Raw genomic sequence first — 264,244 nt, forward strand, 5'->3', positions numbered from 1 at the left:
AACATCGAGATCTTGGAGGTGTACGGGAACTCAGCCTTAGTGATTTACCAAATCCGTGGAAAGTGGGAAGTGAGGGACTCAAAATTGATTAAGTACAGCGATTTAGTGGCTGGATTGATCAAGGAATTCAAAGAAATAACTTTTCATTACTTCCCACGAGAAGAGAACCAACTGGCTGATGCCCTGGCCACTTTGGCTTCAATGTTCAAAGCAAGTAGAGAAGCAGAAATAATGCCCCTCAAAATGAGCATATACGAGGTCCCTGCACACTGTTGTAGCATTGAGAAAGAAGTAGACGGACGGCCTTAGTTCCATGATATCTTAGAATATATCAAGAATCAAAGGTATCCCGAATAAGCGAATGAGAACGATAAAAGAACAATTAGAAGAATGGCAGCGAGATTTGTTCTTGATGGGGATATCCTATATAAAAGAGGAAAGGATCAGATGCTTTTGAGATGTGTGGATGATGTTGAAGCCAGAAAGATACTTGAAGATGTCCATGAAGGAATCATGGGACACATACCAATGGTTTCAGAGATGGCGGAAAGATTATGAGACTCGGTTACTACTGGTTGACGATGGAAAGCGACTGCATTAGTTTTGCCAGAAAATGCCACAAATGTCAAATCTACGGCGATAAAATTCATGTAGCCTCTTCACCCCTTCATGTCATGACTTCTCCATGGCCTTTTTCTATGTGGGGCATGGATGTCATAGGGCCAATTTCTCCAAAAGCTTCAAATGGACATCGATTCATTTTTGTGGTTATCGATTACTTCACAAAATGGATTGAAGCCGCTTCGTTTACCAATGTGACGAAGACTTCAGTGTGCAAGTTTTTGAAAAAGGAAATCATTTGCCGATATGGTTTACCTGAAAGAATCATTTCAGATAATGCCATAAATCTGAACAACAAGATGATGAAGGAAGTATGCGAGCAATTCCAAATAAAGCATCATAACTCTTCGCCCTATCGCCCAAAGATGAACGGGGCTGTTGAAGCAGCCAATAAAAATATTAAGAGGATCATTGGGAAAATGACTGAGACGTTTAAAGATTGGCACGAAGCTTCCATTTGCTTTGTTTGCATATCGCACATCTCAGACGAACATCTACGGAGCAACTCCTTCTCTCTGGTTTATGGAATGGAAGTTATGCTACCTATCGAGGTTGAGATCCCTTCTCTACGAGTCTTAATGGAATCAAAGTTAGAAGAAGCAGAATAGGTACAAGCTCGATATGATCACTGAACCTCATTGAAGAAAAGCGTCTCAGGGCAATTTGTCACGGCGGATGTACCAAAAAGAATGATAGCGACCCATGACAATAAGGTACGACCAAGAGAATTCCATGAAGGAGAACTCGTCTTGAGAAAAATTCTCCCAATACAAAAAGATCTGCGAGGAAATGGGCACCAAATCGGGAAGGACCGTGCGTCAGAAAGAAGGCATTCTCGGGAGGAGCTTTGATCCTTACCGAGATGGATGGGAAAGAGTTGTCGAATCCAAGTGAACTCGAGATCTTTGTGAAGAAATATTATGCTTAAGATGAAAACCCAAAAAGGCATCTTAATAAAAAAAAGGGGATCAAGGCGAAAACCCAAAAGGAGTCTTGATTAGTACAAAAGATTAGGATGAAAACCCGAGAGGCGTCCTAATGAAACAAACTCGACGTCGAACGATAGGTCGAGCAAGAAGGCTACAATATTTGAAGCATTTCGAAAGCTCAAATCTTCTACGCAAGAAGCCACGCTCGAAAAGATTTTTGATTGAGGAACGAGGAAGAGTTCATGTATTGAATATCTAGAGCATTTGTATCCGTTGAATACGATCCTTTCTTTCTTTTTGACATTTTTTACTCTCATTGTTTAACTTGCTTTGTTTTCCACATTTGAAATAGATGAATATGAAATATCATTTCTGTCCCTATCTGACCTTTTTCATGCATCTCATTATTTACATGATAAATGGTGAAATGACATACTCTAAACAAAAGAAATGTTAAGCATTACCTGGATGAAAATTTAATAAGCGCAAGAGTCTCAAAGTAAGAACAAAGTTCAATCGGGGGCAGAAGAGTGATATCTGAGAAACGTCGATTACTCGTAAAGCTTGAAGACGGGTACGAGGCCTGAAGAGAAAGTCGAGAATCAAATCAATGAACGCAGACCCTCAACAATCGTGGCGAAAAGGACATACGACAAATATGCTTAAAGAGCACTGCATAATCATGTAGGCATAAAGGCATTTAAGACAAACATGTACGTATCATGATGACATCATGCATGGCATATACAGGTAATCCAGGAAAGCAAGAGGATGTGATGATAGTCAGATCAATCAAAGGAAAAGACACCTGAGTTCTACCAAATGACAGGTTTTGGTATTTTGATGTTTGTACTTCTGCTTTCAAAAATCAACTCATATTGCGAGAGGTGAGTTGAGCCTTGGCTCGCATGCCGAGGTATTTTCATTTTTTGCTTTTTTAATTCATGTTTTCAGAAAATCAACTCATATTGCGAGAGGTGAGTTGAGCCTCAAGACACGTTGAGTAATTTCAATTTATGCTTCAAAAAATCAACTCATATTGCGAGAAGTGAGTTGAGCCTCGGGCACGCCGAGGTATTTTCAAATTCTCTTGTTCAAATCTCGTCTTTAATTTTTACTTTTCCAAAATCAACTCATATTATGAGAGGTGAGTTGAGCCTCAAGACACGTTAAGGTAATTTCAATTATGTTTCAAAATCAACTCATATTGCGAGAGATGAGTTGAGCCTCGAAACACGCCGAGGTATTTTCAATTTCTACTTTCCAATTCTGCTTTTTCAAAAATCAACTCATATTGCGAGAGGTAAGTTGAGCCTTTCAATTTATATTTTTCAAAAAAATCAACTCATATTGCGAGAGGTGAGTTGAGCCTTTTAATTTCTGTTTTTCAAAAAGCAACTCATATTGCAAGAGGTGAGTTGTACCTTTTGATTTTTGTTTTTCAAAAATCAACCCATATTGCGAGAAGTGAGTTGAGCCTTAGGTCATATGTCGAGGTATTTTCAAAATCTGCTTTTCAAATTAAGTTTCAAAAGACCAGCTCATGTTGTGAGAGATGAGTTGAGCTTTGGCCCACGTGCTGAGTTATTTTCAATTTCTGTTTTTAATGTACATTTTTAAAGAGTCAATTCATATTACGAGAAATGAGTTGAACTCAGGATCACATGCCGAGTAAGAATAAAGATTGAAGTTGATGAAAGACACCAGACTTGGTCTCCCTGAAACTGCAGTGGAGCCGGTCAAAAGTTGCAAGTCTTGTCTCCCTGAGGTCGCAGTGGAACTGATCGAGGATTTCAAATCTTGTCTCGCTAGAGTTACAGAAGAGAAGATCACGAATCTCATCTCACTGAAGTGATAAAAGAGCAGATTGAAGCTGTAGATCTTACCTTTATGAAGCTACATAGAAGCAGATTAAAGCTACAAATCACATATCTTTGAAGTCACATTGGAGTAGATTTAAACTACAAGGCATATATCAGAAGATGCAATGGACCAAGGCTATCTGAACAAGAAGAGCACCAACGAAGTTAAGACTCAGCAAGACTGGGCAAAATTGGCCTTTCATTGTGTCTTTGCTCCATTACCGTTGCACGACAATGAGCAAAGAGGGGCAGCTGTACATACCCAATTTTGCCAAACCCAAATACATTTCAAACCCTTACTAACCCAAGCCTGTTTACAATATTTTCAGCCCAATTAGCCTAACCCAAGTACTACTAGCCCAATACCCTAAATTAACCTAGCCCAGCAGCCCAAAACAAATCAGCAGATAGGAAACCCTAATTCCACTTGTTCTGACACCAGCCATCAGCCCCATACCCTGGCACCCCAACTCTCCATGCCACCATGTCGGCCACTACGCACGCCACCGTGCCTCTGAGGGTCATCTGACAACTGCAAAGTGAAGCAAGCACCAAGACAGAGCAGGCGACAAGGAGCAATGGCAAGAAACGTAAAAAATGTTGTATAGAGATGTCTATAAAGGCCAGATCCGAATGTAATAGGGGTTCTTCGGCTTTTTTTTCATTCGGCAGTAAGAAAAAAATACAAAAACAACAAGTAAAACACTCCATTTTCAGACTCAATATAGTGATTTCAATCAGTGTTTAAAGATAGAAGTAGCATTCAGACAAACAAAAAACCAAGATCAACAAATCAGGAGCTAAAATCAGAACCGATCTAAGGTGATTTTTTTTTCTTTTATTTTAATTTCGTTTTTTGGTCGATTTCATACACATATATATATCAAAAAATATAATATAATAACAAAATAAATAACAAAAAATAAAAAATTAAATTTTTTACCTTCTTCGGCCACTGTGCACGGTGGCCGGCGCCGGCGGCGGCGAGCCTCCGGTGACCGGACTGATGATCGGCCCCTGGCCGGAGGTCTCTCCTCTCCTTTCCCTCTCTTCTTCTCCCCTTTTTTTTCTTTCTCCCTTTCCCAAATGAATTTTTTTAAATTTTTTTATCTTTTATAGGGGACCAAAACGCACCGTTTTGGTCCCCCCTTAATGCAGAAAACGATGCCGTTTTGAGTATGGGTCGGATCGACCCGACCCGCTCCGACAGGATCCGCGTTTTTTTTAAAGCGGAAGGGCTATTTGCGCAATCAGCCCTTCCACATTTTCATATTTTGCAATCAAGTTATTTTGTTTATAAATTAGCCCTGAAATCTATTACGCTTTGCGATTTAGTCCTCCTTTCAACGACGCCGTTTCAAATGTTCGGGTAAATTGCTTATTTAACCCTCTGCAGTTACACGCGCTTTCAAATTGATCCTTTTATTTGTCTTTTTGCTTTAAAATTCACCCACAACTCTGTTTTTATTTAATTTTAGTCCTTTTTTTTGTGTTTTTTGTTGTTTATTCTTAGTTTCTTATTAAATATTCTTATTATTTATATAATATTAGTACTATTACTATTACTATTGTTCTTATTATTATTATTATCATTATTATTATTATTATTATTATTATTATTATTATTATTATTATTATGTATTAGTTTATGTTTTATTATACAATTATATATTTATAATACGTATATATATACTTAATATAGTTGTATATGCCTAAGTATTATTACCCTTTTTATATGTATATATTACCTAAATGTTTTAGTATTATGTATATTCTTCATATATCGTATATATGTGTTCTTAATATACTATACTTTATATGTATCATATATTTTAATATCGTATTATTATGTTTTAATATTATATATTTTCATATTATATTATATACATATACTTTTATATATTACTATGTGTATATTTTGATATTATCGTTATATATTTCTTATGTATCTCCATGTATGTATTTGATATTGTCCCATGCGTATGTTTATGTAGTCTTATTAATATTATTTATGTTATTAGCATTTTAAATATGTATCATATATGTTCATCGTTATATATTATGTATGTATATATATTTTCAATATTATTAGTCATATTTATATATATATATATATATATATTATTCCATGTACATATTTCTTACTCTTATGTATATATATATATCGTTAGTACCATGTTACATATATATTGTGTATATACTTGTTTTCTTACCCTATTATATTCATTGTTAATACATTTTTTTATATGTATACATACCCTTTTTGTAATAGTATTTTTACACATATATGTATATATTTTATTTTATTGTTGCTAGTTATGTACTTTTTTACTATCTTATACGTACTTCAAACATTATACGTATAGTATATTTCTAACACTACTACTATTTATATATATATTTTACGATATACTCTTAATTATCTTCATATGTGTATTCATTGTATTCTTATTACGTTCTCGTATTCAATGCTAACATTGCATTTGATCTTGCATGCACGGTTATTATTTTCTAATATTATTGTTATGTTTGTTATTTGTTTCAAATGTATCAAGCTGTTTCATTTGCTTATTTTCATTTCGTATCAATTATGTCTTGCATCCTCTTGAAAATTACGTTCCGATTTTCTAATTAATTTCAATAGTCAAGGCAATATATCGATTTAACATTAAGTCATCAAGTTCATCGCTATGTTGGGTGAACGTCAATTGACTCGTGTTAAAGCGATATACCCTTCTCAAAAAACAGAATAAACTAAAATTTCTCGTTTTTTAATCGGATCACGACTAAATTTTACATTGAACCCGTATTTTTGAAAATCAAGACAACCTGTGTTTATGAGATACCAATTTCTGGGCGTCGCGAGGGTGCTAATACCTTCCTCGCGCGTAACCGACTCCCGAGCCCTAATTTTTCTCTGGTTTTTAACCTAGACCCTAAACTTAGCCTTCTTTTTGTTAAAAAAAAAAAAAGAAATCTAATAGGTATCCGATCGTACCTAGGAAAAAGGATCGGTGGCGACTCCCGGTTTATTTTAAAATCAAATTTTAGTTTTCAAGTTTTCAATAGATCGCCTCAATTAGCGACCGAAACCAAACAAATTTTTACATCGCTACACTGAAGACTATGTCTCGTCTCCTGACTTGCTAAGAATGGTGGAACAAGAGGATAAACAGATTTTGCCTCATCAAGAATTTGTTGAAACAATAAACTTGGGAGCTGAAGAAAGGAAGCAAGAAGTGAAGATTGGGACCTCTATTTCAAGGGGCACCAGGCATAATTTGATTGCTTTGCTCCGTGAGTACAAAGATGTATTCGCATGGTCATATCAGGATATGCCAGGATTGGATGAAGATGTAGTGGTCCATAAGCTCCCATTGAAGCCAGAATACAAACCCATTCAACAAAAGCTAAGACGGATGAGACCTGAGATGTTGTTGAAAATAAAAGAGGAAGTCAAGAAGCAATTTGATGTTGGCTTCCTACAAACCTCCAAATATCCAGAGTGGGTGGCAAACATAGTTCCGGTACCAAAGAAAGACGGCAAAGTACGAATGTGCGTGGATTATCGTGACCTGAATCGAGCAAGTCCCAAAGATAATTTTCCCTTACCACACATTGATACGTTGGTGGATAACACAGCAAAACATTCATTGTTTTCTTTCATGGATGGATTCTCGGGGTATAATCAGATCAAGATGGCCCTTGAGGATATAGTATATTTCTAACACTATTACTATTTATAAATATATATATATTTTACGTACATACTCTTAATATCTGTATTATGTATATATTCGTTGTTTTTATTTCACATTGGATACTATTATTACGTTTAATATATCGCATGCATTGTTATTGTTTTAATATTGTTGTCATATTTATTATTTGTTTCAATGTATTTCCAACTTGTTCATTTTTGTCTCTCGCCTATTTTATATCATTCTGTTGTTCATTACTTTAAAGATTTTTATTCATGTTTTTACTAATTTCAATAAATAAGGCAATGTTTCGCATTTTGGAACATCGAAGAATTGTGCCCTAACTTACGGGGTTTCAGTTCTCTTGTTGGTTCTAAATAGCTAAATATCCTTTTGAGTTTTGAAATGCACGGATTTCCAATTTAAATTAAAAGACGACCTTGTGCTCGGGAATTCATGGTATTGTATCCTAACTTACGGGATGTGATACTCCGATATCTCGAGATAAGGAAATCTTTAAACATATCGATTTAAGCTAATTTAAGAATTTTAAAATCAGTATTAATAGAAAAGATCGTATTTCAAGTCCCTTCCCAATTTTTAATTTTCGACATTAAGACACTAACTAATCAATTCGGTACCAATTTTTTGGGCGCGTCGAGGGTGCTAATCCTTCCTCGCACGTAACCGACTCCCGAACTCATTCTCTCAAGTTTCGTAGACCAAAGGCCCTGTTTTAGTAAACTAAAATTGATTTATTAAAACAAAGGTGATCCGATCACACCTGATAAAAGATTGGTGGCGACTCCCGTTTTAATTTTCACTTTCAAACAAAGTCGATCCCCGTTTTCAAAAGAATGGTTTCGACACCTTGCATAAAAAGTGAAAGTGCAAAAGGTAAGAGGCGTTCCTCCCGCGCACTTATTTTGGTAACTACTAAACGGACGGAGGTTCAGCATGGCTCTAGTTGAGTGGCTCGTACGGTTCACTATATGCGGTTTTGGTTCTAGATAGGTACTCGAATTGTCCGTACTGTCATCTGCTAAGATTAGTACGACGCTTCGGTCATAGCCCATCACAGGCTCACGAGTTCAATTCGAGGAATCACATTTACTTATGCCTATGCGGAGAGACAAGTTAACTCACGAAAGCATAAGTCATATGTAACCCGAAAGTATTCACTAGCCTGTACGGAGGGACGAGTTAACTCACGAAGGCATAGCGTTTACTTTCACTTAAACGGACGGAGCCCGAGTATAGACCTCATGTTATGCAAAGATGCTCGTGCACGGTGTGTGGGGAGAAACTCACAAACCTTTACGTTTTATTTAAAAAACTAAACTAAAACTAAAATCACAAAAATTTAAAGCTGAAAAACAACCGGATAAACCAAGTTAGAATATATACAACACGATGCAAATGCATGATTTTTTTGAAAACAAAAAATTTGAGGATCACGACTAAATGTTAATTTGAACAAGGAACTTTGAAAATTTTGACAACGCGAGTTTAATTTGACTCGACTCTCAAAAAGGTTCCCCAGCTGAGTCGCCAGCTGTAGCGACGCAAAAATTTCTCTTTCGGTCGCTAATTGAGGCGATTATTTGAAAATTTAAAAATCGACTTTTGATTTTATTAAAAAAGGGAGTCGCCACCGATCTTTTTTCTAGGTGTGACCGGACACCTAATAAATCATCCTTTTTTAGAAAAGAAAACTTATTCTTACACAAAAATGAAGGTCGAATTTAGGTCTACGTCAAAAGCCAGAGTAACGTTGGGTTCGGGAGTCGGTTACGCGCGAGGAAGGTATTAGCACCCTCGCGACGCCCAAAATTGGTATCTTATTAAACACGTGTTGTCTTGATTTTCAAAAATGCGAATTCAATTTGACATTTAAGTGTGATCCGATTGAAGGAAATGAAAAGTTGTAAGTTTTTGGTTTTTTAGAAGAATATCCCGTTTTTAACATGAGCCGACTAACTTCACCCAACATAGCGATGAAATCAATGACTTAATGTTAAAATCGGTATATTGCCTTATTCTTAAAATTAAAATGTAAAAAGTTTCTAAAATGATAGTAAAAAAATCTAAGAATATTATTGTAAAAATGCGAATAGTGATGTGAATAATATAAAATATTAAAATATCAAAATATTAGAATAATAATAATTAATATTGACAAATAAAAAAATAGAAATAAAAGGTGTACATAATATATATATATTAGAAATAACAATGATGTTTAAAAATAATACTATTAATAATACTACATAAATATATACATATATAAAAAATAAATACGTGATAATATTAAAAATATGTACATAATATAGTGTAAAAAATACATACATAATATAATTAAAATATATACATAAGATAACATGTAAATATATATATATCTAAATAATATAGTATTAAAGATATATACATAAAATAGTATAATATATATATACGTAATATAGAATTTAGAATATACCTAATATATTAAAAGAATATATATAATATAATATTAAGAAATATAATAATAACAAAAAAAAGAGAGAGGGAGAGAGTGGGTGATTTTTGGCCACAAGTCGTTGCCACCGTCCGATCATTAGACATGGCACGGTCATATCGGTGCCACCAGACACTATAAATGGGACCTCAAAAAACTTTTTCGGTAAAATGGATAAGCTTCCTCCTTTATTTTTACTTTCGGATAAAAGAAACAAAATAAGATTGAAAGAAAAAATGATAAGCAAACAAAGAACTTAAAACGAGAATAGACGAAGAAACCTCTTTTGCTTTGATCTTTGATTAATCTCCAAAAAAACTACTCTCTCCAAAAACTAGCCTTTACAATAACTCTTCTCCTTGATTACTCTCAAAAAACCTCTCAAAAATCCTTTACAATAACTTTCTCCCCCAAAACTTCTTCCTCTCCCAAATACAAAATATGAGAAGGCTTATATAGCCATTTACAAAATATTTTTCATTGTTTATATCTTCATTTGTAGGTACAAGTGGTGGTGGAGCAAGTGTGGCTAGTGGAGTAGGTAGTGGAGCAAGTGTGGCTAGTGGAGTTGGTGGTGGAGCAAGTGTGGCTAGTGGAGTTGGTGGTGGCAAAGGCTAGGATTTAGTTGAGAAAAGTTTAGGTTGTGGGCTAGGTTTTTTTATTTTGATTTAGGTTTAGGGTTTGGGCCATTGGGGTTTTGATGTAAATTGGGCTTTGGGTAGTTAAGATTTTGGGTTTTGGGTTTAATTTTGGTAGGTTAGGTAAGGCTAAATTGGGTTTTGATGTAAATGGGTTAAAATTGGCCTACAACAACTTCAAGCTCGTGATTCTGCTAATATATCTAGTAATCGAGGCGATTGTTTAGGTTTTGTTAACTCGAGTAATGTTAAGGCGCAAACTTCTTTGCAGGAATCCCCTAGGAAGAACGTGATAGAGCCTCATCCTAATCCGTCTCAATCTTGCTAAACCATCAGTCAAAGGCATCATGATGATTCAAGTTAATAACCTGTAACTTCTCCATGTCATCCAACACAAGTAACACCATTATACTGGATATTCTTTAAGACTGTCTCACTCGTAATCCCTACTTCATTCATATGCTTTGCCAATTCTTCAACCTTGTTGAACTTCTTACACTACCACTACACACCTCTGCAGATTATGAAAATTTTCCTTTCCCATGTCATTCCTTACCTGACTATCCTTTATGATCCCCTCCCTACGATAACCTCTACGACCATCCCTAACATCACCTTCATACTTGATATTTAGTTTATACGATTGCTGCAGATCACTCTTCATACACCCTCTAGACTCTTTTCTTTTGCCCTGTGGTGGAATAAAAAAAATGGATTCTTGTGTTCAACTTGTTAAAAATTAAAGTGCTTGTAAATAATCATATAAACCAATACATAATATTAATTATTGATAAAGTAGTATATAATAATCACACTAGAATCAACAATTTATAAATAAAAATGCTATATTTTTAATAATATTTGATAAATTCAAGATTATAAATGCAATCAATCATAATTTCTTCAACGATTTATATAATCAATCTCTAAAACTTATTACTCATTTAAGATGTTAGCAATCTTATACAAAATCAATATCTCAAAATCATTCAATACATAAAAAAATTAATCTTGTAAAAAATTCTAATCCATCACAAAAGTCACAATCCTAATTTTTAAAACTAATTAATAAAGTTGTTACTAAATTAGGGAGACACACTTGAAAATATTAAAAAAATTGATCGCCTATTTTATAAAAATTGTAGATAAATTGTGTGAGAGTATAAGAGAAATTTGAGAAAAAATTTACTAGCATTAAAAAAGATAAAAGAAAATAGGGATTTTAGGGTTTTACTGAAAAAAAGAGAATGGTTTATTTTTATATAAAATACTTTATCTTGTGAAACAAATCTTTTCCAAAAAATTTAGTGGGTCATTTTTAAATTTTTTATGAGGTCACCAAGAGTCCATTCACCAATTATATAAATTAAAAGAAAATTATATTTGTGGATAATTGACCCTGCAATCTTCTATGTGACTTGGCATAGAAAAAGTTAAGTGTTAGCATAAGTTTCTTCTTCCTCCAAAAGCTCTTCCTAGGTCTGAATCTAACATGATAAACATTGATTGTATCTCCTGACAACATCAATTTGGAGCCTGTTTACCCTCAAATGATCCATGCATGGTCTTATGAAAATCGAGCTGAATTGAAGAAAGAAGAAAATAGAATTGATATGTACGTCTAGAAGCAACTCATTATGAATATGATAACCTCAACATACTGACCGAGTGTTTAACGTTATCCTCCATCTTAATTTGGCCAAGTTATTACAGCATTTGCATGATAGTCATAACACATCATCAACTATGGTAGCAGAAAAGTTGTAGAGCAAAAGCATCACACCCTTTCCCTTGGCTTCCTTAATTTCTCTTGAAAAAATGAAATTGCAAGTCCCATGCTTTTCCCTAAAAAATTGAGAATAGTAAGATGAGGAAGAACATGTCATAGTTTTTCCCTAAAAATATAGGAAGCGCGTGCTAATATATATACATAACAAAGCTACAATATTTTTTTAAAAAGCTAGGAAGAGTATGTCTTAATTTTTCCTATAAAAAAATTGAAAATAGCAAGTTATTGTTTTTCGTTTAAAAAGGTATCGTTTTACAATAATAGTTATAATGTTTTGAGAATAATTAGCTATAATGTTTCTAAAAAGAAGTGAGAAGAATGTAAGTATACTTAAAAGAGGTATAACATTATATATATAAATTATTTTTTTCATTTTAAATAGTAATGAAATTTAAAGTGTTTGTGCGTGTATATATAAATATATACGAGTTATATTGTACCAAATATTTACAAATTATGATTTTTATCTTAAATTGATCCTTAAATTTTAAAATATTCTAATTATATCTTTAAATTTTAATGGTATATTAATAATTAAAATCTTTCTGCAGAGATTTTTAAAATTTTGCAGAAGTTATTGTTCACTCTCTCTCAAGTTTACTTTATTTTTAGTTTTTAATTTTAAAAGTTATGTGACAAAATTTTACTTTTTTTAAATATTATTTTAAATTATGTCAATAAGATTTCAGGTATCATTAAATGATTAAATTAATAATTTTAATAGCGAAAAACATGATTGATATAATATTGATAATTTTGAGATGTAATTAAAATATTTTAAAATTTAAAAACTAAGTGTCATAGCTTAAAGATATCGAGCACAATTATCACTCTATCTATATATATCAAAGTGGCGTAGATACAACTTAAAGAAGAAGAAGTTATTTATACAGTATAAATGGCAGCAACTTTTCTTTTTCTTTTCCTTTTTATAAATATATAATATGCATTAGAGAATATTAAAAGGGTAAAATATAATAATAGTCATTCAATTATTTAATTTGTTCTATTTTGATCACTTAATTATTAATATTTTCATTTTAATAATTCAACTTTTTAAAATTAAATATTTTGGTTACTCTTCCATTAGTTGCCTAACAAAAGTTTATGATGGGCTTTGTTTTATTGGCCTAATAACAAATTTAGTATTCAATGTTAATAAATATTATATCTTAATTCTCTCCTTAAACATTAATTAGAACAATAAAATTGGACAGTAGGCACAATGGATCGAATATCACATTCACGTCAGGATGGCTTTTCTCAAAACACAAATACACAAGGAATATGGTAAGAGATAATTAATTAGATATTTCCAAGATTATGATTCTTAAAACATGTGTGAGAGCAGAGGAATCCCAACCCGGAATTGCATAGAATAAATTTTACTAATTAATTAGCGACAGACAATAATATCTATGGGTACTAATTAATTCAGTTATGCATCCATATCAATCTTTTTCTTTCAATTCCCAGGCATACATAGAATAAGAACATAGGAATATATATATTTACCAGACATTTCAAAACCAAAGAGCATGTGAAAGAATATGCTAATTAAGAGCATAATAATATCCCAGTTGGCCATGCTTTATCTAATTAGTACAAATATGACCCCTTTTTCTATTAACAAATTAAACCTATACATATTCTCAAGTATATGCTTATGAATCCTCTAGCTACAAGCCTACAATATTTGAAGAGGATAAAGGGATTGGATTCATTTCAATCCATTCGATTTCTAGTTTTATTCTCAAGACATGCGGGTTTTTAATTTCCATTCAAGTATAGGATATTCTCTAACCTAAACTTACCTGCTAGTCTGCCACCTCCTTTATTACATTTGTTTTTGCATGCATCCATATATTTCCCCTCAATTTCGTGACGTAATAATTGAAACAGAATCATATGCTTAGAATCGTCTCCCCTCACATGCTATGAAATGAAAGGTCGAACGAAACATACGTACACTAAAAACAAATTAAGCATTTGTAGAAGCGGGTATATATATATATATATACGTGAAGTGATTGACGTAAGTTAGACTGCACGTAGTAGTACTTAGTGTATAACTGAAGAGATCAAGCATCTCATTCCAATTTTATATATGTATACGTATGCAATTGAATAGCATGCATGCCAAGAAATGCATGCGTGGATATATATTTATCAAATACCCTTACTCAGTCTTACCATAAGGATTAAGCATGTTTATTAATTTGTAATAATGTAGCACGAAATTAAGAAGAGCAATGACTATTCACAAGCAGTATTAGAGTTGAAAAAGAACCTTAGTAAGCATATGACATGGCTAAATGTTAGAAAAGAAAAAAAATATATTCTCATCAAAGAAGAAACTAAAATGTTCTTTTTACTTGTCCCTCCAAATATTTAAATTTGGGTCTATTTGGACAGCATAAAATAATTGAGTAAAAGTATAATTATTAAGGTAGTAATATTACACTCCCTTGTAATTATAAGGTATTGTAATTCCCTAGATATGTTTGGTTGACAGAGTGTAATTACACGTAATTCCTTATGTCATTTTTATAGTACAATTTGTAATTACACGTTATATAATTTATATCTTTAAAAATATCAATTACTATAAAAATTTATTAGTATGGTATAGATAATTTCTAAATAATCATACATATTATGTTAGTTTTAGAGAGTAATATAATTGATAATATAATTACTAATAAAAATAAATATTATATGCAATTTTATCTAATTGTTCTAGTTCATATTTGTTGGGTTATTCTTTTTTAATATTTTAATATACGCTCTTTATCATTATTTGTTGGTCTTTAACCGAGTTTATCATCATCTGAATTTGAATCTACATAATTAAGATTATCAAGATCTCATTCTTCAATGAACTCTTCAAAGTATGAATCAACATCAATTTCACATATAATTGAAGTTATTAAATATGCAACATGTTAGTACGACTCAACATTTATTTTTTTATGCTATACATAGGTGATGCTATTTATATAGAAATTATTAATTTTAGAACAGCAAATGTTTTCTTAACCACATTTCGAAGCTTTAATATCTCGTATTAAAAAACTCGTAAGCTATCTATAGTGCTTGTCTGGCACACCACTCTCTCAAATGGTATCATGCCCCATGATATGGTACATGGAAATATTTTCTATTTGCATAATTAGCATCAGTTATTATAATATTTGGCAAATAGTCTACTACTTTAATTATAAAATTTTGATTAGACTTAATTTGGAAAGACTTATGCTAGGTTATATCTATTTTTATAATATGTAAAATAAGTAAAAATAATATAAAATTTATAAAATATAACCTTTATAAAAAAGGTTTTATAAATTTTCAAGACATTTCATAACACTTCTTATAAATAATAATAAAATTTACATAACTTTAGAAAGTTTTTTTTTTTTATGAATAAGTATAATCATAATATATAGCATGAACATATAAACAAGTTATGTCTATACTTATTGGTCATAAATTTTTATAAATAAATATATTATAACACTTTTATAAAGTGAGAATTAGTTTTATAATAAAATTTTTAATTATAACTTTATTTATTTTAGGATTTAAATAATATAATTTTTATAACTTTATAAAATACACAAATTTATTTTTATAATAATAACTTTTTAGGATTTATAATATAAGAAATTTTTGTCATAACTATCCCAAGCTCTCATACATATTCATCCCGATTCTATGAGACCCACCAATTACAGTGGTTACCCAAACATGTTACTATTGTATAATTATAAATAATTATATCTAAATCTAATTATTATGTGACTTTTAAACACTATTAGATAATTAATTATTAGTAAAATAATAAAATAATAGGGTTTATATTAGAAACAGTACTAGATAACAACTAGTAAAAGAATAAACACTACAAAATAATAATTTAACAAATATTAGCGCCGTATTAATTTGACATAATTTTCCATTTCTAGAAAAAGAGGGGTGAAAGCTAATGTGTGACTAAGTCCTTATAAACATGCATGTTCGTCAAAAGGCCGAAAACCAAAACCAGTTAAGCCATTCTTAGTTTTCTCCAAGAATAAATTCTCTATCGAAGATGCGCAAGCATTCACATTTTGTCTGGTAGATATAGATTCCTTCAAAATATGTAAATATTTCATTTAATCAATAAAACATTGGATTATTTTATATATATATATATATATATATATATATATATATATGAGTGTTGGAGTTTCGTAACTGCTAAAAAACCCAACTTTAATTGATATTTAAAATAAAAATTTTAAATAATTTAATAATTAAATTGTATTTTTTAATTAAATCATCAAAATAAAACTTATCCAAATGAAGTCAAAAATATTCTCTTTATACACATATATAAAACACATAAACATATGCTTTTGAATTAAGAAAATTATTTTCAATTGTTTATTATATTATTTAATCATTATTATAACAAAATATTATTATATTAGGGATTACAATTTTTGAATTTTTATCCAAATATTTTGTTGAACTAGGACTATAAAAAGTTTATTTTAAAATTTAATAATTTAACTATATATTTATATTATATTTTGTTATCAATGTCAAACTAACATTTTTTATTTCATAAATTGATGGTGCTTATTAGTAAGTTTTATGGTAATTCTCAGCTAAGTACATAAATTTATAGTAGTTAAAACTAATGTCTATCACTATTTCTTTCTTTACAAAAGCAAAAGCATTAAGCATACAACCACAAACTAAACTAGCGGCCAACTGAAAGCTGCATTTGAAGTTACTGTCTCTAAAGTGCATGTCGTTGTAATTTTATCATGATTCCTATCCATTTTTAGTTTTAGGCTCAGCCTGTTTGATTGAAAATGATTTTCAGAAAATAATTTTTAGAAATTGATTTACTTTTTTAAAAAAATTAATATTTTTTGGTGTTTGGATGAATTTGTGCAAAATATTTTTTGTTATTTGGCAAATTTCTTGAAAAAATTTCATAACAGTTGTTTTCAATTAAATAAATATACATTTGAGATTTATGATAAATAGTGAATTGATTAGAAAGTGATGTTAAGGTGAAACTATAGTAAATAATGAATCTTCATGATGTTAAAGATTAAATTGTAAACTTTGTGAAATTTACAATTGAAACAATGTAGTGATATGCATGAAATTTTGTTATGTGAAATAAGATATTATAATGAATTATTTGATTAAAGTGTTTACATGGTGAAAAATAAATTACATGGCAATAGGAACTAAATTGAAAAGTGTACAAAGTTTAAGTGTGAAACAATTTAATATGTGAATAAGGAAATTATGACAATAGTTTAATGAATGTGTTATGATGTGATGAAATATGCATAAAGTATTGTAAAAGTGAAATTGTGGGAAAATATGAAATTTTATGATGACAAGGACTAACTTGTTAAACTTGAGAAAATATGTGGATGAAATAATACAAGTGAAATATATAGAAATTTGATATGTGAAACAAGATATTGAGGCAAATTATGTGATTAAAGTGTAACAAGAAAGAAAATTGATTTAATATGAATAATTAGTGAATACTTATGACAAATAGGGTCTAAATTGAAAAGTTATGTAAAGACCCGAAGTTTGCGGGTATCGAAAAATTGTATTTTCGGGTCACTGCTTTCGTAAAATGAATTCGTAAATATTTATTAGAAATATTTACGAAGTTAGTTGTGAGGTTAATTAGATTTTGGCTAGGTGAATTAGTTTGAACTAAAGTTAATTTAGTGTAAGGACTAGATTGAATATAGGGTAAAAGTTGAATTAAAGAATCAAGAAAAGTTAAAGAACTAAATTAGCAATTAATCCATAAGTGCCAAATGTATGGTAAAATTAAATACATGTGTTTTGTAATACATGTATTTACTTATTATTTAAGTTAATAATAATTATTACTAAAATATAATATAATAATATAATAAAAATAACATAAAATAAATAATAAATGAAATAAAGATAGAAAAGAGAAAGTAAAGAGACGAAACAGAGAAGAACAGGTGAGAAAAGAGAAAAAAAAGAAAGAAAGGAGAAATAGTGATTTTAAGGTTTTAAGTGGTAAGTTAATTTAATCCATTTTTTGTAATTTTGATGTTATTGGAATGAAAAAATTTAAAATTAGGGTTTTATGGTGAAATTAGAGAATTAAATTTAGTTTTAAGTGAAAAATTGAATGAAAAATAAAGAATAAATTGTAAAGAAATAAAGTTTGTATTAGTTAGTGATTAAATTGAAAACTATGCAAGAGTTGAGTATAAATTGAAATGTTCAATATGAAATTGTAGTGTATTGATAAATTTTAATTGTTTTAATGTTGTAGCTAACGTTGAGCCGAAAGCCTCAACTAGGAAAGGAAAAGAGAAAGTCAACAAGGATTAGCTCGGAAAATACAGTTTGTATTTCTATAATCTGAAAACTAAAATTATTTGTTGTATTTAATATTATGTATGATAAGTGAAATTGAGGTGAGTTTGATATATTGATATTGAATTGAATTATTTTGTGAAAGTATGTGTATGATTGAAAAGTGTATTGAATTGGAATGGTTTGAAATTGTATATTGATTGGAAATTGAATTATTTATTGAAATACCCTATTAACAATGTCGAGCTAAGTCGGATATAATTGGCATGCCATAGGATTGGAAGTGTTTAAGGATATTTCGACTTCGAGTCGATGAGGCACGATGTGTCGTATTATTATTGCTTCGGATAAATCCGATGAGGTACTGAGTACAGTATTTGTTTTACTTCGGCATGGCCGATGAGACACTGAGTGCCATAATGGTGTGTTTATGAATCCGTGTATCCGTCGGAGTCCGAATCATATTAATAGGGATATATTAATGAATTGATCAAATGATTGATATTGAATAATATTGAATAAGAAATGGATATTGATATTGAAATTGAAATTGAGAAATTTATTGTGAAATGCTATTGAATAGCAATTAAGAGATTGAAATAGAAAATATGATTATTGAAAGTGATATGGATGATGAGTTTATGAAATTAATTATGTAATTGAATGATTTTTATTATGTATGATTATGTATATAAACATTATAATTTTTTGCCTAATAAGTATTCGGATTATAGAAATACCACTGAGTTTATATTTAGCGTACAGTTGTTTCCGTGCGCAAGTTAGATAAAGTCTGATCGTTGAATCAGCATCCAAAGCTGATCTCGAACTTAAATCACGTGGTGAAGTATTTTTACTTTTGAAAATGGCATGTACCTAGGTTGTCTTTTGATGTCATTTTGAGTTGTGAATATTAATGGTGTATAAGATGATATTGGTTGATCTATATATACAAATATATGTCTTATATTATGGTCATTTACATGGTTTAATTTGAATTGATTTGGATGGTATTTAAATAAATTGTTTAGATAATTTATGTTAGATATTTATAAATATACATGATTTAGATCGTTATATTGATAGTTTTGACATGTTTTGGATATATTTAATTGTATTTTGGATTGGTTGAATAAATGGTATTTGAGTTGCTTATTATTTAAGAATTGCAGGATTGGTAAACTTGTTGTATAAAGCTCATTTTGAGTCCACATAGCCTGGCACACGGGCGTGTGACCAGACCGTGTGAGACACATGGTTTATACATGGGTGTGTGGTTAGGCCGTGTGTCCCCAGCAACTTAAAAATTTTAGAAACAGAATGCCCAGGTATTGCCACACAAGCAGAGACGCGGGCGTGTGTCTTAGCCGTGTGAGGTACACGGTCTAGCACACAGGCATATGGATTGGCCATGTGAGGTAAGTCAAAGAGTTACACAGGGTAGGACATAGCCTAAAGCACGGGCATGTCATAGGGTCACACGGGCGTGTCCTTAAACCACATGGGCGTGTGAGCCTTACGCCTAGGAAAAATTTTGAAATTTCTTGAAAAATCCTCTGAGTTTCCAATTAAGTCCCGGTTTGTTTTTAATACATGTATTGGGCTTCGAGGGCTCATTAAAGGGATGTTATGATTAAATTTCAATGAGTATGTTAAATGATTATATGATTGCCCGTAATTGTTCTGAACTTTTCGATAATGCCTCGTAACCCTGTTCCGACAACGGATAAGGGTTAGGGGGTGTTACAAGTTATGAAAGTTTATAAGAGAATATTTGATAAGTGAAGAATGTAGTGGAGAATGTAACATCATGGTGCTTTTACTCGATGTTCAGGTTGGGTATGGAGATGTCACAGTGAATAGAGCCTTATCAATTTGGGAAATGTCTTATGAAAAAAAAATTTGGTAAGACATTTTACGGGAATAAAGGGGTAATTTTACATTGACCATCCTATTTTACATGAAACAAATATCGAAAACGGCTGAAAATATTTCCGTAAAAGCTTTTATGTTGAAACAAACGGGGATCAACCTAAGCTCAACCCTCAACCATTCCCACATTTGCTTGTGCAGTCATAAGAAGTAAATTAAGAATGTTTTGTTTAAGATTTAAATGTTTAGTATTGTTGTTCGAAGTATTTTTGAGAAATAAAATATTCATTTTAATCATAATGTTGTAAAAGAAAAATATAATTTGTTGAATACCTTTAAACAATTAATATTAATTATTTACAAAATTTAATTTCAATAGATAAAATATAACTATTACAAATTTAAATATATGACGTTATCTATTTGAAATAAATTTTAATAGAAAAATAATTGTATATGAAATTTAAATATTGCATAAAATATATGGATTATAAATAAAGTTAAAATGCAATTTGATTCTAAAAAGTGTTTTTTCCAAATACAAAAGTTAAAAAAAATTGTTTTTTCGTTTGGGTCCAAAAGCAGTTTTCATTCCAAAAATTATCTATTTAGCATTAATGCTTATGGCTACAAAAGCAGTGTTGATTCTAAAAATATTGATGAGGTTTTTTTTCATGGATTTTCAAACTTAGGTCTCTTTATCGCCAACAAATTCATACTAACTTTGCAAAAAAAGAAGTCACACAAAGGAAGGGAATTCAGGGTTAGCATATAGTTAAACTTGATCATTGTGGGGTCAAAAGGACTGTTTGCAACAGAGAATATATATATATGTGAGATGATAATGTAATTAATATGCAGAGGAAAAAGGGGTGAGTTGGGTAGCTGCAAGGGCGCACCAAAAAATGCTAATCCGAATCAGACCATCATTTTCATGCCTTGCCATTGGTTCTGTTGACCTTTAACCCTTAGATTTCCTCACTACTTTGTTTTCCTTGTTTTCACTCAAACTTCTCTCTTTAAGTTTAACCATAGGTTAATGATAATATCAACCTTTTCTACTTGTTAATTAAAATCCAGTGGTACAGATCTCGTAGTAGCTAATTTATCTTGTTTTTCCATTTTATTTCCACATTCATAGGATTCTTAAGTGCATAATATTGCTGCTTTTTGTAGACTGAAGAATGTGTAATAATAAAGTGAAAAAGTTGACAAGAGATATATGAGGAGAGAGAGGAGGGAGAAGCGTATCTTTGAGTCAGCCATGCACCTTTGGCACGCTGTCAATTTTCCACAAATGTCGTGTTGATTTTGCAATCCATGTCTGCAATTTGGGATTTTGAATTTTAATTTCTGGGGGGATATTATTGGGACAAAATTGAGAGGTCTCTCATTTTCACAATTTGTGGGATTCTGGAATGGGAATAGAACAATGGAACCTTTCCTCCTCATAATAACAACCCACTATGAATAGCATCCTCCTAACAATTAAAAAAGAATGTTGAGTATACATTCTCCTAGCGGATTAGAGTATTCTAAAGGGGCATCAATATGATATATACTTTAATCCTAAAGAAAACTAGTCCCACTGATCCGATCAAAGCTGTGTGGTGAAGTGAAGAAAAAAAACATCAATTCTGGACTAGAAATAAACAACATCTGGTCCTTCCATACCGATTGGTTAAATTGACAGGTACAGTCATTTCTTTGTTCCATAAAACTGGAGCAATGATATGGTGTTCGATTTTATAAGCTGTGTACATCTGAAGTGGTCTCAGAAATTGAATATATAATTAGGTGGATCAAGTTCTTATCGTATTAAGTGAGTGCTTGGAAATAATTGAAACCTTTTAGTTATCCTGAATTAGTGGAAATCAGGTTGGTCTAATGACAAGTCTCCTTTGTGTTATTGTAAATCAACTAGCCAATCAGCTTCAATATTTTGCACAACCCCTCCTGACTTGCCAAAGAGACGGTGCCCCTCTTTCATATTAAGTGTTTTTAGAACTCCTAAACGTAAAAGACAGATTAGCTTATATTATATTTAACAATGTACGTATGATTGTCATCATAAAACAGAATTATGGAATAGGGAATGGTCCCACTGCCATCCACTTTAAATTCCTTCTCCAACTCCGTCAAAATCTTCATGAGAACATGTTGTTGTCCATTTCATCAAGTAAAAATAACATCTGGTAGGGATTTGGCCATTTTCCGGTGAACATCCACCCCAACAACACCTTTCAAGTTTCAAGTGGAGGAAGGATAATAATAAGTGCAAAGGATATTTTAGAATGTGCTGTGGTACGGGCACATCAACCATATTCCCTTCCTAGTTCCTTCTCCATATATAAATAATATGATGTCTTCCCGTAAACACTCACTCAGCAATTCCTATTCCAATTCACCTATTGTGCCACTGTCACCACTTGCTCTCTCCCAAGATCAAGATAGAAGCATGGTCAAGTTCTCAAAGCAGTTCGAAGGGCAGCTTGTTCCCGAGTGGAAAGAAGCTTTTGTTGATTACTGGCAACTCAAAGAGGACCTCAAGAAAATACGTCTCCTTAATAATAATACTACTACCAATACTCATCAAACCACTTCTTTTCCCCATAATCTCTTGTCTTCAATCAGCAAGTTTGGTTTATTTGGCCGACGTAGAGACCAGGGTGTCATTCAAGTACTCTTTGGCTCCCTCTACTTAAAGTTTATTTACTTTTTACCGTTTGTCATGTTGGAACTAATTGATGGGCGGTGTGGACAGGTTCACAAGCGACTGACCGCTTCGGCTAGCAAAGGAGGAGATTTGTTGTACGAGACAGAATTGCTAGAGCAGTTTGCTGATACTGATGCTGCCAAACAATTTTTTGAATGTTTGGACATGCAACTTAACAAAGTGAACCAGTTTTATAAAACAAAGGAGAAAGAGTTCCTGGAAAGAGGAGAATGTTTGAAGAAACAAATGCAGATTCTGAGTGAGCTCAAAACTATTATCAAGCAACAGCAGCACCGCAAAGGAGAGGAGGAGGACGCCTCCATTTCCTGCTCTATCTCTTGCGGTACTATTTCTATCTATTTAATGTTTCAACCGACTTCTTGTGTTTATAAGAGAACAACATTTTCCTTTCCTTCCTTCCATTTTCCATTCACGTCCACAATCATAAAATATTTACTTAACATGTCCTTTTTTACCGTATGTAAGGTTTGCTAGATTGTAATGTAATGAAAAGAAAAAGAAATAATTATAAAATAACTAAGGAAGGGGGACGAACTATACAGAAAACTATAAAATTCTCAAAGACATGCAACAAGGGACTGACAACTGGACCACTAATAATATTGAACAAGTCTCTGTTTTCGTTGTATGCAGAGGAGGACTCTGTCCGGGACAGAACAGAGCAAGAACAACAGCAGCAAGACAGCTTCATGGATGAATTGGAGAGAAATGAAGTGCCCTTTCCAGACTCTCCAACATCAGATGAGATCGGGAAACCAACAGATATCAATATGAAAACAGAGAAAGGAAAATTAAGAACGCTGTCAGGTCGTGTATTCAGTTTCCAGGGAAAGAGCCTAAGAATAAACATTCCTCTCACTACACCATCTCGTACCTTCTCCGCTATCAGTTACCTTGTTTGGGACGATTTAGTCAACCAGTCTTCAAAGAAATGTGGACCTCAAGGGCGTGGTAAGCTGCATATCAACAAGTCCAAGCTGCATCATGCTCAGAAGATGATCAAAGGAGCTTTCTTAGAGCTATATAAAGGATTGGGTTATCTCAAAACTTACAGGTAGGTGTAGCTATCATCATTCCTCACAAGTCAAAAAGTCCAACATATTCCTCCCATGATTATATTACCCAGTTCATAATGAGCACGACAGCTTTAACCCCTTTTTTGCTCTAACTATGATTTTCAGGCACTTGAACATGCTTGCTTTTATAAAAATTCTCAAGAAGTTTGACAAAGTATGTAAAATCTTATTGAGTCCTTACAGTGATTATTCCATTTCCATTTACATAAATAACAAAAGATGAACTCCCTTGTCTACAAATGGACTTTTCAGGTTACTGAAAAACAAGTTCTTCCCGTCTATCTTAAAGTAGTGGAGAGTTCCTATTTCAACAGCTCAGATAAGGTAAGGAACTGAAGCAAAAAAACCTAGCTAGTAAAAATCCAGGTGCCTGTCAGTCAGGCATAGGTCTGTTAGGCAAAATATATTTCCAAGAGTTTTTTGATGCTTGCCACTAGTTATTTATTCGTCTGGTTATTAATATTTTCCGACAATGTTAAGTGGCTATTGATTCCGTATTGCGTGTCAGCAAAAGCACATCTAGTATTTATGTAAAATCAAAACATAGATATGGTTGTCTGATATGTTTTGGGTACAAGTTGGTAATCTGCTTATTAGTCTTGGAAATGACAGGTAATGAACTTATCAGATGAAGTTGAGGATCTATTTATCATGCATTTTGCTGATGAAGATCGCAGGAAGGGTATGAAATATCTCAGACCACGACAGCGTAAAGAATCACATGCTGTAACCTTCTTCATTGGTTAGTTCCTCCACCTTTTCGCAAAACTAGGATTAACAACAGCGAACTGTTTTTTCTCTAAGAAAAGAATAACTTTAACTCAAATGATATTTCCCTCAACCAATTCTTTTTGGTGGAAAGCTACTTTGCCAAAAGATTGGTTTTAGAGAAGCAAAAGCATTGACCCATTAGGCCACTAGATTTAAAAATGAAGTTCACTTTATTGGTGGACAATAAAGCATAGTTTCATGCTTCAGACAAATTTGACCGTACATGGATTCATCCTTTAAACGACAGCCCATTAACGCAGCATCCAGCACTATTCAGTTCCCAGTGTGCCGTACCAATGTATATTGCATCTTGCTTGGACACTTCTAAATCTAGGACTCATCTCTGTCATCATGTTATATACAACACATTAACAAGTCCATTCTATTGTGCATGATCCAAGACTAGATTCTAGATAAATATCTAATATATATTTCCATCATATCATATCAGACATCCCAACTGAACAAATTTTAATGCAACACTTGTGTTCCTAGATCGCCTACTTAGAATTTGAATTCAACTAATTGGTTTGAAGTTTTAAACATGCTCAGGGCTCTTCGCTGGGTGTTTCGTGGCCCTTCTTGCCGGATACATCATTATGGCTCATATCACTGGGATGTATAGAAGACAACCAGATTCAATTTATATGGAAACAACCTACCCTGTACTTAGGCAAGTAGCGAGCTTCGACATGTTTTAAGATATATAGAGTTCTTATGCTCTAACGTCTGATCAGTACTCTCTTTCTGCAGCATGTTCAGTCTATTGTTCCTACACTTCTTTTTGTATGGTTGCAACATTTTCATGTGGAGAAAAGCTCGTATCAATTACAGCTTCATCTTTGAGTTAGCTCCCACCAAGGAGCTTAAGTACAGAGATGTTTTCTTAATCTGTACTACTTCAATGACGGCTGTTGTAGGAATCATGTTTGTTCACTTGTCACTGGTTACAAAAGGGCATTCATACGCCCAGGTTCAAGCAATACCCGGTCTCCTCTTATTGGTAAATTTCCAACCTTAAGGCACTTCTTTGGATGCAAATATGTTGGCTGGTCATACCGCAGATGTTTTTAACTTTCTCCACCGTGTGCAGGCCTTCGTTTTATTGCTAGTCTGCCCCTTCAACATCTTCTACCATTCAAGTCGTTATCGTCTCCTTGGTGTGATACGTAACATAATTTTATCACCTCTCTACAAGGTGCTTAATTTATTATTGGGGTGTTGTAGATAGCCAAACCTTTTCAAATTGGCTAAAGATGAAAATCCAGTTTCCTAATTAATTACAACTATTTGTTTACAGGTTGTGATGTTGGATTTCTTCATGGCTGATCAACTTTGTAGTCAGGTTGGTTTAACTGCTGATTAAGTACTGTGAAGGCACAGAGAATCATGATAACTAGCTGATCTGACAGTAAGGCATATTCTTGAACTGTAGGTACCAATGCTTAGGAACCTCGAGTACGTCGCTTGTTATTACATAACTGGAAGCTACAAAACTCAAGACTACGGATATTGCATGAGAGCCAAGCATTACAGAGATCTTGCTTATGCAGTGTCCTTCCTACCTTATTACTGGAGAGCTATGCAGGTATATTTTTGCTCCCCGGAACTTGGTAGTTCCAACTTTGCCTTATTCCATATTTTGGTTGAGACTAACTAATCTGATGTGACCAAAAATGTGTTTCGACTGGCTTGCAGTGTGCTCGACGGTGGTTTGATGAAGGACAGACCAATCACCTTGTCAATCTAGGTAAATATGTATCAGCAATGTTAGCAGCAGGGGCCAAAGTGGCGTACGAGAAAGAAAGGAGTATCGGATGGCTATGTCTTGTAGTTGTCATGTCAAGTGCTGCAACAGTGTACCAGTTGTATTGGGACTTTGTAAAGGACTGGGGTTTGCTTCAAATGAATTCCAAGAACCCTTGGCTAAGGAATGAACTAATGCTTCGTCGAAAGTTCATTTACTACTTCTCCATGGTATGGTTACACCCTCCTCTCACTTCCCCTGCCTGCTACTAGAAAAAACAAAATGTTACACCCCTTAAAATATAATTGCCATTGGCAGTGCATGAGAGCTAATCTATCAAGGAGGAGAATAAGAATAAACATTATCTGAAAATGAATGTTGATAATGCCATTTCACAAACAAAAGTAAGATTCTTGGTCTTACTCGGAAGCAAATATGAAAACAGAAGAGATAGCCAGATAGGTGAAGTAATGGATAATGTCAGAAATTACAATACACATTAGGAACACGAGTAGAGATCATCTAAGAAACAAGAAATTAAAATAAGTGGAGCCTGTTTTGAACAAAATTTTGCATGACATGCAGGGATTGAACCTTATCCTCAGGCTGGCTTGGCTGCAAACAGTTGTCCATTCAACCTTTGAGCATGTTGATTACAGGGTAACCGGGCTGTTTTTGGCGGCGCTTGAGGTGATTAGAAGAGGACTGTGGAATTTCTACAGGTAATAAATTATAAACCCATTTTGTTTAATATATATTTGCTGAATCTTTTCAAGTGTAGCCCAACAAGCACACGCAGAACATTTCATTTCAACTTGAGAAATGGTAACGACCAAATCTTGCAATGGTCCAGGCTGGAGAATGAGCATCTAAATAATGCTGGCAAGTTCAGGGCAGTAAAGACAGTACCACTTCCCTTTCATGAAGTAGATGAGGAAGAGTGATGCCCATTGGCAAAAGTGGGTCTCGCTATTCGATTCAGGTCAATCACATAATTCTTTTATCAGCAGAATTTTCATGTTGTTGCGGTTGTTGTTGTTGACGGTGATTTTATTCAAGTTAATTAACAAGGCATAAACTTGCTTGTTATTTTTCCAAAGAAATTGGAGAACAGTTTATACTTGTATAAAAATTCTTCAACAAGCAATAGAAATTTATGCAACTCACTCTTTTTGCATTTTTCATTTCTTCTGTAATTAACTTGGTACCAGCTTCTTACATTCAAAATTGTTTAAGGAGTTTATGGTAGCTCTTGTATTTTTCCCTTTCATAAGCAAACAAGTTGACAAAATAAATAATGAGGGGCATGTTGAATAAATAATATAATACTTTTGCAAGGCCTTTCCACAGGGAGGGGGGAATATGAGGTGCTTCTACAAAAAAAAAAAAAAAAGTCTTCAAACTTTTAATTGATAACTTGATAAATAATCCTTACTTCCTTCAAAAATAATTAAAACAGTCATTAAACTATTCGAAAGTTTTCATTTAAGATGCTAAACTATTTAAAAGTTTGTATCTAAGTCAATAGGTGTTAAGTCTTTTTTTTAAGTTCTGCTAGTGAGCTCTAGAAAACTATTTGACAATCGGTACGATAGATTAGTATCAATCAACGAGTAGTAGAGCATACCTTAAATTTAATTCTATCTAACAGTCAGTGTCGAAAATCGAAAAGAAAAAAATATTTAGATTTTGGTTCATAAATTCGTGACATCTAAAGCTATTTCATGAAAAAAAATTGAATTGTAAAAGAGAAGGGAAAAGAAAGCTTTCGATTAGTGCAAGCAGTGCGAATCGAAAAAGCCATAAGCATCGATTTTAACAACTTAGTGACTTAAATGATAACTTTAGAATAGTTCAATGATCAAATTGTAACTTTTTTTAGTTAAGTGATTAAAATAAAAACTTACTCATAGTTTAGTGACTAATTGTATAGTTTACTCATAATTAAAAAAAAAAAAAAAAAAGAGGAAAACCTTATCTTGACTAAAGGTGTTCATGCCAGGTGTTCATGCCAGGTTCTGTTCGAGCATAAGCATGATATTTTCATACTTTATGTTTGCTTAAGTCTGACTTGGCCTAACTGTGGGTCTAAAAGTTTATCCAAACCCACCCATATTTTAAAAATAAATTAAAACTAAAATTAAAATTATATTTATTTTAATATTTAATATTTTTTTTTATTATAATTTTATATAAAGGCATATTATATTTTAAAAAATTTACGTTATAGTAGTATTATATATTACTATAGATTTATTTTTATGTGTTACAAACTACTTAATGTATAAAAATAACGTAATATAAAATATTACAAACTTGAAAATCGGGTTGGGTAAGCCGGGCTCGAGTCATGAATGTTCAAGCTCAAGCTCGACTCATATTTTAAGTGGACTTAATTTTTTTATCCAAACCCATTTTTCTGGCCTAATTCTTTTGTTCAAATCCTTTCAAATTTCAAGCGAGACGTAGTGAGTAGCCCGATCATGAAGAGGTTTAGTCTTGACACCCAAGACTGGGTTCCGTATTAAGTTATCACCTCTTAAAATTTTTAAAGGTAAACTATATTAGTAGCCACTAACTATGGATTTTTTTGTCATCTAACTATGAAAAGTTTTAAAATAGCCACTCAATTATTAGTAAATTTCTTTTTCGATCACCTAACTATAAAAAATTACAAAATTGTCACTCAATTATTCAACTTTCTTTTCTGGTCACTCAATTATATTAGATTTTTTGTATTTCCGTTTTTATGTTAGTCAACTAGTGACCCAAAAAGACAAAATTTAATAATTGAGTGATTATTTTGTAACTTTTTATAGTTGGGTGACAAAAAAAATTCATAGTTGAATGACTTTTTCTGGAATTTACCCAATTGTTAATCTAGTGGAGACACAATGTAATACCTGTTAGGCATATTCATCCTTTCTCACTCCAACTCCAGCAGCTACTCAATACAACACATACAATGGGTTCAGCAACATGCAGTATCTTCTTCTTCTCCTCCTCTCTTTCTTTTCCAAAACTCTCCTCTCACTCTTCCAATTACAAACTCATCACTTCCCTTCCATTTTTCTATTCTTTCAGCCCAATTTCCAGGTATTCCTTTATTTCGGGATTTTTTTAAAAAAATTTCTTCCCCTTGTTTTGCTTTAAAATCCTCTTACTTTTTTGTTCTTATTTACAGCCTGAAACTTTCACATCCCTCGCTGCCGGTGCTACCCAAGCGAGCATTTCGGGTTTTGGCTTCTGATTCTACAACGGGCCCGCATGAAAATACGGCTAGTTCCGGCGCTGTATGATATATTTCACCTTTTCTCTTCTCTAATACCTTTTTGAGCTTCCTTATTTCTGCTACTCTTTTCTTACATATATCTTGGAAATATATTAGTCTTGCTCATATAAATCGTAATCGGCAGAAAATTTTCATAAATATATTTTTCCTTTGGTAAATGAGTTTGAAGTGTGGAGAATTGCCCATTTGGAAAAGGTTTTTACACAAAGGATTACTTTCGCACTTGGTATTGTTCTATTGATTGACCTTCACTACAACCATCACACCTCTTTATAAATATGGAAACTAATCAGTATATATACTAATTTCGTGCTTAATCATCACAATCACCTCGCCATAAACTCAATGTGATTTCCTTTCTTCAGCATCTGGTTTGATTATAATTTGCAATTCAAATTAGCATAAGATCAGATTGTGCACTTGAGAGTTGGCCATATTTGGGGATGCCAAGTATACTCAGTTTTTCTTTTTAAGACACTCATGTAAAATTCGCTTTTCCCAACGTCTCTTACAATTCTTGGATTTCTCTGTATGATGAGTGTGCAATTACTGTGTCAATATAGGAGTTCTCTAATTGCACTTTAAAAAATTCAAGAAAGTGTGTTGTACTACAGTTCTCCTTGTAGGTGATTAGAGATGCTCTGGTGGTGTTTTGCATTATATTGCTAGAGATCATGCAACACCTATATACCTGTTAATTGGTCATAGGTTTTTATTTGTCATGCATAATCTTTGTGCAGGATTCAAAAATTGACATAAAATTGCCAAGAAGAAGTTTACTAGTCCAGTTCACTTGTGGGGAATGTGGTGAAAGAACAGAGAGACTCATAAACCGCTTGGCCTATGAACGGGGACTCGTGTATGTACAGGTATTTTTCCTTTTTTATTTATCCTTTTTCCTATCAGGAAAAGGTTCTTGTTGTATGTTTCTGGATAATTAAATGGATTAAATATACATCCAACTGATTGTGATTTTTTATGCTCACATTAATGTTGAAATATATTTTTGAAAAAAAAAAAAAAAAAGATGTAATCTAGCAGTGTAAGGTTTGCATACATGAACCGTTTTTTCTTACTTCTGGAAAAGATTAACCTAGCCCTTCATGTGCGAAACCCTTCCACTTGCTACTGTCAATGTTTTCAGCATAAATAAATTAGAAGATAGGCCTTTCTATAGCAATATAAATCACGGTAATATGAAAATATATGTTTGATCCAGTCCACTCTGATTTTTTCGATTCTCATAAAAGATATAGAAATGAATATTGACCTGAATGCGTGGTGAGATTTACATTTTTCTCCATTGGAATTAAGCATTTAGTTTTGTAGTGGTTCATTTGATTTCCAGTTTATAGCCTAGTATAATACTGATTCCTACTAGTATTATGGTGTTTGTGCGTTTGACATGCCACCGATGTTATCCTATAGTTCATTTATTATTTAACATTTACACCCTAGTTCTACTAGATCAAAGCTGAGGGTTAGGCATGATTTGACTTTTTTCATTGCCCTGCATAACCTGTGAATTTTGGTGGCCCTGTGCGTGGGAAACAAGCTTGAGGATTGAAACCATCTCATATTTATATATTTTTTAATTTGAATGAAGCATTCTAACTGCTGCTTTAATTTCTTGCACGTGAAGGATGAATATCTAACTTTTAACTGGAAAACCTCTAGAAGTGATTTTAAGAATTTTTTTATTATTGAGAACAAATCTGCCCTTTCTCATTTTTGGTTGTACTTGGTGCTTTTGCATTTTCTTTCTGCAAAAGAAGTAAATAAAAACCAAACAAATAACCGAAGTATGGACTGCAGCAATAGTTACATGTGTTGGCAGAAGAATTAGTAATGATCCTTTAAATTAAGAAAAATGCTTTTGACCACCTGACCAAAAGAAAGTGCTTCTTATCAGTGTGCAGGGTGTCTTCAATATCACAAATTAGCTGACAATCTCGGCCTTGTTGTTGAGTATGAATTAAGGGATGAAATGTGAAGACAGATCAAGTAAAACCAGCGACATATATATATATATATATATTGATTCATGATGACAGTTATGATACAAATTAATCTTCATTCTCATCAACCATGTACTAATCGGGTGGATAAGCAATAAAATGCAACCAATGTTTTGGTTATTCAGCTTTGGTGTTATTCGTATCTATTTCTATTAAGTCTTCAAAATTTATATCATTATCATTACCACATGGTACAAGTGTACTTAAACTTCACTTGAGGGATATATATATGTATGTATCATGTATGCATAAATCGTAGGCAATTATTACCCACTACTCTGTTTTTGGCTTCTCTTTTCCTTCACGGATCTATTTAGTGTTTCTTACGACTCTTTCCCTATCTCAAAACAAACCCAAACATTTTGTCAGATTCTTACTATCCTCTTCTTAACACCTCTGTTTTAGTTTTCTTACTCCCTCACAAAGTTTAACCCTTTTTTTTTTTCTAAACTAATTAAAAGAACCCTTAAATTTTACTATATTTCAATTAAGTCCTACGTTTTGTACGTAGCTCGTATTTTAATAAGTCCTTGAACCTTGAACTTATATATGAATGAACCTTAACATAAATCAAGCTTCCACTTGAAACTGGGGCTTACTTTCGTATAGATAGGGGTCTATTAAGGCGTGAAGAAAGTATAGAAGTTTATCGAAATAAAGCAGTAAAATTCAAGAGTTGTTTTAATGTTTTAGCCAGATTTTTCCCTCTGAAATGCCTCTAAGGAAAATACAAATCAGCAACAAAACCCCTTAAAATAAGCTCTCTTTTTTTGTTAAATGACTAAAAAAAAAAAGCTTCTCAGCCATGATTGTCAATAATTTCAAACCCTCATACCATGTTCAACTCTTCATGTAGCAAAGAGTACCCGCTGTCCACGCTGTTAATTTGATTTGAAGAAAATTTGCATTCCATTCTTAAAATACGTTAGAACCTAATAAAAAAGAGAGGGGGGGGGGGGGGAGGGGAAGGTATGCTGTTTCCCTACAGTGGCTCACAAACAGAACATCAAATGGAAGACATCATGAATCTTGGTAAAGAGTTTTGATCGGTGACTTGTTGTTATGGGAAGACAAGATGATGATGATGATGAGAGCTGCTCTGCATTCTTTCCCTTATTCTTTCTCCTAAGCTGGAAAAAATGTTGCATCATGTCGGCACATTCCGATGCCAATACCCCCCGTCTGATTCCCATATTTGGGTGGAATGGATGGACTGGAGCTGCTGGCTTGTCTGTCTGTTCTGATCCATTTCCTCCTCTTTCATCGGGGAACAGTCTGCAAATATTAGGTAATTCCCTCAGGAAAAATAAAAGTTCCTATTTTAATCATCAGCATTTTTGTTTTGGCAAGAATGCCATGTTGCAATTTTCATACCAGGGAAACGTACAAATTCATGTTGAATAACATTTAAATCTCACAGTACTAACAAAATTCACCGGGACTGGTGACAGGTAAAGAATTTATTGTCATAACTCATACCTTACCCAGCTACCATCTGCTCCTAGAAGCTTATTGGGAGCTCCCCACACAAGAGTGTCAATTCTTGCCTGAAGTATTGCTCCAGCACACATAGGGCATGGTTCAAGTGTGACATAAAGTGTTGTATCCTACAGAGGCAAAAGATTCAGTTACAAAAATGAGTTACCAAAATGGCTCGAGTCAGGAGATGGGAGCACCTATAGAAACATCACTTGCCTAAAGAAACAATCCAATATTATAGACCGTCTAAAATAATTGTTTTCTTTACTAGAAATGTTAATAGAACCATTATTTAAAAATGGAAAAGGGAAGATATTTGATCTAATATTACAACATTGAAACAAAAGCATGAATTTTGCTCATATGAAGGATCACAACGAAACAGAAAAACAGTTAGAATTTTTAGGGAAATTATATTCCTTTATCAAGGATGATGCATCATCATTCGGATATAAAATTGAATGAATTTTTAGGAAATAGTAGCAGGTTGATTAGCAAGTAACTACGAAGCTAACAATCTTTAGACAATTAGGTTCATTGCAATTTGCAAGTTAGGAGATGGCATTGCTAGTTACTGCACTTCAAGAGCAATGAAAAAGGCACAAGTATTTTGCAGGGAACATTTCTCATTTGTCAATTAACCATACTTAAACATATCATCCATGTTATTAGAGAAAATTATATGCACGTATCTTTTAGATGTTTTCCCAGCAAATTGCCTGGTCAGACGTGAAACTAAAATTTCAAGGAACTACAACTTTAGATGCTTTGACATTCCCCTCCATCAAAAAATTAATACACTTCAGAACAGCAAAGAAGAAATAGTACCGCAAGCCTCCATGAATGTAGTATGCTCGAAGCTTCCCGTATACAGATCATTTCTGCATGGGCAGTTGAATCCCGTAATTCCTCTACCCTGAAATATAAATCACCAATTAAAAAATTATTAAGAAATAATAACTGACCAATCAAATGACAAGCATGTCAGTTTATTGAACTTACAAGTTACGCCCACGAGCAATTATCTTCCCATGCTGCACTAGTACTGCCCCAACAGGCACCTCCCAAGAATCAGCAGCTTTCTTGGCTTCCAGCAATGCTTCTCTCATAAACATTTCATCAATTTTTTGTTGCTCGCGCTCAAGTCTATATGCCTCTTCCCATTCATCAAATCTGTCTCTTGGGACTTGTTTGGTCCGCTGAAGCTTTCTTTGTTTTAATTCCCCCTCCTTACCTTGAGACCCTGATGCTTCAGCTAATCTTGCACCAACAGGTTGTTCCATCACCCTTACTGAACCACTTCCCTTGGTATCAACTTTATCAGTTTCTGAAATCTCTTCTACAACAAGAGATGTTCTTGTGCTTCCGGCTGGTAACGGTAGAGATGACTGTACAACCTCCTTGCCTGAAGGGGCTACCTCAAAGCTACTCTCATCATGTTTTTCCTTCTGTGAGGTCAAAGAAATAACTTCTGATGCAGGCGCAGTTTCTAATATATTAGAAGATGGTGAAATGTTTCCTTCGAGGGGTCTTACTTTTTCAGTTGACCTCATTGAGTCAGAGAAAACTCCTTCACCTTGAGTCCCTTGTCCCAACTGATAAGATACAACCTCAGAAGGCAGGCTGCTTCTTTCCCTTCTCAGGTTTTCGTCATTGTTTTCATTCTGTTCATGACCAGAAAACCATGTCTCACTGCCAACAGACTCATTTGGTGAAGTCCTTCCTCCGGATCTAGCTGCTGAGCTAGGCGTTTGAGAACGAGAACTCCATCGTAATCGAATGATATCACCCATAAGGGTCCACAAGGACCTGCCACTTCTCTTTATGACAGCATGTCCTGATGTGGAAATCCCCTGAGTTTCTGCTTCAGGCAGTTCCTGAACAGGTGAGTCCGTTACATCCCACATTTCATCAGAGGGTCCCTTTCCTCCAGAGCCCTTTGATGACTGCCTCGAGTCATGCCTTTTAATCTTCAGTTCTTCCTTGCCATGTTGACCAGAAGGGCCCGGCCCATGCTTATCACCTTCATATGCGGAAGTGAAGTCAGAAATTCTATTACCCTGTTGGACCCCAGAAGTTACTACATCATGCCTTGCCTTCTCAACAAACTCCCCAACAATTTGCAAGGATGATTCCTCTAATCGTTGAGCAGAACCCAGAGAACCTTCATGGGTAGTCAAGTTTAAAGACTCCCCATAAGTCTCACTCCTTTTACTTGCCTCTGATTCATGGTGTGCAAACATAGCCCTTCCTCTTGAATGCAGATATGTAGCAGAGCCACTTTCTGAAGTTCCACCAGAAGCCTCAGTGGAAATCCTAGTCATTGAGTCATCATGCAGGAGACCTCCAGCTATTGCTTGAGGTTGAGGAGGCATCAATACATCCTCTGTGCTCCCCTTTTCTGGTTCCGCTAAATCAACATGAGACTGTTGTTCTCGTGTTTCTGAAACCAAACTCAAATATGCTTGAAAACTAGAGCCCTCCCGTGCTTTTCCCCAAGAACTTGATACACTAGTAGGTTTCAAGTTCTCTTTTCTTGATTTCGTTTGCTGAACTCTACTATTAGCTTCTTCATGTACTTGACTTCTTTCATTAATCAGACCCAAAGCTGGAGTGAAATTATTTTCATGTTCGGCCAATCTTTCTCCAGAACTTGTTTGAGAATTGGTAACTAACTTAGTGCTGTCAGCATGAACAATAGATATATTTGTAATAGCTTGCATTCCTTGGCCAGGCTCAATTCTTTGAGGTAGTTTTTTATCTTTTGGAAAGCTTTGCTTCTTTGTTTCTGGATTAGAAGTGAAATTTAAACTTGAAGTATCATCCTGTTTCTTCTTTTGTGTTTCAGACTGCGATATTGAGGTTTTCTTGTTCTTGGCCTCATTAATTTCACTTGATTTTCTTCTCATTTCCAATTGTCCAGTGATCCTTTCACCCCTTTGCTGCTGTTGCTTTCTTGTCTGCTGAAAAGAACTCTGAGCCATGGTTGTATCTTCTTCCCAGATCTTCATTCTAGATCCTAACCAACTCTGAACTGGATCCCTATCTTCTTCCTCAATCTTCATTCTAGATTCAGACTGCTGCTGCAAAGTAGAAATTCTTTCAGTACTGTCTCGGATTTCTGACAGTTCCACATTTGCTTCTCCACCCATGAAGTGCTTCTCTTGAGAAGTTTTGTCAACATCACTAACATGGATCTTTGATATTTCTCTAATGTCCTGGTTTTTCCTTCTAGATTCAGACTGCCTAATATGAGTATGTCCCTTTCTTATTTCCCAGTCCTTGACATCAAGTTGGTCATGGAAATTAGATCTTTTCGCATAGTCACTTTCATCATTCTTCACCCTTCTTGCATATTCATGTGAGTATTTTGCCCCAGATTGTATTTCTTCAGCAGATACTTCAGCCAGCTTCTTCTCTGACTTTTTTCTCAAATCCCAATCAACACTATTCCCCCCTCCATTATCCCTCTTCAAGCCTGTTGTCACTTGTCCCTCACTTCTGCTAATGTCATCTCCTATTGATTCTGTCACATGCCCACTGAATGATTCTTCCATGAATTGCTCGGGTTCTGGGAGTTCGGTATCACTCTCTAAGTCCCCTGAAGATGACAATGAGTAATATGATGAACAACTAGAACTTTTTGTCCTTCCCCTACGATTCTCGGCTGTCAAGGATGACTCACTCTCTGCCTTCCTTCTACTCTCTTCCCTCGACTCAATAGCAGTGGACTCATATTCATCCTTACAATCACTCTCCAACAAACTTGACCCAACAATTTTAGTCCTCTGCCTATAACATTCATTGGCATGGCTCCTTCTCTCCTCCAACTTCTTTCTTTGCTTTGTTCCATTGCTGCATTCATTCCCATAACTTGCTAGCTTGTCCACTTGTTTAATTTTCTTCTTCAGGCTATCGCACTTACTATCATAATCCCTTGCCTTGCTCACTTTCACTATCTTATATGAGCTCCTATTTCTTTCTGCTGTACCTAAACATTCCCCATTCATTTCCTCACTCAATAAGCTGATCATGGCCTCAGCTGCATCTACTCCACCTAACAAACACCTAGCTGCACTTTCCTCCGAAGGCACACATCTAAACCTCCCCTTAGTTTTCCTAGTAAGAATACTAGCAGTAGAAACCTCAAAAGCACCTCGATCAAGATCACAGGTTGGAAACCGCACAAGGCAGCGGTGCCCAGCAGGTAAAATGAGCCGCCTAGAAGGCGAGCAATGAACAAGGGCAGATTGCCTTAGTCCATATAAAAAGCAAGGGGTAATAGGCAGCCTAGGGGTGGCACAGGCAAATGTGGCACAGCAACAAGCACAATATGAGCAACACGAAGAACATGGTGATGATGATAAAGGGGTTTTGTCAAGTGATGAATTGAAAACGTTGGAAGAACAATCGTTGAATGAAAATGAAAGAGACCCATTCCTCCTAAGTGACAAGACACTTGAACTAATACTGTAAGAGCTGTACATGTTTGTTCGATATCGAGGTTAGGGCTTTCAGTTTTACCTTGAAGGGTCTGCTGGAATTCAGACTAAATCCGCATCCATTTCAGGCATGTCTACATCAGATTGTCCTCATCACTTACAACATGAAAGAAAAGGGACTTTTGTTGGATTAAAAAGATTTTATATTTAGACCCCAAAGGACTAAAAGTTTGCAACTGAGGGTGAGGGTGACGATGAGGATAGAGATCGTGGGGGACAAAAACGTTGAGTTACGCATTTGTGTTGGCCAAACTCGGCTGAGTTCCAATAGGAACTATTTTGTTTGTTATTGTAATTGTAATAATTTCATTTATACCCAGTAAAATTCTGCTGTTGGCATGCTAAATTGGTAATGTAAAAGTCAAAGTAGAACTACTGTGTGGGCTCAGGGCTGTGGACTCCCTCACTGTGCTCGTTGTATCTTTAACCTTTCCCCTCTGAAGTATCTCACCTGACCTGGTTCTGCCTCTGGTTACCTTACGACTGCAGTGACGGACATAGTGGGTTCTAATAGTAATGGCCGTAGCACCCAACCTTTAATTGGGCTCTAACTCAGGATCAGGCCTTGCTTGGAACTTGGGCTATCAATCTACCCCAGATTTTATGTTATTTTATTTTATTCCATTTATTTATTCCTAATATTCTTGTTCTTGAGCCATACATTACACGTCTAGAATGAGTCTGTCATTTGTCTCTTTCACAACAAAAATATAAATTAAAGGTCAAACGATGCTTCTTGCACGCAGTTGGCAAAGAGAGAGAGAGAGAGAGATGTCCAGATAAATTACTGAATCATAAATAATATACAATATACCTTATAACTAATAACAATAAATCATTGGATAGAAAGTTTTGATTTTTTCAGTTTCTAGAGTACTTGGTGAAATTAATTAGATTATTATTTATAATCTTATATGCAAGCATTAATGATTAATTTTATGAATTTCAAGACACTGAAAATATTAACTTCATATGCATAACATGATCCAAATGCAATGTTTATCTCTTGTATGCTTAAAAAATTAAATCAATCTTAACATATAATTTTGTAATTCTAAGTGAAATGGTCCCTAGAAAGCAAAGCAATTAATTCTTGATAGTATAAGGCCAAATCAAGCCAAAATGCCAAACCTATCAATCAACCAACTGCCCCCAAAGATGCCATATAAGATCCATAGAATCTTATATTCTTCATTCACATCACATTCTAATTCAGGGTCAACTATTGCTCCCATAGGCTTCATAATTTATGTATTAAGATCAAAGCATGATGCAGAAAAAGCCTAAGAGCTACGGCTGATAGTCACAGCGCATGGAATTCAATTAATGCAACTATACTCTATTACTATTATATTGATTAGACTCAAACAAAGTATGAATACACGTATGGCTCGGTTATTGTACGATATATAATATTATGGGTCAAGGTTTGATTTGGTACGGTCTTGGAAGCCAACCGTCTATTACTTATTACAATATGTTGCTGATATAGCTTCTTGACTTTTACATCTTTCCCTCTCCTTCACATATATTTAACACAGTTAGCAAAATGTCTTGCTCCAAAATCTAATTATGCCAAATTTCTTTGCAAGTAATTACATGAATATAGGTAGGTTTGGCAGTGGCATATTCATTAATTATGTCCAATCTCCATTCTTCCCGCTTTTAGGTTAAAGTGCCTTGGAAGTCCTTGTATTATACGATCTGAATCAAATAAGTCTAAATTATAAGCAGAGTTAACATTTGGTGTATAAAAAATATCTCAAATATTAATTTTTCTAATTCTAAACAAAAAATTTCATTTACAAAACCATAAATACTTTAAATATATTAACTCTTTTAAACAGTACTAAATGATATTTTTTTATATGGTAAATGTTGATTTCATTTCAATTTGACCTTATTTGATTCTTTTTAATAATATAAAGACTAATTTGATACAGTCCAAATAACACAAGGACTTCCCAGATATTTTTAGCATCTCATTCCGGTCTCCTTCAGAAGTCGGTCGGTCTCACTCCCAGATACAGTCCCAATCACACTCATTTATGGGCATATATATCCACTGCCTTCTGCTATCAAGACAAGAAGAAACATATAATATATACTTGCATGGGAAACTAAAAGCAAATCGGGAGGGCAGGCAGATACGTACAAATATAAGTACCCTTGATAGTTCAGAGAGGGAAAGAGGAAGAGGGGCACATCTCCTTAAGCTTCATCACTTGATATTGGCCTTACTTACAAATCATCATCTTCATTAATTCATCTATTTTGTCTGTTTATTTAAATATCATAATCAGTACGTAAGTAATTAGTTGTGCCGATAACTACGTGCCATGTCACCTCCTTTTGTTTGTTTATTACAAAACCACAAAACTGCAGTTGAACATTGAGGATTGGTTAAGGCTAAGACAACCTTTTATTGCGCATGGACGAGTTATTTAATCTCACCAACATATTTTACTTAATCACAAGAATCATCTTATCTTGTATAATATTCTTATGTAACACGTAAAAATTCTTGAATAATTGTTACGCGCCATACATTTAATAGTCAATTTATCTGTTGCCGTGAAAGTAATTTTTTATAAATAAATTTTAAATTTTTGAGAAGAAAATATTTGATTTTTTATCTCCATATATTATAATATAAATATATGATAAACATGTCAAAATTCATAGAAATGAATCCATAAGGTATCAAAATTTATATAAATATATTATATCTAAGTATAATTAGATAAAATAACATTTAATTCTTGAATTTGATAATTTTTCACATTAATCCTCAAAATATTTTTTGGTCTATGCTGATCCTGAAACTTGATAACTTTTTTTATCTCTAAACTTGAAATTCTATTAATGTATGGTGATGTGACATTCTAATATTGTGCCATGTCATCACTTGAATTAAAAAATAACTTTAAATTTTTAAATAGTTTTTTAGATTTTATATAATTTTTAAAATTTGTATATGATGATGTGACATAATATCAAAGTACTATGTCATCATACCTTTACAAAATTTAAATTCAGGGATTAAATTAAAATTTTTTGTCAAATTTGGAATTAATGTGAACTAAAATAATTTAGAGAGCAAGTTAAAAAACACCAAATTCAAGGAGTAAAAGACAGGTGATGCATAATATTACAAACTTAAACTATCAATATTCAAGCATAACATGATTATCTATACTTAATTATTATTTAAAGTGCTAATTATGTTGGCTTCACCCATCAATTAGATTTCAATTCAATTCAATTGTGAATTTAAAAATTTCTTTTGTTAAATAACAAGCATTTCTGTCATTTTATATTGTAGGTAAAATATAAAAAAATACACATGATATAAATTTAAACTTAAAACATGATAATATTTAACTTTACCCTTCCAACTCAAGCCTTAATTAGTTGTGTTTTGTTGTTGCGTTGATCGATAAGTTTTTGTTTGTTAATGAAAGTTTTCTTGTTCTGGACTCCAAATAAATTAAAGTCTCATTTGTTTGATATGTTATTTTTTTATAAATATATCTGTTACATGATTTTTTATTATATTTTTGCACATCATAATTTAATATAATAGAAACACGATATATGAAAAGTAATTAAAACACACTTAAAAATAACATGATCACGATAATTTGTAGATAAATATATTTAAATATATATAAAATAAAAGAGAGATCCTCTTACACCAAAGTAAAATTAAAGTGGTTTTGCACCTTTCGATATATTTTATGTGATTAACATTTAATAATTCAACTGTTTAATTTATCATATTCTATTCTTGTACATCCTGCATGTTAAGTTTTACATAAATTAAATTTTTTAACTATTCATATTATATAAAAAAACTTTTGAACAATTAAATTTATATTAATATAGACAATATCCTCGATTGAAATGATAAAGACCTATCATATTGATTTAAAAATTCTATGCGTGTCAAGTATAAATATCTTACTAATTTCAACAATTTGATTGTTATTAATCATATAAAAATCACGAAAGATGTAAAACTAATTTAATTTTATATATGAATGAGACCAGAGGTGAATGCAGGGGGCTGGCAAGGGCCCTGACCACCCCCCAAAATGAGAAATTGTTGTCTTGGTTCTTTAAAAATTTTTAAAATTTTAAATTAGTAAAAGTAAAATTATACTTTAGCCCCCCTAAAATTATGAAAAATTAATTTAGTCCTTTAAAATTTATAAAGATATAGACGGTTAAAAATTAAAATTTCATTTCGACCTCCTAAAAAGATTTTCACCCCCGAATGAGACAAACCTATCAAATAGTAATATATTGATTAATAAATTGAGATGAGTTGCTTAAAAAAAATTAATTTTAGCTGAAATTTAAATTAAAAAAATTATGATAATTAAGAAGTAAAATATATATTAAATGATTGTATAAGTTTTAAATTTTTTGTTGAATTACAATAAGGTAAAGCCCGAATAATAAATACGACTAACGCGACTCAAACTCAGGCCACACTTGGGGTGGTGAACGCCTTTAACCATCAGGCCATCACATGAAGTTCTAAGTTTTAAATTTTTAAAATAAATATAAATGATCTTAACGATGGATTAATTAATGACAACCAATAAGTAGATCTAGTAATAGAGGCATAGATATAAAGTGTTTGATAATTAATTAATTAATTAATTAATTAATTGCAATAACTAACTTTGTTAATTTATTAAGGGTTAAATTTTATTATTAGTCTCTGTATTATACTTAAATTATATATTTAGCTCTTATATTTTAATTTGGTTATTTTTTATATTAATCTCATTATAGGTTATTATCATATCTGTTTTTTTTATATAATGCCTAGAATTTCTCATAGCCTCTCCCCACCCTTTAAATAAGAGAATAATGTGCTTTAGCACACTCAAACTCATATTTTCTTGCACTGGTAACAATGCCGATGCCAATTGAATTAAGACTTAATTGACTTAATTTGGTTAATTTTAGTTTTATACTTTTCTATCATTCTTAGTTATTTATATTTTTAATTTTGAAATTTTAGTCTTAATACAAAAACAACCGTTAACTCTATTATTTTTTTTTGTATGTGAATAATATATAAAATAACAAACTAATATAATAATACATATGTGATTATTTATTTTATAAAATTTTAAAAATAAAAAATTTATTAGCAACAAATTTTTAATCAATATTAAAATTTTATAATTCAAAAACAAATAAAGAAAATAACAAAATTAATATAGTATAGAAATGAAAAGCAAAGTTTAAATGTTGAGAAAGTATATGTATAACATAGGAGAGTAGTAGGTAGGTTAGGTAGATGGAGACATAGATATATAGATTAACGGTGGACATATCCATGCTGTAAATGTAAGACCAAAAATCATTTTTAAACGAGATTAAGTGTGTTCATGTCCTCCTTGCATTTGCCTAACTACCATGTGATGTTACATGACATACATATGATATGCTACTTGGTATTCATAACCTCAGGTTTGGTAAGGAAATTTTCTACAATCCACATCCATCTTTCAATCACACTACTACTTATTATCCTTCACTCATTTATTTCATGTCCTTCATTAAATAATGGAATAATGATTTTCCTCCAATTTTATAGAAAAATAAAAAATTATTTTAGTATTTTATTTAATTTTTCTCTCTTATTATTTAAAATTTTTTTGTTAATTTTCCTAAAATGAGTGAAAAGTGTTAATTTTTGTTGACGACACATGGATTATCATATAGATGACACGTCAACATTTAATTAATTTCTTAAAATTTTAAAAAATTTAAAATAATTTTAATGATTTTTAACTTTTAAAAATAGTTATATAATTTATTGAATTTTTAAATTTAAAAAATAATTAAATGTTGATATGTCATCCACATGATTGCAAATACAAGAAAGTTAAAAAGACGTCAACATTTTTATTTATTTTGAGGTTATCTAACACAAAAATAAATTTAAAGGTTAAAAAAGATAAAAATTTAAATGATTGGCTAAAATGATCTTTTTTCGTAAAGTTAAAGAGCCAAATAAGTTAATATGACAAAAATAAATAACATTGTGAGTTAAATGGCTAAAGTATCTGGAAGGTCCTTGTAGTATATGGATCTCATCAAATTAATTAATCTCTATTTTTTTAAAGTAATTAATCTCTATTTTTAAACAAGTCAATTTAGTTTATATATTGTTAAAAGAATTGAATAAGTCTAAATTATTATTTTTCAATTTCAATTTAATTCCAAATGAAAATTTTTATTTATAGAATTATAAAATTTTATTATTTAAATTTTATTTATTAATATATGAACTAAATTAATTGATTTGATCCGATAGATTTACCAAATTAATTAAAAGAAAGGGAAAATGGAAAACGGATACAAAAAATAAAATAGAGTGAACGAGAGTGAGATGATTGGTGGAAGTAATTGTTTAATTATAAGTAGCGTGACATAGGAGGTGACGGCTTTTATTGAATGAGTGATCAATGTTAAAAGTATAATAATGTTAATCATTCTGGAAGACTGTTGACCCACCGCTTTGTTTTTTGTTTGACCAATCACTCCATCCTTCCTTCCAGCCTTGTTGGCATGGCTGCATCTCCCTCTTTTATCTCCTCCTAAATTTCTTTCTTTACCCTTTTCATCCTAAAATTCTACTAAATATATTTCAAATTTTATATCACTAAACATATTACTTTTCAATTATTAGATGTGCTTTTTAAAAAATATATATTAATTTTATTTATATATTATGAGCCTAATTATTTTTCAATAAATTTATCAATTGTTTCATCTTTTAATAGTAGCACATGGTTGTAAAAATAATTTTTTAAATGTCATATATGATATTTTTAAGAGTTGAGAAATTATTTTGAGAGTTTCCTTTTGTTAATTTAAAAATTAGAAAAAAATATAAACATAAGAAAATTTGAGTCCATTTTTAAAATTTTTACACTTATTCTTTTCCTTTAAATTAAAATCTTTGCTTTTAATATCAATTTTTATATATATTTGTTAAACAAATTTGTTTTTTATGAGTATTCCATAATTTAGTATTTTTTAAAAATGTAAATTAAATTGCTTTGTGAATAAATTATTTTATTATAAAATAAGAAAATTAAAAGAAAGTTCTATAAAAAGAAGCCAACGAAAACGGAAACCACCGGTCACGTTGGGCAATGGCGATCATGAAATTGTAACAGCTCAAAGGGGACGGAGGCTTTTTCTTTTTATTTATTATTTTCCATTTTCTTTATTTCTTTATTTCACACCCCACGCCACCCCATTCTAGAAGCTCTATATGTTCTAATAAATTAAAAGTCTAATTCTGCTATTAGTACCTATATTTTTAGTATATTTGAAATTTAGTCCCAAGGCAGGGTTTGTAGTAGGGGTGTTTAAACGGTCGGCTCAGTTATTACTATTAACCAAATTATCCGTATTGTAAAAATCTTTAACTGTTAACTGAATCAAAATGTTTTAGTTAATTCGATCGATTAACCGAATTAACCGAAATTTATATGTTTTTGTCTTTTGGATAAAATAAGTATAAGACATATAAAAAATACATTGCTTCATTTTTTTAATATCTAAAAAATATATTATATATTATATATATTATTTATTTCGATTAATATAAAATAATAGTTTAAAATATACCTAACTTATTTAAAAAATACATTGCTAATATAAAATATATATTATATATAATATATATTATTTATTTTAGTTAGTTCGATTAATCACTCAATTTCAAACTGAATTAATTGATAAACGAAATTTTAAAAAAATTATTAACAGACCTCCGACTAAACTATGGACACTCTTAACTTACAAGATGTGTGAGACAATGCATCTAAGTGTTCATTGTCATAAACTCCGACTCAAACAAAGTTAAAAGCGACGTACGTCGAAAATTGTGTTGAAGATAAGTTATTTGTTTTATACAACATTTTCTTTGTTAATATTTTTTGTGGCCGGATATTTTTGCTAGATTTTTTTTTTATAGTTTATTCATTTTTCTTTCTTATTGATGTAATTCATGATGTTGTAATAATCGATGCCTCCAGCAATTAGTAATAACATTTAATGTTTTATTAAAAAAATTCCTTTTATTTAATTATTGAAATCTAATTATTAAAAACTTTGATTAAATCAGATAATGTGAAATTAAAAAAACTTACATGTCCAATTTAAAGAAGAAAGACATCATGTAAATATGAAAAATAAAGTATCGACTTTCATCTTACTTCTCTTAAATAGTATTGAAAAATCTTATAATTTTAAATTCATAATTAAAAACCTTACAACATTATATTTAACATTTTATTTGCTTATTTAGTTTTCCATGCATGTAAAGTTAGTCACTGTGAGCAAAATTTTTATTTTAAAAATATTACATAATCCAATTTATTAGAAGTGGTTTGACAAATTGTAATTATTAAATTAAGGAGTAAATTCCAAAGATTAAAAGTAGAGAGACTAAAATCTAAATATGAAAAGAGTAGAGGGATTGAAAGAAGAATTAGACGTAAATTAAATATCCATATGCACAAAATATGCAAAAAGTTTGAATTTTATATTTGGAGCTGAAATAGAAGTAGTATTAATTTTCTTTTGTCTTGGCCTCCAAAAGGGAAAATCAAAATGCGCGTACATAGAACTCATAAAAAAAAAAGAAAGTCATCAAAATCAAAGTCACCGTTCAAATCAAAGCTTCAGCTGAAGATACAGAAATAAAACGAGGAAAGAAAAATTATTCATGCAGTATCATCTGAATTTTCAACTTCCAATATTTTCCTTTGCTTCTTCGTTTTTGTGTGTTTTCAGTTGATGACCTCAATAACAGCGCCATCTTCCTAATATCTTGATTAAACAAAACCGTTTTAAATTTATATATTCTCCCTTCACCCTGTTTCTCAACACTTTCTCTTTTCAAGACTAAATCTTACATGCTTACATATATATATATCTCTTTATATATTTGTATCTTTAATGTAGTGTTTTCCTTTGTCCAAAGCTATCTATTTCTTCTTCTTCTTCTTCTCTCTCTCTCTCTCCTTAAAGTCTAAACCTTTATTCACTTTCTGCCTGGGGAAAATATTCTATTATTTTTTTTTATTTGTTCATTTTCTGGGGCTTTGAGTTAAACAGCAACAACCCAGGCTTTATCTGCGTTGGTCTTTTTTTTTTTTTTTTTGGTAAACTGGGATCCTCTGCTTTATTTTATATAAATTTTCTTCTTCTTCTTATAGTTGAATGCATATGTACAAACATACCGTACATACACTGTTAGGGCGAAATTAAGATCAAAGGGGCACATATTAGCGGGGGGAAGAAATTAAAGCTGCATAAAGTTAATTAATTAATTTGTAGCTAAAGAGAGAAACAAGGAAAATGAGTGGTGGTAGGAGGAGAAAGGTGTTGATGAGCAGGATCTATGGGATTGCATGTGGTAAAGCATCATTCAAGGAAGACCACTCCCAGATTGGGGGGCCGGGATTTTCCAGGGTTGTTTATTGCAATGAACCAAATTCGTTGGAGGCGGGAACCCGTAATTACTCTGATAATTATGTCAGTACTACCAAGTATACCATTGCTACATTCTTGCCCAAGTCCTTGTTCGAGCAATTCAGGAGGGTCGCCAACTTCTTCTTTTTGGTCACTGGAATTCTTTCCTTCACTGCTATTGCTCCTTATTCCGCTCTTAGTGCTATCGTCCCTCTCATCATCGTTATTGGCGCTACTATGATCAAAGAAGGTGTTGAGGATTGGCGCCGACAACAGCAGGTTTCACTCCCTTCTTTATTTACTTTATTACCTTCTTTCTTTTCGCTTTGATGCTGCTGCTGCTGCTTCATTTCTTTTTAGTTGCCACTTAAGGTGCCAGATAGTTGCTTCCCTTTGCACTCCTTATTTTTTACTTTCTCTATCATCTTTCCCTTTATGGAGTCCATAAAATATATAGTCATTTATAGAAAGGGCTTCTTAAATAGTTTACATGATTGTAAGTGCTTCCATTTGCCTAATATAATTGTGCTAAGTGCATTTTGGCCTTTAAAAAGGATCAGAACATATTCTTCAATAGCTTCTTCCTTTTTCTGGATCTCTAGGCCTTCTTGATTGCCATATAATACATCTATCTTTCACTTTTAATTTTTCTTTTTGGTATATCGAGTTGTTTTAACTAAGCAATGTGTAACTCAATTCTCTGTCTACCTTAAATATTGATCTTCGTTGGTGTCATAGACATTGAACTTTCTTTACACTACTATCTTGCTGCTCGTTAGCTTGAGCCAGATGCGTCTTAGAACTGCAAAATTAGCTCATACGTAAAGTTTCCATAACCTGGTTGTTTTCTTTGTTCTAAAATTTCTTGTTCAATCTGGAATTTCTTCAGGATATAGAGGTGAACAACAGAAAGGTAAAAGTTCATCAAGGTGATGGCAACTTTCATCATACTGAATGGAAGAATCTTAGAGTGGGAGATATTGTAAAGGTGGAGAAAGATGAATTCTTTCCAACAGACCTCATCTTGCTTGCATCCAGTTACGAGGATGCAGTTTGTTATGTTGAGACCATGAACCTTGATGGAGAAACAAATTTGAAACTCAAACAAGCACTAGAGGTAACTTCATCCTTACATGATGACTATAACTTTCGGGACTTTAAAGCTATTGTTAAATGTGAGGACCCAAATGCAAATTTGTACTCATTTGTTGGAACCATGGAGTTTGAAGAGCAGCAACATCCCCTTTCTCCTCAACAACTTCTCCTTCGAGACTCAAAACTCCGAAATACAGATTACATATATGGGGCGGTTGTCTTCACTGGTCATGACACGAAGGTCATGCAAAATGCTACAGACCCTCCTTCTAAGAGAAGCAAAATTGAGAAGACAATGGATCGCGTTATCTACTTAATGTTTTTTATTGTTTTTATAATGGGATTTATTGGTTCTATTTTCTTTGGGATTGCAACTGAAAATGACTATGAAGGTGGGAGGATTAAAAGGAGATGGTATCTTAGACCTGATAATGCCGAAATTTTTTTTGATCCTGAAAGGGCCCCAGTTGCTGCAATTTATCACTTCCTAACGGCTCTTCTTCTGTATAGCTACTTCATCCCAATCTCTTTGTACGTGTCAATAGAAATTGTTAAAGTTCTTCAGAGCATCTTCATCAATCAAGATAGTCACATGTATTATGAGGAGGCTGACAAACCAGCACATGCCCGTACCTCTAATTTGAATGAAGAGCTTGGCCAAGTCGACACAATACTTTCTGATAAGACGGGAACACTAACTTGTAATTCAATGGAGTTCATCAAGTGTTCTATTGCTGGTACAGCTTATGGCCGTGGTGTTACAGAGGTTGAGAGGGCTATTTATAGAAAGAAAGGTTCACCTGTGGTCCATGAACCAAATGGTCTGAACCATATTGAGGATTCTGCTGATGTAAACCCAGCCATTAAAGGTTTTAACTTTAAAGATGAAAGGATCATGAATGGTAACTGGGTTAATGAGCCTCGTGCAGATGTCATCCAGAAGTTTTTCCGTCTGTTAGCAATCTGTCATACTGCAATACCTGAAGTGGATGAAGAGAATGGAAATATTTCATATGAGGCGGAATCACCTGATGAAGCAGCATTTGTGATTGCAGCAAGAGTATTAGGTTTTGAATTCCACAATAGGACACAAACAAGCATCTCCTTACATGAGTTGGATCCTGTCTCTGGAAAGAGAGTTAACAGGTGAGGATCTCTTCGTATGCCTTAACCAAGTAGACCTTATGTCACCATGTTATCATCTTATGTTATTTTTCTGCATGTGACTAGTTGTAGGATCATCTTGGCATCACGTTTACCTGGCTCCTGAACCTTTTATAAGCATATAATAGGAACATATTGCTTTGTTTAACATCAAGAGAAAACAGATCAAACAAGAAATGCTTTGCAGCTGTCTTGTTAATCTTCAACTCTTATTTCTGATACAGGCTGCATGAAAAATGGGTTTGTTTTCTTTTGAAACTTTAGGCACTTGATTGCATGAGGATACTAAGCTAAATATGAGTTTCATGTCATTGAAGCCTCATTCTGATGTAGAATTTTAATCTTAAGTTCAATCTTCAAAAGATTCAGTTGGCCCTCTTAACTTGCATTATTATTTCATGTTCCCCCTATGTAACTAGTTAGTTGAACAGAAAGGAGACAAAATGTTTAAACATTACTCTTTGCACGTGTGACTTATAGTATATACTTGTCAGCATGCAGAGCTTTTGTTCTTAAAATTGGCTCACTCATTTAAGAACATTTTGAGTGAATAATTTCCATTGTGCAGGTTATTTAAACTTTTGAACGTTCTAGAGTTTGACAGCAGCAGAAAACGGATGTCTGTAATTGTGAGAGATGAAGAGGGAAAACTTCTTCTACTCTGCAAAGGTGCTGACAGGTTAGTATTTATAAATTAAATCGAACTCTTGTGGGTACCAATAACCCTTATTTCCTTTTTAGTTTCACTACAATATCATCCTAATGCTTTATCCTATGCAGTGTCATGTTTGAAAGGCTGGCCAAGGGTGGTCGTGACTTTGAAGAGGATACTAGAGAGCACATGAATGAATATGCTGATGCAGGCCTAAGGACCCTAGTCCTAGCATATCGTGAACTTTCACAAAATGAATACGAAGTGTTTAATGAGAAAATGACTGAGGCAAAAAACTCAGTTAGTGCAGATCGCGAAACCTTAATTGACGAAGTTGCAGAAATGATTGAGAGGGATCTAATTCTCTTAGGGGCTACGGCTGTTGAGGACAAACTCCAAAATGGGGTAGGGATGAAGATGCAAGTATAATCTAATCTTTCTGTAAGAGGCACAGCAGGAGACTTATGATTTTTCTCTTATTTCTACGTTACAGGTCCCTGACTGCATTGACAAGCTTGCTCAAGCTGGGATTAAGCTATGGGTATTGACTGGAGACAAGATGGAGACAGCCATCAATATTGGGTATGCTTTCTGGGTTTGCCTTCTTCTGTTTCTGCTTTAAATAAAACCTACTTTAATTAGCTTGCTTTGATCTCTAACCTAAATTTATAAATTTGCAGTTATGCATGTAGTTTGCTTAGACAAGGAATGAAGCAGATTATAATTAATATAGACACTCCAGAAATCCAGTCATTAGAGAAAACTGGAGATAAGGATGCCGTCATCAAGGTAAAATGACTTAAATTCTTAATTATTTTTATAATTGTTCAGTTAGCTTTATTGAATCTAAATCTTAGCTTTTTAGAGCTTCTCAGTTCTATATGATAATGACATGTATTTCTGTACAATATAATGCTACAATGCATGTGAGTATTATATTCTCTTGTGGTACTGTTTATTTGATATGGTTTTTGTGCTTCATGAGTGTCTCTGCATGTGTATTTTCTATGTTTGTGCATCCAAGGATGTGTATATAATATTTGCATTATATGTCATTTTTTATAGTTATAATACTTGTATTATTGTTGATAGAATGATTTTTCTTTTAGGCGTCAAGAAAAAGTGTCATGGAGCAGATAGTTTCAGGAAAGGCTCAGGTGTCTGCATTGAGTGCAATATCCGAGGCTTTTGCCTTAATCATTGATGGGAAATCACTCGCTTATGCTCTAGAGGATGATATGAAGAATAGTTTTCTAGAGCTTGCTATTGGTTGTGCATCTGTAATTTGCTGCCGCTCTTCACCAAAACAAAAGGCATTGGTATGTTTTCATCTTTCTAGAGATTTGACGAAGTCAATTTAGAGTTGTCATATTTAGTCCTTGATTCAAGTAACTAATTATCTATTTTAAATGACAAAACTGAAATTCATAGGTTACAAGACTGGTAAAACTAGGAACTGGTAAAACAACGTTAGCCATCGGTGATGGTGCTAATGATGTGGGAATGCTTCAAGAAGCAGATATTGGAATTGGAATCAGTGGTGTGGAAGGAATGCAGGTATTTAATTGATTACTATCTCAAATTTGTTATTGGCACGGTGATTAAGAAAATATTCCAACTGTAGTGTTCTAAGTTTAAAGAATTTAAAATAAATAGATATTAATATATAGTTCTTTTAATTTTCTGAAGGATATAATCACCTCAGTTTCTGAGTTTTGTTATTATTGTCTAATGCAGGCAGTTATGTCAAGTGATGTCGCAATTGCTCAGTTCCGATATTTAGAGCGCTTGCTACTTGTTCATGGACATTGGTGTTACAGGAGAATTTCTTCAATGGTAATACACTCGTTTGTTGCTTTAGTCACTAGTGATTCATTAAGTTATTAAAACATTTGAAGTTGAAATTATCAACTTGATTTGCATGACAAGGTTGGTTATTCCTTCAAAGCCTAATTACTTTTTATTCTTGTGGTGCCAGATATGCTACTTTTTCTACAAGAATATTGCATTTGGTTTCACAATCTTCCTATACGAGGCGTACACATCGTTTTCAGCTCAACCTGCCTACAACGATTGGTATTTGACGCTCTTTAATGTCTTCTTCTCATCACTTCCAGTAATTGCTATGGGAGTTTTTGACCAGGACGTATCTGCATGGTTTTGTCTCAAGGTAGGTGGTTTTCTAGTCTTTATTCTTAGCAATAGCTAGATATAGATTGCTAGAGATGGATGTTGTATTAACTGCTTCTATTGTACGTTTTATTTGTGGCAGTTTCCTCTGTTATACCAAGAAGGAGTGCAGAATGTTCTCTTCAGCTGGCGGCGCATAGTGAGCTGGATGTTTAACGGGTTTTACAGTGCCATAATCATCTTTTTCTTCTGCTCGAGAGCATTGGAGCAGCAGGCCTTCAATGATGAGGGTAAAACTGCTAGTAAAGACATTTTAGGGGGAACAATGTACACATGCATTGTGTGGGTTGTGAACCTGCAGATGGCCCTTTCAATTAGTTACTTCACCTTGATACAACATATTGTCATCTGGGGTACCATTGCATTCTGGTACGTGTTCCAATTGGCGTATGGTGCCTTGCCTGCTAGTTTTTCAACTGATGCCTACAGAGTGTTCGTTGAAGCTCTTGCCCCAGCTCCTTCATACTGGTTCATTACACTTTTTGTCGTCATTGCGACCCTCACTCCATACTTCTTATACTCTGCTATTCAGATGCGCTTCTTTCCCATGTATCACGAAATGATACAGTGGATAAGACATGAGGGGCTGTCTGATGATCCACTCTACTGTGAAATGGTGCGCCAAAGATCCATCCGCCCAACAACTGTGGGCTTCACTGCTCGGCGTGCAGCAAGCCGAAGACAATAAGATTATGGATGAGGTTATAAGTATTTATCAGCTGAATGGTTGATTCCTGTGGATGCTCCAAATCTGCCTGCATTATATGTAAACATCACTACACAGCTGGGGAGACGACCATGTACAGATTCAGTATTTGCATGGCAGAATTTTACAGAGAGACAATGCGAGCATCCTGATATCGTAAATCTTCATTCTTTACGGTGATCTTTGTTTTGTACCATAAATAATTCCATTTTTCGGGAGATTTGTAACTAGTGCAGATGTTAGAATACTAGTTTAGATTCTAGGTTTACAAATATTGCTACAGCTTCAGCTTCATTTTTTATTTTTTTCTCTGTTTAATAAAAATATATTCTTTTCTTTTTTTTTTTCTTTTTTGTCATTGAATCTCTCAAGTTTTTTTTCAAGATGAAATTATACCTTTTTGTTTTTAGTATTATCATAATAACTGTTTATATAAATATATATCTCTCTTTTAATCTATATTTATGGTTGATTTTTCTAGTAAATTGATGTTTTAAATAAAATCATAATATATATTAAAATCCTATAATAAGTGTATGCATGTGATAATTACAAGGTGTGTTTCAAAGCAAAGAAGCGATAAAAAATTTAAAAAATTATAAAATAAAAATAAAAATACACGTAAATTGTTTAAGGAAATGTTCTCAAATATATTCTGTAACTTTGAATACAAGGATTACAAATTAATTCAACAATACAAATTGTCTATCTACAATATGAGAATATTAAGGAATTTAAACTCTATAGGATCCAAGTATACTAGACTTGAGTCTCATCCAAGTAGTGGGTTAGTCCTGTCTAGATGTGCTCATAGGCTTGGTTAGGTCGTGTTTGGGTCAAGTCTAACCATAATATTAACTTACTTTATATTTGTCTAAACTTGACCTGACTCAAAATTTGAGTTTAATTTTTTTTTCAAACACATCCATATTTACAAAAGACTAATCTCAGTCTATTTTAAGCACCTTATATTATTTTTAATTTTTAAAATATTTATATTATATTATTTTAATTTTTATATAGTATCTTAATATTATTTTAATGTTTATATTAGAGTAGTATTATATATTTAGTATAGATTTATTTTTTAATGCGTTCTAAATTATATAATATATAAAAATAAAATAATATAAAGTATTATAAACTTAAAACGGGCTAAGATAGACTTGAACTTGACTCATATTTTAAACGGGTCTAATTTTTTTGTTCAAATCTATTTTTCGGGCTTAATATTTTTGAACAAATCTAGTCCTGTTGGACCGAATGACTCCAAGTGAATATGAAGGGTTTACAACGTGTGCATCGATAGTAGATTCTTTTGTGTGACCCGTGCGTGACATGTTTGTGGAAACCACATATTTAGAACACAAAAGTTTGTTTAAAATAACATACAAAATAAATAATGAAACTTATGGTTTTGACCTAATTAAAAATAACATATGAAAAATTTACAATATAATTAAAATGAAAAATTAGAATAAATTGTGAGTAAAATAAAATTTAAACACATAAATACATCATATTAATACTAACTCAATTAAAGGCTTAAATAATAATATTAATAAATACACAATTGATGAACATAATAAAGTATGCATAATGAAATTAAAATAAATATATATATATATATATATAATTAAAATAAAACTTTAGTTGAGCAGTAACTTTGAGATTTTACTAATATAATTAGTATGAATTCCAATCCCATCATACGACATTTTTGTTGTTTTTATTAAATAATAAAAAACTAAAGTAGCTTGAATAATTAATTTTCCTAACCGTGAGTTTAAAATAAAACTCTAGATTAACAAACTCTTATAATATTCTTATAACATACAATCAAACAATAATTCTTATATTAGAATTATAAAACTTCTTGATAGAATTATGCGATTAAATTATAATTAAATAACAACCTTATATCATAATTAATTTTTTATAAAATCACTTAATTAAATAATAAATATAACTGTCTATTAAGCCTTATATTATGGAGAAATTATTTGGGGTATGTGTAGCGGCAAGAATTGTTTGAGGTAGAAGAAGTTGCTGCAACAGAGGCAAAAAGGGCAGCAAGTGAAAGGAGCAGCGGTATGTCCATTTAAAAGGGATAGTAAGTATGAAATTGCACAAGTGTGGAAGGAGAGCAGACCTAGACAGAACTGATATGGTCTCAATCCTTGGATGAGGGCTTAGACCTGTACAACAAATGTATTGGGTTGGGGGTTGGAACAGTTCCATAAACAGTAGAGATTTGTCAAGGGAGGCAAGGCAAGGCAGTTTGTTAGTGGAGCGGCTGTTGTCATAGTTAATGTTTTGCTTGGATCTAAGTTAAACTCTGTTTGCTTTCTTCGGATAAATAAAAATCCAGATTTGATGTTTTTCATGTGTCAAATCTTGGGTAGTGAGATTAATGACATTAATAATACAAATTGCAGGTTGAGTTTGCAAACTAGCTACACCCTAGCAGGTAATAATACTATCCATACATGGCAGATTATTAAGAAGCTTTGAGGACACTTGGGTATCACATGCTTTCGCAAAAACATTGATAAATGCTTCATTCTGAAAAAAGAACCCCTCAAATTAATGACACAGACACCATAAAAAACTGAAGAAAGAAAGGCAGTGGTTGTGAATCATATGATACCATGTTAATATTTACAGAGCGGCAAACCAAGGATATTTGTCAGAAGGATAGTCATTACTTAATAGAATGGTTAAGTTTAATACCAAGAAAATCGGCAGCTGAATTGGCCATGATACTAGTAAACTCAAAGAAACTTACGACGCCGTCTCCATTGGAATCGGCCTCTTTCATCATATCGGAAAGTTCACGGAAGGTCAAGGGATGGCCCATCTTAGCCATGGAGCCAGCAAGCTCCGCGGGCGTAATGAACCCATTGCCATCCCGATCAAATAATTGGAAAACCTCCAACAACTGGGCCTCGTTTATCAAAATTTGGTGGGTGATGTCGGGCAGAATGGCGCTCACCAATTCCTCGAACTCCACAAGACCATTCCCGTTAGCATCAATGTCGCCTAGCAAAAGGTGGATTTGGTCACCACTAGGCTTGAGACCCAAGGAGCGCAAGAGAGCGGCCAGCTCAAGCTGGGTGAGGCTGCCGTCGGAATCCATGTCGAAACGCATGAATATGTCTTTCAAATGCTTCAGTTGGTCAGCCGATTGGACGCTTATGTTCCCACAGCCACTCATCATCGCCATAGAACAAGATGAAGATGCAAAGAAAGAAAAAAGGAAAGGGTTTGAATAGGTCCTTCAATGAGTTGAAGTTGTAGTTGGGATACTTTAAAGACGTGGGTCTTGATTTGCTTTTTGTTTCGATATGCGTTTGTTTGTATTGTTGAGAATGGAGCTGTTCAAAACCGCGTTTTCCCTTCTGCTAATAACAGTTTGGATTAATTCCACCACTCATCTTCAACTATCTATCACTTTTGGTTCATTATTTTCAGTTCACCACATCTTGCTGCATTGTATCTTTCAAACTTCCTCCTTTGTTTATAAATAATTATAAGTGATACTCTATATTAGTCGGTACAAAATTTATTTGTACTAAATAATTTATTTTTTCATAATTATATTATTCATAACAAGAAAACAGAAGAGAAATAAAATAGACTATTTTACTAAAAAAGGGTTCATTTCTAACTTTATTTATGAAAATGGGTCACTTAAAACTTTATTTACTAGAATGGGTCAAAAAATCCAAAACGTGCCTACATAAAAGTGTTGAGAAAATTTCAGAAAAGTATGCTGACGAGGATGCGCTTTATCCTATATAAGCAAAAGTGTATTGACGTGGGCTCACTTTACCCTGTGCTCAGATTAAATTTTCAAAAAAAGATTATTTTTTAAAAATATTATAAAAATAGACTAGTCTTTTTAAATTTTACAAGAATAAGCCTTTATAGAGACCAAAAATGGTTTTTTTTTTACTTTTAAGGTGTCACAAATTAACATGAAAATAAAACTTATAAAATAAATCTTTATATAGACCCAAAGACTCATTTCACTTATTTTCTTAAGCAATATAGGATATGAGATATGTGTATATATATAGCCATGAATAGGTTTGCAACTTGTTCCTAGATAATGTGGTTTTCCTCTTCTAACTAATAATATAAGATTAAATGCTACACTATATTTTATAATTTTTTACAAAACAATTTCTATTTTTTATATTTTTGTTAACACTTTCTCATATTATAAAATTATTTTTGAGATCTTTAATCTTGTTGCATTTTAAAATTATTAGCATATACAAAAGGAATATTAAAAAAGAACAAATTACAAATATGAAACTTGTACATGCAGTAATCTTCTATTCAATTTTAAATGTTTGAAGTTAATATCCATGCAATTCTAATTTTAAAATAATTTTCATTATTTCAATTTAGAAGTTATACTTTTAATTTTTATTTTTATTTTATTTTATGTTATGAATGTTTGATTAATAAATAAATTGTGAGTATTTGAGTATATTTTTTTGTAATTTTAAAATATTGATATCTCTCTTTTTAAATATTTATCTTTTAATATTTTACTATACACATTAATGTTTTAATCCTATTTTTAATTTAATTTTCAATACCTAATGAATGCTAATAAATTTATTTCAGATGTATTTTGACTAGATAGATAATCTATTTAAACATAGTATATAATTATGTTAAATAAATTTTTTATAGAAATAAATAAAATATAATAATTATTTTTCATATTTTTTATATCTAGATTAAATTACATTAGTAGTCACTTAACTATGATTTTTGGCTATTGAATTATAAAACTTACAAAATGATCACTCAACTATTAGTAATTTTTAAATATTTATTTTTTAATATTTTATCATACTCATTTTATATTTTATAAATTTTCTTACTTATAGAGTTTAAAAATTTTATTTATAAAGTAACAAATGTTAACTTTTTGTAAAAAAAATTTAAAAGTAAAAAATTTTAAAAAATAGTGTAGCCTTTAATTGTATGTTGTTAGTTAAAAGAGGAAGGAATCTCACGTTGTTTAGGAACAAGCTGCAAACCTATTCATGAGTCTATATATACATATATCTCACATTTCACATTATTTTAAAAAAAAAAAGAAATGAGACTTTGGGTCTATATAAAGATTTGTTTTGTAAGTTTTATTTCTACACTAATTGGTGGCACAAAAAAAAAATGGTACTGCCACTTTCGGTCTTTATAAAAATTTATTCTCGTAAATTTATAAAAATATTGGTCTATTTTTATAATATTTTAAAAAATGATATTTTTTAAAAATTTAGTCTGAGCACGGGTAAAGTACATCCCAGTTAGCGTGCTTTTTTTAAAATTTCCCCTTAAAAAGTTTTTACATAGACACGTTTTGGGTTTTTTAACTTATTCCGGTAAATAAAGTTTTAAATGATCCATTTCCATAAATAAAGTTGAAAATAAATTGTTTTTAGTAAAATAGTTATAAAAAAATTATCACAGAATTAATGTAAAAGGGTATATTTATTTATTAAAACAATTTATTTTTATGTACGTTTTATATCTAGAATAAAAGGAATTAATTATTAAAAAGGTTTTATAAAATAATTAATTGTAAATTTCAAAAGTGGACCATAGTTAAGCTTCTTTAAATAATGTTGACCCAAATTCCTTGAACTAATGCCATTAATGTGGTGAAGATCCAATCTTTAGAAAACGAAAATAAATATAATAGGTATGGAACTCATGGCTATCATATAACTTGAAAATAAAAATAAAAAAGAAAACAGCAAACGAGGGACAGAGGTGCAATCATCGGTTGGAAAAAAGTATGAAATACACAAATGTGTTTCTTATTAATTTTAATATTCAAATAATAAGGTGCAACGTTAAGTCAGAATATATTGTTGAAAGAGACAATTGTAAACCCTGAAATTATTAATTTATATAGACCATAAAACATATATGGATGATACCTAAGTTCTAATAAAAAATTTATTTTGAAGATTAAATTATTAGCAAATGGTAATGATGAGTTAATCATTAATGAACATAATCTTAAAATTAAAGTTTAAGGTCTACTGAATAATTTATTCATAACTAATCTTTTGGTGTTGGACTATGAAATCACATTTAACATTATTGATGTAAATGGTAAATAAGGTTGAATGTTTCATGATGATGGTTTTTTCATCTCTTAATATTTGCTTGACATGTAGGGGCGGAGTCAGAAAATTTTTTGAGGGAGCCAAATAAAGTTATATATTTTATGATAGCAAATGTGAAATTTCACTATTTTAATAGCCTATATCTTTATAATTTTAAAAATTAAATAAATTTTTCTTGTTCTTGGGGGCTAAGATATAATTTTAACATATACTAACTTAAATTTTTAAAATTATAAAAGACTAAATGTAAATATAATTTTCATTTTTAAAATTTTCATTTTAAATTTTTAAAATTATAAAAGATTAAAGACAAATGTGGAGAATCCAAATGGAGGTAGCCATCAAAAACAATATTAAGTGGAACAATCAATGGAGATGAAGGAGAGCTTACTACACCAACATTGACTCAGATTATTTAAGTTAATGTAACTAATGTATTAATTATCAAAGAATGAAAACAGAAATAGGCGAGGAATAAATGGAGCAAATAGTGAAGAGGATAAAATCCATAATTAAAAAGAAGGAAATTAGTGAAAATTCCTAAAGAAATTGCAATTTGATCTAAAGTGATTATTAGTAACTTGAGAAAATAGAAAAAAGAATGGCAAAAAGAGGTGCAAATGAGTCTTTTACTGGTTTTGATATTCAAATCGTAGGAGAAATTTATGCAAAACTCATTGCACTATCAACAAACATAATCTCAAAATCAGGGTTTATGATTTTAGATCGGTGCAAATTGTTTTTTAAAACTAATATTTTGGTGTTGAATTGCAAAACCATTAATGACATAAATAGTGAAATTATGTTGAATGTTTCATAAGGATGATTGTTTCTTCTCTTAATCTTTGCTTCACATGTATAATTTTTTTATGAGGATTTCAAAAAATTATTTCTTCAACTTTACCTATTTTGTCACTTTAGCCCTAATTCTTTTTTACCTTTCAAAATTTACCTAAATTGGTTAACTTGCCACGTTGGTTAAGCGGCTGATGAGTCTTGGTTTGGGGTGGGTTTAAGGAAAAAAAATTGAAGGGTTATGGGTTTAGGGGTAAAAAATTAGAAATAGATTAAGATTAAGAGTTTAGGATTTAGGATTTCATAGCTCAGTATGACAATACTCAAATCCATGAAATGCGAGAAATCAAATTTCCAAATAAGAGCAAGAAACATAAATCCCAAGACAATTTGGATAGTAATGGAGACAGCATGTATAGTTTTTCATTATTTGAAAAATGGCTCTGCTTGTTAGAACATCACTAACAATGACACTAAGCCCTGGTTCTGTTAGCACTATATCTGATGCACCACGAGCTACATCAGTTGCATCAACCACTGCAATTTCAATGCCTGCCTTCTTAAGCGCAGGTGCATCATTCACACCATCTCCAGTCATGCCACAAATATAAGTCATTTGCTGTAACCTCATTACAATCTCATATTTGTGCTCATGGGAACCACTGAGCCTGTAACCAGTTTCTTTGCCACTGGCTAGTTCATCACTAGTGATCACCTTGACATCGACACCAAGATTTAGAGCCAGATGAATTGTCTCCGCACTAAAAGCCTTGAAGGATCGAGCAAAGGGATTATACCCACAAACTCCCATGCTTCTCCTTGAGCAACCTTTTGTTTTTCTTGCACAGTTTGTCTAACCACATCAAGAAAGTCAAGTCCTCAATCTGCTCTGGCCTCTTTGGGATCACCTAGCATTCCAACAACACAGGTAACAATAGCATCTTGATTCCCAACCCAACTAAGCATATACAAAAGTTTCCCAACCCAACCCAACTGTTATGGAGAAAATATTTTCTTTGATTTTGTTTTCTTTAACGCCTCTGTCTTTTTGTTATTAGCAGTCAACCACATTAGTTTTTGGGAACAATTTGGAAAGAGAAGAGCTTTGCAGAACTGTTAATTTTTTTTATATCTGTTGATTTCTTGGCCAATGTTCTTAGTGTTCTTCGTCCAAAGCAAATAATTAAGTGATTAACTTTGCTTCTAAATTGCGATAGCAGAAAAAAAGTTCTGGTATAGTTCTTTGAAAGGAGAATTTTGTTGGCGGTTGAGTGAATGAGAGGGTGAAAGAAAATGAGCGAGGAGCTTGAGGTTGAATATGAGATACAATGAATGGAGGGCCATTGGGTCTACATACAGGGCATCTCTATTTTTCCTCCTCTTCTTCTCCTCCTCCTCCTCCTCCTCCTCCTCTTCTTCTTCTTTTTCTTTTTCTCTAATCCTAAAATGGTGCTGTAAGGCTGTTAAAAGTGAGAGTAACTGACCAACTGGACGGTTTTTTTACGCTAATAACGCCGTTACCTGCCATGTCACTTTACCGTGACGTCTGTGACAGAAAACAGCAAAAATAATTATTTTGTAACTTTTCAAAAGTTGAGTGACTAAAGTGAAATCAACTATCCAAAATTAAGTGACTGTTGGTGTAATTTACCCTTAAAAATATCCTGTCAACCTGCTTAAAATTTATTTGAATCTTCCATGTGATGTTATCATAATCTTTCAAGTCGTATTTCTAAATTTGCTATTGAATTCTTAAAGATGTTATATCATGCTTATAAAGGCATCGCATTTCCTGTATTCATCCCTCTCCACTACTTTTCATTTCTCTCATTTTCATCCAAACTCCATTTCCTATTTTGATGTTTCTATTGTAAAAATAAAAACATGAAAAATAAGTTCGCAATATTGCTAACTTACATCGTATTGCAAGCAGTTCTAAGTTTTTCATGCGATAACTGTATTTGAGGTCTTTTTTTTTTTTTAATTTTCATACAAATGTTTTTCTTTTTTTTCTTTTTTCCATTTTCTCTCCAGACATTTTACTTTTATTTTAAGTTTTTAATTTAAATAAGTACAAAGCTAAAAAGTAATGGAAAATTGGTGGGTAGCAATAATAGCAGGTCAGGTAAGGCGAAACTAGGGTGCTGGAAAATTTTTATTAGATATAAAATTACACTTTAACTCTTCAAAATAATAAAAATTTAATTTAATTTTTTAAAAATTATAAAGATATAAACTATTTAAAATAATAAAATTGTATTTTTACAATACAATTCTGGGTCCAGTCTTTTGAATGTCATAAAATCATGGAGAGAGCTAGCAGGTAGCAGCAGCTGAAATGAAAGAAGACATGTCGACTAACTCATAGCACTCTACAAAATCAAATCTCCCGTTGGGTAGATGACATGATGGTGAGGAGGATGTGCCAGAGTGGAGTGCTCTGCCCCAGAAGCTTCCAAATGCAAACTCCCCTCTACGAGACAGCTCCTCCAACACCTTCTCAGCTTCCTGTATACAACAACATTGAACCCCATATTGGGCATCTCCAAAACCAGCTTGCCTTAATTCTATACTCATGCTCATGCAACTTTTTGTGACTACTTCTACTTGTACTTCATCTTGAAATAATCCACCTTTCATCTTCCCTTCCTTTCTTCGCTGTCCAATTAGTTTCTTCTTGGCATATTGTTTGGTTTTCTTAATGAGTTTGGCAGGAAATTTGAGGAACACATAGATGATGAACTGGAGAATCAGGCATTGACTACAGCAGCATATGACTATACAATCAGCAGCAAGCATGTTGCACTCTTCCATCTCCATAGCTATCAATATGGTTGTCCAAGGAAGAAGAAGGGCTGCCCATGGAAAATAAATTGGTTGCACTTTCACAACTCATGTCATCATGTCTTGTTAAGGAATCAGTTCCTTCTCCTGTTTGGAGGGGAGAAGAAGGGAGGTTAGGTTATTACCAAAGGCAAGGCAAAACAGACGGATTTGGCAGGCAGGGAGGCAATTGGCGTTGCTCAAGTCATGACGCATGACTTGCACATTACCACAAGCATAAACCAACTCCCGCGCCGCAATCTAAAATGAGGCCGCCACCCAATTTCCTTTTTTCTTTGTAAAACACATATATTGCACGTTAAGAATACTATAATATATTGCCTAATGCTTCTAATAAAGGAATTGTGTGTGATATCAGTTCCAGGCCATTGCTTAGGTCAGATTAGATTCGGTGTCATAATATCTTGTTTCATAAGAAGGCACCTTACTTGGTTTCTGATACAAAGCATTTTGATGTTTCCCTTTCCTTTATTTCCTTTTATTCTTTAGAGAAGTTCAATTCTTTCATGCTCCCACCCCTGATATTGTCTAGCAGCTGCTGCTGCTCTATTTGGTCTCTTGCTTGAGTTCCCCTTTTATAATATTATATCATATTTTATATATATCCTCTCCTCTCCTTTTTCTTTCTTTTTTCTCTTTTCTGTTTGCTATTAGATAGAGGATTCCACAAGAGACAACGGGAATCCACGACACTAACTACTGACAATGTTATCTTAGCAAATTTGCATTCAAGCTTTATTGTAGCTTTAACTTCGGCTGGAACAAAATTGGCATCAACTATTTAGAACACAAAAGAATAGCAGTTAAATGGCTGAATGGGGAGAACCCAAAAAAACAAATAATAATATACATAAATGATATTTCATGGAAACTATAACAGGACCTAGTTACACCTTACAATATATTGGAGAGTCTAAAACTATCTCCACATCTTGGTGCTGTAAAATTCCAGAGACCCGCAGCTGAAAACCAAAACTCCAGCAGCCATACCAATTCAAATTGGCATCCATGCAGCTCTGAAATTGCTCAGCCTCATCCCTGGTCAATACTCGATCATATTCTTCTTCAACTACCCCTGCTAATGCTATTTTCGCTAAAATAATCTGTACTGTAATTTTGACTGCCAAAAGCCATCCTCCGAAACCATCTGATTTCTTCAGATTGCTGTGCTGAGTTAAATACCTCACTTTCACCTACTTTCATTCCATTGCTCAGATCTGAGGTGGCCAAACTTTCAAAAGCTCTCACAATCTGAGGAAAATAACTCAAGTAAGAAAGAAGTCACAGTGACAATGTCACCAATTCCATATGGTTCTAATATTCAAACTAGGATACGGGAAACAAGAAAACCACGATGCTATTTATTATCCATTTCTTCAGCAACAAACTTTAACTACCTGTCCCATCCGTGGTCTTTTTGCAGCAGAATGCCGCACACATGCTGTGGCAGCCTCGATCATCCTAAACATTTCACTTTCAACATAGTTTCCACCAAGCTTTGGATCTGCTAAACACCCAAATTCCTCACTATCCAGTGCATGACTCAGTAAAGGCCGGGCCTGAAGTGTACAGATGATTTTATGAGTAAAGTTTCGGTTATTTCTTTCGCATTCCATCCTCAGATGTCCTTCAAGATTTTACCCGCATGCATGTCTAAATACATCAATTTGGATTTAGAAAAAGAATAAAAAAGCAAACACCAACTAGATAAATAGTGGACACATTCCTTTATCATCCACGGCTCTCTGTGAAAAGATTAACTTTTGTTTCAATAAGGGTAGTCTAACTAGGGAGAAAATATATGAGCAATATCTGGCCCTTTGTGTATTCAGCAACTAAGCTGGTTTTTGCCATTTAGGCTAGTAGGTTAGAAGGATTAAAGAAAAGGAAAGGCAGAGATAGAAGAAGAAATATTTTTCTGTAGATAGTGAATAAAAGAGGAGATTATGAATAATGAAATGATTTTCTCTAGCAGCCACAATTGAGAATTCAGTACTAAAAAAGGGGGGGGGGGGGGGGAGGGCGGTTGAACGGATGTAACAAAAAGGTACCTCATTTTCAAAGGCCTACAACTATATTAAGCAATATAAAATTGAACCACGATCAACCTTTGCTAAAATACAGTTGGGTTCTTATGGATTAATACTTGTGTATAAGATGAACTTTAGAAATTGGAACATCACAATAATGAGTGATTAAATCAATAAATTACCCATTCAACTAGACTTTCATCACCAAGAGGTTGAGATGCATCTACAGGCTTTCGTCCAGTAATTAGCTCCAAAAGCACGACTCCAAAGGAAAATACATCAGATTTCTCAGTCAATTTACCACTTGATGCATATTCAGGGGCCATGTATCTGAACAATCAACATAAGAATGGTTGATATATTTTTTGTTAATAGAAAGTTCATATACCTTTGGCTACTAACTAGTAGAACGAAACCTATGAGTCCTCAGAGAAAAAGCCTACCCAAAAGTTCCCATAACACGTGTTGTTACATGTGTATTTGCATCCAGAGCTAACTTGGCAAGTCCAAAGTCGGAAACCTGTAACGTAGATTAGGAAATAGAAAGTGAAGGCCATAGCCTCATTAAGGCAACAACAGCTGAATGTAGTTTGGAATGACACAGATAAAAGAGAAGCGTCCATACCTGAGCTTCAAAGTTGTTATCTAAAAGAATGTTTGACGATTTGATATCCCTATGAATAATACGAGGATGACCTGAAATATAATCATCAAAGAATCCAAACAATATAAATAATAAACTTGAGAATTTAATAAATCAATAAAATATGTAATGTGAAACAGACACAAGGTTCATTTCCAAAAACAATGAATAGATGGAGAAATGTTTTGGCAAATCTTGAAGAAGCTAAATTCTAAATAAAAGGTTACATCATGGACTGCAATGTAATCAACGATGGATGATTGATGCTTTTCTAAACGAAGCATAAAAATATATCATCTACATAAAAGAAAAATAAGAGTGGTGATGAATCTGCCATATATTCTTCTTCTAGCTTGGAATAAGCTGAGGAATAATAGAAATTCTTCCTTTTCTCCTTGTTCTTTTTATTTTGGTTCTTTTTTCTTTTGGTTAATCTACCTCAAGTCCCAGTATTAAAAGCTGAAGAGCAAATTAGTCCTTCCACTATAAAAATGAGCAATTTAGCCCCCTATACATTTAATTTTAAAGCAATCGGTGTTAAACTTGAGCATCAGGAAATTTTAACTTGTGTTTCAAAGTGACTTCCAAAAATGAGAAAAACCAAAATTTAGCAGTGTTCAAAACATGACAATGACTAATTTGGTCACCTTTTATTCACATCACTTTAAAACACAACAAATCAGCATTTTTTTCACACTCACCCTTACAGTTTACCTATTTGCTTCAAAATTAACTGTACAAGGACTAAATTGCTCACTTTTTATCAAAGAGAGACTCATTTGCTCCTAAGTCTATAGCTGCCAGCTGGTCTAACCTGTTCCTTTTGTTTCTGATAAAAACCTGTTTGGTTGCGACATGTCTAGTAAATTCTGATACAGTGCCAAACCAGCATGACGATGTCAAGATATCAGAATGCATTCCCGCACCAAAATTTTCATAGAGTTCATTAGAAAAACAGACATTAGTTGCTAAATGCTAAGTACACAATTCTGGAAAATAAAATTTTCCGTTTTTAAGCATTTTGGCAGGTTATACCACTCTCAAGCTTGGCCATTGATATCTGGATGGAAATACTTACAGTCTTCATGGAGATAAGCTATCCCACGAGCTGCACCAGCAGCAATTTTAAGACGTGTTGCCCAATCCAAAACTGGCATACCTTCTCCTGTCAAAGGTGAGGAGTAAGACATATGAGATTAGCAGTCCAATGCAGTGGGTCAATTCTTCAAAGATCATTTATGGCGCTTACCGTGAAGATGGAAATAAAGGGTATTATTAGGGACATAATCATATATGAGCAGTCTCCGGTTCTCAGAGATGCAGTAACCGACAAGTGAAACCAAATGGCGATGGTGTATACGACTAATAATAGCAACCTCAGCTTTAAATTCTCGTTCACCCTGTCCCCCACCAATTTTTAGCTGCTTCACTGCCACCTCTCTTCCATCTGGTAAGCAACCTTTATAAACAGCCCCAAATCCACCTTCACCCAAAAGATTTTGGTCTGAAAAACCATTCGTAGCGATGGTTAATTCTTCATATGTAAACCATGTCTTTGAATTGCCTAAGCCACCAGGTTCCGGCATCATCGGTGGTGAATGCACAAAATCACTTCCAGAACTACTTCCAATAAGAGGAGCAGAAGAATGTGTCTTTGTAGGGGATGAATCTATAAACATGTTAATAACAACGATCAAAACATTACCTCCAATAACAAGTAAATCCAAAAATTTACCCACAATTCCCAGAGCAACTGGATAAATTAAATGAGCATCTATATCCAAATCAACCTTTTCTCTCATTTGTACAAACCGGACGGAACCCCTCAATCCCAATGTCAGTGGCCAGTATCTATCGTAAGTAGGTTTCAAAGCATTCAATCACTAAGCTAAAATGACAACAAAACTATTATTTGCTGTATTATGTTTTGTTTCTTTTCGCACGGTAAGCACTAAGCAGTATTTGATTTCATACTAAGGGTATGAGCAAATCGTATTCTGGAAGAATGGAATTAAATGTTGAAGCATAACTCAAAGAAACCGAGTATATAGGGTAAGCAATAACACGTCAAGGAAACAACATTGCAACGATTGAAAAACCTACCTGATCTCGGGGAAGTGCCTAGTGGGGATGGCATAACATAACCACCATTAACTCGAGTAAGCTTCTTTTTCTTCTGCCTCCTCAAGCACCAGACAGCCAGCCCAATAAGGCTAAGCACAATGATCCCTACAGCTACTCCTATAGCAACTGCACCTCCTACACCAATGCCATCATTACCTGAGTCTGAACTTTCTGGTGCACTTGGACCAGGAGCATTTACAGTCCGATTATCAGTTGGTGGAGTCAAAACTTGAGGAGGAGGAGGAGGAGGTGATAATCTTGATATAGATGGTGGTGGAGATGAGCTTGGAGTAGAATTAGAGGGTGAAGGTGTTGGTTGAGAACTGGGTGGTGTACGCTTAGAGGGAGATGTTGGGGCAGGAGATATTGAAGATGGCGGAGGACGGGAATTTGGTGGTTCTGTTGGCGGAGTTTGTGATGGTGGTGGCGGTGGATTTGGTGGTGGAGATCGTGATGGTGGTGGCGTTGAAAGGGGAGGTTGTGATGGTGGTGGCGTTGAAGGGGAAGGTTGTGATGATGGAGGCGGTGAACTAACAGGTGGTGGCGGTCGCGGCGGCGGTGCTGGCGGTGGTTGTGAAGGAACAGGCGGTTGAGTAGATGGTGTTGGTTGAGGTAGTGATGGAGTTTGTGGAGGTGGAGGTGGAGGTGATGGCCTGGGTGCAGATGGTGGAGGACTAGGTGGCGGGCTTGATGGTGGTGGCGAAGGCGGTGGAGAAGTGGAAGTGGAAGGAGGGGAAGTGGGTGAAATAGGTGGGGGAGGAGGGGAGGCCTGCAGGGGTGGAGGTGAAGATTCAGCAGGGGATGGTGGTGACAAGGTGAGTGGAGGTGGAGCTGTAGAAACATCCGGAGGTGGAGATTGAGATTGAGAGGGTGGCGGGATAGCATTAGCCGGAGGAGGAGTGCTAGGTGGTGGACTGATAGCAGAAGCTGGCGACGGAGCTGGAGGAGAAGATTGTGGAGGTGATGATGTGGTTGCCATCGATTCAATTTACCAAATCAAATTGATGGTACACTACGAATACCTATAAATTCACATATGCCAACATACTCGCTCAGTCTCATTAAACAATAAAAATTTCAGAAGATTCCTATAATGAAAGCTTCAAAGATATGCGGGATTCATCTAAACTAATAACTCCACTAATTTGTGGCTGATCAAATTGAAATTCTACGAAAATTCAAAAAAACAAACATAAAAAAAAAAAGAACTCAAGTTTTTAGAGTTTTAAGTGCCAGCTGCTTATACAATCAATCACCAAACTTCACCAAACAAACCACTCTTGCTTCAAAACACAGAAAACTTCCCATAGCCAACTCTACGATAGGCCAACTGTTGATAACATGGCAGCGGCAGGCCACTTCACCACCAGTTGGAGGTAACTCAACTTAAACCCAGAGCACCAGTGAGTCACTTAGAAAACCAAAACCCAGATCCAACCCAGCAAATGCATCAAACCCTTACCTGTCTAATTCCTATATTCTACAGTTAGGTCTCCATGTAGGTGGTGTAATGTTTTGGATTCAAAGCTCACCCAGGAGGACCCAGAGGAAGGACACGGATTGTGGGGTCACTCCCACAAATCGTAAGCAACTTTGACGAACAAGACACCGTCTTGTTGGTTGCCTAAGTCTTTCTCATCTCCCTGTTTAGACTACGCACTTTAGGCTGAAACAACGCTTCAAAACTCATATCATTAAACTTAATCTGATTTAGCATTAACCATAACATCATGATTTATGATATTCAACATTTTACTATGCATAAGATTCAAAGGGTCTTTTTTTCTTTTTTTAATAGAAAATATTGCTAGAAACGTAGAGGCACAGTCGCAGACCTTTTCTAAGTTCTAAATTGTAAGTTGTTAGTTGTCAGCTCTCGTAAAACCATGGACTTTTTTGTTTTTCTTGCTTTGCCAAATTGATTTACAGTACAGTACAGGCATGTGAAAACATTAAAAAAATAATGATAATAGCAATAATAACAAAATAGCAAACAAAGTTTAATTAAAATAAATAATGAAGTTCCCCTCGATCTACAGCTTAAATATTGTTCTTGTCTGTAATCCTTCATTTGTCAGGTCTCTCTCGTTTGGAGCCTCAGTTTTGACAGTGATGTAATAATTTATTAATGTCCAAAATTTTATTTATTTTACACTCCATCCAGGATTTTTTTGTTCTTTTCTGACCAAGCCTCATCGATTATTAGATACTATATTTTATACTACTTTACACATTAAAACGCGTTTCATTTGGGTCCTTTATAATATCATAACATCAATTTTACTTCATATTTTGAATTGAGGTCGACTTTCAATTTTTCTAATTTTTTATTTAACCGATTGAGTATAAATATTTACAAGTCTTTAATATTTTATTAAATTTAGACTCAGTTTTATTTGACTTTATTTTAATTTTTTTAACAAAACTCAAATAAATTACGAAAAAATATCAAAATGAAATAAATATAGCTTTTTGAGGCTCATAGCTACAGATATAAATATCGGAAGATAAAATATGCAAAATACAACTAAGAATTTCATAAAATAGTTAGTACTCAATAAGCCTACCCAAATTGTGAGCCATCTTATTTTCTTGCCTACGTGCTGATTGGAAGGAGAAGGTTTGGAATCGATGACTTTGTTCCAAAAAAATCATAAATTAAGAGCGCGATATCTGAATCATCAACCTGCTTGCAATATGTTTCTATAACGACCTTGTCTACCTGCATCCAAAAAGAGCCTGTCGAGTCTCGCACCACTACCGGCCCAGGCTGACATAAACACAGCAGCATCAATGTTGCACTTATGCTAGTGGTCTGGACCAAACGATATTGGCGTTGCCACCTTTACCACTACCAGCCCGCAAGCTTCCAAAAGCTTCTTGTGAGCTTTGCCAGCCTTGTAAAAAAATAGCAGCGGCAAATAGGACAATACGTGAATAACTTTTACTAGTACTTCCACATAAAATTAACTTGGTTTTTTTATGAATCAAGTCAATATTTTTATGTGCGAAACATGTAAGGAACTATTTTTGAAAATTTGTGTTACCCTTTTGAATTTTCAAAAAGTATTTTCGTTGTCCTATAAATTATTTTTTAAAATATAAACACTAGAAGTTAAAAAAAAAAAAAAAACCATTTTCGGAATCATTTTCAGCTAAAACGATCCCTACAGCTTTCAACCTTTGTGTGCTCATATTCTTTTTATAGAACTTGAATTGAATTATACTACATAATTAGATAAAAACAAAGCAGTAATTCCATATCTTTTAGTCTTTCGAGATTAATGACTTTTTTTTTTCCATTTTCAATTATTCCCTTGTACGATTAATAACTTTTATATTAGTTTTTAGTAGAGATGATTGAATAATGAGTCTCCTATATAGCCCATCAAAACACATCTAATTTCATAATACATGAACAAGAAAATAATTAAATGTTACTACTTTTGATCAACAAATACTCTTTGAGGAAAGATGAGTTAGATAGTTGTTGAATGATTCAAGGCAATGTTAACTGAGGTGGTTTAAATACTTATTTTATTTGATTTGGTAATTTATTGAAAAAATAATTTAGAACTGTTAATGTGTTGTTTTATTGAAGGACTGATCAATATTGTGTGTTGCATTTAAAAATGTTCATTGAGGAACTATTTTTGTGAGAGAGTGCAAACTTAATTGTAAACATTGTTAAGTATTTATTGCTCAAGTTCTCAATATGTAAAAAAATCAAACTGTGTAAATAAATTTTGGTGTTCTATTACAATTCTCATTTTTAAGTAAATAAACAACTTAAAGTAGTAATACAAATACTATTTTCTTTTTTCTGTGAATTACAATAACAAGGTAAAATCCAAACAACTAACGTGACTAGCGCGACTTAAACCCAGACCACACCTGAAACAATGAGCACCCTTAACTATCAGGCCATCACAAGATTCAACAAAATTAATATATATTTAAAAATTTCAAGTTTGGAAATAGAATGTGGATGATAGAGAGTTGAAACATTGAGAAACTGTTATTTTGTCTGGTTATGAAATAAAATAGAAAATCATAATCGATATTGATATAAGCCTTAAACAATTAAGACATACGACAATCAGTTGAGAAACTTAGGACTATATTAGATTTGTTGTAATAATATTATTCAAATTAAGTAGAAGTATTATATTCGTCAAATTTAATCAAATTAATTAATTATGTATGTTTCTATATAATTAATTAAAAACACCAACGTAATTAATTCAAAAATATAAAAAACGCATCCTTCAATTTCTATATTTATCGGTTTCATTACGTTGGTGTTTTTTACTAATTGTAAAGTCCGCTTTATGAATATAAATATATTCCTTTCACACGTAGCGCAGAAGATGTGTAGATCAATGATTAGGTGGTCCAACAGTTTTTTTCACCTTTTCTTCATCATTCTCCTCTTCATTTTAATGACATGTGAAAGTCACATTACAACCATTTCTTTTCCATTCTATTAAAATTCTAATTGAGGTTTTGGAAAAGATGATATAAAAATTCATATATTAAGATAAAGATTATTTATTTAAATAACAATAAAATATAATAAAAATAAAAATTAAGAAAGACTTGATCAATCTCATATTATTAAGATGGTTGTACAACAACACCTAACTTGGAAAGTTGACAAACAAAGGTAAGTTTGATTAAGGCCTTTGTGACTCTATCAACTAGTTGATCAACCGCATAAATGTGATTGATCTCAAAAGTTTTTCTGGTTAATGTTATCTTGGACAGAGTGAACATCGATTTCGAAATGGTTCATCTTACTACGCGAAACTTTTGTTAAACTAGAGGTTTAGGATTTAAGGTTAATAAATTTAATATTTTTAAATGTTTAAAGCCTAATAATAAAAATATAAAAATTCAAATCTATATGTAAAAAAGGTAAATTACTTAGTTAATCATTTAATTTTTAAAATACTTTTATTTTGGTAATCCTTTGAATTTAATTATTATCATTTTGATCGCTCCAATTCTAAATCTCTAACCCCCGTTAATAAAAAAAAATGAGTCATCAAATTTATTTCTTCTCCAAAATATTGAAAGAAAATGATTAAATTTATCCAAAATATAGTCAATGGTCAAGCCATCTTTCGTGGTCTGTTGTGACATTAAGGTGCATGTAAGCTCTTGTAAGGGCCTAAGACTGTGTGAGAGCACAATGTCTGGTATATCTTAAGAAGAGCAAACTATGCATAAACTAGATGATCCCACAAAGTAAGCCAAGGTGTTTTTTAATTTATTTTTTATCTTCTGTATGATTTTACTGTCAACTATTTAACAATGGTATAATATGCTGAATGCTAAATAATTCTTTTTTTTTTCAGAAAGGACGGTGCGACATTTCAGGAACTCTAGAAGAATGTTGGTATTTCATAAGAAAAGAAAACTAAAATGATGAAGAAAATTGAACTGAGAAGAACTTATTGAAAAAAGAAAATAATAAGTCAAGTAATTGAAATGGAAAAGGCACATTTTATTGAACTGAAACTAGTGTTTAAATAGTAAACAAGTTAACAACTACTAACTAAAAATAGGCTACTAACATAATCATAATCTCTAAAAAATAATCTTAAAAAATCTGAAACAAATAAAAGAATTATGATTATATATAAAATTAGCTAGGTTATGATAACTAAAGCAAATCTTCAACACTCCTCCTTGCTTTAGTTGCTGCAAACACCAAGTATTATTCTCAGAACTTCAAATTTTCTTACTGGAAGCGGCTTAGTGAAGATATCTGCAACCTACTTCTCTGTTTTGCAATGAACCAGTATAATGTTACCTTCTTTTTGCACTTCACTTAAGAAAAAAATCTTAATATTGAAATGCTTAGTCTTCCCATGAAATATTGGATTATGAGAAATTGCAATGGCAGCTTGATTATCAATGAAAATCTTTGTGCTTTCCTTTTGTTCAAGGTTAAGATCACTTAATAATTTTCTCAACCATAAAGCTTGACTAACATTGGCTGTTGCATCAACAAATTCTACTTCAGTAATGGATTTAGCCACAGTTTCTTACTTCTTCGAGCTCCATGAGAAAACACCAGATCTAAAAGTAAAACAATACCTGATGTACTACTCATGTCATCAATGGAACCTCCCCAATCACTATCAGAGAAGCCAACAAGCTTGAACTCTTTGCTTCTTATGAATTTAACACCAAAGTTACTCGTGCCTTTGATATAACGAACTACTCTCTTGGAAAGATATGAAATGATAATGATCAATGAATGTATATCTATGTTTATGAAAATTATGAATTCAATGGTATTATGTTCATGTAAATCTACCTTACCATGTGATAATTCAATTGAGTTATGTGTTAAAGCACTAACATGTGTTGTTGATGATACTTAGGCTTGTGCCAAGCTTATATTGGATTGTATGATGTTAAATTTTAAGGTTATGCAGTGAAATGGTAAGTTATGTTCATGTTTTACGAACTTACTAAGCATTATACGCTTACGTAGTTTTCTTTCCTATGTTTTATAGATTATCGGAAGCTAGATCGGTTTGGAAGCTCGTCGGAGACCTATCACGCTATCCAATGGTTATATCGAGAGTTTTTGATGTTTTGGTTAAGGTTATAATGGCATGTATAGGTGGACTTATGTTTAAGGTTTAGTTGAATGCTAAATGTTGATTTTGGTATGTATATATGTTGGTTGTTTAGTACCATATTAGTAATGGTTGAATTGTACCTTTTATGTGCTTTTGATTTATGAAAGAAATGGTAAAAATGGTAAGTTTATATTGACATGGTATAGGTCAAGTATGGTATGTTTTGAAATGGTAGCAATGTGATCAAATATGCATATGTATATGTATAGGTAAGTTATATGCTTGTTTTTGAGGTGTCTTATATGGCATATTGGTTGAATGGAAATTGGTCATTTGAATTGGTCATGTTATGCATGTTTCGGTATGTTGGTGATGCCTTGGTCATGTGTGCAAATTGTGTTTAGATACAAGCATGAAATGGGTGATGGAAATGGCTTGATTTTGGTCAATATCATATTCACACGGCTATGTGTCCTCTGTAGGTTTGAAAGGCATTCAAGTCAAGTAGTTACACGGCCTAGCACACGGCCTGGCACACGGGCGTGAGGCCATTTTGAGTGTTACACGGCTTGACAAACAGGTGTGTGGCTTGGCCATGTGACCCACCTCAGAGAGTTACACGGGCATGGACACGAGTTGGGACACGGTCGTATGTCCCTATTTTGATTATTACACAACTTGAGACACGGGCTTGTGACCCCTGTAGTTTAAAATTTCTAAATTTTCCCTAAATGTTCCAAATATTTCCAATTTAGTCTCAATTTGTTTATAAAGTGTTTCTAAAGTGTTTCTAAAGTGTTTCTAAGGCCTCGAAGGCTCGATTTAGGGACGATATGTATATGAATTATTTATATTATGTTTATGTTGAGATTTAGAATATATGTTTTAAAGTTACGTTTTTACGGTGATGCTTCGTAACCTTATTTCCGGCGACAGATACAGGTTAGGAGTGTTACAAATAACATATAAAATTTTACATTCTTTACAATTTAGTTCTTATTTTCATGAAAATCAATATTCATTTAATTATCACTTTCATTTCACTTAGAATTAAATTCACTATCATAAACACTTCATTTGAATTGTCAATTCGAGTATTTTTATTTCATACCTCTATTTTTTACACTCTTTACAAATTAGTCCTCTTACATTAATTTCACTACACTTAACTTTAAAATATTTTCAATTTAGTTCTTGCTAATGTATAATTAAATAACCACTTTCTCCTCACTTAGAATACATTTCACTTTCATATATCACTTCATTTAAACATTTCATTACAATATTTTAGTACACATGTTCACTTTTGAATGTTTTACAATTTAGTCCTTATCAATATAAAATTTCATAATCACTATAAACCCACTTCAATATCACTTTAAATTTAACTCACTACCATATAACGCTTCAATTAAGCATTTATTCATAATATTATATTCTACACATTAACTTTTGTACACTTTACAATTTAATCACTTATTCCATACTTTCATTGTCGAAACCATTTTTTTAAAAAGGTCGAGTTTTATTTTTTGAAAACGAAAATCGAAAATAGGAGTTGCCACCAATCCCTTTTTTATGAGGCGTGATCGGGTCACCTCGTAATTTGTTTGTTTTAATAAAGGGATTAATTTACTAAAACAATGATTTTTGGTCTACGAAATTTAGAAAAAATGGGTTCGGGAGTCGGTTACGTACGAGGAATGATTAGCATCCTCGTAACGCCCAAAATCGGTACCTTGTCGATTAATTAATGTCTTAATGTCGAAAGTTAAAAACTCGAAAAGAACTTAAAATACGATCCCTCTTTGTATTATGTTATGTTTACTTAAAAATTTGCTTGAATAAGTTGAAAAATATATTGAAGACCTTCTTATCTCGAGGCAACGAAACGTCACGTCCCATAAGTTAGGACATGACACTTCAAATCTTTGAGAATAAGTTTGCCTTTCTTTTTTTTTTTTTTGAAATTTCAGGAGTTTCAATTTTAAAAGGATATTTGGTTATTTAGATCCAACGAGAAAAAGAATGAAACCCCGTAAGTTAGGGTACGACTTTCTCGAGTCTCCAAACACATAACATTGCCTTACTTTGAAAACCTTCCCTTTTTAAATAACATCGAACGTAGTATTTAAATTATATGTATTTAGTTTATTCAAACTTAATGTACAAATGAATGGTTTTAAAACCTAATGTTTGATATTAGAATACTACAAATAAATAAGAAATACCATAATAATATAATTTTGGTTAGTATTAATAATCGCATCATAATAAAATAAATGAGTAAATTTAAAATATAACAAAAGAAGTGAAGGATGCTAAGTAATGATGATGAATGTAAGTAACATGTAAAAATATAAATAGATAAGGAATGAAATATGTACAAATAATGAATAAGAAATGTGTAAATATGAATAATATAGACTTTAAAATAAAAATAAAGCGATAATAAATGCATAAATAATGAGTAAATAATAGCGAAATAAAAAGTATGAGAAGTTAAAGTCGCAATAATAAATATATAATTGGCAACAAAAGACTAATGAAAAGTTGAAAATAAATCAATAAAAAAATTATAAATCGCAAATTGATTGAGGAAAATAATTTATAAAATATTGAAGATAAAGGACTAAATTAAAATATAAATAGAATTAAGGGTGCAATTTGTAAATCAAATACATGAATGGATAGTAATAATAATAGATATAATAATAAATTTAGTAAAAGTAAACAAAAATAAAAAAGAGTAAAAATAAAAAATATAAATGTGCAAATATAAATAAATAAATACAAAGAAAAATAAAAGATTGAAGGTCGAAGGAAATTTAAAGAAAAATCTTAATAAAATAAATAGATATATCAATTAATAAATAAATAAAGCAAATAATAAAAATGAAATTAATTGAGTAAAGGACCAGATTGGAATTGAAACAGAATTTAAAGTATAAATCCTAATAAAATAAATAATAAAACAACAAAAGGATCCAAATGGAACGAGCGCAAAATGAAAGGGGACCTACTGGGTAATTATCCCAAGTCCCCTAAACGCGTTGTTTCCTAGAGGATGTAAACAAAATAAAATTAAAATTTTGCGGTAAAAATTAAAAGAGAAAGAAAAATAAATAGGACTACATTGTAAAACATCAAAACAGTGGGAGGGCTGAAACTGAAAATAACCCATGCGCTACGAAAACACGCGGATCATGGAATCGGGTCGGGTCGCGCCGTGGGTCGTCAAAACGTCGTCGTTTTGACGTCTGCAAATCCGGCCCAAAACGGCACTGTTTATGTAATACTCCGAAAATTTCTATAGTAAGATATTATCCTTGATATAGAAAAATAAGGAAATAAGTGATAAAAAGGGAAGTTTTGAGTTATGCTAACATTGGGAAGTAAATTATGATATCTTGATTCAGGAAAGGATTAAATTGTAAAAGTGTGAAAAGTTTTGCTGTACAAGAGCAAATATTAAAAACTTGAGTGGTTAAAGTGTAAATATAAAAAAGTTTAAGGACCAATAGTGCAAATATTTTAAGGGTGGAATGATCTAGAAACCAAGGAAAATGGATGAATTATGACCAAATTAAATAGGTGAAGAATTATGAGGGACTAAATTACAAATTTTACCAAATTAAATGATGACTTAATGATAGAATTTTAAAAGATAATCAAGGGCAATATGGTCAATTAGAAGGAGAGAGAAATCTAGAGACAATGATGATGTTGGAGATATTTTAGATAAATTAAATAAATAAATATTAGTTTATCAATACTTTAAGTTGATTTTTAAATGATATTTTATTATTTTATTATTATTTTATTTAATATATATATATATATATATATATGTAAGGAAAGAAAGAGGAAGATGATCACCATTCTCATGCAACTAACGTGAGAAGAAGAAGAAAAAGAAAACAAGAAGTTTCCTTTTCTTACAATTTGGTCCTTCCACCAAAAATTCATCATTTTCACCTAGAAATCAAAAGAATTTCCATAGCCATCAAGAGAGAAAGATAACAAGGAGATTATGGGGAGCTAGAATGTCAAGTTGAATTCAAGAAATAGAAGCTGGAGGAGAGAGAAAAATCAAGTTAAAGGTTGAAATCAATAAGAAAAGGTAAGAACATCAAGATTTCAATATATTTTTAAGTTTGATATTATTAAAAAGCATGGAATTGATGTTAATGTAGAGTTTTCTTATATATGGACCTATGTTCTTGACATGTAGTGAAGAGAAAATAAGAGAAATTGATGAGAAAGTGTAGAGAAAGAAAATAAGGGTGTTATAAACATGGTAAATCACCATAAATTATAAAAATTGAATTAGAGGATGAAAAAAATATTGAATTAAATATTATTGAGTCTAGTTTCTTATAGAAGAAACGGTGTAAGAAATGGAATTGTGAATTATGAGATATAATAAATTTTGTGAGACAAGGTTAGAATGATTTTGGGTTCCCCTATTCTGACTTTGGAAAATCAGAAAAAATTTGAGAAAAATAATTAATGGCTTAAATTTATATGTTTAAAATCCTTAATGAGTCTATTTTCAAGATAAATAATCGGGAACATCATCTGAATCTCGTACAAGGAGATAATTAATTCTTAGCGAAGAAGGGTGAGAACTGTCAGATAACAGAACAGGGGTAAATTTAAAGAATAAACTGTACTTATTGGCTAAACAAAAAATTCTAAAAATTTTATGATAAGAAGATATGTGAGTCTAGTTTCAGGGAAAATTAACAGATCTTAATTTGGAGTTCTATATCTTAAGATAAAAATAATTTAGTGACTATGATACGGGTGGACAACTTTGAATATACATATAAGTAAATAGTGAAATTATAGATAATGTTACTTATAAGCATGTTATATATATTAAGGATGTGGAATGGAGAGGAGGAGGAGGAAAAATATATATGAATATTCAGCTAGTATGGTTAATTTGCATGTTTTAGACTCAGGGACTAAATTGAATAAAAGAAAAATTGTAGGGGAAATTTTGTAAAAGGTCAAGCTGTTGTATGTTACACGGATGAAATATAGCAGCTACTAATGTACCGTAAGTTGTCCGGATGAAGTACGTTTTTTTTGTAACAAGCGACCTATATATGATTTGACAGAAAACTTTAAATGTCAAAAATGACCAAATTGAAGGAATGAATTGTTTTATTGATTAAATTAATAAATTGAATGAAATTATTAATTTGGATCAAGATTGGGTGAAAATCAGGGAAAATAAAAAATTTACCAAAATATCTCTGAATCTTGGAATCTTTGCAATTTAGCCAGGTAAGTTCGTGTAAATTGAATTATATTCTTAAATGCTTGAAATGTATGTTATTGATGTGAATATGATTTAAATATTCCTGGTATGAAAATTGATGAAACATTGATATATTTGATAAAAAGAAGAAGAAATCCCAGTTGAATGAAAGGAAATTTCGATAGATCTCTAAAAAAAGAATTGACGGTAAAAAGGATCTAGCTCGGACGAGTAATCCTATTCTAATATAGCCCTCCCGAAGAATATGTGTAAAATGGATTTGGCCCGGACAGGTAATCTGAATTAAGGTCTGAATTTAGCCTGGACTGGTAATTCAGATCCAAGCTCATTAGAGTAATTGTCGTTGCAGGGGATTTAGCCTAGACTGGTAATCCCGACAATACTCTATGAGTTTATATTACAGGGCATTTAGCCTGGACTGATAATCCCGTTGTAAGGATGAGGTTCGCGGGAGTGTGCTTTCTGAAATGAAATGTGTAAGACCATGGTTGAAAGATACCATGGCAACATGATATGAAATGTGTAAGACCATGGTTGAAAGATACCATGACAACATGATATGAAATGTGTAAGACCATGGTTGAAAGATACCATGGCAACATGATATGAAATGTGTAAGACCATAGTTGAAAGATACCATGGCAATGTGTCATGAAATGAATAAGACTATGGTTGAAATATACCAAGGCAACATGACAAAAAATGAGTAAGACCATAGTTGAAAGGCACTATGGCATCATGTCGAAGATAAATAAGATCGTGGATGAGAGATGCAAAGACATCTGTTGAACAACTAATATTCAGGTAATATGTACTAGATGACGAATGGTTATATGAATTGGTTATACAAAATGGTTGTGTGAAATGTTTACAAGAACTGGTCATATGGAAATATATGTACAAAATAGTTGTATGAATTAATTAAGAAGATAGATAAATGAAATAAGTATAGGTACATGGAATTTAATTTATGTTAAGTTTAATATGAACAATTACCAAAATATATATACATGAGATATATGGAAATGATGGTGCATGAAATATTGATATAACTAAATGAATGAAATATGCTTATGAAGAAATGGTAAGAGAATAATATGTTTCGTGACATGTACATATATGATTATCTTTGATATGTTGATACAAGGAAATTATGTAAATTGAGACTATTATTAAACTCAATGTTGAAATTATACGAAATATGTACAAGTATACTAACAATGTTGTTGTTTGATACTTAGACAAGTGCCAAGCTATTGATTGAACAGTAATATGTTTATTTATATGATGCATTGAATCAATAAGTATTTTATTGGATTTTTTGTTAAATGATATGTAAATCCTAATAATGCCCTGAAACCCTGTTCCGGCAACCGATACGGGATAGGGGTGTTATAGTTTAGTCCCTATATAAATATAAAAAATCCCCAAAAAAAACATTTTCCCTTTTATTTTTCCAAAAATTTCAGAGGGTTCTCTCAAATCCTCTTTCCCTCTCCCCATTTCCAGCCATCGGTCCGGCCTTGGCTAAAGTAATCGGCCACCGTGGCGGCCGTCAGTCGTCGGTGACGGTGTCGCCGTTCACGATGGCCGAAAAAGTAAAAATGTCATTTTGGGCTTCTTTTACTCTTTAAACCCTAATTTAGGGTTATTTCTTCTAAAAAATGATTAAAAATTGTGAAAGGAATGAAGAACCCTTCGGTTCTAGGGGTTTTTTCTTTTTTTGAAAGAGAGCCACCTTTCATCGGAGGTGACGGGCTCGGCCATTCAAGGCGACGGAGCGCACCCTCAGGTACATTTTTTCAAACTTTTTGCTCTTTTTTTATTATATTTCTATTTATAAAATAAATTCATAACAAATAAAATATTAAAAAAATAACCTTTTTTAACTTTGAATTTGGTTTTTGATTACTATATTGTGTAAAAGATTACAATCTGCCAATGGCTTTTATAGCTGATATTTACTGTTCATTGTATACTGTTATTCTTATTTTTCTATTGTTTGCTTTCGTCTCTGCTTTTCTGCTTTGTTTTCTTTCTTCATTCTCTTTGTAGGTCTGGGCGAAGTCAATGGAGGTGGGTTTTCCCCATTTTGGTGCAAAATGATCCAAGGTGCCAGGCCTCGGGACGAGGCGCAGGCGGGGCGACCGAAGGGGGTGTGCGAATGGGTGCGGCTCACATGGAATTAGGGTTTAAGTTTCTGCAAAAAATGCTTAGGCATATGGGCTTGTAATTTTTGGGCTAGGGTTTTTAATTTTGGGCCTGCAAAATTTGGGCTTTTTATTTTGAACTTTGGACTGGTAATATTTGTTTTGGTTTTAATTTTTGTATTTGGGCTGGGTGGTTTGGGTTTTTACTTGTTTGGTTTGTTGTTTAGTGGGTCAGGTCAAAATTGGCCTATTACATTCATTACACAACATTAATTCACTTTGAAAATTAAATTAAATAAATATAGTCACTATACTTTAATCAATGTAGCACAGATATTTTTAAGTTAATCATGCAACTACTAATATAACAATTTCACATATTTTATACTTGGATTTTAATAAGTATAGTAAAATTTTTGAAGTACTTACCTCTCTTTTGTTAGAATTTCACTATTTTGCCTTTAATTTTCTTCCTTCCTCACTTTTGTCACCACCTTCACTTTGTTTCCAACACTTCCATTATTTCTTCTCTTTTTTTACTTCATGAACACTTTAAATACATAATCAATTTCTTTACTAGAAATCACTTTCTCATATTTCTACTTCAACTAAACATAAATTTTATAAGAAGACACTTAAATTCTTACATTGTCTCTTTAATCTCTTCACTTTCTTCTCAACTTTCTTCCCTTCCAATTCCAATTTCTTCTTAACTTTTTGATGGCTATGAAATTCTCAATATTTTTGAGCGAAAAAGATGAAATTGACTGAAAATGACTAATTTATAAAGAAAAAAAGGTTTCTCTCCTCTCCCTTTTCTTTCTCACCTTGGAAAGATGAAGAAAATTCTTCACCTTGGAAAGACGTTTTTTCTTTCTTTTAAACTAACTTTTTATAATTAAAATATTAATAAAATATCTAAATAAAATATTATTAAAATAATAATAAACTAATTAAATAGTGTAAAATATCACTAACATCATGATTACAATCCAATGACCCATATTTTATACTTCAAGACTAAGCAAATCCAATGGTCATAATTCATCCACACATCTAATGGTATTTTGGCAAATTTTCCCCAAATTATCTTTTTTTACTAAATGGCCATTTTCCCCTTGATCAAATCTTATATTTCCATTTATGTCCTTATGCACTTTTGGGTATTTTCACTTTTATTCCATCAACTTTTTAAATTTATACTTCAACCCCTTAACTTTTGAATATTCACATTTTGACCTCATCATTTTTCACTTTTTCATAATTTAGTCAATACCTCATATTTATATCTCACAATACCTTTTTCAACTTTCTCCAGTATCCAATACCTTTCTCTACAACACCAATGTCATTATTTCATTTACTCAATAAATCAATTATACACATTTCGAGTATAACACTTTACAAATTCAACATGATGATTTTAGGGGCATTACAAAAAATGTTATATTTTGGGGGGCTAAAGTGTAACACCCCTATACCATGTTTGACTCAATGAACCTAATATAGGAATATTACATTTGGTGCCAAAGTAATTATTGGCTAATTACTAATATATTTGAACATAAAAATGGACACCTGGAACATGCTTAATATTTTTCCTAAGTACATGTCATTCTATTCAAAATTTTAAAACATACCGTATTGTTGCTTGAAGATGTGATGAGATGAAAATTTGCAATCTCAAAATTCAAATCTTCAAAAATTTCTGTACCTAATCTATGCACGGAAACAAATTGTACGCTGAGTATACACCCAGTGGTAGCACTATAATTCAAATACTTAAGGTAAAAACAATAAATATACATAATTAATCTTACCACAATTTAATTTCAATAAATCATTCATGCATTTAAAACCTTAAATTTTCTTAGTAATATGTATCTTAAATAGCTTTTCTTCATTTTAACTTATATATCTTCTTACTATATCAATATTCATTGCATGCATTTCATCAATAATCATTTCATAAAATCATTATTTCACATATTTCATTTCTATATCTCAATTCAATAACTTATTCTATTTCATATCTAAAACCTTACCGCATTAGTCTTTCAATAATTATTTAAACCAACATTTTCAATAAAAATAATTATAATTAATTCATAAGATTATATTCAACTAACTCATACACTATTTCATTATTTCCAATTCATTCTATTTTCACTTCTTATTTCGATATCTCAATTTCAATTGACATTTCAATTCATAATTTCACTTTCTCATACTTTCAATAGTTCAATCGATCTATTCATTGGATTTTCTCATATCATTTATTCAACTGATTTCAATATCAATAATTTGATATTTTAGCAAATTCATGAACCTTAAGTTCATGCTTCAAATCTCACATCTTAATTCCATTCACAATTCAACTCATAATTTCTTTCTCACATTTTTAATAGTACGATCAATCAAATTTATTTAATTTTCTCGTTTCAGTTATTCCCCCTATTAACTAACCCGGACTTTGACAGATACACGGATTCCAACCCAAACACACCAGTACGACACATTGTGCCTAAAACGGTACATAGTACCTGATCAGTATATGACACATAAGTGCTTGAAACGACATACGAGGTGCCTGATACGACACACGAGGTGCCTGAAATATGACACATAAAGTGCCTGATCGGCAAAGCCGATATATCTCGTACTCTTCCAAATCCTATGGCATGCCAATTATATCCAACTCAGCCCGATTAGTTAATAGGGTATTTTAATTCTCAATTCACTTTCATTTCCAATTCAAGATCACTTTTCAATTACAATTTCACATTCAAACCAATATACAGTTCAATTATACATACACATTCACCATTCAATTCAATTCAAATTCACTTTTCCACTTTCTAATCAATAAACAATTCAATACCAATACATATTTCAGATAATCACATATAATCATATTTCGATTCAATTTAAACTACTTTTCAATCAATACACAATTCACATATTCACACATATTCATAAATTAATGCACTTTTATTTAATTCATATTTTAATTCACTTTCCAACCAAATTCAAATCACTAATTACTTTTCAATCAATATACATTTTCAAATATTCATATAATTCATATTTCAATTACTTAATTCAAATCAATTTTAATTTCCAATTTGTTTACATTCAATTTCAATAGCCATAAACATTTTTGAATCAATTTCATTCAAATCAATATCATAATTTCAATTGCTTACCTAATTTTACTTGCTATGCCTTTTAATTAAAATATAACAATTAATAATAAATAGATTTGAATTATAGTAATACAAACCGTGATTTTCGTGTCTACTCCTCGTCCACTTTTTCTTTTTCTTTCTTCGTGGATGCCTCGAGTGCGATATTAGCAATTAAAGCTTTAAACTTCAAAACTCTAATTTTTCCTTTTCTTTTTCTTTTTTCCTTCTTTCCTTTCCCTTGTTTCGAATTACTCTCTGTTTCTTTTCTACTTTGTTTTGTTGCTTTCTTTTTTATTTTACTTTATTATATATATATATTAGTTAACAATAATAATAATAAATATCTATTTACTAAAAATAATTAAATAAATTAATTATTTATCACCATACACTTGGCTTTTATTTAATTCAATTCATAATATAATACTTATAATAAATTAATTTAATAATAATTTTAATAAATATCTTTAGCTTAAAATATAAGTAAATAAATAATTATATTACAAATATTTACATATATTTATTACACATCTGTTTTATCATCACCTCACATTTGTCAACTATTTAATTTAATTTATAATTTAATATCAATTAAATAATAATAGTAAATATCTATTTAATAATAAATATATGTATTACAATGGCGGACACATATATTTTTTTCAATTATATATTATCATCACCATCCACTTGTCCTTATTTTATTTATTTTATAATATATTATAATATAATTATAATATAATTATTATAATTTAACATAATTAAATTTATAACTAAGCTATTTATTTATAATTAAATTTATAACTAAGCTATTTATTTATATTAATTAAACAAACAAAAATCTAAGATTTTTGTTTTGTTTATGACCTCAACTTATACTAAATGGCTTATTTGTCATTTTGGTCTTTTTATTTTAGAGAATTTTATAAAACTTGGATGATATCAAAATTATTTCAACATATCTAAAATTCTCTAAAATATCATCCAAGTTTTATAAAATCTAAATCCAAATGCAACCTAGCCATTTATGTACTCCATGATACTAATTGTTAGGAATACCTACCCAAGTAGGGCAAGGGGTTAGGTTTGAGTTATTCTTTAAATTTTTGACTCTCTTATAATTAAAAAATAAATAAATAAAAGCAAACGTGAAACATTGATATATAATAAACAAATCGAAGTTAGTTGGAACATGAGTAAAGAGATCATAAATAGGTAGCACTAGCATTGCATGATCTGTGGTGTGTGGCGAAGAAAAGGGAAGATGGCAGTGAATGTTGTGGAAAGCAAAGAATGGTATTTAGCAGGGTACGCTGCCGAAGGCGTTCCAACCACTGATCATCTAACGCTCCGCAGTGTGCCGCTGTCCTTATCGCTCGATTCCATACCCGACGCCCATGTAGCCGTTCAACTCCTCTTCATCTCTGTTGATCCTTATCTTCGTACCAGAATGAGCGGCCAAGAAGACGGCTTATATTTTCCGCAGTTCAGCCTTAACCAGGTTCCTCCCATTAATTTATCTCATCATTTCATACCTTAAGCTAAGCAGTAATTAATGGCTAGCAGTAGCTTAGCGTCTGTAACGAGCTAGCTGTAGACGTTAATAAATCCTATATATATGAATGCATGTGATAACTGCTTTTGGAGTTGGAAGAGTGATGAGATCCAAGGATGAAAAGTACAGTGAGGGTGATATTGTGTTGAATGCTTTCTTTCCTGTAGCTGAGTACTGTGTGGTGCCATCTAGTGTCCTCATAAGAAAGATTGACCCAGAGGCTGGAATTCGCTTGCCAGAATATCTCAGTTGTCTTGGTGATTAGTAAATTCATAATTACTACTCCATCCTTTGAATTTCTCACTATAAAATTATAGATATAATATAAAGGTGATGAATGGATGGATGGATGGATGTAGGGGTTCCCGGGTTTGCAGCGTGGGTGGGGATAGAAGTGCTGGGAGAGGCAAAGCCGGGGTCAAACGCTTTCATATCAGCGGCGGCAGGTGGTGTAGGAATGGTTGCGGGGCAATTGGCTAAGCTCAAGGGTTGTAGAGTCATTGGAAGCACCGGATCTGATGCCAAGGTACTCACTCACTCTGCTGCTTCTTATTTTTTTCTTCTGTGTTACTCCTCCATTTCAACCTCCTCTTCCTCCTTTTTTTTTTTTTTGTATCCATGATTACCGTCGAAAATTGCGTAATTATTTCAAATGCAACGTCAAAAAATGATGATGAGTTATCGGTGAGACTGAGTGGAGTTAGTCTGTTTGAAAAAAGAGAGATAGTGAGTGGCGAACTGTGAATGGTGCTTAGGCCCCACCCCATTTGGAGTGCGGTGCAGAGATAGCTACTCCGTAATCCTCACGGAAACAACACATTTTCGGCTTAATGCAAAGATGTGTGGTTAGGATAAGCAAAATCTCGGCTTTTTTATAAAAATAATCCGAATAATTTAATTAATTATTAAAATAATTCACTTTTTAAATTAAGTACAAAAATGACTTGAAATCTACACTAAAAGTTAGTGGAGCCAAATGACATGGTACCACTAACATGCTACGTCAGTCGAGAGCATAAAAAAATTAATTTTTTGGTGGAACCATGTTAAATGGCGCTACTTGTATAAATATTAGAGAAATACTGAAATTTCTAAAAATATAGGGGATTTAAAAAAAATTAACTATTTTCTGGTGGAGCCAATTAAGATGGCGTCACCACCAGATTCCCTACCTGCCATATCAGTTTTCTTTTTTTTTTACTTTTTTATTTATTTGACTTTTTATGTTTATTTTTTATTTATTTTATTTATTTATTATTATTAACTTTAAAAATTTAGAATATATTATTAATATATATATTTTCTAAATTTTAAATATATATTTTAAAATTAATTTTAAAATTTTAAATATTATTTTTAAATATTAAATATATTTTTAATAATAGAAAATATTTAAATATTTTAAACTTTCAAATTTGTTATTAGTTTTAAAATATTTTATATATTATTTAATTTATTTTATAATATTTTAAATTATGATTTTATATATATTAATAATATATTCTAAATTTTTAAAGTTAATAAGAAATAAATAAATAAACATAAAAAACAAAACATAAAAAAAATAAAGTAAATAAAAAAAAAAGGAAACTGACATGCCAGGTAGGGAATCTGGTGGCGCCATATTAATTGGCTCCACCAGAAGATGGTTAAATTTTTTTAAGTCTCCCATATTTTTAAAAATTTTAGTACTTTTCTAGTATTTATACAGGTGGCGCCATTCTATATAGCTCCACCAAAAAATTAATTTTTTTATGCTCCTTGCTGACGTGGCATGTTGGTGGCGTCAAATCATTTGGCTCCACCAACTTTTACTGTAGATTTCAGGTCATTCTTGTACTTAATTAAAAATGTGGGTCATTTTGACAATTAATTAAATTATTTGAGTTATTTTTATAAAAAAAATCCCAAAATCTCATTCTATTACAAAAATTCAATAAAATTTTTAAATTTTAAACTAAATAGTTTGAGTTATTTGAGTTAATTAAGTTATTGAATTAACTCAAATAAAAAATTTAAGTTTTTCGGTTTAACTCGAATATAAATTATACAATTGAGTTATCTGAAAATTTGAATTAGAAAAGGCAAAACTACATCATTTGGATAAATGTTTATCTATTAAGTTAAAAAGTAAAATAATTATATTATTTATGTAGTTAAATAATCTTGTATTTCATCTACTAATTAAATAATCAGTCAATGTAAATACAATATTGAGTATAACTAGTAGGATTAGTTAACTTGACTCGATTCGATACGATTCGATTTGAAAAAAAAATTAAATTGAGTTCGGTTGCTAAAATAGGATTCGTCAACTTCACTAACTCGAAATTTTTTTGTTCAAATCGACTCGACTTGATCGAATATTCATCCCTATGTGTGATTACAAAAAAGGTTCTGATAATAAAAAAATAGAAATAGTTGAGGCCTGATTTTGGCTTAATCATTAATTATTTTTGTCATAAATATTTGAATGTAAAAATTGTTTATATTTGAAATTTTGTTTTTTTAATTTAAGAAATTTAGTCTATTTATTTTTAAATTTAAAATTTAATTCAATTATTAATACCATTAAATTTTTAGATAAAGTATAGAAATGGTCACTAAAGTATTGTCCGCATTTTATTTTGACTATTGAATTTTTAATTGTTTTTATTTTGGTCATTAAACTATTCAAATTAAATTTTTTCTCATTGAATGTTAATAACCATTTGAAATTTGACAAAAATACTGACATGGACTTTTTATTGGTCTAATAATAAATTTATTCCTCTAATGTTTATACATTTTATCAATTTGATCTTAAATATAAAAATTCAACAAATTTAACTCTCAATGTTTACAAAATTTGTCATTCTAATTCAAATTTTAAAATTTTCAATAAATCTAACCATTAACATGTACAAAAGACAAATTATATATATTTTTGTAAAATTTTATTTGTATAACGAACTTATATCGAAACGGTGGTTTGGAGAGAAATGGAAGAAAAGGCGAGAAGAAAGAAAACCATAAGTTTTTTATTAACTTATATCACGAGTCAATAAAATATTAAGCCGTTGAAGAAAATATTAACGCATAATCATAAATTTAATCCTTAATGTTTATGTTTTTGTCAATTTAATTGTTTTTAGTTAAATTTGACTCTCAATCTCTTAAAAAGACAAATTTGACTATCAACATTTTAAAAGAGTTAAATTATTTTTATCAAAAATATTGACTAAAATGTTAAACTTTTAAGCAGTAGCTCGAATGAATATCCACATGTACTTCATGCCTTTTTTTAAAAAATTTATAAAAATTTATAAATTTTTAAATTTAAAATTATTTGTTAACATAGAATATAAGACAAATAATGTCATATTAGTATAAAAGTGCATGTGAACTGCCATGCGTGTTTATATAACAACATCATCAAAATTTTAATATTTTAGTTAGTATTTCCATTAAAAACGATTTAACTCTTTTTGAAAGGTTGAGGTCATATTTAACTCAAAAAAAAAGAAGAATAAGGGCTAAATTAATAAAAATGTAAACGTCAAGGATTAAATTTAACATTATATCAAATATAAATGTAGTTAAAAATTATTATTAAAAATGATTAAATTGTTTTTTCTTTTCAAAGTAATTAATATAGTCATGAATGTGTTATTTTTAAATTTTATATGAGATAAATCTAAAAAATAACAGGTGGAAGTTGAAAATAAAGAATCATAAATATCAAAACATTTATTTACCATTTCTAATTAAAGCCATAATTGAGTGACGACAAAAGTTGATCTAATATTCACGTTACAGTTGTTGTTGTTGTTTTTTTTTTTTTTAATTAGGTGAGACTCTTAAAGGAGGAATTCGGGTACGACGATGCATTCAACTACAACAAAGAAACTGATTTTGATGCGGCTTTGAGCAAGTAAGTAATTCTAATTTACGAATGTAAAAATTAAATGTTGATAATAACAATAGAACAATCGTAAATAGTAAAAATAAAAATATATATTTTTAGGTAAAAAAATTTCGGGAAAAATCAAATTTGAATGATACAGAAGGAGTTTCGACTACATCTATTTATAATTTGAAAAATCTTACCCTAATCAATGTCAAATAGAAATAATATAATAAGGTTGAAACATATTATTCTAATCAATATCAAATAGAATAAGTGTATTTTTATACGGATAACACTTATGTATTTTGTACCGTATTTCAACACTCGGCCTTCACCCTCATAGATCTTCTATTTTACCAATGTATTTTATTTCTTTAACAGGAATTTAGGTTACACAACTCTAACAACATATATTGTATACTATTAGTATTAAGCATGAATTGAAGAATGATTTGCAGGTACTTCCCTAATGGTATTGATATATACCTGGAGAATGTGGGTGGTAAAATGCTTGAGGCAGTCCTGAATCACGTCAACCCTCACGCTAGGATTCCAGTTTGTGGAATGATTTCTCAGTATAACCAGGTCTCTACTATATATGTTTCTTTATAGCTGATTGTTCTAGTGTATGACCCAAGCTTACTTGGATTCCAAATTCCATGCATTCCAAATTCCATGTATGATGCAGATTTGGACAGAGAGGGAGGGGGTCAGAAATCTGCTAAATATCGTGGGGAAGGAGGCAAGAATGGAGGGCTTTTTGGTGAGCTCCTATTTGGACAGATTTGCAGATTTTACTGTGGAGATGGAGGATTATCTAAAGCAAGGCAAAATAAGTTCCAAGATCAAAATCTATGAAGGAATCCAAAGCTTTGTGGAGAGTTTAGGGTCCCTTTTCTCAAGCTCTAAGTTTGGGAAAGTCGTGATTGAAGTTAATAAGCCTCGTTAATCAGGTCATCATCCATTGTTAATATAATAGCCAATTTTGGCCTAAAAGAACCCAAACCAAATAAACAAAAAAATAGTTCAATACATGGCCCAAAATTAAAACAAAACCTAATTAAAACCCAATACTCAGATTTTAGCCTAAAATAAACTCAATAACCTAAAACCTTAAAGCCCAAGTCAGCCCACTATCTTAAACTTTTTTTCAGCAGCCACCCTAACCCTAGCCACCAAAGTTCAGCTGCCACTCCCCCCTCTGCCCTTGGCCATCACGCACGCCACCACCACCGCTTGGGGCACCAACCATCAGCCTTCCACGCGTCTGACACCTGCAAGACGAAACTAGCACTCGAAACACAAGAAACAAAGAAGAAAAATAGCAGACAAGAAGAAAAAAACAAAAAACGAATCTATGTAATTCGATTATAAAAGTCGAAACATCCATTTGTAGCTTTTTTTTTGGACACGAACATTTAGCAATAAAAATCAAGAGCAAAACAGATAAAAAAGGGTGATTTCCGATTTATTCTTTTTGTTTTCATTTCATTGCTAATCTCTTTTAGTTTCTTTTTATCTTTACTTGCAAATCTATTAAATAAAGTGGGCACGAAAATAAATAAAAGGAGGGAGTAGAGGGCCTCATCGGAATCGCTCGGGGCTTCGTCGCCGGAGATCCTTCCTCCGTCGTCGGGGTCGCGTCGTTTAGAGAGGGAGAGACCCTTTCATTTCCGCATTGTTTAGCTGAAAACTCGACCTTCAAAGGGTCCCAAAAACGGGGTTGAAATACCTATTGTTGCGCGTCACCGGCCACCGAAAACGGTGGTGGTACGGTGGGCGGTGAGGGAGCCCGATCGTTGGAAAGACAAAAGGGGGAGAGGGTGTTTTGTTTTTTTCTTGGAAAACAAAAGAGAACGGCAGATTAAAAAGAGAATTTGGGTTTCATTTCACCCTTGAAATGACGTCGTTTGGGGGTGGGGTCTGTGCACTTTCCCTAAAAGGGAAATTTTGCATTTAGTCCTCCTCTCTCGCAATCTCGTTCAATTAACCCCCATTTTCTATCTTCTTTTGTTTTTTTAAATTTGGCCCTCAGATCTTGTTTGGTTTTCGTTTTGATCCCTAATTAACTATCCAATATTTATACTTTTATGCCCGAATTTTAAGTTGTTTTTAGCCATGTCCTAAATCTATTTAATTCATTTATTAACTCTTTTTTTGTTTCATTTATATGTTATTTCAAATATTTTATATGTTGTTTATTTATATCTATTCTAACTTATTTTAATGTTCTATTTATTCAAATTCTTATTATTTATTTTAACTTACTTTATGTATATATGCCACTTTAATCTATTTTATATGTATTATTTATTTCTTTATTCCTTACCCATTATATATATGTATACATATAGTTTATTTCAAGCTTTTATATCTTTATAATTCTTTAAAATTGTTTTGTTATATATATATTTCAAATTATTTTATATTTTAAGTTATTGTATATTATATGTTTCAAATGACTCTCTTTATATTACCCTTGAACTTTACTATTATAAAATATAATTATATTGTCTATTTTAATTCTTTTATGTATCATATATTTTAAACTTCTTATTAATTATTTTTAAATTAATTTATATATTATTTATTTTAAAATTATTCATATATGTCATTCTTTAATTTGCTTTGTGTATTATAAATTTTAAAATGCTTTATACATTATTTATTTTAAACTTGTTTTATGTATTATTCATTTTAAATTGTTTTATTGTTTACTTTAATTTTTTTCCATATATATTATCAATTTCAAATTTTTATATGTATTATCTATTTTTATATACCATTTATTTTTAAAATGTTTTGTATGTTACTTATTTTAAATTTCTCACTACATAATATTCATTTTAAACTTATTTTCATTATTTATCTTAAATTACCTTACATATCATTTATTTTAAACCCTTTTTTACATAAGTCATTTTGAATTATTATATATATGTTAATCACTTTACATTTGCTTTTTATTTATTTATTTTAAAACCTTTTATATATTATTTTTGAATAGCTTATTGTTTTAAGTTTATAGAATATTTGTTCTTAAACTTCTTTTGTATGGATCACTTATTTTGAATTTCCCTATGTTTTTATCTTAAACTCTTTATACATTATTTATTCTTTATATACATATATTTATGTTAAGTTGTCTTTCTTATATACCATGTATATTATTTTTTAAATTTTTTTAACGTATTACTTATTTTAGACTTTGCATTAATGGTTTTAAATTATTTTTATCATTTACTTTAAGTTGCTTTTATAGTACTTATCTTAAACCTTTTACATATATATTTTATATTTAAGATTATCTTATTATTTGATTTAAGTTGTTTCATACTATTACTTCGTTTCTATGTTTATTAAGCTTAATGTTAAATAATGTATGTTGTGAAATTATTGCTATTGCATGCATGTAAATTTGCTTACTCGTATTCATATTATTGCCATACGCTTGTTGTAATGGCCAATTTTTGGCCCAAGCAAACAAGCAAAAAATAAAATCCACATAACCAAATTCCAAGTCCATTTACAATGTTAAACAGCCCAAAAATCAAAACTACCCAATTACAATAACTAAACCTACCCAAACCCAATACCCAAAACCAGCCCAAATTAGAACTACCCAAACCTAAGCAATTTTCAGCAAAGAAAAGTGGTGATGAACCCTAGCCGTCACCCTACCTTGGCCACCTACGCCACTACCAGTTGTCTGCCACCAGCACACCCACTTGCCTCCACCACTCTATACCTGCAAAAGAAGACAAAAAAAAGGACAGCAAAGAAAAACACCAAAAAATAAAATTCTTTGTATTTTTTCTTTGGATTTTGGGCTATATAAAAGCCCTATGTTCCTTGTGCCATGGGGAAGGGGGGGAATCGATTGTATTTTGGAGAGAAGAGATTGTATTAAAGGGGGTTGTATTTCAGAGATTTTTGGGAGAAATCAAAAGGAAAAAACAAGTTCAAAACGTGTTGTCCTTATTTTTATTTATTTATTTATTTTTTGATCTTCTTTCTATTCGTTCATTTTATCTATTTTACAAATATTTTTAACAAAAAAAAACTTGCAAAAAAAATATAAAAAAGGGAAAGAGGGAAGAAACTTACTGGTGTTCAGTTTTCCAACATCGTGGACGACCGAGGAAGCTACTGCCGAAGATAAGTGGCCGGAAACCGAATGGATTCTTGAGTTCTAGGGTGTTTCTCATTAATTTTTGAAGGTTTTGGGTCGTTTTAACCCCAAATCCGGGCTCTACTCAAGAAGAGAAGTGAAAAAGGCCTCGGAAGATTTTTTCGCCACCGTGGACGGCGCGCCGCCGTCGGTGGCCGGTGGATCATGTGATTGTTGATGGCCGTCCGATGACCGAGGAGGAGGAAGGGTTGAGAGAGTTGAGAGCCTTCTCTATTTTGAAAAATGAATGTAGGGTGGTAGGGTCTTTGTTTTAACTCTTTTTTTGTTATTTTTTAAAAAAAAGGTTTTTTATGATAAAAAAAAGAAAACAAAGTATGGTTTTAATTAATAATAAAACAAAATAGTATGAGGAAGTAGTTTTAATTAACAATAAAACAAAATAGTATGGGGAAATAGTTTTAATTAACAATAAAACAAAATAGCATGGGCAGTGGTTTTGATTAATAATAAAACAAAGTAGAATGGGGGGAGTGGAATCATCTTTTTGCTTGAGACCATGCATGTTACCTTTAATTGGATAATTTGCGCAATTGGTCCCCTCCTTTGTGCTAGCCTTCAATCGGGCCATATTTAAGTTTTTATATTATTTTAAATTGGCCTGCATCATGTGTGCTATTTCAATTTGCCCCTTTATGCGGTATTTTAAGATTTGGGGCATTTTAATTTTAGATCTCGGATATTTATACATAATTAATTTTAGCCCAAATTTCATTTCAATAATTTGTTTTACTTGTAAGTTATCTCTTGGATTTTGTTTCTTCTCTCAATTAAGTTTCAGTTATTCTTTTAGAATAAACATGTTTCTACATATTATTTTGATTTCATACTTTTGTAATTATTATTTTTCTCTTTTCTTTTTTTTACGTGCATACTGCTTTATATGAAATACCTTTATATTATTATTACTACTATATGTATATATTTATAATATTACTAATAGTTTTTTTACATTATTATGTATATATCATGTAAATATTTTAATATTATATTATGTATACATTTTATATATATATATATATATATATATATATATATCTTTTAATATTGTATTTTATTGTTTTGCATATGCCCTAATATTATATCGTTTATATATATATATATATATATTTTTTTTTCCCATATTATCTTACTTTATATATTTTTAACTATATCATGTATATGCTACTACTATATATCTATTTATGTAGTATTATTAATAGTTGTTTCTAATATTATGATTATTTCTAATATGTATATATTATGTATTTACCTTCAATATTATATATCGTATATTTCTAATACTATTACGGTATTACTACTATTATATTATTATTATATTTTACCCATTACTCTTTAAATACACTTATTTTACCTTTTACTCTTCACTCACTATATATATTGTTTACTTATCTATATATTCACATACATATATATAATTTCACACATCATTCCAAAATTTTTACTTGTATTATTACTATTAATATTATTATTATCTTCACTATACTATCGTTCTTTAGTCTTACATAATGATTGTTTATTTATTACTAGTTTTTTTTAATCTCGAATATTTCCTAGCTTATTCGTTATTGTCTTTTTATTCGTTTTATTCATTTATTTGTTACCTCGAAATAAGATTTTTTGCAAATAAGGCAATGCTTGGTGTTTGGAAATTTCGAGAAAGTAGTGCCCTAACTTATTGGGTTGCCACTTTTCTCGTTGAATTCGAATAATTAAGTACCCTTCTAAGTTTTTTTTAGAGGTTTTCTAAATGCAAGCCACTATCTTGGAATTTCAAAGCAATATGTCCTAACTTATTGGATATAGCATTTTGCTGTTTTGATATAGGAATTTCAAAAAAGGGATAACTTAATGTCAATACTTTGACGCTAATGAATCCCAATTTTCAAAGTTAAAATATTTTAAAGAGGACTACATCTTAAATTTTTTTCTTTCGACATTAAAGACATTTGATAATCAATTAGGTACCAATTTTTGGGCGTTACGAGGGTGCTAATCCTTCCTCGTACGTAACCGACTCCCGAACCCGTTCTTTTATTTCGTGGACCAAAACTAATGATTTTAAAACAAAATGTTTTAAAGGTGATCCAATTACACCTAAAAAGATTGGTGGCGACTCCCGTTTTCGTTTTTAAAATCGATTCTCATTTTCCAAAACTCGATTTGAAAATGGTTTCGACAGCTTGGCGACTCCACTGGGGAAAAATAAGAGAGTCAGGCCATGTAATTGATTATCTCTTATCTTAATGTCGGAAATTAAAAATTTTAAAATTTAATCCTCTTTGCATTACATGTGTTTGTATTATTGCATGCTATATTTTGATCGCATTGCATTTGCATGACCGTTGTGGTCACACCCTTAAGTGGGAGTGAGAAGCTACGCCTTCGTGAGGTTTTCGCCTCCGTGCAGGATAGTGGATCACTTTCGGGATACATCCGTACCTATGGTTTCGTGAGATTTTTATCTCCGTGTAGCCATAGGGAAATGTATTCCCCTGAACTGAACTCGATTCAAATGAGCCTATAATGGGTGAGGATCGAGGAATCTGCTGGTTCGGGTACCTCAAACTTTAGAACCAACCCCATGTCGAAGGGCCATATAAGCCCAACTTAGACATTACCCTTATAAGTTATCGTTGAAATTTATTAATATCATGTGATACTGACTATCTCTTTTCTTTTGCTTGCATGTCATTTTGAATTTACAAAGATATCGGTTCACGATCAGTTTCTAAGTTAGGAAGTTTTATTATGGAGAACAGACTTCTTGATAAAGTGGAAGGCAACGTTAACATCCACAGATGGTCCGAGCAAACTCAACTAGAAAAGAGAGATAGTATAGCTGAGGGATACATATCAGAGTTGTCAGATTACACTCGTATTAGCGTCACGCAGAATAATCTCCAGGAGCTTAAGGCAATTTGGGATCAATGGGGCAAAGAGACTAAGCAATTATTCTACGGTAACTATGGAGGCTTACCTTACTTGCTTGATATTCAGATAGACGAGCACTTATTCAGAGCCCTTGCTCAGTTTTGAAACCCGGCGTACAGTTGCTTTACTTTTGGGGAGGTAGACATGGTACCTACTGTGGAAGAGTACACTGCTTTACTTCGTTGTCCCCGGTTTCAGAATGATAGGATCTATTCCCGAGCTTCTTGTGTCCCTACCTTTTGGAAGAAATTGATGATTATTACGGGGATGAGCGAGCAGTGAGTCATGGCCAGAATTAAAAAGAAAGGTGAGTGTAAGTGCATCTCGTGGGGCGCTTTAAAAAATTTGATTTTGACACACCCTGATGAGACAAAGAAGATAGATGTTTTTGCCCTAAGTTTATATTGATTGATGGTCTTCCCTAGGGCTTTGGGATATGTGGATGAGGCAACCACGGATCTTTTCATCGACTCGATAAAAGGTCACTACATCCCGCAATTTTGGCGGAAACATTTAGGTCTTTAGGTGCATGTAGGAGGGCTGGTGCTGGCAGGTTTATAGGGTGTGCTTAGTTGCTTTTGGCTTGGTTCTACAGTCATTTCCGGTTGATAGATAGGGTGGTTTGTCGGGTTTACTTTGAGGATTATTCACCGTTGAAAGATATAGTAGCTTCAACCAGGAGAGTTGATGTTCCAGAAGAGAATTGGATAGCGTTACTTCAGAACCTTCAGTCGAAAGATATCGAGTGGAGGGCTCCATGGATGATGCCTGGTGAGGTTCTTTACCGATGCGGTAGTTTTGATTGGGTACCCCTATTGGGGATTTGGGGTGCCATTGCTATGCCCCTTTGCTCGTACTGAGGCAACATGGATTGAGACAGTTCATACCAGCGACTCAGGGGTTGGCTCAAAGTGAGTTTGTATATAGAGGAGCTGATTACAAGAGGAGAGTTAGTGAAGTTTCTAGTGCTTGGAAGAAGACTTGTCGATTGAGAGGAAAAGCTATTAGCCCTGCTACGACACCAGAATACATAGAATGGAGAGGTAGAAGAGTTAATGATAATATCCCTAAGCCAAGTATGGAAGAAGCTCGACCAATGGAGGAATATTTGCAAGTAAGAGCCTCAGAGTTAGAAATTATGAAACAGGAGTTCGAGAGACAAAGTTTGGAGTTCGAGAGGAGGATAGCAAAGCTCGAAGAAGAAAAGATGTACTTGAGTTTGGACGTTGATGTTCAAAAGATGGAAGTCGAGAAAGAAAGGAAAGAAAAAAAGAAGATTGAGGAAGATCGAGATGATCTAAGGGAACATTACAAAAGGGCACAAGTAGCCTTGAAGAGGGCGAGATTAGGAGGATCTTCGAATCAGTGGCAGAAGGAGGTCCAAGAAGAAAAGGTTAGAGCCGAGTACTGGAGAGGAAATTCCAAGAAATGCAGGTACAGAATTTGGCATTAGAGGAAGAGGATAAAGGATTGAAGACCAAGGTAATGAAACTTGGAAAATCCCTGCGTTGGCACCAAAACCATAATTCTACGGTCGAGTTAAAGGAGCTAAGAAGCAAGGTTGAAGATTTGGAGGTGGCATTGCATGACAGTGAACTCCGGGTTGGACAGCTCAAGGCGCAAGAGGATTATCTGAGGGGAGAGCTACATCAGGCTAAAGAACAGGTCAGAAAAAGGGATCATGTCATTGGTGAAGCCATAGCTCAGATTCAAGAGGTTGCTGAGTATGTGCAAGATTTGGCAATTCGAGCTGACGTATTGAGTCTGATGTATTCATCATTGTCGGATGTAGGACGAAAGTTAGCCCTTTTATTAGATAGAGTTAAAGCTTTGGGCCTTAGGGCGAAATCGTATTTGTAATCCTCTTATATGTAAAGATATTCTTTTTCTAAATAAAATATTCTAAATGAAGTTGAACCAGAATCGATATTCTTTTTGCATTCATACATTTGCATCTCATAACATTTCATCACATCATTTGCATTCAAGGTTATAGAAAGACCTTGATTAGTTAAAGTTTACTTTCCAGAGAGGTAGAAAAGAGAGAGGTAGAAAAGGAAATCTAGAAATCACACACCCCTACGGCACTCGTACTAAAACTAAGAACATAGATCAAAGGTTCGAGCAATTACAAAAAGATATGCAAGAGCAATTTTTCCAAAATACAGAATGAAATGAGGGAGCAGATGCTAGAGGCTCAGAGAAACATGATGGCTGAAATGGCTCAGCTGCTAAGAGCCACTGATAAAGGAAAAGCTCCCATGGCGATCACTGAAGAGGAGAATGAAGGTCCTCCTCCGGGTTTTACTCCACCTCATGTGCCCCCGCAAACCAAGGTACCTCCTAGAAGGCCATCTGTCACAGTAAGGCCTCAATATGGGCCAGTAGATGCTGGAATCCCCATAAATTTCCTATCTGGTTTGGGAAATAATTTGGGTGATAGCTCGATCAACTCTATTACTCCTGATCTGGATTTAATGGAGAAGGAAAAAATGGCTACTGAATCCTCAAAACAATTGGAAGATCATTGCAGGTGGTTAGAGGAGAAGTTTAGGGTTTTAGAAGGCGCTGGTAATCATCATGGGATTGATGCTAATGACTTAAGTTTGGTTCCAGATTTGGTGCTTCTTCATAAATTTAAGATGCTAGAGTTTGAAAAGCATAACGGGACTACTTGCCTAGAGGCACACATAACAATATTTTGTAGAAGAATGACTGGTTATGTGAACAACGATCAACTATTGGTCCATTGTTTTTAGGACAGCCTAGTGGGAGAGGCGGCTAGGTGGTACAATCAGTTGAGCCGTGTAAGAATCAGTTCATGGAGAGATCTTGCACAGGCTTTCATGCAACAGTATAACCATGTGACTGATATGACGCCAGATAGGATCACACTTCAAAACATGGAGAAAAAACCTAATGAGAGTTTTAGGCAATAAGCACAACGATGGAGGGAGGTGGTAATGCAAGTACAACCACCATTGTTTGAAAAAGAAACCACCATGTTATTTATTAATACTTTGAAGGCGCCATTCATCACACATATGATTGGAAGTACCACAAAAAGTTTAGCGGATATAGTTATGGCAGGTGAGATGATTGAGAATACCATGATATGCGGTAAAATCGAGAGAGAAGTAGCTAAAAGATCAGCCCCAAGGAGAAAAGACAATGAGGTAAACAACATGAATAGCTTCAATTCCAGGGCAATCACAGTTGGACAACCTAAAACAGCTACGGGTGAGCAACAAAATACTCAAAGACAGAATCGGCACGAGATGAATTCGGGAGGATGCAATTCACTCCTATCCCTGTGACATATCGTGAGCTTTATCAAAGCTTATACGATGCACATGCCGTTGCTCTGTTTCACTTGAAACCGCTGCAGCCACCTTACCCCAAATGGTATAATACAAATGCTAAATGTGAATATCATGCGGGAATATCGGGGCATTCAATTGAAAACTGCACTGGGTTCAAGAAGGTCATGGAGAGGCTCATCAAAATTGGGGTTGTGAAATTTGATAGTACCCCTGATACTGAAAGCCCGTTACCGGATCATGGCAATCAATGAGTGAATGCCATTAATGAAACAAAGAAAAGAAAAATCAAGGAAGATATTGCTGAGGTGAAGACACTTATGAAGGTAATATGGGAGGAGATGGTGAAGAGAGGTATACTGACCTCTAGAAAAGGAGGAGAAGGAATAGAGAACCATTGTGAGTTCCATGGGGAGGTGGATCATATGATCCAAATTTGTGAAGAGTTCAAGGTCATGGTACAAGGCCTTATAGTTAACAAAGAGTTGTAGGTTTCTGATGGTAGTTCTTATGAAGGACAAATATGTGTGCTGGAGAATGAACGACAAAGAACCAACCAACCGAGAATTATTATTTCCTTGTCAGGGAATAATGAGGAGGGGTCGCGAACTAGGCCCAAAATAGTCATCCATAAACCCAATCTTTTCCCTTATAAGGATGACAGGATGGTGCCATAGAGCTATGACTGCAATATAACAATACCTGAGGGGGAGAGTATAACTAGCGCGTCCAGGGGCACGCAAAATGAAGGTTCTCATACACGAAGTAGGAAACGTTATGACGAGGGAAATATCAGAGTAAAGCCCGCAAAGACAAAAGATGTCAAGGCTGAAAGGGAAAAAGAAACTGACGTACTCATCAATGAGCCGGTAAATGAGGAAGAGGCTAAGGAGTTTCTAAAATTCCTGAAACATAGCGAGTATAGCGTGGTCGAGCAGTTGCGCAACAAGTCGGCGCGTATATCAGTGTTAGCCCTACTCTTGAGCTCTGAGGTGCATCAAGATGCGTTGTTAAAGGTGCTTAACGAAACATATGTTACCCATGACATATCCGTTAACAAGCTAGACCGATTAGTAAACAACATCAGTGCTGAAAATTTCATTTATTTTAACGATGATGAAATTCCACCTAGGGGCATAGGGTCAACCAAAGCCCTACACATCACTACTCGGTGCAAAGGATACACACTTCCAAGTGTACTCGTGGATAATGGGTCTGCTTTGAACGTCCTACCGCTATCCACATTGAACAAATTGCCCATTGACAGTTCGCATATGAAAACGTGTCATAGTGTGGTAAGAGCCTTTGATGGAACTGAAAGAAAAGTAATGAGGCTAATCGGCATCCCTTTGGAGATTGGGCCGAATACGTATGAAGTTGATTTCCTAGTGATGGATATCAAGCCCTCCTACAATTGTTTATTAGGGAGACCATGGATACACTCGGCAGGAGCAGTGCCCTCTTCATTGCACCAAAAATTAAAGTTAGTGATGGATGGTCGCTTAATAACCATCAATGCGGAAGAGGACATCATAGCGGCAGTTACCAGCAATGCCCCTTATGTTGAGGCAAATGAAGAGGCTATTGAATATTCTTTCCGCTCTTTAGAGGTCATTAATGCCACCTTTATTTTGGAGGGAAGCAAAGTGCCGGTACTCAAAATGTCTGGAGCCATGAGGATGGCCCTACAAATGATGATGGGGAAAGGAGCATTGCCGAGAAAAGGGCTAGGAAGACAGTTGCAAGGAGAGGTTCAAATCCCAAAACTGATTGAGAAGAAGGACCGCTTTGGCTTGGGCTTCACGCCAGACCACAAGCACAAGAGGTAGGAAATAGAGAAGCGCCAAGCGAGAAGAAATGCGCGTTTGAATGGAAGAAAAGTAGAGTGGGAACCGATGACATTCCCACCTATATCCAAATCCTTCAAATCAGGAGGACTGCTGATAATGGAAAGTCATCAAGTTAATGTTGTACACAATGAAGGATTGGAGCAAGGAAGCCTCGAGGGCATTCGCCCTTACGAACCGGGGAGCTCTCTGAATAATTGGACTGCGGAAGACCTTCTTGTAGTCTTTAGGAATTTTTCAGAGTAATTCTCAAAATATGTCTGTTACTCTAGGGCCTAGGAGTAGTAAGATTATATTCGTGAAATAGGCTTATGTTCATCTATAATTATTTAAATAAAACATAACTTTTTATAAATTTAAACGAGTATCATTCTATTTTTATCGACCAATATTCCTTCAAATTCTAGCAATTCTTATTCTTTTATTCATAGCATATAAACAATCATTCTTTGATTCATTCATTCTTTGTATATTCTTTCATACCCCCACAGGTCCTTAGATATCAATTATATGAGCGCTAATACTACAGCTCCTAATTTCTCTGGCGAGCAAGACATATGTTTAGAGGAACCTCAGGATTTTGAAGATGTTCAGGATTGTGACGTATCTCTCGATCTGTTAAGAATGGTTAAGCAGGAGGAGAAACAAATCATGCCACATGAGAAAGAGGCAATAGAGAATATAGCCCTAAAGGAAGGGAAGGAGTTGAAAATCGGAACCCTAATTGGCGTGAACACAAGGCATGGTCTGATTGAGTTGCTTCGAGAGTTCAAGGATATCTTCGCCTGGTCATATCAGGATATACCTGGATTGAGTACTGACATTGTGGTACATCGTCTTCCGATAAGACAAGATTGTAAGCCAGTCCAACAGAAGTTGCGAAGAATGAGGTCAGATATCGTTTTGAAGATAAAGGATGAAGTTAAGAAGCAGTTTGATGCAGGATTCTTACAAGAAGTGAAGTACTCCGAATGGGTAGCTAACATTGTGCCAGTCCCCAAGAAGGATGAAAAAGTACAAATGTGTGTTGATTACAAAGACTTGAACAAAGCAAGCCCAAAAGATAATTTTCCTTTACCCCACATTGACACTTTAGTAGATAACACAACGGGATATTCATTGTTCTCCTTTATGGATGGTTTCTCAGGATACAACCAGATAAAGATGCATCCAGAGGACATGAATAAAACCACCTTTATAACCTTGTGGGGCACCTTTTGCTACAAAGTAATGCCATTTGGACTAAAAAACGCAGGGGCAACGTACCAAAGGGCCATGGTGAACTTGTTCCACGACATGATGCATAAGGATATCGAGGTATACGTTGATGATATGATTGCCAAGTCGCGTACGGAAAAAGAGCATATTGAGGTCTTGAGGAGATTGTTTGTAAGGTTGAGAAAATTTCAGCTGAAGCTCAATCTAACAAAGTGTACCTTTGGAGCCAGATCCGGAAAGTTGTTAGGCTTCGTAGTCAGTGAAAAACGAATTGAAGTCGACTCAGACAAGGTCAAAGCCATACGAGAATTACCTCCACCACGTACTCAGAAAGAAGTTCGAGGATTCCTAGGAAGGTTGAATTACATTGCTCGGTTCATTTCACAACTAACCGAGAAATGTGATCCTATCTTTCGCCTCCTCAGAAAGCACAATAAAGGTATTTGGGATGGGGAATGCTAGAGTGCTTTTGAAAAGGTCAAGCAGTATTTGTTGAATGCTCCGGCATTGTCTCCACCCAACCCAGATAAACCATTAATACTATACTTATCAGTGTTCAGTAATTCTATAGGATGTGTGTTTGGCCAGCATGATGAGTCAGGGAAAAAGGGGAAGGCAATTTATTATCTCAGTAAGAAGTTCACTGACTGTGAGATGAGATATTCACCAATCGAAAAGTCGTGTTGTGCGCTGATTTGGACAACTCGGAGATTAATACAGTACATGCTATACCATACCACTTGGCTCATCTCAAAACTTGATCCGTTGAAATACATGATGGAGTCAATAGCTCTAAATGGGAGAATGGCGAGATGGCAAATTTTACTTTCGGAGTTTGATATAGTCTACATAAGTCAGAAGGCTATAAAAGGAAGTGCGGTAGCGGACTTCTTGGCTAGTAGGGCTCTAGAGGATTATGAGCCACTAAATTTCAATTTTTCAAATGAGGAGTTGATGTGTATAGCAATGACTGAAAATTCTTCTTGGATGTTCAATTTTGATGAGGCTTCTAATGCAGTCGGAAATGGAATTGGGGCAGTCTTAGTATCTCCGAATGGCGATCATTATCCTTTTATGTGCAAATTAGACTTTGATTGCACAAAAAATATGGCTGAATATGAAGCATGCATCATGGGACTTCAAGCAGCTATAGAGCGAGGTATAAAAACTCTAGAAGTATATGGGGATTCGGCGTTGGTTGTTTATCAGCTTAGAAGTGAATGGGAGACAAGGGACCCTAAATTGATTAGTTATCAAAAGGTAGTTTTGGGGTTACTTGAGGAATTTGATAGCATCACCTTCAATTATCTCCCACGAGACAAAAATCAGATGACAGATACTTTAGCAACCTTGGCCTCAATGATCAAGGCAAATAAAGAAGAAGAAATAAAGCCAATTCAAATGAGTGTTTACGAGGCTCCAGCTCATTGTTGTAACATCGAGAGAAATGACAATAACCCCTGGTATCAAGATATATTGCGATACGTGAGAGATCGTAAATACCCTGAACAGGCTAGTGAAAATGACAAACGAACCTTGAGGAGGTTAGCTTGCGACTATGTTTTAGACGAAGATATCCTGTACAAAAGACGAAAAGACCAAGTACTTTTGAGATGTGTCGATGCAGTGGAAGTTAAGTTAATTCTAGAAGAAGTTCACGAATGTGTATGCGGGACGCATGCAAATGGGTTCACGATGGCAAGGCAAATCATGAGGTTTGGCTATTATTGGGCCACTATGGAAGGGGATTGCATCAGTTACACCAAGAAATGCCATAAGTACTAGATTTATGGGGATAAAATTCATGTACCACCTTCACCTTTGCATATTATGACTTCTCCATGGCCCTTTTCCATGTGGGGCATGGATGTTATTGGACCAATATCACCGAGAGCTTCGAATGGACATCGGTTTATCTTTGTAGTAATTGACTACTTCACAAAATGAGTAGAGGCTACTTCTTATGCGAATGTTACTAAGTCAGTTGTGAGTCGATTCTTGAAGAAGGAGATCATTTGTCGGTATAGAATGCCTGAGAAGATCAGATCCGACAATGCATTGAACCTAAACAACAAAACGATAGCAGAGGTTTGCAACCAGTTCAAGATTAAGCATCACAATTCTTCCCCTTATCGTCCAAAAATGAATGGGGCAGTGGAGGCCGCCAACAAGAATATTAAGAAAATAGTAGGGAAGATGGCTGAGACGTATAGAGATTGGCATGAGAAGTTGCCATTTGCACTCTTAGCCTACCGAACATCTGTCAGAACCTCTACTGGGGCAACTCCATTCTCGTTAGTTTATGGGATGGAAGCAGTATTACCTATTGAAGTAGAAATACCTTCTTTTCGAATTTTGATAGAATTAAAGTTAGATAAAGCTGAGTGGGTTCAATCCCGGTATGACCAGTTGAACTTGATTGAAGAAAAGAGGCTAAAAGCCATTCGACATGGTCAGATGTATCAGAAGCGAATGATGCGAGCTTATGACAAGAAAGTTCGACTAAGAGAATTCCATGAGGGAGACCTTGTACTGAAAAAGATCCTTCCTATTCAAAAGGATTTTAGAGGAAAATGGATGCCAAATTGGGAAAGGCCGTATGTCGTGAAGAAAGCTTTCTCCGGTGGTGCATTGATCTTAGCAGAAATAGATGGGAAAAGTTTACCTAATCCAGTGAACTCAGACTCAGTTAAAAAATACTTTGTCTAAATAAGAAGAGAATCTAAGGTGAAAACCCGCAAAGGGCGCCTTGAAAAAAAAACATCAAAAACGGAGAGGCCAAGGTGAAAACCCGCAAAGGGCACCTTGTGACCAAAAGGGTTTTGAGTTGAAAACCTAAAAGGGCAGCTCAAATTTTGAAGAGTACATAGTGATCTTGTTACAAAGAGCGAAGAATGCTACAAACTGAGGCATCAACAGAGTACTTGGGATCTTTTAAACACATTTTGAACTCAAGAAAGACTTCATGGAGCTGGTGTATAGGCACTCAAGCGGTGATATCTAGAGGATCTAACTTCTATCTTATTTTCCATCTTTAGATTCTACTCCTTCCTAAAAATAGGCCTTCAGATTAATTTCCTTTGTATTCTTTCTTCTTAATTCATTCAAATCCAATTATTCTTAAAGATTTATTCATCTTCCATGTTGTATTGAAATAATGATAGATGAACTAAATATGTTTACAAACGAAGTTTTACGTATTACTCTGAAATTTCTAGACAATACAAGAAACTAAAATAGGACAATTGTTCGAGAAATTCACGTAAGTAAAGGATGAAGGAACTTGAGGAATTTCTTTCGTCCAGTCTAAAGGGAAAATGAACAAAATCAATGATTCAATTTTAAGAAAAGATTGTTTTACAAACATCCTCAGTAGATCGTAGCATTGGAGGAAGGGTACAGGCCTATAGGCTGAGCGTGAATGAAGCTTTGAGAAAAGAAAGGCAAATGAAAGAATGAATGATGACGTCTAGGATAGGGGTCATATTCATGACATTTTGCATCATAACATGTTTAATTAGGAACATTTGACTCACTTCGAGCATAGCATCCTAAATTATCAAGCATAATCATTTTTACAGGTTATTAGAGACGGCGCGTTTTAAAACCCAAAACAGTAGGGTAATAGGCTACGGCATAGCAGATCTGACCTTTATCGAGGCAGATCTAAGATGACAGATCTTATCTCTCTGTATTCGGCGGGGAGCATATCGAAGATATAGTTGATTTGGCTTTCACGTGTTTACGATGAAGCAAATCTAAGATGATTTGTCGTCTCTGTATTGTCAGAGAACGAATCGAAGTTTGGCATCTTCACTTTGATGGAGAGCAGACACATAGCAGATCTGACCTTCAGATGTTTATGCTGAAGCGGATCCAAGATGGTTTGGCATTCTTGTGTTTACAAGGAACAAATCGAAGACATAGCTGATTTGGCTTTCACGTGTTTACGTTGAAACAAATCTAAGATGATTTGTCGTCTCTGTATTGTCAGAGAACAAATCGAAGTCTGGCATTTCCACTTTGATGGAAGGCAGACACATAGTAGATCTTACCTTCAGATGTTTACGCTGAAGCAGATCCAAGATGACAGATCTTATCTCTTTGTATTCGGCAGGGAGCAGATCGAAGATATAGCTGATTTGGCTTTCACGTGTTTACGATGAAGCAAATCTAAGATGATTTGTCGTCTCTGTATTGTCAGAGAACAAATCGAAGTCTGGCATTTCTACTTTGATGGAAGGTAGACACATAGCAGATTTTACCTTCAGATGTTTATGCTGAAGTAGATCCAAGATGACAGATCTTATCTCTCTGTATTCGGCAAGGAGCAGATCGAAGATATAGCTGATTTGGCTTTCACGTGTTTACGATGAAGCAAATCTAAGATGATTTGTCGTCTCTGTATTGTCAAAGAACAAATCGAAGTCTGGCATTTCCACTTTGATAGAAGGCAGACACATAGCAGATCTTACCTTCGGATGTTTACGGCCAAGCAGATCCAAGATGATGATCTTATCTCTCAGATTCGGCAGGAGTAGATCGAAGATATAACCGATTTGGCTTTCACGTGTTTCGATGAAGCAAATCTAAGATGATTTGTCGTCTCAGATTGTCGAGAACAAATCAAGTCCGCATTTCCACTTTGATGGAAGATGCATACACATAGCGATCTTACCCTCGGATGTTTACGCTGAAGCAGATCCAAGATGACAGATCTTATCTCTCTGTATTCGGCAGGGAACAGATCGAAGATATAGCTGATTTGGCTTTCACGTGTTTACGATGAAGCAAATCTAAGATGATTTGTCATCTCTGTATTGTCAGAGAACGAATCAAAGTTTGGCATCTTCACTTTGATGGAGAGCAGACATATAGCAGATCTCGCCTTCGGATGTTTATGCTGAAGCGGATCCAAGATGGTTTGGCATCCTTATGCTTACAAGGAGCAAATCGAATCATAGTTGATTTGGCTTTCACGTGCTTACGTTAAAGCAAATCTAAGATGATTTGGCATCTCTGTATTGTCAGGGAACAAATCGAAGAAGCAGATTTGGCGTTTCTGTGTTCGACAGAGAGCAGATCGAAGATATCAACATAATAGTCATGAGTTTGCAATGAGCAGATTGAAGAAGCAAATTTGGCGTCTCTGTATTAGACGGGGAGCAGATCGAAGATAATAGATTTGGCGTCTCTGTAGTAGACGGGGGGCAGATCAAAGATAGCAGATATCGCCTTCCTGAGTTGTAGTGAAGCAAATTGAAGCCGTCAAGAGGCCATTTAAAGAAGATCAAGTACCAAGAAATTAAAATTCGGCAAGACTAAGAAAAATTGGCCATTTTGGAGTCTTTGCTCCATTCTCATTACACGACAATGAGCAAAGAGGGGCAGCTGTAATGGCCAATTTTTGGCCCAAGCAAACAAGAAAAAAATAAAATCCACATAACCAAATTTTAAGTCCATTTACAATGTTAAACAGCCCAAAAATCAAAACTACCCAATTACAATAACTAAACCTACCCAAACCCAATACCCAAAACCATTTAAATTAGAACTACCCAAACCTAAGCAATTTTCAAAGAAAGAAAAGTGGTGATGAACCCTAGCCGTCACCCTACCTTGGCAACCTACGCCACTACCAGTTGTCTGCCACCAGCACACCCACGTGCCTCCACCACTCTATACCTGCAAAAGAAGACAAAAAAAGGACAAAGAAAAAAAACACCAAAAAATAAAATTCTTTGTATTTTTTCTTTGGATTTTGGGCTATATAAAAGCCCTATGTTCCTTGTGCCATGGGGACGGGGGGGGAATCGATTGTATTTTGGAGAGAAGAGATTGTATTAGAGGGGGTTGTATTACAGAGATTTTTGGGAGAAATCAAAAGGAGAAAACAAGTTCAAAAGGTGTTTGTCCTTATTTTTATTTTTTATTTTTATTTTTGATCTTCTTTCTATTCGTTCATTTTATCTATTTTACAAATATTTTTAACAAAAAAAAAACTTGCAAAAAAAATATAAAAAAAGGAAAGAGGAAAGGAACTTACCGGTGTTCAGTTTTCCAACATCGTGGACGACCGCGGAAGCCACCGCCGAAGATAAGTGGCTAGAAACCGAATGGATTCTTGAGTTCTAGGGTGCTTCTCATTAATTTTTGAAGGTTTTTGGGTCGTTTTAACCCCAAATCTGGGCTCTACTCGAGAAGAGAAGCGAAAAAAGGCCTTGGAAGATTTTCCGTCCACCGTGGACGGCGGCGCCGCCGTCGGTGGTCGGTGATCGGCGTGACGGTTAATGGCCGATCCGATGACCAAAAGAGGGGAAGGGTTGAGAGAGTTGAGAGCCTTCTCTCTATTTTGAAAAATGAATGTAGGGTGGTAGGGTGATGTTTTAACTCTTTTTTTTTTTTTTTAAAAGTTTTTTTTATGATAAAAAAAAAGAAAATAAAGTATGGTTTTAATTAATAATAAAACAAAATAGTATGAGGAAGTAGTTTTAATTAACAATAAAACAAAATAGTATGGGGAAATAGTTTTAATTAACAATAAAACAAAATAACACGGGGAGTGGTTTTGATTAATAATAAAACAAAGTAGCATGGGGGGAGTGGAATCAACTTTTTGCTTGGGACCATGCATGTTACCTTTAATTGGGTAATTTACGCAATTGGTCCCCTCCTTTGTGCTAGCCTTCAATCGTGCCATATTTAAATTTTTTATATTATTTTAAATTGGCCCTGCAGTCTGTGTGCTATTTCAATTTGCCCCCTTTGCGCGGTATTTTAAGATTTGGGACATTTTTAATTTTAGATCTCGAACATTTATATGCAATTAATTTTAGCCCAAAATTCTGTTTCAATAATTTGTTTTACTTGTAAGTTATCTCTTGGATTTTGTTTCTTCTCTCAATTAAGTTTCAGTTATTCTTTTTAGAATAAACATGTTTCTACATATTATTTTGATTTCATACTTTTGTAATTATTATTTTTCTCTTTTCTTTTTTTACGTGCATACTGCTTTATATGAAATACCTTTATATTATTATTACTACTATTTGTATATATTTATAATATTACTAATAGTTTTTTTACATTATTATGTATATACCATGTAAATATTTTAATATTGTATTTTATTATTTTGCATATGCCTTAATATTATATCGTTTATATATATATATATATATATATATATTTTCCCATATTATCTTACTTTATATATTTTTAACTATATCTTGTATATGCTACTACTATATATCTATTTATGTAGTATTATTAATAGTTGTTTCTAATATTATGATTATTTCTAATATGTATATATTATGTATTTACCGCAATATTATTTATCGTATATTTCTAATACTATTAAGTTATTACTACTATTATATTATTATTATATTTTTACCCATTACTCTTTAAATACACTTATTTTACCTTTTACTCTTCACTCACTATATATATTGTTTACTTATCTATATATTCACATACATATATATAATTTCACACATCATTCCAAAATTTTTACTTGTATTATTACTATTAATATTATTATTATCTTCACTATACTATCGTTCTTTAGTCTTACATAATGATTGTTTATTTATTACTAGTTTTTTTAATCTCGAATATTTCCTAGCTTATTCGTTATTGTCTTTTTATTCGTTTTATTCATTTATTTGTTACCTCGAAATAAGATTTTTTTGTAAATAAAGCAATGCTTGGTGTTTAGAAATTTCGAGAAAGCAGTGCCCTAACTTATTGGGTTGCCACTTTTCTCGTTGAATTCGAATAATTAAGTACCCTTCTAAGTTTTTTTTTAGAGGTTTTCTAAATGCAAGCCACTATCTTGGAATTTCAAAGCAATATGTCTTAACTTATTGGATATAGCGTTTTGCTGTTTCGAGATAGGAATTTCAAAAAAGGGATAACTTAATGTCAATACTTTGACGCTAGTGAATCCCAATTTTCAAAGTTAAAATATTTTAAAGAGGACTACATCTTAAATTTTTTTCTTTCGACATTAAAGACATTTGATAATCAATTAGGTACCAATTTTTGGGCGTTACGAGGGTGCTAATCCTTCCTCGTACGTAACCGACTCCCGAACCCGTTCTTTTATTTCGTGGACCAAAACTAATGATTTTAAAACAAAATGTTTTAAAGGTGATCCAATCACACCTAAAAAGATTGGTGGCGACTCCCGTTTTCGTTTTTAAAATCGATTCTCATTTTCCAAAACTCGATTTGAAAATGGTTTCGACACTTGTGGAATATTTTATGCATGAATAATTGTTCCATGTCGCACTATACTTCATTCCATGTCATTGCCTCAAATTAAACCCCAATACATTTATCCAATAAATCACTTTATTTTAACCTAAATAAATAACACATGTTGTTTAAGTATCGTATTTGTTATTATTTCAAAAACAAAATTTCGAAACAAGGCAATGTTTCGCGTTTTGAAACATCGAAGAATTGTGCCCTAACTTACGGGGTTTCAACTCTCTCGTTGATTCTAAATAGTTAAGTATCCTTTTGGGTTTAAAATGCACGGAATCCCAATTTAAATGAAGATACACTTACTCTCGGGAGTTCATGGTATTGCGTCCTAACTTACGGGATGTGATACTCCGATATCTTGAGACGAGGAAATCTTTAATAATCATTTTGAGCTAACTCAAGCATTTTTAAAATCGACGTCAATAAAAAAGGATCGTATTTTAAAATCCATTCCCGATTTTCAACTTTCGATATTAAGACATTAACTAATCAATTCGGTACCAATTTTTGGGCGTGTCGAAGGTGCTAATCTTTCCTCACACGTAACCGACTCCCGAACCTATTCTCTTGGATTTCGTAGACCAAAATGCCGTTTTAGTTAACTAAAATTGTTTTATTAAAACAAAGGTGATCCGATCACACCAAATCAAGATCGGTGGCGACTCCCGTTTTAGATTTCGTTTTCAAAATCAAGTCGAACCCGTTTTTTCAAAAAAATGGTTTTAAGTGATGCAAGTCTCCACCCTACATCCTGATTCCAAATTCCAAATGCAATAATCACACTCCATTGTAGCTTGCTTATGTACTTATGGTCTTTAATTTAGTGTAATCAATCTATTGTTCTTCAACAAATTTAAATTAAAATTGCAAACAACATAAAATCTAATATTATTAGTAATTTAGTTTTTCCTCTTCAATTCATTATCTGTTAATGGGCTGTGATATGAATCAATGTGGTATATTGGCATTCGCAGTTGGAAGAGGAGGATAACACGTGTGGCGTGGACTGAGAATGAAATGTTATGGAATTGAGTAATATAAGTCATTTTTGTTTGTCTCAAGTTATATTTTAATTATTTATATTTGAAATGTTATGTTTTAGTCACGTTATCGTGTTGTAATATTTTCGTCACTGAGCGTTAATTGCAGTTGACAATGTAACAGTAAGCTGGTGAGACGTTAAATTATCATTTCAAACAAAAAATTTAGGTAAATTATACAATTGGTCCCTTTTTTTTTCGTTTTGAGCAATTTAATTTTTCTCCTTTTATGTTCTTTGAACTTTCTTTTTTTTTTCCTTTATTTTCCATTCTCCTCCTTCTCCCTTTATTTTCCTCTTTTCTCTATTTCTTTTAACATAATTTTTCTATATTTTTCATTTGTTAAAACTAGTCCCTATACTTTTATTTCTTTATTTTCCCTTTTTTTCTTTATCTTTATTTTTCTCTTTTATCACATTCTTCACTGCAGAAACATAATCATTTTCCACCAACTAAATCAAGTCCTCGTTTTTTTATAGATTCCTAAATTGAATTTCACTCAAAACCAAATATCAATTATTCTTTAATCAAATTAAGATTTTATTATAATCTAATTTTGAAATTAAAATTGGATTTAACTAATCAATATAAAAAATAATATCCTTAATTAAATCTAAACATAAATTGAATTCTTTATATTCAAAACAATTTTTTTTCCGTTTCTAAACTTTTACAGAATCATTAGATTATTCCTTTCATTTTCTTTTATTTTCTAACAAATAAAATCAAACAAACGGTAAAATTGATTTAAACCTTATTAGATATTCCCAAGTAAGCTTGATTGAAAGCCGAGCATGGATGAACCGAAGAGAGAAAGGGAAAATGGAACCAAATTGGTTTGGGTAAAATTGAGGGTATGTTTAGTATGGTGGTCATTTTAGTCATTGAGAGTGTAGAGCTTATTTGAAGAATCCATGAAACAACATATTTTTGAGAGGGTAAGAATTTTATAGGTAAGATAGATAAGATGGTCGTGGGGGTTGATTAAGAGGTTAAGGGAACGGGGTCAAAAAACTTTTTAAGGGTGGACTGCCATAGGTCACCATTGTCGAGGTCTTCAAGTGAGGCAAGCTTGTGGACTAGGTCATTGAAGGATCCAAATTACTTCGTTAAAACGATAATGGACAATGAGAGTTTGTAATTGTGGAGTGAGAATATGTGAAGAAAGTTTTATTTTAGTTTTAGCTTTCGTCTCTTTTTTAATAAATATAAAAAAGTTTTAACAAACAGAAACCATAAAAAAAACTATGTTAAAAAAGAGATGGAAAATGAAGGAAAACGGAGGGAGAAGCAGAAGAGAATAGAAAATAAAAAAAAAGAATATAAAAAATTAAATTACTCAAAAAAATGAGATTAATTGTATAATTTAACCTCAAAATTTAAAATGATGATTTAACGTGCCACATCAGCTTGCTATTACACTATTAATGATAATTAACGGTTCAGTAACTAAAATATTACAATATATTAATACAAATAACTAAAATATAATATTTCAAATATAAATAATTAAAATATAACTTAAATTAAATAAAAATAACTATTTTAACAGTTTACCAATAAAGTTAGAGTAGATAAGGTAGAAATTAGAATAGGATAACATGTGTGGCGTGGAGTGAGAGCAAAATGTTATGAAAAAAAAAATCCCAAACATAATAAACCCAAACCCCCAAAACCCAGGCTAGAGCACGCTGATTTTGCGATTGATTTGATGGTAATGCTTCTTACTCTTTCCCACAATTAATTTTACCCATATTTCTTTTTGTCTTTTGCCTTCCTTCCAATTCCATTGTTAGCCATAGCCCAATCTCCCCACAGCTCATCATTGAAGTTTAAGTTTGCATTTGCATTTTTGGTAAATGCGCAGGACCCGATGATCATAAAAGGAGTGTTCAGGAGATATGAAAGATGGAACCCAGTGCATCCGACGGTGGGTGCGTTTTGGGGTATGGGAATAGGCATTGGTTGTGGTGTTGGATGGGGACCTGGGTTCGGCCCCGATGTCGTTGGTTATGTTGGAGCTGGCTGTGGGATTGGTTTCAGTGTGGGTATAACCCTTGCTGGTGTTGGCATTGGTCTCCCTGCAAATTCCTTCTTTCAACTTCCATACCATGGTCACTTCTATACTCTCTCTTTCCCCATTGCCTATTGAAATCTTAATTTGTGTTGATGTATTTTCGCTTCCAAAATTCCAGCTTTTCAAAGAACCAGAACCCGGGCACTGGATCTTGTCTCTACCAAAATTACACCTGCTCTTGCCTCCTATAGAATTGCACCTCCTCACCTCTCCGACCTTCAAAGAGAAGCCACTACAAGACTCTCAACCATGTTGCCTTCACAAACTATCTCTATTTGGGAAGGTGTAGAAAGATTTAGCACCCGCTTTTTCCATCCTCGCAAAGGTATGCTTAAAAGTTCCACTCCAAATTGCTCTACATTATTCTTATCTAATCAATCACAACTTTAATTTGATGCCATCTATTCTTTTTGCTTTGTGTTTGTGTGCATGCCTAAAGCTCAAAGTTTACTATTTTGAACTTCATATATTAACTAACACTCAACTGAAAATTCTTGTTTAGGTGTGTGTTATCATATAAGTTTCTGACATACTATGAATGGAACAATCCAAAACACTTAGACTTAGTTCCTGAATGACCGAGATGACTTAAATTTTTGAATCAAATCCTACTAAGTCTAGAAGACTAAATAGTTATTCTGATGACCATTCTTTATGTTGTTTTTGTTTTCTCTTATCATTTTGATCGCTGACTTGATGGCATGCTTGATTTGGACATAAAGTGAGAAGGGGAATGAAAACTCAGCATTTCTGCTTCCATGACTTGGAGGATAATTTCAATTTATGAATCAAAACATACTAAAACTAGTTGACAATTTGATTGTACCTTATGGTATAAGGACTTTGACCTATGATTTTGGACATTGACGTGAGTGTAGTGGTTTTACAAATTTGATTTGGACATACTATAATGATTTAGGACGAAGAGTGAGCTTAACTTGAATGACGGATAGAACTTTAGGTGTTCTTAAGAGTAGTTTACTGTTGATCTCTTTTTCCTGTTCTTACTTGAGTTGGATGAAGTGTAGAACTTTCATATTGGTTATGATAGTAGCTGGATTGTTTTCCTTCAGAATTCTGAATGATATGTTTTTCAATGATAAATTGTACTATTGATCTTTGTACTTAAGTGAAACAATGGATTTGTTCCTATAGCTTTATTTATATAAACCAAGTCCTCCTATTTTCATAATTTGTAAAATTAAGCCCAATCAATACTAGTGTTAGAATTTCTCTGTCAACACTAATGAGATCATTGTTGACTATTGTGATGTGGCATGTTGCGTGGAAATTTGAAATATGCAAATGATGATGTGGCACTTTTAGTCAGGAGTCCTATTTCTTTTTCTTTTCTTTACTCATTTCTTTTACTTCCATAAAAAATTATAAAAAAAACCCCCCAAAATTAAAGCTATGACCGGTACCATATCAAAGATGAGATGTGCTTCATCCCAATGGGTGGTCCTCTCCTTTGAATCCCTCAAATTGTGAAAGCTATAGGTGGGTTTTTTGGGGTACTTGATTGTTCAACAGGGTACATGGTGGCTTTAGCCCCACTTATGGCAGAATATATCTCAAAATGTCTTTGTTCAAACCTAATGATTATAGGAAGACATGCAAGAGAATTTCACTCTTTTGGCATGGAAACTAAACTGAAGCTTGACTTAATGAGAACTTGGGGTTTTCTTTCAAGCTGTCTTTTGGTTTGGATCGTTACTATTTCTCTCTCTCCCTGAATTGGCATGTATTAGCTTGTCTTTGTTTGGAGATGCCTCATTTTCTTCCATGTTTTATGTTGTTTGAAAGTGCATTGTCTCTCTGGCTAGAATGTTGGGAAATCTAGCTGTTAAAAGGCCATTAATGAGGGAAATATAACTATTTTCTTGGGTGTCTTGCTGATAGCTCTTTTCTTGCTTTCTTTCTTTGTTTTATAAGAACCAGTGTATTAAACTGATAAGAAGATTCCTAAAGCTGCATCATCAGAAGAATTTGTCCTATCTAGTTAGTAATGTGAATTTGCATATATTATATGAAGATGGAAGTGACGCGTACTGATGCAGTCTTGGTTGATGCAGGTTTAAAAGATTAGGTGCTTTATATACATAACGTCATGTGAATGTGAGAGATTGCAAATTATATGATGGAGAAAATGGCAGTGCATTTGGTAGGATCATGGCAGGCAGACCATTTGCTTCTAGATGATAATGCTAACGCGAGGAAGATAGAAAGGAATTGTTGCCTGGGGCCCAAGCCCAAGCCCAAGATAAGATTTTGTTTTCATTTCTCTCCTTTTTCTTTTCATTCCAGGCAGGATTCGTAGTTTGGAGAGATGATTTCATTTTAGTTTTCAAGGTAAAGAGTACTTTCAAGTTGTAAACTTAACCGTAAATCAGGGTGTCCTACAGTGTTTTGAGGTTGCAACTAGCTATGAATCGGATACAGTAAAGAATAGTAGGCCAATGCGTTTTGTTATTTTCTTCTTTAATATGCTGTGGACTGATCCTACGCTAGTTGATTTTGCCCCCAATAGAATTCGAAGTTTAGTACGAGGAACGAATGGGGGGAAGGGGAATAGGATAATAAGGTAAAAAACTGGTATGGCTGAGTGAGTGTCCATCCATGTACTTGCTGACTGTTGTTTTCTAATTTCTCTCTAAAAATTTAAATGTAAGAGCCTAATACAACATCGATATTCTCAATTATATATAAACTTTCTAGTATAAAGGTTGGTGAGGCAAGGGTGCCCATTTCTTGCCAAGTTAATCGTGAATGAAGTTGGAGGATGAGGGGAGGGAACAGAAGCGTTGTTTCGATTAGGCCTCAAAATGAATAGCCTATCTCAACCATCAACTCTTCTCACGCCTCATCAATCAAGATTGCAGCATTCCATGGAGTTGAGAGACCTCTATCTATCTCAAGAGTCCAAGTGAAGAAGGCGTGAAATAAGACCAATTGAATGCATCCCTTCTCTATTTGAGTTGTTGGTAAATGTAAAACGGAATAAGAAATCAATTTCATGAATACCACAAAAAAAGTTCATTCATCTTATATATCTAGATGAGATAGATGGATGCCCACCTCTTTTACTATGCATTGTTAATTTGTTAGCCCTCAATTTTCTTCCAAGTCCAGCCTACTTGAATGCCAGCCTTTCAACTGTATGCATCAAATCTCGCAGTCGGTACGTGCCCAATGTTTTCTCATTTCTCTTCTATCAACATACATGCCTCCCGAGGCTAAGCATCAAGCTTTTATGGGAAACTTGCTCCAAAACAGACACCATATTGGACAATTGATACCATACTTATATACCAGCTTAAAGTACTCAATGGATTTAAATTAAAAGCAATCTTTAAGACGAGAAAAACATTAAAAAAAAAAAAAAGAGTAAGTTTGGTGAAAACATGAGCTTATCTTTCTCTTGGAACTCAAATGATCAGCTGACATCGAATTCAAGGTTCCTACTCCTTACCATGAAATTATATTTAATTGGTATGTAAACCTCAATGACATTATCATGTGATAGAAACAAGCTCTTGAAGTCTATCTTCAAACAAATCTTAACAGTGTGGGGGAATATAGAAATCTTCATGGAATCAAATGTAACGCCAATAAGTTACAAGTACCTGCAAAAATAGCATCTTTTGCAGAAGCAAGAATAATTATGCAAGCGTCTTATAAACCAAATTCATCTTCTTTACAAGACATCATCATAGGCATGGATGGGATTCATCCCACTCAATCTTCAACCCAAGCGCCGTCCAAACTTCAAAAAGGTATTTGATAATCATAACAAGTCCTTAATGAACTCAAGGTTTAGTGTGTCTCTCACAATAAGAAACAAGCCAAGGAGTAAAACAAACATGATACCAGATGACATAATCCGCTGCTCCAGTTCTAGAGGAAGCTTCCTCCCGCCTCTAGCTGCTTCTAAAAGTACCAGGGCCAGTGAACCCCCATCCAGTGCAGGTAAAGGTAGAAGGTTAATCACTGCAAGATTAAGATTTAGTAGAGCAGCGAACTCATATAGCCCATCCACAGTGGACCTTGCAACTTCAGCACCCACAGCAATAATGGCTACAGGACCTGACACTTTGCTTGCTGATTGTGAAAAATTCATAAAAGTCTGCTTCAAGCTATCCAAAACATTATATGTGAGACCCCAGAATTCTTTTCCAGCATAATTGAAGGCCTCAAAGACATTATTGGGTCTCAATTTTGTTATTTTTATGTTTGGTGATAACTGGACTCCAATTTTTCCAGTTCCATCAACGTTCTCATCAGGGGTGACCCCAATTTCAAAATCCTGCTTTCCCCTCTCAACCTTTAGAAACACATTTCTTTTGGGATTTTTCTTTATAATGTCAACAACCTGAGAAACCACGCGAGGCCCAGTTTCTGGCAATTGAATACCATTAATAGCAAGGATAACATCGCCGGGAAGAAGGCCATCCCGGGAAGCAGCTGAAAAGGGTCTGACATCAGGAACGAGCACCCCGGAGTATGGCTCTTGCACTGGCAATCCAACTGACAAGACTTGAGTGAATATGATAGCGTAGGCAAAAATGATATTGGCGACAACACCAGCAGAGATGACGATAACCCTATCTAATATGGGTCTGTTCTTAAGCAAATTGGCATCGTCGTCAGGAATATCACTGTCCGGATCATTATCAGGGAACCCCACAAATCCACCCAATGGGAAAGCTCTAATAGAATATTCTACATCGTTGGCATTGAACTTGGCTAAAATTGGACCAAAACCAACCGCAAATTTACTTACACGGATTCCCTGGAGATAAGCAGCGAGGAAGTGACCCGTCTCATGAACAACAATGATGGCAGTCAAAACGCCAGCTGCCTCCAACACAGATTCAACGCTCCCGAAATCAAATCCAGGAAGAGCGTATGACCTGAAATCAGCCCTGTTGGCAGAAGGATACAACAACTTGGTCTTGGTCGAGTAAGAAACGGGAGGAGAGGTAGATTTAAAGAGATGGGCTCTGGGTTTTAACGGGAACTCCAAGTACGGTGGTCTGGAAATTGATAATCTGTGGAGGAAATAATTGGAGGTGAAAGAAGAAGGGGAAGGTGGAGAAGTAGAAGAAGCAGGAGAGAAATGAAGGAGCATGGCTCCGATCCTTGGGCTGAAACAAGATAGGGGATTAAAGAAAAAAGTGAAGACAATGATATCGTGTTGGCCACAAAATGAAAAAGAGAAAATCCTGTGGCGAAAAACAGAAGCAGAGTAATAGGATAATTCATATTTGTTGGGTTTGGGTTGGGGTTGGGGTTGGGGTCTGTCATCTGTGTGGAGGGAAATGCCCCCATTTATTTACCCGAAATCCCAACATCACCCCCGCCATGCATCGCTGTGCGTCACTCTCTCTCTCTCTCTCTCTCTCCTCTAATCACCTTTTTAGTTCCTATATTTTTTGGATATTTAAAATTTCATCTTTTCATTTTTTTTTTCAGATATAGGAGACTCTATACAATTATCTAGTAACTTGCTTTACCATGCATGAACATGAGATGTTGAGAGTTGATGCACTACCAATAAATTATATTAAATCATCTCATCAATTAATAAAATCTTTAAGGACTTATAAATCAATTTTAATTACTTTTAATTATGATTAAATAAATTTATCAATATTTATTTATTAGTCCTCAAAGACTTTATTATTTTAATTATTGCTTAATATGATTCATTGATAGTGTATATGATTTATGCACCGATAATACATAAAATATTATCTCATAAAGTATTTGCACTGCAAAAGATCAATATCAAATATAGTACACATAGCAAAGCAAAGTGATGAAACAAAGAGGAGCATATTGCAAAGCACCTTGAACCCAAAAAATTAGAGAACTAGCACGTATTTAAAATATATGATTAACCACCTTAACACCAACCTTTTTATGGTTAATTCGATCGACTTAATTAGTTTTTTCTAACTTAATTGGCTATCATATATGATAATTGAATTAATCAATTTTTATAGCATAAATCGGTTCGATCAATTAAACCACTTATTTAAAATATATACTTAAAATAAATATATTATAAAATATGTTTAAAATAAAGGTAAACTACACTAGTAGTTATCTAACTATTAGTAAATTATTTTTTTAGTCACTCAACTATGAAAAGTTACAAAATAATCACTCAACTATTCAATATTATCTTTTTTTGTCATGACTAAATGTGGCAAGTTTTAAAATTGGGATAATAACAAATTTAGTCCTTAAGATTTGTACATTTTTCAATTTAGTCTCAATTCTAGAAAATATAACCGTCAACATTTGCACCTTGTGTAATTGATCTTTTTACAGATTTTTTTGTGACATTGAGAGTTAATTTGATATAAGAATTGGTTTTATAATATATTTTCATTTTTACTAGTTCACAATTATTCTACATAATTTACATTGATGAGACATAACAAACTATGTTAATTGAAATACATATATTACATATGTATATGTATAAATTTAGTCTTTTAGTTGTTGGGTGTCAGTCCTCCAATGTATTAAATCAGTGTAGGAAATAAGAGATTGTTTTCTTGAAATATATAAGGAAGTATAGCTATAAATAGATATATGTAAAGACTAAATTGACAGTGTAGTTGAGTTAAACAAAGCAAACAATAAAGGTACAAGACTTGAGTTGAGTTAAACCTTTGGCAGCACGGCTAACAGTTAAAAGAGTGTACATGTATGAATTTTGACGACAGACACAGTAGAGTGAGTGTGTTAAAAATTTTCGTTTGGTTTGCGTCGGCCTAGCGCCTGACCGCATACAAGCGCATTCCTTGGGATTGGATATTCGTCCCTCCATGAATTTGCAGCGGAGAATATGCGGAGATAGAATTGTTGGCCTAGGTACTGCCGTACCCAGTTCTCTGACCTTACGTTCCACATCCCCACATTATCCAAAGCTATGTATACTGCGCTCCATGACTTTGGATACACCTGCACTGTGCAACGTGCAATCGCATCTCTCAAGTTGTAACCTAACCTGCTTGCTGGAGTCCACTGCCCCCCATCCATCCTGCAAAATGTAAAAAGTTTTACATCCGTCTTCATATGTAAGATAAGCAAATTCAAATACTAGTATTTTACTTGTACATACCCCACAACAAAGAAGCTGTAACCATCAATGTGCCACGATTGCACAGTGTCTTCTGGATTCTCAAAAACAATCTCAACATAACCTCTATAATCAGCAGCCATGACAGAAGTTTTCAAGTAGGCACCACCTCCGGTGGGAGCATCTGGGATGCTTCCAAGGGAAAATACGCCAGAGATTTTGAAGTAGTCCGCTAGTTTAAGCGGGGTGTCAGCTGGGATGAAGGAAACACCATTCACAGCATACCTCTGCTTGCCATTGATAACAGCAGCAGAACTTGCAAGTCTAATTGTACGTGTGGTTTTCACCAATCCATAGTGGTATGAACCTTGGGGATTAGGTCTTGCTGCACTTGCTGTGAGATTGAGCCTAGTTTTGATATTTGGCTTAAGTTAACAAATTTAACCAGAGAACAAGTATTCAACAGGACATTTTATCCGACCAAAACTGGAGAAGAGATCATATACAAGAAGACAGGATAGTCTTTGCCAAGGAAGTCAATATTATCTCACCTGTGAATTGCTTTATTGTGTGGAGTGGATTGTAACAGTTGATAGGAAAAAGGAAAATAAATGGAATCGGTGGAAGCAATACCTGATAGATCGAGCTTGTTCAAGGGACCAATCAATTTGAGTAGTTGGTCCCCCAGGAGGAGGACCAGAAACGGCTGCTGACGAGTTACTATAATGAAGAATTGCAGTAGTGGCCAGCACCTGGGAAGTGAAACGGGTTGAAGCCACAATGTAGTAATCTCGAGCCGGTTGATCAGCAGTAACCAACACAGACAAGGACTGCCCCAAGTGAATATCAAGGGAATCATAAGTGTTCTGTAGTGTGTGAGTTCCTTCTACCTCTACTAACAGCAACTTGTGCCCCTGGATTCTAAAATTGATGGATGTTGTAATCCCAACATTGGATATGCGAAACCTGTAGGTCTTGCCTGTTCAAAACCACAGAGACTCATTCCATGAGCCAACTCCAGGACTATTACTATGCACACAAATCCCAACCAAAATAAAGCTACCATGATTTCTTACCTTGATCAACGGTGAATGTATACCCATTAGCACCACGGCCGTTAATAATAAGGCCATCAGGGAAGGGTAGATCATGACCGCTATCTAAAATCGCTTTCAAGTACTGTAGAGTATAGAGCTCCAAGCTTAAAATCATGAAACGGAAGAAAGAGCAATGGAATATATAGACATAATAAAACATACATTGTGGTTTTTGTTGTACCAGTCACCAGCCAAAATGGTGTAATCTGCAGCAGGAGGCGGAAAAGGAACAGGAACAACAGAGCGGCTAAGAATCCTGAAACCACCATAACCGCCAGCAGCCTTATGTAAGGCGAGCGATGGGAAGTAAAAGTAGCTGCCAATCTGATCCTTCACTTGAAGAGTGTAGGTGAAGTTCCCCCCAGGAGGGATGGGGCAGTTGGTGCCATATACTCCGTCTTGCCAAGAATTTCTTCTCTGCTGCACGCCATTCCTGTATATTCAATCAAATCTCCCGTGTTACGACTTACAATCACAACAAAATAGATCTAGTCTTAGCATAGGATAGGATGGGATAGGGAAACCAACCAAGAGATGAGAAAGGGTTGATCCAAGCTATTGAAGACATTAATGATCAAGTTTTCGTTGGTCACGGTTTCAATTTGTGGTCCCGGAAATTGGCCATTTATCAATATCACCTGCCATCACATCAGATGTAAATATGAAAAGGAACCAAGAAGAAGAAAAATACAAATAAGAAAAAGGAACCTGTTGTTTCACTCCAAGAGGGTAGATATCACCATACGTGACATTCCAAGTATAGAACCTGTATGGATCTTCTCCATTGGTGCAGCAGCACACAAGCAGCATAACCAAGATAATGATAAAACAACATGCTCTTAGTCTATCTCCCCTACAATCTCCCATTTTGAATTTCCTTCACAACACCAAGCTGAGAAGAATATATGAGACAATGAGATTAATTGAAATTGGCCCAACCTGTGCGCCAGGAAAGACCAGCATCTATCCATCTATTAGTTTATCTTATTTAATTATTTATTTATTTGCTAAGTAATGAATCTTTTACTTTAGTTGTTCTCTTTTGCTGCTTTAGATTTAGAGTAGGCGCTTTGTCGTTGAACAAAAAAGAAAAGAAAAAGGGGAGTTGGAGCTTTATCGGTGGGGAATGGGGATAGAGTTGAAAAGGAAAGATATTCTTATTAGTAGTCTAGTCGGTTGTAGTATAACTTTTTTCTCTTTAAATTTCTCTTGAAGCAGAAGCCACTTACTGGGGATGAGCTGAGCTGTACTTCCTGCTTTTGAGCTATCACTTTCCAACATCATCATCTCACAGAATGTCCCCGATGCCATCAGCCTGAGAATGTTACTTAACAGAACCATCAATATCATATCAAATTTAAGCCAATTTGAAGGGGGAGAGGACCAACAGGCAAGAGGCTTAGCACGTTTACATACCAAGGCACAGCTTTAATAGAATTACACAAGATTTTAATATCACCAAAGTCATCGGGAATGGCAGCCCATTTTGCTTTTCCTCAACAATGAATTCGGAACTTGATTAAGCTTTTAGCTCATCTCACTCCTTCCCACTAAACACAATATACCATTCTGTAACAAAAATGTCAAGTGCCACACCTCCTTACCAGAAGGTTCAGGAGCAGTATTAAACCATTCCAAAATGAATGAGACAGCAGTAATATTTTTTAAATGCATCATGAAAGTTTTTAAAATTTCAAATGCCAAAACCTTTTTATTTTAATTGTTTAAGTTTATTTTCACCAATTTATTTATAATTTAATTCAATCAATTTCAGTTTATAAAGTTTATTTAATTTTCACATATTTAAACTTATTTCAATTTTATATGAGAATGGAGTCACATGGTTTGAACCCATATATTAAATTATAAAATTATCGTATATTTAATTTATTAGGGTGACCGTCACACGTCTAAAATGTGATATGATAATCAATAAAATTCATATTTTTTAGTTTATAATTTCTTGATTTTTATTTCTTAAAAAGTAAATCTTATTTTTTTACTTTTATATATATGGGATATATGACTTTTGTTCATATTTTATGAAAATCAGGTTAACCATATAAATATGGTTCTTGAATTGCAACAATTATGCTTGTGTTTTACGTGATCATTTTTAGAAGTATGCAATTAAACTGTGTTATATATATATATATATATATGCTATTGAATTGTGGTTTTGGCATATAGGAAATGCTTTGAGAAAAAAAAGTTATTTGAATTATGTTTTTGGTATATTGAATATGTTTTGTATATATTTAAGATATATTATGGGTAATCCAAATTTTTTATGTTTTTAATTTGTTCCTAATACGTTTTGGTCTGATCCTACTAATTAGAGTTAAATATTGGTCATATCGACATTTATATTGTATTTAGATATCATTTTTTAGGATGCCTCTAGATTAAAATAGTGGTATATTATTAATCCGTGCCATTGGATTAATTATGGTTTTCAACCTTTGCCAACGAGGTAAAGATGACCATAACTTGTAAGAAGAAATGAATTATGTGTTAATCTATATATCCACACTTTGAAATTACGTTTTTAATTTATACATATGAAACTTGATTTTTGAACTATGATGAATTATCCAAAATTTTGTCATACATTACTTCAATCAAACACTTTGACTTCTCGCTTACCTACCTCAATAGAAGGGAATGTTAATTACTTAGAGCCTCTTTAGATGGGCAATACGTTCATGTGACTAGTATAAAAACAACGATGATAATAAAATTAAATATTGTAATAATATTGTAACGTAAGTCAAAAAAAAAAAAACTAAATTCACCGAATGTAACACCCTAAACCCGGCCCAGACGTTATGGCCGGATCCGACATGCCACATCGAAGCGTTCAAAACATTTTATATTGTTGATCCAGAAAAACCTACTTAGTGTTTTAAAAGATAAATTCATTATAGGTTAAAGTGAATGAAAGCTGTGCACCACGTAGGAAACCGAAAAAGAGGAGGTAAGTCTATCGGACTACTTAAGTACCAAGCTCCCTTCGGATCCAATCCTAGACATGCATACCGCCATTGCCACACCTTAACGTCATGTATATTTCTAGGAAACAGATTTGATTAAGTCATTTTTAGGAAAAGTGATTAATTTTGGAAAATACTTTCATTGCGGAAGCTTTGCTTGTTGTCGTGTTGTTTTGAAATCAATTGTTTTTTTTTTTTTTGAAAACGCGCCCTAAAGCTATCCAATTTCAACAGTTAAAATAAGTAATACCTATCTTAGTAATACATATTAAAACCATCAAAAATAATTAAGCGGCCTTATTACATTTAAAACCCAAAACTTCAAACGTAAATAAAAGGATGTCCACTCACCGAAGAAAATCAAACTTTCAGAGCGGGTGGCCACTCAATTCCCTCACGACTCCAAGCTCACTATGGTTGGGGATTACTGCGTGGATGAAAATAAAAAGGGTGAGTTTGGGAAACTCGGATGTAAGGAAAACCCATTCAAAGCTCAAGTCACTCAAGCCTATTGGGCCTAAGCCCATTCAGTAACATGATGGTAATGGACTTGAGCCCTTTTCAAATTACAATAAAGCGGGCCTTAGCCCTTATTCAGATAATGATGGGCCTATAGGCCCATTTCAAAATACATGCAACATCAATAACATATGCAAGCCCATTTGGGAGACTACTCAAACCACCAACCACTACATTCCACCAGTACCACCCTACGCTCCATGTGGGAATAGCTCAACCCACCCAAATTAACACTCCACATTGCGACCTTGCTGCGCTCGATTAACGATAAATTGAGGCAAAGCCTCCAAAGACGTGGACAAGCCACTTTCAAGACTTCCTCGTCAATATCCCAATCCCATGCATCGATAATAACAACATGGCATGCGATAAATAACAACGATCAAACATGCATTTAGGTCAATTTAACCTAGGGGTATTTCGATAATTTATCTACTAGGGGTAAACGTAAATTTTCTACTTTTAAAGGTATTTCAAGAATTTATCTATTTTAGGGTTTTTCATGCATATTCCTACTTTTCACGTACTAACGTAATCGCGCATCGAGAGTTCTTATCGAATTGGGCCGTTGGCCCATCATTCCAATTTTGGCCCATTAAGCCCAAAAATATCGATGTACGAAATCATGCACTTTGCGGTCAAATTTTGCAGCTTACCAAAAACATTAATCGATTTACCTCATGAGCATTCGCACACTCGCAAATCTACAAAATACCGTTTTGGCATTTCGACTTTTCGACTTTTGCCGATCCAGACTAAGAAAGAGGGTGTTAGTTACACACATGCTTACTGACGATATCTTGACGAGATCCACACACGAAGCGCCTACAATTGGATTACTAACACTTTAATCTAACTATTCAAATACTGAATTACGATTAACCCCTTACAATATTCGACCAACCACACCTACGGATCATAGTAAGCTTATAAGAAATCAATAAGCAACTCATTAACAATTTTTGTCAATGTTTACCACATAATCATAATCTCACTGCAAGCTGTTTTCCTGAACAACAGTCACTAAATCATTTATAAATGGAGCTACGAAACTCCAAATCAAGTGTTGTTAATTTTACCTGAAAATAGACTCATATATCTTCTATCCATAAAATTTTCAGAATTTTTGGTTTAGCCAATCAATACTAGATTTTTCTTAAAGTTTTCCATGTTTCACTGTTTAACTAATCTGACCACTCTTCATTACGAATCAAATTTCTCATTGTACAGAATTCAAAATATGTTCTCGTTTATTTCATTTGAAAATAGACTCATTAGGCTTTAATTACATAATTTATTCAGTTTCTAATTCATCTCCCACAATTTATGGTGATTTTCCAAAGTCACTTTACTGCTGCTGTCCCAAGCAGATTTATTACCAAATCACTCTTTCACACATACCTTGCATGCATGTTATTTAAACATGTATATCACCAATCAATCATTACATATATATGATTTTACTTAAGTATAATCTCCATTTCATCATTTTAAAGCACAACATGTTAGCCGATTTTTTCCCTTAGCATTTAAGGCACATGCATGCTCATTTGTTTGGCTCAACTTTACCTATCTTCCATTTTTCATCAAAAGAATATGAAACAACAACCATTTCCTTCATTTTAATTCATGACTAAATGCTCACAACAAAACTAAAAACCAAAATATGCTTCAAGAGTTAAGGTAGAATCAAAAAGAACTCATGAACCTCAAAATAAAAGCAAACTACCATAAACTTACCTTCAATTTTTCTTCCCCAAGTGACCGAACATTCAAGAGCTTTCTCCTCTCCTTTCTCTTCTCTAACTTTAAGTTATGATGAACAAAGATGGACAAAATTTTGTTCTTTTCACCCCTTTTTTTTTAATAAAATTTCATATTTTATCCATTTAATTCTTTAATACAAAAGACATGAAATTCTCATCATGGAACATTTACCTAACCTATTATCATGGAACATTTACCTAACTCATTATCATGGAACATTTACCTAACTCATTATCATGGAACATTTACCTAACCCATTATCAATTTGTATCAATTTATACCATAAATTATGAATATTAAGTGCACATTTTGTCTACAACAACATGATGACCAGCCACTACATGTAAAATGAAAAGTTTGTCATGCAAATCCTCCTATTTTGCATTCCTATTTATTTGGCCACTTCAATTTAACCTATAGCATTTTCAAACATTTTCACATAAGTCCTATTTCATAATTTCACCCCCTTTTTCTTATGGAATAAAAAAATTAACTAAAATTGTCGAGTTCTATCTTAAGCTTGGACCTTCTAGAAGCCCACTAACATAATTAAACCTATGCCAACATTCACAGAATTTCCGAAAATTGAGGCGTTACACCGAAATGAAAGAACCGAATAAACATATATAATTAAAAGTCAGATAATTTATAATTAAATTTCAAACTCTTCGTCTGTTAGTTTTAATCATGAAATCATTTCACTATTTTTATTTTTAAAAATTTACACCTCCTTTTCGAATTTAAGATGCAGTATTAAAATTTTTAAATCCCTCCTTCCTAAGCAAAATTGGGCAAGGCATTGTTCGATTAGCATCTAACAAAAATGTTACTGATTTTGATGCCATCACTATATATGCAAACTAAAATAGATCACTGTATTTTAAAGGAATTAATTCTAGGAGACTCCATGTGGCTGCCATCAACTCAGTTTTTAACTCAATAAATATGTCGTAAATTTTCCGGCAAGCTCGCAATGGAAAACAAGAGCTTTTTCACCAGCGAATAGAATTAAAATATAAACAAAAAAATATCATGATGTTCATACTTACACTTAATAACAAAGGAAGAAAAAAAAATTCTTAGTAAACCGCAATTCTAGAGCCAAAACGTTCCCAACCGCACAAATTATAGCATCAGCACTTAGCAGTGTCAGGTGTGCTGTGCAGTCAGTAGTAGCACTGTCATTACCTGCATAAGCATACCCTTACATTCACTGCACTATAATTAACCAATCACTTTCCAGAATTATGTAGGAAGTTCCATCTAATATGGATGACCCTAACCCTGCATGATTCTTTCTTGTGATTTGATTAATTTAAACGATAATCAGAAAATACAGATTCCCATTTCTAGAGGTCCTTTGTAAAACCTGTTGAATAATACTACTCTACATAGCGTTTTGGCAAATGAGCTTTACCTGATTCTCATCTGATCATCCTAGAAGTAACATGTCACTGACCAAAAATGCCTTGCCCAATTTTGCTTAGGCAGGAGGGATATAGCTTCAATAAGTAATCCACCATTGCACACAAACAAATTGGTTATTACATACATCAACAATCATCATTTGAGCACAGATCTACAAAAAGAATGTGTCACAATCTTTATGAACAGCTTGCACCAGAAAGATATATCGGAGCAAGTAATGCTTACAACATTATCAGAGCTCTGATAGAATTGCAGGGATGTAATGAGATAGCTCTGCTGTGAGAGATTGAAATCCATTCACTAGTTGTGTGTGGAAATCTTGGTCTTCTTCTCCTATTAGTCTGAAGTGTACACGAATTGCCCGCTTGCAAACAGCCATAAATTCAAGGAGTGCAGCAATAAGTTGCTGTAGCTCCTGAGAACGCAACCTTGTGGCAGGTTCACCAGACAAGAAGGCTGTGCACACACTCAGAACACCACTATTCACCTGCATGTGTGCAGTGTCTTTTTCAGTATGGAAATCACTCCCACCCATATAATTACTTCAAAGGGAAAAAAATGAACAGGAAACTGAAAAATATAGAAAGATGTTTAGCTCACTTGAACTGCAACACTGCCTTGAAGAATTCTTTGCAGGCTCTGAAGACGAGGCAGTTGGTCTCCTTCGGAACTACGAGGCTCTTCCAACTCATTTCGTAGGGCTGCTGTTCGAGTTTCAATCATTCCAATCGCATTCTCAACCGGAGAAAATTCAAGTGATTCAGATTTTATCACCAAGAGCCTATTGACAAGTGCAGGGAATGAGCCCTCAGTCTGAAGAACAGTCCTCCTTTTCCATTGGTCTTCCAATCCACCTTGGGTCTTGCCATTTTTCGTGAATGGAGTGTCAAATAAGAAGCGGTCAAAAACACGTGCACGGACAGTTCCAGTAGAAAGAGAAAAGATTCTTTCCCTTCTGCTTCCCAAATCTTCATCTTCCATGACTGGATCAACAGCTGTTATCTGCAGGTAACAGACTCCAGGCTGCAACTCCTCTGCCTTCACCTGTCTGGAATCAGGAATAATGTGCAATGTATGATTACCATCCATCCTAGATTCATATATATGACTAAGTTTTTCCATTATATCACCCAAGCGCACATCACGAGGTTCTCGGTAAACATATTCTTTCCGGTCCAGCTTACCAAATCTCTCACCATAAAATCCAACCCTATAGTAAGTAGCATCAGTGAAAGGGATAGGGCTTGACTCCTGCTCAAGGATTGATTCATAGATGTTTGTGAGCAATGTATGACATTTAGCCAGTTGTCCATATGCTCTTCTGCTCTTATAAACTGGAATAACGAGTTCCAAAATGCTTGCACAGAAATGATAGAGTTCAGCTTGAGAGAAAAGTTTATTTGCAAGTTGTAGGTACTTAACAGCAGAGTCAACAGTGAGCTTCGAAGCACCGTATCCCTCAACCTCAGCTGCTGATGCCTCCGATGTGATTTCACTGCTGACCATAGGACAAATTTTACGTAAGGCTGTCACGTGATCCTTGCTCCAAACACCATCATTTCTAGCAACAAGAGCCTACAACATAGAGATTCATAGATAATGGTAAAATATGAACAAATTTGCAAAAAGTAGAAATCCTATTTCTTAAGTTAGTGTTTCTTGGCAGCATTTCCCTTTTTATCTGTTTAAATTTTGGAGCAAGGGCTTCATGTACTTTAGAAGGTAATCCTGCCATTTTTTAAAATTAATTGAAAATTACAATCTGTTCCTGCTTTTGTCTCATGTAATTTCACTTCTATGACAATTAAATTCATGATTTCCCAACATTTAATGATCCTAAGTGAGAAAATGCCAAATTTACTATATTAGATGGCAATGTCTCACAGGAATCTTATAACGGCTGCACACAAACAAGTTAATAGGAGTTTCTCACCTGCATTACAACACCAGCAACAGCCACAGCACACTGTGCAGCTTCAGCCCAAGACTGCATTTCTTGATGTGCATCACACAAATGCAGCAACCACATTATGTGAAGATCTGGGACAGGGGCAAATGCCATTGCAAGCTTGTAAAAGCTTTCTGCTGCTGCATATCTATCCATGGACATTACAGAGCCCTGCGAAAAGGATAGTGTTTAGATGTTAATGCAACAAGATTATCTTCATCCAGATCACAAGCAGAAACAAAAGCCAAAACATTAATGGGTTCCTACTATCAAACTAATTAACTAAAGCCATGAAAAAACAGTCTTCATTAATATAAAATTAAATTAGCTTAATCATTTTAAGGGGCTGTTTGCTTTAGGTCAGACAAAGCCAATCTATGCATGACTTCACACCAAAACAGCAACATCCTCAACTGCTGCCGTTCTCATCCCTCCAAAAGCAGCAGAAAGAATCCAAGCCCTTTTAACCAAAAGATGTAGGTACCTATTTAATTCAGATGGGGAGTGGTCCTGTCATGATAATTTAAGAATTCTACCTTTTTTTGTGTTAAGATGCAGCAGGTCTTAGACAGTTAAACTGTACATTTAGTTACAATTTTGAATCTAAAACAAAGGTTGCATGAAGATCATACAGGAAACTGAATGCAAATATAACAAGTGAACCACAATAACTCTCCTCTACCTCACATAATGGTAATAATAACAATAACAACAAAAGTTTTTCTTCAAAAATTATTCTCAGCAAAATCCCCAGAAGAAACTGACATATATTTTAGACTTACCAACAGTGCATGCTCCAGACTAGCATCAAGGGCAAGAAGAAGGCTGCCAGAGAGAGATTTTACTTCTGACCAGGACCATCTATTCTCTTTAAAATTTTCTGGAGTTACCAATAGAGCATCCTCAGGAAGTCCACATTCCTTCAAAAGGCCAGAGCTCTTGACTTCATCTGCCATTTCCTCTAAAGATTTTCGAAGCCTTCGTGCTTCACCACTTTCCTCAAGTGTCCCATCAGACTTCATCTGAGTCACCTGCATGTCAGACATTAGCTCGGACAAGGTGATAGTCAGCATTACCCTCAACCTTGCAGTCTGCATGAAGTAGAATGAACTCTGCAAGAATGAAGAAATAATTGATGTCAGATTGGACAACAGAAGCATGCCAACAGAAATCCGTCTTAGGAATGCCAAAAGGCCTACCCTCACGAGTATCTGAAGCCCAATAACAGCTCTTTTCCTAATATTATCATTTCGAAAGACTGCAAGTCGAAGTAGATGAAAGGCAACTTGTTTTAAGAAACGATCATTCTCCCTAGCCATTAGCGTTGCCCCATGAAGATCAAATACATTGTTGAAGACAGGCAGAAAAGCTTTCCAGAAAACCAGTGGCTGATTTCGGGAAAAGAAGCTCATAATTATAGATGATAAACAATCAAGTTTTCCATAATCAGTAGCAATGCTATGGGATGCCGCCATTGCAGAAAATTTCTCAGATATTTCTAAAACCTGAAGACTAACAGCAGCACTCAAGTTTTCTTCCCAAAGCTCCTGAAACAAGCAAGAAAACCATGACTACCTAAGCCAAATTCAGAACAAGATCAAATAGGTAATGAGAACATCTTCTTTCTTTTATTTCTTTTTTGTGTGTGGAGAAAAACATGACATTCTGACACAACTTTACCAGTTTTTGTCGCAAAATTGGATGCAAAGATTCTCTAAGTGCTTGGGCTGAAGCTCCAATCCTAGAAGATTGGGCCTGAGCCAGAGCTTCTCTCAAGGAATATGGCTGGCTAGGGGAGCTCAGCTGAGAATTCACCCTCTGCCACAAGTAACCATTTTCAGGAGTTCCCTGAGGCTGCAATAGGGCAATCAAACAATGTATAAAACAATTAGTACATGCGGTTCTCTGTATCTACAAAATCAAGAACCTCCACAAGCAAACATACGAACTTCTCAGATTTATGAGCAACAGATGAAATGACAATAATATTACTCACTCTAACTTCTTGTCTCGATGCTTCAGATAAATAATTGTTGATTGCAGGAGAAAGCTTATCAGAATACTTTGGTGATGTAGGTGCATCACCCACAGGATTGCGAGAACTGCTTCCTATAAGCATTCCATCAGCAGGCTTTCGGTGCTGTAAGTACATGCAAAGTTAGTATAACAGGAAGGGTAAGAAGTAAAAGAGCCTCGGCTACAAACCAAATTCCATATGACATGTGAAACAAGTTCATACTATCAAAAGAATTGACCAGAATTGAAGAGAAAAGCTAGGGAAGCAAAACTTCCCTTCTCTATTGCATATTTTTTCACACTTGAACATTAGATATTTCTTATAAGCTTTTCTTACAAGGAATAAAAAATTTGTTTTGTAGAAATTTTTTATGTACTTTCTTACTCATTTTAGTTTTTGTCGCACATACAGACATACACACAATTGAAATATCCAATAATTCTTAAAAAAATTTATTTATTCTTTTGTTTAGGAAAAATTGCCAATAATTTGTGTAGAGTTAAGCAGTGTCATATATATAATATATATTATGCATAGGAACATAAGCATACAAATATTTATTTATCCATTACACACACATGCAATAGAGGATAGTTGGTGGCAAAAATTCCCTACATATTTAAGCCCAATAATACCAGAGTTCAACGTCTAATGACACCAATGAAGGCTAAGATTTAAAGGAACTGGGTAATCCTTGATGGTGGTAAGGAGCATAGTGACAAACTAAACACAAACAAATAAAACCTTAATCCCAACAAGAAGCTACCTAAACTATTAAAATAACTGAACCAACATACAATTTTGCACAATGAAAAGGAGGAAATTGAATGTTTAGCTGTAATAGCAACCTCAAAATGAACCAGGCATTCCTCCATGAGTTTGAAAAATAATCTAGTTCGAGCAATGCTTTGCTGCCAAGCCTTAACAACTGATGCATCATCCAGATTCCGCACGATTTGCAAGATAACAATCAAAACTTCACGCTTTTCGGCAGCATTTAAGTTGTAAAATACGGGCATTTCATCTAGAATCTGCAGAGAGGATAAATTCACTTGCAAGAAATTTATGTATAGGTAAATTATAAGCCAACAGGGAACAAATGCAGTCTTATAACGCAAGTCATCTTTAACAAAATGCCATCCCAAATTTTAGACTCCAAAATCATATTCTCTCTTATTTCTAATAAAGAATGTCAGAGCATAGATTTATGCCAGTCCTATCCTGTTTTGTGCTTAGACTAAAATTCCAACAACATTAATGCACCCAGTTTTTCCTCAGCAACTTATTTTTGGCGAGATCTGAAATTTCATAGAATAATATAGTACCCCATTCATGCTAAATTACATTTTAGGAAAGATGCTACAAATTCAAGAAGCAATAAATAAATAGTACCATGTGGATTTTTCTTGGATGATACAAATATGACACCAAACAGCCATGTAATTTTGACACTTACACTAATCTGTCTCAACTTCAAGCTCAATTGGGTGTAGACAATTGTAATACCATTTACACAATATCATAAAGATGCAATATCAGGAATGTCATACCACTGCCTAATGCTTAATCAACATAATCATCATCATCATCAAGCCATAAAATAATTTAAGTACAATTTACCTGGCCAATGAGGGGAAAATATAGTTGAGCAATATACAGCTTGTCTTCAGGTTTTTGGTACCGAGCATCAAACTCATGCTTACATAAAACAACCACCAAAATTCTAGCTGCCTAATCACACAAAAAGCAAATGTTATTTTCAAAGCGACAAAATATGCTATATATCTTAAGCACTATATATATGACCATGATGTTTTGAAACAGATAACCTTTTTATCCAAACTCACCTTAGCACGCTGAGATAAATCATCATGATCCCAAGTAAGGAAAAGCTCTTGAATCAAGACAGATGAAAGATAGTTCCTTAATCACAATATACACCAAGTCAATTGAGTGATACTAGCATTTCAGCTACTAATTAATAGAGATTTTGTCGGACTAAGTCCATGCAAAAAAATAAAACTCAATTTTCAAGAGATCAGAGACAGAGAGAGAGAGAGAGAGAGAGAGAGAGAGAGAGAGAGAGAAAGAGAGAGGAAAAACTACTGCCAGCAAATCCCTTTTTTATATTAAGATAAACTAACCAAATTACTAGAAATAAAGAAAAATAACTAATTGACCTCAAACTAATCAAATTTCTAGAAATAAAGAAAAATAACTAATTGACCTCTATACAATGTCTGTTAAGCATCTTGATTTTGACCGTTTAAGCACAGGTGACATGGATGACAATCAGATGAAAGCGGGCTAGGTTAACTGCCAAGATAATTTAAGATCACGGTCTAACTTTTGGTAATTTTAGAACCAATTTAAGCTGAAATGATTCCATTAAGTCATGTTTATGTTTCTAAAGTATAAAAGATTGTTGGCTTTACTTTCTTTTCATCAGTTTGCTCAATCTAACGATAGTTTCCAGGTTTCCAGCAGATTTAAGTCTTGAGTTATTTTACTTTGATCTATTTTTTATAATGTAAGTGTTGTTTTAAGTCAAGCTTGGAACTTCATTATTTTGGATCTCAAGTACATGAAAGATAGGAATGCTAGAAGTCTAGAAACATTCATGTAATTTCTTGCATTAAAGAATGAGAAGTCAAGTAAATTTCATTTTACTTCTCACAATCTAATACACCCCACCCACGCCCTACCCCCTCCATCAACACTCTCCTATGCCAGAGGTTTGGGTGGTTTACAGAATATCATTACACTGAACTCTAGTAACTTGGAACACACCATGAAATTCATTCATGCACGTATGTATCATCCACTAAGAACTTGAAGCCTTTATGCCAGATTTTACAACAGGAAGGAAATTTTGTTACAATTGATGATAGTGCCAGAACAACAAGAAAACATTGTTACCATAAAATACATCCCAGTTACATAAGCTCTACACCTATAAAGAGGGATGCTCTCCTCTCCATTAAGACATGACATAAAGCAAAAACTATCTATTTACATCATGAAAGTAGTGAAACATAAAAACAGAAGAAGGTACCTGTCTGAGGGGTCTCTCCCAGGCATTTCCACAAAAAGATCATGATCACATATTATCTGCAGAAAAATTAGCTTGCAATCATGCAGAACTGATTGACATACCCCAGAAAACTTGTCCAGATACAAGGACACCTGAAACAAATAAAACACATTTAGAAGGTGATTATCAAAGCAATAGCAATGACATGAGTGTCATATGATTATCTTGTCTTTCCTCTTTCCTCATACATAAAACAAAACAACTCCTCATAACCAAAACGCAAATAACAGATGGAGTAAATATCAGTCAAGAGTTAACAAAGCATAAGACATGCTTCCAACCAGTGGCATAACTCATTAAAAGACAGTTTACAGCTGTAGACGAAATTGAATGACTGCTTGAGCATCACCTTATTAAATTGTAAAAGTTAATGAAAACAAGGGATACTCAACCGAGCATAGAAACAAACTGCAAGGTTTCTATTTTTTTTTTCCACAATTGGAGAGTGCAATCATCATGGCAACAAATATCACTGACTAATGGACTTTTTGAGATGCTGACTCATTACCAAATCCAAGTTCACCAACCTAAATTACTTTTGTCAATTCTAAAACATAGCAGCGGGATTTAAGTCAGCAAAAGAATGTTTTTCACACTAGTGATACATGTCATATAGCTTGTTGACACTTGAGACTCCTAAATTATGTAACACATCTACTTTTAGCTCCCTGCAGCATTAATGGTGTCAGTGAGTGATGTTGAGTGGGGTGCAGATAGAGGTTTAGATTACTTAATTCCATTGATGAGTGGCAAATCGATAACAAGAGTTTGCAGGCTTTGACATGCTTTTTATCATTAAGAAAGACAAGAATCTGTTGATAACAAAATTGTGATTGTCAATTAGAAGGTATTGGTTTTTCTAATTTGGAATGTCTTATTCTTTGTATATTTTACATTTTTTAATTTTTATGTAGACATTTCTCTAGATCAATAATTTTCTGGAACAGATAATCCAAGACTAAAAGTTCCGATACTAGAGAGGAGAGGTTAATGATTATCAGTGTTGATAGTAATCAACTTTGTTTTTGCTTTTCCAATTTGTTTGTAGATTGTTTGATAAGATAATTCACCTTTTTCTTAAAGAGGTAAAGACCTTAGGAACAGCTTCTGTCAACCTTTCATCATGAATATATAAATGATTTATGTGAACTAGGAAAACATATTTTCCTATTCCTATGCTTGACTCCTTTTGATCTTGCAGATAGCTTAAATTTTAGCTAACTGTGATTCTTTTTATTGTTCATCAAAGTAAGGACAGGCTTTATTCAAAAAATAATAATAGTAGTCCCCAATAGGCATGGGATCTGTTGGTAGAGAGTTGGACTCTTAGTTCCAATAATCAAGGACAAAACCTTCGGGTGTGTTTGGACAAAGAATTTTAAAATTTTGGAGATCTTTTAAGATGCTAACATTATAAAATGCATCTTTCCAAATTTCTAGTGTTTGTAGTTATTTTGTTTGGGTAAATAAGCTTTTAGAAAAATTTAGGCTATTGGAATTTCATGAGTTAGAAAACTAATTGTAAAAGAAGAATAATGATATTAAATATAAAAAATGTAATATGGATATCATTAGATTTGTAAAATATATAAATATTTTAATATATAAAATTTTAAAGTATATGTTAGAATTAAATAAAATGATATTTTGAAGTTCAAGATTTTTATTTTATAGTAAGACTACATCTAATAAATGAAATAAGATTATGAGATATTTTAAAAAAACCACCTATTTAGGTGGAATTTGAATAGCGGATTTGAGCTCAAATCCCCTTTTGAAATTCCTTACAAATTTTGAAATTCTCCATTGGTTTTACCCACAAGTAAACTCATCTTTTGAATTTTGAATACCCTGATAGAAATTATATTTCTCCTTCAAATTACCCATCCAAACACTCTTACAGACCTCTAACTATAAAAAAGACATAAAAGTAGTCAAAGATTCCTACAAGTGTATGCTACTTCAGTTTTTTTTTTTTTTTAATAAAATTTTAAGTCATGAGAATACTTGGGTTGTTTCTGAATGAAGTGATAGGAAAAAGGGAAATGAAACAGTTAAATTTCAAATCAAAGAGGTCTCCTAACATGCAATGGTTTAAGGACATGCTAGTCTATGAAACTAATAAGTATGGAAAGCATCTTGTACAAGTTAGTACCATCTAAACCTGATCACAAAAATAGACTATTGAATCAAATAAAAACATACCAATTCAAAAACCTGGCGAGGCTCAATAATGGATAAAAGATCATAACAAAAGAATGCCAGACTGCTGTTCAATCGTTTCGCCAAGCTTAGCCCTTTCTTACAACGCTCATGAACTTCAGTTAGAAGGCAATCATACAGCTGGATTATACATCTGAACACACCCTCTTTCAACTGCATCGGGGGAACATCTTCATCTACATTAAAAGAAAGCAAAAGCTGATTTACCAAACTGATGATAGCATAAAACCTATTTTCAATTTCCTCCAACTGAACTCGTTGAAGAATTAACAGAATACTTTCTCAGCATCTGAGAGTATGCATGTATGTATGTAGTCTTGAATATAAGGAGGGATTAAGTTATGTCAATGTAATATTACATATACTTTAATCCATTAAATTTCATGCTCTATTCATGTAATCATGCTGACCAAAATTGAGTAAATTAAAAATACATAGTTGCTTTTGACATAAGGGTTTCAAGCATTTCATATGCTCTAAAGATGTGACAGCATGAATATAATGTTAAATCCAACATTGACTTACAATTTACATGCATGAAAAGTTGATTGAATGTAAAGTAATAGTATGAATATTATGCTAAACCATAAGTGTACACAATAGATAAGATACAGATATCATATTGATTTAAATTTTACATGCATGACAGGTATGAATATAATGTTAAATCCAACACTGACTGGTTAAACCATCAATTTTGGAAATGACAAAAAGATGTAGCAGTAGACAATTACTATAACATATAGAGAGATTCATTTACACAAGCACACATATACCTACATATACGTGTACATCTGTGTGTGCATTTAAATACTTCATGCAATGTAAACCAACCTAATGGAAGGCTATGATAGAACAGACGTGTTTGCTCCAATGCCATTGACTTAACAATTAGCTCAAGAAAAAACCAAGCCATTGCCAGCACATCGTCATACACTGGTCCAACACGATAACCCTTAGCCTGCAGAACAACATCAAATTAATTAAAAAAAAAACAGTTTCCAAGTCAAGGCCATCTGAATTAAAAATAGCAATGTCTCAGGATTACAAGTAACTTGAGAAACAAGAACTCAAGTTCTATTACTATAAAATGTTTTCAAGTTCTTGAAAATTTCAAGTTTCAAGAATTTATAGAATTTTTCAATGAATTTCTCAAGGACAAACAGGAGCAAGTTTAAGTCTTTTGTGTCACTTCTTTTAAACAAATTCTACCCCGATGTCGCAAGCCTATAATATCATCTCTCTTTTACAAAAGTATTCAAACAAAATCTTGTTAGGTACTTTATCTTTAACATTTAAATTAGTGATTTGATATAGAACTTTGGAGAAACACAACCAAAATGTTTTCAAGTCATCATATGACAGTATTCACCCGGGGCTAGAATAAGCTACTGCAAAGTGGGGCGCTGGGAGTGCTAAGTGAGATGGACTTTCATGTGCCTACTTGCAAGGTACTTCACTTGGATCCCACATAGAAAGTGTGGGATTTCTTGGTATACAGAACTAGGCTCTCCAACCTCAACAACTAGCTTTTGGGAAGGTCCATATCATAATTATTCAGCATTTAAAATTTTAATATTAAAGGTTGAGCTTTTTAATTTCAATTTATTAAACTCCCACCAGAGGTTTCATAACTAGGGTTGCAATGATCTATTACACTGTTCTCTTTCCTTTTTCTTGTGTGTGTGGGAAGGGATGTTTTGAAATCAATTATTACTATTCTAAGTTTCAATATAATTCTAAAAGGAGATCATGAGTTTTCTCTTCAGTTCAAGCAAGCTACATGGACTTGGGAATGGGTGTTCAACATGCAAATGCTGAGTTTTGAACAAGTTTCTGAGTAGATATCTTCAGACTCCAATAGTCAATTATAAGAAATTTGAAACGAGCTCCTGGGTAAATCAAAGTACAGTGAATAGCATTGGTGGCATAGGAATTCAGAAATTACACAATGACACATTCTGCTTAAGAATCTGAACAAATATAGACAGCATACGCATTATTGAATTTTACCAAGAAAAAAGGATATAAAAGAAGGTTTGTAGTTTAGCAGATTACCTTACTACGAGCCAAGCTACCCCACACAGTAGACAAGCCCGGATAAACTGGGGGTTGACGACCACCAAAGTCATCGAAAGCATAATCTACATAGTTAACTAGAGAGCGATTTCGTTCAGAATCATCAACTGACTCTTGCTGCACCCTGCAAATAAATAAACAAAAGATTACACATGATAAAATAAAAGAAAAAAATGATGCCCAAACTTCAATAAAAAGCCTGGAACAGAGAATCTTTCTTAGCACGGCAATGATTAAAGTTCATTTAGTGAAAATAAACCTTCAAGAATATATCAGAGACTTGGCACTTAAACAGTAAGACAATCGTAATCTTGGATTTTAAAAATTGTTATGTTTAATAAATTAATAAATCAGATAAAAGACTATACCTTGTCAGGATATTAACCATGGCTCTGAATGCAGCAACCTGAAAACAAATTAAGAAGAGATTGCAACACATACAGTAAGCAAACCAGTATAACAAGATGAAGCTAAATAATCATAGGCTAGAGAAAAGGCTTAGAGGGAGATGGGGCACAAATGTTTAGGTCGGGACAGATAAAAGATGGGAGTTGAAACCTGAAGGGTTTCTCCACCATTCCCTATAAGATGGAGAAGCATATTTAGAATCGGGTGAAGAAACTGAAGCAAAGCAGTGGAATCGACATTCTTTAAGCTGTTAATTGCCTGCAACCCATTAATAGTTTCATGTCATAGGTACATAACTATGTAATGCAATTTAGAGAATATATGCCAGTCAAGATATTTGCCATTGTTGCATAAGATGTATGGCATGTTCATCTTTAACTTTCCAGCCAACTAAAACTTCAATGGGGTTGTTCCACTTTATGATTGCAACTGTTTCCATTACAACCAATATCAAATTGCAAAATTCAAAATTCAAAAGCCTTTTTGCAAGTGTGCCCAAAAAAAAAAAAAAAAAAAGAACATTTCTATAGATGCAATGTTGGAAAAATATAGAATAAAGCTCTCTATTTGTTGTTGTACTAACTTGGAAACTAACATAGACTATCGATCATGGTAGTATGTACAAGGCACATACTGATAGTAGCAATTTTCATCAAGACATTTTTTTTAGTTAGTTTAAAGTTTTTTTCTTTTATTTTTGACCTAGGAAGGGAGGATTCACCCCTAGCTCTCTAAGCACTAGCTCTTAAGTCTTACTGGTTACCAATAGAGAAAATTGCATACTATTGAAACTTTAGAAATAATATTACTAAACCATTCATTAACTTTACATTTTACCTAATCTTAGAAATTAGAATTTGAAAAGCAATATTTCCAGTAAACTAGATAAATATTAATTTTACAAAATGTTAACAAACTACAATTTACTTTTCAATAGATATAACTATATAAATTGGCAAAAAATTCATAAATAGATCCAAATTCAATATACTTAATTTTTAGCATTTAAAATAAGAATTTCATACCATTTTTGTAACAGAGTTATTTCCTTGTATTCCTTTCCCTTGAGCAGTATTTTACGTTAGTTTCCTAATTTTATACCTATAACTTCCTTATTGATATCTTTTAAATTAATTTAATTCTTTTAACACATCTTATTTTTCTTTTTTATTTTTTACTTTACATCATCCCAATCCTAAAACATATTTTCATTATAATTTCTTTCCATTTTATCCTTATCCCCCACAAAAGCATCATTTTATGCATTACTTTTCAGTATTTTTTTTCCTTCTCCTCCATCCAACACAACCTTTTCTTTTCCCTTCTGCATATTCTGCAGCCCTGCCTCCCTTCTATCTCAGTTTTACCATTAACCAAATCTCTTTCCTTTCTCTTTGTTTTTTTACCTTCCCAAGTTCACCTTTAATTATGGTTTTATCTCTCAAACCAATTTTGTCCTCTTTGGTTCCAGAAGTTTCACTGTCAATGCCTTCCTAGTTTCATCCCTCAAGCCAACTCCAACACCTAGATTTAGAGTAGGCAAAGCTTAAACTAAACTAATTCAATTGAACCAGAGAACCCAATTTGACTACAAAAAGTCAACAACCCAAACCAATATTGAGCCAATACTAAATCATTATAATAGAAAAATAATGACTTCAAAAGCAAAGTGTGACAAAAGTTGGCAAAATGTGACTTTGAATATCTTACCGAAAGTTGAGGAAATTAGACTCAACCAAATAACCCACTCGAACAGTTGAACCTAACCGAATTGACATTAGAAGTCAACAACTAGAATCAAAATGACACGAATTCAGATAAACCAGACTGGAACAGAGCTGAATCCCCACTTACCACCTCTACCCAGAGTCAATATTTCAATCTCTTTTTATTGTTCATTCTGTTTTGCTTTTCATACCAATCTATTCTTATCTACTGGAAGATTATGGAATTTTGTGTATATAAAATCAATGGATTCAAAAAAGATAACCAAACATTGAGGTGAACCAATAAGCAGAAAACAGAAGTACCTCCAAAAGTTCAGAACCCCAAGGTGGGCTTGTTCGAAGAGTGTGTCTATCATACTCAAGAAAAAAATCTCTGATGCGCTCATTAATCGGGTATAGAGATGAACAAAGTCTTAACCGCAATTTGAATACATTTTTTCCATCTTCCAAATAATCCAACCTCTCCTGCAAACAAAAGGAAAAGTAAATATGAATTTTAATTGTCAGGTTTTAATAATAAGCATCCAATCAGAAGACACACTCAAAACTGTATCTGAAGAAATTATCACAGTTAAGCACAAAAGCTTCCCACCAACTATAGCATCCAATACCAATAATACTAGAATAAAACAAGCCAACAAATTTGCCACCTAACACAAGCAGGAAATTTCCAATTTACATTAAACAAATATACACGAATGAAATAAAAGCAAACTTATTTAAGCAACCGAATTATGCAGCGTCACACATACAATCAACAAAATGTAGCAATTTGATTTACAATGAAAGGACAGAAGAAATCCAAAACTGAAGTACAACAAAGACTTTGATGATAAACACAATGAGAATATCTCATCAAACTGCACTGTAGAAAAGGATATGAGTGGTTATATATTGAATACTTAATCTTGCAAAACATACCTTGCCAGAATCCAGGAGATAATGTGGAACCAATTCCCTTATTATCGGTAAAGAAATTTCAGATCGCAATCTGAATTAAAAAAAAAAAAAATCAAATTATGGATTTATTGAACCCGTTGAGCAATGATGAATCTTATGAGAATAAAATAAACATTCCAAAAGAAAAACCTTTCCTCCCTAGATAAAATAAAAATTAGTCACTTAATCATTTGTTTTTCAATGCATAAATGAAGCAACCATGATTTATCCAAAATAAATGAGCTAATTAAACTACTAGCCCCATTTCACAGCTAATTACCATTATCTGAATAGATGAAGCAGTGACTTCTTATTTCTGATTTCAAGAGAATAAAAAAAAAGGAAGAAGTTCAAACTGAGCATATACATACTGGGCATGTGTCGATAATGGAAGTGCTGCATATCCTATAACTACCTGCCAAGTGAACAAATTGAATGACCATTCCTACAAACTTAATATCAAAAATAGAAAGGAAAGGAACTGAAAGTTCAATAATAGCTCCTGTTAATTTAGAGTTTTTTTTTTTTTTTAAGAAAAAAAGATTATACAGTAAAATGAAAAAGAAGTCCAAGCTACCATTATTTCCCAAACATAAATTCATGTAAAACTCACTGGTTTTGGAGCTTCAAGTTTAGTTTGAAGATCAACATGGAAAAAAGTAAATAACAGGTGATGTGATGGTGTCCAGACAGCAGGAAGTGAAACTTTAATCTCATCGTGATAGCAGGCAACCCTAGCACCAACAGCAACTTGTGTGTGAGCATATTTCTGGTGTGATGAACCACGATCCCTTGGATGGATTGCCTGGTTGTATTAATTGGACCAAAGAAACAAGTAAGAAAAAAACTAGAAAACTGAATTCTAAAGATCAATCAACACATTTACCTCTAAGGGCTGCCTCCGAGCATCAGCATCATCCTTTCTTAGCTCAACTTGTATGAATAGATTCCTTTTCCGACTCAAATTCACAGTTAACGGATACACATATAGACAATGAAAAAGCTGCAAGAATGGCTCATTTCTCATTGTTGTGCGGAAGTCAAAAGCTTGAAACTGTCAGATGAATTAACATAGTAGTTTAGATTAAATGAGTTTTACACATATAGTAATAACAAATATAAAATATAAAATAGGCCATAGCATGCCAGTCCTAATGCTAAGATTCTCAGATGCACAGATAAGTAGCAGCCATATTGCAATCATCACACTACAAGGAGCACGTAGTTTGCAAGACAGCCTTAGTTTAGATTCAGTCCAATTTTTAACCCAAACACGAAGCATAGACAATTTTAAAAAAAGGACTAGAACTAAATTGCACACACTTGACAAGGATCACCTACTAATTTGTCTTACTTTAGTTGCAACAACTTGGCAACATCATAATCAATGGACCCAAAAGGTGCTCCAGCTAAGATTAGAGAACTTAGAAAATGCATAACAATCCCAATGGAGTAAAAAATCAGCATCTGAATAAGCACAACAAGTGACTGTAAGCATGCTAATATTTATTCAAAATAACTTAACAGCAGACATTGCACTTAATAGTTTGTGAAATAAAAAGTAAACCAAACAAAGACTACATATAAAAAACAAATTATCTATCAAAGCAAAAACTTAATCTCAAATATTAATGACAAAGGATTCCACTTTTACAATCAATAGAGCTTTTCAGACTTAAACTTGTAACCCCTTCCATATGATAGATTCATCTCTAATTTCTGCAGTTAATATAATTTTCCTAGCCAGAAAATATTGAATATGCAAATGGACAATTAAAGTGAAAATCAAAAAGAAAAAGAAAAAGAAAGCAAAGGATGGCATATAGAGCAACCATATACTAACTATAAGATGTAAAAGATGCAATTGCTACTTGGTATGCCATAGGTAAACCCAATGACTAAAAGCAAAGAAACAGATTAACTGCTTACATCATCTGCACATAAATCTAGATTTCCATGACTGTTAGATCCATTTCCAGAAACCTCTTTCCCATCAATTGCGATCCACTTGGAGTTGCTAGTCTGAGGACCATCCAGACCATTTCCAGGACTCCTTGAAAACATTAAATCAGCAACTGGCTCCCCAGCATCCAGGGAATCATTTGTCGCACTGCCACCTTCTGATATATTATCCAGCTCAGCAAGAGCAGTCTGGTGTTTCTCAATTTCCAATTTCAGAACACCTTTTACAGGTTTATGTACTTTTCGTTTAGGATCCTATCATATCAGAAGAAATGGCAAAAAGAAACAGAATTAGAACATTATGTGCACAGCAGATACATAATAAACTAAAGAGAAGACCAAATGGCAGATACAGAATAATATTATATCTGGATAAAAACTTTGTCAGAATACAAGGATTAATCAATTAATGAACAGGTTATTGATGATAAGAATATGATTGTAGAAACATTCAGTATACAATTAATAGCTCATACTCCAAAAAGGCCCTAAAATTGAAGCTTGCACAACTGCCTCAGGAAAATTAGAGAAACAGCCCACTTGATTGACCAGCAGTATACAGTTGTTGTATGCTTTATAGCCTAAAAACAGCTAAAAGCCACATGTAAATCACCCTTATATTGAAGGGTCAGCTTAACAAAAACTTGAGAATACTCACAGCAAAACAAGCATAAGGGCTTCAATTTATTAGGCCATCTAACTGTCTAGAAAGCAATCCAATTGTTCTTGAAATAGTTAATGTGGAGTAAAAGTAGTAATAAGGCGTGTTAGGCAGCCTGCATGGACAGGCCAGGAGGCAACGTGACCTATCATAATATCTCCAAAATCTTCAGTTAAGCTCCATTTGTTTTACAAAAAATGCCTTGTTGAAGGAAAATATCTAATTTAGAAAATATTCTTCCCAAAAGAAAAATATGCTGATAACATAATAAAAAAACATTTTCTTGTATTGCACCTTAGGAGAACTTTCACCATTAACCAGTAAAGACCTCAACACTTTTCTTAACCTTCACAAAGATAAATAAAAAAAAACACCAATTTAAGGTTTTCATTTTAAATGAACTGACAAATATTTTCATTAAAAGTCTAGCCACGTTCCAAACAAACAACAAAGAAAGGCCACAAAGCAACTAAACAATACCTGAAGTGACTCTTCAGTGTAGCTTTCCTTCACTTTTTTTAGATTAGATATTTCAACAATAACAGAACTACCACTTGAGCAACCCAGTTTCCCATCTGATGTGACCTTAGCAATGGGCTCAAATACACCCTCATGAGAACTTGAACCAGACATGCTGGGAGCAAGAGGACTGCTGGGAGAAGCAGATCCACCAGAAGCTGCAGCGATGCTATTGTCAAATAATGGAACAATGGCCCAGGCAAAAGACTCTCTGTAAGGCATTAGACGAGACCACACCTGCAGCTTCTGCCTCTCTCTCTCAGTCAAGTGCACCTGTTTGCATAGAGGATAAGAGAAAACAAATGATATAAGAGTTTAATTTAAGCAATCTTGAATCATCCTCTTGGTATAAACAATGCACCCTTCTCCTATAATTTAAATCCTTGGCCGGCACATATGAGTATGTTCTTTCCAGGCAATCAAGCTAATAATAACCTTTGAATTGCCAGTGTTTTTTCCTCTTTTGAAACAAGAAAAATCAACAAGCTGCCTTTTACTGTAACATAGCATGCAGCCAAATGACTAATTTACATGCCCATTCAGAATAAAAGCTAGATTTATTTCCTCAGATGAAGCATATTTTAGAAGCATGTTTCAAAACTGAGTAGATTCATTCTCTTTAGAACAAGCAGGTATTTGGCCTAGCATTTTAAAAGAGCCTCTCTAATAGAAGAACCTGAAGTAAGGAGATTTGAACTAGTGAACTTAGACAGTAAGCTCCTGACAACCTTAACAATTACAAACTGAACCATAACTTGCAGTAAACTTTAAATAGCAGATAGATGCTAAAAGTTAAATTTCAATGAAGCTTCCATTTTCCCCTTTCCAGGATTATTACATAACAGATTCCTACATCCTAATGATTCTAACTCAAGTTTGCCAAATACTATTTCCACTTTCCTCTATAGAACTTCTAGAACAGCTGTACTCGTACAGCACTTCTCTTAAACCTTCAACTGGGCCAAACAGACTACAACACTGCTTTAAATAAAAGTTGATCACTCTAGCTCCCAAATTGAGATCAAGCATCAAAAAACCCATAGAAACTCATATAATACATGTAAAAACATTGATTTCTCCAGGTAAAAGGGATATAGTCCAACATGAAGAAGTGATTAGGAGGATCACAAGCATTCTGAATAACAGATAAAAGTAAAGAAATAAAATATTGAATTCAGAGGGAAAAACAAAAGGAAAGAAAGTGATAAATGTCTATATAAATACCGGTTCTTTACGTGAATAAACCGAAGGGGTTACACCGCCTTCTTCTGTTGCAGGCTTCTCTAACTGGATTAGCAAACAGATTGATGCTGATGGAGCATCTAAATAGAATATCCCACGAGGTTCTAAAGACACTTTAGCCTGTCAAAAGAACAACAGAAAGAAAAACTTATCGATCATCATTTATTGAGAACTATATCATTAGTAGATAAAATTAAAGGGCATAAATGACATTCTTGCTTACATCCTGCATTTCACTTGGAAGAACAGAAAAATAAAAATCTTCAGATAATTTTTCTCTTCTCTCCCGATTATATATGCACATGGTTCCATAGAATGGCTCTGTGAGGAAAAGAGAGTTATCTAAGTCAGAAACCAGGAAACAGTAAAAAGACTGAAAGTAAAATAAGAACATGATAAAGAGTCCTTCAAATATGGTGATGGAAAGCTAACCAACAATTCCAGCTTGAAAGGAAAGCGATAGAACTTTGACAGAGATCTTCAACCCACTACAGTCAACCACCCCAAGAGAGAATGGATCATTCAATGAGATATTAATCTTAAGAAACCAGTAACTCCAAAGCAAAAGAATTTACTGGAGCAATAAGATTCAAACCTGCCATAGTGTGTGGTAGGGGTTTCTGGGATCCTTTGGCCAAATATCATTGACCTTTCATTTCCCCAGTCAAAAGCAGGTTCATAAGCTGGGAGAGGAGACTGACCAAAATGCTACAAACATATCAACAAAACGAAAGGAAATTACCACTAATAGGAAAAAAAATAAGAAATGCTGTAGTCTGCAGAAGCTAAGAAAGTAGGAAAATATAAAACAGCAAGAAAATTATTCAATAATAGCAACCTTTGTAACATTAGAGTTGGGAAATTGCCTTCCTGAGGAACTTGGCAAGTCATCATCGGTAGCATCTTCAGCCTTAATTTGTCTAGCACTGGCAAGCTGCATTTCTGCATAAATATGGCATATACCAGAGGAAATAAGATTTACAGTAGTAGATTAATATTCTTTTCAAGAAAAAGTACCCCGTAACTAGAATCTCACCAGTCTCAATATCAGTATCTGGACCTTCAAATATCTGATTCTGGAATGAATCGGGACTGATACTTTCGTAGTGGCCATATTTGTTATCATCTTTAATCCAATCGCTTTTGTAGCACTGAATGAGTTCGGTTAGATGTGGCCACTGCTCCAAATTGTCATCAAGCTGAGTGCAAGAGAACAACAAAAGAAAATCATTTTAAATGTCTATTTCCACTACCTAATCTAACACATTAAAGAATGCAAACAGGCAATATTTTACACTTACAGCTACTGCTTAATAAATAGGAAACATTATTTTCTTTCTTCATAGTTCTGAATAATTTGTACAGGTAAGTGCAAAATAAATAAATATATACATAAATGCAAAATGCAAGAGAGGAAGAGAGAATAAGAGACCAATGGATCCAGCTTGAGATGAGCGAGCGAATGTCGAGGAATTCTCCGAAAGCGATACCCACCGCCCCCGTTGCCATTGGTAGCAACGTTGCCATCCATTACGCCAGATTCTGCATTTTGACAAGAGAAATTAATCTTTAAAAGTAGGAAATAGCTAAAATGCAATGTGAATTCTGCAGATCTGGAACAAAAACACAGCGCTCCGGCAAATGAGAGGAAAAAGAAAGAAAACCTAAAAGACAAGGGATCGATTAGCTACAGCAAAACAAGAGATCTGACAGAGAAGGCTGAACCCACAGCGACGCAAGTTGGGGCGTAAAAGAGCAGGAGAGAGGAGCACGGACACACTACATAAAACAGGAGTCAATATCAGTCTAAAATCCGGAAATAGGAACTGTCGTTTTGATTTATCTCATTCATTCCCCACTCCCGACCCTATTCTCATCTCGTCTCATCTCGTCTCCTCTCGTCATCGTCTCGTCTCCCCTTGTCACGCTGCTTTCTTTTCTTTCTTTCCTTTTTTTTTTTTTTTTTGGTCACGCTGCTATTTTAATGTAGATATGGTCATCAACAAATGTGCTTAAACATTTGTGAAGCATTAAAGATGTAAAAATGTTCATTTAAAAACAAAACTGTAAAACAGAATCGTGCTAAAGCTATTTAAGCTTGATTCCAAAGAAAAGATTCGATTGAATCAAATTTAAGTAGTTAAAGCTTAACTAAGTATCAGTACTTAATTTTAATAGTTTAGAAGTCTATTCAATAATAATCCATAAGCCTAATCCATTTTTATTTTTAATATTTTTTGTTAATTTATTATCTATATAGGTTAAAACCTTAAAATGTATACATACCCATGATTCTTGCCACGAGCCTTCAGACATGCAACTCCTCTTTCTTCCTCACTTCCATAAACCCACCTAAGCTCAAGGCACTCCTTTCTTCATTGTTTAGAAAGTAATTCATTCTTTTTCTACCTCATTCCATCTCTCCTAGCTTTCCCTGTACCTTTAATATGTATCTGCATAACTTATTTAGTTGTATTTTGGTGTATGATGATTTATTACTATGGCAATGGTTTACATGGCACTTTACTTTTATCCATTTTGTTGGTGTTCGTTTATATCAATGGAGATCTTTGTGGCCTAAGATCTTGTAAAGAACGAAAAATGTTAAAGAGGACTCAAAGTTTGGTCTTTGGAGCATGTTTTGATACTTAAGTCATTAATTGAATGATAGAATGAGAAAATAGATGAGATGTTAAAATTATTTAAAATGCATATCATCAGTTAGCAATTATAAAAATTATTTATATTTATTTAAGCAACCTACACCACATGTCACTCAATGATTAGGACAACCTCGTCATAACAATCAAGGTCCAAAGTGAAATTTGAAGTATTGCTAAACACTTGCATGACCTTTGAGTTGCAAGGTAGTATGGCCTTTAAGAAGTTGACCGCACCAAAATGCCCTTTTCCGCTTTTACTTAAGCTATTAAGCTTTGCGAATTAAGTTATAAGTTTAGGTTGCATGTCTAACATAATATTTCGTTTCATTTTCATATATTATGTAATATATCTTACATAAAATTGAAGTATATAATCTTGTAGTTCAATTTTTTTATCCAAAATGCAGACGGGGTAAAATAAAAAAAAAATAGGGGGTCAAAATTAAATTGTAATTTTTACGATAGTAAAAATCAATTTCACCATTTGAATATCCTATTTTTTATAATTTTAAATGATTAAATCAAAATTTTATTATTTTTAAGGGGCCAAAGTGTAATTTTATCTTTACTAATTTAAATTTTTAAATGGCTTAAAGAAAATTTTTCATTTTAGAAGGTCTAGAACCCTTGCAAGCCCTAGATAGACCCTATTTATAAATTAAACAAAAGTTCAATACCCAATTATGTGACTGACATCAACCAATAACAAACCAACTAATTCAAAAAGAGTTTCATTACAAACATTAATAGATGTCATTAAAATTTAAAATATCAACATGTAAAGGAGCCATAAATAAAATGGTTCCTATGTAAGTCATAGCATCGACACATTTATTCCCTTCCCTATAAACATGATTCAAAAGTTTGTACTCAAACTGGAATATGAACATCTTACAATTCTCAATGAGAGTACATAAAATAGGATTAGAGTAAAAACAAATTGAAATTAAACTAATCACATCAGCAACATCCACTTTTAGAAGCCAAATGTGACATCTACTTCAATCACAAGTTAAATTCAAATTCAAAACAAGTTGTAACCTCAAAGTGCCCAAGCCCCAAAGTTCTGCTACCATAGTTGTAATCGTGGAATATGGTGGAACCCAATTTGGCAAGGTGGTTTCAAATAACAATTTCAGCTTATATCCTTCTTGAGTTTTCTAAAGAAGACTCATTGGAATTAAGTTTGTTTTTAACAAATGTTAGTATCAATGTTAAACCAACCTGATTAGGCCTTTTCCCACTGAATAGTAAGAAAGATGCCAATGGTTACATTTATGTTGTAAGCGACGGTAAAAAATTATGCAGCCTTACTAAGGGCACAATTATAGAGATCATAGAGCAACACATATTTTCAAAAAAAAAAAAGGCATTCCTTGTTAACCAAAATTCCCACAAAACAGGGAATTTTTTTATTTACGACACCACCTTTTTTACTTCAAATTGTTATACAGTTTTTTCATTTAATATTCATTTGAGGTATTAGTTGTTGTTCTAACCCACCAACTATGGACTAAAAGGCAACCATGCAAGACATTTTCCAATGTTTCCCAATGATTTGAACAAAAGGAGCAAGGTTCATGTACTGTCTGCATTGTAATGCCTTGAAATTTTCTAATTACAAAAAGTTCGTTTGTTTCAAAAACTTAAAATCGAGCTTTTCTTCAAAGTAAAACAAAGAGGTTTCTGGGGATGAGTGTCGGGTAGAAGTTTTGAGTTGTTAAATGGTTACATGTTATTAACAAGTTACATTAATTAGATAGAATGGGTTAATTAGAATTTTAGTCTATTGAATAGATTGTAAATGTTAGAATTAAATGACCCGAATCCTTATTTAAATAAAATACAGTGGTAAAATAAAATAAAAATAAAATCCATATAGAATTACACGTCTTTTATTTTATTTTAGAATAAGGTTTTTAAACCTTATTAAACCCCATCTATTTTATATTGATTAGAATAAGGCGTTTTAGTCTTACTAGAATATGGCTTTACAAGCCTATAAATAGACATAGTCTATTCCTCTTGTAATCATTCGAATTCGACATAGTGAATTTTCTTCTTCTCTGCCCGTGGTTTTTTCTTGAAAGGGTTTCCACGTAAAAAATTTGTGTATTCTTTATTTTATTTTATTTTTAACAAATTGGTATCAGAGCTTCTAGGTAGTTTATCTCGATCACGGTAATGGTGTCTTTGAAGTATGAAATTTCACTGTTGGATTGCAACACCAAATTTGCATTGTGGCAGATTAAGATGCAAGTAGTTATTGCGCAAATGGATTTGGAGGATGCCCTGCTAAGGATAGATAGGATGCCTTCGACATTAACAGTTAAAGAGAATAAGCGTAAGAATTGAAAGGCGTTAACACAATTACATCTGCATTTGTCCAATGAATTTTTATAGAATGTGATGAAAGAGAAAACCGTCATCGCATTATGGAAGAGGCTAGAACAAATATGTATGTCGAAAACTTTAACAAGCAAGTTGCATATGAAGCAGCGTCTTTATACTCATCGTTTGGAGCAATATGCGTCTGTACACGAACACTTAACAGTGTTTAAAGAAATTCTCTCAAACTTGGAGGCTATGCAGGTTCAGTATGATAAGGAAGATCTAGGGTTGATTCTACTTTGTTCGTTGCCTCAGTCTTATTCAACCTTTAAAGATACGATTTTATATAGCCGCGAGTCTCTCACAGTTGATGAGGTTTATAATTCTTTGACCTCATATGATAAGATGAAGCATCTTATGGTTAAACTCAACTCTCAGGGAGAGGGTGTCATTGTTCGTGGGAGACAAGATCGAAATGCTGATGATGATCGTGGAAGGATGCAAGAACAAAATCCTCGCGGTAAATCTAAGGGTAGATCAAAGTCTTCAAACAAATGTAAAACTTGTAACTTCTGCAAAAAGAAATGACACAGTAAATTTGAGTGCTATAAGCTATAGAACAAGATTAGAAGGGAGGCTGCGAATCAAAAAGGAAAACAACTAGAAAATTCTGGTAAAGTTGATGTTGTAGAAGACTATAGCGACGGTGAACTTCTAGTCGCTTCTGTCAACAATTCTAAAGTGAGCGAGGAGTGGATACTTGATTCAAGCTGTACCTTCGACATGAGTCCCAATCGGGATTGGTTTACAACTTACGAAATAGTGTCTGAAGGTGTTGTTTTGATGGGAAATAATGCTTCATGTAAAATCACAGGTGTTGGAACAATTAAAATTAAGATGTTTAATGGAATTGTCAGAACACTTAGTGACGTACGACATGTTCCAGAATTGAAAAGAAATTTATTTTCGTTGAGTACTATTGATTCAAAAGGGTACAGATACACAGCTGAAAGTGGGGTTTTAAAGATTTCCAAAGGTTCCATTGTTGTGATAAAAGGGCAGAGAAAGACTGCCAAGTTACATATTTTGCAGGGTTCTACTGTTACTGGTGATGCAGCTATCGCTTCCTCTTTCTTATCAGATGATGATATTACTAAACTTTAGCATATGTGCTTAGGGTATATGAGTGAGAATGACATGGAAGAATTGAGCAAAATAAGACTTCTTGATGGGCAAAGAATGTAACACCCCCGAACCCGAGACAATCACCGGAGTCGAGCACGAGGTGTTAACGGACTTAATTCATTAATTAAACAACTCAAACAATTTATTTTTAAAATTTTCAGACAAGCTGGCTAACTACATCACAGTCGCTTCAAAATTCATATCTCGAGTTTCGAAACTCGAAATTAAGATCCGTAAATTTTTCCTGAAACTAGACTCATATATCTATCTACAAATTTTTTTCTAGAATTTTTGGTCGGGCCAATTAGTACAATTTATTAGTTAAATTCTCCCCTATTTCAGGGTTCGGCTACTCTAACTCCTGTGCACTACGAATCAAATTTCTTTCTGTACAGAAATCCAATGACTATGCCGTTTTTTCACTTAAAAATAGACTCAATAAGGAATCCATACATATAAATCATGAGTCCTAATTATTTTTACACAAATTATGGTGAATTTCTAAAGTCAGAACAGAGAATCCAGAAATTACTCTGACCCTGTTTCACCAAAACGTAAATATCTCATAAAATACAACTCTTTTACCTATTTTGTTTCTTCCACATGAAAATAGATTCATCAAGATTCAATTTCATATTTTATTCATCATCTAATTCTATCTCTACTATTTTTAGTGATTTTTCAAACTCACATTACTGCTGTTGTGTGATTCTGTTTTATAGCCAATTTTACCATTTTATGGATTTCCACAGATTAGTTAGCACATAAAGCATACGTGTTATCAAATATAATCTCGATTAGCCACTCCAATAGCTAATCATTTTCAAACATTTCCATGCCATCCATGAGCTATATCATAAGATTATATACACAAAGGGATTATAACGCTATACATGCCATATTCCCAAAATATGCAAGCCACCATACCGAGATGGTCCATTGATAGTGTGAGCGTGCCTCCGACCGTCCTGATCTCCAAACCGGCTTATTAAAACTACAAGGAATGGAAGGGAAGGAGTAAGCATAAATGCTTAGTAAATTCACACGCAAATAACAAATAACTTAACAAAGCAATTATACCAACCAACATTAGCATAATATCACCAAAACATATATCACATTTCTATTCATCATTCATCGTCTTACTACATTATTGTTGTCGTATCAAGTCTCAACCCGAGGGTTAAGTACATACCTGTCCAAAGTGCCCATTCCACAACACTTACCAATATGTCACTTGCATCTTGAGTATTCTTCCATTTCACTAGAATTTTACCCGTTGAACACATCGGAATATAACTCGGATACATGGAAAGTTTGCACATAAGTGCCATATATGTAGCCAAGCTACCATGTAACCCGCCCATAAGCGAACTCGGACTCAACTCAACGAGCTCGGGCGTTCGCATCCATAAGTAAACTCAGACTCAACTCAACGAGCTCGGATGCCTAGTTACATCTCACGAACTCGGACTCAACTCAATGAGTTCGGCCGTTCGCATCCATAAGTGAACTCAGACTCAACTCAACGAGCTCGGATGCCTAGTTACATCTCACGAACTCGGACTCAACTCAACGAGTTCGAACGTTCGCATCCATAAGTGAACTCGGACTCAACTCAACGAGTTCGAATGCCCAAATATCCGAATCTATTCCTAAGGTTCAACGGGACTTTCCTCGTTCATACTCCTTTACCACTCTCCTTGGAATACCCATGATGATACTTCGATAGTTTTTCACATTTTTCACATAATTCATAAAATTTTTGCATGTTGTCCAACAATGACCACAAAGCATAGAATTGCATGATAACAATCATAATATCGTATAAATAGCATTAAATGATTTAAAATAACAGTTATATTACAATATTTACATTTGAACTTACCTCGTATGCGAAAATGATCATTTTTACCATTTTGTCCACAACTTGGTATTTTGCCGATTTTAGCTTGAATTTCGATTTTCCTTACTCTATCATTTCAAATATAGCCTAATTAGGACTCATATTATTCAAATCAACCCAAAATCATATTTTTGAAAAATTACAATTTTGCCCAAAACTTTCACATATTTACACTTTTACCCAACTATCGTAAATTAAACTTCATCCTATTTTCTTATGTTTTATGATATTCTGATCATTTTTCCCTTCTACGGAAACATCCAATTCTCACTCTAACATGTACTTATGAACATTAGGTATTTTTACCGATTATGTCATTTTAGTCGTTTTTACGTAAAACCACTTAGCAAAAGTTGTTTAACACAATCTCAAGCTTCATATTCTACCATAAAACATCAAAATTCATACATATCATTCATGGGTAAATTTTTAAATATAAACCCTAACTCAAAATATTGGTAGAAACAGGTAAACCGAGCTACGATGATTTCAAAAATGTAAAGAACATTAAAAATGGGCACAGAATCAAGGCTTAAAAGTGTTGAAACCCTAGCTATGGTGGAGAGCAAAATTTGGCAGCAACTTATGGAGAAGATGATCATTTTTGTGTTATTTTTCCCATTTTATTTCATTTAATATCAAAATGACCAAAACGCCCTTCCTTATTAAACTTTCAAAAATTCTATCCATGTCCAATTTTTGTCCATAAACTTAGAAATTGGTCAAATTTCTATTTAAGACCTCCTAATTAATATTTCAAAGCAATTTCATACTAGAAACTTCTAGAATACAAATTTTGTAACTTATTCAATTTAGTCCCTAACTTCAAATTAAACACTTTATGCATAGAATTTCTTCACAAAATTTTCACACAATCATAAAATTATATCATAGACCTCAAAATAACCATAAAATAATTATTTCTATCTCGGATTTGCTGTCCCAAAACCACTATTCCGATTAGGCCTTAATTCGGGATATCACAACTCTCCCCCATTTAGGGATTTTCGTCCCCGAAAATCTTACCAGAAAAGTGGTCTTCATTTAGATTCCTCAATTTCATATTTGGTGCCGAAGAACTTTCACTCAGGCGGTGCCTTCAATATATCTCTTTAATTTCTCATATATTCTGAAAGCCTACGGACTCATCTCTAAATTGTTCTTGTTGATTTATCTTGAAAATAGACTCATTAAGGATTTTAAAAATATAAGTTTGAGCCTCTAATTATTTTTCTCCAAATTTTTGTGATTTTCCAAGTCAGAACAGGGGATCACGTAGTCATTCTGAACCAGTCTCTCAAAAACTTAAATATCTCATAATATAGAATCCTTTACTTGCTCTATTTTTGTTATATGAAATCTTTCAAATGAATAATTCATACAGATTAAACACCCGAGCCGATCTAAACACCGTTGAATGACATTTCAAGTAATTCTTTCTTCTAGTTACTAAACAATTCATCATGCAGCCCTTTACTATTCATTTCTTACGCTAATCAAAACCATCTCAATTGCATTAGCTCAAGTAACCAAAATATCTTAATTGAAGTCATTAATTATAATTGACTTACTTGAGAGAAGTAATCCACCATACCGATTGAAACACGCACTTTTATCACTTATGCCTTTACTGTTGTCAAATTCTTACACAGAAATTTGCAAACTGAATTTCTGTGAGTACTGTGTTTTTTGGGAAGCAAAAGGGAGTTCGATTCACCAGAGGAATCCATAACACGAAGGGAACATTAGAGTATATTCATTCTGATCTGTAGGGGCAATCTAGAGTGCCTTCGAGAGGTGGAGCTAATTATATGCTAACATTTATTGATGATTTTTCCAGAAAAAATTGGGCGTTCTTCTTGAAGTAGAAAAACGATGTATTTTTCGCATTTAAGTCTTGGAAAATTATGATTGAAAAACATATGGGAAAACAAGTAAAATACCTCCGCACAGACAATGGCTTAGAGTTCTGTTCTAATGAGTTTAATAGATTGTGCAACTCAAAAGGGATCGTGAGACACTTGACAGGTCGCCATACTCCATAGAAAAATGGTGTTGCAGAACGAATGAACAGAACGATCATGGAGAAGGTTCGATGTATGTTGTCAAATGCCAACTTACCAAAGTCGTTTTGGGCCGAAGCAACCTCTACTGCATGTTTTTTGATCAACCAATCCCCATCCGTTGCCATTGAGAAAAAAGACTCCACAAGAGGTATAGTCTGGTAATCCTGCTGATTATTCTAATTTAAAGATCTTTGGGTGTTCTGCGTATGCTCATGTTGATAATGTAAAATTGGAACCGAGATCCATTAAATGTGTTTTTCTTGGTTATAAAGCTGGTGTAAAATGGTATAAGTTATGGTGTCCTGAAAATAGAAAAGTTGTGATTAGCAGAGATGTTTTTGATGAAATTGCTATGCTACCTAACTTATCTCTTAAATACTATTCTAATAAAGAAAATTAAAAGCAGGTGGAGCATCAGATTAATATAGAGTCGACTCCTCAAGCCAGTACAAAAATTGAGAATAGAGTTGCTTCTTCACCACAATGCTCTATCACTAAAAACAAAACTATAAGAGAAATTAAACCTCCAAAGAAGTATGCCGAGGCTGATCTAGTTGCTTATGCTTTAAATGTGCCTGAAGATATAGATGCGAATCAAGAGCCATCTAATTATTCTGAGGCGGTTAGCTGTGAAGACTCAGAAAAGTGGATGTTTGCTATGCAAGAGGAGATGGAATCACTCCATAAAAACAAAACATAGGATATTGTGAAACTTCCTAAAGGTAAAAAGGTTGTTCGTTGTAAATGGGTGTTTAAAAAGAAAGAAGGGACTCTAAGAGTTGAAGAACCCAGATATAAAGCAAGGCTTGTAGCAAAGGGTTACAGTCAAATTCCAAGAGTGGACTTCACAGATGTGTTCTCCCCAGTTGTTAAGCATAGCTCAATTTGAGCTTTACTTAGTATTGTGGCCATGCATGATTTGGAGCTTGAGTAGTTAGATGTAAAAACTGCATTTTTACATGGAGAACTTAAGGAGGATATTTACATGCAACAACCAGAGGGTTTTATAGTCTCAGAAAAAGAGGACTATGTTTGCTTGTTGAAAAAGTCCCTTTACGGTTTGAAACAGTCACTAAGACAGTGGTACAAGAGGTTTGATTCCTTTATGACTTTTCATGATTTCAAAAGAAGTAGTTTTGATAGTTGTGTTTACTTTAAGAAAAACAGTGATAATTCTTTTGTGTATCTACTTCTTTATGTTGATGACATGTTGATAGCAGCAAAAGATAAACGAGAGATAAGAAAGGTCAAAGCCTAACTAAGTGAAGAATTTGAGATGAAAGATTTAGGACCAGCAAATAAGATACTTGGTATGGAGATTCTCAGATATATAAAAGCAAGTAAATGGTACCTAAGTCAGAAGGGGTACATTGAGAAAGTTCTTTGCAGATTTAATATGCAGAGTGCTAAACCTGTTAGTACTCCTTTAGCAGCCTATTTTAGACTTTTATCGGCTTTGTCTCCACAATTAGATGATGAGATTGAGTACATGTCACATGTTCCACACTCTAGTGCAGTGGGATCTCTCATGCATGCTATTGGTTGTTCATGTCCAGATTTATCATATGCAGTCAGTGCAGTTAGCAGATACATGGCGAATCCCAGTAACGAACACTGGAAAACAGTTAGTGGATTTTAAGATACTTACGAGGTACTACTGATGTTTGCTTACAGTTTGAAAAAACTAGAGATGGAGTCATTGGGTATGTTGATGCTGATTTTGCTGGAGACCTTGATAGAAGAAGATCTCTCACAGGTTATATATTTACAATTGGAGGTTGTACAATCAGTTGGAAAGCCACTTTGCAAACTACAGTCGCTTTGTCTACCACTGAAACTGAGTACATGGCAATTATTGAGGTTTGTAAAGAAGCTATTTGGTTGAAGAGACTCTTTAGTGAACTCAATGAAGACCTTCAAATCAATCCAGTATTTTGTGACAGTCAGAGTGCAATCTTTCTTACAAAAGATCAAATGTTTCATGAGAGAACAAAGCATATTGATGTTCGATATCATTTTGTTCGTGATATTATTGCTTGTGGTGATATTGTTGGAGCAAAATTAGTACTCATAAAAATCCTACAGATATGATGACTAAGTCACTTCCTATAACCAAGTTTGAGCATTGTTTAGACTTGGTTGGTGTCCATTATTAAAGTTAAACCCTTAAGTGGTTTTATGGAAGAGGTGGAGAACTTGTTCGTTGAGAGTTCGCGATGAAGAACTTGTTCATTGATAATTCGTGTCAAGGTGGAGATTGTTAGAATTAAATGACCCGAATCCTTATTTAAATAAAATACAGTGGTAAAATAAAATAAAAGTAAAATCTATATAGAACTACACTTCTTTTATTTTATTTTAGAATAAGGTTTTTAAACCTTATTAAACTCCATCTATTTTATATTGATTAGAATAAGGTGTTTCAGTCTTACTAGAATATGGCTTTACAAGCCTATAAATAGACATAGTCAATTCTCTTGTAATCATTCGAATTTGACATAATGAATTTTCTTCTCCTCTGCCCGTGGTTTTTTCCCGAAAGGGTTTCCATGTAAAAAAATTGTGTGTTCTTTATTTTATTTTATTTTTCACAGTAAAAGTAGTAAAATTGGAGAATTCAATATCTTAATATTAGAACTATGGATTGAGATTAGTGGAGGTTCTTATGTTGTTATTTGTGTAACACCCTGCACTTGAGATGCCATATCCATTATTGAAGTTACTCGGACAAACTCAAACATTTGTAAAATTTTAAAATTTAAAACAAAATTGAGTAACACATGCAAACAAAAGGTGTTGAATATGTTAAACGAATTTAAATGGGCTCACGCACGTTAAACTAGGGTTAAAGAAAATCAAACACGGGACTAGGTTACAAACCTTAAGTCAAACTAGCAAAATGCAGGGATACATCTCAAGACAATGAAACTATGTCCCAAGAGATGCCACCCCTGTTTTCGAATTTTAGCTTCAAAGTTTGAAGTCTCGAGACAAAAAAATCATGTCTCAAGACATTGGTGTTTATGTCTCGAGATAATAAATCATGTCTTGAGACTTTGTATTGAATAAATGAACCTTTAACTTTGGTGTTTTATGTCTCAAGATAGTACAATCATGTCTTGAGAACTTGATTTCTATGTTTCAAGACATGCACCTAAAAATGCATAAATCACATGAAATTGTTCTTGAGCTTTCAAAATACATGCTTAGAGTTGCAAAAATTAAATATTTTAAGTCATTTTAAGTCATACAATTGAAACTCTAAGTGACGCTAAACAAATGTAATATGCTACCAAATCAATGCAAGCATGTTTGACATGTTAAAAACAAGTTTTAAAACATGAATAGTTATGGATATTTACACAATAGAAAAAAAAATCACTAGGCAAGTAATTTGCAAAACATAAAAACATGCTACACCATGTGAATTCATACTACAAGTCAAATTCAAAAGTGATCAAAAGTCCACGTGTACTAAAAACATGCCATACGTGACAAGAAATATCAAAACATCATGGTCCATTATTAGCCTTTCAAAGATCACCTAAAAACCCAAGTACATGCCAAAACTCTATGTTCAAAGAAGGAATTACAAATTTCAAAGTGTATAGTTGAGATTTGAGACACTAGATAGTGATGAAAGTCGAGACAAACTCACGCGACATCTATTTTCTGTACGCGAAACAAATAATCCCACACTGAGCTATTCAAAATTCAATAGTTCTAACAAAATTAATTTCATATAATATAAATAGGAACAATGGCATGAATGGCCTTTGTACTTCGGGTTTTATTCTAACGTAATACTTATAGTTTCAAAATATTTAATTAGGAATAATCATTTCAATACTTAACCCTAACAATATTTAATTTTTTGATGATGTGGCATGTTGCCCAACAAGGGCACCACGTGTTTGGTTGTTTACTTTGGACCATTTAGTTCAAGTCTTAATGAGCAATTCTTCCTTTTATTTTACTTTCCATAAAAAATCTTTTACCAAAATTATTTTTAATATTTAAAAATATTTTGTTAATATAAATATAAATATTTTTATTTTTATTTTGTAAAAAATTAAAATACTTTTATAAATTCATTAAAAATCTTTTTTTCCAAAAATAAAATATAAATTTATAATTATAATTTTATGCTAAAAAATACTTCGTTTCTCATGTTTCTATCTATTCTTCATTTGACTTTTTTATTTTCGATTTTCAGTAAGCTCAACCACCCAAATCATTTTTACTTCTTTTTTTTAATCAATGAATCTTCAAATTTTTTTCATGGTGCCAATTTGTTTTTCCATATGTTCTTTTTCAACCCCTTGTTCTCTCAAGTTGATTCAAATTTTCAATCATTTTTTATGGTTTTCAATTCCCAAATGTTCTACTTTCTTAGTATTAAGTTATCTCTCCAATTTTTAGATGCTTAGGTGGGATTTATTTTACAAAGAATAATTATAAAAAAATCTTATTTTTCATCATCAGGATGAGGATTTATAATTTTACAAATTTTATCTACAAAATCATAAACTAATGGTTATTTGTCGTAACATTTATTTTTTAAAGATCTATAATGAAAATATTAACATTCTTAATACTCTCACAATCTCTCACCCACCTACAACACTAGAATCAAACCTCGAGCCAGTACCACTAAGTCCACACCACCCCAAACATCTTCACTAACACAAAATAAAACATACACATAAATTATCATCTAACGATTCAAAATAAGAGTAACAGGAGAGAGCGAATCAATTTTTAGGCTTTCAATAAAAATATGTTGTTTGATAGTTTTTGAAAAATAAATTTTAATTAAAATCATATAATTTTTAATATTAGATCAATTCTTTTTAATAATATGTTAATCTTGATTAATTTTGATAAATTAAATAAAATAACAAATAATTATAGTAACGGAAGGTTTATGGCTTTTTATATATTAAATTGGATTTACGGTTTATGATAGGATAGATTTAGAATTTTGAATTTTAAGGATTATGCCTTTAAGAAAAGGGTTAGATTAAGATCGGGGTTAAGATTTGAGGGATAATATTTAGGATTGAATATTTAGAGTACATGATTTAGTGTTTAGATGTTTAGGATTTTAGGGATTTTAGAATTTTATTAACAAAACAAATTAATTTTATTAAATCTCAATATTAAAAATTAAAATCACATAAAGAATATAAAGTTAAAATCTAGTCGTAACTCCTTTTGAGATTTGGTTTTGCTTATTTGTTTATTGGAATTGAATGTGATATTTTAAGATCATCTTAATTTAAGTTAAACTATTTTTATGAGATTTCATGAATTTGATGCTAATTTGGGTCTTAAATACTTACTTTTTCAGATCTCAAAATATAATTATTCTTGAACATAAATTATAATTCAATTAAAATAATTATTATAATTTTAAAATTTAAAAGTTATTATTTATAACTCTGATGGTAACTTTATTAATTGCCTAAAATTTAAATTTATAATAATGTAATATATAAAATATTTTTATATTTAAAAGTAATTAATTATTAAAAATGAAACCTCATATTCCTAGTTATTATATATTTTAACTTTTTAAATTAATATAAACATATTTAAAGTGAAAATTTAAATTATATTAGGGTAAACTATAAAAATAGTCACTTTTGTTTACTTTAGATTACATTTTAATCATTTATATTTGAAATGTTACGTTTAGTCACTTACATTATTGTTTTGTTACAAAGTAGTTACTCTACCATTAAATTTCGTTACTTCCTTAACGACGGTCTTACATGACAGTTCAAATAGGTTTTAAATGCCAACTTGGATGTCCTACATGGCAGTCCAAATTAAATTTATTTAATTAAAAACCTATTTTCATTCTAACAATTGGACAACTAAGTTAGCATTTGAAACCCATTTGGACTGCCATGTAGGACTATTGTTAGGGAGGTAACGGAGTTTAATAGTAAAATGATCACTTTGTAATAAAATGATAATGTAAATTACTAAAACATAATATTTTAAATATAAATTATTAAGATATAAAATAAAACAAATAAAAATAACTATTTTTATAGTTTACCTTCAATGTAAAACTAGTGAGTATACATGATCATATCCATGAAATGCAAAGGAAAGAAACACTAAATACTGCAAATTTAAAAACGTTGAAACATCCCAATTTTTTATATATATTAGATATTCTATAGGTCGTACCAACGGCAATAAGAAATATATTTAAATAAATTGAAATTCAAAAATAGTCCTTAACCTCGGTATTCTCAGCCACAAAATTTCAAATGCAGATTCCTCAAGATGACTGTCAATTAAAAAGTCATTAAATTAAACTAAAAAAAGATTAAGTAAAAAATAGTTGGGAAAACTCACACCAATGCCCAAATCTAATACCAATTTCACTTTTGATAGTGATTAAAACCCTAATTGGAAAATGAGTTTCAACCTATGGGTTTTATTTTTCACACCCAAATTCCTTTCTTTTCAATCCAATATGGGAGGGAGGGAGGAGAGCATTATATTTTTGGCGAAATGAAGAAGAAAGTCAGTATTGAAGAACATTATTTCGAGAAGAAAAGAAAAAAGGTTAAAAAGTGAGAAGATCAATATTTACCCTAACAATTTTTTCCTAATAAATAAGAATAATATTTATTTTAATTAAAAATACTAATATTCCATGTCATTTCCTATGAAAAATTAAAATTAAAGATTCCGCTTCATATTACACATGTATTGGTTGACTCTACAAATCATTTAAAAAACCCAAAAGAATTAGTGCTAGATTTCAATAACTTAAAATGGAAGGAAAGACAGAAAGACCGTGAACCTATTTAAACAATTTAAAGAGAAAAAGAAGAAATAAAAGTAAAGTACACGCAAAATAGATAAATTACATTTTTGATCAGAGATTTTAAGTTGAAACTTTAAAAATAATATTATTGAGAAGAAAAATTAAATACCGAAAACATTAAATTTTATAGATTTTGAAGAAAATTTTCTCTAAACCATAAAATAAATATAAAAATACACCATTTTACCAAAAAAAATGTAGCATTTTAAAAATCAAAAGAATTAAAGCAAGATTTAAATAAATAAAATGAAAATGAAAATTGAATGAAAGAGAGAAAAAGGACCTCACCTTATCTAAGTAAAGGTGGTGATCCACACATTTGCTGAACTCCATGCCACAACCTCTACATATCAGATGAATAACACCAATAGCTTAATTACTCAAATAAAACTGTGAGAGAAGAAGAAAAATGGGGGTTCTACTTCTTTCTCTGACAATGCCTCACTCCTTCCCTATTTATCCTGTAATTTCTTCCACTGGTGAGTCTTTGACAGCTCATGGATATCAATTGTCAATTTTGTCTTTTAAGCTAACAAATATTTCTTAATTTCTTCTGTCCAAGTTTATGGAGGACATGGAAATGGAATATTGGGGAGGAATCGATTTACTGTAATTTCTTGTGCTAATGGTAATAGGCAGAGGGAGAGAAACCTCCTTCGGAGAAGGTTCTTCTATTTTGTTTCTTCTTAAATCAGCTTTGGCAATCCAGTTAATTTCCCGGTTTTGTTTAAGGCATCCACGATTTTGGTTATTGCATATCTTGCATGCTTATTTGTTCCAGGGAGGTGGTGGAGCACATTTGTTTGCTCAAAGCAAACAAGAATATATCTGAAGATGAGGAGAAGGAAATGTTGGATTATCTTTACACATCCCAATATCAGATGCGTGGAATGGTTGCAATATCTTTAGGTCGGAACACTTTCTATTTGCCTCTAACTAGCTGCCTATGAGTGTCTTTTTTCCTGGGTAGTCTAGTTTATTAAACCCATAAAAATTTAAAATAAGGTCCTGGATTATTCTTCCGACTACCTTCTTTTCATCTCATAAATATCTTACAAAGGTTCAGTTATAAAAATATTATAATATGTATATTTATATGAACAATGTAAATGAATTGAGAGAACTGCACCATAGCAATTAGCTTGGCATAGCTCATGTACAAGTCTAATACAGTTATGCTAGCAATATATATAGGAGTTTTTTTAACTCCACAATCGAAGCTAAAAGACTGTCACATGTTTATTTATTTTTTATATTCTTTAAATATCAATTAAGAATAATTTTTAACCCGACTTGTTGAGTTAGTCCATCTTTCTCTTCTTCATAAGATAAGTCAGCTTATTTATAATATATGTATATGTATAATCTACTTGGTTAGGCCAAATATCTGGTGAAGCTAAAGAAGATTATACTCATGCTGTCTTCATGCGTTTCGGAAGCAAGGAAGACCTAGCAAAGTTGTATGAGAACCCTCCCTACCTGCAAGTTATGAAGAAGCATGTACTTCCTTACTGCCATGTATGCTCTGACATGTAAACACCAAACTCAATTGCTCTAAATTACTTTTTTCGTCAGTTCCTGTGAAATAATCTGAGCAACAATGCATATATAATTCAATTTGTTCTCTTAATTAATAGAGTTCATGTTATATTTGTAGGGGCTGATGAATGTGGATTACGAATCTGAAGTGGAAGATGATATCCTTCATATATTTCGTAAAGGAGAGGTTGGATGCTACATACCCTCTGATTCCCAGAGTTGGAGTGATTAAATGCTGAAAATGATAAGATGTTAATAATGGATTCATTTACATCACATTTGTTATCTTCAATCTAATAAGTATGGTTGTGGTGACAGGAGTACAACTATGGTGTTGAGTTTGTGCTTCTGATTGCATTTGTTGAGGCTGCTATTGTTGAAGCTGTGGAAGACGCTTTAATGTCTCTTCAGGAGCTTACTGAGGAGCATCCATCCTTGATTCTCCAATGCACTCAAGGTGTGTGGAAAACAACATTTTCTATTCACTATCTCGCCTAACGATCCTCCCACCTATTCAACATTTAATCCTGAAAATTTGCTTCAAAGATTTTAGGGAATTGACCCTTAAATTTACCTCAAGCGTGTTAGAGACTTGGTCTTGAGCGAAAAAACAATTATGTTCTTAACTAGATAGAAAAAAATTCTTAAAGAATAATATGATTTTTTTTCTTATAAAATAGTCCCCAAAGAACTCTTTTTATGTGGATTCAAATTTTAGTGATAATAAAGCCTCAAAAAGAATCAAGTTTTGAGTAATGTGATTGGAAAAGGATGAGTGTGAGGAGGTTGTACAAGGACGAAAAGCTTAATTTCAAAGGTCAAAAGATCTTTTAGTTGGTGCAAAAAAATAAAGAAACCTAAGAAGTTATTAATAGAATAGAGTAAGAAATGTTTCCCAAATAATAAAAAAAATTTGAATAGTTGATGGCCAGAATAACTATAATATATATAAAAAGGAATAGCTTAAGGAGGAAGAGGCACATAGTATATTGAAATGTAAAAAAAAAAAAAAATGAAATAGTGAACATATATATTGAGCTAAAGAAGTAAAGATAGCAAATTAAAGGTTAAAAAATATGTCACGAGTATTTGTATTCTTCACATATTTAAAAGTTAATCCCTATATTTTTAATTTCAGGAATTTACGTGTTTAGTCTCTCTAATTTTTAGATTTCAAAGTTTATGTCCAACTATTAACACTGTTAATTTTTTTTGTCAAAGTTGTTGATGTGACATTTTGAAATTAAAAAAAAGCTCACATGGTAATCATATAACTAAAAAAATTTATGGTAATCATATAACTAAAAAAATTTACATTGTAATAAAAATGAATTTAACAAAATAATTTTAACTTTGTTAATAGATGGACTTGAATTTTAAAACCTGAAAAGTAGAGAGACTAAAGGTATACTTGGTTGAGTAAAAAAGTGAAATGATGGAAGAAGGGTGTGGAAAAGTGGGGAAAAAAATTTTGAGTGTGTTTGGTGAGGAAGAAAATTGAGGGGAAAGAAAATAGGAAAGATAATTTTTCATTCTAATGCATAAAAATTAATCATTCTAAATTGGAATGATAATAGGAGAGAAAATGAAAGAGATGTTAGTTCAAAATTATGCATTTTTCAAAGGTTTCATTTTCGTTCCTCTCACCAAGCAATGGATGGAAAAAATGTAATTTTCTTCCAATTTTTTCATCTTCCCTACCAAGCACATTTATGGAAAGAAAAATTATATTTTCCATTTATCTATTTTTTCATCCCTTTAATTTTTCATCTTTCTAATTTTCTTTACAATTTACCTAGCCTAAATTCCTAGAAGTAAAAGTACAAACACTAAATTCCATATTTTTGAAGAGTACAATGACATGTGGCATATTGTAACCCAAATTAAATGGCTAAAATAGGATAAAAATGCATAATTCTAAAGCAATATGCATACACCTCTTATTTTCTTTCTTCTTATCAATCCAATTTGAAATGATTTGTATCAATCCAATTTGAAATGATTTGTTTATATGCATTAAGATTGAAAACAGATCTCTTTTCTTTACTTTCCTCTCATTTTTTTTCCTATCAAATGCTCTTAAAAATTATTTTCTTTCTTTTTTTTCACTCATTCCTTTCGTCCTTGCATTTTTCCACCCAACCAAACATATCTTTAATTTGGTGCTATAAGTTGCTATAATTTTTTTGTATGAGATAATTTCTAAGCTGATGCCATAGATTGAAAGTATGGAGTTTTGTATAATTCAAAATCAGATTGTGTTTGTGGAGGTAAAGTAAATGCTTGACAATATATTGATTGCTAATAAAGCCTAACTAGAACCGGAAAAAAAGTGAATGAAATGGCCTTAGAAGTGGATATGGATAATGGTTATGATAGGGTAGAATGAGATTTTATGGAATCAATCTTAAAAAGAAGGTTCAATACAAAATGGGTTAAATAGGTTATGAAGTGTATATATATTCTATTCCTTACAATTTGCTTTTTATGGTAACAATCTAATACTCCTTTTTCCCAATTAGAATAGGCTTATTAAAACATTAATTGAGCTTGATAGGTTAAATGAAATTAAATTAGGTAAAGAAAGTCCCACTTTGACCCATCTGTATTTGCTGATGATTCATTATTCTTTATGCAAGCTAATATTGTAAATTGTGAAGAAATGATAGCCATTTTGCAAAAACAGAATTGTGTATTTGGGCAAAAGGTGAACTTTGACAAGTCTAACATAAGTTTTAGTGCCAATATCCATTCCTGAGGAGGTAAAAAAAGAGGTGACTGACAGATTATATCTCAAGATTGCTAAAGTTTCTAATACATATTTTAGGATGCCTTGACTATGGGTTAAGGAAAAAAACTGTAAAGCTATGGAGTACATAGAGAAGAGAATAAAGAGGAAGTTCTAGGCATGGAAACAACAACTGTTAGCTCAAAGAAGATAAAAGTTGTGGTCAAGTTTTAAATTCCATTTGAAGGTTTGTAATAAAGTAAATGCAGAGATGGCCAAGTTTTGGAAGAGGTAACGGGTGGAGGATAGAAAGATCCATTGAGCTATATGGGTGCACTTGACAACTAGGAAAAGAAAGATAGTGGGATTTAAAGACCAAATGCCTACTGGACTAGACTACTTAAAGGAACATATTTTTCAAATTGTTTTCGTTGGAGGCTAAACAAATTGCTAAAACATCTTGGGCATAGGCTAGTTTCTTGGAGGATAGAGATTTCTTATTAGAAACTATTATGTGGTAGGTTTTGGATGGAAAGGAAATTAATATCTGGAATGATAGATGTTGCAAGTTGCAACAAGGTCTAATTAGCCTAAATGAAAACCAATGTCAGAATATGCGCAGGAAGGTGAAGGACGATTTTGGAAATGGGAAACAGGAGTTGGTGTTGGTAGGGCATTTAGTTGATTATGATAATCCAAAGCCTACTTATGATTCTTATATTTGTGAACAGGGAATGAAGGATAGAGTTATGGGGTCCCATAGTACAAATGGGATGTATTTTATTGAGGATGGATATCATGTACAAAAAGAAGAGAAGCTTGTTAGTTACATGAATTCCTCAACATTCCATTTTAGCCAAAGTATAAATCCTATTGCTACAAATATGAACATATGGAAAAGGAATGTGAAAGATAGTCCTACATACCTTTTGTGTGGTAAGGAGATTGAAACAACTAAACATGCTTTGCTTGTGAAGGTGTCAGAGCAATATGGTTCAGGTTGGATGTTAATAGATAAGGTGACAATTCAGTACAAGATGAAAATGTCATCTTCATTGGTGCATATTGTGAGCAGAGATGGTTTGCCTGCTCCTCACTAATTGTAGAATACGATGGATATTTAAGGGAACTAAGAGTTTGGTTTATAAGATTGTAGAGATGTGAGTGATATATTTTGTTGTAATCACAGATGACATCATTAATTTTCACATAATGTATACTATTAAACTCAATTAACGTCCATCATTATACTGTAGGTTCAAACTTCAATAGCAAAACTAGTGAGGAATATACACATGGAGCGGTGATGCGATTTCGATCATGTCGGTCTCCTTTCATCTTCTTTACTATTTCATTAATTAACCACTTTTTCACATTTGACTGCTATTTATTCACATGCTTGCAGCTGAGGCCTTTCAGATATTTTTGAGCAGTTCAAGATACAGAGATGTAAGGAGCCTTTTGTTGTGGATTTTTGAGATATTTTTTTTCATTTTTCTCCAACTTTTCAATTTTCATCTTTCCACCATGCAAAGTCAAAGTCAAAGCCTATGCCTCAGTTCAACTTGTTTTGCTTTAAATATTATACATGAAAACATCAAATCCCAAATGACTAAATATAGTTATATAATATTTGGAAACAGGTGTGGGAGTCTAAACTCCAACCGATAGCCAGGAAAACACTAGCCATTCATTTTTGTGTGGATCCAGTGGGCACTGAGATAATGTAGTAAGAATCAATACTTACATTTTTTTTACATTTCTAATAACATAATCATACATATGTATCCACAATATTAATGCTTACATTGGTTTCTAAAGCATCCTAACTCCTGTCTCAACACCCTCTCGCTTAACTAAACTCTGCTCTTCACTCATTTTAATGGTTTTTTTATTGCAATTGAAGGTGGAAAAGTATTTTTCAGTTCCAAAAGTTATAAACAACGCCTAGCATTTGAGATCAAAATTGCAGTAACTTAAAGTAGGATTTAGATGCTTTTTGCTTTTGTATTTTAAAGTGAAATTATCAAAATATCTTTATTTATATTAACTGTTTAAAAGTTATTTAAATTAATTTATATTTTATGTATGATTATATTAAATTATTTAAATATATTTACAAATGATATTATTTAAATATCATTTAAATTAAATTATTTTTATTTTTAATATCATCTTTAAAATAGATATTTTCAACTTCTTACAACAATTTTTGATAACAATGAAGAATGCTTAAAATTAATAAATCATATTGTCTGTAACAATTTTCAACCACAATAGCACTGAAGAACCAACTGTTAGAATATAAAACAACTAACTATTTATTTTTAATAAAATGCATACAAAATTATGAATAAGTGAATATACATTTTTTCTTTTATTTTTAATATGAAATTTATTTATTAAAGTAATAATTTTAAACAAATTTTTAAAACTCAAACACAAAACTTAAATTCATTTTTCCTTTTTTTAATGTTATTTTATAAATAATAATTTATTTATTGTACATCTACCATTTTCCTTTAATCTTCATTCCTCGTCAAGTTTGCCGAGCAGTAGCACCGAGCACCGCCTTCGCCCACAATCATTGACACTTGTAATTCTTACTTTGAACCCCTCGATTTCACATCTTTCATTGTCGTGCCATCAACTTAGGAATTTGATGTGGAGTCGTCGGCATGACCTTCCAACTACCAAGTTTTTAATACTTCATCCTCACCTATATATCCTCAATTATGCCCGCCTTCAAGCATAGCTTCAAATGCAACAAATTTGTTCTAGGCAATAATCTAAAAACATTTATTCTTATCCTTTTCAACTTTTCAACTTTTAGGGAGTAGTTTTTGAACAAAGTAGTCTTTAATGTTGAAAAAGAAAAGAAAAGTTAAATTTACTTAAGCCTTCTTTATGATTTTCCCTTAAATTGTTTTATTTATAAAATTATTATTTTAGTAAATAAATGTTATGTTAGAAAATGAGAAAAATAGATATTTATTCGTAAATATTTTTTAATTTTATATGTATTTTATAAAATCTTATGTATTTTTATCAAAATAAACAATTAAATATTTTAGTTTATTTTTTAAATTTTAATTTAAAGTATCAAGACTAAATTGACAAAATGTGTAAAGTTGAGAGTTAAATTTGTTGAATATTTTAGAATTAGGATCAATTTGATAGAATGTGTAAACATTAAAGGGTTGTTTTTTTTATTATGCCAATAAAAAAGCCACACTAACATTTTGTTAGTGATTTAATGGATGAGTGACTAAAATATTAAATTTCGATAACATTAGTGACGAAAATAGAAAATTTTAAATCTGGGTAATCAACATAAATACGATAATAATTAAATGGCTATTTATATAATTTACCCAAAATTTTATCACATGTTTCAATAAATAGATTATACATGTTTATATTTGTTTATTGACATGCAGGGGCGAAACCAGCAAATTTTTTAATGTGGCTAAAGTACAATTTTACCTTTGTTAATTTAAAATTTTAAAAATTTTAAAAGGGCCATATGAAATTTTTTTCATTTTAGGGGTGTCGAGGCCCCTATCAGCCCCCTAATTTCGCCACAATTGACATGTTAGGAAAATTTGATGAAAATCATTCGTGTCATTATTAATTGTTTTTATTAGTTCACTTTTAAAATTAATAGGACTAAAACATTTTATTTAAATTAATTGATTTGCTTAATTTCAAAATTGATTGAAACGTAAGGAACATTTACACGGAAAAATCTAGGAGTGAGCAAAACTTGGTTTGACTCGAAAAAATCAAAATTAAATTCAAATTTCGAGTTAAACGATTGAACTATTCGAGGTAACTCGAACTTTTTTTCGAATTTCGAGTTTGAATCGAGTTTAATTTTAAATTCGAATAATTTAAATAATTCGAATAAATCGAATTCCAAACTATAACACCTCAAACCTTTTTACTTTCCCCCAATACTTTTACTCCCCTCTCATTCTACCCCCATCTACCCCAAACCCATTTTCCCCACAATTTTTTTTTTGAATATTTCCCCCCAAATTTTACTCCCATCCTTCAAAACTTTTTATGTCTCCCTAAAATTTTATTTTTCATCCTTTACCCTAAATAAAAAATCATCAAAAAACCATACACTTAAATAGTAATAATTTTATTTATATCTATTATTTATATTATTAAATTAAATTTCACATTTTATCTTTAAGATAATTTTATTAAAAATTACATTTTTATTTAATATATTTTTAATTTCAAAATACATAATGACAAAAATCAGAAGATAACTGAAGCAACTAAATTAACAAAGAAGCTAACCCGTATATCAAAGATTAATAAATAAATTATTAAGAGATGAAAGTTAATAACAAATTTGATTACGATGGGCAAATTTGATTATGGTGAACAACAGTGATTACAAGGTTTCAAAGTCATTTTTTTAATTTAACTCGAAAAAATATATTCGATTCGATTTGATTCAAATTTCATTTCACTCGACTCGATTCGAGAAAATTTAAATTGAGTTAAGATGATAAAATAAGATTTATCAACTCGATTAACTCGAATATTTTTCATTCAATTCGGTTGAACACTCAACCCTAAAAAGATCAATTCAGGTTGGTGACATTATCATAGCACTCTCATTTACAAAAACAATTATTAGTCAGTTTAACAGTTAATTTTTGCTAATGACATAAACAATTATTTAAAATATTGTCACATGAAAATGGTATTGAAATGATATTATTTTGTTTATAGGCATCAACAAATATTAAAAAAATTAAACATATTATAAGGAAATTTATTTTGTATACTGTATTAACAAATAATAATAATAATAATAATAATAATAATAATAATCCATTGAGGCTTTCTAGTTATGCAATAAAGAAATTTATTACAAAGTGTTGGATGAGAGTTTTAAACCATTATAACTCATACACTTCACCTATTTTTAAGATCTGAACTTCTTTCTAAGTTTGTATTCAAATGATTTCATTTATATGTTAAAATTTTAAATGTTATAAAAATAATTGTTGTTTTATTATAGTAATATTTGAGATTTAGATTCTATTTAAATTTTTAATTAAAAATTATAATATATTAATAATATTAATTAGTGAAATTTAGTTTATATATTTAATAGAAATTACAAACATAATTATTTTTATTTAATAAACTTGATTGATATATTTTTATGTATGATTTGAATATTTTATAACTAAAATTTATGATCTTTATTTCATTTAAGAATATAATTAATTTTATTAAAATTTGAAAAAAATTGTTATAGAGCAAATAGAGATTTTATAGGAAATTATCTGGGTTTTATTCGAATAATTTGAATTTTACGAGAAAAGTTAATCTATTCTTTTCATTTTTATTTTTTTTCTTTTTAAAATTAAAAGGAAAAATCTTTGATTTTATATGAAATTACCTGAGTTTTGTAGTGAAAACTTAATTTTTTTACAGGAAAATCATTTTATCTTTTTAAATTTTTTTAGAATTAATTTTAGTATTTTTTTGTAAAGAGAAAACTTGAGTTTTATATGAAATTGTGTTATAAGCGAAAAATTTACTTTTCATTTAAGATGAATATCTCAATTCTATAAAGAAAACTCAAGTTTTTTTTTAAATAAAATTAATTCTAAAATGAACATATGTGACCAAAATAAAAATTTATTAAAGTTGAGTGATTAAAATGATAAAATATGTAATAACAACTCTCAAATTGCAAATTTTTTTATTTTTAGTGCTCAAAGTGAAAATTAATGAAAATTAGACGACTAACTGTACAATTTACCATTTTATTTTTACCTTTTAAGTTTTAACATATTAGATCTTAGCCCAAAAAGAAAGGCATAACGAATTAATTGACTCTCCAACTTTATAAAAAAATCATTTTAGCCCTCTATTTAATTTTTTATTATTTTTAAGTTTTAAACTTACATTATTTGTTAAATTAACTAAAATAGATTGAAAAGTTAACGCATGTTAATTTTTGATGGATTCAACAAACAATGGGGCTAAAAGAAAAAAAAATTAAATAAGGGCTAAAATGTTCTTTTTGTAAAGTTGAAGGATTAAATAATTCATTATGCCAAAAAGAAAAGCATATAACCAGCAAACCTATGTATATAGCCATGTAAAATGCGTTGAAGTCACACTAAAGCGGCTTCGTCTGCCAGAAATCGGAACTGAAAGAACTCGATACGACTTTACAAAGATAACGAAGCAGTAAACATCGTATAAGGGGAAGTTGGGTAAGATTTTCGTTTTATTCTTTGGTTTTCCTCCACAATGGCTTCGATGTTAGGACCTGGAAGCTCAACAGCAAACATATATGTACCAGAAGAGTGGTCGGAGGCTGCTAATTCCATAGCCTATGACTCAGTAACTTCCCCACCTCCTTTTTCTTTTATCTGCGGCGCCAAAAACTCTGGCAAAACCACTTTCTCCCGTCACCTCCTTAACATTCTTCTCCAAAGGTTAGAGTTCACATGAGGATTATTGTTTTCTTCTCTCAGAGTTTTCTTTTATTTGTTGTGAAATGGGTTTATGACTAAATATTTAAATACGCACTGATATTTGCTGAAATATTTCCTTTAGAGGGTATTTCAATATCCGTTTTAGTGATTTAGTGGACTTATTCAAGCTATAATTATGGAAGGGGAAATTGTGTTTTTTTTTGCTGTTTTTTGTTTGTTAATGGAAGGAAAAAAGCAGAGTTTTGGTAGCAATTATATGTGAAACACAGTAGTAGACAATAAATTGTGTTCCTTCCGTGAACTTATTTGGACACAGATGTTGGGCAGAGTTTTGACAACATAATTATGATAATCTGGTCGGTATGTTGTTAGCAGGTATGGAAAAGTAGCTTATTTGGACACAGATGTTGGGCAGCCTGAGTTCACGGTTCCAGGTTTCGTGTCCCTTACAGTTGTTGACAAAATAACCCCAGGTTTTCAGCTTTCCCAACACTTGTCTTTTCATCATACCCTCAAAAGTTCTCTGGGTTGATCAACTCGTTCTTTTGTCAACTGACCGAATGCTTTCTATAATTTTTGGCTTTCCAAATAGATTTGGCAATTCCATGCTTGAAGACACCTGAGAGGTACATTGCTTTGAATCTATTTTGTTGACTTTGATTTTTGTGGCGGACCGAGTATTTCAAGACTTGAACTTGATATCTATTTATTTTTGGTTGTAATGAGCGTTAACACTCTTCAGTGTGACTTTCTTTAAGGTGTTTTTTCTTTGGTGACGTATCTTCAAAAAGGGATCCATCAACATACTTGAAATATATATTTACCCTATTCGATTACTATCGAGAGGAATACTGCATGTTTGACAAGAGTGAAAATGCTGGTAGGATAGAATTGCCCCTTATTGTCAATACCCCTGGCTGGGTGAAAGGTAGGCTCTGATCTGCTTCCAATCGATTACTAATACCCTTATTTCTTGAAACTTATTATTTCCAGTTCATGTTCTTGTTCTTCAATGACAATTTTTGGATCTTCCTTTTCTATACAAATTAGTTGTACTTTTGCTATAACTATAAAGTTGATGTTTTTGTTTTCTTGCATTTGTCAGGCATTGGTTATGAAATATTGGTGGATATGCTGAGATTTATTTGTCCTACTCATGTTGTTAAGATAAACATATCTGCCGAGAGTAAGAATCTTCCAGGTGGGGCATTCTGGTTAGATGGTGATTGTGATGGGATGGTTAATATTATAGAGATCAAATCAGCTCAGCAGGACAACTTTAATAGATCGTAAGTTTGAGGCCATCTTTAAGTTAACCGGCAACTTGTTAAATTTTGAATCTTAGCAAGTTGAATTACTTCACATGTATTTTAATGGCATTTGTTTGGCTGCTTAATATTGTTTCTCTCTTTTTCTATGTTTAGCTATTTTAATAAAATGTGCATGTTTTCTGTAAAACATCATAATTCTGGGGAGATGTGGCTTTGCTTCCTATATCTTACCTTAATTTGTCTTTTGTAGGGTGCTAGTACAGAAGGATGCTAGCCTTCTGCGAGATTTACGGATCATGGCTTATTTCAGGCAATGCTTCCCTAGTGACAAGCCTATTACTACAATCAAAGAACTTGCACATGCACTGGCTTCTCATCCTCCTTATGAAGTTCCAATATCAATTATCAAAATTAGACATCTTCACTGCCAGGTTAGTTACCAGAAAATGAATTGCAGGTTTTTTTTTTTAAATTACTTCTAGAATTAAAAAAAAATAAGCCTTCTCTTACTATCTGGGGCCAATTATACTGGTCATATTGTTATATGCCTGGCCCTGTTTCGCACCATGTCCTGTCTATAAAGTTTTCTTTGATTTCCCTCCAAATAATGCTTTGATGCTGTCTTGGGAGCTCTGTGTATCTCTCATGTGTTTCAGTAAACGAGGCCAACCATTTCTCTGTTAATTACTTTCATTGCACAATGTTAAGAAGGAATAACTTAGTGATGATCACAGAGCAGTATAAATCATTTTTAGTATGAGCACTGCACTTACTTTTGTAATGTAAAAACTAAAAAGGTCAGTAAACTCCTTGTATAATTGTTTTTCTTTGTAATTCTAGGTCCCAAGCACTGAAACATACTACAGTTTGAATGCTACTATTGTTGGATTGGCAGTTAGTTCAGAGGAGTCTGAGGATTTGCCCTGGTGTGTTGGACTTGGTAGGTCACAGTTACACTGCCTCTGTTGATTGCTTGGTCATCTTGATCGTTGTTTAATGATATTTACTTTGCATAGTTTTTCAGTCCAATTTTCCATTTATTTTATTGGAAAATGTTAAGAAGCCTTTATAGCTATCCATGTGTGGTTAACTAATGGCATATAAGTTTAGAGTTTCGTACTTTCATACCAACAAGCCAGTGACATGTTCTTGGTGGTTTTGTATCACAGAAATTCAATGTAGGATAAATGCAAAATACTGATCTCCTGAAAATGAAGGATGATAACAGAATCTTTAAACTTGCAATGAGTAAAGCATTCAGCAATATATAAGCTGGATGGCCCTGCTGAACAAGCGTATAAGACCTTCTGGGGCTTAGCTAGGGTGAATACTAGTGTGAACTAAGAGTTTCCCATGCCTCCATTGGAAGGACTGAAAAAGTAAAGCATAGTGTTGAAGTAACTTGACTTCTTTTTCATCTTACTTGATGCCTCTATGAACCAGGAATTGTGAGAGGAATTGACACATTCAAAGGTGTGCTTTATGTGATCACTCCTGTTCTTCCAAGCACTCTGGAGAAGGTCAATCTTTTCCTGCAGGGCTTTATTCAGATTCCTACTTGCTTGTTGCAGGTAATTTGAGCCTAAAACTGTAAAACTTGTAAAGGCCAAACATTATTTCTTATTTCTTATCATTGCAACCCCCCTATTCTCTCTTTTTCTCTGTTTATCTCTTCTCTTTTGGGGTGAATTAGCCTGATAGACAAGGATCAGAGTATATAGGATGCATTGTTCTTATAACATAAGGATTGGGAGGAATAGTGGGGAAGGGTGGGTGGGAGAGAGAGACTGCCACTTAATTAGCCATAAGAGGGAAATAAATTGTGCAAAAATTCTATTGGACTCAGTCCTGCTGAGTTGGATTGTGTCTAGCTCGTGTGCAGTCCATTTCACTGCTAATACCTCTATTCGGGCATATTGACTTGTATCCGCATTATAAGCTCAAATAAAATTCTGATATTACTAGTTTTAGATGTCTATGCAGTATGTAGCATGTACAATTTTCTTTGCACTCTATAATCTTAAGATTATACTTGGTAGTTGATGGATATTTCCATAGACTTTTTTTTTTTTTTTCCTTTTTAATAACACCTTGTATGTTTATGACTCTGGTTCTTCTCTTGACAATTGGTTACATATTTACAATTTTACAGGTTAAGGGATGCAGATCACCTTACGTAACTTCAAATGTTTTGTCGGATAGGTTTTACTAACCCAAAGAATCATTTTCATCAAAGATCTCTTATTGATGTTCCAAGTTTGCTTATATGGCCATGTTGCTATAGGCAGTTGCCAATAGATGACGTTAGCTGGCTTCTGTATTTTTTTTTTTTTTAGTAACAGGGAGCTAGCTCTCATAGTTTTTCTTAAAAGTTATGTCCATTAGTTCCACAGAATAGGATGTTCAACAACTATCTTTTACAAAAAGTAGAGTCTGCTTTATTGATGAAAAATATTAGATATGCTATAAGGATGTAGTGGTTATTTGATCTTGTTTTTTTTTTTTTTTTTTATATAAAGGAAGGTGCATCCTAAAAAAGGGAAGGGGATGCAGATGCTGTGATTCAAATATCAGACATGTTGATAATTATATTTAACTAATTTGGCTAAGCCTGAGTTTTGATTATGAATTTTGCTTTGCATCCTTTTGTACAGTTACAATAGTTGGTTTAATGCAGTGTTTTAATAGTCAGTGTTATTGGCTTAGTGTTTCAGTTTAATTATTGAAACATGTCTACTGGTGATGCGAACAATTTAAACTTTGAAAAGTGGCTGAAATACTACACCCTAGTGAACCCAAAGAAAATTATGAAAATTTTCATTAGGATTGTACACTGTTGGTGGATCCACTCTGGTTCTTATTCATCATGATTATGGTTTGGGTTTAAATCTCGTATGAGTGTGTAGCTTTGTAAATATTATATTAAAATATAAAAATAAAAATACCTTCAAAATAATAGAAAAATATTTTTAAAATAATATTTGTTACATTATAAAAAAATAATTTTTTGATAATTTTACAATTGAGTTGGGTTCAATGATACTAAATAAGACATAGTTTAGGTATTGTATAAATTATTTTTCAATTATTAGGTTTTGTCAAAGACATTAAAATTAAAGTGGGTTACGCAGTGTATAAAAGTAACTCTCAAACATTCAAATTTACATATTTAAAGACCAACCCTTCATTAAAATGAAATAATAATTTGTTAAATATGGAAAAAAAAAAAAAAAAAAAAGGATGGGCAAGGCAGCAAGGGTAAAGCAATGTGGGTTAGCATTACTTCGATGTACAAATGGCTGAGAAATGTTTGATAAACCGTTTTTAAAGGCCAATGTTGTCTAAGAACCTCAAATTTTGTGAGCAAATGGCCAAAGGAAAATTCACCACCAAAATTTGAATACTTAAACTAAACATTTCCCTCATTGGCTTTCTCCTCGACATACAAAGTGGATAAACCATGATCGTGGTCGGCTAAATGCCAACGGATAATGATTACCCTTTCTCAATAATCCTTAATAATCCCGAAAATTGTTTCTTTGTAACACGATAAGAAATGGAAAAACCAAAACGATCGTTTATACAGTTTGCAGAACAAAACCTTGGAAGAGTACCCAAGTTTTTCATTTATGCTTTGCTTGAATGGATGATCATCTTAATTCTGTTCATCGACGGCTTTCTTGCATTTCTAGCCAATGAATTAGCCAAGTGGTTTGGTTTGCCTATTCCTTGCTTGCTTTGCACCAGAATTGATCATGCTCTTGTCGGGAGAAATGAACAGTTCTATTACAATGAATCCATATGTAACAGCCATAAGAAGAACGTTTCATGTCTTGCATTCTGTCATGCTCACAAGAAGCTTTCTGACATGAGAAACTTGTGCGAAAACTGTCTTCTGTCTTTTGCAACTGAGAAAGAATCTGATGGCCATACTTACAAGTCCCTTCTGGGGATATTACACAAGGATATTGAACTGTTTCTGGACGAAGAGCAGCAAGTTCATCTGTCATTGCCTACTGGAACAAAAGATGAAGTGGTTCAGAAGAGCAAAGATCATCGTTGTGCATGTTGTGGGGAGCCTTTGAAGCTCAATTCCTCCGATTCTAAATGGAAGGTTTCTTCCCTTGCTCCTGCCCGCGATTCCGATTTGTCTCACATCAAATGCTCTCCTCTCAACCTTACATCCAATTCCAATGAGTCAGATGTCAAAGAAACAACCAATGAAAAGCCATGTGAGTTTAAAGCTTATACTAGTGGCAATTCTAGTTGTGAAATTTTCACTATGAATGCAGCATTTTCTTTAGAATGGTACCATGATATGTTGGATTTTACTGATTTTGGTCATGGATGTTTCAAACAGCAGAGGACCATGCCAAGGTCAGTACCATACCATCGCTGATGGATGCTGAGGAAGATAAGACCCCTAACTTCATATGGGGAAACAAATTTTTTGGAATCTCATTATCGGATTCGGCAGCAAACAGTCCAAAGTGGACAAAAATTCCAAGGAAATCAATGCTTGAGAGGATGGAGTTGGCTTCGGAAACTGCAGAGGGACAAGTACCAAATCAGGAAGCCGAAGATGATATCTTGCGGCATCTGAAGGGACAAGTTCGTATGGATCGCAGGTCGTTGATGTCATTGTACATGGAACTGGATGAAGAAAGAAGCGCATCAGCCGAAGCAGCTAATAATGCAATGGCCATGATCACTAGGTTGCAAGCTGAGAAGGCAGCCGTTCAGATGGAGGCTTTACAATACCAAAGGATGATGGACGAACAGGCAGAATATGACCAAGAAGCCCTACAAGAGATCTACAACTTGCTGGTCAAAAGAGAAGAAGAAGTTCAAGATTTACAGGCTGAACTTGACGCTTATAGACAAAAGTATGGATTCTTAAAGGATTTCGACTTTCCAAGACAAAGAGGCAAGACTGATGTAGGCAGTCATGTGTTGAAACTACTATCTTACTCTTTCAATGGAAGAATTGAATGTGGCGGCCCTACTAGGAGACTTAATCAAGGTCCCAACACTGGAGGGAAAACACAGAATCTTGACCACTCTGATTCGATGCAAGGTATGAATATGATGGGAGGCGAAGAATCGAAGAAAGTCATTCAAGGTGTTCGCCCATTGGGACGGTTAAAAAATATTAACAAGAGTGGCCATATTTCCAAACTCAGTGAGGGCGTTTCCTCAAAGTCTAGTAGTGAAGATGAATTTGACATGGAAGACGAAACAGGTAACATGCTTACTCTATGAATGATGAAGCTTTAGGATTTTCAAAACCATTCAACAACTGACTCTGCATCTTACAGATGAAGCAGGTAGCAACAGCAAAATTACTGATACAGATTTCTAGAACCCACAAAAGCTTCAATGACAATGCCTCATGCTGAAAGTTGAGATACTTGATTATCTTCACTCCCATTTCTGGTAATGTTTCATGACCATTAATGCATTTACGTTTGCCACTTTCAGCCTTTGCATATACTCATTTTTTTTAGGGTTATGTGCTTACTTAGAAACCTCTGTACACGTTGTTTGAGTGTAAATTAAGATTCCTTTAATTGATAACGCATTATGTTTTTGTTCTTTTCTTGTTAGGATGTATATAACATTCTTAATTTGATCGTTTTGGGGGGTTTTCTAGCCTTCCACTTTTGGTCCCTTCTACTTAGGTAAGAAGTTTACTAAGACTTGTTACATGGAGACATTTCGCAGGAGTAGCAGCAAATTGAACTCTGCAACGACTTGGCAGGCAAGCTTTTGAGCTGATGCAATCAAATAAATCTGAGATTCTGGTTTAGACTTGGTAGGCATATATGTTAGGGAGAAAGAGTATCTTTATAGACACACACACACACAAATATATATTGTTCTGAATATATCAACTAACTTTGAATACTTGTTGGCGATGAGTCTTCCCACAATTTCAAATTACCGTGTAATTGAAATGTTAATGGTTTCTTTCCATTTTGCTTCTTAGTTTTCATTGATGATTTTTATACGAGAATAGAGATAGATTAATTTTCAAGGGTAAGGACTTTTTTCCAAGAAACAAATAATTGGAAACCTAACCAGCGTAAAAAGAGGTTCTTGAGAATTTTCTAGACAAAAGGGGATTTTCCTGGGTAAGATAACATCTACAACCATATTTTTTTTTGGTCTGAACATAGTGTTCTCTCCCACTGATCTATTCCAATTGAAGACGCTAGCTTTCACAAAAAGAGGAAGTTGTCATCCCCAAAAGAGGACTGCATTTTTTTATTATTTATTTTACGCTATCCTAAAACTGCTACACCTTTCATATCAATCTGTTGTATTCAAAATTTCTCCTGATTTTTCCTTCTAAACAAGGTTTACGAGTAAAAGAACAACAAGAAACAACTCACCTATATTCAACATTTACAATAAAAAAGAAAAAAAAATGGAACACGCAATTTCATAGTAAAGAATCCCTTGTTATTCTACTTCTTTCACCTTTCAGAATACAAAACCAAAAAAAAAAAAAAAACCTTCTACCAATTAACCCTATAGACTAGTATGAATGTGCACTCCAACAACCAAAAAGAATGACAAAAACAATGGTTTCTTTGTCCCTCCTTACAAACTAAAAACGACAACTCCCCAACTTCGTAATACATATCTACAAAAACACAACAGTAAATATGAACATTTTCAGGTAGGAGGTAAGTCAAGGGGATTACAAAAAATAGTCGGGGGTTCTGCGTGTGGTCTCAGGCTCAATCTGACGTGGAGCTGGGTCAAACTGAAGAAAACTTTGCTCCATATTCTCTCCAATCTCAAGTATTGCAGCCATATTTCCACAGCGATAGCAGTAGTTTGGGGCACTGAACACGGTTACCACATTCTTTTCCTACAATAATACAGATATTGATATAAATAGCAATCAGTGAGAATAGATTATACAACATTGTGTTTATTTTGATTAGGATACCACAAACCTGGGACCAATTATATCCTTCCATAACAAGCTGGTGAGCTCTAGAAATCAGGGTCAGCCCATTTGTGTGGTTGAACTGCCCAGAAATATCCTGCCCAAAGGTATACCCAGCTCCTCGAGGAGATATTCCCCATCCACATCTATCATCAGGATCAGACCATAAGAGATCACACATTGGACCCTCATGAGGAACCTACACAGCCAACACATACAAAGATGCTAGTAAAATTAAAAATGTAGCAACATTGGAAAAGGCATATTTGATGTGATGACGCCTGTTAGGCTACTACAAGAACAGCGAAACTACAATGATAATTGATAGATGTTCTTATGATTACACCAGATAAAACGGGTACCATTTCTAGTGCCTACAATCATAAAAATAAAAAAGACACAGCATCCCTAGGGCCAATCATGTCTTATGAGTCATGGTATCCATTATGAACTCCACAAGTGTTGATACTTAATAATGCACTTTATATGCACACTATGTTTTGAAAAGCTTTTTATTTAGCAAATACTATTATTTGTAACAAGGTAGACAATCTACTCTAAGACTATTAACTTTTAAGTGCAAAGCATAATTGGACTACAGTGTTACCTCTTGAATACGGTCAAGAGAACGGATGTTATCTAATGTATCCAAAGATGGGGAGAGTCCACCATGCAAGCAGAAAATCTGCAAGGGACACAAATAGTTGTCAGCTGAGATCTTGGAAATATTAGAGATAAGACCGTGTCTGAGAATTCAAACCTGACTTTCAATCAGGGCAGTCAGAGGTAAATAGTCAAAGAGGTCAGTGAAATACTTCCACACATTAGCATTTCCATATTTTCTCAAGCATTCATCATAAAAGCCATACCTGAAAAGAAAGGCAGCTGGTTACGAACTGGTCCAGCATAATCACTAAATAACTTCCACTACTTAATACTTGGATGTCATAATCCAGATATATATTACTGGTTTAATGAGTATTCATACTCCATTTTTCCAATTTTCTAACAAGAAGCATTGGTTTGCCATAACAACAGAAAAGAACAAAATATTTTGGTGAACTAATCAAATAAACTAATTGCGTAAGAAAACTTACCATTACATTTTAGATTTATTTACATTAACATTTGACATATCAAGAGTACGTTTTTGCTCCAGGATGATGAATTTATTTAGTGAATGAAAAAAGGACTGCTAATGCATTTACAGAATGAAAAGAAGAAAAAACACTAAATATGTATATCTCACACTTGAGTTATCTGGCGGCTCTCATGGTTTCCCCTCAAAATAGTTATTCTATCCCTATAACGAACTTTCAGAGCAACTAAAAGTGTGACAGTCTCAACAGAGTAGTATCCTCGATCTGCATACAAGGAGGCAAAAAAAATCAGCTCTATACAGAGCCCCTACAAAAGATGCATCGAAATGTATGATTTATTACAATCTTGGACCAAAAAAACCCAGCATAAACAATACCAGAGAAAAACAAACAGTGAAGAAAATGATATACCCTACATTGCAGATAACGCTCAATCTCAAGTTAACTTTCCACAAGCACATGTCCTAAAGGTAACAGTGCCATCATTTGGTAGTTGCGGCCAAGTGCCTAAAATCTTGATTTTGTAAAGCATTAAGCACGGACATTATATAAGGGTTTTTCTTTTGGGTAGTTGTGGCTCACATTACTAAATTGGGCAGATTAAACGATGAAACAAACAGCACTATAATCAACCAGATTCCTTGAACTCTCAGAGAAGGGCTTGGAATTAGCTGAAACTTAATAAATGTCGAGGTTCAATTCAATATGTAAATGCTCTTAAAATAAACCTATACTCTAACAGCTCTATCTTAACATTGTCAACACTTCTATTTCAACTAGTTAGATTAAGGATACATGTTTATTCACCAAAGCTCTCACATTAAATATTTTAACTTCGCTTTGTACAGATAAGCTAATCAATGTCAAACTACCAAGAAATTGGAATTTTACGCGCGTATAATTTCCTTTCTTAAATATTCTTTTTTGACTTTCTCTTTTCAATCAATAATAATTAAGATCTGTAAACCCAGAAATTATCATACTAACAATTTAATTCAGACGAAAAGTAAGCAATGGCAATTAAATGCAATGAAAAGCGGACCTACCCACGTAATCGCCCATAAAGAGATAATTAGTATCGGGAGCATTGCCGCCGATGCGAAACAACTCGATGAGATCGTGGAATTGGCCATGGATATCGCCGCAGACGGTGACGGGGCACTTCACCGGCTGAACATTCCACTCCTCCACCAGGATCGCACGTGCCTGCTCGCACAGAGTCTTCACCTCCACCTCCGGAAGAGGCTTGCACTGCATTAAGTGTTCGATCTGACGGTCTAGATCGCCGTGGGACGGCATCGCTAAGCTTTTCGATGAGATCTTTCGTAACTATTTTGTTTTATAAAGGAGTTTTGATCGAACGGCAGAGGACGAAGCTGGAGGTTTGAGGATTTTGGCGATCAAGTCATGCTTAGGGTTTGGGGAGATTGGATTTGGTCCTCAAATCTCAGTTTTTTCCTTGCAGCTAACCAAGCATTATTTTTGTTAACAAAATAACTATTAGAATTTGCTCTATCAGTCCCTCGTTTTCACTCTATTTTTGTTAAACTTGTCAGCTTTTTCCAAATTGATACCCAAATTTTTTTGTTAATAGTTGAACTTGTATTCTTTTACACAAATAAGTCCAAAATATTAATGCCGTTTATATTTTAATAAGGTGGCGCTGCCAACTTGTTTTAATATAGGTGCTTTATTCATTATAATTTATATTTTAATACTTTAAGAATGAAATATTAAAAGTATAATATTTTGTAATTTTAGGGTGTTTTGTGGGACTTAAAAAGAATTTTATTTTTATATAGATTTTAATATTTTAAAAATAAATTTACTTGTTTAGGTAAAATAATAAAGAATTTCAAAAAGTTTGCGAAGAATTTTAAGAGAGGATTTGAGTAGTTCAAAATTCTTTTAAAAATTTTAATTTTAGATAACTTATCTCCCCAATTGAATTTAGAGACTATATAACAATATTTTATTATTTGAATCATTTCTTCAATTTGATTTTGTGGACTATGGACAATTAAGATTAATTACTTATATAAATTTTCTCGCATTATAATTCATCCATATAACCTAAAGTAATTAATGAGTCAATATTTATTTATTTATTTTATTTTATTTATAAAAACTATCGAAGACAATAAGACATAGGAATAATGAATAACATCTGTTTAATTCTATGAATAAACAGTTTGGTCATTTTAGTAATATGGACACCTAATTTTATTTGGGCTTTCGATTGTGAGTTACGTAGATCTTAGGGTGGTTGGATGAGAGATAAAATTGAATTTGTTTGAAGGTTAAATAAAATTAGCTTTAAAATTAAAATCAAACTTGGATTTTGAGACAGCGACTGAATCAAACTGATTTTTACAAATTTTAGGTTTGAATTGAACTTCATAATTAAATTGGGATTGGATTTAAATTAACTTTAAATTTATTTTAAGGTTATCTTTTAATTTCAGTTTCCATTTAATTGAAATTTAGAAAATCTGGCGTGATGGGATGGATATTAGGATGTCCATATATAGTTTCTGAAGAAAAAATGTTTTTAAATAAAATCATTTTTATTTTGTAAATAATGGCTTTTTTAATGATTTTGAAAAGTAAAAAGTATGTTGGTTTGGTTTTAAATAAATACGTTGTTTAAACCTATTTTCTTTAAATTGGTACAATTTGGGTCAAGCCCAAACTTGTTTGCTTAATGTTCAAATTGGGTCGAAGTCCAAGCCTAAATTCGATTTAAATTGAGTCAAGTTTGGATCCTTTTTGTCTGTCTCTATTTTCTTAATTTTGATTATTGGTTTCTTTTTAGCTCGTTGCCGTAATCCCTTAGTTGGAGGAACTTATGACGCGTTTGATGTACTGAAATGAAATGTTATATTATGAAAATAAAATAGAGATGTAATAGTACTACATTGTTTGGTTGGTAAAATAATATTACTGAATAGGAATGGAGTATATTGAAAATGATAATTTTATCCTTGTATTAAACTCAGTATCCTAAATCCATGAGTTATTAATATTTATTCATAATTAATTATTATTTAATTATGTTTACATAAAATTATTAGTATTTATTTCTAAGTCCTCCACTATTTTTGTTTTATTTAATGATGTGTCATGTTATTATTCAATGATAATGCATTTAGATTTACGACCGACGGTGCATCAAATATTATTCTTTTTATATTATTAACAATATTTCAATAAACATTTAAATACATTATATTTATTAATAAAATAAAAAATTATTATGATAAAATATTTTAAATTATTCAATATAATTTATTAAATATTTTTTATAAGTATAATATAAAAATATAAAATATAATAGTTTTAATATGAAATTTCTTTATTTAATAATTCTAAAATATTAATATATTTTTAAAAATAATATATTAAACTATATACTTATTTCACAATAAAACTATATAATATTAGAAAATATTCCAAACTCAATATTAAAAAAAAATCAACATATAATATATATAAAAAATATTATTTTATAATATTTTAATGCATACTAACTATTATCTAATATATAATAAAACCTTCTAAAGAGTGTGTTGGTAAGAAAAATAATTTTGAGCTATTCTTTGTCTCCAACGAATAGGACGGAATAGGACGGAAATGAAGATTAACAATTTAGAAACTAAAATTAAACCAAACAACATAATAAGTGTCCTTCTCGGAATTGATCCGGAACCACATTCTAATTCACCGACGCAAACATGGCATTAGTTCTTTCGTCTTTGCATAGCTATGTGCCTTTTCATATTGGGCCTGACTGGTGGTCTATTAATGTATATTTCATATGTTCATAGGTTACCAATCTATTAGGCCTTTGATTCCCTTTGACGTGATGTTAAACTGTAAAATATATTCCTGCAAACTTTCTCATTCTTCTTGTCTCGTGCTGAACGAGGAGGTGGGGTTTTTCGATGTAATGATGTTAGTTGGGTGGTAGCCTTCAAACTGGAGAGTCAATTCATTGAAGTTACCTATAGACCTTATAGGGAGTTATATATACCAACTTTTAACGTGCTCACATAGCGTAAAAGAAAACAACTTACACTTGAAGGCGTTTGAGACTCACCTTATTCTCATGTAAGTATGTAACTGTTGTATTGTAGGGTCTTGGACCCCATGGTGTCGCAGTTGATGATGCCTTCAGAATGATTTGGTGGATTAGGGTAATTTTGATGGTACCTAAGTTGTCGCTCTTGTTGAGGTTGCTGGTATTGATCTTCTTGGCCACCTAATAGGCCATACTAGTCGTAACTAGCATAATCTTGATATTCTGCTCCTGGTTGTTGCTGATAATATTCCTTTTGGTTGTAACCTTACTGGTATTGGTCTCCTTGACCAATTGGATTATCTCCAGACTCATATTGGTTGTAGTACTGGTCACCTTGCTCGTAATTGACCCTGTTAAATTGTACTTCTAGGACATTCTAAGCCAATTAACAATAGTTTCTCATTCAGATCCCATAGACCACCTATTATTATAACAATTAAGTTATACGAAGTGTCGAGGGAGACAAAGAAAGTGGTTTACATCATAGATAATGCAGAGAGCCACTAAAGATGATAGTTTTTTTGAGTTGAGATGGTGTGTGAGCATCGTACAGGCTATGGAGTTGATCTTCTCTTTCCTGATCTTGAAAAAGGGGTACTTTGTATACATTGATGAATGAAGGCCTAGAGTTGGTCTCTTATTTTGATTGCGTCCTTGGTAAAGTCCAATTTAAACCTAGACTAGGGTATGGTTTAGATGTGTCCCAACATGACCTTCTTTGGGGTTGGTGAGCTTGGAAAGTAGGAAATATTAATGAGATAGGGTCTAATGTGACGACTATTTTTGGTGGTGTCACAACAATACTCTCTTCATAGTGGCATGAGGTTTCATGTATGAGAGGCATAAAAGGTGCTCAGGCAAGAGGGTATAACAATAGTCAAGAAAAGTTGGGGGGATTTTGGTTCAAATCATCTTATATTCTTTAGATAATTTATATTCCGGCATAACATTCTCACATTTGGTTCACAAAGGTTACCTTGAGTTAATAATTTTAAGTTCTCAATAATACCAATATTTTAGAATAAAGGGGATAGTCTCAAGACTAACTTTTCCTTAGGTAATATAAGATTTTGAGAGCAATCTTCATTAGATAACATTTTTACCCCTAGCTAAACTAGTTGAAAAAGATTGTACAACAAGGATAATTTAATAATATATAATTTTAAGTAACCTTATATTTCATCAATCAAAGTAAAATAGTATATCTGATAATGTGCTAAATAGTCATAGATTTCAATAATTGGAAACATAAATCTTCCATAATGTTTAATATATCTAATATGATTTCCAAGGATTTATTTCCTTAAAAAAATAAAAAAAAAAGTCCATTGTATAAACGCCCTGCAAAGCTTTGGGAAGTTACTGGACTATCTCAAGTGGCTGAGAGCCCCGACACCATTAGCCGAATCCCTTTATTTCCCAATTGAAATGAGCAGAGCACTAGGCCCCATTCCTCCAACCAACCTAAATTATTTGAGAGAAACAAACCTGTCAAAAGCGCTTCATTACCGGTCCTTTCAACACTCTTTTTAAGTAATGTTCCATCCGCTACACGGTTTAACTCGCTCGGACAATGTTTTTATCCGTCGTGTTATTTAAATATTCGGTCGTATGAGCTTGACCAGGCGGCATGCAAGAGCATTTTCTAGAGGGTTGGGTTGCCATTTATAGCCATGTTCGGAAGACCAATGCTTTGCATCAAAACTAAAGTGGAAGTGACGCCGATCTTTTGCGAGTTTAATAAGCACACGCATAGGGCTCCATTGCTTATGGACCCTATACAGCGACAACCATTGTCAAAAAATTAAATGCTAAATTACAGGAAATGACCGTGTGCTCAGAATCAGAGGTAAAAATGTGAAATGATGAACTTGATAGCTTTGCAGGGAGGAACATGAGGGGTCCTCTGTAGTTTGAGAGACTCCTATTAGTGCGGGGACCAACCATAGTATGCCACGTTTGAACTAGTGCTAGGGTGCTGAAACCAAACCATCTTCCATTGTCTAGCAATGTAATAAATCAAGAATTTCAAGCAATCTCAGATAAGAAACAATAAGAAATTTACAAAGAACAAAAATTAGTATAAGATAAGAAACAAAACGAAGACGGTATATTGGATGATTGGAATATGAGCTGCTAATGGATTCTGTATTTCTAAAACGATACATTAGAAGAAGAATGTCATACAGGCTAGACCACTTGCCAAAGACTTCAATATCCTACTCTTTTGTTCTTATGAAAAACAATGTACAAGCTACAAATGGATAAACACTGGCTTTAAGCTTCCAAAAGTTTTGCTATACTACAAATGCCTTTTAACTTCCAAATTTTGTTCTATGTTTGTCACCACACTTCAATCAGCTCTTTGGACACTTGTCTTGAACAAGAGGACATATAACTTTTGATCCATTGAGAAATAGAGAAACCCACCAACTGAATGTGTTACAAAAGACCCAAAACTCGTCCCCACAATACAATGCCATGCCGGTCCATAGACACCATCAAACTCCTGCACACCCAAAAAAGTTGTTCAATTATGTCACTCATAAACTGTAATTCAAATTCCCAGATCATAGTTCATAGAATCAACAAAAACGCCATAAACAGGTAGTAGCAAAGGGGAAATCTTTTCTATGCGAGTAATTGGATATACTAAACCACTTTTTTATATAAATTATTAACAGTACCTTCTTGAGAGTAAGGGCAAGGGCTTTAGAAGTGAACTTTTCAAGGCTATCGTGAGTCTTTCTTGCACAATCAACCGCATGGATCTGCATAAACGGTGGCATATCAACTGAAACAATTTTGACACCACAATTTGCAAGAATATCACCCAACTCTACTTGTGAACCGCCTAAGGATCTCCTTCTGCCTAATGAAGCTGAAGCCTTCTTCATATCATCATTATCATGCCCTTCATCTCGTTTCTTCAACTGTTTCTCCTTCACCGTCAAAGCTAATTTCTTGCTATCAAGTACTGAACTTTGGTGATGTTGTTGTTGTTGTTGCTGCTGTTTCTTTCTACCCAAATCCTTTGACGCTTTCCTGACCGATTCTTTTAATGACTCTTTAGCCTTTTCATGGGCCAACAGATGATTTGCTTTGATAAGTGAAAAAATGGAGGAATCAGCATCAGCTGAAACTGTCAAAGCTTTGGCTTGTAAATGGATGTCTCTACTGTGTTGGGTGTTGGTAGGCTTTTGGGTTTTGTGATTGAGGCTCAATCTGGAGAAGCGATTGGTGATGAAAAAGGGCTTCTTGGAAGCCATTAACGGATCTGAGCTTCGGGTTGTTGGATGAGTGGTTATGGTCGGTTTGGGCGACTTTTTTAGGGTGGGATCTAAGGGATGGGAAGATGGGTTGGGTTCCGGTGCCGGTAAGCTGCGGCGGTGAGTGAGGCGGTGAGCCATGTTATCTAATTGCCGGTGTGGTTGGAATTGGAGAGAAAGGAGGAGAGAAGGGGGGCTGTTGCGTGGTTTTTTTAAGGGCCGGTTGGGCTTGTGCATTGCGGTGGGTACTGTTGTAAAAATTTTGATTGATTGATTGATAAATTTTTGGATAAATTCCTCAGATAGTCCCTCAAATTTGAATGGACTTCTATGTTAGTCATTAAAAAATGGTAAATTAGGTTATCTTGTCAGGGTAATTTCAAGTTCATTCATTCAACCGTTTAAAATATATTTACCTACGAAATAAAATTTTGATTGATATAATAATAAATTCAACAATTAATATTTCATATATTTTATTAGTTTAATTTTAATTTTAAACATAATAAATTTAACTTACAACATTCGAATATTTTATCAAATAATCTTAATTTTAAAAACTTTAAAATTATAAAATATTAAAAAATAAAATAAAGAAAACCAATTAAATTTGAGGGTGGAACCGAAACATGAAAGAAAAGAAAATTTAGTTCATATTTTCGCCTAAAATATAAAATATTAAAAATATAAAAATCCATCGCTATGGATTCGTAAGTTTTCATTTTCGCCTTTATCTTCACATTACGTATTTTTAAAATAACATATTGACTTTTAACGACTCTTTAAGTACTTTTTAACTGTTTGAATATTTTTACAAATAGTTTTATAAATTTTAATAACTTTTTATTTTTATATATTTTAAATTTGTTAAGATCTTAAATTTTTGAATTTTTATTTATATTTTTTGAATATTTAGAATCAAAACTAAATTTACAAATTCCATCAACTTTAAGAATTGAATTTGTTAAAATTTTTACAATCAAAACTAAATTGATAAAATATGTAACTATTTAAAGATAAAATTATTATTATATCAATAAAAATGAGTGACCAAATAAATTTTAATTATGGATTGACCTTAAAAAAATGGGGATGAAAATAGAAGTATCCTAAAAAGTTTTAGGGACTATTTGGAGAAATGAACTATTTCCCCAAAATTTTATAATGAGAAATTGGGCTAGAAGGGAAAGGTGTTAAAAAATGGGTGTGTGCTCGCACGTGTGTAAAGAAGTTGGGAGGCTTAATGTTCTAAAATTGCGGCAGATTGTGTTGACCATTGACTCACTTGGTAGTCTATCTATCTATATTTCTTATTGAGTCTCCGTGGAAAACGCTTTGATTAAATATAGAGTAAAATCTAAGCAGTGGGCCCAACTCAAAATGCCATTTCGGTCGGTTTGGTTAGTTTTTATGATTTGATCCACTTAATTTATTACTTTCATTTAATTAATTATAAACGAATTAATTAATAATTAAATTTGTTACTCGATTAATTTATACAAAATGTTATATATTGTGTAGAAAATGGTTAAGAATGATAATTTATTTGAGTTGAGACAATGTTTCCATAAAATATTAATTATAGAGTTGACTTTAACTTTTTTATACTTAGAGTTGAAAAGAAGTATTTATAAACGAGTTTATTTGTGTAGGGTGGTTTAAATTTTTATTAGATTTTTAAACAGTTTTTCCTTTAAAAAATGTTTCAAGTCTTATTACTGCTATGAAAAAATTAGTTTATAAATATTTCCCATCATATATTCATGTTTTTTTTATTATTTAATGATATTTTAGTAATTTTTTTCATGTTATTGATACATAATTTTGATAATTTTTTACCTTGAACCCTGAACCCTAAACTTAAATATTAAACTTTAAACTCTAAACCCTAAATCTTAGACACTAAATTTCGAACTCGAATCTTGAACCCTAAACTTTAAACCTATTTGGGGTTCGAGTTTAAATTTAAGGTTCAAGGGTCAATGTAAAAAATTATCAAAATTATATATCCATGATATAAAAAAAGTATTGAAATATCATTAAATAATTAAAAATACATCATAAATAATATGATAAATTTTCTATGGCAGGGGATGTTAAAAAATATTTTAAATTTCAGAAGGAAAACACTGGTAAACAACGATACTTTAACCCAAAACTTTTCTTTTGACATAACCATTATATCTCTAACAAACTTACAGTATTCTTCTCTCCATAATTGTTTTTCTCAAATCTCACGTCAAAGAAATCATATTGTAAGTTTGTTAATCTTTTAATGATTGAATTTGTTTATTTAATTTCATATTATTTATTGTAAGTTAAATAATAATTAGGGTTTATCAATTAAAATTAAATTTGAGCATTTGGTATTCGGTATCTATCTCCCCAAACCTAAATATAGCATTCAAACAACTGGAAGAAATTAAAATTAGCAAATTATTTCATTCATGAATAAGCACCCAAATAAAATAGCAAGCCATTAAACTAAATTATGAATCGAAAAAGAATCATGAAAAGAGGCCTGAAATTTAAGGGGAAAAATTGACCTGAAGTTGAAGCATGGGATTGTTCAAATAAGTTACTATGAAAATGATTATTATATATTTTCACGTACAGAGAAATCAAATTGAACTCTTCCTCTCCTTTCATCATCCAAGCTCTGAATTGTTGTTGTAGTATGGCTACCGTAACTTGTATTACCGTTTCTTTGCTTTGCTCTAAAACTCTCCTACTTTTTTTATTCACAAAATTATGGTATTGTTGTCAGTATAGAATAATGAAAATTCATGTGTATTAAAGTGCATTATCCTCCTATTTAAGAGTTGGAGAGAGACTATAGATAATTTTAGACATTGTATTAAAAAATAAAAACTAAAAATAGTGATACTACACTCATATTAAAAGAAATAAATAAAAAAAAATTATTGCTTTCTAGCACTTGAGGTTTAATAAAAAATATTAAGTTTTAAAACATCAATAAACTTACAATATTGACTTAGATCACAATGAAAAAGTTATGAAGGGAACAACAATGGTTAGGGTTTATAGAGATAGAATGACGAAGTACAAGGGAAAAAATGATTAAATTGTTGTTTCTCCGGTTCTTTTTTTTTTTTTTTTGCTAGATCCAATTTTTTTATTATATCAAGTAATTTTTTTTTATTTTATAAAGATTAAAATATTTTACATGACAATGATATAGTTTAAAATACAATCTTAAAGAAAAATATATAAAAAAGACCATTTCTACGTAATGAAAATTTGAAACCACTTCAATCTTGGATAAAACTAATTTATAGAGAAGACAAGTTTGACACAAGTTCCAACCAAGCACTTTGGTTTTTAGGTAAAGAAGGTAGAGCGACAGATGTTAGCTAAGAACATTTTTGAAGTCGATGTGAATAGATTGTTGTTCCAATAGGGTCGGAAGCGTGTAAATTATTGTACTAAAAAATCACACAAAGTTCAATTCCCAGGGAAGAGAGGTGGATCACAAGGATCTCTTAAATACCAAGTCTTTCCTTAATAGCACAATTAAATACTACTATTATACCCTTAAATATTGAAAGATAGGACAAGAAAGAACACAAGAATTTTAACGAGGTTCGGTAAATTATACCTACGTCCTCGGGTACTAACACCAGATGATAACTTTACTATCTCCAAAATATTACAAACAAATAGAATTCCTTAAGAATTCTCAAATGGGAGAAGAGAGAAAACTAAGAGAGAAAGATTGGTTGGGATGGTTGAAATGAAAAATGATTAGGCCTATTTATAGTTGAGGTTCAGGGACCAACTTGCAAATGGCTTAAAAAATTAAGGACCAAAATTGCAATTATCCCATTCAACTTTAAACAACTTGCCTATCACTTTTTCTTTCGGTGCCAATTGCACCTCCCATTTTTGACTTTTCAACACCCCCTTAATCGACTTTTCAACAATCTCCACCTTGAAGATTTGATTAGGATAATCACATCTTCACACACTTCCTTCAACTCCCCATATTCGATAAAGCTATCTTTTGTAGTGCCTCTAAATGCGCTCTCGAGCGCCATACACCTGAAGGTGCTCAAATTCTCAGGATGTTAATCAAGTTCAAACAATGATTAAACTTGATTGTTGTTACCACCTTGGTCATCATATCTGCGGGATTATCTGCTGTTGGAATCTTCTGAAGTAGAATTTTTCCTTTTTCAAAGACTTCCCGCACAAAGTGATATCTTACGTCGATATGCTTGGTTCTTGAATGATAGACTTGATTTTTCGCTAAATGAATAGCGCTCGATGTCACAATATAGACTAATGTGACTTTGAACAACTCCCAAGTCTTTCAACAATCCATTAAGCCAAATAGCCTCCTTAATGACTTCATAATCGCCATATATTTTGCCTCAGTAGTAGACACTGCTCTCAGAGATATGAGGTAGACTTCCAACTCACTGGGCTTTCGCAAGAGTAAACAGATACCCGTAGTTGAGCGACGTTTATCTAAATCACCAACAAAGTCGGAATCAACATATCCAACTACAAACCGACCAAGTGCTTTATCTTGTTCAAAATTAAACCAACATCTACGGTTTTTCAAGATCTTGTAGAATCCATTTCACGACTTGCCAATGTCCTTTTCGGGATCATGCATATACCGCTCACAACTCCAACAGCTTGTGAAATGTCGGTCAGCGTACACACCATCGCATACATCAAACTCCCAACTGCATTAGCATATGGGACTTTTGCCATATATTCTCTTTCTTCTTCGTTTTGGAGATAATTGAGCACTAAGTTTCAAATGAGAAGCAAGTGGGGCACTTACATGTTTTGTGTTTTCATTTACACCAAAACATTGTAATACCTTTTTCAGATATTGCTTCTGATTCAAACAAAGCTTGCCTCTCTGTCTATCTCTACTTATCTCCATGCCGAGAATCTTCTTGGCCTCACCTAGATCTTTCATCTCGAACTCTTGATTCAACTGAGCCTTCAGCTTATCTATCTCTTTTTGGCTCTTCGAAGCGATTAACATATCATCAACATACAAGAGTAGATAAATAAAAGATCCGTCATGCAGCTTCTGCAAATACACACAATTGTCATATTTGCTTTTTGTGTACTTCTGCCTTCTCATAAAGCTATCAAATCGCTTGTACCACTGCCTCGGGGATTGCTTCAATCCATATAGCGATTTGTTCAGCTTACAAACCCAATTTCTACCACTAGCATCTATGTATCCTTCGGGCTGAGTCATATAGATTTCCTCTTCTAATTCACCATGCAAGAAATCCGTCTTAACATCAAGTTGAGCTAGCTCCAAATTCAATAGGCCAACAAAATTCTGATGGAGGAATGCTTCACAACAGGGGAAAATACATCATTGTAGTCAATTCCCTCCTTTTGAGCGTAGCCTTTAGCTACCAATCTTGCCTTGTAGCGAATATCTTTCTTGCTAGGAGATCCATCTTTCTTTGCGAATACCCACTTGCATCCGATTGCCCTTTTACCTTTCGGTAATTGCGCCAACTCCCAAGTATTGTTCTTCCGGAGAGACTGCATTTCTTCATCCATGACGCTTTTCCATTTGTCACTTTCTAAGCTTTGCATTGCTTCTTGATAAGTGACAGGAATATCATCATTAATAACGGGAAAGGCATAGGCTACCATATCAGTAAATTGAGCAGGTTTACGAATTTCTCTCTGTGGACTTGCAACTGCAACTGGTTCTGGTGTACTTAACGGTTCTTGGGTCAGAACCTCTTCAACCTCTAATTCCTCCATTGTGGCTGGAGCATTAGACTTATTAACTGGGCAAATCCCCATCTGCTCAAACTCCACCTGTTTTGGAGTACACTCCACCTGCTGTGGAGTATTGCTCGTCTGAATATCTTTATCTGCTACCTTTTTCAATGTGACAGATTCATCAAAGGTAACATCTCTGCTACAGATCATTTTCATTGTGTCTAAGCACCAAAGATGAAATCCCTTTACTCCAGAAGTGATTCCCATAAAGAGAGCTTTCTTTTCCCTCGGATCTAACTTTGACTCCTTCACATGGTAATATGCAGTGGATCCAAACACATGTAAGGAATCATAATCTGTAGCCGGTTTTCCAGACCATACCTCCATAAGAGTTTTTCTTTCTAATGCAGATGATAGAAAACGATTAACAAGATGGCCAGCGTATGTCACAGCGTCAGCCCAAAATTGCTTGCCCAACCCAGCATTGGACAACATACATCGAACTTTCTCCAGCAATGTTCGATTCATAAGCTCTGCCACTCCATTCTGCTGTGGTGTATTCCTAACTATGAAGTGTCGAACAATACCATACTCTTGGCACACATCGAAGAACGGATCACTTCTATATTCCCCTCCATTGTCCGTCCTGAGCCGCTTGATTTTCTTGCCAGTCTGGTTTTCGATCATAGTTTTCCATTTAAGAAAAACTCCAAGCACTTCATCCTTAGCTTTCATGGTATACACCCAAACTCTTTTGGAAAAGGCATCAACAAAAGTAACAAAGTAGTGTTTTCCTCCCAACGAAGGTGTTTTGGAAGGCCCCCACACATCTGAGTGAACATATTCCAAAATACCTTTTGTATTATGGATAGCGATGCCAAATTTCATTCTCTTTTGCTTTCCCGAACACAATGCTCGCAAAATTTTAATTTGCAAGCCTTTGCACCTTTCAACAATCCTTGCTTTGTCAGAATTTGCAAGGATTTTTCACTGGCATGTCCCAACTTCATATGCCACAATTGCATTGAGTCCAATTCTTTGTTACCGGAAGCTGCAGCGACTGCTCCAATAACTGTACTACCTTGGTAGTAATACAAGTTATTTTTCCCCATGCTCTTCAATATCACAAGTGCGCCAGATGTCACTTTCAAAACCCCATCTCTTATAGTAACAACTGAACCATTGGATTCTAAGGCTCTCAATGAGATGAGATTTTTCTTCAAACTGGGCACGTACCGAACATCAGTCAGAACTCTAGTTGATCCATCTTGATTCTTTAATTGGATTGAACCTATCCCAACAGTTTTACAGGCATTGCCATTGCCCATATAAACAACTCCTCCATTTAGCTCAACTAAATCAGAGAACCACTCCCGGTTAGGGGACATATGATAGGTACAACCCGAATCCAATATCCACTCATCTGAATAGAACGGCGATGATGATGCAACCAGTGATAGTTCAGAGTCACTGGTATCATGCTTTACAACACAAGCATCTACAACAGCTTTTCCCTTATTCTTTAGCTTTGGACAATTTTTCTTCCAGTGGCCTTTCTCGTGACAAAAGGCACATTCATCTTTCCCAAGTCTGGACTTTGACTTTGATCTCCCCTTCTGAGTTTTCTTCCGAGTGTATGAACGACCTCGGACTACTAAAGCTTCTGTATCTTTGATTGAGTTTTTTTGTTTGTCCTTCTTTCTCTGTTCAAAACTGTATAAGGCCGCACAGACTTCGCTCAGAGATATATCACTCCTGCCATGAAGTAGAATAGTTTCTAGGAACTCAAACTCCTCAGGAAGTGACCCCAACAGCATCAAATCCAAATCTTCATCTTTGAATGTCTCATCCATATTTAGCAAATCAGTGACTAACTGATTAAATTTGGTGATGTGATCATTCATTATGGTACTTGGGATGTAAGTGAAGCGAAACAGTCTTTTCTTCAAGTGGAGCTTATTTTAACTGTTTTTCTTCAAAAAATTTTCTTCAAGTGCCACCCACAACTTATTTGCAGAAGTCTCCTTTGAAAAAGCATACCTCTGTTCTCGAGAAAAGCATGATCAAATTGTGCCACATGCCAACCGATTGATCGCCTTCCAATTTTTCTCTTGTACATCATCTGGTTTCTCTTCATCAATGGCAATGTTTAGACCCTGCTGAAAAAGGGCATCTAGAACCTCACTTTACCACATACCAAAATGGCCCGTGCCATCAAAGATCTTCACGGCCAATCTTGCATTTGCAATTGTCGGTCTTGTCCACATGGACGATGTTAAAGCTCCTACACCGTTTTTTCTCCATAATATTTCAATATACCTAAGAAATCTTTTCGATGTGGAAGATCGGTTTAAACGCAACCACAGAGCATACTACGATTAACCTTCGGCTCTTGATAACACTTGTTGTTCCAATAGGGTCGGAAGCGTGTAAATTATTGTGCTAAAAAATCACACAAAGTTCAATTCCCAGGGAAGAGAGGTGGATCACAAGGATCTCTTAAATACCAAGTCTTTCCTTAGTCAGAATATCCCTTCTATAGTAATTTAATAGCATAATTAAATACTACTATTATACCCTCAAATATTGAAAGAAAAATAGGACAAGAAAGAACACAAGAGTTTTAACGAGGTTCGGTAAATTATACCTACGTCCTCGGGCACTAACACCAGATGATAACTTTACTATCTCCAAAATATTACAAACAAATAGAATTCTTTAAGAATTCTCAAATGGAAGAAGAGAGAAAACTAAGAGAGAAAGATTGGTTGGGATGGTTGAAATGAAAAATGATTAGGCCTATTTATAGTTGAGGTTCAGGGACCAACTTGCAAATGGCCTAAAAAATTAGGGACCAAAATTGCAATTATCCTATTCAACTTTAAACAACCTGCCTATCACTTTTTCTTTTGGTGCCAATTGTACCTCCTATTTTTGACTTTTCAACACCCTCTTAATTGACTTTTCAACATAGATTATATAAGATAATTAGATGAAAGTTGTTAAACTTCAGGAGGTGGTGGATGTTAGAGTATTTTTAAAGATCAGTCATGAGATAATTGTATTTTGCATATGTATTTACCAAGTTTATTAATAAAAGGCATTATTATTGTTATTTTCAATTTATATTTTTGTGTTTAAATAAATTGTTAATCATAAAGTCCAAAGAATAATATGGTTATTCTTAAACATCCTTAGTCAAGTACCATTATGGGTTTAGACTACAATACTACATTAAGACTAATATGCATTGACTGATGACAAAGCTTTGTCATGGATATAAGGATGTTGAGTCAATGCATAGGAACATGCTAAAGATAGATGTACTAGATTGACCCATCATGAGAATGCTTCTTGGATTATTATGTAATGATCACAACAATTCTCATAGTGATGATAGTGAATATAATCCTTAGATTTGAGGTCATCATAGTTCCAATATTAAATGTCACATGTTTTGACACAGTCAAACATTTTCCGTAAATGATTGTGTTATAAAGGTGGATGTTCGGTATGTCACAATTTATGTAGTGGAATGAGAGTGATCAAGATAGGATTTATTCCTCCTACATAGTGGGAGTGATATCATAGGCCTTTGGATCAAGTGAGACTAGAAATGTATGGTCGTGCACAAATGAGTTTGATATGGGATATCAGACTCATTTGTTTATGTTAGTCTACTTGGAATCAAGAAATAAGCAGATGAGACTATATAAGTGTAATTGTTCCATAACTTATGTTCAATCTAGATATCATGGATAAAGGGATACGCTACACATTGATATCATCAGAGTAATGAATATGTCAAATCATGACTTATTGTAATTTGGATAGCAATGATGCATTACTAGATGTCACTCATTGCTTTTAACATCAGAAGTGTTCTAATATTATTACCAATGCTACAAGAACCTACATGGCTACACCCATTAGGTGAGACGATTGGAATATTGTAAAAAGAATGAGCTAATATATTTAACTCAACCCACAAGTTAAAATAATAATAGAAAATGTCTATAATTAATTTAATTCGAAAAAAGTTATTTATTAATGTACATGCTTGATGTACAAATGCAGATGATCCACTTAAGTCAGTCTGCTGCATGCTACACATATTTAATTGGGAAAAATTAACTTGATTGGTTGATTAAATATTGTATTTAATAAAACAATTAAGTTGGTAGATTAAGGAACTTAAGTTAAAAATGTGGATATCAGTTGTTGGGAAATATAACATTTAACTTAATTTTCTCGGATTCACTTTGAAGTAATAGGGTTGGTTCTAAACTCTACGAGAGAGAATTTATTCTAACAAGATATTGGATCTGATGCCCTAAGTGTATTATATTCGTTTGTAAGGTTATAATTTTTTCGAATAAATTGGTTAATAAAATAATTCATGGATTACATTAGTATACTTTGTATAATGTTCTCATGTGGCTTTTGCATATAAAACAAAATAGAAGAAAATATTGGCTCATTGGTTGTCTAATGTTTAAACTAATACTAAACAGTATTACATGGTCAGATTATAATATGGAAAGACAACTTATATTAGTAGATGAACCTAAACATGTCTTTATTCTAATCAGAAATGAGCAAACCGATTGAAAGACTAATATGTCGTCTATCAAGTTCAATTGGAGAGATGCCTTGTCTTAGGCATTGAAGCGGATAACTCCTAGAAAATAGAGACATATATGTGACTGAGTGGACTGACAATTCATCGGATTGGACCTAAGAATAATAGATATTGAGTTCGTTTATGGATTTATTCACTTGTGATGTTCAAAGTGTGACATACCTTAATCCTGAGTGGATGACAGACTATGTATGTGTGAATCGTATACTTTGATGTGAGTAAAAGCCTGAGCTCAAATAGATAAAGAACTGAAAGATGGTGTGTTAGATATACTACTTCTATAGTATGTAGCGTCATTCATAATAGTGGAATTCATAATTCGAGATATGGGTAAATGATATCCTCGTATTGGCATTACATGGTAGATGAAAAATAAACATGGTCATGGGTTGTTCATTTTTGTGATGAATGACTTAATTATTATTTAATAGTAATTGACTTTTCATGAAGGAAAATGTAATGGTTACCATGAGATAGAATAAGATCACGTTGGGAGATCAGATTTGTCCCAAAGAGATTAAGGATATCTTATGAAGGTAACACACTTATGACAAGGTCATTGGACAAGCACTGATGAGTTGCTTTCGTAATGGTATGCCATTAGGGACAGCTCAGTTACGATACTATAGTGGAATAACTTCGTGATTAAATGAGTTTATAATTAATAGGTGAAAAGTTGGAATTTAATTATAAATCATTTGACCCCTAATTGCATATGTCCAATCAGTCCCTTTGCTAGCTTGCTGAAACTATAAATGAATTGCATGTTAAACCAAATGAACAGAAATATATAGAAATGGTAAAGTTAGAGAAATGACAAACATTCTTTAAATGAAAATGATCTGAAAATGAATTTATAATTTTTCAAATTATTATTTAATTAATTACATAATTGAAGTTCGAAAATAGAAATAAATTAATTGGTCATAGTGAATCCATTAAATGTAGAAATATTGAATATATTTTCTCATAGATTTTTTTACGGTAAAGTCGTCATGATTTTAACGAAATTAGAATTGGGTTAAGAAAATTATTTAATTAGGAAATTAATTAATTAATTTAAATTAATTTATGATGTTTATTTTGAAAAGAGAAAAACAAGTGTTCGATTAGATTGAATTATAAAGTACTGGATTAAAAGTTTAAGAAATACTTATAATTAAACCCGATATAGAAGAAGCCCAAAAACCTCTCATGACGGTACATAGGATGACAAGCCCTGGTTTATTTAACTAAGGTTGCGCCCCTTAATCCTAGTTAGACTAGAATTTAGTTTTTCTACCGAAATAAAATTTTACAATTCAACAAGAGTTTTACTTTTTCTTCCTATAAATAGATGACACCAGAAGGGCTAAATACACAAGTAAGTTATACACAACTTTGAGATGTTTGTATTCTGCTTGAAAATAGTGAGAATTTACTTCTAAGGATAAAATCTAGTTTTCGAAATAACAGTTCTTCCCATTTCAATTAAAGAGAAATTTACTTTCCCACTAAAAGTAAAGAAAGTATTTATGGTTTTGTGTTTGATTCGAATTTAATTGAGTCTATATTTAAAGCAATTCCTAGTACGAGAATAGCGAAAGAAGGACGTTCGGTTGAAAGCCGAGAATGACAAAGATCCGTCTAGCCAAAAACACAAGTGCATTTTCGGTAAATGGTTTATTGTTATAAATATCACATACCAGCTCGGTTTTCAAAATTTTAATTTTTCGTAATACAAGAAAACTGTTTTCGAATCGAATTTTTTCCAATATAAGAGACTTTGAATAAAACTCCACATATATCTCAATTTCTTTTATCATGAATTTCACAAAATTCTAGCAGACTAAGGGGAATATCAAAAAACCAAAAACCTTTCTAAAAGTTAGGTTTTTTATCTTGACTGTTGATCACTTAAGTGGATTATGTGAAAGCCAAATTTTTTTATTGCGGTTGTGGTTTGTGAAACAATTTACTATGTAGAATCAAAACTATTTTACACATCCTCTGCGGAGGTATAATTTTGAACAGTTATTTTTCAATTTAGAAACCTGAACCATTCCTCGCACATGAATTCTTGGTTTGCGATCATCGGAGTAATTTTTACACTGCGCTACGAGCGTACCGATAATCTAACATTTGATTGATATATGTTGATGAGAGCTCTTCCATATATATCTTTGAAGTATTGTATGGGCCTACTTTTTGTGATGTGGTGCTCTAGCAGTGTGAGGCTAGGACTATCTTTCTGCTTAAGCTGCAAGATTGAGTGTCACCAAATTTTACCTTTAAGCATAGGCATTGTGTGGTTTAATAAGGGTATAACAATTGTCTAGTAAATGAAAGGCATGTTAAAAAGTGACTTAGGTTCAATTGAATCCCTGGCAGAGCTTTCGAGAGTTTTGGTGAGACTTGAAGAGATTCTAAAATGTCATGATTTTTGTCCTGATTTTTGTAACATTGTATTAATTGCTTTTGAACATGTGTTTACCTTTGATTGGGGTTTTTCAAGATATGTTAGTTTCTTTGTTATTGACATTTCTTTTAAAGTGTCACTTTAGTTTCCTCCCTGAATACTTATAAATAGGGCTCATTCATGAATTTAATGTTGGAAATATTTATATGAAAATAGTTTTGTTACACTGAGGAGATTTAATTTTTTTTAAAACTGAACCTTATTGTTTTATCTATGGTAATAAATTTTACCAAATTTAATACCTATGTTTTGGATTTGTGAGATATGTCGATTCCTAATTTTCTACCAAATGATATTTTCTGCTATCCTCGAAGCGTCGATTGCTAAAGGAGTGGGCTCTTATTCCAAGTTGAACATAGAATGAAAAGTCTAACTTTCCAATAGGAAAAACTCACTTTCTTTATTTAACCAAAACTGAAAAAACACAAACTCAAGCACTCATGAATTTAGAATTTATTTTGTAGCTAAATAAACTTTTCTAAAATTTGACAAAGTATCCACATATGTCAAAGTTTTGTACTTGGCTATCCCATAGCCCCTATTTATAAGAAAAAAAAATCACAATAGTTTTACTTAAATAAGAAGGGAAAGAAAAAAAATAACATTTAATAGCAAAATTTAAAGTCCCACTAAGATTCGTTATAGTGGGTGGCACATACACTAGGTTTCTTCCATAGCCCACCTCTAGTAAGAATAGGCTTATTAGACCTTTTTCATATATTGAGTATAATTATGTATGCAATTTAGTTTCTAATTAAAACAAACTCATATAATTATTCAACCAAATAACTAGTTTTTTGTTCCTAAATAATATTTTATTCAATTAAATTATTTTCTTAACCCAATTTTAATTCCATTAAAACCATGTCGACTTTATCATATAAAAATCTATGAGTAGATAAATTTGTCCTACTCAGTATAATCGCGATGATTGATTAATTTAATTTTTACTTTGAACTTTAATTATTTATTTACAATAAATTAAATAATAATTCAAAGAATTTAAATTAATTTCCAAGTTAGCTCATGTTACTTTTGAGAAAATCATTTACTACGGATGATAATTCATGTAATCTATTTCTCTTGGGTTGTTTTCATTCATTCAACATATCAATTTTTGTGCAATCTATATAGGGTTCTGTTGAGCTAGTGGAGGGATCAATTAGACATATATAATTAGGGAAATTAAGTTCTGAATCTTCGTCTATTAATTACAATATTATTTTGTCATGAAGTCAATCCACTAAAAGTACCATAAGTGAACTCTCCATTATACATCATTACGAAAGAAACTTAGATTTATGCTTTGCCCAATGACAGTGTCATCAATGTGTTACCCTTATAGGATATTCTTAATGTCTTTGGATTAAATTCGTTTACCTAATATGATCCTATTTTATCTCATGGTTACTATTACAACTTCCACAATAAAATAGATTATTACTAATAAATAGTAAAAACAATTGTTTGTCCTTGATGAATGATTTATGGTCATGTTTCTTTTTCATAATCTTAGCAATGCTAGTGAAAGAATACTCTTTATTTGTGGATAAACTTTTAGCTCTGATACCAATTGAGTACAAGCTTTCAATATATCAAAGCGTATAAATTACATGCACATAATTAGTCACTTACTCAATATTGAGGTAAGTCATACTATAAATGTCACAAGTGAATAGATCCATAACTTATGTTATGTCCGATATATTGTTAATCCAAATGATAACACCTATATCTCTATCTTTCTGGGAGTCACTTGCTCCGATATCCAAGACAATATATCTCTTTAATTGAACTTGATAGACAATATAATAGTACATTGAATCAATTGCTCAATTTTGTTTGCTTAAACTATGGACCTTTTAAATTACCTACCAATGTAAGTAGTCTTCCTACATCATAATCTGACCTTATGATCCAACTTAATTTTAGTTAATTTTTAGATAATTAATGAGTCAATGTTTGCTTTATTCACTTTATTTTTTGTGCAAAAACCAATAGGGACGGTTTATACAAAAGAAAATAATTTAATTATTGAATTTTATTAACCAATTTATTTGAAAAATTATAAGCAATAAATGACAAAAATAACTACACTAAGGATCATATCTTCTTCTTTTTCTTTCAATCCTATTTCGTTATTTTTTTTTTTTGTTGTTGTGAAATCAATTCTTATCTTTTGTCTTTTTACTTTTGACTTCTTGTCTTTAAAAATAGATGTCGATCCTTTAATATTTCACACTAATAATGCTCCAATGAAAGGTGAGGAACAATATGCACCACCATTATGACAAAAATGGCTGACATGATGCTATTGTGATATGTTAAACGTCTTCACTATAAATACTGATTTTTTGTTCTGTTAGGACTCCACTGGATTTTGTGAAGTCACCACCAATGAGAGAGGTTTCCATCTCCTTTTCCATTTATTTGAAGCGGGCTTTCACTTGCCCATTCATCTTTGGTTTGTAAAGATGTTACGGTTGTATAATGTTGCCCCTGTACATATATCTGAGACTTCTTGGCGCTTATTGGTACTGTATTTTTTATATTGTAAGAAGTGTTAAGAAGAACCTTATTCAATTAGTTTTAGGAACCTGTTTGCTACTACTTTTGAGGATTCTCTTGGCATAGGTCATTTGAGACATAGGATAGTCTTAATCTTGAGGTGAATAAACTCCCTAAAAGAATTTCTTTTTATCATCTTAAGTACATTTTGATAAAGAGTAAGTTGAAAGATTTCTTCTTTCCCCTTTAAGTGGACCCTTCCTTCATATGCAAGACTTTTGGCTCCTTCATTCAATGAACTCGCTGCCTAAAGACAGAGCCTTTAAAGTTCAGCTAGGTATGGTCTCTAAGTAACTTTTGGAGGTTTTGTTTTAATAACCGTAGTCCCAACGGTGTGACCCAAAAAGAAGTGAGTAGGCTGTTCTATATGCCAAATATTAGCACTTGGCACAAGTCACATAATGTGTGGTCGCGACAAAGTAAGGTTTTTTTAATGAAGCTTATGCTTGGAGAGAAGAAACATATTGATTTCGTTCTTTAGCATGTGTGTGAGCACTTGAACACTGAGCTCTTTGGTATGTCGCTTAGAGTAATGGAGGGGTATGTCGCCAAAAGCCTTACATAAACTCAAAAGTACATTTAAGCCTAAATTTTGTTTTTAGATTTTAGTTTTTTTTTTCTTTCCATTGTTGCAGCATCTTCTTTCTTATTTTGCAAAGAGCGTGGCTTTTGTCAATACTTCTCGTGCCTTAGTCCTAGCGAAGCCTTCTCCTAAAGTTACTGTTGTCATGGGAGAAGCTCAAGCTAATGTCATACATTTGCCTTTTAAGAGAAAGAAGTGGAAACTTCGAGCCACCCTTTGGCGATAGAGATGTTATCTTCAAGTTTGTCCTAAAAACTTATTCATTTATTGATGGAGAATGAACTACTAGAGGAGGCTAATTGGAGCTCTTTGAGGACTTAGAGAAGTAGAAAAAGAGAGATTTTGTTTCGGGGAAGTAGAAAATGTTTGTGATAAATTCAAAATGTCTATCAAATATTGTACTAATTATTCCTTATGTTATAACAAGCCATTTTAACACTTACATAATGAATAAGTTTTTCCTTATGTTATTATACAATTAAATTTTAACACATTTGTCTATTCATACTCATGTTATTTTTTTAAGTTTATCAAATTTAATACAATCGTCTAAATGTAAAGATATTAAGTATAAAGGTATTAATGAACCGAGTTAGGTCGGATTCAAAATAGACTTAAACATAATATTAACACACTTTATACTTATCAAACTTGGTCGACTTGAAATATGAGTTTAAAATTTATCTAAATCCATTCATATTTGTAAATAATTATCCAAGTTTATTTTAAAATTTGTCATTGTTTTTAAATTTTTGAAAAGAAGACATACTATTTTTAATTTAATATTTAATAATTTTATATAATTTTAATTTATTAAAATTATATAGATAAACAACTTAACTTTTTTTTTTAATATACTTGCATTAGACTATTATATATTACTATAAAAAAAGATACAATAAAAAATATTACAGACTTAAAAAATAGATTGAAGAGACTTAAATGTTGACTCATTTTTCAAACTTGCCCAGCCCACGCTCATTTTTTGAAAACCATTCAAACGGACGTAGGTACAATGATCTACCTTAGCTCCTCCAAACTTCATTCCAATTTGAGGCTGGAAAGTTAGTAAGGAAAGAACAAAACAGGGAATTTGAAGGAGGAAACTCTAAATAACTTTGTCAGAGGATGGTTCGGTTACAATAATAAGAAAAAAAAGAAGAAAAGACGAAAGATGGTTCCATTAGGATGATGAAGATGATGATGATAATAATAATAATAATAGTAAGGATACTAAAACCAATCACACTACAGGGCTAGACCATCCCATCTAAAACCATTTTTTTTCTCTCAGTTACAAATATTTGTTAAGGGTTATTGTACATCAAGTGGATAAAGCTAAAATCTCCTGAACCCCCATCGCCCACACTGCCGTAGGTTTTTTCTTCTTCAATGTAGACAAATGCTAAAATATGACTACCTAATCTACACCTCTCTTTCTCATTCACTCACTCACTCTCAGCGTGTTGCTTCCCTGCTGCAAGCCCTCAAGGGATATGCATCCAGGTGGAGTGAAGAAGCCTCAGAGGAACGCCCCAACATAATTTCCTCGATAGGCTTTTCGCAAAATTTATAAATTTTACTATCATACAATTCGCTTCCCCCAGGAGAAAATTACAACATTTGCTCCCCACCACACCACCTCTAGAAATCATTTCTATCCTCATCTTTCATTATTGTATTTGGACCATCGTCGCAACCAGAACCTGGAGCAAGCTCATTTAGGTCAAGGAAGCGTCGTTTTTGTGCACCGTCTGCTTCATCTTGCCCACTGCCACTAGATTGCTCAGGTGCCTGGCTTTGCTCTTTCTCTACTGGATCAGAGTTACCTTCCATAGGTGGATTAACTTCCATTTCCTGCTCATCATCACTGCCATTGGAATCTTGACTTCCTTCTGAGAACTCCTCCTTCTCACTTGCATCCGAGTGTTCATCCGATGGATTCGACTTTTCAGGTTTCGACTCTGTTTCAGATTCCGACAGCTCATACTGTCTATAATTAATACGATTTCTGGTGGCTCTTTTACTACGCCTTAGACCTGATTGAAGCTCATCCACTGACCTTAGCTTAGTTTCCCTCCGAGTACGGCCTGGCAACTTCTTGACTTTTGGGGCCTCATCACTGTCCTCACTGATACTTAATGAATCCTCTTCTTCCTCCTCCTCATCTTCAGCATTTTCTTCGTCCCAACGGTATTCCTCATCTCCTTCTGAGCTGCTGGATTGCCTTCTCTGTTTTCTTTTTCTTAGGTATTCCTCATCATATACTGCTTCTCCAACTATATCATCATCACTGTCAAAGTCAGCCTCGTTATCCGAAACAGCTTCAACGAATTCCTTCGCTGAATATCGTTGAGGTCTCTGCCTCCTTCGATTGCTACAAAGGATCATACAAAAATTAGATGAAACTTTACAGCAACAATAGGAGACATTCAAGAATAAAGTATCATACCTACGATCCAATTCCCCAGATTTATTGTCATCAAAATCATCATATTCGGGAGATTTGGGGGAGGGTAGATTGTAACTGTCCTGTTCAGAGCCATGTGAAGGACCGGTCAATTTTCCATTCGCAGAAGGTTCAGATTTGGCAACATCTCTTCCATTGAGAGGATCCGGTGATGGTGCTTTCCGCCTAACACATGGTCAACAGTGAGAAACCACTTTTAAGGCAGAAGAAACAAGTCCAGATCATTGCAAGGAAATCATATCAATGTATTCAGGAATATGTCTATGTTATATATTACATACTTGGTAATCTTAATAGCCTCATTTATTGACCGATCATAATCATCTGCAAGATTATAACAAAATATGTCAGCTTAGATAAAAGCATTTATCAAAATCTGAACGCACAATTATAAGAAATTATATCAATTCAGATAAAAGCATTTACCCAGAATCTGAACACTAACAAGCCCAGATAAGTCAGTTTAATACTGTCAGTATTTATGGCTAGGAGCAAAAAAAAAAAACCACCAGAAACTTGAATCTCTGGTTACTGAATGACAAAAATCCAGTTAAAAATTGAAAGGCATGTTGGACTTTAAAGTTCCGTACCAAATGTGTAAGTCACAGGTTTTCTGTCACGAAGGGAGCGTCCTGGACCAAGCCCATCAACAGCCAAGAAGTTGTCAAGAAGAAGAGCTTGTCTATGTTGTTTTTTCAGTAACCTCTCCTTCCTCTGGGCAAAAGGAAGAATTGGATTAAGAAACAATTTTTACCTCAAGAGAAGGATAACAGTTTTGTGATGCTGCTCAAATGATAATAAGCAACTTTTTATGTACCTTGTGTTCCTTTTCAATCTCAGGAAGCTTGTCGTTCTTTAATTTCTTCCCTAGTGAAGCTTCTGCTCTATTTTTACTGGCAAAAAGTTTCTCCTGCGGAAGCACATGAAACAGATAATATCAATAAAAGGATCAAATAAACGCTATATAAGCTTTGCATTTCTAGCAAATAAAAACAGATGACTGACACAAAACTCAGTCTGTTCTTCAACAGTAGAACTGGACAGAACATCTTTGTCATCCAAACTTCTGTATGACTAAATTTAATTGTATGACCATGTCATAATAGATAAGATTACTTCCAACAATTTAACATTATTACTTAGAGGTCTTGAGAAAGATATAGGCAACGCAAGTGATTCAGAAAAAGAAAGTTTTCGTCTCAATCAGAATTGTCTCTGTTATGATCCCCATGCCACTCCACAAAGAAAAGCAAAGGTAAAGCTCTGGGAACTTTGGTGCCAATGACATGCATGGATCAAAGCTGATAATGGCATCTATAATTATAGAACATATACCCCAACAATAACCTAGCCTAGTACAGAAATTATTAACGAAAACTCCTCAGAAATTTTCTACAAGTAGGCAAGGACCACAAGGTAGTTATGTAAACATCAATTTGAATTTATTGTAGAGCAGAATACTATTATCATTATGCTTGTTATGGCCTTAAAATAAAGCAACAAGAGATGATTGGATAACAAGGAGTCACAGAAAACATGCCTGAAAACAGCATTCAGTAAAATGAATGTGGGCTGCTTCCTACCTTATATCTAACTTCGGAAGTAAGCAGAACCACAGAGTACTCTTATGAAGCCCATAATATCAACTGAACACCCAGTGCCCTACTCTATATTGTTAATGCCATAGTTTAAACCATTATCCTTCTCTAATGACTATTTCTTAGCTCCAGTGGATCTCCAAATACTTCAAAGTTAGTAGAATAAAACTTCAATAACATAGCTATTTACTTCAAAATTCTTTGTCAATGTCAGCGGAAATTTCCTTATCCATTTCTTCCACAAATTTCCATTGCAAAGTTAGTCCCAAAAATCAGTACCCCAGAGACCCAACTCAAGGAAGTTGCTGTTGTATTGAAAAGCTTGAGTTTTGCTAGATTATAGAGTTAGCATGCACCATTGCGTAGGGTGATATTTTGACCGTTCCTACCTTAAATGAACAACTTACATGCAGATTGCCACTGTATTGAAAAGTTTGGATTTTGCTAGATGATAGGGTTAGCATGCATTGTTATAGAGGGTGATGATCTGGTTGCACCTACCTTAAATGAGCAACTTTAGGGTTTTTCACAGAGGGCACCTGCCTACTATGAAGGTTTTGTTTGCTACAAAGACATGTACCATCCTCAGCATGGATTTTTGAGCCGTGTGGAGGGAGAGAGAGAGAGAGAGAGAGCAACAATATGGTCTAACATCAATGCTTAAGCCAAGTTCCCCTTGAGAATAGACATTCCGGTGCATGAATCTATATGGCCATTTTTTCTATCTGAAAACCCCATCAGAATGTTCATCATACTGGTAACTTTCAAGAAGCATCAGATATAATGAACCATGCAAACTCAATAAAGACTGCTCAAAAGAAAGCTCTATAAGTTTCAATGTAGTGATGCATTATGAACAGCATAATAAACCCACAAACACATAAAAGGACTTATATAAAATACACACACAACTTACAGAAACATCTTGAAATTCTTCGAAATTTGTTGCAACTGTTTCCCACAGATATGTTGCACTATTAGGAACATGGGAACCTTTCATCTTTGCTTTCTTCAACTCAACTTTCCTTATTTCACGGTATAAGCGATGACCAACAACAGCATCATCTTCATACCTGTGCAAACAACAGAAAAAAAAATTGCTTAAACAGCAATGCCAGCAGAGAAATGTTCACAACAAAAAACTACCATAAGTAATCTACAAGTGCAACACTCAAACCAAACAAGCTACAAAGAGGTAACAGATAGAAGCTTTTTGATAAGCCCAAGACATTACCAGTAATTAATTCCCTGAGAATCGCCTCCGATACGTTCTTTACGAAAGGCTGAAAGTTGAACACCATGTTTAAGTGAGTTGTCAATGTAGCTTCGAATGTCGTCTTGCTGCAAAAGGACAACAGATATTTCATCTCTCAGTAAGCTCCAAAGATATGATCACACAGAATTGGAAAAGAAAGCAATCCCTCCAAGTAATGAACCATTCAGAAAAGGCTGTACAACTTAATTATAAGAAGCAATTTAAATAACAGAGAAGATCAAATCAGACATTTGGATCTAAAAGTCATTGTCAAGGAGTTACTACTTAGGTTGATATCAAAATTCCTTCAACAAAATGAGGAACTAAAAGAGAAGGAAGCCTTCAACTTCATGATAACAACTCTAGACAAATACAGCAAAAGCCATACGGACCAGTATGTTACCGCATCAATATTCGTTAAAATCCAACTGTGCCACAGGTGGTGTCCAACCATCCAAACCTGGGCTAAGGAATTCAGCCACTTGGGACTTATTTGTGATAATAGCGAATTTAGATTTTTGTGTCCCCAACATTACATGTATAGACTTGATGCTGCCCTCAAACTTATAATATAATACTAATAGAAATCAAAGTCCTAATCAAGATAAGAGAAGCATCAAGCATTTACAAATGGGATTAAAAAGACAATTTATTGATGATCATCATACCTCAACACGAATGTCACACAGTGCTTTCAGGATCACTACACGAACTCCAGGATCAAGCGACTTGTATAATTCAATCTCCGCCCTATAACAAATTAGCATTCATTAGATACACTAACAGCATTATATGTTAAAGAATATTCCAAAAGTACATGGCAACTCACCCATGTGAAGCAACAATGGGAAGATCCCCATCAGCAACCTGCAAACATCCAAAACAATGTGTATATATATATGTAAGCATGCATGCCACATATTATTAAACAAGAATAAAGGACTAGAGATGACAAGTTACCCAATGCCACCAGTTTCTTAATTTTCTGCAAAGAACAGTAACCCAGGTATCACGTGTAAGGGGCATCCGAGTAATTGGAGGGATTGCCTGAAATGGAGAAAGTATATTGATAACTCATTGCAGTTCCAGATAAAAATATTCTTAATGTATTTGTTTTCAGGCAAGCCATTTAAGTTAACAAATCCAGTAGAAATAGTCTTACCCACATTAATTACATACTACTTGGCCAACAAGTACATTGGTAATTATAAGTACCAACCTAGAACTCCTTTCTCTAATCACAGACAAATGTAAAGAGACACAATGCTTTGGGGTTCAGAGTCACTCATTGGGCAAAGTATCTCCTTTTAACAACTCAACTGCACAAACTACAAACAAATTTCTGATGCACAGTTTGCCCCAAAAACTGTCTTATACAGATGGAAGACACAATGGCTACAGGCAACCAAAACAAGGCAGCTGGAAGTCAGGAACTACAAAATATGTTTGGATCCATACAATCAGACTACATGTTATGAGAATCCAATAATTCATACAACTTACCACAACTTATAAACAATTTCCATGCAACTCAAAGATGAACACAATTTAGGATTTAGAATCATATCACTGGCAATTTTAATTCAGTTACAGCAGTAGTTCCCATCAAGCACCTACTTCATGTCACTTAAGGCTTTTAATTTTCATACATGAGGCCACCTGCATTCCTTTCCAGAAAAGTCTTCAGTTAATCAGTGTTTAGCTATGGCTAACCTTTGAAGAACATAAAACTCAGTGAAGCTCCTTCCCACCCACTTACCGACTCCAGGTATCATCATTCAATGCAATGACACATTTCACCATGTTTCCTTCCATTAGAGTGTCACCCCATTCATAAGCTTCCTAAGTGTCATCAAGCCATAAATCCACAAAAAAGACAATGCTGAATAGAACCATTGGTAATATGACGACACTTCTCTTTCTTGATGTTTCACCATACTTCATCCAACTTTCTCATGTCAAAAAACCCAATCCAGATAAGTTGGCTTAACGAATCTTTCTTCATACCCTAGGTCTTTGTAAGCCAAGACATATACTACTCTAAGCAAATAACATACTCCGGGATCTAGAAAAAGACAGAGTTCATGTTCTGGGATTTCAACCAATAACACATAGAGTTCATCCTTGTTTGACGAAAAATCAAATGTTATTATGTGAGAACCTATATCCTGAATTATGAATATTCCAAAGAAGACAACTTATCCATATAACTGCGTCCATGTTCTTTTTAACTTCATTGATCTGATATAACACGTCAGAGAACTGAGAAGAGGAAGATCAGCCTAAAGAAGAAAAATGTATATTCATGTTTTATTCAACCATTTCCTGGGGCTCAACACCACCTATGGCACTCAAAGAGAGCCCAACCCTAGCACTTGAATATAAAAGTAAAACAGATCCTTGAGTATAAAGTAAAATAGGTCCTATAACTGCATCCCATGAAAAGACTTGCATGCCAATAGCTTCATCAATAAATAAAGTTCTTAGCTGAAGAAAGCCATATTTCAAGAAGTAGATTCCATAGCTATCCACCTATTACTCTACCATGTTCAGAAACACATAACTATCCACCTATTACTCTACCATGTTCAGAAACACTTAGCACTAATCTATACACTTAAATGGCACTCAAACTATTAAAGAATCGCCTAAGAGAAAAGTCAGACTCTAGTCTCTACAAAGACCGAATTGGCTCAATAAGAACTAAAGTAATACCAACAAGCATGAGAGAGAGAAACCTCTATGGAAAAGGGTACGTTTTAAAGCACCCAACAATAAAATCATACTTTTGAATAGATGAAGAGAAAAAGAAGAAACCTTCAACAAAGGAATATGAATATCTGCCAAAGTATCATTAGGAGTAATCAACGCTGTCTCAAACTCCTCCGCTGAGAACTCCACAGCTATATTCAAAAGCGGCCTGAAAACCTATTACGCTCAAAGCCCGTAAGCTCCCAACAAAAAGCAAAGCCACATAATGAATGAATAGAAACAGAACAGAACAAAACAAGACAACAAATTGGAAACTTACATGCAAGAAATTAAGTACGGAAGCTAACTCCCACATAGACCGAATGGTCCACCTAGGCAACTGCGAAGGCTCGGGTGGCGCCACTAACGGAGTAACGATCTTGCTATTACCGCCACATTGCTGCTGCGGCGACGAAGAACCATCACTATCGTCCTTGGGTTGCTTGGGCTGGTGGTGGTTGTGCTGCTGATCCTTCTTGGCCTGTTTCTGCCGCCGCTCGATGGCGGCTTGCTGTTGCTGGGCGTAGAGCCTCTGGGAAGCTCGGATTGTACAAGCGCGGGAGGGACGATTGCTCCTGGTCAAGGGTGGGATCGGAGTTGCGTCGGGGGTTTGGGTAGGAGTGTCGTTTTGGGGAGGAAGGGTATCGTTTTGAGGTGGGTCGGAAGGGATCGGAAGGGAAGGGGAAGAATCGAGGGACATGGTGGGGAAGGGTGAGATCGGAACGAGGGTTTTAGGGTAGTTACGGTGGGATTAAGTGTAGGAGATTTCCATTTTGAAGAAAGCGAGAAAAGGGGAAATTAGTTTATTGTTGTTTATTTAATATAAAAAAATTTAAGAAAAAGAGTGAAAAAAGAAAAGAAAAAGAATTAGGGTGATTTTATTGAGAGGAGGCTTGCTTGGGTTAAGAGGAGTGAAGAAGAAAGGAGAACCCTAGATCCCAACCATCCTTCCATTCACTTGTATTTTCCTTTTTTTTTTTTTAAATTAAATAAATAAGGGGAGTTTCTGTTTGGTTGGAAGGAGAAACGGAAGCCGACGGAGAAATAGAAAGAGAAGATGGAGAAATTTGGGGATGAACAAAAACCTGGGTCTTTGCTTGGATCTTCTGTTTCGGGTTTATTAACCTTACAGAAATTTGTATTTACATTATTTACGCACCCACCTGAAGTTAAAACAAAAATTCAGTTTTAATATTATGTACTTTTAGTTTAATTATATATTTTATTTTATTATTAATTCCAACAGTTATAATCAACAATAACAAAACCATCCCTACCTTATATATTATACCTTTGTCTCATTTTTCTCGTCTTTTTAGTGGTCAAAACTCTTTATGATGGTAAGTAAAATAATGATAATAATTTTAAACTTTAATATTTGTATTTTGTATCCTAATTCATTTTTTTCTTGCATCAAATCATTTTCCTTATTTTAAAAAATTATAAAACCAAATATTAAAAAATCAAGCCTTCACATTTACATTGAAACCACAATCATTATGCACATACCTCTTGGCCTTTGCAATTGCCGCCATCGTCCCAACTATAATCAAAGACTCACTACTCCTATCACCCCCTCGACTAACAATGAATTTATTAATTTAACAAATTAACGATTTCAAATTTTAAAAAATATAAAAAATAAAAATCATCAAAAATAAAATATAATGACTAAACTCACATTATTACATTGATTACATATATATTATGTAACTTCAGATGGCAACTTTTATCGACAATGACCAAAGTTTAAGGTTATAGTCGGTCCTCTATCTTGGCTTACAATATAAAGTATTTATTTCACGTAGCACTTAACGGTTGAGATTGAAGATTTATTACCCATACCAAATGCACCAAAGTAATCTTATATTATAAAAAACTCAAATTCAAGTTTGAAATTAAATTTAAAGTTGAAACTCAATTCCACAATTGTTTGAGCTCGAATAATCATTACTCATTTACCTAATAAAAGATTAACTCAATTTTAGGTTTAACTTTAAACTCATTTGTGGTTGACTTGTTGTTTAATTGCAAATTTTCAATAATTAAAAATAAATAATGACATTAAAGAATAAACTTGAAGCATACAATACAAACTACTCTAGTAAAGTGTTATATATATATATATATATAATTAAAGGTGGGAGATAAATTACTTGAAATTGAAGTCGAATTTAATTTCTTGATTTAATAGATTGAGTGTTTGTCTTGTTTATAAAGAAGCATCACAAGACTAGATGGATAATGAGAGTCGCATCAAATGCATAGGAACTGAGTGGGTAAAGATGATGAAGCCCCATATCAACAAGGAAAGGAAAGATTTGACTATGCTTGGGAGGCTCAAAAGCCTCTCTTCTTTTTCTTTTTCTTTTTCTTTTTTTTTTTTTTACTTTGGACTCCAATTATAGAATGTTATACAAGTTGAGTTAAATTCAATTTGTGGATTAAGACAGTTTAACACCATTTAGGGCGAGGCATAAATTTTAAGCAAATGCTAGGCCTCAAAATTCAAATTTCCACCATCAATCCTTTATAACTAGATATGGCAAACTTTGAAAAGGATTGGCATGAATTTCTTTCTAAAAACTTACAAGTTGGGGCCATGGATTAAACAGCGGTTTCAATGTCCCTTCTTCACTGCACTCATGTTATGTAGGGGCATTAAATTAATTGTAGAGCAATCCAAAAACATTCAACCAGAGGGCTCTTATGTTAAGGTGAATTACTCCCTCAAGGAATGTAGCAGCCTTCTGAGTATAACCTGATTATAAAAGTTTTTGGTATGGAAAAACAAGGCTAAAGCGGCAAGAGAACCCAATAAGGTGGCAGATGCCATAATAAGGAACGATAACATAAAGCAATGAGTTCCACTGCAACCTGATCCCCACGCCTCCTTATCATAAATAAACCCAACCACTCTCACCGAGAAAAGATACGATCCCACTGGACTAGCTATCGTGATGGCATTGAATATGGTTCCCATATGTTTCACCCCGAATATTTCTGAAGCAATCGTGGGCATCAGAGACCACTGCGACCCATAACAAACACCCACCAGTATCGAACCAGCATATAGGGCACCAGGCATACCAGATGCGATCACAGCATGACCAACACTCATGCTTGACAGAGTTAGCACCATGAACAATGGCCTTGCCCATCCTTTAACATACAGGAAATGATCCGATACATATCCAACCCCGAACCGGCCCAGAAAATTCCAGATGCTCCACAAGGAAACCAAAGTGTTGGTCTCAAAGTTGGAGTAACCAAGAGATTCTCCTATTTGGCCAAGGTTATTCACCGTGGCAAGCCCCGACCCCATGCCACATGCCATGGCAAAGAACAAAATCCAGAAGTTTACGCTGCCCATGGCTTGTAAAAGATTAAGGTTGTCTTCTTCCAATGAGTCCCTCGTATCATGAACCTCCATTTCTTGATCAAACCTTTGCCCCTCAGAAATCAAACTCTGATGAATCACGGAAGAATCTTTTTCCCTTGCTCTCAGGCTCGGCACAATGCACAGTGGCGATGAAAGTAACAGTAGAAGCACCACAAAAGTAGCGATCCGTACAAGCAATTGGAAAGTAAAGAGGTGGTCCACTATTATTACAACCATAAGATAAGCTGCAAGTAGCAGAGCAACACATGAAATGGCATTGAGAAGCTTCTTCTCCTCTTGCTCTTTTGTGTCATAAATTCTCACAAACCACATAAGCAGCAAAGGATTGATGGTAGGCAACAGTGCCAGGACCAGCAAATACGAAGTGGGTTTGTTGTGGAATATAGTCTCATAAAATTGAATCAATATTGCTCCACTCAGACCCACAAACCCCTATCAAAAGGGGGAAGATAAGAAGTGCAACATTGAAAAGCGTAATAAATAAGAAAGAACATCAGAGTTATCCAAGACCCAAATTGAAATTTTCAAGATTTAACAGCATCCGAGAACCAAAGCCAGAATCATACCTTCATAATACCAACAGCAGTGCCACTATAATCAGGGAAGTTCCGCACAGCAGTGACCACGTTAGCAGTATTAAAGAAAGTCTGAGCATGCGCTGCCAAAAGCACGAAGAAGCACATCCCTACAATCGGAGGGCGAGGGATCAATCCAACCACGGAAGCCCAGATGAGGAAGTAGCCCATAAAGCATTGGATAGCACCCGCCGCGAGGACCAAGCAGGGTCCACCAAAATAAGCGTTGCGGCGGTTAGATGGAGTGGCGAAAGTGTAGAGGAGACCGGAAAGGACGCCGCAGTTGGCACCGATGTCTTTGAAAACGGAAACGGTGTCGAGGATTGACTGATCATATCGTTGGGTGGATTTGAGAATTGGGGAATATATGGAGAAGGTGTAGAGTGAACCGCTGGTGCACTGGATCCATATGCTGGCTAGGGTTGAAATCCATTTATCGCCGAGCTCGTGTTTCAGATTCAGCCTCTCCATCGGCTGCAAACTTTGATCGGTTTTTCTGATTTAGTAATCAATCATCCGTCACTCTTATGAGTTCTGCTTTTCTGTCCTAGACTTCTAGTGTTCTGTCTGATATGTTGTCTGTTTGCGACATTTGTAAGTAGACTGTGCTTCAGCCGTGCCACCTCAGAAAATATCTTGGTACCCTTAAAACGTCAATACCATTGAATTGTGTCCAGAAATTTTGAGTTAATATTTAATTTATTTTAATTTGATTTGAAATTTTTTAATTAATGTGATTTAAGTTGAATTAAATAATTTTTAAAATTAATTTAAAAATTAAAAGGTAAAATTAAAATTATATTGATAATATAATTAATTAATATTTTATTGGTCTGAACCACGCGTTTACTAATTTATATAATATATTTATAATATTTTGAATGTATTACATGCATAAACTTTGTGGAAAAATATTAAAATTTGAATAGTATTATAAACTATTTTACATGAGATGACGTGATCATGTATGTTAATTAAAATATATTTTATTTTTAATAATAAATATAAGTTTATAACAAATTAATAAATATTTCAAGATTCAGTATTAATTTCACCTTTTTTAATATTTTATTCGCCTTCACCTATATTATAATGTGTAAATAAGTTACTGATAAATGAACCTCGAAGATACAATGAAACCTAATGATTGTCTACGTTTTGCACTGATAGAGATAGTCCACTGACCAGAGCATAGTAAGGACTAGGGATGTACAAATTTCGGGTAAAACCAAATTAATTCGGTTAGGGGTCGGTTAATAATTTTTTGAAAGTTCGGTTAACGGTTAATTCGATTCGAAATCAATCAGTTAATCGAATTTAATAAATAATATTATAATATATAAGTATTCGATCGGTTCGGTTAATTTTTTGGTATAAATTAATAGGTCGGTTAAGTCGGTTAATTTTTTATATGTTTTATACTTGTTTTAACCAAAAATAAAAAAATATATATATAAATTTCAGTTAATTCAGTTAACTGACCGAATTAACCGAAAAAGTTCGGTTTGGTTAAATTTTTTTTGAAAATTTTCGATTCGGTTAACGATTAAGGGTTTAGAAGGGTCAGTTAATTCGGTTAATAGTCGTTCGAATCGGTTAACCGATTGAACACCCCTAGTAAATACATCAATTTTTACAGTAATTCTTTATAAAATAATCTAAAAATATAAAAGATGATGGGATAATAGAAAAAAAAACTTTATTTCTACGTTTTTTTGTTTGTGTCATAAAAATGAAAGTTCACTCCTATTTATAGGAGGTCTCATATTTTTTCATAGGAACACAACTATCTAAATGGATAATCACGTATTTTAACAAGAAACATAATTATTCAATAAATTTATCCTTGAATAATCATGATTTATTATTAATAATAAAGTGATATAATTTTTAATTTAAGTGACATAATTAATCACTATCAAATACGATTGTTAAGTATGACTCCTATTTCAGTCAAATTTGAGAAATAATCTTCTAGTTAAACTCTGTTTATTTGTTTCAATCAAACTCTAATTAGTCTAGATTATTTTTATTATTATTTAACCTAAAAATTTAGCCTACAAATAGGCTCTTTTACAACTTTAGAAAAATCACCCATTAGAGATTAGAACTCATAACACATTTAGAGAATTTTGTGTTTACGTTTTGAGGGTTCTTTATTTTCAAGTTTTCGGGGTTTAGTTTTTATCTCCATCTTTTGTACTCTTCGTTCTTTCACTATTATAGTAAAATTATCTTTGCTCGTAGTTTTTAATCCTTTTTAGAGGAGTTTTTCCACGTTAAATTTGTGTGTTCAATTTCTCAATTTCTTTCACTATTTTTACTTGTTCGTTGCTTAATTGGGTTAATCTCCAAAAAGTGGTATCAGAGCTAGTTTAATTTTCATATATCAGCTCTTTTAGAGATGACAGTAATAAGGTTTGAAATTGAAAAATTTGATGGTGAGACAAATTTCAATTTGTGGCAACTTCGAATGATGGCAATTCTAGTTCAAACTGGCTTGAAAAAGGTTGTTACCAGGAAAAGCCTAAGAATCTAAATCAAACCGAATAGGAAGAGCTTGATGAAAAGGCCTTATCTACAATCCAGTTGTGCCTCGTGAATATGATATTGCAGGAGGTATTGATGGAAAAGACCTCATCCTCCTTGTAGAAAAGTTTAGAAACTCTTTATGCGACTAAGTCTCTGGCTAACCGTTTAGTGTTGAGACGTCTATTTACGTTTTGCATGAACGAATGTGAGCTTATTAGAGATCACATCAGTCAATTCATTACTCTTTTAAATGATTTAAAGAATGTTGAGGTTCAGATTGACGATGAAGATCAGGCTATGCTATTATTGTGCTCTTTACCCTCTTTATACAAGTCTTTCAAGGAGGTACTAATTTATGGTAGAGACAAACTCTCGTTCGAAGATGTGAAGGATCATTTTTTGAGTAGAGACAAACTCGAAAATGAGTTTGGTTTGGATAGCAAGGCAAATAGGCAAGTTTCCGTTTTTGTAGCGTCAAAGAAACGAGACAAAAGGTGTCGCTGTTGTAAAAAGTTAGGTCACATCAAAGCAGATTGTTATAAACTGTGAAATAAAAGAGCTGCTGAGAGTAACGAGGAAGATGTAACTGGTGCTAATTTGACCAATGAAAGTGGTGATGATTTCTTGTTAGTGTCAATGAGCGCTAACTCCAAGCCTACATCCAAATGGATCCTAAATTCGGGATGTTCTTTCCACATGTGTCCCAATAGGGAATGGTTCTCCACATGCAGTTCGGTTGAAGGTGGAGTTATGCGTATGAGAAACGATTCATCCAGTAAGGTAATTGGTATTGGTATTGTTAAAATTAGGATGCACGATGGGACGATTAGAACACTATCAAATGTCAGATATGTACCTGATTTACTAAAGAATCTCATCTTCTTGAGTATTTTAGACTTGAAAGGATGCAAAATCAACATCGATTCGAGCGGCATTAAAGTATATCGTGGAGCTCTCATTTTGTTAAAAGGTAAAAGAATCGGCAATCTTTATATTCTGGGAGGTTCTACAATGACCGGTGAAATCAGACATCCCTCGTCTGTTATGGAGTCGAAGTTAACTCATTTGGAGCGGAGGGAACTTGGTTATAAGAGGGAAAAATGTATAACCATTTCATTGAAGAGAGGTTCTTTTTTGGGTGCAGGTTTTGAAAAAGTTAGGGTACTGTGTTTGTGAAAATTAGACCCGGGTTAGTTTTGATTTGGCAGTGTACAAGTCGAAGGCTAGAAGTCTTTCAGTTTCTAAGCATATATTCGACTCAGTTAATTCCCTGCATAGTTCAAGATAGGCCCGTTGCGGACTTTGGCAAAGATGGTATTGTGGAAATATGATTTAAGGTGGCGATTTCTTAAGTATGACTCCTATTTCAGTCAAATTTGATAAATAATCTTCTAGTTAAACTCTATTTATTTGTTTCAATCAAACTCTACTTAGTCTAGATTATTTTATTATTATTTGACCTATGAATTTAGCCTATAAATAGGCTCTTTTACAACCTTAGAAAAAACACTCATTAGAGATTAGAACTCATAACACATTTAGAGAATTTGGTATTTACGTTTTGAGAGTTCTTTGTTTTCGGGTTTAGTTTTTATCTCCATCTTTTGTACTCTTCGTTCTTTTGTCATTATAGTAAAATTATCTTTACCCGTTGTTTTTTTATCCTTTTTGGAAGGGTTTTTCCATGTTAAATTTGTGTGTTCAATTTCTCAAATTTTTTCACTATTTTTACTTGTTCATTGTAATGGCCTAAATTCAAGGTTATCGGAACAATGGTTTCATAATCATAGATCCGATTTAAAGAGAAATTTATTTCAATATTTTTGCTTGAAAATTTATATGATAGGAAAATCGTATGAAAATATTGATAGAAAAATTTTATCGATTTAGTGATTAGTTAGAAAAAGAAATTATTGAAGAAATTGGGTAAAATAAGGTATCGGGACCTCTATCTCGTAAAACCGAGTCGAAAATAATTTTATAAATATTTATGAAATGTTATTAATGTGGTATTAAAATTTCGTTAGGAAATTTTAATGTTTGGGTAGTCAATTAAATGAAAAGGACTAAATTGTAATAGGTGTAAAAGCTGCTAGAGTGATTAAACAGCTTAAGAGTCTAATGAGAAAGGATTTAAAAGGAATTAGACCCAAAAGTTATTTGGGCTGGACGGCTAGGGTATGAAATCAGCAGAAAAATTGATAAATTAAGGGTAAAATTGGAATATTGCAAAATTAACTAAATAAAACTAGGACTAAATAGGAAATATCTAGATTTCTCTTCATTTCTCTTCAATTCCAGCAGCTAAAAACGCCATAGGAGGGTTATCTAAGCTGGTATTTCATAATTTTTGCACCAAGTGAGTTAATCCTTGCCTTTTTCTTGTAATTTTTGTGTTTCTAAGACTTTTACAACTAGGTCCTACTATTAAATTCATTAGTTTTTGATTTCATGGATGAAATTGAAAGTCACCATGGTTGATTTCTGTAAGTTTATGATGAAATAGAATGAAATTAAAGCTTTAATTTGTTTATGAGATGCTTTTATTAGGCAATTTCAATGGAAATTGATTTTTAGGACCTAATTGTGAAAATGTTTGGAATTAAAGTCTATTGCTGAAATTATGATTCCTAAAGGTTGTAAAATAGTTTAAGGTGATATAATAAAATGTTAATTGAGAAAAATCAGCTCAATTGAGAGGCTAATTGAGTAGGGACGAAATTATCATTTATTAAAAGCTTAGGGGAAAAATGGTAATAAACAGCTTGCACTAAAACAGTTTGGTAGACTAACTTTGAAAACTCACCAAAAATTGTAGGAATCGAATTAGAAGATGAACAAAATATGGAATTAAATCTTATTGAGTCTAGTTTCTCATAGAAGAAATATTGTAAGCAATGGATTTGTAAATTTTGAGATATAATGAATTTTGTGAGACAAGGTCAGAATGAATTCGGGTTCCCCTGTTCTGACTTTGAAAAATTATAAAAAATTGAATAAAAATAATTAGGGACTTAAATTTATATTTCTAGAATTCTGAATGAGTCTATTTTTAATAGAAACAAACGAGAACATCATTTGAATTCTGTATAAAGAGATTATTTATTTTTAGTGAAGAAGGGTCAGAACTGTTAGACAACAGAACAGGGTGACTTTGAAGAATAAACTGTACTGATTGGCTAAACCAAAATTATGAAAATTTTATGGTAAAAATATATATGAGTCTAGTTTCAGGAAAATTAACGGATCTTAATTTTGAGTTCCGTATCTCAAGTTATAAATAATTTAGTGACTATGACTCAAGTAGACAGCTTTGAATGAACTATAAATAATAGTTGAATTATAGAGAATGTTGCATATGAACATGAAATGTATTAAAATGATAATTAAATTTATTTATTTAGATCCAGAATATTCAAATACGAAGCTAGATCGAGGAAAGAAAAAAGTTCGGGATTAGTAGATTTTTACTGTTTACAAACAAGTATCAAGGTAAGTTCGTGTAACTTGAATTATATTCTTAAATGCTTGAGATTGTATGTTATTGATGTGAATATGATTTGAGTGTTCATTGTATGAAAATTAATGAAACATTGATATATTTGATAAAATGGGAAGAAATCATGTTTGAATGAAAGGAAAATTCGATGGATTTCTGAAAAGGAATTGACGGTAAAAAGGATCTAGCCCGGACGGGTGATCCTATCTTGATATAGCCCTCTCGAAGAATATGTGTAAAATGGATTTAGCCCGGACGGGTAATCCGAATTAGGGTCTGAATTTAGCCTGGACTGGTAATTCAGATCCAAGCTCATTAGAGTAATTGTCGTTGCAGGGGATTTAGCCTGGACTGGCAATCCCGACAATACTCTATGAGTTTATATTACAGGGGATTTAGCCTGGACTGGTAATCCCGCTTCAAGGTTGAGGTTCGCGGGAGTGTGCTCTCTGAAATGGATATGTGCGCACATGAATATGAATTGACGGACCCAGAATTGTACACTAAAAGTGTACTTTTGAAAATCCATCGAAAATTCCAAGAAATTCAACGGGATAAATATGGAAAAATAACAAGGAAATGGAAATCATGGTATTGACGAGCTCATCAATCATAGTATATATTATTGGTACATGGAAATTATTGTACTAACTTGAATGTTGAGTTTGTGCATATTAGGGTAATAATGCATTGAATGGATATATGGATGTTTATTGTATTGTATTGAAAATATTAGGTAAGTATAATTCTTGTTACATGAGCTTACTAAGCACAAAGTGCTTACCCGCTTCCTTTTCCCTGCTTTTATAGTGTTAAGAGCTCGAAGGTCGGATTTGGTGGGAGACACATCACATCGTCAACCTCGGATTTCGGTATATAAAGAAACTTTATTTTGGAAATCAATGGCATGTATAAGCTAACAAAGTAAATGTTAACGTGAAATGAATGTAAAGTTAGCCATTAGTATGGTTAACAAACCTGGTTATAGATATGTGATGACGTTATCTTATATAAATGCATGAATCTATCATGAAAATATGTTGAATTGATTTGGTTGATGTGGATTGGTCTCGATTTAATATTACAGGGAAGGTTAGATATTTATAAAAGGGCTATATTGAATATAAAAAAAATTTTAATTCGTAAACTCCGATAATGCCTCGTCCCCTATTTCGACAATGAATACGAGTAGGGGTATTACATTCATTGCTTAATCGGGTCGATCTGCAACAATGATAACTCTTAGTTTATAATCAATTGATATAACTTTTGATTATTTATAACTTTTTATTTATAACTATTGAAACACTATATATACATTGAAAATGTTCCACCAGTTACAACTGCAAAAGAATGTTAAAGCCACGCAAACATTTGCAACGAGCCCAACCAATTTTTGCTGGACTTCCCGCAAAGCAATTGACCAAGCTTTGCAATGAAATCTGCAAAGGAATCCCTATCTTTACGAACATATGTAAATAATATTATATTTTGTACTTTTTCATATATATAGTAATCATTTAATTATATTTCTATTTGATTATATATGTTTGAGGATTAAAATAATAGAATATGTAAGTATTGATGATTTAACGTAGAGTGAATAAAATAAAACAATCTAAAATGCTAGTGACGAAATTGAAAAAATTATAGTTTGATGACCAAAATAGAAACACACTAGTAATTGAGTGACTAATAGTATAGTTTACTCTAATCTTTATACATTTATAATTTAGTTTATTAATAAAATACTAGATAATGACACATTTTATGTAACAAATATATTCATAAAAATTGATTTAAGGACCAAATAAAACTTTATTTGAACTGGTAAAGATAATGAAAATTATGGTGTTTCGGGTGTTTTTTTTGGATTTCGCATAATTTGTGTAATACTCCAAAAAATTTTATAAGACATGTTGCACTCTTCCTGGATCAAATACAATAAATTTTTGAGAAAATTAGAATATGATTAGATAAAGAAAAGAGATTACAGATGGTGAGAATAAGTTAGAATATGTATTGGTGTGATGAAAGTCACTTTTAAATTGAAAAAGATCCAAAAGTACATAAACTAGATTGTAAATTTTCTATTTCTACCGAGAAAAGGATAAAAATATAATTTCTACCATCCAAGGGTTATTATTAAGAGTTAAATATGATTTATGAGAATTGAGTTGATAAAATATCTATTCGATGTAAAAAATAATTGAGCTGAAAAAGTAAAAATGACAAAATGATAGATTATCACGAAAGAGCATTTGGGTCATTTCTCAAAAATTTTAAATTGAAAATATTATTTCGATAAGATATTTAATTTATGAAATAAGTATGAACCGTTGGATATGATTAAATTGAGGTGATGGAATGCCAACCACATAATAGAACTACATTCAACTTTTAAAAGTTATAAAATCATCACCTAATTTATTTATTTTTTAGTCCAAAATCGTTAAAATACTAACAACTTGTTGAAATAATTGTTAAGTTAATGACATGTAATTTTATTCATTATTTTTTCTATCGTTTTATATTTTATATAAAAAAAACTAATTTTAAACCCTAAACTACCCATTGAAACTCTAGCTTCATCTTCTTTTAAACGAGTTGAGTCACAAGTGGTAACCCTCCATTAATGAGTTATCAAAGTTTTTAAAACACATGAAAATCAAATATATACTCATCTTCATATGAAAAAACACTATAAACTATAAATCTTCCCTTAAATGCTTTACCTTTCCTCAACGTCAACCTTTTAATTTCCATTCCTCACAGTTCACCAAAAAAGTTTTCCATTTTTCTCAGTTTTTCTTTTTCTGCAAAATTCAAAGGTTGTGGAATCTAAAGAAAAAGAAGAAGAAGAGAAGGGTTGATTGTACTTTAGAGAAAAGAAATGTGTTAGAGTTGTTTGACTTGAATCCCGTTTGATTCGGCCTGAAAAGTTTGATGTGCAACTCACTTGTTAAAGAAATAAAATAGAGAGTCAAAATTAGGATCTATGGTGGGCTACAGCCTCAGGCCGGGAATCTGTATAAGACTATATTTCTTCTATTAGATGTTGAATAAAAAAAAAGATTGTTTAACCCTTAAAAACTTCACATAGCCGAAAACCTCTTGCATTCTTGTTTTTCAACATTAGTGAATTTCTCTTTCTCTGCCTGTGATTTTTCTCAATAAAGGTTTTCCACATAAAATCTGCGTGTTTTTATTTTTTTTTTCTTATTGCTTTGCAATTATTCCTACTACCATTATCGGCGTATAGTATAACAAAATGAAACCAAGTTTGGTGGTGGCAGACCCGTTCTTGACATTTTTGAGACCCTAGGATAAACAATAAATTGGGTCCATTTAAAAAAAATTATAAAACGCAATATAATAAAATAAAAATATATACTAGTAATTTCATTAAAATAATACGTTTTATGACATTAAGCGAATAAGATATTTTCTAACAAAATTAAAAAAAAAAACATTTTTTCATTCAATCTACTATTATGTCATCAACTACAAAAACACAAAAAATTATAAAAAAATAGGTTTTACGAGCATTCCGAGATGCAAAATCATTAATGATAACATCAACATCAATGTTCTCTAAAAAAATCCTTATCGATTGATAAAATTAGCAAACCATTCAACTGCTCTTGTGATATTGACAAACTCAAGTAGGTTTTAATTAACTTTAGCTTTGAAAAACTTCTTTCAGCTGATGCCATAATCACAGGGATCGTTAAAAAAATTCTATAAGTAATTGAAACATTCGGATAGCAATCTGCAGATTTGACAAACTCAAGAATTTCAGTGACTGACATTAATTCATTTGGTAAAGTAATCATTTAAATCAACATTTAATGAATCACCATAAGAAAAGGAAGAGTAAAAAGTAACAACATTCTCACAATTTTTTTTTTTCATTCAATGACTTTAACTTGTTTGAATTAAACAAAAACCCAAAAATACTTTCAAATGTTTTTAGTTGTTCAAATTTGCTCTTTAAAGGAGTAATTGCCATGTCTACAATAACTAAAAAATAATCAACTCTAAATAATTCATCAGCTAACTGAATTTCTTCATCCTCTTTATTATTCTCATCAAATTTTTTTTCTTTATAATAACACGACGCTTTGTTGGAAGGGTAGGCTTTACATTCATATCAAGTGCAATACTTTTAGCAATATTCATACTAGAAGTAAAGTCTTCATCTCTATACATTTCAAAATATAACAATACACCTTCTAATTGCGTTATGGTGATGTTAATGCACATAGACTTAGATTGCAATTTCTTACTTACCATATTTGTAACAACTCAATTTTCAATGGTGGCGAAACAGTGGTTTCAAGACCATAAATTTTCATTGTGTCAACTCATAAATATTATTTTTAGAATATTTATAGAGTCATTAGAGTCGTATTAAAATTTGGTTTAGAAATATTAACGTTTAGTTAGTTAAATAATTAAAAAGAACTACTGTTAAAAAGTTACAAAAGTTGATTACTATAAGTTAAAGGTATTAAAAGATTAATTTAGTACGGTTGCAAGGGCTTTTATAGCAATTATGCCAAAGCTTAATAGTATGCACGGTTAGTGCTTGGTTTGATTATTATATGTTATAATTATATTATTATTAATTAAATAAGATAGTTAAAGAAAAAGAAAAAGATGCACAAAGCACTTTATTTTTATTATTATTATTACTTGTTTGTTTCATTTCCTCCACGCCGAAACCTCAATGAAAATTAAAAGAATATTTAGCCAAGCATAATTGGGTTGCATGGTAGGTAATTTGAAGCTTATTTCTTTTGATTTTCATATTGTTCGAGTCTTGGAAGCTTCATCTAGTTAGTTTATGGATCTATTTGTAGAATTATCAAATGTTTAAGAGTTTCCCATTGTTGAAAATTGGATGTTTTTTATGTTAATAGATGTATATTTGATTTTTGTGATGATTTTAGACTATTTAGAAAGGTACTATCGATTGGTCTTGTAGTTATGGATGTAATTGTGATAATAAGGAAATTCAAGGACTAGAAGCTAATATTTAAACTACATAGGGACTATTAAAAAATCAACATAATTTCCTCTAGCTTAGTTATTAAACTGGGAGGTTTAAAAGAAAGGGGTAAATGGAATAAAAGCAAAAGTTTAGATTAAATATGAATACTTTCATTGAAAGGTTAGCTATGTGAACTGTTTGTGATTTTTTTTAAGATGGTTGAGTCCATTAATTAAATTAATGATTATACTTAGATCAAGAATCAACTGCGTTGATCATTTATTAGGGAAAAGAGAAGGTCTTGAGTAGACATAGTCTCATTTCCACAACTATCGAACTCCAGTAAGTCGTATTATATAGTTTGCGTTTATATATTAATTATCATTATTATATGTACTTCAAATTCATATGGTATTATGCATTGATGATTGGAGAACTATGTCATGAAAACATTTAGTCGTGCCAATGATTATTCGGGCTATGTGCCTAGCAGGCTATGTGCCGGTGATTATTCCGTTAATTAATAAATGAAGTTAGTTTCGAACTTACTAAGTCTTTTTGATGCTTATTAGTTTGATTTATTATTGTAAGATCTTTGGAATCGTTGCTTTGATTGGATCAACTTGGAAGCTCGCACATTGTAATCAACATTTGAATAGTCATTTTGGTTGTTTCTAGTTAGTTTAAGTGGCATGTATTAGGAAGGGTCTTTAGTATTTAGATATTTTGTATGATGTACAATATTGGAAGTTAACATGTTATGCTTGTTGCTAGTACAAGATAGTTGAACTTGTGTGCATAATTAGGTAAACATTTTGGAATATATATAAGTCGAAAATATATAAATCTTTTGGTGTCAAATGATGATGCTTGAATACTTCAAGTATGGTATGTGAATTAGCTTAGTTTATAATAAGTCATGATGCTTCATTTTGATAAGTCTTTGACATGTTTAAATGAATGGTTGATTGCTTGAAATTGAGGTACCTTGTGACATATTGGTTGGATGAATTTTTGGTATATTGAATGGATTATTTAATTAATGAATTGGTTTGTTTTGAGGTCTTTAATATGGGAACAAAATGCTTTTGGGTACATGTTGGAGTTGGGCATGAAAATGGCTTAAATTTGACCAATTTCATGTCCACACGGCCTGAGACATAAGGTTGTGTCTCAGCCGTGTGTAACACATGGCTAGGCGACACGGTCGTGTGTACTTTGTAGCTTACAAAAGGTTGTAAGTCAGACAGTTACACAGGCTAGCACACGGCCTGGCACACGGGCGTATGGCCTGGTCGTGTGTCCTAAGTCAGAAAGTTACATGGGCGCGGACATGAGTTGAGACACGACCGTGTATCCCTACTTCAAATGTCTACAGGGCCTGAGACATGTACACGGCTTGGCCACACGACTGTGTGACCCTTGTAGTTTGAAATTTTTTATCTTTTTTCCAAAAAATTCTATATGTTTCTGATTTAGTCCCGACTTGTTCCTATTGTATTTTTAGGGCCTCAAAGGCTCGTATAAGGGACAAAATATATGTTAAAAATTAACTTTGCTAAGATTGATGTTGTGATATTAAATGTTTTAAAGTTTTTGGATAGTTTTGAAGTGTAATATCCAGTAATGCTTCGTAACTCTATTCTAGCGACAGATACAAGTTAGGGGTGTTACAATATTTATAGCAAATAAAATTTTATACCAAATTACCATACAAAGCAAAAACTCAAAACTCTCAAGTGCATTGACCAAACTCTTCACTTCACTCATTAACTTTGCATCATCACAAGATTCATATAATTTCGACAAAGTCAATCTTATTTGGGGAGTTTGAAATCTAATAGCTTTAACACTTTTAATTCAACTCTCCCAATGAGTATTAGATAAAAATTTCACTATTAATTAATGGATATTAACAAGCAAAATTTTCCATCTTTTTGTAGAACCCAAAAATAATGAATATATGTGTTAAACAATTCCAACAAATGAAATAGCTCTAATGCAAGAATGTGTCATATCACTAAAAGTAAGATTCAGACCGTGACAAGCACAAGGCATATATAATGCTCTCGGGTTTATTTCAAGAAATCGTTTTTGAACACCTTGGTGCTTTCTTTTCATATTGGAACTATTATCATAACCTGGACCCCTTACATCATCAGTACTAAGATCAAGAGACTTCAAAACATCTTGTCATTCATTAAAAAGTCTCAATATAGATGTATTACCCGCCTTCAAAAACTCTAAAAAGTACTCATCAAATTTTATTTTATTAGTTGACATATTCACACATTGTACTATTAGGGTCATTTGTTCTTGATGGCCAATATTAGAGGTACAATCAAGAATTATAGAAAAATATTTCGCCTTTTTGATGATCTTAATTATAGAATTTTTAACACTATCAGCCAAAAGGGAAATCAATTCTTTTTGAATTTTATGCCCAAGATAATGATAATGAAATTTCACAGTTTTGAATGCGTCTAACATGATCTTGCATTATCACATCGAATTCCGCAATCATTTCAATCAAACCTACGAAATTACCATTGCTATCTTGATAGAGCTTTTTAGTGGATCCTCGAAAAGCTAAATTATGAGTAGCAAGACATTTCATAGTTGAAAATATTCTAAGTAAAACTTGCCTCCATCGTTCTTTCTTTTTCATAAGCTGTTCTTGTAAGCTTTTATCAATTGTTTTATTTTTATCCAACCTTATTCTTATTTCATTCCAAGTATTCATATTAGTCATATGCTCAGCATTGTTTTCATGTTGTTTGAGTCTCTCACTAATATGCCTCCAATCACTTAAACCCTCATTTGCTAACAAACTTTTGTTACTAATAGATTTAAACAACTTATAACAAAAACAAAACACTTTGTCAACATGTTTGGAATAAACTAACAATTTTCTATCGCTAATCTCACCATTGCTCAACTTCTTAGAAAAATAAGCATAAGAAAAATGTCTATTGTTATTATCGTGAGGAAAATCAAGATTCATTTCTCTTATAAGCCCCTTTTCAGCTAAAATGTCTCTTATTTTGTTATCAAGATTAGCCCAATTTCTAGGATCATAAATATCAAATAATGAATTTTTGTTCTTCATCAATGCCAATATCAGGAGGAATTGTTTGTTCTTCATTAAGACCAAGATTTTTAAAATTGGATATATTTGGAACATCATTAGGCTCATTTGGATAATTAATTCCATCATTCTCATTGACATCATTATTCAAACCTTCATTTGATTGATTTAAATTTTCATTAAAAACTATTTTTTTAAAAATAAAATTATCAATAGCACATTGCTGTGATTTTTTTAACTCTTCATCATGTTTTCTTTCTTCCTTTTTTCACTTCTAGATAAATGCTTTTTAGGAAACATTATATATAAAAGATAAATCAGACACTCAAGTAACACAAGAAAATAAAATAATAGTAACTGATAGAAGAATTCCAAGTTAAATATTTGCTTTCACATTTGTTAATTCCAAAAATCAAATAGAGTCACTGAAATTCTGTAAATATAACTATAATAATCAATTACAAATAGACGCATTAATTAACAAGAAAATTAAATGAAATGCAAGTAAAAATTTAAATGAGTAACAAACACATGATAGTGAAACTGATGTCATATTGTAAGTGTGTTTATCTGGCAAACAAACATTTTTTTACATTCTTGAAATTAATCTAAGAGCTCTATTAACCTCAGAATGTTTACAATAATAAGCCAAGATCACATTGTAACTCCATGTATCTGGATTAATATTCCTCTCAATCATCTCAGTTAGAAGCTGGTAAGCTTCATCAATTTTATCATTCTTTCAAAGCTTTTTGATAATATAATTGTAAGTGAAAAGAATTTGGTACAAGATACAACAGACAATTGCAAAGCTGGTAAGATTCAACACTTATACCATCTTAATATTATCAAAAATGTAAAAATCTCACAACTGAATTCAACACTTATAAGAGCAATAAAACAAGGGGCAAAAAGAAAGAAATTGGAAAGATTCAACAAACAATAAAAAGGGTATGAAGATAATAACCTTCTGCCCTCTCTCAATGAACTTAATAGCAAAAAGCTCTCTTATCCATTTATCTCTAACCAGTTTAGCCACACCAAAGTTCCCTGACCCGATATCTTTCAAAATTTCATAATGTTCCATATTTTCAGTTTTTTTATTTGAAAATAATAGCATATAAACATAAGAACTCCGTCCAAAACTTGAGGCTTGGTTTCAAGTTCAATAGGTTTTATGAACCCCAAGTTGTAGCTTACAAGTGACAACCATCATCATCGTCGTCATCATAAAAAGCTGTAGAGGTAGAGGTAGAGGTAGAGGGAAAATGAGGGTAATAAGCTTTTAAAAACAAGCCAGAGAATTTTCGGGTTTCATTTTACCATCTCTAATTTCTACCAAGAGAAATTCCATAAAATAGCAAATTGTTGGTTACTTCCTAATACATCAACCAAAATACAATAGCTTGTATTACTGTGTTGAAAACCCAGAATTCAAGATAGCTAAATTGCATTAAAATCAATGTCAGAAATAACATGAATAATGACCGGATGCTGATGGCATAACAAACTAACAAAGTGATGTACTCTGCCTAAATCTGCAAGTTACAAAGAGGAAGGAGGGGGAATTAATGAATTATACCTACAACAGTGCTAGTAATGGTTGATTTCTTTTTTTTTGAGGAGGGAGGGGAATGAAATTGTTTTTAACTTTAATGATAGGAGTTGAAATTTAGTAACCAGAAGTGATTTGAGAAGTCAAGGAGTTAGAGATGAAGGGGAAGGGGAATAATTGAAAGTCTCTTTTATTTTTTTCCTTTCTTTTCTACTAAAATGAACTCCTCTGTTTTTTTTTTTCCTATTTGTAATGTATCAAAAAGCCTAGAAGATGAAGAGTTTTTTTCACTTTTGAAGAAATATTTTTTTGGAGGAAGGAGGGGGAATTAATGAATTATACCTGCAACAATGCTAGTAATGGTTGATTTTTTTTGGGGTGGAGGGGGATGAAATTGTTTTTAGCTTTAATGGTAGGAGTTGAAATTTAGTAACCAAAAGAGGTTTGAGAAGTCAAAGAGTTGGAGATGAAGGGGAAGAATTGAAAGTCTATTTTATTTTTTTCCTTTTTTTTTCCTACTGCAATGAACTCCTCTGTTTTTTTTTTTCCTGCCTGTAATGTATCAAAAAGCTTAGAAGATGAAGAGTTTTCTTCACTTTTGAAGAAATAATTTTTTGGGGTCCTTTCCAACCTTAGGCCCTGGATAGATGCACTCTCAGGCTACCCCCCACGGCTAGGCTTGGGTGGTAGATGATGATTATGTATACGAAAAAGAAAAACATCTAACTATGCTTAAAACTTGCTTTTTGCGGATACTAAAATCAAATCGACCCGTGGAGAACCATTGGAAGGAGAGTGGACTTATCTTAACACAGATAGTGCCGTTCGAGTGGACTCAGGGATTGCAGTTGTAGGAGGAGTGCTACGATACAAAAATGGAGAGTAGATCCTAGGTTACAACAAATCCCTAGGTAATTGCTCGATCTTAGATTCAGAACTTTGGGGTATTCTTGACGGCCTAAAACTCATCCAACGAAAAGGCAAAGTCAAGGTTGTAATTCAGTCTGCTAGCTTGGAAGCAGTCAAAGCTATTCGCAGAAGTGTCCTGAAGTCCTCACACTCTATTCTTATCAGAAGGATACAATGCATCCTATCCCAAGAAAGTAATTGGATCTTACGCTACATTTCTAGGGAGCAAAATCAAAGTGTTGATTTTATAGCCAAATTGGATTTCAGAGAAAAGGAAGACCTTCAACTAATTGAAACCCCTCCAGAAGCAGTCTCAACACTCATCAAAGCTGATAAAGAGAAGAACTTTTGTATTCCATTTTCCAACCATGTAACTTAGTTTTGTAAGTATCTTTTTTCACAAAAAAAAAACTTCGCTTTTCTTCACCAATAATGGCTTTATTGTTTATGATCAGTTGGTTTTCTAAGTGGATTCGTATGGTCCTGACCCGTAATGCTCATGGAAGATGCTTGCTCACTGACAGAAAGAAGGTAGTTTTTTTCTCATTTCCATTTAAACGATTTGTCTGGACTCTTTCAGTGAAATAAGACAATAGTTGGATTTGCTTTAATGGGTTTTATTATGATCTAATCTAGATAAGTGGATATTGTTTTGACTTGTGAGTCAATTTGTTTAAAGTAGATAAGTTGGAGCTTCACCCAAAGGAGCGTTTTGGGTTTTAAGTTTAAAATTAAGCTTTTTATGTAAAATAAAAAATGAAATTAAAATTATGTGAAAAAAATTAATGAATAAAAATTACATGTCATTTTAGTATTAGTATTTTAATGATTTTGAACTAAAATAAAATAAAATGATAAATTGAATAATTATTTTATAATTTTTAAAGTTGAATGATTTAATAATAAATTTTCTAATAGTGGAGTAACAACTTATGTAATTTAGTTCAAAAATGTTAACAACTCCTTATAGATTCCAAATTATCCATTGCAATTTGCACCTTAATGCCATCGCTTGGAGACCGAAGAAAGGGGCTTTAGAAAAGACACATCCGTTCTTTTTATCACAACATCGGCACCACACTTGGCTTCCTCCGCGAACAATGTAGCATCAATCAAGCATTCTCGCACACCTATTCCTGCACTCAGTCCCCCTTCAATAGAGAAACCGTGTCTCATTGGATCACCATAAGTTTGAATACCGTTCCTTGTTGCTTGTCACTCTTGTAAATAAACAAGTGATCGTGATAAAATAATCGAAAAAAGAACCTCACCATTGTGCCATATGAGTTTGTTTCGCACCCACCATATATGCTAGTTTGTCATACCAAACTTAGCACTTGCTATTTTAAGAAGACACATAGTATCATCCAAATCATGAAAATATTTGAAATTTTCATCAAATTTTAAGGATGAAAATACCTTTTCAGTTAAAAATAAATAATGGATGAACTAAAAATTTCAATCCCCCCCTCTTCTAGAATATGTTTTCATCATTCTCCCCCATTCAAAAATAAAATAAAATCCAACCATACTTATACCTTATTAAAGGTTAGGTTACCCACCCAAACTTAAACATGAAATTTGGGAATATTTAGCCAAGCATACTAAAATGAATTTAAATAAAAAAATAAGCTTATTCAAATATGGATTAAGCTCAAGTTTAATATTTAAGACTTGAGAGTGACTTAACATGATCCGTTTTCAAGTTTATGATATATATTTTATTAATTATACTATACTATAATGTAAAGATTGAAAAATATGATAGGTTATTTAAAATATATAATGGTAAAAGAAGTTACCTATACTTACTAAATATTAAATTAAAATAATTATATTTAAAAAATGAGTGGACTTAAATAGTTTTAAATTGATTATTTACAAAGATAACCAATCATAGATAAAATTTGAGATTCATATTTTAGGTCAAATCAAACTAAAACAACCGTGTATAATATTAATATCATAAATCAACGTAATAAGAATTTAATCCGTGATAAACTTTACTTGTAACTAACCTAACTTAAAAACTCTAGAGAGGTGTGTCCTTTTATTTTTATTATTTTTAATTTTTTCTATTATTTTGAAGCCAAATATATTAATTATCATATTTGATTTTTAAAGCAAAATTACAAATATAAACATTATAAGTCAATTTTTTTAAATTATGATTACAAATTTACAATTAAAGATGCAAACAATGCAAGGCGAATAATTGCAAATAAAACCAAATTTTAATATACTATTACACAAATAATCAGCATACATCTAAACTTATTTTGAAAAAGAAAATCTATATATTTAATTTTAAATCAAATTAAAATTTTAAAAATATCCAAATATAACATGGTTTTAGGGTGGGTTTGGATGAGCGGTGGAACGCGGTGCAGTACATTTAACTTACTTTTTATCTCACATTATAATATTATTACAATATCTAATCTCACCGTCACAACTATTTTTATATTAACTGCAAGTAAACGCATTACTTATGTAAACCTATATTTAGTTTAAGAACTTCTCCTTACCGTCGAACAAAGTGGTCATTGATGATATATATTAATCATGGGTGATAATTGATTTTTTATGCTTAGCTTGAATTACTATAAAATTAAAATAAATAAAAATAAAGGACAACGTGGTTCAATCAAAATTATTATATATATTCATTAGAATCATAAAATAATCAAAATAAAATCTACCTTTAGAATGGTTATTCCACACTGAATTATTAATCAAAATACGAAATAGTTTACTTCAAAAATGATCTAATAGAATATAATGACCATTCAATCTAACCAAACATAGCCTGTATATAATATAAAGCCTTTATGAAAGCCATACGTCCTGTGGTGTAAGCAAAAAGCGGTCAATCCAAAGGGCAGGGAACGTGGAGACATGGGGAGGGCACATGCTGGGCGAAAGCTACACACGCGCGCGAGTAGCGACATTACAGCTTAATTTTAGTAACTGAAAATTCAATGGGTGACCCCTCACGTGATGACAAGCAGCGGACGGCATGATTTAGGACTTAAGCCCTCCTGGCCCTCCCGTTACTTTATTTAATCACTTTTTGTTTTTTAAATAATCAGGCCCCCTTCACTCTCTCCTTCTCCGCGTAAACCTCACCTTCCCTTGTCTTTTCTATTTTGGAATCATGGGATTGGAGAGCTCCTCACATGGGGTCAATCATTTCCAATTTTGCTTCTTAATAGCTAGTATGTATATATATATATATATATATAATTAATCGAGAAGTTAAAAATCATTATTATTATTGAATAATTATTTAAGTTATTTATTTAATAAATAAAATCTATCTAAACAGCTTCACTATAAATATTAAATTACTGTTCTTTGTCACGTTTTCAAATTCTTAAAGTTAAAAATAATATATATAAATACTAAACATGAAAATGTCACGATTTTTCTTTCTCTTTTAAAGAAAATAAAGATTTTAAAGGACATTGTGTGAAGTTTGGATACAACATTTTTAGTAAGCATGAAAATATATTTAAATGTAATTAAATATGTCATATTTATATCTAATATATAGATACATTTAATTTTAGTATTGTTGGCGGAAGTTGAAGTCTCAAGATCTTGATGCTCCGAGTTTGACTTTTACTTACATAAAATCATATGTGGGATATTTTTAAATTTATTTTAACTTAAAACTCATCATGTATTTTTACTCTAGAACTATTCTAATTTTATTTTGGATATATTTTAAATATTAATTTAATTGTCTTTATAATACTCAATTCTAACTATTATTTATTCAAATATGAATTCCTTTTCTTCGAGAATTTAGATACAAATTGTTAAATCTATTTATTTTAAAATGTTGATATTAGAATAATGCTACCATATTCAGATAACACATATGCATGTCTATTCGATCAAGTATAATATAGAATAGATCAAGATAAAGTACATTGACGAAGAACCAGATCAAATGAAAAAAAATTGAAAAAACTCACACATAATTTATGCATGTATCGCAATTGTATATAGTGAAACTCAATTTAGATATTCACTCATTTTTAATATTTTATATTTGCTTAATTTATTTTATGTTTTGAAAATTGAAAATGTTAAATATTCATAAATTTTAAATTATATTAACACATAAATATATATTAATGTACTAAAGCAATGCTTATGTGTACCTATATTTTACAAATAAAAAATTAACTAATATTAATAAATTCCAAAAACTGTTAAATTAAAATAGACTAATATATGCACATATCATTTTTAGACGAAATTCGAAATCGTACGGAAAAAAGAGAGAACAAATCTTTCAATGAACCTTTTATTGAAGGACATTAATGATTATGAAGTAAATAAGAAAATAAAAGAAAAACCAAAGAAATTTCTATTAGGCATGACCCGATCCGAATGAAACCCGTTTTGACGCCCCATTATGACATCAACACCACAAAAAGGCCTGCGGTGCGCGCGCTTGTAGTTTGGCCTCAGAAGAGAAGAGAAGACGACTCTTCCCATAACGTTGTTTGGTAGAACATCCCCATCACCCCCCCGTGGCAATCTCTTAAATCTATAATAAAAAACAACAAAAAATAATTTAAAAATCATTCAAACTGCCATCGTTCAATTCATAACAGAAATTTTAGTCCTCAAACAAGCTTAAAATCCAAACTCTCTCCCAAATGCAAAGCCCTTCCCGCTCTCTTTTCTTCATGTTGCCTACTTTTTCCCGTGGTTTAGCAGTGCATGGGCGGTGGCCAGGCTCACTCAGACCCGCCCGACAAGGAGGAGGACCGAAAGTCGCCGCTTGCTGCGGTGGCTGGTCTGCGGCTCCAAGATGCTCCTATTCTTTTCCTGCTTTACTTCCATACGGCTATACGGGCGGAGCTTACTGAGCTCCGGCGTCTGGCAGTTGCGGCCGCTGCGGATGGGAAGAGTGATTCATACTCGCGTGAATTCGTGGTTGAGCTGTTTAGAAGGTTCGAGTTTCTTAAGCTTGTTTGTAAGTATCACTGCGCTGCTGAAGATGAGGTGAGCTGATCTGACTGCATATTTATTCTGTTTGGCTGTCTAGAAAATGAAAATAGACTCGTCCGAAGAAAACGGACAAATGTCGTCCTTCTGTCTTCTTCAGATAAAATCTATGCAATTTTCCTTTTTCCCTTTATTTTCATTTCTCAGCAATCAAATAGATCAGCTGGCTTTGGATCAGTTGAAATCTTTTGATTCTTTTTAACTAATTTTACGAATATAAGATGATCAAGTAACTAACCGAGGATTATGCATGCAATAAGCATTAATTCATTGTTGTTTAATTATCAACTATAAACAAAAGACTTTTGGTGTAACCAAAACATAAGTTGACTTTCACACTGAATATTTTATATGTTTCATCCATCAGATTAATAAATTAATCAGAGTTTAGGTAGGTTATGTGGCTTTTGATTTTTATAAGTAGAAGAATTAAAGAAATAAGAATAGCTGCTAATTCTTTTAGTAATACTAAATTAATTAAAGACAGACAGCATTGAACAAACCTTAGCTAATAAAGAAACGCTCTTTTTTTAAAACATAGGTTAATGTTAAAAGGTTAATATTTGATGTACTTGCAGTGTATAAAAATGTTAGTGGAAAGCGTCTTAGTGCTGACATGAACTCCTAAAATTTGACAATACAAACCGGTAGGTAGAACTAAAGTAGCAAAAGAATTTTTTCCGTCAAGCACATATGTTTTATAATGTTTCAACTCGGATATTTTTCGGATTTCAGAAGTCCACATTAGCATTTAGATGGTTTTTCATTAGCGAAGTTTTCAATTTTACTTGTTTGTAGCAATATGAAATGTACAAAAATTTAAAACCTAGTTTTATAGAGTAGAGACTAGATCTCATTTTTGACATACAAGGATTGCCTAGATACTTTAACCTCCATCATAGTATGCGTTTATGTACGTATAACTTTCCAATTGACATCAGTAGTTCCATGAGTATAAACAAAAATTGTTGGCAGGTTGTCTTTCTAGCTCTGGATGCACATGTTAAAAATGTGGCTTGTACATATTCACTGGAGCATGAAAGTATAGATCACAACTTCGATTCCGTTTTCTATTGCTTAAATGCATTGGAGGGAAGTGAAAATTCCTCTAAAGCATTGCAAGAACTTGTATTTTGCATTGGCGCCATCCAAGCTTCTATTTGCAAGCATATGTTGAAAGAAGAAAAGCAGGTAACTCTCTTATTTATTTTTATTAGTTATTTCTTTTTTCTTTTCTTTTTCCCATTACATGCATTGTGTTGCTTTTCCCCCATTAGCTTGCCCTTCGTTTCCAGTTTAAGCAATAACCAAAGATGAAGGTTGGATTGTTTTTGGGGAGTGGGCACAAAGATTTTTTTTCTTAGAGCTATATAGATGCATAAATTATTATGTTAAAAAGTGTATATATATACATACCTTCATCCATTTTGTGTTCATACTGTGAAACTGTTGTAGATGAGAGAACTTTACCATTGTCACATCTAAAGTATCAAAAGCATTCTCAGAGGAGATATATAATTAGATTAGATGCATATAAAAGTTTAAAGGATTATCCTATACACAGCTTCTGGAAGTTTTATAACTCCATAATAGATTTAAATGCATGCTGTGTGTCCATCAAACTATAATAAGGGAGTCGAAATGAGCTTGTAGTCCTAAATTACATTTGTTTCCTTTTTTGTTAGTCTATAAATTGAACAAAAGTATTTTTTATTCAAATGCCCTAATAGTATTTTTAATTAGACGCCCTTATCAAAACTAGGATGCAAAAGAAGGAAATCGCTATGCTATGAATAAGAAACTTCTACTTCACCGCAATTTTTTAGCCTGGAAAACCATGGCATCTATTGATTGATTAGATGACTTTTATTTTCTATTTTTCTAATTTAATATGTCTTTAAGGCAATTGATAGATATCTAACCAGGGGAGAGTAAAATTGCAAACTTCTCTTTTTATGTCTTTGTGTCACTTTTTCATTTGTTTATCTTTTAATTTTTAGCACAATGAGCTCTTTAAAGATGACACTCAAAATATTTAAAGTAGTAGGATACTTAATTTATTTAACAACAGCAGTTCCAACAATTAATTTTTGATATAGTTGCGTTCTTCATGTTCAACATGTCAATGCATACCTGACTAACCAATGTTCTACAATCTTATGCACGGCATGCAGGTTTTCCCTCTGCTGGTTAAACAATTTTCTTTCCAAGAACAAGCTTCTCTGGTGTGGCGGTTCATTGGTAGCATCCCTGTAATTCTGTTGCAGGATTTTCTACCATGGGTGATCTCTTTTTCTCATCCAGATGAGCAAGAAGAAATAAAAAATTTTGTAAGAGAAGTTGTACCGAAGGAAAAATCATTGCAAGAGGTAGATCCCTTGTTATATTCTTACCAGAATTTGAGAACCTTCCTGACGGTAACAAATTTAAACAAATTTTGAAGGTTGTAGTATCCTGGCTAGATAAGAAACACCGGACTGGTTTTGAGTTTCACATTGAGCTTGCGAAAGGAGTTCAGCCTCTTGATGGAACTATCTCTATCAAAAGCAAATTCAAATTCCATTTGATTAAGAATCCTCTTGGATGGATGAAAGCGCCTTGTTTTCAAACAAATCCCGGGAAAAATCCAATTGATGGCCTTCTTTTCTGGCAAGGAGCCATTCAAAAAGATTTGAAAGAAATTCTGGCAGAGCTGCATCAAGTAAAAACATCAAGCTGCTTTCAAAATCTTGATTTTATTGTACTCAGACTGAAATTCCTTGCTGATGTCCTAATCTTCTACAGGTAACATATGTTTCCTAAAACATTTTTGTAGACGAATTAAAATTTATTTGATTAAGGTGTCTACTTTAAATATTTCTGTCTGTGCCACTAAATGTAACACCCCCTAACTGAGTTGGCAACGGCCCGATCAGACTGAAATATTTAAAGTAGACACCTTAATCAAATATCTAAGGGGCCCCTAACTGAGTTGGCAACAGCCCCAGTCATAGAAACCTCAAATTATGGTTGGTGGCTCTCTATGAGCCTAACTAATTTGAGGTCTCTATATGGTCAACCTATGGTGTGAACAGTGACTCTGGGCCCCTTAGATTGGTTTAACTATGGTTTAAAAGTGAACTGTGAAGTATGATACTTGAAGGAAAGAGTATCAAGACCTCCAAAGTCAATAGCCAAGATTTGAAAACAGGGAATCTTAGTCTCAAGACTTAACAACTAAGTCTCGAGACATGCACTATTAAGTCTAGGAAATACCTCTATTATCTTTCCTTGTGCTATTATTTCTTTATCATCTTGTCCAAACTTTCAGAACTTGTTTTGTTATTTGCAGCAATGCACTGGAGAAGCTTTTTTACCCTGTCTTGGTTGATGTTTCCAACATTCAGCTGTCTCTGCCCGCTCAAGATCTCTACATTGCAAGTGATATTAAACATTTACTGTACTTGGTAAATTATAATAGTCAAAAGGGGATAACAGCAAATGAGTTTGTGAAGGAGCTGTGCCAGAAACTGGAGTCCTTTGTGATGAACATTGACATAAAATTTAGTTTACAAGAAAATGAGGTATAAAGTGATTATTTATTTGCCATTCTTATACAGCAAAGTAGGATAAGATGGTCTCTATTGAAGCTTCAATTTTAAGTCATGATATAGCTTTATCTCTTTGTAGTTACATACCAACTATGTTTCCAATAATCACTCACTGAAGTTTTGCCTGGATGACTGCCATTAACTAATTATTAAAAATGTTTTGCTACATTTTCCTTTGACACTTTTCCAGTTTCTTTCAGGTATTCCCCATCATTAGCAAGAACTGCAGTAAAGAAATGCAGCAGCAGCTTCTGTGCATAAGCCTCCAGGTGGTGCCACTAGGTTTGCTGAAATGCGTGGTCACCTGGTTTGCTGCTCATTTATCTGAGGATGAATCTAGGTCCATTCTGCATATTATAAAGGAAGGATATTCTTTGACCCATGCATCTTTTGCATCCCTTTTATTGGAGTGGTTCCTTTTAGGTTATTCAGGAAAAACCTCAGTTGAAAGCTTTAGAAGGGACTTGGAGAAATTGTTCAGCAGCAGATGCTCTTTTCTTCCTGTGTCAATTGAGGAGGATGCTGGATCTTCTTCCTTTCTTTCCGATATGTCCCTTGGTAAAGGATCTAAATCTAAGATAATTAAGCCAGTTTTTGTTTACAAAGGAAAGAAGGACTTCCCTTATTCTTCAGCTAGCTCCCATGGCATTAAGCACGATGGGACATCAAACTGCGGTGGAATCAATTTGCATATATTTTTTCCCAAAATGACAAGGGATTTATGCTTTTTTCCAGATTTTTCTGTTGAGAAGAACTGTGTTGATTATGCTATTGATGAACCAATACCAATGGATATGATTTTCTTCTTTCATAAGGCTTTAAAGAAAGATTTGGATTATCTTGTCCTTGGTTCAGCTCTGCTGACAGAAAATGCCGGGTTTCTCCCTGAGTTCCGCCAACGCTTCCATTTGATACACTTCTTATATCAGATCCACAGTGATGCAGAGGATGAGGTAGCTTTTCCAGCTTTGGAAGCAAAGGGAAATCACAGAAATATCAGCCACTCTTATTCTCTGGACCATGAAATAGAAGCTGAAAACTTCAGCAAAATATCCCTCATTTTGGATGAGATATATGAATTGCAACTTGAATATTCTAGTGGTGAACCAGTTACACTGGACTGGGTGGCGAAGCACCAAAAGCTGTGTATTGATCTTCAGGATACATGTAAATCGATGCATAAGTTACTCTCTGATCATGTGCATCGTGAAGAAGTTGAACTTTGGCCCTTATTTAGAGAATGTTTCACACTAAAGGAGCAAGAAAGGATCATAGGAAACATGCTGGGAAGAACAGGAGCAGAAATATTACAAGATATGATACCCTGGCTTATGTCATCTTTGACTCCGGATGAGCAGCAAACTGTTATGTCCTTATGGCACAGTGCCACAAGAAATACAATGTTTGATGAATGGTTAGGAGAATGGTGGGAAGGACATAAAATAGCTAAGGAAACAGAGGAGTCAACTATTCCTTCATGGACCCCAGATCCATTGGAGATTATCTTAACATATTATCCTGAAGTCCTTAACAAACGAGAAGCCATTTGCGATAATTTCTCAAGAACTAGCTCGAATGGTGCTGATATTGAGCTGTTAAGATTGTCCAACATAGATGATAAAGTAAAGGCTTTTAAAGGTGATGAAAACTGTTCTGAATGTTCCAAACTGTTTAGCATGAGCAGTGACAAGCGATGCAATGAAGCAGCTGATCTGATGGGCAGGACTAATGAGCCAGATCAAAAGTTTCAAGTAACTCATAACACTGGGCAATGCAAACAACTAAAGACAATGAGTCAAGAAGATCTAGAGGCTGCCATAAGAAGGGTGTCATCTGACACATCCTTAGATCCTGAAAGGAAATCACACGTGATGCAGAACTTACTAATGAGGTGGGTAATAAGCATTCCTTTTCCATTAATGATATCTTTTAAACTTTAGGAGAAGATTTGTGGTCTTCGTAGGCTGCTTTTAGATAATCTAAACGCTTATTTCACATGTTTATAATTGGCTTTGCAGGCAGAAAATCCTATCTGCAAAAACCCATGAGCTAATACATTTATCTCAAATGAGACAATAGGCTGCTAGAAAATACAATTAGTACCTTTTTAGCAGTTTATATATCTATTTTGTGGGGTGTATGTGTTTTTTATATCTTCATAGAATTATGTGTTTTTTATATCTTCATAGAATTTGACTCTTTTTTTTCTGGTACAGTCGTTGGATTCTTAAGCAACAGATATCTAATTTAGAAGTAAACAATTCAAATAATGGAGAAGGAATTCCAGGTCAGCATCCATCGTATCGTGACCCTCTGGAACTAGCATTGGGTTGTAAACACTACAAGAGGAACTGTAAACTTTTTGCCCCATGTTGTAACCAGCTTTATACATGCATTCATTGCCATAATGAGGTGGCTGATCATAAATTGGATAGGTATTAACACTTTGTATATAAATTTGCTTTTCCCTTTTAAAAATTAGAAGTTCCAAATTTTGTCTCTCTTCATCACATTTACCTGCTGTTCCTAATAAATATGCAGAAAATCTGTGACAAAAATGATGTGCATGAAATGCTTGGTAATTCAGCCAATTGGATTTACATGCTCAATGGTTTCCTGCCATAATCTATCAATGGGAAAATATTATTGCAGGATCTGCAAGTTATTCGATGACGAAAGGTGATATCTTGTTTAATTGTTCTCATATAAGATCTTTACAGTGTTGAAGATTGATTTTGGCCATTTCTAGAGACCTAACGTGATGCAACTATATTCTGATTCTCTTCAAACTTCATTGCTACCATTGACTCATTATTTTTACCTTTGTTAAGCTAACAAACTTAATAGGAAAGGATCAGATTTAAGAGTTTGTCCTTGATCAAAGTGGCATTGGAAACATGCAACTTACCTTTCTCTATTTCTATTCTAGAATATGCAATACTAGAAATTAGTATGCAAAGCTACTTCCACTGCACGATTAGAATTTGATATTGATATTTTTATATGTTTCTTCTCTAGTTTACTATTTAAATGCTTGTGCTTGATATGTGGTCATTGGTGGGTGGTTGATAAGTTTTGCAGTTATAACTTAAAAGCATTCTTTCTTCGCATAAATGGAAGGCCAAAAGTAAACTGATTTCAAATGTTTGGAATGTTATACTTTATGATCTCATATATTATGCATAGTCACGTAGAAGTCATTGCATTTTATCAGGGACCTCATGAAATTTTAAGGGAATGAAATTTTTCGTTGAGCAGACATAAAGGGAAATGTGTATTATCCATGTCAAAATCTGACATAAAATGATGTCACCTCGTACTTTCATGAATGGAAAAAGACAATAGATAACTCAGATATGAATATTTTATACAGTCAAAGGGTATTAGAAAGTCTAAACATTACTATAATTTTATTTTCATTCTGAATTCTAAATTGTTATTATTTCAAATATTATTCTTTCTTTTTTAGTCTTCTTAGGTTGCCTTTAGGAACTTGGAATTCAAAAGATGAATTTGGATTTAAAATAGCATAAGTTGCGTGATAAAATGCATATAAATGTAGTATTCATGATTAGTTTTCAAATATATGAATTTTTGGATGCCTATGAGCAGTGAATTTGAAATTTCTATTATGTAATTGTAAATTTGAAATTCATCACTTTATACCTGTCAAATAGATAATTATTTTGATTCTGAACTAGCTTAATGCATAATTTATAGATTTCATTCTCATTTTATATATTAAACGAAATCCCAATCGAAAATTTGGAATATGTTTCCAAACATAACATTAACAAACTGCAAGTTGGTGCAAGTTTAAAGCTATTGTGAACTACCTATCATGCAATATAGAGGGTTGTTAACTTCTTGATTCTACATTTATGAATTGTTTTACATGGAAAATTTTCAACAGGCAAATTTATCACTGCCCTTACTGTAACCTCTGCCGAGTAGGGAAGGGATTGGGTGTTGACTACTTTCACTGCATGAATTGCAATGCCTGCATGTCACGATCTCTGTCACTGCATGTATGCAGAGAAAAGTCCTTTGAGGACAATTGTCCTATTTGCCATGAAGATTTCTTCAGCTCCACAGCTCCAGTAAAAGCGCTTCCTTGTGGACATATGATGCACTCAGCTTGTTTTCAGGTACTTAAGTCTGAAGTTCCTTTTTCCTTGCAACTTTCACCCAAATTTATCTGCTTCTTGTGTTGTTTCTAGGATTATACTTGTACACACTACACCTGCCCAATCTGTAGCAAGTCACTTGGGGACATGCAGGTTTGTTTCTCCTTATCTCTAATGTCAATGAATGTTATCATTGTAGTTCTAAGTTGACTATATCCAGTTATCATGTCAGCGCAAATTTATCCTTATATCTGAAATTGCTTGCATTTTCTCATATGAGTGCTTCACTGCTGACAGCAACAATATATGATATGTTGCCTTCCCTAAAATGTACTTGTTTGTGATTTCCTAAATCAATTGGTTCATAAAAAGAGTGAACCTATGGGGAATCAAAATCAGTGTCCTGTAGTAACAAATTGTTTAGGGTTAAAACATTTCTGTAATAACAATTTTTTTGGTCCTGTAATTTCTACCCTCGTTAGTCTCAATTAGTTGGGACCCGGGAGTTTTAGTTAAGGGGAAGAAAGAGGAAATAACACTTTCACATCATTATGCTGTAATTAGTGCTTGAAGATATGTAAACAGCTAAACTTTTAGAATCAGTAATCCAGAATCTAACCGGCTTGAGAAGATCTGAAGTCTACAAACTGAAGAAAACAATGCCTCACATTTGTATCAAATTGATCCATGTTCAAATTCTAGTCTTCCCCATGAGTGGCCATGTGAGTACTATTAGCAGAGATGATCATGCTAGCCACTAACATGCTTGACTTCAACTTTTATTTGTTTCTTTTTTTACATGGAAATTCAGATTGCCTGCTTGTTTAATTTGATTATATCAAGTGCATTGGAACTATCTTTAGTAAATGACGATGAATTGATGCTTTGAGGAGTTGAATGATCCTTAAACCTTTTAAGGGTGTTTTTTTGCAGGTCTATTTTAAGATGTTGGATGCTTTTTTGGCTGAAGAGAAAATTCCAGAGGAACATCATGACCGAAATCAGGTTCATCGTGTTGTTTATTTGTCTTGGTTTATCATAGGCACTCGTCTTTGTAAGTTATAGAAGCCGTGTTTGAGAAATTATGATACGGACTGGACAGTGAAATTATTAACTTAAATTACAGGCAATACTATGCAATGACTGTGAGACAAAAGGAACAGCTCCCTACCATTGGAAGTATCATAAGTGCTCCAACTGTGGCTCATATAACACGAGAGTACTATAGAAGATGAAAGACAAGCGTGCAATTCTCTCATCATCCATTGCCAATTGAAAGAAACCTACCTTAGGCTCACCATGAGGATAATATGTCTTAAGGGTCTGTCTTCCCTATTTTGAAAACTTTACCAACCGTGTGCATGTTCTAGTTAAATAAAACCAAGAAACTCATTCTTGTTATCCAGCTGCTTATTCAAGTGATGTTTCCTATTAAACCCTACGCAAAGATTCTGCTTATAAAATACCCATACTAAGGGAGACAACGGATATGATGCTTTTTGTTTTATATAAATTATGGAACTGTTTTTTTAAATTAAATCATCGTATGTTTTTAGGATTATTATTATGCATGTTTAGTATAATGAGAAAGGATTGTATCAAATAGGGATATTATATTTTTCAAGATGAAAATATTGATATGACATAAAATTATTAAAAAAAAGATACAAATAATATAGCATCATTGTTTCATACAATCCAATTCTTAGAATAATTATGGGGAGTAAAAACTCCACAAACATTATATTAATGCATTTCAGAGTTTATTATAACCTTTAAGCTGTTTCATAACTAGAGGTGATGATGGGTTGGTTTGGGTCGGTTCTTAATAGAATTTTAGGCTTGGGCCATATTTAAAAAATAGGCTTAAAATTTTACCCAAATTTAGATCGGATAAAAATGTTAAAATCCGTACTTGACTCGGTCCATTCGTATTAAATTTTTATATTATTTTTATATAAAAATAAATTTAACAAATATAATACATCAAATAGACTAAAATATTAAAAAATGTTTCCTAACAAATTAAAAATAAATTAAAAATTATTTAATACTAAGATAGTTGCAACTTAACAAGCAAATATCTCTAAAATAATAATGTAATTGACAAGAAAATAAAGAGTTATACAATATCTAAATAATAATAGCAATATAATAGCAAAATGACACTAAAACAGTGACAAAAAGAGTTATTACATGGTACTTTAGTCTTTTATTCTAAAAAAAAATACAGATGGAGGGATTTAGTATTCTTAATATGATGTATTCATAAATTTCGTTTTACTTGTAATTTAATCTAAATTTTTATTTTTATATCGTATATATTTAATGTGTTATTATTAATGAGTTTCAAGCCATACATTTTATTATTTATTGTATGTTAATTTTAAATACAAATTTATGTTCAAAATACATGGTTTCACACACAGGTGTGTGTGATGCAGTTTATTATTAATAATGTTGTTGATTGAGCTAGTGTCGTAAACTAATTTAACACCAACTTAAAATTGTTGTATTCATTTAGGATTTTTAATCTGATGTAGACATGCCCATAGACTAGGACAAAAATTTAAGCTTATTTTATAGGCCTCAAGCTTAGCTTGAAAAATGAATCTAAAATTTTGTTCAAACTCAACTCAAATAAAAATACTAAAACTCAAACTCAGTTCAATCCACCCATATTAAAATTTTACAAAATTACTGAGTGAATTTTTTATAGTGTGCAAGATTAAGGCTACAGAAATCGTTGGATTGTTTAAATTGTAGTTAGTGCCTGCATTAAGATTTTTTAAGAGATTCAAGTTTGTGTAAGACCCATTAAACTACTTTAGTTATGGTTTGTTTGTTGTGTTTACTTTTGTTATGACAATCGGGACAATGTTCCTTATAACATCATTAGAATAGTTTTCATAGCATACTTATACAGCTTTTTAATACTATGAATTTATTCAATTATTACTAGGAACCATATATTAATATCATTTTTAAATATTGTGTGTTCTTGCAATAATATTAAACACTAAAAAATTCATTAATGATAAATTAAATATATCAATATTATTGTTAATTTTAATTTTATTTTATTTTTAATAAAATATAAGTATTTGTATATCTTTTTAATAAAAAGGAAGGTTGAAATTGGTGGACGTCATTCCTGACGTCACAATCGGGTCCAATCCATAGTCAAAAATCCAAATACAAGACCTAAAAGGCGTTTGTCCTTATCATTCCATTCTTTAAATCAAAATGATTTTATTCCCACACAAAATATACTCTAATGATGGACATTTTTGTTTAGTACTCATATATTCATTGCATCTCAACTGTGTCCATCATATCCCACATAGCTTTAGGAATTCACTTTTAGTAACTTACTCTAAAAGAAAAAGGAGTTTTTACTTTGTTTTAAGTTTTAACGTATCAAATGATTTTTTAAAAAAATAGTTTTTTTAAATTCAAGGTTTATAGTTGCTCTTTTAACAATATTTTCTATAGAGTTTAAATTTATATTTTCTCCTTAAACCAATAAACACCACACTTATTTATATTTTTGTCAAATTTTAATAATTTATTTTGTAAAATATTTTGATTAAAGAATAGTTATTTTTTTTATTATCATAAACCGAAACAAATAAAATAGTTTAAATTATGGCACACCAAAATCTATGTAAAAATCTATTTACAAATATTTTCTATTAAAGGTAAGTGATACTATGGTTGAAATGTTAAAATTAAAAGTTTGTTTACCTTTTAAAGAGTATTCACTGGAGATTAATCATTGCTACTTATGGTGAATGTCTAGTTCCGACAAAAAATTAAAATTTTAAAACTCATGTGCCTCAAGTTCAAATTGCAAAATATTTTTGTATTAATATTTCTTATTTTGTATATAAAAATTATTTTAATAAATTTTTAATTAAGTTGGTGTCTGATTGGCTCGTCACACTAGCTCAAAGAGTTTAATATAAGTATAGGCTAAAATGTAAATTTGTTATTCATTCATCTCTATCTATACTATATTTAAATCTGATTAAATTAGAATTAAGAGTCAATAAAAATTATACTATATTTAAATCTGATTAAATTAGAATTAAGAGTCAATAAAAATTAACTCAATTGATAAAGCACTAAAATCCATTGTTCTTACTTATAATAAAAGAAATTATTATACTTGTGTTTTTGTTTTTTATATTTTTATGTAAAATCTATAAAAATCAATATAATTTAGAAAAATACTTAAAGTGATATTTGAACTAAAGACATCACAATCTCTAAAATCCAAGCTTATCATTTTTAACTAAAACCTCATTTATTTTTTCACTCAGATCGTATGTGTCATCTCTATAAATTTAGTGTCGTAAGTTAAATACAACAACTTCATGACTCAATTGATAAAAACAACTCATACTTTGTGAATCACATAGCGATATATGTAAAGGTAATTATGCCATTTGATATTAATTTATTTTTTAAATATGGTTAAATGTGGAATTTAGCCTTTATACTTTTATTTTTAGGAATTTAGTCCCTTTACTTTTTAAATTTTAAAATTCAGGTCCAATTGTTAACCTTGTTGCTTTTCTTTTATTAAATTTGTTTGTACGACCATTTGAAATAATAAAAAAATTTACTCATTTGGTGGCAACGTAACTAAAAAATGATGTTGTAATGAATCTGAATTTAACAAAATAATTTTAACTATGCTAACGATTGGACTTGAATTTTGAAATCTAAAAAGTAAAGAGATTAAATTTCTAAAAATAAAGTACAGGGACTAAATTTTAAATTTATAAAAAATAGACACTTTCACATATTTTAACCTAAAAACATTATCCATTTAATGTAAAAAAATTCACAAATTAGCTATTGAAAAACTATCTCAGTTGAAAAATTAAAATTATTTTTGAAATTTGTTGTCGTAAGGGCAGGATGATATAAGTTTTAATGTATTGAATTGCGTTTGTTCTCTTATTTAAAGGTCAGAGAGGGGTTACTGATAGTTTTAAATAGACTTATCCAAGGGTCAAGTAGCCCACTTGGCTTGACCCGACTTGAGCTAGGTTTAGACAAGAATTTTTGTATTTTAGGTTAATTTGGCTTAACTGAATTTAATTTAAAAAATAATTTTTAAAATTTAAATTTAATTATAAAATATATAAGATATCAATTAAAAAATATTTTTTAATATTTTATTATTTATGAGTAGTAATATCAACTTTTTGAGCAGGTTGGGCGGATAAAAAACGAGCATAAACATGAAAATTTTTAAAATTATTTTAACTCGATCCATGAAAAGCTTTAGTTCTAAGTATTCTATCAATAAAAATTAATTATTAAGGTGTAATGATAAATTTATATTTATTCTAATCAACAAAATAAAATGTAATGACAAATTCTTTTCAAATAGAATATAGTTGTAAATTTGCGACTTAACCCAATAAAAAAAATAAGATGGATTCTTCTTGGAAAAAAATCTGTCTGATAATATAAAATAATTTTTACACATGATATCGACAACAAAAATATATCAACTAATTTATACTGTTTTATTTGTGTTGAGTTAATTATTTGTTACTATCAAAATATTAAGTAAGAATTTAAAGATTGTCGAAACTATTTTTTTGAAAACAACAGTTTACTTTGGTTTTGAAAACGAAAACGAACATGCGAGTCGCCACCAATCCTTTTTGATGAGGTGTGATCGGATCACCTCGTGATCGTTTTAATAAAATGTTTGATTTACTAAAACAACGGTTTTGGTCTACGAAATTCGAGAAAACGGGCTCGGGAGTTAGTTACGTGCGAGGAAGGATTAGCACCCTCGTAACGCCCAAAATTGATACTTAATTGATTAATTAATGTCTTGATGTCAAAAGTTGCAAACTCGAAAGGAATTTAAAATACAATCCCTCTTTTTATTAATGTTAATTAAACAAAAATGCTTGGATAAATCGAAGCGGATGCTAAAGACTTTCTTGTCCCAAAGTAATAAAATGCTACCATCCAGTACATTAGGACACGACATTTTAAACCCTCGAGAATAAGTTTGTCTTTTAATTTTCAAAACTCATGCATTTTAATTTTAAAAGGATATTCGGTCATTTGGGTCAAACGAGAAAAATCGAAGCCTAGTACGTTAGGACACGATCTCTCGAATTTCTAAACATGGAATATTACCCTACTTTGAAAATTTCTCTTTTTAATTAATTATCAAACGTGAGTTTAAAACGACGTGGGCTTATTTGAAATATAATACAAAGACAACCGATTATATTTAAACATTGTGCATGGGGTAATAATAATGCAATAATATAAAACAATTATACGAGTCAAGTATATATGATAAATAAATGAACGTTATGATAATACTAATATACTATTATAGTCATAGTAATATTAACAAACAAATTACAACAATAATAAAACATATAAACATGAATAAGCAAAGATGAAATACATAAATAATAGTGACGACAATAATAACAAAATAATAAATAAATATGAATATAAATATAAGAGAAAGAGTTTATAAAATATTGGAAGTAAAGAACCAAATTAAAATATAAATAAAATTTAAGGCACAATTTGTAATAAAACACATAATAATAATAATAATAATAATAATATGTGTGAGTAAAAGCGATACAAATAATCTAAATTTTAAAATATACATGTATATATATAAAAAGGATAGTAAATAGATATAATAATAATAATAATAATAATAATAATAATAATAATAATAATGAGAACAATGTATAGTAAAAATAATAATCTGAAAATTTATTAATATATAAGGGTAATAAATAGATAAATAAGTAAATAATAATGGAATATAATAATGATAATGACAAAGGCACAAACTAGATAAATGAAAAAAATTGAAAATAAAAAAATGAAAGAATAGTAAACAAATGAATATTTGGGTGAAATAAAAAGTAAATACATAATTGAATGGTGTGCGAATAAGTAAATAAATACACAAACAAATGAATAAAATGTAAGAAACAATGAATAAATAATCAAGTGAATAAATAAATAAATGAAAGAATCAAAATAGAAGGACTCCATTGCTACCCGAATCAAATTTAAGAGATAAATTAAGATAAAAAAATAAATAAAGATCAATTCGAAAGGGGTGAATAACACGGAGAGACTAAATGGGAAAATATCTCCACCCTCTGAAATGCACCGTTCTGGTAGGATCAAATTGAAACTGAGATAAAATTTGAGGTATAAATTAGAAAAAAATAAACTGGATTAAAAATATTGAAAATGCGGAAGGGCCTAATGCGCAAATAGACCATCTGGTCTAAAACGCGTGGACCCTAGCCAAAGCGGGTCGGATCAGCCCACTTTACCCTAAACGACGCCGTTTTGTGTCTGGGGGCTTAGAGCCAAAATGGTACCGTTTTGGTACCACTATTTAAGTTAAAAATTTTAGATTTTTATTTTTTATTTTCAGCATTCTTTTCGAAAAAAAAAAAAACCTCTCAACTCTCTCTCACTCTCCAGTATTCGGCCAAAGGGACGCCGGACTCAGCCATGTCGGCAGCCGATTATAGACGACGGCGCCGCCGTTCACGGCGGCTGGCAAAGTAAAAATGGCATCTTTTTGACCGCTTTTTCATCCTTAGCCCGGATTTGGGACGAAAATACCAAAGAAACCAACTGCAAGTTTAAAAAATGGGAAGAAACCTGTGAAAAATAAAATAGAATAAAATAAATAAAAATAAAGAACACATAAATTTTACGTGGAAACCCTTTCGGGAAAAAAACCACGGGCAGAGGAGAAGAAAATTCACTATGTCGAAAAATTTTTACTCAAATACAAGAGGAATAGACTATGTCTATTTATAGGCTTGCAAAGCCATATTCTAGTAGGATTGAAACACCTTATCCTAATCAATATAAAATAGATGGAGTTTAATAAGGTTTAAAAACCTTATTCTAAAATAAAATAAAAGAAGTTTAGTTCTATATGGATTTTACTTTTATTTTATTTTCCATCGTATTTTATTTAAATAAGAATTTGGGTCACTTAATTCTAACAATCTCCACCTTGACACAAATTCTCAATGAACAAGTTCTTCATCGCGAACTTTCAATAAACAAGTTCTTCACCTCTTCCAAAAACCCCTTAAGGGTTTAACTTCAACAATGAACACCAACCAAGTCTAAGCAATGCTCAAACTTGGTTATAGGAAGTGACTTAGTCATCATATCTGCAGGATTTTCATGAGTGCTAATTTTGCTCACAACAATATCACCACGGGCAATAATATCACGAACAAAATGATACCGAATATCAATGTGTTTTGTTCTCTCATGAAACATTTGATCTTTTGTAAGAAAGATGGCACTCTGATCGTCACAAAATCTTGTCTGATTTGAAGGTCTTCATTGAGTTCACTAAATAGTCCCTTCAACCAAATAGCTTCTTTACAAGCCTCAAGAATCGCCATGTACTCAACTTCATTGGTAGACAAAGCGATCGTAGTTTGCAAAGTGGCTTTCCAACTAATTGCACAACCTCCGATTGTAAAGACGTAACTCGTGAGAGATCTTCTTCTATCAAGGTCTCCAGCAAAATCAGCATCAACATACCCTATAACTCCATCTTTAGTTCTTCCAAACTGTAAGCAAACATTAGTAGTGCCTCGTAAGTATCTTAAAATCCACCGAATCGCTTTCCGGTGTTCTTTACCGAGATTCGCCATGTATCGCTAAGCTGACCGATCGCATATGATAAATCGGGCGTGAACAAACCATAGCATACATGAGAGATCCTCTGCACTAGAGTATGGAACATGTGACACGTACTCAATCTCATTATCGATTGAGGAGATAAGGCCGATGAAAGTCCGAAATGGGTGCTAAAGGAGTACTAACAGCTTAGCACTCTGCATATTGAACTCGCAAAGAACTTTCTCAATGTACCCTTCCGACTTAGGTACAATTTACTTGCTTTTCTATCTCGAGAATCTCCATACCAAGTATCTTCTTTGCTGGTCCTAAATCTTTCATCTCAAATTCTTCACTTAGTTGGGCTTTAACCTTTCTTATCTCTCTTTTATCTTTTCTTTGCTATCAACATGTCATCAACATAAAGAAGTAGATACACAAAAGAACCATCACGCTTTTTCTTAAAGTAGACACAACTGTCAAAACTACTTCTTTTGAAATCATGAGAAGTCATAAAGGAATCAAACCTCTTGTACCACTTGTCTTGGTGATCTGTTTCAAACCGTAAAGGGACTTTTTCAATGAGCAAACATAGTCCTCTTTTTCGAGACTATAAAACCCTCTGGTTGTTGCATGTAAATATCTTCCTCAAGTTCTCCATGCAAAATGCGCTTTTACATCTAACTGCTCAAGCTCCAAATCATGCATGGCCACAATACCAAGCAAAGCTCGAATCGAACTATGCTTAACAACCGGAGAGAACACATCTGAAGTCCACTCGAATTTGATCAGTAACCCTTTGCAACAAGCCTTGCTTTATATCCGGGTTCTTCAACTCCTGAGTCCTTCTTTCTTTTAAACACCCATTTACAACGAACGACCTTTTTACCTTTAGGAAGTTTTACAAGATCCCATGTTCTGCTTTTTGTGGAGTGATTCCATCTCCTCTTGCATAGCAAACATCCACTTTTCTCGAGTCTTCACAGCTAATCGCCTCGAATAATTAAATGGCTCTTGATTCGCATCTATATCTTCACCACATTTAAAGCATAAGCAACTAGATCAACCTCGGCATACTTCTTTGGAGGTTTAATTTCTCTTCTTGTCCTGTTTTTGGCGATAGAGTATTGCGGTGAAGAAGCAACTCTATTCTCAATTTTGTACTTGGCTTGAGGAGTTGATTCGGATTAATCGATGCTCCACCGCTTTTGGTTTTCTTTATTGGAAGAGTCTTTAATAGATAAGTTAGGTAGCATAGCGCTTTCATCAAAAACAACATCTCTGCTAATCACAACTTTTCTATTTTCAGACACCATAACTTATAGCCTTTTACACCACTTTATAACCAAGAAAACGCATTTAATGGATCTCGGTTCCAATTTTCCATTATCAACATGAGCATACGCAGGACACCCAAAATCTTTAAATCGAATAATTAGCGGGATTACGGACCATACCTCTTGTGGAGTCTTTTTCTCAATGGCAACGGATGGAGATCGGTTGATCAAAAAACATGCAGTAGAGGCTGCTTCTGCCCAAAATGACTTCGGTAAGTTGGCATTTGACAACATACATCGAACCTTCTCCATGATCGTTCGTTCATTCGCTCGCAACGCCGCTTTCTTTGTGGAGTATGACGAATCGTCAAGTGTCTCATGATCCTTCCGACTTGCACAATCTATTAAACTCATCGAATGTAACTCTAAGCCATTGTGCATGCGGAGGTATTTTATCTGCTTTTCCGTCTGCTTTTCAATCATAATTTTCCAAGACTTAAATGTGGAAAACACATCGCTTTTCGCTTCGGAAGAACGCCCAAACTTTTCTCGAAAAATCATCAATAAAGGTTAGCATATAATTAGCTCCACCTCTCGAAGGCACTCGGACGGCCCCCACGATCGAATGGATATACTCCAACGTTTCCTTCGTGTTATGGATTCCTCTAGTGAATCGAACTCTCTTTGCTTCCCAAAACACAAGGTGCTCACAGAATTCAGTTTGCAAATTCCTTGCCCATTAAGAAGTCCTCTTTGCTTAATTCGCCATGCCATTCTCACTCATATGCCCTAGGCGATATGCCAAAGTTTAGTAATATCATCATCGACAAGGAAGAGGAAGCGACAATTGCATCACCAATAATAAATAGAACCCCAGAAAACATATAACTTGGCAATCTTTCTTTGCCCTTTCATCACAACAAGGACCCTTTGAAATCTTTAAAACCCCACTTTCAATTGTGTATCTGCACTTTTTGAATCAAGAGTACTCAACGAAATTAAATTTCTTTTCAATTCGGAACATGCCGCACGTCACTAAGTGTTCGACAACTCCATCAAACATCTTAACTTTAATTGTTCCAACACCGCGATTTTACATGAAGCATTATTTCCCATCAAAACAACACCTTCAGACATCTTGTTTCATAAGTTGTAAACCAATCCCGATTGGGACTCATGTGGAAGGTGCAGCCTAAATCAAGTATCCACTCCTCGCTTACCTTAGAATCATTGATAGAAGCAACTAGAAGTTCACCATCGTTGTAGTCTTCTACAACATCGCCTTCACCGAATTTTCTGGTTGTTTTCCCTTTTGATTCGCAGCCTCCCTTTTAATCTTATTTTGTAGCTTATAGCACTCAGATTTAATGTGCCCTTTCTTCTTGCAGAAGTTGCAAGTTTTACCTCTGTTTGAAGATTTCGATCTACCCTTAGATTTACCACGAGGATTCCGTTCTTGTGTTCTACCACGATCATCATCAACATTCCGGTCTTGTCTCCCACGAACAATGAGACCCTCTCCCTGAGAGTTGGGTTTAACCACAAGATGCTTCATCTTATCATACGAGGTTAAAGAATCATAAACCTCATCAACTGTGAGAGACTCGCGGCTATATAAAATCGTGTCTCTAAAGGTTGAATAAGACGGGGGCAACGAACAAAGTAGAATCAACCCTAGATCTTCCTTATCATACTGAACCTCCATGGCCTCCAAGTTTGAGAGAATTTCTTTAAACACTGTTAAGTGTTCGTGTCTGACGCACCTTCCTCCAAACGATGAGCATAAAGACGCCGCTTCATATGCAACTTGCTTGTTAGAGTTTTCGACATACATATTTGTTCTAGCCTCTTCCATAATGCAATGGCGCTTTTCTCTTTCATCACATCCCGCAAAATTTCGTTGGACAAATGCGAGATGTAATTGTGTTAATGCCTTTCGATCCTTACGCTTCTTCTCTTCATCTATTAATGTCGAAGGCATCTTATCTATCCTAGCAGGGCATCCTCTAGATCCATCTGCAAGAACGCTTGCATCTTAATTTGCCACAACGCAAATCTGGTGTTGCGTCCAACAATGAATTTCATACTTCAAAGACGCCATTACCGTGATCGAGATGAATAACCCTAAGCTCGATACCAATTTGTGAAAAATAAAATAGAATAAAATAAATAAAAATAAAGAACACATAAATTTTACGTGGAAACCCTTTCGGGAAAAAAACCACGGGCAGAGGAGAAGAAAATTCACTATGTCGAAAAATTTTTACTCAAATACAAGAAGAATAGACTATGTCTATTTATAGGCTTGCAAAGCCATATTCTAGTAGGATTGAAACACCTTATCCTAATCAATATAAAATAGATGGAGTTTAATAAGGTTTAAAAACCTTATTCTAAAATAAAATAAAAGAAGTTTAGTTCTATATGGATTTTACTTTTATTTTATTTTCCATCGTATTTTATTTAAATAAGAATTTGGGTCACTTAATTCTAACAAAACCTTTCGATTTCTTCTACTCTGACCACGGCAAGGGTGAGATTTCTTTATTTTAAATATGTATGAATATATATTTGCTGTATTGTGAATAAATATGCGGTATAAAAAATGAAAATATACCTTAAAGAATTCTTACTTTCTATCTGAAAGTGTTTGCTTTGAATCAGACCCTTTTTTTATTTCAAAAAAAAAAATCCCCCCATTACAATTGTTCGGTGATGGCTTTTATAACCAAACAAATACATTATTTCTATTGTTATTGTTATTGTTTTGCCTCTATTTCTCTGTTGCTTTTGCTGTTTTTCTGTCTTTTCTTCTCTGTTTGCAGGTTCTAGCGACGTGCGCGCAGGTGGTAGTAGGGAGGCACATGGGAGGCACGGCGCAAGGGCATTAGGGTTAGGGTTTTTAATTTTTTTAAAAATTTTTGGGCTATGGGCTTGTAATGTTCTTGGGTTTATAAAATTTAGATGTAACTAGACTGGATTGTTTAATTATTTATTTGGTTTTATTTACCTAATTTGGGTCTAGGCTGGGCAAAATAGGCCTATTACAGCTGCCCTTCTTTGCTCGTTATCATGTAACGAGGATGGAGCAAATACTTAAAAAGGCCAATTTTGCCTAAACCTGCCGAGGCTTGACTTCTTTTGTAACGCCCCTAACTCGAATCCGTCACCGGAATAGAGTTACGGAGCATTACCGGAGTTACCGATTCATTTATCAAATATTTCATTAATCCGATATCTTTTCTTTTCCACGTTCAAGTCTCGTATTCAAGTCATCCGGATCTTTATAAAGAAATTTGATAGTCGTTTTCATTTATTTCATGTTATAATACATTCAACTAATGC

At 32.9% G+C, this 264,244-nt stretch overlaps 21 protein-coding genes and 2 long non-coding RNA genes across 26 annotated transcripts; 9 read left to right on the forward strand and 14 right to left on the reverse strand.

Annotated features, from left to right (window-relative positions):
* Positions 1–22,270: 22,270 nt before the first annotated feature.
* Positions 22,271–27,804, forward strand: LOC108478759 (phosphate transporter PHO1 homolog 1). The gene is made up of 14 exons (XM_017781222.2): positions 22,271–22,976; positions 23,061–23,355; positions 23,667–24,087; positions 24,215–24,263; positions 24,362–24,433; positions 24,722–24,851; positions 25,433–25,553; positions 25,634–25,883; positions 25,974–26,078; positions 26,181–26,225; positions 26,316–26,468; positions 26,579–26,857; positions 27,213–27,349; positions 27,481–27,804. The coding sequence occupies exons 1-14, from the start codon at positions 22,656–22,658 to the stop codon at positions 27,569–27,571; spliced, it is 2,469 nt and encodes an 822-aa protein (XP_017636711.2). The 5' UTR covers positions 22,271–22,655; the 3' UTR covers positions 27,572–27,804.
* A 1,695-nt stretch (positions 27,805–29,499) lies between these two features.
* LOC108478549 (uncharacterized) lies at positions 29,500–32,061 on the forward strand. The gene is made up of 4 exons (XM_017781009.2): positions 29,500–29,723; positions 29,812–29,920; positions 30,660–30,788; positions 31,832–32,061. The coding sequence occupies exons 1-4, from the start codon at positions 29,593–29,595 to the stop codon at positions 31,910–31,912; spliced, it is 450 nt and encodes a 149-aa protein (XP_017636498.1). The 5' UTR covers positions 29,500–29,592; the 3' UTR covers positions 31,913–32,061.
* A 521-nt stretch (positions 32,062–32,582) lies between these two features.
* Positions 32,583–38,399, reverse strand: LOC108478024 (tRNA(adenine(34)) deaminase, chloroplastic). Its single transcript, XM_053023223.1, has 4 exons — positions 34,419–38,399; positions 34,245–34,332; positions 33,417–33,544; positions 32,583–33,212 (listed from the first exon to the last, which is right to left on the reverse strand). Exons 1-4 carry the CDS (start codon positions 37,901–37,903, stop codon positions 32,930–32,932), a joined length of 3,984 nt encoding a protein of 1,327 aa, XP_052879183.1. The 5' UTR covers positions 37,904–38,399; the 3' UTR covers positions 32,583–32,929.
* An 8,114-nt stretch (positions 38,400–46,513) lies between these two features.
* Positions 46,514–53,589, forward strand: LOC108479790 (putative phospholipid-transporting ATPase 9). The gene is made up of 11 exons (XM_017782578.2): positions 46,514–47,716; positions 48,327–49,678; positions 50,265–50,375; positions 50,477–50,753; positions 50,842–50,930; positions 51,029–51,137; positions 51,458–51,667; positions 51,780–51,905; positions 52,086–52,184; positions 52,327–52,518; positions 52,621–53,589. Exons 1-11 carry the CDS (start codon positions 47,324–47,326, stop codon positions 53,224–53,226), a joined length of 3,564 nt encoding a protein of 1,187 aa, XP_017638067.1. The 5' UTR covers positions 46,514–47,323; the 3' UTR covers positions 53,227–53,589.
* A 2,187-nt stretch (positions 53,590–55,776) lies between these two features.
* LOC108478590 (probable calcium-binding protein CML15) lies at positions 55,777–56,731 on the reverse strand. Its single transcript, XM_017781053.2, has one exon. The coding sequence runs from the start codon at positions 56,468–56,470 to the stop codon at positions 55,949–55,951; it is 522 nt and encodes a 173-aa protein (XP_017636542.1). The 5' UTR covers positions 56,471–56,731; the 3' UTR covers positions 55,777–55,948.
* Positions 56,732–60,546: 3,815 nt separating this feature from the next.
* Positions 60,547–61,011, reverse strand: LOC108478025 (plasma membrane ATPase 2-like). Its single transcript, XM_017780464.1, has one exon. It carries the CDS (start codon positions 61,009–61,011, stop codon positions 60,547–60,549), a length of 465 nt encoding a protein of 154 aa, XP_017635953.1.
* Positions 61,012–62,326: 1,315 nt separating this feature from the next.
* LOC108479041 (uncharacterized) lies at positions 62,327–63,652 on the reverse strand. The gene has a single exon (XM_017781471.2). The coding sequence runs from the start codon at positions 63,018–63,020 to the stop codon at positions 62,517–62,519; it is 504 nt and encodes a 167-aa protein (XP_017636960.1). The 5' UTR covers positions 63,021–63,652; the 3' UTR covers positions 62,327–62,516.
* Positions 63,653–63,752: 100 nt separating this feature from the next.
* On the reverse strand, positions 63,753–70,022 carry LOC108479832 (proline-rich receptor-like protein kinase PERK9). Of its 2 annotated transcripts, XM_017782645.2 has the most exons (9): positions 69,304–70,022; positions 67,821–68,863; positions 66,967–67,386; positions 66,796–66,882; positions 65,700–65,770; positions 65,518–65,594; positions 65,257–65,404; positions 64,442–64,603; positions 63,753–64,295 (listed from the first exon to the last, which is right to left on the reverse strand). In XM_017782645.2, exons 2-9 carry the CDS (start codon positions 68,818–68,820, stop codon positions 64,110–64,112), a joined length of 2,151 nt encoding a protein of 716 aa, XP_017638134.1. In that variant the 5' UTR covers positions 68,821–68,863; positions 69,304–70,022; the 3' UTR covers positions 63,753–64,109. The 2 variants fall into 2 exon arrangements, with proteins under 2 accessions (XP_017638134.1, XP_052879184.1); XM_053023224.1 differs by lacking the exon at positions 63,753–64,295 and having other exon boundaries at positions 64,578–64,697.
* Positions 70,023–86,089: 16,067 nt separating this feature from the next.
* On the forward strand, positions 86,090–91,986 carry LOC108478460 (2-alkenal reductase (NADP(+)-dependent)-like). Its single transcript, XM_017780919.2, has 6 exons — positions 86,090–86,572; positions 86,700–86,883; positions 86,986–87,152; positions 90,457–90,539; positions 90,974–91,100; positions 91,204–91,986. Exons 1-6 carry the CDS (start codon positions 86,303–86,305, stop codon positions 91,462–91,464), a joined length of 1,092 nt encoding a protein of 363 aa, XP_017636408.1. The 5' UTR covers positions 86,090–86,302; the 3' UTR covers positions 91,465–91,986.
* A 22,927-nt stretch (positions 91,987–114,913) lies between these two features.
* Positions 114,914–117,877, forward strand: LOC108477066 (cadmium-induced protein AS8). Its single transcript, XM_017779495.2, has 4 exons — positions 114,914–115,054; positions 115,208–115,454; positions 115,536–115,742; positions 117,493–117,877. The coding sequence occupies exons 1-4, from the start codon at positions 115,052–115,054 to the stop codon at positions 117,504–117,506; spliced, it is 471 nt and encodes a 156-aa protein (XP_017634984.1). The 5' UTR covers positions 114,914–115,051; the 3' UTR covers positions 117,507–117,877.
* Positions 117,878–118,896: 1,019 nt separating this feature from the next.
* LOC108477063 (probable membrane metalloprotease ARASP2, chloroplastic) lies at positions 118,897–120,868 on the reverse strand. The gene has a single exon (XM_017779493.2). It carries the CDS (start codon positions 120,546–120,548, stop codon positions 119,205–119,207), a length of 1,344 nt encoding a protein of 447 aa, XP_017634982.1. The 5' UTR covers positions 120,549–120,868; the 3' UTR covers positions 118,897–119,204.
* Positions 120,869–121,978: 1,110 nt separating this feature from the next.
* On the reverse strand, positions 121,979–124,760 carry LOC108477351 (L-ascorbate oxidase homolog). The gene is made up of 7 exons (XM_017779864.2): positions 124,319–124,760; positions 124,139–124,248; positions 123,773–124,043; positions 123,590–123,692; positions 123,147–123,492; positions 122,556–122,921; positions 121,979–122,474 (listed from the first exon to the last, which is right to left on the reverse strand). The coding sequence occupies exons 1-7, from the start codon at positions 124,475–124,477 to the stop codon at positions 122,177–122,179; spliced, it is 1,653 nt and encodes a 550-aa protein (XP_017635353.1). The 5' UTR covers positions 124,478–124,760; the 3' UTR covers positions 121,979–122,176.
* A 5,117-nt stretch (positions 124,761–129,877) lies between these two features.
* Positions 129,878–151,255, reverse strand: LOC108479160 (guanine nucleotide exchange factor SPIKE 1). 3 transcript variants are annotated; one of them, XM_017781594.2, is made up of 31 exons: positions 150,828–151,255; positions 150,569–150,678; positions 150,173–150,335; positions 149,975–150,078; positions 149,732–149,844; positions 149,569–149,624; positions 149,360–149,457; positions 149,119–149,256; positions 147,856–148,167; positions 146,682–146,969; positions 145,639–145,806; positions 145,366–145,557; positions 145,124–145,167; positions 144,735–144,804; positions 144,117–144,278; positions 142,237–142,344; positions 142,047–142,084; positions 141,658–141,802; positions 140,434–140,560; positions 139,582–139,775; positions 137,338–137,468; positions 136,130–136,205; positions 135,903–136,013; positions 135,131–135,313; positions 134,262–134,405; positions 133,946–134,119; positions 133,465–133,812; positions 133,048–133,377; positions 132,251–132,436; positions 130,918–131,892; positions 129,878–130,804 (listed from the first exon to the last, which is right to left on the reverse strand). In XM_017781594.2, exons 2-31 carry the CDS (start codon positions 150,665–150,667, stop codon positions 130,550–130,552), a joined length of 5,532 nt encoding a protein of 1,843 aa, XP_017637083.1. In that variant the 5' UTR covers positions 150,668–150,678; positions 150,828–151,255; the 3' UTR covers positions 129,878–130,549. The 3 variants fall into 3 exon arrangements, with proteins under 3 accessions (XP_017637083.1, XP_017637082.1, NP_001316973.1); XM_017781593.2 differs by having other exon boundaries at positions 150,801–151,246; NM_001330044.1 differs by lacking the exons at positions 149,975–150,078; positions 150,828–151,255 and having other exon boundaries at positions 130,550–130,804; positions 142,240–142,347; positions 144,735–144,809; ... (4 more) ...; positions 150,081–150,335; positions 150,569–150,667.
* A 4,817-nt stretch (positions 151,256–156,072) lies between these two features.
* Positions 156,073–166,637, reverse strand: LOC128285120 (uncharacterized). The gene is made up of 2 exons (XR_008275535.1): positions 166,429–166,637; positions 156,073–156,309 (listed from the first exon to the last, which is right to left on the reverse strand). It is a non-coding gene; the product is annotated as an uncharacterized LOC128285120 (long non-coding RNA).
* LOC108476712 (stress-response A/B barrel domain-containing protein UP3) lies at positions 166,397–172,230 on the forward strand. The gene is made up of 9 exons (XM_017778994.2): positions 166,397–166,619; positions 166,703–166,805; positions 166,922–167,049; positions 167,519–167,658; positions 167,798–167,866; positions 167,998–168,136; positions 171,664–171,729; positions 171,813–171,856; positions 172,051–172,230. Exons 1-9 carry the CDS (start codon positions 166,550–166,552, stop codon positions 172,135–172,137), a joined length of 846 nt encoding a protein of 281 aa, XP_017634483.1. The 5' UTR covers positions 166,397–166,549; the 3' UTR covers positions 172,138–172,230.
* Positions 172,231–176,530: 4,300 nt separating this feature from the next.
* On the forward strand, positions 176,531–180,632 carry LOC108478167 (polynucleotide 5'-hydroxyl-kinase NOL9). The gene is made up of 9 exons (XM_053022834.1): positions 176,531–176,892; positions 177,268–177,365; positions 177,485–177,518; positions 177,651–177,820; positions 177,998–178,181; positions 178,414–178,594; positions 179,004–179,103; positions 179,607–179,734; positions 180,316–180,632. Exons 1-9 carry the CDS (start codon positions 176,705–176,707, stop codon positions 180,373–180,375), a joined length of 1,143 nt encoding a protein of 380 aa, XP_052878794.1. The 5' UTR covers positions 176,531–176,704; the 3' UTR covers positions 180,376–180,632.
* A 274-nt stretch (positions 180,633–180,906) lies between these two features.
* Positions 180,907–184,181, forward strand: LOC108465914 (probable myosin-binding protein 5). Its single transcript, XM_053022833.1, has 4 exons — positions 180,907–182,395; positions 182,524–183,405; positions 183,482–183,599; positions 183,817–184,181. Exons 1-3 carry the CDS (start codon positions 181,720–181,722, stop codon positions 183,523–183,525), a joined length of 1,602 nt encoding a protein of 533 aa, XP_052878793.1. The 5' UTR covers positions 180,907–181,719; the 3' UTR covers positions 183,526–183,599; positions 183,817–184,181.
* A 425-nt stretch (positions 184,182–184,606) lies between these two features.
* LOC108476636 (serine/threonine-protein phosphatase PP2A catalytic subunit-like) lies at positions 184,607–187,719 on the reverse strand. Its single transcript, XM_017778908.2, has 6 exons — positions 187,271–187,719; positions 186,374–186,488; positions 185,885–185,993; positions 185,732–185,809; positions 185,132–185,323; positions 184,607–185,043 (listed from the first exon to the last, which is right to left on the reverse strand). The coding sequence occupies exons 1-6, from the start codon at positions 187,521–187,523 to the stop codon at positions 184,870–184,872; spliced, it is 921 nt and encodes a 306-aa protein (XP_017634397.1). The 5' UTR covers positions 187,524–187,719; the 3' UTR covers positions 184,607–184,869.
* Positions 187,720–192,423: 4,704 nt separating this feature from the next.
* On the reverse strand, positions 192,424–193,800 carry LOC108478217 (uncharacterized). Its single transcript, XM_017780652.2, has 2 exons — positions 192,993–193,800; positions 192,424–192,814 (listed from the first exon to the last, which is right to left on the reverse strand). Exons 1-2 carry the CDS (start codon positions 193,713–193,715, stop codon positions 192,659–192,661), a joined length of 879 nt encoding a protein of 292 aa, XP_017636141.1. The 5' UTR covers positions 193,716–193,800; the 3' UTR covers positions 192,424–192,658.
* Positions 193,801–210,744: 16,944 nt separating this feature from the next.
* Positions 210,745–218,822, reverse strand: LOC108479527 (DDT domain-containing protein DDR4). The gene is made up of 12 exons (XM_017782191.2): positions 217,916–218,822; positions 217,702–217,812; positions 215,845–215,931; positions 215,714–215,751; positions 215,553–215,634; positions 214,864–214,970; positions 214,546–214,702; positions 212,849–212,941; positions 212,622–212,745; positions 212,313–212,355; positions 212,014–212,196; positions 210,745–211,938 (listed from the first exon to the last, which is right to left on the reverse strand). Exons 1-12 carry the CDS (start codon positions 218,333–218,335, stop codon positions 211,206–211,208), a joined length of 2,178 nt encoding a protein of 725 aa, XP_017637680.1. The 5' UTR covers positions 218,336–218,822; the 3' UTR covers positions 210,745–211,205.
* Positions 218,823–220,116: 1,294 nt separating this feature from the next.
* LOC108476633 (protein NUCLEAR FUSION DEFECTIVE 4-like) lies at positions 220,117–222,263 on the reverse strand. Its single transcript, XM_017778903.2, has 2 exons — positions 221,605–222,263; positions 220,117–221,470 (listed from the first exon to the last, which is right to left on the reverse strand). Exons 1-2 carry the CDS (start codon positions 222,082–222,084, stop codon positions 220,358–220,360), a joined length of 1,593 nt encoding a protein of 530 aa, XP_017634392.1. The 5' UTR covers positions 222,085–222,263; the 3' UTR covers positions 220,117–220,357.
* A 20,362-nt stretch (positions 222,264–242,625) lies between these two features.
* On the forward strand, positions 242,626–252,476 carry LOC108476858 (zinc finger protein BRUTUS-like At1g18910). The gene is made up of 12 exons (XM_017779219.2): positions 242,626–243,217; positions 244,196–244,411; positions 245,395–245,589; positions 245,664–246,004; positions 246,552–246,783; positions 247,011–248,701; positions 249,027–249,245; positions 249,352–249,489; positions 250,724–250,958; positions 251,031–251,090; positions 251,871–251,942; positions 252,064–252,476. Exons 1-12 carry the CDS (start codon positions 242,933–242,935, stop codon positions 252,163–252,165), a joined length of 3,786 nt encoding a protein of 1,261 aa, XP_017634708.1. The 5' UTR covers positions 242,626–242,932; the 3' UTR covers positions 252,166–252,476.
* LOC128285567 (uncharacterized) lies at positions 245,253–245,700 on the reverse strand. The gene is made up of 2 exons (XR_008276036.1): positions 245,614–245,700; positions 245,253–245,509 (listed from the first exon to the last, which is right to left on the reverse strand). It is a non-coding gene; the product is annotated as an uncharacterized LOC128285567 (long non-coding RNA).
* Positions 252,477–264,244: the final 11,768 nt, after the last annotated feature.

The sequence above is a fragment of the Gossypium arboreum genome, chromosome 12, assembly GCF_025698485.1.
Source record: "Gossypium arboreum isolate Shixiya-1 chromosome 12, ASM2569848v2, whole genome shotgun sequence".
Taxonomy (NCBI): domain Eukaryota; kingdom Viridiplantae; phylum Streptophyta; class Magnoliopsida; order Malvales; family Malvaceae; genus Gossypium; species Gossypium arboreum.

What these genes read in the sequence shown, in the direction of transcription:
- LOC108478759 (XM_017781222.2), top strand. Translation starts at nt 22,656, where the DNA reads ATGATGTCTTCCCGTAAACACTCACTCAGCAATTCCTATTCCAATTCA. An exon ending in ATTACTGGAGAGCTATGCAG is followed by an intron (nt 26,469 to 26,578) that starts GTATATTTTTGC and finishes ACTGGCTTGCAG; the next exon opens with TGTGCTCGACGGTGGTTTGA. An exon ending in GGACTGTGGAATTTCTACAG is followed by an intron (nt 27,350 to 27,480) that starts GTAATAAATTAT and finishes GCAATGGTCCAG; the next exon opens with GCTGGAGAATGAGCATCTAA.
- LOC108478549 (XM_017781009.2), top strand. Translation starts at nt 29,593, where the DNA reads ATGGGTTCAGCAACATGCAGTATCTTCTTCTTCTCCTCCTCTCTTTCT. An exon ending in TCTTTCAGCCCAATTTCCAG is followed by an intron (nt 29,724 to 29,811) that starts GTATTCCTTTAT and finishes TCTTATTTACAG; the next exon opens with CCTGAAACTTTCACATCCCT. An exon ending in ATACGGCTAGTTCCGGCGCT is followed by an intron (nt 29,921 to 30,659) that starts GTATGATATATT and finishes ATCTTTGTGCAG; the next exon opens with GATTCAAAAATTGACATAAA.
- LOC108478024 (XM_053023223.1), bottom strand. Translation starts at nt 37,903, where the DNA reads ATGTACAGCTCTTACAGTATTAGTTCAAGTGTCTTGTCACTTAGGAGG. An exon ending in ATTGCTCGTGGGCGTAACTT is followed by an intron (nt 34,333 to 34,418) that starts GTAAGTTCAATA and finishes TTTATATTTCAG; the next exon opens with GGTAGAGGAATTACGGGATT. An exon ending in GCAGATGGTAGCTGGGTAAG is followed by an intron (nt 33,213 to 33,416) that starts GTATGAGTTATG and finishes TAATATTTGCAG; the next exon opens with ACTGTTCCCCGATGAAAGAG.
- LOC108479790 (XM_017782578.2), top strand. Translation starts at nt 47,324, where the DNA reads ATGAGTGGTGGTAGGAGGAGAAAGGTGTTGATGAGCAGGATCTATGGG. An exon ending in CACCAAAACAAAAGGCATTG is followed by an intron (nt 51,668 to 51,779) that starts GTATGTTTTCAT and finishes TGAAATTCATAG; the next exon opens with GTTACAAGACTGGTAAAACT. An exon ending in CTGCATGGTTTTGTCTCAAG is followed by an intron (nt 52,519 to 52,620) that starts GTAGGTGGTTTT and finishes TATTTGTGGCAG; the next exon opens with TTTCCTCTGTTATACCAAGA.
- LOC108478590 (XM_017781053.2), bottom strand. Translation starts at nt 56,470, where the DNA reads ATGGCGATGATGAGTGGCTGTGGGAACATAAGCGTCCAATCGGCTGAC.
- LOC108478025 (XM_017780464.1), bottom strand. Translation starts at nt 61,011, where the DNA reads ATGGGAGTTTGTGGGTATAATCCCTTTGCTCGATCCTTCAAGGCTTTT.
- LOC108479041 (XM_017781471.2), bottom strand. Translation starts at nt 63,020, where the DNA reads ATGGAGATGGAAGAGTGCAACATGCTTGCTGCTGATTGTATAGTCATA.
- LOC108479832 (XM_017782645.2), bottom strand. Translation starts at nt 68,820, where the DNA reads ATGGCAACCACATCATCACCTCCACAATCTTCTCCTCCAGCTCCGTCG. An exon ending in ATAACAACTTTGAAGCTCAG is followed by an intron (nt 65,595 to 65,699) that starts GTATGGACGCTT and finishes TCTACGTTACAG; the next exon opens with GTTTCCGACTTTGGACTTGC. An exon ending in AAAGACCACGGATGGGACAG is followed by an intron (nt 64,296 to 64,441) that starts GTAGTTAAAGTT and finishes TATTTTCCTCAG; the next exon opens with ATTGTGAGAGCTTTTGAAAG.
- LOC108478460 (XM_017780919.2), top strand. Translation starts at nt 86,303, where the DNA reads ATGATCTGTGGTGTGTGGCGAAGAAAAGGGAAGATGGCAGTGAATGTT. An exon ending in AGAATATCTCAGTTGTCTTG is followed by an intron (nt 86,884 to 86,985) that starts GTGATTAGTAAA and finishes GGATGGATGTAG; the next exon opens with GGGTTCCCGGGTTTGCAGCG. An exon ending in TGATTTCTCAGTATAACCAG is followed by an intron (nt 91,101 to 91,203) that starts GTCTCTACTATA and finishes TGTATGATGCAG; the next exon opens with ATTTGGACAGAGAGGGAGGG.
- LOC108477066 (XM_017779495.2), top strand. An exon ending in CTTTCAACTTCCATACCATG is followed by an intron (nt 115,455 to 115,535) that starts GTCACTTCTATA and finishes CCAAAATTCCAG; the next exon opens with CTTTTCAAAGAACCAGAACC.
- LOC108477063 (XM_017779493.2), bottom strand. Translation starts at nt 120,548, where the DNA reads ATGCTCCTTCATTTCTCTCCTGCTTCTTCTACTTCTCCACCTTCCCCT.
- LOC108477351 (XM_017779864.2), bottom strand. Translation starts at nt 124,477, where the DNA reads ATGGGAGATTGTAGGGGAGATAGACTAAGAGCATGTTGTTTTATCATT. An exon ending in GGTACAACAAAAACCACAAT is followed by an intron (nt 123,693 to 123,772) that starts GTATGTTTTATT and finishes TATACTCTACAG; the next exon opens with TACTTGAAAGCGATTTTAGA. An exon ending in TACAGCTTCTTTGTTGTGGG is followed by an intron (nt 122,475 to 122,555) that starts GTATGTACAAGT and finishes TACATTTTGCAG; the next exon opens with GATGGATGGGGGGCAGTGGA.
- LOC108479160 (XM_017781594.2), bottom strand. Translation starts at nt 150,667, where the DNA reads ATGGATGGCAACGTTGCTACCAATGGCAACGGGGGCGGTGGGTATCGC. An exon ending in ATGGTTAATATCCTGACAAG is followed by an intron (nt 141,803 to 142,046) that starts GTATAGTCTTTT and finishes ATTTATTTGCAG; the next exon opens with GGTGCAGCAAGAGTCAGTTG. An exon ending in ATTTTCCCCTCATTGGCCAG is followed by an intron (nt 135,314 to 135,902) that starts GTAAATTGTACT and finishes TCCTCTCTGCAG; the next exon opens with ATTCTAGATGAAATGCCCGT.
- LOC108476712 (XM_017778994.2), top strand. Translation starts at nt 166,550, where the DNA reads ATGGGGGTTCTACTTCTTTCTCTGACAATGCCTCACTCCTTCCCTATT. An exon ending in AGAAACCTCCTTCGGAGAAG is followed by an intron (nt 166,806 to 166,921) that starts GTTCTTCTATTT and finishes TATTTGTTCCAG; the next exon opens with GGAGGTGGTGGAGCACATTT. An exon ending in ATATATTTCGTAAAGGAGAG is followed by an intron (nt 167,867 to 167,997) that starts GTTGGATGCTAC and finishes TTGTGGTGACAG; the next exon opens with GAGTACAACTATGGTGTTGA.
- LOC108478167 (XM_053022834.1), top strand. Translation starts at nt 176,705, where the DNA reads ATGGCTTCGATGTTAGGACCTGGAAGCTCAACAGCAAACATATATGTA. An exon ending in CTTAACATTCTTCTCCAAAG is followed by an intron (nt 176,893 to 177,267) that starts GTTAGAGTTCAC and finishes TGTTGTTAGCAG; the next exon opens with GTATGGAAAAGTAGCTTATT. An exon ending in TTCCTACTTGCTTGTTGCAG is followed by an intron (nt 179,735 to 180,315) that starts GTAATTTGAGCC and finishes ACAATTTTACAG; the next exon opens with GTTAAGGGATGCAGATCACC.
- LOC108465914 (XM_053022833.1), top strand. Translation starts at nt 181,720, where the DNA reads ATGGAAAAACCAAAACGATCGTTTATACAGTTTGCAGAACAAAACCTT. An exon ending in AACAACCAATGAAAAGCCAT is followed by an intron (nt 182,396 to 182,523) that starts GTGAGTTTAAAG and finishes TGTTTCAAACAG; the next exon opens with CAGAGGACCATGCCAAGGTC. An exon ending in TGACATGGAAGACGAAACAG is followed by an intron (nt 183,406 to 183,481) that starts GTAACATGCTTA and finishes TGCATCTTACAG; the next exon opens with ATGAAGCAGGTAGCAACAGC.
- LOC108476636 (XM_017778908.2), bottom strand. Translation starts at nt 187,523, where the DNA reads ATGCCGTCCCACGGCGATCTAGACCGTCAGATCGAACACTTAATGCAG. An exon ending in CTGCCCTGATTGAAAGTCAG is followed by an intron (nt 185,810 to 185,884) that starts GTTTGAATTCTC and finishes TGTCCCTTGCAG; the next exon opens with ATTTTCTGCTTGCATGGTGG. An exon ending in CTCTTGACCGTATTCAAGAG is followed by an intron (nt 185,324 to 185,731) that starts GTAACACTGTAG and finishes TTGGCTGTGTAG; the next exon opens with GTTCCTCATGAGGGTCCAAT.
- LOC108478217 (XM_017780652.2), bottom strand. Translation starts at nt 193,715, where the DNA reads ATGGCTCACCGCCTCACTCACCGCCGCAGCTTACCGGCACCGGAACCC. An exon ending in TTGCCCTTACTCTCAAGAAG is followed by an intron (nt 192,815 to 192,992) that starts GTACTGTTAATA and finishes TTGGGTGTGCAG; the next exon opens with GAGTTTGATGGTGTCTATGG.
- LOC108479527 (XM_017782191.2), bottom strand. Translation starts at nt 218,335, where the DNA reads ATGTCCCTCGATTCTTCCCCTTCCCTTCCGATCCCTTCCGACCCACCT. An exon ending in TGTGTGACATTCGTGTTGAG is followed by an intron (nt 214,971 to 215,552) that starts GTATGATGATCA and finishes GTCCTTTTGCAG; the next exon opens with CAAGACGACATTCGAAGCTA. An exon ending in TCTCAGGGAATTAATTACTG is followed by an intron (nt 214,703 to 214,863) that starts GTAATGTCTTGG and finishes TTGTTTGCACAG; the next exon opens with GTATGAAGATGATGCTGTTG.
- LOC108476633 (XM_017778903.2), bottom strand. Translation starts at nt 222,084, where the DNA reads ATGGAGAGGCTGAATCTGAAACACGAGCTCGGCGATAAATGGATTTCA. An exon ending in CTGCTGTTGGTATTATGAAG is followed by an intron (nt 221,471 to 221,604) that starts GTATGATTCTGG and finishes CCCTTTTGATAG; the next exon opens with GGGTTTGTGGGTCTGAGTGG.
- LOC108476858 (XM_017779219.2), top strand. Translation starts at nt 242,933, where the DNA reads ATGGGCGGTGGCCAGGCTCACTCAGACCCGCCCGACAAGGAGGAGGAC. An exon ending in ACTGCGCTGCTGAAGATGAG is followed by an intron (nt 243,218 to 244,195) that starts GTGAGCTGATCT and finishes AATTGTTGGCAG; the next exon opens with GTTGTCTTTCTAGCTCTGGA. An exon ending in AGGAAAAATCATTGCAAGAG is followed by an intron (nt 245,590 to 245,663) that starts GTAGATCCCTTG and finishes CAAATTTTGAAG; the next exon opens with GTTGTAGTATCCTGGCTAGA.